General features: G+C 41.5%; 1 protein-coding gene and 3 long non-coding RNA genes across 6 annotated transcripts; 1 reads left to right on the top strand and 3 right to left on the bottom strand.

Annotated features, from left to right (window-relative positions):
* Positions 1-64,449: 64,449 nt before the first annotated feature.
* On the bottom strand, positions 64,450-243,873 carry LOC311516965. The gene is made up of 3 exons (XR_014710542.1): positions 243,224-243,873; positions 77,321-77,479; positions 64,450-64,577 (listed from the first exon to the last, which is right to left on the bottom strand). It is a non-coding gene; the product is annotated as an uncharacterized lncRNA (long non-coding RNA).
* LOC311515690 (uncharacterized protein) lies at positions 153,375-155,842 on the bottom strand. Its single transcript, XM_084618936.1, has 2 exons — positions 154,974-155,842; positions 153,375-153,799 (listed from the first exon to the last, which is right to left on the bottom strand). Exons 1-2 carry the CDS (start codon positions 155,597-155,599, stop codon positions 153,715-153,717), a joined length of 711 nt encoding a protein of 236 aa, XP_084475062.1. The 5' UTR covers positions 155,600-155,842; the 3' UTR covers positions 153,375-153,714.
* Positions 243,874-248,018: 4,145 nt separating the features above from the next.
* LOC311516591 lies at positions 248,019-257,891 on the top strand. Of its 3 annotated transcripts, none has more exons than XR_014710454.1 (3): positions 248,019-248,216; positions 252,479-252,748; positions 255,125-257,891. It is a non-coding gene; the product is annotated as an uncharacterized lncRNA (long non-coding RNA). The 3 variants fall into 3 exon arrangements; XR_014710455.1 differs by lacking the exon at positions 248,019-248,216 and adding an exon at positions 251,839-251,899; XR_014710456.1 differs by lacking the exons at positions 248,019-248,216; positions 252,479-252,748 and adding an exon at positions 252,765-252,847.
* A 195-nt stretch (positions 257,892-258,086) lies between these two features.
* Positions 258,087-270,266, bottom strand: LOC311517126. The gene is made up of 3 exons (XR_014710602.1): positions 269,734-270,266; positions 260,558-260,633; positions 258,087-258,353 (listed from the first exon to the last, which is right to left on the bottom strand). It is a non-coding gene; the product is annotated as an uncharacterized lncRNA (long non-coding RNA).
* Positions 270,267-288,358: the final 18,092 nt, after the last annotated feature.

Genomic DNA, 288,358 nt, shown 5'->3' with positions numbered 1-288,358 from the left:
GTTGAAGAGCCTGATAAAACTCAGGATTTCTGGTTTGTGAGAAATTTCAGTTATTTTTTTTTAAATTTGATTTCCTTCCGAATGGGAACGAAACTAAATTTTTCAAGATTTTGTATGAACTGGAAACCCCAAAACGGTGTTTTGGAAACAGGGACACATGGTGTTTCTGAAATTAAATATGTTCTCTGGGACCAGCAGCTGCTGAGTGAAACTGACATTTTTGTCAGTTTAACCCTGGTGAAATTGACAAGAGTGTCAATTTGTCAGCAGTTGCCCGGGCTCCCAGGTGGATTGACCTGGGCTGGAGTCTGGTGCTTAGCTGACAGTCTGGAAGCCTTGGGGTTTCGAGTCTGTGTTGTTTTTGAGTCACAGACCTTAGAAACTGGGGTACCTGGCCTCAAGGCTATTTGTATAGCAGGGCAAAGTCCAGGACCCAGAAGTCTGAGCTCCCCAGCAGCCCACCAGGCTAGCTGGCAGGGAACCAGGTAGGTTTTGCTGTGCTTGGCAGACAGAGTTCCACTGGAACCCTGCCTATGATGTGACAAAAATTTGTCAAACCCAAACTGTTTTGCCAAGACATTTCGCATTCAACAAACTAGCATTTAAGCTCGCTTGCTGAGACATAGTTACACTTCATACATGTATATGTCTGTGTAGAATTAGAGGAGTAAATCGAATCTTTCTGTTTGATGGACTTGTAGCAATCTGAGTAACTGTTGCTCTTCATTAGAAAGCACAAAATAAGAGTGGTATCAGAATGAGTGAGATAAATAGTGAGCACGTCTATCTCTAACTCATTATATAGAAAGACCTAACAATTAGACCTGGTGGCTACATCAGTAGGAGGTGTTTAATAACTACTCTAAGCTGAACAATGCCCTCTAAAATCAGACACCGATACAGAACAGTTAGAGAGTAGGTAGAGCTTTGTTTCACATATGCATTATTTAAGCTGGGCAGAAAAGCAAACCAAATTTTATTTCTCAGTATTGTCTTTTGAAGCAATGGTGTGGAAAACTGTTTAGAAAAGTACGCATTGAAAAAGAATCTCTCGCCAAGAATAAAATGTAGTGAAAGAAGCTCAGAGCTCTCTGTTGCTAGACTGAGATGAACAAAACCAGCTCGATACCTTGGGCTAGCAGATCTGGAATTCCCTTCATCATAAGCACTGATTCATTTTGCCTAAATGTGTCATGCTGGTGAATCCTGAGGTTAATTATTAGATTATCCTAATATACATCAAAGGCTTTTGGAGGTTCCTGAGTCTTTGCAGTTTAATATGTTCATTTATCAGGAGCAGGTAGGAGAAATGAAAACTAATTAAATGATTTTTTAAAAGTCTTTTAAAATTATCTATTATTTTCAAATCCTATTCATGGAGCTGGCTCAGTGATACAGAAGGAAGTGCAGTGCGCTGCTTGCGGGAGACCTGGGTTCCAACGATGGTACTCACTGATTCTCACTCTTTGACCTGGGCTTTGGGCGTAGGGCTCTGTGAGCTTTTTGCATCAAAACTTGACACCAGGCAAAACTCAGCTGGGGCCTGATCCATTGCCCTTTGAAGTCAATGGGAGTCTTTCCTTTGATTTCAGTAGACTTTGGATCAGGTAGTTGGTGTCTGGTTTCAGGCCAGTGCTGCCCTTTACATTCCCTTCTCTTTACCACTGGCCTAGGCTCCCCATAACTACATGAGATGAAGGGTTCAATGGTCTTCTATTCTCTTGCATTCCTAATGTTTCCAGGGACAGTCATCTAGCTCTCAATCTTGGACTTCAGGAGGCAGCTAGCTGCCCTCTAAATCTTGGTGAACTTTCTTTGGGGGAGTTTTTAGACAGAGAAGAATTACATGCCCACTTTACATTTCGATTCCTATTACAGAAGTATCTCTCAAAAAGAAAAGGAGGACTTGTGGCACCTTAGAGACTAACCAATTTATTAGAGCATAAGCTTTCGTGAGCTACAGCTCACTTCCTCAGATGCATATCGTGGAAACTGCAGCAGGCTTTATATATACACAGAGAATATGAAACAATACCTATTCCCACCCCACTGTCCTGCTGGTAATAGCCCATCTAAAGTGATTTCCAGCACAAATCCAGGTTTTCTCACCCTCCACCCCCCCACACAAATTCACTCTCCTGCTGGCGATAGCCCATCCAAAGTGACAACTCTTTACACAATGTGCATGACAATCAAGCTGGGCTATTTCCTGCATAAATCCAGGTTCTCACATCCCCCCACCCCCATACACACACAAACTCACTCTCCTGCTGGTAATAGCTCATCCAAACTGACCACTCTTCAAGTTAAAATCCAAGTTAAACCAGAACATCTGGGGGGGGGGGGTAGGAAAAAACAAGAGGAAACAGGCTACCTTGCATAATGACTTAGCCACTCCAAGTCTCTATTTAAGCCTAAATTAATAGTATCCAATTTGCAAATGAATTCCAATTCAGCAGTTTCTCGCTGGAGTCTGGATTTGAAGTTTTTTTGTTTTAAGAAAGCGACCTTCATGTCTGTGATCGCGTGACCAGAGAGATTGAAGTGTTCTCCGACTGGTTTATGAATGTTACAATTCTTGACATCTGATTTGTGTCCATTTATTCTTTTACGTAGAGACTGTCCAGTTTGACCAATGTACATGGCAGAGGGGCATTGCTGGCACATGATGGCATATATCACATTGGTGGATGTGCAGGTGAACGAATGTGATATATGCCATCATGTGCCAGCAATGCCCCTCTGCCATGTACATTGGTCAAACTGGACAGTCTCTACGTAAAAGAATAAATGGACACAAATCAGATGTCAAGAATTGTAACATTCATAAACCAGTCGGAGAACACTTCAATCTCTCTGGTCACGCGATCACAGACATGAAGGTCGCTATCTTAAAACAAAAAAACTTCAAATCCAGACTCCAGCGAGAAACTGCTGAATTGGAATTCATTTGCAAATTGGATACTATTAATTTAGGCTTAAATAGAGACTTGGAGTGGCTAAGTCATTATGCAAGGTAGCCTGTTTCCTCTTGTTTTTTCCTACCCCCCCCCCCCCAGATGTTCTGGTTTAACTTGGATTTTAACTTGAAGAGTGGTCAGTTTGGATGAGCTATTACCAGCAGGAGAGTGAGTTTGTGTGTGTATGGGGGTGGGGGGATGTGAGAACCTGGATTTATGCAGGAAATAGCCCAGCTTGATTGTCATGCACATTGTGTAAAGAGTTGTCACTTTGGATGGGCTATCGCCAGCAGGAGAGTGAATTTGTGTGGGGGGGTGGAGGGTGAGAAAACCTGGATTTGTGCTGGAAATCACTTTAGATGGGCTATTACCAGCAGGACAGTGGGGTGGGAATAGGTATTGTTTCATATTCTCTGTGTATATATAAAGCCTGCTGCAGTTTCCACGATATGCATCTGAGGAAGTGAGCTGTAGCTCACGAAAGCTTATGCTCTAATAAATTGGTTAGTCTCTAAGGTGCCACAAGTCCTCCTTTTCTTTTTGCGAATACAGACTAACACGGCTGCTACTCTGAAAGAAGTATCTCTGATCCCCTTGCTTCCCCTTATCAAGGACTAAAAATGATATGCTGCAGAATGCATTAGGATGATAAGAATTCCCAACTGGAGGAATGCAGAAGCTCATAATTACTTTGTGTTCTGGTATGTTTCAGTTCCAAAGTGTGGTAAAGGGACTGGATAAGTAGCAAGAGCTGGATCACAGGAAGTTTTCATGGCCCTGTTGCAACAGAGCAGCATAAAGGTGTGCAAGACAGCAGAGTCCACAAAGACATGAATGAAATGTAGGGGGAGCTGCCTACATTCTGGAACCTAAAATGCCAAAGAGGGAGTGGGCTAGCTAGCTACCCAATGAAGACATCAGGAGGGAAATGTGAGTAGCAGATTACTCCAGCCTTAACTCAAGACATGTATTGCTAAGAAGAGAACATGATCCTGTTGGCAGGAAAGCGAATTGTGGTGGATGGTGAAGCTCTCTGCTCTCACTGCAAAATCACTGAGTTTTACTTAAGTTTATGTAGAAGATTTGTTACTATCTAATTTTTGAGTCTGGTGATATGAGGTTGTGTCAAGGGAAAGGAATGGGATTATATAACTGGAAAAAGTCCTGCAGGGAGGAGGTACAAGGTAATTACATTTCATTTAAACATTGTTCACTACTGTTTGGTTGGAGCAAAACAAACATTGTGGAGTTTTACATTTTGCACTTTCCTAAATAAGTTTTCAAAAGTCTTCTCTAAAAATGAAATATTATGGAAGAGCTTATAATATGAAAAGGAGTACTTGTGGCACCTTAGAGACTAACCAATTTATTTGAGCATAAGTTTTCATGAGCTACAGCTCACTTCATCGGATACATACTGTGGAAAATAGAGAAGATGTTTTTATACACACAAACCATGAAAAAATGGGTGTTTATCACTACAAAAGGTTTTCTCTCCCCCCACCCTACTCTCCTGCTGGTAATCTCTGGTCACTCAATTTCTGATCTCAAAGTGACTATCCTTCAACAAAAAAACTTCAAAAACAGACTCCAACGAGAGACTGCTGAATTGAAATTAATTTGCAAATTGGATACAATTAACTTAGGCTTGAATAGAGACTGGGAATGGCTGAGTCATTATAAAAGGTAACCTATTTCCCCTTGTTTGTTCCTCCCCCCCCCCGTTCCTCAGACGTTCTTGTTAAACCCTGGATTTGTGCTGGAAATGGCCCACCTTGATTATCATATACATTGTAAGGAGAGGAGTACTTGTGGCACCTTAGAGACTAACCAATTTATTAGAGCATAAGCTCTAAGGAGAGTGATCACTTTAGATAAGCTATTACCAGCAGGAGAGTAGGGTGGGGGGAGAGAAAACCTTTTGTAGTGGTAAACACCCATTTTTTCATGGTTTGTGTGTATAAAAACGTCTTCTCTACTTTCCACAGTATGCATCCGATGAAGTGAGCTGTAGCTCACGAAAGCTTATGCTCAAATAAAGTGGTTAGTCTCTAAGGTGCCACAAGTCCTCCTTTTCTTTTTGCAAATACAGACTAACACGGCTGTTACCCTGAAACTTATAATATGAACTGATTATTATTTTTTATTATGCTGTTGTGTAAGGAGGGGAAATTTTCCTTTAAAAAGCATTAAAGTTCGGAAGAACTTTTTGTTTGTTTTTACCGTAAGCACTCTTTTGCACGTCTTCCTTGGATGTCCAAAATAAACTAGGCGAAGAGTTTAAAAAATGACTAGTAATTTGGAGTGCCTCTGGTTTTTTTGGTGTTCGTTTGAAACCTTGTAAAAGGGCATGATTTATTGGAGGGCAAATGCTCAGCACTTTCTGAAAATCAGGTCCCCTCATGTTGCCCCCCATAATCACTACTCACCTTTGACAATCCTGGCCTTCAAATATGAGTGAAAAAATAAAATAAAATACAACAACAGACGAGTCAAATAATCATCTCATTATTATTTAATTTACATGCATCATATCCATTACCTATTTATATATACTGAACATGGCACCAGTCTTTTCAGAAAAATCCTTACGATAGCCTTGCTTTCTCCTGTTATGCAAGTTCCCCCCCGCCCCCCAACCCCCTTTGCAAATCAATCACCATTAAGTTTGTGGAAAAGTCTCTTCCACTTAATGCTTCTATATCTTCCAAGGCATTAATATGTTTTGTTTTTACCACTATCAATCTTGAACAGATCCAGTTCCAAATTAGGATCTCATACATCTTTAACCCATACTTTTACCTCAATTCTTAGTCTACTCTTTATCTCTTTATTTAAATTTTGAATGCATAGAATGTAGAGATCCTGCTCACCAATTCTGTTACAATGATGTATATTTCCAGTGCCTGATGTATTGAGTTACAAAACAGGATATCTCAAGAGGTATTTGTAGTGAATGAATGGAAGTTTGAACTCTTTAGCATATATTCTCAACACCATGACCAGTGGTCATTTCAATGTAATTTATGTTTTAATAGTAAATTAGTGAATTCATAACATTATTTTAGTCAAACCAATTTGTGGATTTAAAAATTCCTCTTGCGATATAATTATCCCAATGCATTCCCTTTACTTTTTACTTTATCAAGGATTCCCTCCCCCATTTTTTAATGCTTTTGTGAAATTCCTTAGACGCAATTTTCTTTTAATCACATGCTCCCTTCCAAATTTTCTGTGACCTTGATTAACCAGATTCAGAATATATCAGCTGACCAAATAAATAAGATATCCCAAATAAACAATCTAAAATCTTGAAATCAAAATAAGGAAAATGTCAATAATTGGGGGGGGGGACATTTGGGATTTTGGATATAACCTTCCCACTAAAATTCCCAGCCTTTATTTTTGTAGCAGAAGATCCTGAGTTCTATCCCCAGTGTCAGATGTGTGCAATTTGGCTGGCACTTGTGGTGATCCTTGTTTGTGGTCATAGATTTATTACATGTACATAGTATTTTTAAGCTTGTGGGTGGTACTCTCAGCTGGAGAGGTGAAGGGTGGCCCGCTCTGGAGCTGCATTGTGTGTGGGTATTATTAGGAAGAATAACAGTATCGGCTTGGCTAGGACAATCTGTCTGGTGTCCATGCTGTATTTAAGTGTCAGTGATGTTGTGTCCTTTATTTTTAACACAGAACATCTGTCCCTAATTCTGGTATGCCTTTGAAAAAGGTACCTGCTTAACCTTTCAGTATCCTTCATTCCAAGAATAAGTAGCCAAGTGTTCATGATACTAATGAATGGCTTTTTGGTCCATAAACTCCAATCTCACCCTCAAGTGACTGTAATTTCCATTGGGTGCAGAAATGTCTGATTTCTAAATTACCTAGCTCTTCCTTCAAGAAACAGAATGGGTTAGGAAAGTCTGTGTGCTTTTCTTATTGTCCAAGTGTACCATAAACAGTACAGCACTATCTCCAGACGGATTAAAATGAAAACAAGAAAGCTCACTTCCCCAGTTGCACACATATGCACACTCCATACACTGATAATGCAAAGACTTAGCATTCTGCTTCTTTAAAGATCTTTCAGTATCTCAATACCAAGGTGATAGGCACATTAGAAAGACCATAGATAAATAGCTGGACATTGGCAGTGCATGGATTATTCTACTGGTCATAGTGTATCTGAATAACAAACAAAATGTGCTCCCAGTCTACTGGTTCTCTGCTACAGTAAAGAAGCACTAAAGTCAATTTATGATTCAATTCCTCTGTGACTATACCTCCATATATTATTCTCTTCTGTCTTTCTTGCTCAGTCATATACACCAATACACACTCCTTTTTTACTTTTACATCTGAAAATTATTTTAGTTATGTGAAAACAATACATTTCTTGGTAGGAAATGTTCTTTATTATGACCTTGGGCAGTTTGAACTGCAGAAGAATAATTCACTGGTATTGCTGTGGCTAATGACAGAAAGGCTAAGATTTCAAAGAACATTTGCAATCATAAGGTTTGTACTTTTTTTAAAAAATAAATAATTGTGAAGAATATTTTATGAAAAGGTCTTCAATGTCCCAGAGTTGTATCTCCCCAGTGTCACAGGCAGGGGGAGGGGGAAGGAAGAGGGCGAAAATATACCAAGGAAATGCTGTCTCTAAATTAAGTTCTGTATCTGCTCAGTTACCAAAAATAATAATTTCATCCACAGCTAGGATACAAATGTGTGGAAAGTAAACTCAGGAAATTAACTGTTTACTTCATAGAATCATAGGACTGGAAGGGACCCCGAGAGGTCATCTAGTCCAGTCCCCTGCTTTCATGGCAGGACTAAGTACTATCTAGACCAGTGGTTCTCAAATCCGGTCCACCGCTTGTTCAGGGAAAGCCCCTGGCGGGCTGGATCAGTTTGTTTACCTGCCACGTCCGCAGGTTCGGCCGATCGCGCTTCCCACAGCCTCCATTGGCCTGGAGCAGCAAACTGTGGCCAGTGGGAGCCGCGATCAACCGAACCTGCGGACGCGGCAGGTAAAAAAAAAAATGGTCCGGCCCACCAGGGGCTTTCCCTGAACAAGCGGCGAATCGGCTTTGAAAACCACTGATCTAGACCATCTCTGTCTGCTCATTGTACCAGGCTCACATTGGGCACTGACTATCTGGATTAAGGCAAGTGTATAATGCATATGTTTTGTAGCATGGAGAAGCAGATTCTCTTCTAGAGTTTCTGCACCATCAGAAATTGATTTGATGACTATGTCAATTACTTTTGGCACCAAGTTTTCTGTGGGTTACTTTCTGATTTTTTTTGGTTAGCTGTAACTGTTTCCCCATCTATGCATATTCTTCTGGATTTATTGACTGCATTGGCTGTCATAAATCATGCATTTTTTTTCCGCAGGTGGAACTTCTGGTGATATTGTTTGAGTCACTTCTGATTATTCTTTCTCCTTCCCAGGTAGTAAGAGCTGTTGCTGAGTAATGCCCTCAGTTACAAAAGAGCTCCACCAACCCCAGTCTTGATTTGTGAGGTGCCTTTTGAGGATTTAACTTATCCACAAAACATCAGTGTTAGTCACAGCTTCGCCCTGGACAAATTAATGGGAAAGGAACACACACCAAGTTGTGTTTTAAGGTATTATTAGGCGGCCATCTTGGTCTGGGATAAGAACAAGGTGACCTCCATGTTGTGATAGGTTCTTGTTCCCCTACACTGAGCAAAAGGCAGGAAAGTAGAAAGAGCGGGAATCTGTTGTTGCTAAGCAACCAGTTCCTATAAAGGCAGATGAGGGGAAGGGCCAGGGGCTCTTGAGTCTTTAGGGGCTCAGGTGTCCAACGCTCTCTCTCTGTGGTGTGATACAGCCTTTCACACTGGCTACTGGCCTTCAGTAGCCACTCACTAAACAGAACTGTCATTTTGGGGTGTGTTATTTTCTTTTGGGAAACAGACCTGCATGTGCAGACTCGGGCCGATTAGTTAGTTCAGACTTACAACCATAGATGATGCAATGAGGGATAGAGGGGGTCTGAGATAGGATTACATACCTGTCTTCTACACCTGTGATCCACTGTTGGTGTCCATCGCTGACCTCGCTGATCCATACTCTGCAGCCTCTCCAGCAGCAGCACCTGAAGAAGGTAGAACACCTTTGCCTTATCAAGTGTGTGTGCATGTGTGTGTTTCTATTCCAAATCTCTAGAGTCCTTAATTCATCCCCCTCCCCTGCCTTCCCTCTCCTTTAGTAAATAAAGTCTTGTTGTCAGTTGACATCAGTGTGGTGGTTTCTTTTGTTCCAGCTCTGATAGATGGGCTTAAGGTGGGACCCAGTGGGAGGTATACTGTAAGGCTCCCCGAAGTCTTCTGGTCAGATAGGCCCCCTAAAAATCCTTACATCGGTTTCTATGTATGTTTGTCTGACATGCAAATTATTGTCTGTGGCACTTTTTGATGACTGGGTTTGTTTCTGTGCTATTGAATTGCTAAGGCTGCATACGACTCTGCAGGAACATTTTGTACACTAATGTGTCAGATACTGATGCTGGTCACAGAAGATCCCATGTAACAGCTTAATCATCAATCTTTCAATGCTAGAGTGCTTAGAGGGGAATTAAAAGATGGGGAAGGAAATGGATATGAGAATATTTAAAGGCAGCCTGAAATTAGATTTTTTTTTAATTCTACTTTTTTTAAAAAAAAGAAGCTTAATATCAGTAATATCTTGTTTATCCTGATTTTTTCTGGACATCTCGTTAGAGAGGGGTTCTCAAAATGTGGGTCAGGCCCCCAAAGTTGGTTGCGACCCCATTTTAATGGGGTTGCCAAGGTTGGTGTTAGACTTGTGGGGGCCGAGGCCGAAGCCAAAGCCTGAGCCCCACCGCCCAGGGCCGAAGCCAGGGAGGGGCTAAGGTTACATGCCTCCTGCCCAGGGCAGAAGCCCTTGGACTTCACCTTTGGCCCCCTTCCTAGGGTTGCCAACTTTTGAACTGCACAAAACTGAACACCCTTGCCCCGCCCCTGCCCCGTGGCCCTGCCTCCCACTCACTCCATCCCCACTCCATCTGTCGCTCGCTCTCCACCAACCCCACTCGCTCATTTTCATTCAGCTGGGGCAGCGGGTTGAGGTGCGGGAGGAGGTGAGGGCTCCGGCTGGGGGTGCAGGCTCTGGGGTGGGGCCGGGGATGAGGGGTTTGGGATGCAGGAGGGAGCTCCAGGCTGAGGGTGGGGCCAAGGGGTTTGGCGTGTAGGAGGGAGCTCTGGGCTGAGGCAGGGGGTTGAGTGTGGGAGGCGGTGAGGGCTCCAGGGATAAGGGGTTTGAGGTACAGGAGGGGGCTTCAGGCTGAGGCCTAGGGGTTCGGAGTGTGGGAGGGGATGTGGGGTTTGAGCTACGGTGGGTTGTGTGGGCTCTGGGAGGAAGTTTGGGTAAGGGAGGGGGCTCAGGGAGAGGGGTTGGGACACAGGAGGGATTTTGGGGTGCTGGATCTGGGCGGTGCTTACCTCGGGTGGCTCCCTGCAACATGTCCCTCGGCTCCTAGGAAGAAGTCAGCCAGGCAGATCTGCATGCTGCCTCTGTCTGCAGACGCTGCCCCACAGCTCCCATTGGCCACAGTTCCCCGCCAATGGGAGCTGTGGAGCCAGTGATCAAGGCGGGGGCAGCGCACGTTTCTTTGCCGAGGAGCAGAAAGGACATGTCCCTGCTTCCGGGGAGCCACGAGGAGCCAGGTAGGGAGCCTGCCAGCCCCGCACCAACTGGACTTTTAATGACCCAATCAGCAGCGCTGACCAGAGCCACCAGGGTCCCTTTTTGACCGGGAATTCCAGTTGAAAACCAAATACCTGGCAACCCTCCCCCCGCCCAGGGCAGTGAGGCTGGGGTGGGCTCAGGCTTTGGTCCTGTCCCCTCCTCCTCCCTGGGGTCATGAAGTAATTTTTGTTGTCAGAAGGGGTGTCATGGTGCAATGAAATTTGAAGACAGCTGCCTTAGAGAATTCAAAGAAGTGGATTTTGGAGGCTTCTCAGCCTTTAATTGAGGGACTGGGAGTGTTAAATCTTTGAACACATGGAAGAAAAGATCCTTGTGAAAATGCCTTTGAATTAACTAGCTTTTAAGTAAAAAGACACAAAACCCAACGTTTTTAGTGGTCTTAATAGCAATCACTTATCTTTGTTAATTGGTTTTCACATCCTTAGTATAATTATACTTGCTCTCTGGTCTTCTATAGACTCTTCCAGGAAAACAATGAAAACAAGATATGATTTTTCTATTTTTTTTTCGAAAGGAGAAAAAATAGCTTTCCAGCCTTTTTTTATTCATCACAAAGAAGTGAAAATGGTACCAACCCATTTTTCCCCTTTTGCAGGTCATCTTTAAAGATTCCTATTCCTGCTGTTGTTCCTTCAGCTCAATTGTGAATGAGCCATTATCTTTACAAACTCAGGCTGTTCATTTCAGACTCGTGGTCCCTACGCAATGATGCACATCAAGCAATCTTTTATTTATTTATTGGCGTAGCCCAAGGTCCAGTGTGCTTCAACAGCTGCCCTGGTAACTACAAGTTGTGGACTACAAACTGTAGCATGTTGGGAGAACTTCCTGCCAAGATGTACCCTGTGCCCTCCCCCACCCACCCCAGGAGGTCGCATCACTGACTGAGCTGGGAGCAAGTAGCAGGCAAGCAGGGAGGAGGCTGCTGGACTGTAATCCTGTTCTATGTTCTTTACAGGTAGGACCAAAAAGGGCTTAGAAAGCACCCTGAGAGGAGTTCAAATGACACAAAAGAAGAACATGGGCTTGTTTGTTTTGGAGTTTAGTTATTGTGGGAGTTAGAACTTTTCTGTAAGGGGGGTTGAATTGTACAATGTACCCTCTGCTCTCCCAGGAGGAGGTCTCAGGACTGACTGGGCTGGGAGCACATAGCAGGCAAGCAGAGTGGAGGCTGCTGGACTGTAATCCTGTTCTATGTTCTTTACAGCAGAGGTTCTCAACCTTTTTTCTTTCTGAGGCCCCCCCAACATGGTATAAAAACTCCACGGCCCACCTGTGCCACAATAACTGGTTTTCTGCATATAAAAGCCAGGGCCAGCATTAGGGGGCAGGAAGTAGGGCAATTGTCTGGGGCCCCACACCACAGGGGGCCCCCATGAAGCTACACTGCTCAGGCTTCAGCCCCAGGTGGAGGGGCTCAGGGATCTGGGTTTCAGGCCCATGGGGTGGGGCTTCGGCTTTCTGCTCTGGGCCCCAGCGAGTCTAATGCTGGCCCTGTTTGGAGGCCTGAAACCTGCTCGAGGCCCCCTAGGGGGCCCCAGACCACTGGTTGAGAACCTGCTTTACAGAATGACGCCTTGTGCCTGGTGGTTTGTCTGAGTGGGTCTGGTCTGAGGTGAACACACGCTGACACACAATGCAGATTACACAAAGGAGCCTCAGGCCCAGTTTTCCAGAGTTGTCCCTAAAGTTGCAAGGCAGGCTTCCCTTATCCTAAACAACCTCAGGGGGTGGGCTACATTTTCTTAGTTATTGGTGCCGTGACTCGGATAGGGGAAGATTAATTTTTTGCACACAGTAGGGAAGCTGCCACAGAAGAGAACCAGGGCAGCATGGATTCACAGTTTGGAGCCATGGGAAGTTGGCCTGACCCTGGTTTGGTGTCAGTGAAAATTGAGACCCCCAATGGGTGTTTAACCAGGACCCTCCTGCTACTAAGGGTGAAGGTACTGGGGGGGGGGAAATTTTGGGGAGGAATACAGTAATGCCATACCTCCCTGCACAGCATCAAATCCGTGGGGTTCCTGTGTTCAGGGGTGGTGCAGACTGCAGGGTAGACATAGAGGACTGGATAAAAGGTATCCAGTACCTGCTAGCAGCCACTGGCATTCCTTAGCCTTTGAGTTTCCCCACCCTCGTCAAATACCTGAGGTGTGTGTGTGTGTGGGGGGGGGACGTAAATTAGTCCTTAACTTGCCACCTCAGGCGAAGTTTCCAGCCCAAGCTATTGAAGAGCTTAGAGCAGAGTACAGTGACTGCCATTTATTGCTGGACCCCATGGCAGACTTTCATGAGAGACGCCAATGCCCTAGAGAGACAGCTTCATCCTATGCCATCAAGTTAGAGGCCCTACTAAGGGTAGTAGAGGAGAAGCTCCGAGAGGGCCATCCTTTCCCCGTTATAAGTTGACACAGCAGTTCGTGCAGGGCATCCGGGAGCGAGAAATGCTGAAATCACTAAAGAGCTAAAATTACTAAGAGCTGAAATCACTGAGCACTGTGTCAAGTAGTGGGGAGCCTGAAGATCTAGAGTGCAGTGGTGCTGTTCGTGGATAGGCTGGCGGAGTCATTCGTGAGACGGCTGGCGGAGCCGTTCGTGAGACGGTGAAGCGGAGCCCTGTGGAGCTGTAGGGCAGTCAGCTTCAGGTCACGTAAGGTGCCCGTTACCTCTTTCCCCCCCCACAGGCTCAATTTTACCCAGACTGGGGAGTAACACTCTGCAGATGAACTTTTGAACTCTGGGGCTGGACATTTTGGACTTTGGGTGATTTTTGGATTGCTGGACTCAAGAGACGTTTGGGTTCTTGGACTCAAGAACCCGAGGGAAAGGATGTGGCCCAATTTGTTCGGGTGGGTCTTTGCTCATGGTTTGGTTCATGAACACTAGTTGTGGTGTTTTCCCAATTTAATGCTGATGTCGTTTACCTCATGTTGTTAAAGATTCTCTGCTACACCGAGACTCTGTGCTTGCAAGAGGGGAAGTATTGCCTCTTTGAGGTGCCCAGGGGGTGTGTAAGATTTTCTCAGGTCACTGGGTGGGGCTCGAGCCAGTTTTGCATTTGCTTTGATGAGAGGGAACCCCTGTGTACTGAACCTGGCCCTTGCTGCTATCAACTTGGCCTGGCAGAAGGGTTACAAATGTAATCGGATGCCTTTCAGTCTACAGAATGCCCCAGCTACCTTCCAGAGGCTGATGATTCATGTCTGGGGGATGATGATGCATGTCCTAGTATTCTCCAAAGGTGAAAGTAATAATAAATTCTTACCGGTATGGGGGCCCGGGAAGGGGCGGGGCTGGGGATCAGTCTCCCCCAGCCAGCCCATCTGTGCTGCCTGGCCCCTGCCACACAGGGCTTTGGCTGCAATTTAAAAGGGCCCGGGGCTCTGGCTGCTGCTGCGGTAGCAGTGGCGGCTGGGAGCCCCGGGCCCTTTTAAATCGCTGGCCCCGGGGCAGCTACCCTTTTTCCCCTGCTGTCGGCAGCCCCGGGGGCGGGGGGGCAAAAGGGGCAAGGACATTAAAGCACTGCCCTGGCACAAGTCCACTGGGTTTTCCCCATTCTTCCTAATGTTTGGCCAGCACCCAAGGCTGAAGGTAGATCTGGCACTGGGTTTTCCCCACCAGAGAGATGAGGGGGTGGAGGTGGAGGAGTATGTCTCCTGGCTAAGGGAATACCAAGAGAGAGCATATCATCAGGCTGCACAGTCATCTGAAGCCACCAAATTTCACCAGAAACAGTACTATGACTGTCAGACATGAGAAGCCCCACTTGCTCCTAGAGACAGGGTACTAGTAGCCAGGGAGAAGAAAGGGAGACAAACTGGTAGACAGCTGAGAACCAATATCATGATCAGAAGACAAGGGGACTTGCCTGTCTATGCTGTGTGGCCAGAATCAGAAGGGGAATAGGTAATACACCATAACCGAATTACACCATGCATGTTCCTACATATCAGTGGAGTCAATCAACCAAGAGGCAGGGAGGTACAAATGGAGGGAGCCAAGCTGGGACTTGAGGGAAACTTCCCATTGGAGGCACAGGCAGGGAAGGAACTTACTGGGAGCTCCGAGGATAGACCAGCCTGCTATAGGGGAAAGAAAACCAGTAGGGAGATGACGTACACAGAGGATCCCTGGGATATGGGGGATGGATAGTGCAATGAAGGGGAGCCAGGGCTATCATGTATTTAGTCACAAGACCCAGACCCAGACCATTTTGACTCAGACCCTCAGTACTCTGACCAGACCATGGGGACCATGGAGGAAACAGACCAAACTGAGGAGAGTCTGAACAAAACTAATTGGATTGGAGAAGGGCAGACAGAGTTGGACCAGATTGGAGAGGTGCCCAGAGATAGTTCACCAGCTCCTCGGTACTCAACGAGACAGTGAACAGCACCTGTCTGGCTCGATTGGGAACAGTGGGCTGCCTGATGAAAGAGGAGCAGAGACCGTGGGTTTGGCCAGTGCTGCTGTGGGGCGACGTGGAAGGAAGCTCTTGGAAATATTTGAAAAAAGGGGTTGGCATGTGATATTCAACTCAAGAGGTTTTTGACTAAGGAAAGGGACGAGATCGCCCTTTCAATAAGTGGGGGAAGGGTGTAGCCCAAGGTCCAGTGTGCTTCAATAGCAGCCATGGCAACTACAAACTGCGGCATGTTGGGAGAACTTCCTGGTTCCTTCCAGGATGTACCCTCTGCTCCCCCAGCCCTCAGCAGGAGGTCTCAGCCCTGACTGAGCTGGGAGCACATAGCAGGCAAGCAGAGAGGAGGCTGCTGAACTGTAATCCTGTTCTACGTTCTTTACAGAATAAAGCCTTCTTCCTGGTGGTTTGTCTGAGTGGATCTGGTCTGAGGTGAACACACACTGACACACAATGCAGAGCACACAAAGGAGCCTCAGGCCCAATTTCCCAAAGTTGTGTAAAAAGTCGCAAGGCAGGCTTCCCCTTGAACAGCCTCATACTGGGCCAGTGAACAGGGGCGTGGGAAGGTGCCACATTTCTATGCTTTGGCACCTGAGAGTTAGGTCTGGCCAGTACTCTGACAATCAGGGGTAATTACTGTAATGCTTGTCTGGCAGGTCCATCCTTAAAACATCTTAGCAATATTGTATCTCCTTTAAAATGATGCTGATTGTTACCTGTATGGGATTTTGACAGCATATTAGTTCCACTTTATGTAGATTAGGCACTTGCAATTTGTACAGACCACTTTTAGCACAGATAAGAAGACTGAAAGATAGAATTCTCTGACAATGATTAAAATCTCTGATAAGTGACTTTCTGAGATACTACTTTCTTATTTGTTTGGATACTTTAAGGCATACATCACTGAATGTCTTGTTACTTGGCAGAGTGAAGGTAGCATAGTACAGTATTTTGTTCACTTTGAATATTCATTTTTAGGCTAATCTCTGCTCTTTGAGCTTGTCCACTATTAAATCCCTTAACAAATTGCTGTCTGCTGACAGAAAGGAGCTTCCTGATCCCAAATGACTCACTTTATTTGCATAATGGTGACTAAGTTCTGGGAGACATTATACCTGAGTGGCAGAATACCCAAACAGAAGGTATCACCAGCAGCCCCGTACAACAGCTAAAGTCCATGTGAACTTGGACACTACTTCCCACCGCCAATGAATTACTGGACATCTGGTCACCCTAAAGGCAGTGGGTATTTTGAAAATGGACATCTTTAGCTGAGACTAGTTAGTGGCCTCAGTGCCACTGAGAAAATTAGAGATGCGGCCATTTTGAAAAAGGATAATTCTTCATGAGTGTCTCTCAGGGAGATGTTATTCTCCAGCCTTTGCTGAGAGATAAACTTCCAGGTAGGAAAAAATGGTAAAAAATTACCATTAATCTGAAATATTTCCTTTTCAAAACTATCCATTGTACAAGACTGAGTCAACAAAGAGGACTGGAGGGAGTGGGAAATAAGGTATGTGAATGCATGCATGCAGGGGAACATGGGAGAGGAAAACACGTACATGGGGTGTACATACCAGCTGCTTTGCACTACTCTGGCGATGCAAAGCAACTATGAACCCAGCTAGTTAGTAGTCTATAACTGCTTTGTGCTGCTCCAAACAGCAAAAAGCAGCCAGAGGTTTAGCTGTGTACCTGACCCTAAAAATTAAAATACAAAAATAATGTAAGGTTAACAGTATATATATATACGAAGCATTAGAAATATTCTATAGTAACAGATTCTTGGAGTTTATTGTTTAGTGTTCCTGTGAGAAAAATTTAGGTTAAAAAAAAAGGAAATGCCAAACATTTTTGTTAACTCTATTTTAACAGCAGCAGGACAGTGGGGTGGGAGGAGGTATTGTTTCATATTCTCTGTGTATATATAAAGTCTGCTGCAGTTTCCACGGTATGCATCCGATGAAGTGAGCTGTAGCTCACGAAAGCTCATGCTCAAATAAATTGGTTAGTCTCTAAGGTGCCACAAGTACTCCTTTTCTTTTTGCGAATACAGACTAACACGGCTGTTACTCTGAAACCTTATATTAGGGAAATCCCCAGCCACATGGTTGTCTTTACAAATGCTTTGCACCACCAGAGCAGCACAAATCAGCTATCCCCATATTCACTGGGCACATGTCACTTCAGGACTGGAGGCAGAGATAAAGTTTCTAGACACCATTAAGGACTGCATCTTAGAGCAATTAGTCCTGGAATCCACAAGAGGAGAGGCAATTCTTGATTTAATCCTAAATGGAGCACAGGATCTGGTCCAGGAGGTCAATATAGCTGAATCACTCGGTAATAGTGACCATAATATAATTAAATTTAACATCCTTGGGGAGCGGGGAATACCAAAGAAACCCTTCCACAGTAGCATTCAACTTCAGAAAGGGGAACTACACAAAAATGACTGGTGTGGAGAAAGTGAACAGGAAGTATTATTTACTCCTCCACATAACACAAGAACCAGAGGTCACCCAATAAAATTAATAGGCAACAGGTTTAAAACAAAGGAAGTACTTCTTCACACAATACACAGTCAACCTGTGGAACTCATTGTCAGGGGATGTTGTGAAGGCCAAAACAATAACTGGGTTAAAAAAAGAATTAGAGAAATTCATGGAGGATAGGTCCATCAATGGCTATTAGCCAAGATAGGGATGCAATCCCATGCTCTGGGTGTCCCTACGTGTCTGATTGCCAGAAGCTGGAACTGGATGACTGCGGATGGATCACTTGATAATTGCCCTGTTCTGTTCATTCCCTTTGAAGCATCTGGCATTGGCCACTGTGAAAAGACAGAATACTCGGCCAGATGGATCATTAGTCCCCCCCAGTATGGCCATTCTTATGTTCTTAGGTAAAGCAGTAACTGAAAATTTTACTATCAAGTACCTGTTTGCATCCACAGCTCTTGTAACTGCATGCACTCACTAGTTAGATACAGTAATTATATTCAATATAACACAAGCAATATTATTAAATACCATGTTGCAGCCAAAATGACCTCCTTCTGCTAAGATCTAATATAAATGACCTGTGAGTAATCATCATAGTTAATTTCCTGCTTATAAAATTAAATTCTGTGCATTGTAATCAGAGTCTAGGAACCTGTAGTAGATACCATTTGAAAAACAGCTTCGTGGTATATAGCATTGCAGTGACTTCACTGTACCAGATCCAGGCATTAAGTTAGCAAATTGTTCTTCTTAAATGACATTTAATAAGTTAGTTAAAGTCATAGGAATGACCAATAAGGAAATTGAATGAAAGCAAAATAAATACACCTACGTATTCAGAATATTACACAATAAATATCCAGGTATAAAGCCAAATGAATCTCAGCTCTATTTGTGACTTTGCTTTGAGAACAGGGAAAAAATTCCATTTCACAATGCTTGTCCATTTCTTAAGAACTGAACATAGTAGTGATTGTTTCTTTAAATGGGGGAGGAGAGTGGGGCAACCGCTCGTCATCTGCTCTGAACACCTATCAACTTCCCTGTGAGAATTAACTTTAATTTTGACTCAATGACTGCAGGATGGAAAAGACACCCTCTGCCTCCCTACCAGATCAAAAACAATGGCTGGATTGTGTCCAGTCCAATCTCTCACAGACATCCTACCCTGTAATGCTCCATATTTAGCACAGGACAGAGCATCATGGAGGCACATAACATGTTTGGTAGATATTATGCTGTCCAACAGACAGCATGAGAATTAGCCAACCTAACCATTTTCAAAGGGGTATAAGGCAGCTAAATGTCCAAATCTCACTGAGAATTAATGGGAGTTTTGTGCCTAGCGCCCTTAGCTTTATTGGAAAAATCTCAATCTTAAACCCTAAATTTTAAGTACTGACCCACACAGTGCATATTAATGGCAATGATGGGCAGAAGCCTCTCTTGTACCTAATGCCAACTGATAGAGTTGAAGTTAATGTAATACGTTCTGGACAACAGAAGACAGAATTTTGGGAAGGACTAAGGAAAGAAGAGAATAGCAGCAAGATGGTGAAGTGGTGACACTTTTGTGAGCTTATTTGAGGAAAGAATCCAGTTAAACCCCACCAAATTCTTGCTTACTGCATTCAAAATAAAACACTGTTTTAGACTTACTCGGTTCACCGTTCCTCTTCTGTCTCCTTGTATCTTTTCTCCCACTCAAGGGAGTGCTTCAAATTACAGTGTGTCTTAACTTGTCCAGTGCTATAATACATCCTGTCCTCAGACTAACTTGTGTATGATGCACCTGAAAGTTCTGTGTATAGCTTGGTGTGCTACTATTATGCATAAAAGTAACATGATTAATCAACACACTTGGGTATATTATGTATGAAAATATCATGATTAAGAGGCCAGTTCTGACAGCATTTCTCAGTGCCAAGTAAGGCCCTGAGGGCATCAAGAGATGTCTCCCTCATAATTGCCCAGTTGGGTGGATGTGGCATTGATCTGTCATGGTGTATTCTACAGTAAGAGCCGCCCCATGAGATGGAGATTCAGTAAAAGAAGCTATATAATAGGATGCCTGGGGCAAAGAAAGAAATGTGGGAACAAACATAGTGTGAATGTGAGGAGGTAGATGTGATGAGGAGTTGGAGGAAAAGACCTTCTTATTTGTAAGATGGGATGAAACTCACGAAAAACTCACTGGCCACGTAAAAGTCTAATGTTATCCAACAGTAAATTCTGATCACAATGGTTAGGCTATGTTTTGATCAAGGGTGTCTGTCATTACTACTACCTTTAGGGAAAATTTTTGGCCTCAGTTACTATTTATTTGGCTTCGTAGTGAAACTAACAAGATGCCTAATCCTTCTACGGTGCATAGACCAGTAATAACTCTCTCTGGGACATAGCCAGAAAAACTACCACTACTACTTTGTTTGTTATACGTCTTTTTTGTATTGTAATTGCTATAGCATTCCATTACCATGGTCTCACAGCACAGTCTAGAGACCACTCAGCCAGCAGAAGACTGAGACTATTGTCATCCCATCTAGAAGTTGGTACAATAAAAGATATTACCTCACCCACCTTGTTTCTATAATATCCTGGGACCAACATGGCTAGAACAACTGCATACATTTTTTCCCTCTTGGAAGTTTGTGGGTTTTAAGAATCCCAGAGAGTCTTTTCACACCATTAAAGTCTTCATTTTCTCATGTTACAAAGGAGTATTAATCCCTGCACCTGAATGTTCACTATTTTAATACAGTCTCATATAGGCAAAATCATGACTTTGTCATGCTGTACTACAGAGGTGCACTAACTCACTACTCTTATTTATGCCAGCTTTGCACTGGTTCAACCAGTTTTTAGGATAATGAGCCTAGTGCAGAAGGGTGAATGGACTAGTAATTACTTAAAGGGAGGGGAAAGAGCTCACAAAGAAGGTCCCCAGAGTACCACCCCATATAGTGGCTCTCTACAGAGTTTTTCCCACCCCCCACACACAAAGGCCAAGAGGATTAATGCAGCAATGGTGCAATAGTACAGTAACTCCTTAAGAATATAAGAATAGCCATACGGGGTTGACCAAAGGTCCATCAAGCCCAGTATCTTGTCTTCCAACAGTGACCAATGCTAGGTACCTCAGTTGAGAAGCACATCGCTGCAGTTGGTGGATGTGGTGTTTCCATGTCAGGATTCCACTCCTCTGCTGCAGATTTCACATGAAGAACATGTCCCCCAAGTAATGGCCTAATCCAAAACCCACAAAGTAAATGGAAAGACTGTTAATGTGAATGGGCTTGGATCAGACCCTAAATGAGCTGCCCATTTAAGCCTGAAGTCTTGCTGCCCCTTACCAGAATACATCGAGTGTGGTGGGGGGCAGGGAGGGAGAAGGCTATAAAGGAGTCTTGCCCCCTGTGACAGGCTATACATTGGGGGAGCACCCTATAACCCCCATATTCATCAGTGATATATAATTGTGATATTTCACATAAAGCATATCATGTGAGGTACCAGGGGAAAGGTTATGAGTCACTGAAAGCCATTGTTCTACCTAAATATGTATACCATTAATGCATATGAAGTTATGAGATTGTGTTGTATGGTTGTCACTAAAATATGCTGTGAGTTGGGGAATTGCCCAGATGTTCGATCACCACAGACAAGGACAAGGGAGCTAACCAATGCCTGGGCGGGTGCTGAACAACCATCAACAGCCATTGTCCACCAAGGAAGTTACAAATCAATGACTCACTTGCACAAGGCCTCACCAGAGAAATTGCTCAACCTTGCCTGGTGACTCAGCAATGCCCACTAGACATGCCTGGACTTGTGTTCTCCAAGCACATGGACTAAGGGTATAAAGCAGAACACAATGCCCCATGCTTCATCTTTTCTCCTCCCCACACCTATGCTGTAAGCAACAAGGATGCTTAGGGTATGTCTACACTATGAAATCAGGTCAATTTTATAGAAGTTGATTTTTAGAAATTGATTTTATACATTTGATTGTGTATGCCCCCACTAAGTGCATTAAGTCGGCGGAGTGTGTCCTCACTACCATGGCTAGCATCGACTCATGGAGCGGTGCACTGTGGGAAGCTATCCCACAGTTCCCGTAGTCTCCACTGCCCATTGGAATTCTAGGTTAAGCTCCCAATCCTGATGGGGCAAAAACATTGTCACAGGTGGTTTTGGGTATATGTCATCAGTCTCTCCTCCCTCCCTCTGTGAAAGCAACTGCAGACAATAATGTCTCTTCTTTTTTCCTGGGTTACCCGTGCAGACGCCATAGCAAGCATGGAGACTGAAGACTAGAGACTCCAAGAGAAGAGACTGGCCCAGGGTTCAAGGATGAAATCTGTGTACTATGAACTGCAATATCCAGTGGGGTGAGAATAACTGCTTAATCTAGATGTTGTCCAGTCTAATAGGATTGAGAGTTTAGACTGTGTGCTTATATGTTATTTTATTTTGGTAACCACTCTGACTTTTTGCCTATCACTTCTAATTACTTAAAATTTATCTTTTGTAATCAGTAAACTTTTTTTAACTTTTTATCTTTACCAGTGAGTTTGCCTGAAGTGCTTGGTAAATCTGCTCAGGTTACAAAGGCTTGTGTATGTCCACTTTTGATAGATGAAGTGGTGAACTGATTAATAAACTTGTATTGCTCAAGAAAGGGTCTTGAGCAGTGCAAGACAGTATATTCCTGAGGTACAAGGAATGAGTGGGGGGATTTGGCTGGTGCTTGTCTCTGTGTGATTCCTGAGTGGCTCTAGGAGCATTCATGCAATCTAGTTGGGTGGGGGCTCCACATGCAGTTGTGCTGAGTGATAACAGCGCCTGGAGGGGTTTGCTGCTTGTCACTAGCAAAGCATTGTGAGAGACAGCCCAGGCTGGAGACTTAAGGGGGCACAGCGGTCCCATGATGCCAGGCTGCACCGCGGGGACCCCGTCACACTCCCCACTTATAGGTTACCTACACTGCAATCTGTCTAGCATTGCTCAAAATAGCAGTGAAGACACACAGTGTCATGGGCTTCAGCACAGGTGAGCAACACGACTACATACCTAGGATTCTGGGTGGGCTCGTACAGCCCATGCTGAAGCGGCTACTACCACACCGTCACTGCTACTTGAACTCGTGATTAAAGCTAATGCACATATGTCTATCCAAGATGCAATCACAGCTCCAATTGCAGTGCAGACCCCAGAAGTACAGGGTTTGTCCTGACTCCTCAAGAGTGCAAAGAACTATGAAGTGGGGTAAGCAGGAGCTGTAAACATAGCCCTCTATATACACTCACTGGCAAGCCACATGGGATCATCCAGGAGCTAAGATGCTGTCTGGTGGTATAGCTTCATGTGACTCCTTGTTAAGGTCTTGCCTAAGTGGTACATTATAGCCCTTAGAACTTTGTGTTTAAAAATATGAACCTGATATTTATTTTAAATATTAAATTTAAAGTTGCATGAATGTGCTGGTACATAAAGCCAGCCTGGTATAAAGACAGTGCAATGCAGCTTAGTACTGCTAGACATAGAGACTAATGCTTAATTTAACTTCCAAGGATTAATTATTAATTCCATGCCTACAATAAAACTGCCAACATTTGCTTTTTTTTCCCAGCACTGGGCAGAAAATTTCCTTTTTCCCTTGGGGTAATATTGCCAGCATCACAAAAGCAAACTAGTTTTCACTGGATTTGTCACAGAAAACTACAGTAAGCATCCGGGAATCATTGCTTTGTGTCACGGCCGAGTTAAAGCTGGAGGTCAAAGTTGGAAACTGAAACCCAGTATGTACTACATCAGCTGAATAAATGGTATTCCATGATCACTAGATCTCATTATGCCAAGAAGAGGATTTTGGCAGCTGATAAAAAGAAGTCTGAATAAAACTCATTTAACTAAATGTGAAGAAAGCTGTGCTGAAGCCAAGGTAAAGGGACATGGTCAACTTAAAAAAAAAATCCTGTGTTATTTTTTTTTAAACTTGGTATTGATTCAAGCAACACTTAAGATTATTATAAATGAAACTTTAGAAAAAAATATTTGGTTCTTCCAGTTTGCAAAATTTGAACATTTTATAATATTTTGACCAGGTTTTCAAAATTTGCCACCTAAATTTAGACTCCTAAATCCTGATTCAGCCTCCCAAATACATGTACTTATTTTCGAAAGTGTTGAGTACACAATTAGGCTAAATCAAAATGTAAACTGGTTTATTAAGAATGTCTTCATTAGAGAGTTACACCCTGAAACTTAGTCTAATTTTAAATTGGTCTTTTTACACCATGCAACTTTTCTAATGCTTTAGGCCTGTCCTAATTATTGCCACATTCAAAAATCTCTCCTGTTGAAGCTGTTCTGCTGTGTATTATAAAAGTAATTAAAAAATCATTAGATCAGGAGCTTGGTCTCCCACCTCCCAGAGAGGTGCCCTAACTACTATGCTATAGAGTCAGTCTCATGCTCACGCTCTTTCGCTCTCTCTCTGGCCCATTGACTATTTAAATATTTCTATACCGTGGAACTTCAACAGGAGAGATTGAGGGAGACCCATATCAGAATATCCTATAGCCCAGTGATTAAGGCACTCTCAGGAGAGGTGGAAGACCCCTATTCAAATTCTTTTTCCCCCCTCAGCCAGAGAGAAGAATTTAACTGAAGTCTCCCACATACTGAGTGAATGCTCTAACCACTGGGTTAAAAGTTATCAAATGGGCACCACCATCTCCTTCCCCAGCCAGATTTTGAATTGGATCCAATCTGGTAGGTGGTAGTTGAGCACACCTACCGTATTGGCCACCCAATGAAATTAGGTTTAAAAAAAACCATAAGGAAGTACTTCTTCACACAATGCACAGTCAACCAGTAGCATTTCATTGCCAGGGGATATTGTGAAGACCAAAAGTGTAACTGGGTTCAAAAAAAGAATGAGATAAGTTCATGGAGGATATGTCCATCAATGGCTATTAGCCAAGATGGTCAGGGATTAACAATTTGATGCATCTCTGCTATTTTTGAACATTTCATATTTCTTGGGTCTCTAAAAATGGCTGAACATGTGAACACAGGTATTTTTGGGGGATTGCAATACTGTGGAGCTGGTGAGACAGATCCTCCCTCAGATCCCTTTCCCCTTCCTGTCTCCCCCATTTCCCCTCCCTCCCACCTCAACTACTCTGAGGGGGAGAGCCACCCCACAACAAGGACACAGAATTAATTCTGACTCTGCGATGGTTGGATCTAGTGAGCAGATGACAGGGGTGGGGTGGAGAACACTGGCCTGGGAAGATTGGAAGAAGAGACGAAAGAAGCAGTAGGGAAAGAGGCTGGAGCCCTAAGCTACAGCAGAGTGAGAAGGTCACTGGACCCAGGGAAGGGGCACTCGAGTATGGCCCTGAGTCAGGGTGAAAAAAAATGGGGCAGAGAGTCTGTGTGTGTCTAGTCAGGTGCGGAGTGAGTGGGAGGCAGGCTGTTTTGTTGTATGCTGTGCCAGGACAAAGGAGTCTGTGTAACCTCTGCTAAAGATTCTGACTTGTGTCTGCTCCTGGCATTTAGAGGTTTGTGACCCAATTGCATTCACATCCTTTTCCTTAAAGTTCTCAAAATCCATATTGGGGTTTTGGACCCAAAGGGAGTTCGGAGCCTGCACAGCAGCCAGGTCCCTTCTGACAATCATTGCACCAAGTCCTGTTCTAGCTCCTGGATCAGGAAGGGTCTCATTTTTTTGGTGATGCAGAGGATCACTTAGAAGTTATTGGAAAAGTTTCTGAGGGTCTTGGTCGTTTTTTGGGCCTTTCCATTTGTTCACGGGGGTGGGGTGGGGTCAGTGGCCTATCAATCCAGTCCGGTCACTTAAAAATATTTTTGTTGTTACTCTTCTGGTCATTGGGCTAGGCCTGCACTTCCACTAGGGCAGCTCCCCAGAGCTGGCCGAACAGGTTCTTTACCTTCTGGCACTCAGGGTGGCTGTACTTGTTAAATGTGGATTCCAGCCCTGCCTGGAAAGCTGAGAAGCTGGTCTTGCCAATCCCCATAAACCAGGATAATCACAGGCCTCCCTTGTGATATATCAGTCATTGGAGCCAGGCTGGCTATCAGGAGGGATGCGAGGTTGGAGCGGGTTGTGGGAGAGTTTGTATGGTTCAAAGGTGTCCCCGGAACCTCAGGCATTGTCCCCAGGGATCCCTAGCTAAACTCCCTGACTCCTGTTCATGACACCACTTGTCAGGTGGGCGGTTCCTAGAGTTGGGAGAGGGGTTGCAGGTCACAGCCAGGGACGTCTGCACAAAGACCAACCCTCCCTTCTGGGGCGGAGGGGGGGGAATCAACATGGCAAGCAATAGCACAATACTGTAACTAACCCCGACAAGCCAGAAGCAGAACCAAATCAGAATTTTTAGCAGGGGTTACAGTACTATTTCCTGGCTTCAGAGGAGATATTCCTGGAACTAAGGTAATGTTCATGTTGTTTTGGCACCTGAGCTTCCAGTGTCCATCAAAGAAGCTCATAAGTATGTGAATTACAAAATACTGTATATTAAAGGATGGCTGATCATTTATAGTGTTTCAAAAATTCATTTCAGTTTGGGTTTGGTTTGAATTTTGGGCAAAGGTTCAGGTCTCTTTCTATTCTGTGTGATCTGATTCATGATATATTTACTAAAAGATGTGAATGTGACCTAATTTCTGTATTTCTAAAGGAGGGAGGTCATTGCAAGATGAAGGCTGGAGTTTTCCCAGTTTCTTAATCCTAAAGAAAATCAAATGTCTCTGATCTTCCCCCTAAACTATACAGCCATTTCTCTCAATATCAATAGTTCCCAATGGAAGTAAAGAAAAGGGTTTTTTTGTTTTGTTCTGGTTTTAATCAGAAGATTCTAGAATAGGATGGTTCTTTTGGAAAGAACGGTCGTTTTTGAACCTGCTTACATTTTAAGAAGCAATGTGAAGTTCTTTCACTCTTTTTGGCATTTTAGCGAACAGATTGAAATTGGAGGTCACAATTTGTTTTGAATTTGAAATGGAAAACTAGATATCAGATAGATCCTGAGGCGAGACTGGATGCCTTGTATATCAGAAGATGATTATAAAATCAAAAACTAGAGCACATCTTTTATATTTTGTTTTTAATCTAAACAAGCAAAGCTTATACACAGACAGAACAGAAAAAGTTAAAGCGTTGCCATCCTGGCCTGTTTTAACACTGTCAGGCTGTTAGAGAATACACTGTCTGCATATTTTATCCCACAATTACCCAACCTCACAACAATGGCATAAAGCCACTGTTTTTAATCACTTGGCTCCTTCTCATATTTTCTCATCAATTTGGGGGTGGGGGCAGGGAAATAGTAGTTTGCATTAGACAAAAAAGTTTATTTTTTCCCTTTCCACTGGAGAAATTCATGTTAATTATTCTTCTGCACCTGCCTAATGGGGCTGAAGTAATTCAATTGTCATATTGTTGTAGACTGTTGCTTTGTGTAATGTATCACCCCTGCTGTTTCACTTAAAAAAATTCTATAGTCCTCCATTATTCAGCAAAGCCTAATGATTATTCCAGCATTTGTACTTGCTGCACTGTTGTTTTGATTTTAATTGACTTCACTTTTTTAATTAAGTACGTTGGTTTTAACACTGTTGTTGACATGCATGGTTTTGTCTTTATCAGTATTTGCTTCCATTTGCATTCCAGATCTATTGACATTTTATTTAGATTCATTCTAAAAGAATAGATAGATACTCTGCAAGGTTCATCACCAACTCTAACAACTCATTTCACATATTATTCTTATCTAATGGTCTGAAAAATGTAAAAATATGCTGAAAATGTTAACTTTCTTTAAAAAAAATATAAATTGCTTTCACAATTTTTTTAAAAAGCAATGTTTGTATCATATCTTAGTATATTCTCTTACTTGCAAGGGTAAACCTAATTTGTCTTATGTACAAGTTGGACGTCTCATCCAAACATTTTATACGTTTAATTTGCATCACACAATGTTTCAGAACTATATGTGGAGAAGTTTACATAATTTATCTGCTGGTGTGTTATTAGAAAGTCATCAGTACAAATGTGCACTACTGACCATGCAAAGTTATAGCCTACTATACACTTACTTTAATTATTTAAAATCAAGCAATAGTAGGTAATCTTTTAAAAGGCTAGTTTATTTCTTCTATTCCTTAAAGACCTAGTGACAGTACTTTAAAAGTGGTCTCCATAGCCTTTAAAAATACAGTAGCCAATTGATCTGTCATAGGCTCTATGCCCTTAAAGTACAACCTTAAAGAAAATCCTGTTGAGGAACTCATTCAAGTACCCCCTTTGAAAAAATGTTTCGTCTATTTATCACAGTACAGGATAATAAAGAAAGGGCTATAGATAAAATGATTCTAGGGGGTTTTTTTAACTGTAATATTAGATGTTGCTGAGCTAAGAGACAGGATTATTGTCTGAACATAGTCACTGTAAATTTAAAATGAAAAGGAACAAAATGATAACGCCACTCAACTTTTATTGGCATAACTCAGCCTATGTAAGTGTAAAGACAGGACACATGTAGCTTATTTATAGGGAAGATATTGTATGAATGCTCACATTTCTATTTTGTTAATGGACATGAATGAATGGGACCTGCCTGCCATTTGATCATTCAAGGAACAGAGGGTGAGGATTTAAAAGTAGGCCCTGGTGCCCTGTTTGGTGCAGCCTCCTTGCCACAGCACTGATTGTTGATGAGTCACCCAGCTTTCCTTCTCTCTGAGATTGTCCTTCTGCTTGGCGTTCTTGACCTGGGTTCTTTTAGCATGCTATTCATTCTAGTGATGTTACGATTGAAAAGTGTTAGGATAATGTTGTTGCACCAAGCCCAGTTTTCACTGGCTTATGCAAAGCCGTACACTATCAAGCTGAAGAAAAGATTAACCAGCCCTATAAATATTCATATGTGTACATATATGTTTTATATAGAACTATGTTAAAAGAACATTGAGCGTGTACTGTTAATTAAGAGGATGCTAATGCTAGGGTTGCTTATACAGCTTTTACTGTATCTCCTTTTTGTATGCATTCATTATAGCATTTTGTTACATGATCCAGCATTGCCAACCCCAACTATTCAAAAATCATGGATTTGACACACACACACACACACCCTCCCCCAACTGAATTTGTTTTAAAAATAATGAGATTATAAAAGCCAACAGTTCTGGGGGGCTTTTTATTTGCTTACTATACTTTGAGGCTTTACAGTGCAATTGGGTCACTTTTCCAGCTCTTCTGCACATCCACGAGAACTAGAAACGTACGTTGTTGTTATTATTTTTAAATGAAAGCTGAGATTCTTATGTAATCACTTGTCTCCAGGATCTGGGGCTTTAAGAAAAATACCAAATATCACAAGACCTGTGATAAAGTGAATTGAGCAACACTGTGTGATTGCAAAGTATTGTTCAAGTAATACAACAGACACTTTTTTGTGACAACCTGGTAGTACTGCATAACTCTCTGAAAATCATTCACAGGCAAGGTGCTCAATGATTGAAGCAAGCACTCCTACAGACACCTGCACATTTTATACACAATGCAGTGAGCCACAGACACTTTCCTGCTTTGAACTGATGGGTACACTTTATAAAGTGCATGTGGACCACTGCACAATTACATGATGGATAGCGAGCGAGGCACTTTACAGGCTTATCAGAAATGACATTTAGATGCTAAGATGGTGAGGATTCTTAGGGGGAAAAAAACCCACAACTGTGCATGATCAGTAACTCTCCAATCAAAACCAATTTCCTCAGGACCAAGAAATGAATGCATAATTGGGAAGCTGAGGCAGAAAATGGCTTGGAACCAGAGAAGGGCATAGCAGGGGAAATAGAAATGGAAATGCACCACTTCAGTGATGGGGAGGAAATGACTAGGAAAGGATTTCGGGCAGTGCTGTGGGAAGGTCAGCAAGAGGGAGAGGGAAAAGGAGTAACTAACAGGAAGGACGAGCTTCTGGTGAGTGTGGAGACAAGAGCAGTTTAGTTGTCTTCAGTTTTTCTGTATAGTTTGTTGAGGTCAGGAAAACCCTGCAGGAGAAGGGAGAATGAATATGAATGTATATGATATTTGATATGAATATATCAAACAAACACAAAAGCAATCCCCAATTACAATTCTGGTGCTTGTGGGGGACAACTTCACTACCACTCCTATGCATATAGCTTCAGTAACATTTTTAGATACAGAAGTAAAAAGAAACTCCACTCTCACAGTGTAAATATTACAGAAATAATTTTGACTTGATTTAATGATCCTCCTGGAGTATGTAGCAAGTCACTGGGGTTAGGATATATTTATTTCCTTTACGCCAAGGGTCCGTAGTTGCCTGGTCTTTAGAAATATACCAATTGATATCACCTGTAAATCTGCAGACCACAAAGACAGATTTTAAAACAGGTAAAAAAACCCCAATGTTTGTATCAACAACAAGCCCTTAGATTTTCTACTTGACACACTGCTCCTGTTACAATGAATTGTGTCAAAAAACAAAATGATAAGATTCAGTGCTCCAGCTTGTTACATTGATCATCTGATGTTTAGGAGATACTTCTTGTCTAACCTAACAACCTGACTTATTTTACCCAAACAATGTGGGGCGATGCGTGTGTACATGTGTGCGTGTGGGATTTAGCACTATGCAAAGCCAACAGTGCCAGAAAGGCCAACTGGAGAGGGCCTGCACCAGCACAAGAGATCCACAATTTCTGACACTTCACGGTGTAGAGATGTCCCATTGAAGCAGACATCACAGTTTAGGCCCAGGTCCTGCCATCAAATTAATTTAAACAGACACCTGGCCGGGGCAAAGACCCACCGGAGTCAATGGAGTTCAGCATCAATACAAGCAGATGAACTTGCAGGTCTTGCAGGATCAGGGCTTTAGCGAGTCCAAATAAATAGAGTACTCTGAGAATACGTATTGTCCGTTTACACAGCAGCTTCCATCCAAAAGCATATTACAGATTATATACATGCAGCACCACTGAACTGCAGCAGTTTCTGGAGAAGGCAGCAGAAGCCAGTTGGTACACAGAATGCTGTACCACAGTGATCGGAGAGGGTTAGTGAAGTAACTTGGAAGCACTCTTACAAAATGCATCAGGAGCCCAGCTTCAGTTTGTAAAGTCTGGGTTGCTGAAGGAGCAGTACAAGAAGTGTCTCTGGGCCCAGAACATGAAAGGCCCCACACAGTGCTGCCAGGGGGCAGAGGCAGGCTCCCAGTTCAATGGGTGAACCATGATAAACTGCTGAGGGGACATCACCCACCCTCAGCAGCAGCCTCCACGGTGTCACCGCAACACGAATCCTAGCCTGGTGCAAAGGGGAAGCCCTGGCGGGGAACAAGGGGCCTGGGAATGAGCCTGCCCCGCACTCACCCTGCAGGAGCAGCTCCTCTCCTGTGAGGCCAGGCCTTGCTCCCTCTCTGAGCATTGTAACCTAGTGCACATGATAGAGGGCAACTGGGCCAAACCTGAGTGGCATTGCAACCCCATGTGGCAGGTCACAAGGCCCAGAGCAGGAGTCGAGCCCAGACCACCGGGACAGGAGTCACTGCTGCAGGGTAAGTGCCGGGCAGGTACACTCTCTAGCCGTGCATCCTGCTGGAGGTCTCCTCTCTGCACTGGCCCAGGGTAAGTGTATATTTGCCTGGTTTTGCACCCTTGGTTTCATTTTTAAGTGGGTGCAGTTGAACCTATGAACTCACAATGAAGTTGCTCCTGTGCTGCTGCCTTGATAAAGTGGCGAAATGAGGCAGCAGTGCCAGAAGAGACCTTCAAGCACAGTGCCTTGGCACAGAGAGACACCAGGTACATTTCTCCCAGTCCCCCTGCACAGCTCTGGTCTCCCTGATCTCAGGCGTACCTATGTCCATGCACTAGTATTTTTCATAGAATCATAGAATATCAGGGTTGGAAGGGACCCCAGAAGGTCATCTAGTCCAACCCCCTGCTTGAAGCAGGACCAATTCCCAGTTAAATCATCCCAGCCAGGGCTTTGTCAAGCCTGACCTTAAAAACCTCTAAGGAAAGAGATTCTACCACCTCCCTAGGTAACTCATTCCAGTGTTTCACCACCCTCTTAGTGAAAAAGTTTTTCCTAATATCCAATCTACTCCTCCCCCACTGCAACTTGAGACCATTACTCCTCGTTCTGTCATCTGCTACCATTGAGAACAGTCTAGAGCCATCCTCTTTGGAACCCCCTTTCAGGTAGTTGAAAGCAGCTATCAAATCCCCCCTCATTCTTCTCTTCTGCAGGCTAAACAATCCCAGCTCCCTCAGCCTCTCCTCATAAGTCATGTGTTCCAGACTCCTAATCATTTTTGCTGCCCTTCGCTGGACTCTCTCCAATTTATCCACATCCTTTTTCCGAAGCCCCTGCCCCTCAAGCCCTCCCCAGTCCTGCTATGCCTTCCCGGGCTCCTGATAAATCCAGCTCAAGCCCTGTTACCCCCAAATGCCTGCTCACTCTACAGACCACTGCTCCCACATCCCTGCTTACCCATATGGTTTCCAGAGCCCCATCTCTCTCCCACAAGCCCACCCCATTCCCCCCAACCTGGCGCTGGGACTCGCTGGGGGGTATATGGGCAGTTGGTGAACTGGGAAGCGTGCTAGCAGCCTCAGAAGACAGAAGCAGCTGACACATCAGAGCAGTTTGCCAATTTGAAACAGTTATTTCTGAATACAGGGAACAACTCCTTATGTGTTTAATTGTAAAATTTAATGTGACCTATATCCAAGGTATTCGACGCATGTCTGAGAATTTGGGAATTTGTGGGGAGTGTACTTCTTTGCCTACAGCCACCCCCTAAACAGTAAGGCAAACTGGGCAAAATTTCAAAGGGGGATCATTGGAAAAAGTTAGTAGTTCATGAAAAATAAATTACATTAAAAAAAATCAGCTCTCCCATCAGCTCTCTGGTTGTGCCAGATTTGAAAACTAAATTCAATAAATATGAAACTGAGGGATTTTAGTCACAACCGTCTTTACTATGGAACTGCTGCTGCTAATTCCAGAGTAATATTCTCATGCTCTCTTTCTCACATTCTCATTTTTATGTGAAACTTGCAATTGTTTTGAGGTGTGACCTGATCATTTTACTTGAGTTTTCTTATTTAAAATTGACCATGTTTTTATATTATCTTCGACACACTTACAAATACTATTCTGTTATTAAGAAAGCTGTGCTGGACTGAATCATACTTTTAAGTTTCAGCCATTTTCACGGCTTACAGTTCATTATGGACAATGTATTAAAGTAGACAAATTCCAAATGGTACTGAGCTATCTTTTAATGTTAACTATGTATTTTATGGACTCAGTTTCCTTGTATGCACTTTAAATATTTCATCATTTTCTTTTACTGTTGCTTTTTTATGTATTTTTTAAAACAATAGATGCTTTGGCCCAGAGTCTTAAAAATTAAATAAGCATACTATTGCCATAAATATTGCAAGCAAATACTATTATCTATGTTCATATAAATTGATCAACATTTCATTTATAGTTTAAAATTCTATTATCATCCATTAAATTCTTAGACAGGGAAAAACTAAATCTGAGATACATTTTTCTCATCCATGTAAATGGAAAAAATACTATAAATATTACACTGTATTCTTTTACATTGTGTTAAAACAAAAGGCTATTACTTTTCAAAAGGACTCATTGCTAATAGTGTTTGCAATTCCAATTTCAAATATTTTCTGTAAGCTCTAATAAATATATGTATTCAGACTTCTGATGGTTAAAAAGAACAGGAGTTATGCTAATTAGTGTATTTGTACTATGTGCAAGAATAGCTAAAAAGATAAATACTTTCAGCTGAGATCAAGTTTGTAAAAATAACTCACTTATTCAGTCAGAAAGCCTACCAACCAAAAAGCCTTGAGAATATTATAGCTTTATCGGAGAAGAAAATGTTTTCTTGGAAATTCCAAGATAAGGTTCCTCTTTCTTTATAAACAAAACAGAAAAATTAAGGGAAACTAATATGCAGTGAAGGTCACCCAGATAATCTTAACTCTGTTCCCAGTCAACACTAAAGACTGACTAGAAACTCTAGGACAAACTTCTCTATCATACAGACGTATCCCAGTGACCACAAAATTGCACTCAGTCTAACTGATCCATGCACATGGGTTAAGATTGTTTCAGTTCATAATAGTCTCAGGGTGGTATTGTGGGACAGCTGAGGTTGTCTGAGTAACCTTAAATGTGCATTTGCATACTTTTAAATGTTTGCTTTCCAAGTTATACCTTGGAATTACCCTAGTTTCAAACTTTCTTTTTTCTTTTTCTCCCCCCTTTTCCCCACAGGATGGGAGAGGGAAGTTATTTTTGGAAAATTACAATGTTATTCTGAGTGTTTTGGCTGAAGTTTTAGATTCCTTTAACCTTAATATTAAAAATACTGGAAATTTTCAGCATAGAAAAGAGATGACTAAGGGGGGATAATTATAGAGGTCTATAAAACCATGACTGGTGTGAAAAAAGTGAACAAGGAAGTGTTATTTACTCCTTCACATAACACAAGAACCAGGGGTCACTCAATGAAATTAATAGGCAGCATGCTGAAAACAAACAAAAGGAAGTACTTCTTCACACAGTAAACCTGTGGAACTCATTGCCAGAGGATGTTGTGAAGGCTGGGTTCAAAAAAGAATTAGATAAGTTCATGGAGGGTAGGTCCATCAATGGCTAATACCCAGAATAGTCAGGGATGCAACTCCATGCTTTGGGTATCTCTGGCCTCTGACTGCCAGAAGCTGGTAGTGGATGACAGGGGATGGATCACTCAATAATTGTCCTGTTCTGTTCATTCCCTCTGAAGCACCTGGCATTTGCCACAATCGGAAGACAGAATACTGGCCTAGATGGACCATTGGTCTGAGCCAGTATGGCCGTTCTTATGTAATTATGGGTTCACAAAGTGTTTTTGCTTGGGGGGGGGTTGTTTGGGGGGGAGAGCGGGGGTTGATCTGGAAATTTCCTTACATTTTAAAAGAGGAGTAAGAATTTCTCTGTTACAGGAATCCCTGTAGGATTTACAAACCATGCAGAGACCTTGCAAACCATACAGAATGTCTTTCCCAGACAACCTCCCTCATATCCCCAGTGCTAGGTACATTTCCACATGAGGTTTTCCCTCTTCTTTGAGTCCCAGATGGGTCCCACTTATCCTTCATGTGGTTCCTCCATATAATCATCTGCATCTATAAGTAGTGTGCAGACCACCTATGGAGTCATGCAGACTTTGCAAAGCATATATGAAAATGCTGTGTTCTGTGTGTATGTAGGTGTGTAGTGGACAATTATTTCAAGGCCAAGTTTTTCAAAAGTGACTGATTTGGGGTGTCTCCTTTTCTGAATGCTCTATTTGACACTCCTTTAAGTTCTTTTGCAAATTCTGGCCCATGTGACTGATAACACGTATATGAGAGACCAAGTAATATCTTTTATTGGACCATCTTCTGTTGGCGAGAGAAACAAGCTTTCCAACTCACACATAGCTGACCTGAAGAAGAGCTCAGTGTAAACTCAAAAGCCTACCTCTCATGAACAGAAGCTGGTCCAATAAAAGACATTACCTCACCCACCTTGTGTCTCTAATATCCTGCCGCAGCATGGCTACAAGAACACTGTAGTGTAATATGTATAGCAGGGCCTGGCTCAGTTCCGCAAATGTATTCAGGAGCCTAACTCCCATTCAATTCAACCAGTGCGTTGGCTCCTGTGTAGGTGAGGTTTGGTAGTGCAGTGTTGCATGTGTGCTCTCTCTATCCATTGAGTAATTTGTTTTTTTTAATAATGCTTTTGACCCCATAGCGGAAGGGATAGGACCTGCCGTAAGTCATTAAGTCTACAGCCGCATGGCTGCTTACTTTTCATCGCAGAAGATAATCAGAATGCTGTTGCTCAAGTGTAAAATGCAGAAATAAATGATCCTATATAATACAGCTTGGAGTTTTCATTTTAAAAACTATCAGTGCAGAAGAACAAAAGTAGGGAGCCCAGCACCCACTCTGGAATTTCAATGCACAGGATCTTTAACATATTTTGAGAGGCAATCTGAATATAAAACAGAACAAAATTCAATAATCTGATATTTAAAATGACTGATTAGAGTAGAGCTCTAAGTATGTAACCTCCCTTATAGCTGCTTTGAAAGAGGCATCATTGTACACATTCTCTGGTTGGTTTTGTAACTTACAAACCCCTAGTGTTTAATAAAGTGGAAAGTTTATCCTCCATACACAGATAAAATTGTGCATTACCCAGGACAAAGTGTTATTACAAAAGATACTATTTTAAAAGTTTGACTTCAGAATCTCAGAAGAATAGTATTACTCTAATTTCCAGTTGACTAGAAGTTATAAGATGATCCACTAAATTGCCTGCTTGGCCTGGAAATTTTATATTATTGTTTGTTGTTACTTGTACTGTGGTTGTGCTTCAGGCCTCAAACAAGATTGGGGTCCCGTTGTGGTAGGTGTGTAAAAATATAGTAAGAGGCACTCCTCAGCCTAAAAAGCTTATGCAGTATAAGGTAACAAAAGAAAAACAAGGGAGGGGGCGTTGGACACAGCATACAAGCACAGTGGTCAAGTTGGTGAGAAAAACACATCTTGTTAGCTCCATTTGTTCTGGCCTGGGGCAGATGACATACAAAGGCTGGAGGCGAGGGATATTATAAAAATGCATATGATATTTACACACATTAAATATTAATAATGTTAGGAAACTAGGCAATGGGAAAATGCCAAGTTCTGCAGATTTTTTTCTCAATGCTGTGAACCAGGCTAAAGTATATACACAAGTGGATGAACATCCCAGCAGTCAGATATAATGCTAGAGGCATCATTACTATTTAGAAAGATGGTTGATGAGAGGGAGTTCATTGTCCATTTACAGAGTTTGTAGAGGTTTTTTTTTTTCCTGGGTCTATATTTTTAGTCACTTTTTTCCTTTCTTTTACTAGGCCTATCTCAACACTGCTTCCTTAGGAATCTGTGGACTCTTTCTTTTTCAAACAATACTGCATCAGTATACTCACTACCTGATTAATTTGGCTGCCTTTCCACCAAAGCCCATTGAACTCAGAGGCCCCAGTCCTACAATGACCTCTCTGTGGGCACAGGGGTTGGCTTCTACAGAACTCATGGCAGGCCTAGGGCCTATGGGTGTCCTTCCATTGACTTCAAAATCCTTTGGCTCCAGTCCATTTGGGATCAAGAACATCATCAATGTCCTATTCTCTTTATTCATGTCTGGAATGACAGATAGAGGAAAGAGAGGACGGAAGGACCTTATCGATAGAACACTCTTTTGTAAGCAACCAGTGCCCTATTGGTGCCTTGGCTTCCCTAGCTGCAAAAATGGGGATAAGAATACTGATTTTCTTCATAAAGCTTGTTTTAGATCTATGGACGCAAAGCTCTAGATAAGAGCTAGGTATGAATTATTATTATTATTATTATCTGTGTCCTTATGCAGTTTCTCAATCATAATACTAGTTATTTTAGTGTGCACTTTGTTTCTGCCAATATTTGAGTAACCTCCCTCTCCTAAGGGGATCTCTCAATCTCTTCCCTAACAATGAACTCTGGAGCAGATGATCACATGAGTAACATTCAGACTGAGACCAAGTGATGCATCAAGTTGTGTTTTTTTTTAAAAAAACTTTAACCTTCATTTTACCTGCCTGCTGACATAATCATTCTGCTTTGCAGGAGATGAAAAACAGTCATTTGCTTCTGCAATGACAAAACTGGCAAAAAGTGATTTCTCTCATGTGTTCTCCCTCTGTCTCAGTGATGTATTTGAAATTGGTGAAAAGGGGTAATTTGTCACTTTTGCTGTAGGTGCCTTGTTTTGGCACAACTCTGAACCCTAACAGAAAGATCTCAACATGTCTAGAATGATGCTTGTTATACAAATGTAGCCACGTCTCCACACTAAGATCTGCTGTATGCAGCTGTAAAAGAATATGTCTTTGCTGCACTACTTCTGCTTCCATTTGACAAACATAAAAAGCCCAGGGCATTGGTTTTGGCTTGTACATCATACCATTGAGAGTTTCATTATAATTATGTGGTCTAATGTAAGCCCATGCATTTGCAACGATGAACTCTGTAGCAGAGGACCTGTACTGTACACTTCAATTTTCACTTCAGCAAGGCTACATTCCATAGCAAGCTTTGCTTTGTGCAGCATGATTGATTCAGTGGATTTGAGTGCAGGGTCTTCCAGGTCAGATTCGACTGCTGAAATTCTCCTGTGTTGGGCTGTCAGAAAGCCTGCAAGCCACATTTTGAGCATTATTAACGTACTCACCCTGAACATCATACAATCCGAAATGTAAGTCCATTGGAAATACATTTTTGAAATGACTATTTCTTTAAGCAAATCTAACTAGAAAGAGAAGAGGATTTTAAAAACAATCTGTAAAAGGAACATTTGACACAAAACAGGTTGACATTAATTCAACCCTGGTGTAAATTCACTGTTGCAAGGAAGGCTGTCTACATGACATTTCCAGCCCAATCAAGAGGGAAAACAATGCAAAGGATAGCATGATCAGGCCCATTATCTCTAAGCTCTCTGGCCCCAGATTGTTCCATTAAGTTACAGCTCTGAGTAGGAAGCTATGTGGGGCTGTATCACCTGCCTCAGACATGGTGCTTAAAATAATTGGTTGAGGAATTCTTGGAACCACTAATGCTGATTTTTAACAAATCTTGGAACACGGGGAAAGTTCCAAGGGACTGGAGAAAAGTTAATGTGATACCAGGATTTAAAAAGGGTGAACAGGATGACCTGGATAACTATAGGCTGGGTAGCCTGAGATTGATCATGGGCAAAATCATGGAAAGGCTGATCTGGGATGGAGTCAGTAAAGAATTTAATGATGGTAGCATAATTAATGCCAGTCAACATGATTTTATGGAAAATGGGTCTTGTCAAGCAAATTTGATATAGTTTTTTGATGAGTTTACAAATTTAGCTGTGTCAACATAATATACTTAGACTTCCGTTAGGCTTTTGACTTAGGGTATGTCTATGCTGCAATCAGGAGGTGTGAGTACAGCATGTGTAGACATTCCCAAGATAGCTTTAGTCAGGTAGTGCAAATACCAATAGCAGTGAAATTGTGGGAGCATGGACTTCAGCGTGGCCTAGCTCCACAAGTAAGTACCCAGGGCCCAGGCAGGCTTGTGTAGAGCTGCCACAGCTGATGCTCTTAGTACTTACGCTAGCTAGATTAAAGCTAGTTCAGGTATGTCTACACATGCTGTGGTCACACCTCCAATTGCAGTGTAGATATACCTTCAGTCCCCATGACATTCTGATAATCATTAGCTCTATACAAAATCAGTGTAGTCATATTACATGGATTTAAATTGGTTACTTAATAGATCTCAAAAAGTAATTGTAAATAGGGAATCATCAACCTATGGAAATTTCTGGTGGGGTTCCAGGGGGATCTGTTTTTGTCCAGTGCTAGTCAATATAGTTATCAATGGTCTGCAAGAAAACATAAAATCATTGCTGGTAAAATTTGCAGATTACACAAAAGTTGAAAGAATGGTAAACAATGATGTGAGCATGTAAGTTATGCAGTCCCATCAGGATCACTGAGTAGGATGTGCTCATTTGAATAACACGTTTTAATATGTCCAAATACAAGATCACACTTACAAGATGGGAGACAATATCCTGGAATACAATGACACTGAAAAGGACTTAGAGGTAACGGTAGATACCTAAAGCTGAGTGGGAACGGAATTTTTTGCAGAACTGCAGCCTACCAGGCAGAACTGCACCAACAACTGCCAACCAGGCAGCCAGGAAGGCGGGCAGCTCACTCACACACTCTCGTGGGGGAGACAGCTGGTCAGCTCCACAACAACCCAGAGGTCATTGGGAGCTGGGGGTGGAGGGTGGAACAGGGCATGAGGTGAGCGGCTGGGAAGCCTAGTTAACCTGCCATGTGTGTAGCCGAGGAGGCTGGGAGACAGGACTGCTGCCCCAAAGCCAGGGCTCTGAAAGCTTTTATATCCCTAGCTGTGCAGTAGCCTGCCAGATGGGTTGGAGCTCAGAGCTGGGAGCCTGGAAGCACTGAATCTGAGATACCATATCTGCCAGGCTGCCCCAGAGCTGCCCCTGAGCTGGGGATTCTGGAAACCCTGGGCTTCAGTGATCAGATACTTTTTTAGCCATCATATTTTTTCTCTTTTCCAACCAGCACTCACTCTTCGTAATGCCCCACTACGAGGTACCTGAATGTAAAGGAATAATAGAGCTAGGTCAATGCCTTCCCTGACCCATCAACAATTATGGGCAAATCCACAAAAATCTTGCAGCTTCTTTTACCTACAGTCGTCAAATAGAACAGCAAACTGTATTCCAGCTATGCACAGTGTATTCACTGTTCTAGCTGCAAATAACACCACCATACATGTCAGTTTCTTTATTTAAAAAGGTGAATTAGCACAGAGAGAGAGAGAGAGAGAGAGAGTGATGATTACAGCATTTTTTTTCTTTTTTCCATGCACATATGTTAGCTTTTTTTACATGTTATATTAGGTAGGAGATTCACAGACATTTAGTCACATCCCTATTTTTTAAAAAAAAAAAACTTATTAACTGTAAGTTGGCTTGTGAACTTGGTGAGTTCAGTTATTTTTTTTTTATAAAAAGATGCTGGCTAATCAAGTAAGTTTCTTCACACTTTCTTGGCTTTATTTAGAAACTGTAAATAGTTTTGGTTTCTAACACATTCATCCTTATTTCCTAAAACTTCTCCAAATATTTTTGGGCAAAAGAAAAAAAATATTTGTTTTAGCCAGATCAGACTTTTCAGCTAATAGAGCGGGGTATTTCATTTGCACAAACAAAAGAAAAGCCTGCCCATAAAACTCAATATCTTGCACAGTCATTCTTGAGCTGAACACTTTCAGATACATTAAATGTTTTACTCAGATTTGATTTCCAGCAGTGAAAGTGTATGCAGAGGAAAGTGACAGGAAGAAACATATTCACTGAATACTGACTAAAATTCAGCACCTTCCTTGAACCTTTCAGGTTGTTTGGAATTGATTTCCGTATTCTGACTTCCATTATCTGTCTAGTCACAGCATTTACAGGCAAGAAGGACTGAAATAAAAGGGCAAGGAAGTTTAAATGTCAGCAGCCCCCCCCCAAATAAGGGTATTTTAAAATATCAGAAAAGGAAAATAATTTTAGAAAACATTCCATATGACTGTTACCATTCATGTTTCATCACTCACTAGAAGTAACAAAAGCCGCTCCTAGCTCTTCAAGGTAACTTTTTATTTTATGAACGTAATCTACAGACTGATACTAATTCCAATAAAGCTTTAATGTCATCCCCTTTAGGAGTTGTGGTCTAGTTTTTCCAGCTCACTTCATCAGAGTCTATAACAGCAAAGACAGAATTTCTAAATTGCCAAAAAGATCCTGGTTTAGGGCATTTATAGGATAAATCATTTCAATTAGGATGAAAACAACCACTACTCAATAGTCTTTACAGGCTCACAAACTACCATACCACCCAAGATGTTAACAAGCTGGCATGTTTTGAGCATCAAAGATAGAGAGGAAACTGTGTTTACATGTTTGGCACAAAAACTAATGAGGAAAGTCAATTGGCCCTTTGTCTTGAGGGTCTGAAGAGCTGAGCTCTAATGTTTGGTTTCTTGGTTGGCACTTGTTCAAGTAATCACTCGTGGCCTGACAAAGCAGCACTTGTGTTTTATTAGTGGCCATGCTGAACTCTCCTGTCTGGGCTGTGTTCTCTCTCAATAGACGCTGCACCAGAGGGCATACTTATTTGAAAACACTAAATCAGAGCATGATGATCTTTGCCCGACAAATGAAACTAAGAGAACAGAAAAAAAATGTTTACAGCAGCTCTCCTTTTGTTAAAGGGAGGTGGGAAGACAACAACTACAATGTGTAGACACGGTGGAAATGCCAATGACAAAAAGAGCAAAACTTTTTTTCATATACATTGGACACTATTTTCAGAACCTGCTGCATTCCATTGTGCGATATCTTTAAAATCCATGTGGTGAAAAGACTAAACTTGTTACTCACAGTATGCAATGTGGTCATGAGCAGTTTTAACTGGTAGGTTCTGTCTGGCATCAATGGAAATCATGTCGGTGCAAGAAGAAGTAATACATTCCAAGGAGGCTGGGAAGCATCGCTTCATTTTCTTGACTCAGATGATGGGCAAACTTCAGCAGGTTTGTAGCTTATGTTTTGTTAAACTCAGACGCAAACTCTGGGTACTTAAGAAATCCTGTAAAATTCAGCTGGAAACAGCATGATACTGGGCTTTCTTATGAAATTGCTAGTATGCCCTGGTTTTCTTTATGCCGAAAGCATCACGAGGTCAGACTCGCAAACCTTTACGCTTGGCCATAGTCCCCTTGATCACAAGAGATAAAATGTTTGATAAGGGCTTGTACGGTCTCTAAAGATGCCTTCATGGCATCACTTTCACATTGAGGACACCGCTGGAACCAGAGAGATGCTAAAATGAAAAATAATGTCTAAGTTAACAATGTTTTAGACCCTTCAGTGTTTGGCTTAGGTGAAAAATTGGGTATCCAAGCCAGCTTTCTCCTCCCTTTTTTGAATCTCCCTTTTCACATCTTTAGGATTTACAGAAGTTGGATTTTCACTGTGAATATAGGTCTGAGTTTGTAGGAATCCCTTATTTTCATAAGTGTCTCTGTGAGGAATGTTAGCCAACTTTGGCCCTGAACCTGTAATACTTAAGCAAACTTTACTCATTTGACTAGTCCCATTGACTTCAATTGGCTAGTCACACATCAGTAAAGCTATGCACATGGTTAAGTATTCCCATGAGCGGGGCTTTAGAGAGGGCGTGTCTTAAAACTGAAAAAATCAGCAGCTTGAATCTGTTTGAAATGTACTTTTAAAAGGACAGAAAAAGTCCTTAGTAAATGTGGTTCTTTTTCAAGGACAGTTTAATTAAATCTAAATGAAATGGGTATATAATTTATTAATTCATTACACATACAGAACAGAAGCACATATTTTAAAGTTTAGAATATATGGCATATAATTATGTAAATTTTCCTGTGCAAAGTCCATGATTATGGAGGGCTATGTTAAGGTTTTTAACACGTTATAGGATCATATCTTCATTGGGAAAAAAAGCGAAAGTGCTTGTATTAATTATTATTATTATTATTTCATTTTAGTCTAGTATTACATGGACTAGGACCCCATTGTACTAGGAGAAACACACAACAAAAAAACAGTCCCTGGCCCAAAGAGTTTAAATGCTATGGTATACCAGAGATGATGTTTAGATGAAGGCAGTGCCCTTAGAGCAAGTAATACAGGACACTGTGATATTGTATTCTCCTATTGATAAAACTACAGTATCAGTGCCACAGTGTTGAGTGTAGATAGAATAGTAACACAGTTCTCCTTTTAGTGAGGTCCTTGAGGTTGCCTTCTTTACATTCAGAGGCTGAACTATATACCAAGAATTCATTTAGTGGTACTATTCCAAAACACTGTGTAGGGCTTGGTCATATGACATAAAGAAGTTGGTGAAAGTTGAGTGGCTTAAACCCCATACATTCCCATGAAAAAATTCCTCCTAACGTCCAAACTGATAGAATCCAAATGTTTGAATCAATTTCTCAGAATAAAATTTCTAGTTTTTATCATGCTCTGAAGCAAAGTTTCTTTTTATCCTTTAGTGTCAGTGGCCAAGCAATCCCCATATGGAGATAGTATGAGAACTGAATGAGTAAATGCAATACATAGCTGACGTGGCACCTTCATTTAAAAAAACGTGGTTTCTATTGATTCAGACCTGCCAATACTTTAGTTGACGTAGGAGACTGGTAGTTTTCACTGACTCAGTTTTCACTGACTTTTTGTTTTATTTCAGCGACTATTTTGAAATGGTTTTTTAATGTCTCAGGAGTCTTTTTGTTGTTTTTAGTGTAGTTCAGTACTTCACATTGAACTGGGACTCATCATTAACTCATGCACTGCAGTGGTATGAATTATACTTTAAAACTTAAACAAGACAAATACCAGATGGAACAGCATAAAGGGATTTTCAGTATTTCCTCCAAATTTAGACCAGTTAATAGCAAAGTAAAATTCTGAAATGTGTGTACATATCATTTCTGTGGAAAGGGTAACATTTTTTTAAAAAGGCTGATGTAAATGATTTCTGATTATTAAACCCTGGAAATATTTCTCAAAGATTTATAAAAGACTAACCAGATAGTGAATACTATTCGCTTGCTTAGCTGCGCTGTATTGCAAATACAAAGTATCCATAGTTATTGTATGATTCCAGTGATAGTAGCTATACTTAACAATTTTCAGATGTAAATACTACACTGTGAAATGCTACAAGTCATCAGCTTGCATCTTCCAGATTTCACCATACTGTATAAATATTCTGATTTCTTATTTTTATACCTAGTTTAAATTTGGGTAAATACTTAAAGAGATATACTGAATTTCTATATTGCATTGAAAACAAACATATTCAATTCTGTTACCTACAAATTTTTTTTTAATTGCTAATTTTCTATGAACACAGACATCTTGAAATTAATAACATAAGAACGGCCATACTGAGTATGACCAATGGTCCATCTATTCCTGTATCCTGTCTTCTGACAGTGGGCAGTGTCAGATGCTTCAGAGGAAATGAACAAAACATGGCAATTTTGCATAAGCCATCCCATGTTGTCAACTCCCAGCTTCTGGCAGTTGGAGATTTACGGCCACACAGAGCATAGGGTTGCATCCCTCACCACCATGGCTAATAGCTACTGACGGACCTGTCTTCCACAAATTTATCTAATTCTTTTTTTAATCCAGTTATACTTTTATACAACAAGTTCCACAGGTTGACTTTTATCTGAGCAATTCATTAAAATGTCAGCTAGGGCCTATTCCTCTAGTGCTTACACAGAGCAAATGCAATAAGAGCCAAGTCCTGCAGTAGCTACCTAAGTAATTACAGTCATTACAATGGTACTTTTACTTGTATACAAAAAGTAGAGTTTGGCCCTCGCAGCTGAATCCTGCAACCTCTAATTACTGAGTACAGTGGTTACTGGAGCAAATAGCTGCACTGAAGCCAATGTGATCATGACATTATGGTACAAAATAAAACGGGCAGCCAAGCTGTAGAGCTGGATAAAAAGATTCACATAAAGTGATGGATTCTGCAGAGGCTATGCTGAGTAGTAAGGGTTTACAGGACTGGCCCATTACACCTCAAGCCTGCAAGGAGCTCATCATCCACATAGATTCCTGTGTCCAACCAGACATTCCTCCCTGTAGGACTGAAGACTTGCTGATAAAATTTGAAATATGAAAAATATCTGCCTGTTATCTCTCTGATGGCTCCTGCCTTGTGCCGCTGGAATGGTAGAACTGCGGAGATGGTGGAATAAAAGAAGTAAAACATCTTTCTTTATACATATCTTTGTAATAAACATGTTAGTGTGGCAGGATAGAAGGGATTGGCACAATTAAGTTTCTTGATAGTGAATTTCCATCTGCAATATGGTTCTAGATATAATTGTAAATATGACTGTATCTATGGATATTTTTGCACTGGAATACACTGTAGTTCCTGAATCAAATGAAGGCAGGAATACAGCAGTGTTAGATCAGCAGAAAAGCAATGGTGGTTGTTTGGGTGGAGCAGTTCAGAGCTTCAGGCCTTCTTAGCAAAAAATGGAGACATTCATGAAAATAGTTGCAGTGTGAAATTGTATCAAATTTAATTAACTAGTGTAATGTCCATTTGGTCCTTAATTTTGCAGTAATTTCTGGCAACACTTGAGAATCTTTCCTAAACATTCTAAAAATGTTTCTGCTTCCAATAAATATAATATTTCTATAAATATGCAGCAAATTTGCCATCATCTTGGGTGCAATCCTGCAATGCTTACTTAAGCAAACCTCCAATTGACTTTAACATGAGCTTTGGCCTGCAGAACAAATTTTGTCCTTTGGCCTACATTTTTAAACCTAGGTCCTCAAAGTAAGGCTCCTAAATCCATATTTAGGTTACTAAATAAAAATGGCTTGACAGTCAGAGCTGCTCAGCACCTTTGAAAATCAGATCATTTTTATTAAGTTGCCTAAATATGGACTTAGGAACCTAACTTTAGGCACCAGCCTTTACAATTTTGGCCTTTGCATGTGAGTCTTTTCAGCCAGCTCTTTACTACTTAGTCACCCTTTTTACTTCAGCTTGTAATGGAGTATGACCATTATAATTAGTAACCTTTAAACGTTCCCTTTACACAGTAAGTCCAGTTTTCAGATCACAGCCACACAGACATCTTCTGTTCTCACAAATGCACTAAAATGAACTTCATTTAGGTTCTCGTTATGTAAAAAGTCAGGAGATGAATTTACAGAGATACATTTAAAGCTGTCCTCTAGCCCAGATGACATGCAGAACATTGTTTTTAATAGACGGTACCATGTTTTATGCTGCCCTCACTCCATGGCAGAACAGCCGCTGAAATGAATGGAAGCTGTGTGTACAGTTCTAGGGTATTATGTTGTCTGTCAGTTTCTGGGGGTGCAATCCAGACAAGAGTGGGGTTGTGTGACCACCTGCTCTGTTAGCCTGGGCACCTAAAATGCCCTGCTGCTGTGGCTCACAGCCAGGACGCCAGCAGCCAAGCATGCAGGTCATACTGTGAGTGCCAGTGTGCTGTACATCCCTGAATCAGCAATCCAGCAGCCAGCCAATAGCACAACACCTGTGTGCCCTGAAGTGTCCAACCCTCGCCTAGATCATGCCAAGAAACAGTTAAGGTTTGTTTGCTCCTTAAAGGAGACAAAAGCATTATTAACTTAACTGCAGTTTACACTTTAAGCCCTGGTGAAATAGTTTTAAGTGATTCTCAAGTGAAATGGCTGGGAACAGTCAAAGAATGGTTGCAGTTATATTATTCTCTGTTTGTTAATTTCAGGCGAGGGAAATAGAACAAGAGAATGTGTAAAGATGAGTAGGTGGCAGAAAAGGCAGGAGGAGCAAAGAAATGGATGCTGAACTCACCAAGAATCAGTGAGAAGAACTGTGTGTACGGTGAGGTCTGTAGGTAGCTGATCAGAAAAAATCGGAGCTAGGGGTCATGCTACACTCAGATGCCATGAGGTAGGATGGGCACCTGCTTCCAACCGGGGGCTAGAAAGAAATTATACGACACTTAGTGTTAGAAGAGCCCTAGAAAATTGAAAGGAGAGGTGTTAGATTTCCTCTTCTCTTAAAGGATAGGGGCCCACATTATTCCCTCCAAAGACAAAACCCACAGGAGGGATCTTAGAAGTAAGAAATCTCAGTGAGTATCCCCTCATTGAGATCCTCACACATGTTCAGGCAGGTGGGTACAGGAGGTTGCCCCACTGTGTTGCTGATGTTTAGGCTTGCCCCCTAACAATCAGCAGGAGACACCATCATAGGCCGCCCAGTAGACACCGCTCCAAGCCTGCCCAGTCTACCATATAGGCCTCCTCCACCTCCCTCAATGTAAACCCTGGACAGCACAGAGAAGTTGCTACAAGGCCCAGAGGGGAAAACCAGTGCCACATAAGCAGGTGAACTCTCTCTTCCTTGTAAAAAGGAAGAAATCTATGTGTGGAGGGTCTCCTCTGTGCACGGTGCTGGGGGGTGGGGGACACAATCTGGCAGAGGGGTACATTCTACCTTTAGTGACACTGACCTAACACCAGTATACCAAAGTACAGAATTGGGTCCACTGTGTTTACTTGGCCTACTTGTCCAAGGGATTTAAACTGAATACAGTTTAGTATTGCCTAATATATGGTACTCCTGTTGGAACATTTTAGGTCTAAATATGAGCAGATCAGATATAAACAAGGTACTGCACATATAATTTTGTCCCTTAAGTCTTAACACGCTTCCAAATGTCCCACAAAGCATTAAGATAATGCAAATGGACACAAGCTCCAAGCCAGGCTTCTGAATAGAAAATCTACGTCCAGCAAGTTCGATTAAGCCAGCTAATTTTCAGTCAAACAAGCTAATTTCCAGATAGATTCTTCTGATGTTTTCCCTCTGTTTGTAATTTGCATCATTAAATAGCTTGGTGTTTCAAATCACCCACAGTAGTGAGGTCACAAGGTTTTATGTTAAATAGCAACAACCTCAGCTTTTTAAAGAAGAAACAGAGCAGCTGATCTGCTGGTGCATAATTTTCTTTTTTCTTTGGGGTGAGAGAAAGAGGGATGGGAGCTTCTTATGGATCACAGACATTTTACTTTGGAAGGGAGAGCAGCTCTATAGGTCTTTGTGCTCTAGAAAGTAATACAGGATCACAGATGTACTTGATTATCAAGAAATCTTTTTTTAATGGTTTCTCCTTCCCTCCCCTCAAACAGCAGGTCATCTTTCTGACATGAATATATCATTTTAAGTGGTACAAAATTCAAATTTAAAAGGAAAAATTAAAATACCAGAAAAAAAACATGCATTGAATTTGAAGATAAAAATTGGTTAACAACATTCAATATTCTAGAAAGTGATACTGTTCCAACTACTTGGTATATACAGTGATGGGAAACAGATGTTTCACAATTATTTCTGCCTGCACTATGTTTCCACATCTGATCAACAACATGCCATATACAGAGCATGAATCAAGGACACCTTGGTTCAGTCTTCCTCCCCAGTAAAATAGCATTTTTTCTGTCTTTTTTTAATGGTCACACACTGTAAATTGATGGAATACAGTTATCCTGAAGCAATTTTCCTGATTCAGGAGGCTGCTTGGTCATTGGGATTGGAAAAGACTGAATCTTACAGCTTCACACTGTTTTCACTGATGTTGAAGACACATATCAGTAAATATTCTAAAATAAAATTATCGCACCCAAACATTCCAGATCCTGTTTAACTAAGGGCTCCAGCATGCACAATCTGGTGCTAGGTTCTATTGTTGTCTTTTGTGCTACTAACATTTCTTCTTTTCCTACTGTAACATAATTTATGTATGTGTGTATATGTGTCACACATGCACACATTCATACATAAACGTGGGATATGTTCAGCAAGAAACTGTCAAATATCATGAAGCGCTTCCCTGAAAATTGAGGTATTTTGTGCATTTATATAATGTGTGTGTATGTTTATGTATGAATACATGCCTGTGCATATTGAGGCATATACTCACATACACAGAGGTAAGACTATGATAACTGTAGAGGATTGTGGTGAATAATCTGAGTGAGATTCGAATAGGCTGATTTACTCAGAATTATCTCACATTTGAAAAGTCGATAGGTAGAGAAATGGCAAGATGTTCCTGGAGAGCGGGAAGCCTTGCTTAACTAAACACACTGAAGGGATACAGATGTTCTGACCTATCTACATGAAGTAAAGATAAATGAAATATAAAGCTTCATTTCGCAGGAAATATCATTCTAATTGCAATCCCATCACTGGTATTTATTTGGGCAACATTATAGTTTATGATGCATTGTACTCTTTCTTTTCTTGCAAGTTATCTGTTATTTTATTCATTACAATTAAGAGACGAGTGTTGAAAATTTGTTCTAGTTTAATTCATTATACATTTTCCCTTAAAAAGCCATCCTGTGATGTAGCAGAAGATAAGAGACTGTGCCTTTTCATTCAATATTTATTAAGCATAATAAAAAAGTCTGTTTTGTAGAAAACAAATTACATGTTGCCTGTCACAGGAGGGCGTCATGCCAGGGAGATCTGGTGCACAGAACACTGACTGAACCCAATGATTTTGAAGTAGGCTGTGTACACAAACATTTTGGTGTAAGGGTCCTTTACTATTAGTACGTGTGGAGACCAAGATGAACTTGCCATACATAGATCTACAAGACTGTCGAGAAAAGAAGAACAGGAATCTATTATCTGCTCTTCCCTATTTAGATACTGCAAAAGAATATGAAAGTAGTTCAACAAGGCAAATGATCCAAGAACAGTTCTTTCAAGTGTATTCTGGTGTGTGCAAACATGACATATTTAATTAGTATTATGTTCTATCTTTTGTAAGAAACCCAAGATTTGAGATAGTATAATTACCTTTTAACAATGTACAGCTGCTAAACTTCTCAGGTAAACAGTACCCAACAATGATTTTTTTTGAGCACATCACAAATAACCACTTTCCTAGTAGGACTTTTATAAATGTCAGGACACAGAAGAGTAAAACTACTGTAGGAAGGGAAACACTTTGAGTTCTTATAGATAAAGCAAGGCCTCAGAACCTCACACCTATGAAGTAATCAAAGGTGATTTAAGGCAGAACAAACAAGCAAAAAAGCCCCATTAAATAGATCATGAATTTGCTTGTGGGTCTGTAACAGATGTGTTATTAAGGATGCTTTGTTTACCCAGTTGCCAGTCTGTTGAAGAGAATCTTCCGTGTGATGCTGCTTATCGCGCTTTTAATTCTGCCTGAGCGAAATTGTTAGCCTTGAAAAAGCAATTTTTTTGGCCCCACTCTATCTGGCTGCACAGAATTTTCAAAGCACCACTATGTTGTAAAAAATGCCCTTTTAATCAGATTACCCTTGGCGAACGTCCCAAACTCAGGCTGAAGTGCAGTGCTTGTGGTTTCTCAACAGCTTACACTAAGCCTGCACCATGGAAATAATCTACTTTTAAAACCCAGGAAACAAATCGACTGCACTAAGGACATAAGTCGCTGTCATTAGGGAGTGATTAGGCTAAACATTTTTATACACTCTGGTAGCCCAGTTTCATATTGTGCATCTCTGTGCTGATAGAAAGAATGGCACCTCAGATAATTGTTTGACTCACCCACACCAAAAAGACCTGATGTTATACAAATTCAAATTAATTTCCCTCTAATAATTGCAGAAAGCAATATATACAGAGCCTGATTTTCTTTTAATAAGTCGGAAAATATAGTAAAATCAGCTTTACATTCAGTCCTTGAACTGGAGATTGTGAGTTTGATTAAAGGCTATACACTACAATATTTTTTGACGTACATTAGCTTCTCCTAAAAATCCTGTCACCTCCTGTTAAGTTACTGCTACTTGTTTTATTCAAACATTCTTCCTTTAATACATAATTTATATAGGAAATTCTGTGTGTGTTTTTGAAGAGGCAGCTACCATTTTTCCAATTTACCATTATAACTCCTTGTCTTCAGCTTCTGTGATACTGTATTTTTCATAGTGGGAAAATACAACATCACGATGTTTGAACAGAAAGTATTCTGCTCCCCGCCCCAATTTTCCTTTTACGAAACAGAAAGAAAAAAGAATTTGGATCTGACTCTGTCTAATCAAATTATCTGGTGTCTGAGTCAACCTTGCTATTTTTGTACACACAGAGCCCAAAGAAGAAAGGCTCTCGATGTCAGGTCCTGGTGATTGAAGAGCAGAAGGATTCTTTTTTTCAAACTGGAGGTTGAGCTAAGATCTGATAAAGAGAGGATATTCAGCTGGTCCAAAGCATAAGCCTGGTCCACTCTTGATCCCTACTTTGGCCATTCTGTTGATAGTTTCATTTCTAATTTATGAAACATTTCATTAATCCTCAATCTGTCAGCCCCTTCTTGACAATAATGCAGCCTGACATTTGAAGGATTAATATTTATTAAACATCCTATCCTTCAGAAGTCAAAGAAATGCTCAATTCATTTCCGCAGCGAAATCTTCCAACTCTTCACTAGCTGCAAACACCTCGCCACACCCTCAAAAAAGCAAACAAACAAAAAATCAGAAGGCTGCAAAACTAAATGAAACATGCATGAGAAATTTTTTTTTTAAAAAAAAAGAGGAGTTACACGGAATACTCCTTCAAAAGACTGTTCTGTGTACATTTAAGGTATTCCTCTTTCCAAGCATATGTTCTTGCACTCGTCCTTCCACTATGCACCCCCCACTTTCCCACTTCATAAATAATTCATAGCCTGATAAATATGCAATTTCAAAAAGTGCAGACATGGAAGCACTGCATTAAAAAAAAAAAGCTTATGCTTTTCACACAGAAGACCTGAACTGCACTGAACGGATGACCAATTTTCCAGTATTCAGAAGCTGTATTATATATTTATATGTGTGTGATAGGAGTGAGACTGTGTTTCTGGTCTGATTCCTTGCTTTGCTAGACATGTTGTAAATTGTCTGTGGAAAACTGTAACACAAAACACATTTTTTAAAAACATGAAGTTAGCAATGTTTAAAGTTTATTATAGAAAGTAGCGATTAAATGCTTTCAGAAAAGCAATGCAGTCATTTGCTCTCTTGTTTATCGTGTGCCGATATTGCAGGTATGGCATGTACTGTACGTAATTCTCTAGTGCTAACCCCATAAAGGTCTCAATCTTCTAAGTTTTCCCTTAAGCAATAATCATTTATTCGACATCATGGGAAGATTCTTTGGAGGTCCATTTAACAAGATCAACAGCAAACTGGTCTGTCTGTTGTTTCCCTACAGGTAAAGATCTCCCAAAGTAACATGCAGTATAAAAAGCAAAGCAGAGTACCTCCATTTTGTGAACTAATTGCTTGATTACCAGACTGAAACAAAATGGAGGAAAGACTTTTTTGCAAAAGCAGCTCCTTGCTGACATGACAGAAGAGAAAAAGCATTAGAAGAAAAATGGTGCTTATAGAACATCAGTTACAAAATCACAAATATAATATGTAATATGAAAAATATAGATAATTCATACATATTCCTAGATGCCCAGGATTCTGTACAGATGGTATTTTAGTTTAACAACAGTTAAAACACAAAAATGATTTCAATTCACGAAGTGTAACCTTTTGGATGAACACTTAAATTGGAAACACCATGGGTAAGAAATAGACCTCAGCATTTAATTTGGACTGGCTAGTTGGAAGCCTATATTTACTGTACAATAATTTCAGATTTAATTAAATCACTCTGCTGCTGCCAGTCACACCAACACCATAAAGATGATTAATTGCGTGATTAAATGAAATATAAACTGCCTTCAAAGTAACATCAATGCACAGCTCTGCAAACAGACACCATGTGATAGATTTAAGTGCAAGAGCCTACCTGTGTCTCTTAGAAGCATACCATAGTTAGAAAGTGGGCCCTGTGTAAGAAAGTAATCATTGTACCAAAAATAGAAGCTTTTACAAGGCATTGTTTTTCAAGACAAATCTGAATCCTTCCCCTCCCACTGACATGATTTGTTATCTTACAGAAGAGTTTTCACACAATTTGCATTGTCATCTTGTGAATTGGCTACCAGTATACAAACAAGAGCTGACACACCATAATAGCAAGACTGTGCTGTCACAACAAGGCAGCTGGACAGTTATATATTCCACTTTGCTTGCATTGTATTTTGATTCACAGCAACAGCAGGACAAAGGGCCTGACAGAGCTAACCATGGATTGTCACCTTGATTTGTCCAGTCTAGCAGATATGCAGAAATGAATTATATTCTCCTGCTTATGAACACAACACAGAAGCAAATAAGCTTGCAAACAGCATTTTCCAAACTATAGTATCTGAGAAACATCCAGCATCTTCAGAGATGCTGCATATCTCCATAGGGGAAAAAAAGCAGAAAGAACTAGCAGATTAGTGAAGACACTTGAAAGCTGCCTCTTCTATAATGCAGGATATTGTAGATATTAGAAACAAATTCTTTTACTGAGTGCTATATAATTTGTTCCGTGCTCTGCTTTTATTTTTGTTTAATGCTTTGACAATGCTTCGCTACTGAAGTTTCTATCACTAATGTAAGTTCTTTGGGGCAGGGACACTTCTTATACTATTTTTTTATAAAGGCTAGCCTATTTATGGTGCTATATGCTGAATAGTAATAATGTTGAAAAGAAATGTGCTTATATGTATGTGGAATCCAATAGCTATATTGAATTAAAATTTTATCTTCTAAAAGATAAAAATCAATTACTTCAAATCAATTTCTACTATTCTATAGTTCCAAACTAAATATAAAGAATGCCCTATTTTATATTTACTGTCTGGAAGGGTTGTAAGTATAAAGCTCCAAACTATGGGGAAATTCACTGCAAGGTAAACACAACAATGGTTGGAATTACTAATTTTTGACAACTTTTTTTTTAATGTAACGTGCAGCATTTTAATAGACACAAATGTGTACCTGAAAAAAAAAACACCAGAAATTTTCAAAAATTATAAAGAGCCAATTGTCTTCTGCCATCTTTCTTAGAGAATAAGAAATTTGGCTCCCTCTGCTTATCAGGAAAGTAAATTCTTGCAGTGAGCGATGTACATTCTTGTACTAAAAATTATTCCGGTAAGCAAAGGAAATTTTAAAAATACTTAATTTTTTTATACAAGACAACAAGCAGAGGAGTCTTCATTGTGGTTTTCTACTATCACATTTTTTATTATTAACTTTATGAAAGACATAATCAAACTCTCATTTTGCTTAAGCTACACGCCTCACCAGAATGTTCAAAATACTTGTCTCTGAAGAAAAGCCTTTCAGAAATTCATCATTTATACATCTTTTTTATTTATGAGATAAGGCTTATCAGAAGATGTACTGTTACATATCACAATAATGTGTTCATTTTTGAGCGTGCAGTATCTTAAGCAACCATGGAAAACTAAATAGATGTAATATTTGTACGGTCTTTATTAGTTCTGAATCGTAAACTGGGTATTTTTGCAGTTGTATATACATTTTGTTCTACCGTTCACTGCGTGTTGATTTTTTAATAGTGAACATACACCAAAATATTACATGACATCATAATGTTTCTAAGCATAGCTGAAGCTCTATTACATATTATAGAAGGAAAAAGTAAATAAAATCTTACCCAGATACAGAAATGCTAATGTGCATCCATCAAAGAGCTATACATTCATAGCGAAGGTTTCAGCACAAATAAAGCCTTTATTTTAATGTACATGTAAAAAAAAAAGTAAAAGTAAAATTAAATTAAATTAAATTAAAATAAAAAAATCTTATGATTTCTTTACCAAAATTGTTTAGGAAAACCTAAAAGCACCAAAAGAACCATTTATTGTCCAAGGAGAAAATTGTATATATTTGTCTTTCCTTGGAATTCTATGCAGCCAACCGTAATAGCTCTTTGACAGTTCACCTGACTGCAGCAGAAATGGGAATGTGATGGTTACAGTGGATGACAGAAAGGGGCCATTTGAAGTGCTATTATGCAGTTTACATGAGAAAATTTCAGCAGATTTCAGCTTTATCTATTTATGCCATGAACATTTTTTTTGTTTTGTTTTTTCTAGTTGTTCATGGCTTACAATAATGAAAGTTGCATTCACTTTTGGTTTTGCCATATAGGATTGCACACCTTAAGATATAAAATTTATTAAAGATTTATGAATTGGCTTTGGTGATTCACTATGGTTTAATAGTAAAACAAAAATGCATACATCAGTTCTCTCTTGCCCATGAACTATATTTTAAATGACTGTTATGTTTGTTTTCCTCCATCTGGTTTGTCTTGTAATTTCAGGTCTAATATAAACCAGATATTATATTTTAATACTTAAACAAATGAAGGAACATACACTTTTTCAGTTAGGCTGACCAGACAGCAAGTGTGAAAAATCAGGACAAGGGGTGGGGGGTAATAGGAGCCTATATAAGAAAAAGTCCCAAATATCGGGACTGTCCCTATAAAATCGGGACATCTGGTCACACTATTTTCAGTGTCTGTAGAACAGACTCTACTGTAGAACGCTAAACATTGAAAATGATTTCCTCAAAGCATCTCTTTAAATAATTGAATTAAATCTTTAAATGCTTTGATGTAAGGACCCAATCCTGCAAGCTCTTATTCACCTAACTGGTCCCATTGAAGCCAATGGGACTACTCCTGTGAGTTAAGACTGCTCATGCAAACATGGGTTTGTAGGATTGGCTCCTCAATTCTTAAAAATGTAAAGGTTCCCATCACAGCTTTTGAGGTGTCTTTCCCCTGCAGCTTTGATATGTTGTACAGATGTTGATCTTAAAGGTAGAAAGAACATGTTAACTCTATTACAGCAACAGCTAAAAATACTAGTTCTTTTTTATAGAATGAAAAAGCAAAACCAGAACCCAAGCGGATGTTAATAGAGTGGTAGTTTTTCACCAAAATATTCTACGTAACAAAATAACCCTGGAATGATCAGGACAAAAAGAATAGTGGTAAGGTAACTTACATTGTATTTACAAGTGATTTATAGATTTTACAAAATAGAGAAACTAAGCAACTGTACCCTTTGACATATTGTTAAGCAGATCGTCTATGATTCTAGTTTCCACGCAGGGTCAAGAGTGTTGACATGGGTTTAATCAGCTACTCCTCCTAAACCATGAATCAGAACAATTGTTGTCAGTTTCAAATAGTACAATTGCCTGAAAATAGCAAAATATATAAAGTAAGAACACACATCAAGAATACTAAAAGTTACAAGTATTAATTGTAACACTGATTTAATTGCAAGCATTTTCTGCTTTTTGAGGCACTGAACTGGTACCAAGAGCACGACATCCGTCAATTTTTTCTCACTTTTTGGTGACATAATTACACTTGCTAAATATATTGCTCTGCCAGAATGTGTATTTTATTTTAATGCAAAACTTTTGCATTTCTTCCTCTCTGTCTTTTCATATGTACGTTTTTTATCAAAATTATACACTATATATATTTTATATGCCATGTATACATACATGTATTGTGCTACCTATGTTGTTGTTAGCTTCTTTGTCGGTGTACTTGGTAGGACTGGAGAATATTGGGTGCAAAGTGTCTTCATGAAGGGGAAGTGAAATCACTCACCATTAGAGATAAGTATGACAAGCTCCTTTTTACACTAGGATACACTTGTATTAAACAGAATGGCAGGGTGCCTGAGTGAGATTGCATCTATTACCAATGATGGCATGAAAATGGACACTTATTAATCACATGTTTTGAAAATAATTATCCATAGCTTTAAAAATGCTATTTGGAGTAAATATAAGTCAAGATTTTTTTCTAAGTACATTTGCATTTGAAAGATTGTTTTCTCATTAAGTAGTTTTAGGAGTTTATATTTTCTGTAAAGCAAGTATTAAGTATGTGTAACAAATCTATCGTTTCCAAATGATTATAAAGTTAACATGACACCAATATTGCATGGCTAGTTTAAAAAGAAACAGGTCATAGTCATTATTCCAAAACAAAAACTTAGGCCATGTAGTATTCTATGGATGTATTTTGATTAACAGTAGGATATAAAATATAAAAATGTCCATTTATAACTAAGGAATAAATAATTAATGTTTTTGTACACAGAGTATTTAAAAGGACATTTAAAGCAAATATGATGATCTGAAGGCTCTTTTGGGATTTTTGTGAGTAAAAATGATTTTTGTGGATAAATAATTTTCTGTGTATTTGCTTTATCTTCTGTACAATTCACAACAGAGATTAAGCAAATGTAATCTTTGCAATCAAACCAAATATAGTAGTATGAAAAAATGTATTGTAAAAAAGCCTTAGAACATTTTAAGGTATCATAGTCGTGTTTCTAATATGCATAAAATGTATCCATTAAAACCATATTTTTCACCTGACCAAATTATATATACACATTAATTTTCTCTATATATGTACAGTACAATCATTTGTAAAAAATATTACTGTAAGAAATAATTATAGTAAAACTCCATTATCTGTACTAAATATGTGCACACAATGCTTTTGTTATGACCATATTTTATTTAAATTGAAACTTTAAATTTCTTAAAATAGTAGTTAAAAATAAAGTGATCAATAATTTAGTATTTACAAGTAAAAAACTATGTTGCACTTTGACAAAAATCTATCTGCACTCTATTTTGATAGAAATTATTCAAAGGATGTTTGCAATATTCCAAAGCCTTCTTGGAAAGAAACTGAGCTATGCTGCATGATTTAAAATATTGAATATTTTGGTTAGTCAGCATCTTGAAGCTTGTCACTTCTGGATATTTGGAAGGTTTGCGTTTTGCTTTATAAGAATATTTTGAACTGTTACTGCTGTAGTAATCGTCATCATCTGCTTCAAAGTATAAAAATACTATTTATGATTGTCGGTGCATGATAGTGTGATGACTTTAATATGTTGTATTTTGTTAAAAGAACAAATTTGTAGAAGGAAAAAAATGACACAGGAAATAAATAAATAAATGAGCAAATAAATAAAAAATGGTCTGGCTTTGGAAAATATTTGTAAACAAGACATATCTAGTTTTTAAATATAATTTTTTTTAAAAAAATTAATGACTTTTATAATCAATGGAAAACTTGAATATTTAAATAATTGTTTCTTCAGTCTTATCATAAATAATGGCTACCAGAACTTATAGTAAATGTTTTGACAATGATTTACAAGTCTAATAAAATTATTGTAATTGTTTCATTCTTGAAAAATATCTACATATTTTATATATTTGATCCAAAACAACATAGAGGTCTTTTTAAAAAAATATTTGGAGGATTTTATTTTCATTTGATAACAAAAAACCGAAAACCAAAAACAAAGCTCCCCTAGAAATCTTTTCTATAAATACAGACAATAACAAAATGTGTTTGTTAAAGAGTTTTTCAGAACTTCTTTTCTAATATTAATTCGATGTCATTATCAAGACATCAAATTAATCTGGGTGTTTACAGTACATGTTATTAAGGATTAAACCCTACATTTATTTGCATAGGTAAAGGATCGACTGTAGCATAGTTTGGTAATTTGAGGACTATAAATAAAGCACTCTATATAAAGAGGGGTCTATGTCCCTTTTTGTAGTCTACTTATAAATTCAAAATGCAAAACACGGTTATATATGTAGTTACCCGGGAATACAGATGATCTAAAATACAGAAAAGACTGAAATACCTGCAACTCATCTTTTAAACCCGTGGAGCTGACCAAAAATAATTGCAGGTTGAATGTTTGGTACTGTACCACCATATTTATTACAGTGTTTTTAAAAAACCCTTTTTTTCTGAAATGAGTGAAGAATATGTTTGAGGCATGGCAATGGTTAATCTTATAGAAAGGCAACTTATACATTTATGTACCTCTTTAAAATTCTCACCTGAAATACTTGTACATGGCAGTCTTTGGCAAAGGGATGCACCATCCCATGGACTACTGTATTAACTTGTCTCCTGTTATTTTATTTGAGGGAGATAAACACTTTCTCCGCTTATATATGATTAAAGCTACATTTAGTAAAATATACCTGCATTAGATAGGCCCTGATTCAGCAAAGTTCACTAAGCACATACTTTATTTTAAGCACATGCTTATGTCATCCCTATTCAGGAAAGCACTTAATTATGTGTTGAACTGCTTTGCTGACCCTCATACTGCATGATACACAAATGCACCATGTGATACACTAAACATTCACTCATTTCTCTCCCTCTTAATGCCCCACTTTTTCTTATGCTTTAAAGAAACATTTACTTGCTGTACATACCGTAGGTACTCATATAACTCTCCTACTGTATATTATGGCACACTGACTATATCTTGAGTTTTATCTGTGTCAAGTACCTTTGTAAAAATACTATGATTATCCTTTTAATGACACATATATGTGCAGGAAAAACAATTCAATAAAAGCAGGATAAAAGCTAGAATTATGCAAAACTGATGAAGATCCCCCCCATGAAAAAATGTTATTTCATTTTGGGTAATTTTGAACCCCTTCAAAGTTCCCTTTATGAAATGTGATTAAAAGACCTTTTAAAATCAAAAACACACAACAATTCAAAGTTCAAACTATGAATTTTGAAGTCACCTTTTGCCCAGAACAGGTCCATTTTTGCTTGGAAATGAGTTCTCTTCCACTGGAACATTTTTTGAGTTAAAAAATCATGACACATTGAATTTTTGGCAAAATGTACACACTTTTTATCTTGAACAAACTGAAATATAGAGAATATTGCTGCAATTATTTCTCATGCTTCTGGTAAGAACTATTTCTATTTTCTTCAGCCTGCCTCTATTCTTCTATGTTTTATTGCTTAGCTGAATGTAGCCAAAGTAAATTCCTACAGGTAACAGTGTGAGGACCCCCTCAACACAGTTAGCTTTCCCAGTTTATCACCTTATAGTAACAATGCTGTGTCACTTTGAAAATCCCTTATATCTTATCTATGTTGTAGTGATCTGGCAGTCAGATATTATGTTGCAATATAAAGCATATATAGGACAGACAACTGCTTAAAGACATCTTAAGGGAACTGTTATTTACACTACCTGGAAAGTACTCGGTGCTTCTTTATTTATCTTGACTTTGATTCAAAATTTACATTTGGTGTCAATATTTAACAGATTTTGAGAGTTATTTTCAGATCCAGAGACTCATCCTGGCTGAGGCTGCCCCCACAAACCACATGGTTGAGAGCTCTGCAGAAAAGACAATGTCACCTCAATGCCTCCCAGTCACTGCCCACTTCTCCAGTACAGAACTCAGACTATGTGGAGTCCAGCACAGAAGGAATAGAGGCTCAGAGGTGGCCAAGACAACTTCTGTGCAGGACAGGAGAGTTACACATGCAGGGGGTCCCTTTTGTTTGCAAATCTTAGGGGGCTGATCCAGGTCCAAAGAGGGAACTGTGATATAATGCTTGCTTTGAGCCCAGGAGTCTCCCATTTTACAGTTGCAAGCTACAGTTGCATGCCACCTGAGCAGCTGAAAATATTAGAGAAAGGAACGTGATTGTGGCTTTGTATCCATGACAATCTTACGTGGAACTTGTTCATTTTTTTTTATGAGAGTGAGGCTGTGTTTGCTTGTGACTTTTGAGGGAGATAAGCATATGTAGTTACCTAAAAGTCTAGAAGGGACATCAGTGAAAGCCAGATCAAGTCTGTGATATTATTCCTTGGCCAAGATCTGCAGGAGGTCACATGGGCAAAAACAGTGTAAAATTGTTATGACAGCTTTTTATAATGTGTTGATTATAAAAATCATAAGAGAGATGATGTGCAAATAAAAATGGTGAATGCTGTTAAAGGTGCATACACTAATTGAGAGCCTTTTAAGTAGTAACAAGGGGCTCTCTCTCGCACTCTGAAAAATTCCATTCATTGACAGGAATGTTTTTTATTCCAATGGGGGTTTTGTGAGTTTTAGGGTTAGAAAGACATCCCAGGGATGACTGCCTACCTATGCAAAACTAAGGGCCCAATTCCCCTGCTGCAGGGTAGGAGTATTCCTCATTGATTTCAGTGATTCACTTACATAATGCAACAAAAGGACAGGGCACAGGGAGGAGATACTGGACGTTTGCCAAATCATTTTTGCCCACATGCTTTAATACTGAAAGATATTACCATGAGAGAGGATAAAAGGAAATTCTAGGAATTCGGGTGACCAAGGTTCTTGAAAGTGACTAACGATTTCCGGGTCCTCAATTGTTACATGTCTAATCTAATACCCTATAAAGAGGCCTGATTTTTCAGATAGTGGGTTTTTCAAAATTGTCTGAAAATCAGGTCACTTTCAGGTGTCTCCAATTGAGAACACACACAAAAAAAGCTCCCCAAATCACCAACTACTTCTGAAAAATCTTGCAAGGTTGAGGTTTCATTGCAAAAGACTCTACTGTTCTGAACTGCAACATAATTCCAATGCTTTATAAAATATGAAAAACATGTATATACATATGATAAATTTGCATCTAGGATCAATCATTAGGCCTCTATTTTTCATTTTAAGTAACAGAGTATATGAGAACTTTTCAACAAAAGCTGTACACAGTACATTTAATGATGCAGTCTATCAATGCTTTAAAAAGAATGTTAAAAATAAAGGATTTTGCCTATTTTGTTAAAATGAATATTCCATAAGTTGTGCCCTCTCAGTTGTCCTGCTGATTTATTTTAATATGAACAAAATCTAATCTCTGCTTGTAAAGCAGATTATGCATGTATTAAATTCTTTAAAATTAGAATATACTTAATGGCACATTTGTTCCAGACATGTAAAGCAGGAGAAAGTATTATACACCTAAACAACAAGAAGGGTTTTAAGCTTAGATTTCTACTTTACTACAATTCTCATTTAGTGAAATAAAGAGTTGTACAATCTACCATTCTATGAAATGCAATAATGATTTTCATTTTTCTCAGCAAATCACAAAGTTTAAATTCTTTTACAGCTTTTTTTTTTTAATAGCTGGGAGGAAAAAAAACCCTAATGTATTGTTTTAGCCAGCTGTATCCTTGGCTCATCTGACCTTTTTTCCCCCAGGAAGTTAAATTTTATTTTGCAGTTAGAAGAAATGTTTTCAGCTGTTCCGTTTTTGGTCACTAAGGCTTCAATTCTGCATTGAGGAAAGTTTACTGTGCCCCAGCAGACCAGTGCTGACTCCTATAAATTTGTGAAGGTGCACAAGCTCATCCTACAATGCACTGTAGGACTGGGACCTAAAATGCCTTCCATTCAGCTCCCTGGGTGGCAAACTTCTTTGGACCTGAGGAGGGGTAGGCAGCCCCAGAAGGGGTGGAGGAAGTGCATGCTGGGGAATGAATGGAGCCCTCTTCCTCCAAGGGCTCTCTACCTCCCATTGGCCAACCAGAGGAAGATGGGAGCTCATTGGCCCTTGCTCCCCTCCTCTTCATTAATTTAAACCTTAGCTCAGGCTTTTGGAGCCTCTTTCTCCCTTTAGCAGCTTGCTTTATGGACAATGAACTATACTCCTAAAAGTGGTCCCTCTTGATTAGTCTTCAGGCACGTAGATGTAATGGTGTGAGTAAACTTGCACTGATGTTGCTTATGCTGAATCTTTGCTATGGATAATCAGAGGACTTCAGTCTTCAGGGCTGTAAGTCTGGCACCTATCATAAGTACTATTATATATAATCTATTTATTTATATGTCACTTGTTCTACAGAATAACTTGCCTTTAGCCTAAGGATATTGGAGTTCTTTTCCCTTTGGTTGGTTAGGGTGGTTGATAGGAGCGTTTATATTAGTGCTGACCAATACAGACATTAGTACCTAATTGTTTTTAAAGCAGGTAAACTCAGAGGTCATGGCAAGTGGTACAAAATAAATTATTAAATCATAAATTCACTACAAAGAAGGAGACTACAATGGAGCTGCTTGTCCCCTTTCCCTTTCCTTGATATGAGTGGGCCACTTGGTAGCTCATTATCTCCCAACAGCAGTGGAAGAGCCAAGGGAGTAAACTGACAACATAAAAGACAAAAGAAGAGAGAATGGAAGCCAGCCAGGAAAGGATGAAAGTCAGGCTTAGAACACTTGTGCTCTACCTGAGCTGCCCACCCCACATATGGGGCTGTGGCTGGATGAAAGGCTGTACATTGAACAAACTTCTGAGTGGTAGCTGCTTGAATGGTGGTCATTGAAGTAAGCAAATTCAAGTCATGTACATGTTTAAAAGAGTTTATTGTTGAATGCATTGAGGGTTGAATTCTGCCTAGTAAAGCAGTAAAATAGGATGTCATCTCCTTTTTATATTCATCCTGAAGAGTCCTAGCTGTATGGAGAAAGATTTGGCTTCAGATAGGGAGGGGAACATTGCCCATTTTGATCAATAGAAGCAGGATTGACACATGGTGTTAGTCCGTAGTCAAGATGTCTATGGCATAATGTTTCTAATGTTTTTGTTGGTGAAGTAATTTTGTGGCCTCTTCTTTCTAATCAATGCAGTGGCCTCATTTTAAGGGATAGATCAGAGGCAAGGGTGTGGTAGACAGTCTCCCAAGGTATGATGAGCTTTGAACAGCACGTTCTAAAAGGAAAACACAACACTTTCTAGAATGTTTATGGTGTTGCTCCTTATTTAAAATTCTGTTTTTGTTGTTAAAATTTTCACATATTCTTTTATAATGAATGCTATACGACAGAAAGATGGTGAGAGACACACTATGTGAAGCTTGTTAATATTAGTTCATTAACTAAAACAGTCCTGATTGGCAGTGAGACCCTATTCTCTTGAACACTGTAGTCAGGCTTTGAGGCAAATTATCTACCTCACAAACTATTGACCACTCTATGTCTTTCTATTTTATCTCAGGTTCTTGTACATCCCCATTATCACAGTATCTGAACACCTCATGATCTTTTAATGTATTCAGCTACATATCTTATTTAGCTATTGTCTAACCTCCATTTTCTAATTACACTAATTGAGAAGCTAGCGGGGCGGGGGGCCGGGGCAGGGAGGTCTCCAGTGTCATCTTTCAGCTGCCAGGCTCCTGGATCCTTCTGTCAGGTTTCAGGCCAGGGCATGATACTGAAACAAGCACTTAGTGCTCTGGCAGTTGGGCTCCTCTTACCTATAGACAGGTGTGTATCCACACTCATCATGTTGTACCTCTCTGCAGCATGTGGTATCACTGATTGCCACATATTCCTGTTGGACCGCCAAAAAGCTGCAGGGTTAATTTTCTCAAAGGCCAAGTACAGAGGATCGTTACGAATATATTTTCCTCCTCCTCCAAAGTCCTCACCTACAGAGTCCCGCAAGGCTCAATCCCCTCAATTATATTATTCAGTGTTTATATGAAGCTGGTGAGACAGATGGAGAAATGATGTGGAGTGAAATGTCAGTAATACTCAGATGACACCCAGCTCCACAGCTCCTTTACTTGAAACATGAACAGCTTCTCTCACCTGTGAACATAACCTCCATGAGCGACCTTCTACTACAGCAATGAAGCTCTCAACCAATAGGAGGAGGCTGATGAGTGCAGGTGACAGAACTTTAACGGGGGCTGGCCCTTGGCTGTGGGATTCACACCTGCAAGAGACAAGAATGGCCAGAGTTCCCACCGCTTTCAGACCTAATCTTTGAATTTAGCTTTCCCCCAGGAAGTTCTTCATACATAACACACTCATTCATATGCTTGTGTTCTCTTTCTCTCTCTTCTAAATTAATCAAGCTCATTTTCCTACAGCCTGGAAATGAAGAAACAGACATTATCATTTCTATATTTGAATTCTTGGAAGGCAGTCAAATAGGACAATTAGACGCTTATGTGAGAACATAGGTAGATAGAAAATAAGTTTGTGCACTAGCAAGGTGATCTTTTTAAATCAAAATTACATAGAAATTTGAAGTTTAATATTAATCAAATAATCTTCACATTTTCAATCATAAGATTTCTAACTGATAATAAAAGTTTCAAGAAACAAAAAAATTCTTCTAGCAACAATTATAATTGTTTCCCAGTCCTCGTTCTTGGCAACTTATGAAAAATGTTCTGGAAAATAACCAGTCTATGGAAAATAAAGATATGCAACAGTAAGTAGCTAACTATTCCATCTGTTCTGAATGATTAAAAATTACTGCACCCTACCCTATTCCTAAATAAACCCATTCTCAAATTAGAAACATCAGAAATAACATGCTGTGCAAATTGTAAATATTCAGTTTCATCTCTATATCTCCTGAAGGCAGTGCCTGCCTTTTGACTGTATTACCCTACATGTCCGTCACTATTCTAATATTATAGACAACAGCCAACTCAAGTACTTTTTAGACTAAAGATGGATAACGGTACTTTATACTAATAATCTATTACTAGTCATCAAGACAAACTGGGAACATCCCTGAACCTTATTAGTACAAATTGTTTTACAAATTGCATTTTGGGTATCAAAACATGAATACCGATAATAGGAATAAACGGGTTTGTTACCTATGCTACTATCCAGTTATAATCATTTCAGCAAGAGGGTTACATCAATGCAAGGTGAGAAATTGACAGAGTAATTCTGGGTGCAAATGTCTAGTACCCATTTCTGGTTTTCTTTAAATAAGCATATTTGATTTGGTTCCATAGAAATAAATATAAAATATAAAGAAGCATTCACTATGAATTATAGAATGGCAACAGGGAATCCTGCTTTTTGATGAGTCAATAGCCATGGTAATATCCTTCCTAGCATACCACCACAAATTGATTCTGCTTATTTATTAAAATCTTATTACTTCACAAATTCACACAATATCAATGATTATAAGCATGGGTGTGGGGGGAAGGGTATAGTAAAAAAACCCATGTATAATTGGAGAAAGAAAGAAAAAGTATTTTTGTTCACTGAGACACATCACAAAAACAATGAACTTCCACAGAAGGCTATTAAGTTCTTAAATGAAAAGTTCCCAGTGCAATTTTGTAATGTATCTACTCTGGTACTACACACATTGAACTCAATAGGACTACACACATGCATGAAATTACTCACCCTGCATAAGGGTTTGCAGATTCAGGCCACATATAGCAATACTGGGTAAAATTTTCGAAAGCTCCTGGGTGACTTAGATGCTTTTGAAAATTAGTCTTAAACTCTTAAGTATACTTAGGAACCTAAGAACTTTGGAATTTAGGCTACGAAGTGGATTAGACACTTGAAAATTGTCCTCTCTGTAACTGGGACTGCTAGCCATCGGAGATGAAAAAGTACGTCTATATTGCAGCTTGCTCGGAGCAGTCCTTTGTTGGCAAGTATTGTCAATACTTTCCCCTTATCGAAAAAAATAATTATCAGATATATTTTATTAAAACAACTTGTAAAATGAAATAAGAGGTATAAAATGAATTAAATGTATTCACTTTGGGCCCAATCCCCTCGCTGTTCTATGCATGGAACTCCCACTCAGGCCACCTTCCTTTCTTATAATAAAAAATTGAATGTGTTTTTATCTGCCTGAAAAACCTGGTTTTTCTGTATTACTTTTCTTTTGTACAACGCAATCCATTCAAGAAAGACTTCTGGGGTTAGCCCTTGCAGTTCGTTAAGGAGTGAATTAGATCTGGCATCTGGGAGCCGAGTGGTTCCTACTCTTATTTAAAAAAGAGAGGCTATCATTTGATTCCCGAGAGTCAAAGACAAACACAGTTACCTGGCACCTATGGGTATGTCTACATTGCATCAAGCCTAGACTCTGACTCAGGTTTGAACCAAAGACCCCTTCCATTTACACACACAAATCAGTTTGACTTGGGTCAGCAAGCACTTAGGACCCTGTCCTAGGACGTAACTAAGGGCCTGGGTCAAAGCCCAGACCTCCTGGGACTTGGTTCCAAGCCCTGTCATTTTCAAGCATGAATCCAGCTCAAGCTGCAGAACCGAGTCAGAAGGTCTGCGTAGTGCACTATGGACATGCTAGCACGGCTCTGAGACCCAGGTCCAGCAGCTGTAAACCCATATTTACAATACTATGTGGACACTCAAGCATGGAAGTGGAAACACTGTATCCACAAACCTGGGTTCCACAAACATAGACAACTCGTGCCTCCTCATTCTGGGGAGAGGGGGCACAATCTAAAGGGGAGGAACTTGACTGCCCCATGTGTCTGCTCTGCCCAGCGACCCCCCCCCCACCAGATTGGATTGCCAGGTGTCTGTTTTTTTACCAGAACACCCGGTCGAAAAGGGACCTTGGCAGCTGCCCAGACTGTTAAAAGTCTGGTTGGCACAGGGCTGGCAGGCTCCTTAACTGGCTCCACGCGGTTCCCGGGAAGTGGCTGGTATGTTCCTCTGGCTCCTAGTGATAGGGGTGACTATGGGAGCTCCGCACGCAGCTCCCGCGCCAAGCGCAGGCTCCACAGCTCCCATTGGCTGGAACTGCGGTCAATGGGAGCTGTGGGGGCGGCACCTGTGGGCGGGGGTAGTGCGCATAGCCCCCTGGCCCCTAAGCCTAGGAGCCAAAGGGACATGTCACCGCTTCCTGGGAGCTGCCTGAGGTAAGTGCCGCCTGGAGCCTGCACCCCTTGCCTCCTCCCGTGCCCCAACCCCCCACGCCAGCCCTGAGCCCCCTCTCACACCCAAACTCCCTCCTGGAACCCTGACACACCGCACACCACATTCTCCTGTCCAAGCCTGGTGAAAATGAGGAAGTGAGTGAGGATTGGGGAGAGCCAGGAACAGAGGAAGGGGGATGGTTTGAGCGGGGATGGGCCTTTGGAGAAGGGGTGGGGCCTCAGAGAAGGGGCGGGGCAGGGGTGGGGCAAGGGTGTTCAGTTTTTTCTATTAGAACATTGGTAACCCTACCACCAGGGCTGCCATGCTCTCCCCGCCCCATCTTACCTGCAAGGGAGGCTCTGTCCTTCTCCCACTGCATCTCTCCCCCACCTCCCCCATCCGGTCTGGCCGCTCTCCCTGGCAGCTGGGCCTGGGCGGGGAGCGGAACAGAGCCATTTCTCATACGGCTGAAGCTGGCTGCTCAGGGTTGCAGCTCTGTGCAGCACGGTGGCTGCCTGAGACAGAGGCTGGCTGGGTCGACAGGGGTGGCCACCCCTTGCTCAGGCCCGGCTGCTGGGGACAGGGGCCAAGCAAGCCAGAAATGTGCCTGGGATGGGGGAGAGGATTCTGGCTTGCTTGGCCCCTGTCCCCCGGCAGCCAGGCCCAGGCAAGGGGTGGCCTGCTGCTGCCTCTCGAGCCAGGCTTTCTCTCAGGCAGCTGCCGCGCTGCACAGAGCAGTGACCCTGAGTGGAGAGTGTGAGAAGTGGCTGGTCCGGCCCCTCTGCCTGAGCCCAGCTGCCAGGGACAGGGGCCGAGTGTGCCGAGGATCAAGTGCAGCAGAAGAAGAACAGAGCCCTTCTCTCTCCTCCCAAGCAGGCCAGGCAGAAATCTGGTGCCGAGGGGGGGCAGTTGACCCTGCACTTCCCCCCCTATGCATCGCCTATGCCCACAAACCTGGGTTTACAATGCAGTGAAGATATACCCTAATAGTTCCATGGGGGGGAGGATCGGGGGAGGCACATTATATGGTGTGAGGAGTGCAGAGTGTGAGAATTTGTCACCTGCATCAGAGTGCATGGTCCTGGAGGCGTGGTGGAGAATTCAGCCTAGTAACACCACATGGGCCTTATATTCTTGTTAAAAGCATTTACAAATGTTTTTGTCTTGTCTGTTAAAACACTGAAAGCTGTAAGGACTGCTTCATGCTTAGATAATTTGGAATTACATTTAATAAAGTTGTGACCTAGTTTTCATCCAAAGATGACTGTCTCTGTCCTCACTGAAGCATTCACGTAGCTAAAATTAAAAAAATCAAGTCTTCTCTAGGGGACAAATTCCATTTTCACTCACATCCCTCAAGACCTCAGTGGAATTGCATGGGATGTCACTGAGGGCAAAATTTGTCATTATATATTTTTACAATATACCATATAGCTAATATTCATATAGCACTATGGTAGTATAAGTACTATAATTATTGTATCCACTATAGAGCATAGACTAATTATTATATTCATTTTACTTAAAATAAAGTGCTTCTCAGTAACTCAGTCACAATCTACCTACCCGGGTACTTATATGGCACTCATCAGTGTATTATCTGTGTACCTTCCTTGAGTTCAAATGATCACAATGCTCTCCATCTCATTAATCCTCCTTCTATTTTCATCTCTTCAGTCCAGCCACCAATTAAGCATGCATATATGCAGCTGCTAGTTTTAATATACTTTATTTAATTTTAGTATTTACTTCACTACTTTTAAAATACATGTGCAGATGAAAAGATAAGCAGCTGAGGAGGTTATTTCTGAGCAAGAATGATGGGCACTACTCATTGCTTGACAAAGTAGATATTATATTTGGCCTTCCGGTAGTCCAAATACTGAAAAGGCATAGATGCTGGCTATATAGCAAACTGACCCACTGTGTTTAGAGGAAAGGTTGACCCAAACTCCGCTGTTAAAATTGGTGTACTAGCAGGCTTAATCTATTTAAACTATGAAACAGAGATGCATTCCTTATATTTTGAAATAAATTACCAATCAAGTTTTAGAGCAAATATAATTCAGTTCAGCACTGTGGCTTAATGAGGAAATGGTGAAAGAAGGAAATTACACATTCTTTGCTTAATTCACAAAGTAAATATATACATTTTGCAAAGGTATTCCTATCAGTGGGCTATAAAAATGCTTCCTGATCAGCTTCATCATTAGAATAATAGCTCGACAATTATAATGGCCATTTTTCTTTCCAATGTGGACCATAGAGTATTTGTCCATGCTTTTGTGGCTCCCACCTGGATTTTATAATCCACTCCATGTGGTGCAACACTCAAAGACTACTCAGAAACTTCAGCTCTTCAGCTAGTCTAGAACATGGCTTATCATGTCACCCATATTTGTTGGTTTTGGTCTATATAGTCCTAAATGGTTCATAAGAACATAAGAATGGCCATACTGGGTCAGACCAAAGGTCCATCAAGTTCAGTATCCTGTCCTCTGATAGTGGCCAATGGCAGGTGCCCCAAAGGGAATGAACAGACAGGTTATCATCAGGTGATTCATGCCCTGTCACCCAATCCCAGCTTCTCGCAAACAGAGGCTAGGGACACCATTCCTGCCCATCCTGGCTAATAGCCATTGATGGACCTTCGAACCTTGGCCACCTAAGAGATGGCCCCTCTCCCTGTTTGCTGCCATGACAGTTGAGATTATTAGCTGAAATACTCCTTGCAAGTCTCTACAAGCCTGTGTACCTGATGCAAGGTGTTTTTTGGTCTTTGATTCCAACACTCACTGCCACTGATGGTCCATCAGACCTCAAGCCTATTGTCCTTCAGGGTGTGTGCTACGCTTACTCAGGTTGTTCCCTGAATGAGGAAGGGGGATAATAGGGAGGAAATAGAGCTATTTGCTGGAGGAAGTCAGTTTGGTTTTATACTGTTAATGGGTTGTTTATTGTTTTCACTTTTGAGGATGAGGACATTTTATAAATGGACTATTACATAAATCAAGGGTGTACAGGCCATTTGGGAATGTAAGGGGTTACCGTTTTGGGACAGAGACACTCCATCTCCTTTTAACATCACCAAAAGCCCATGCAGGGGGAAAAACATCTGGACTTAACCAGGCACAACTGCTTCCCTCTTCTTGATCTGATTGTGGGAAGAAGCTTAATCAGGTGGGTCCTCTTTCAATAGCAAGAACAGGTGGATCCTCTCCCCAATGAAAGAGGCTGTCTTCAGAAGGAAAATTGGAGACTTATGGGAAATACTTACATGGCTGGGTGGTTATGTCTTGGGGCAAGTGTTTTATTTTTATTCTGGATTGTTGTTATTATAAATTGAAGGAAACTGAGGATCATATACCTGGAAAATACTATGATATCCTTTGTGATTACGAAGTCAAATCTACTTTAAGTTATTACTTAAATAAAAACCCCATCCCTGGAAACTGATGTTGTCATTTGGGCTTAATAAGAAGCAGGTTATTCCCAAAGTTAGATTCAACCCAGATTTTTGATATCCTACACAATAAAGAAGTTGACAATTAGATTGGAGAGAGGAGGAGAAGGCTGTCACTCAAAGCTGTTTTATATTGTTCTATTTATCAAATTAAATCCTTTAAAAAGGAAATGGAGTTACAAATGGTGTTTTTGGCTTCTGAGGTATTTCCAGGCTGTGGGGGAAACCACAGCATAGTTCAGCTGAATAAAATCATAAATGGTGCTTATCAGAGCACAAAAGGGCCTCCTGGCCAAAATTCATATGTTTAACATTCGTTTTTATGCGAAATGCAACTGCAGCATAGGGTGACTTATACATTAGGATTAGGACAAAATAGAGCAAAAATAGCAATAAGACAATATTCCTCATAAGAGAGATGCACACCAGTTTTGTTTTCCTCTCTCTCTCCAGCCTTATCTAGATTAGCTGCTTTCAATACACAGTCATTGTGTTAGAAGAGATGAAAACCTGGGAAGTTTATGGGTGTATATTGACCGCTATCTGTTTAAGACTGGATAGGGTGACCAGATCACAAGTGTGAAAAATCAGGACAAGAGGTGGGGGTAATAGGCACCTATATAAAACAAAGCCCCAAAATATCAGGACTATTCCTATAAAATTGGGACATCTCATCTAAGACTGGATCACCCTGTGATCATTATCTCAGAAAAATACTGTGTTATAGCGTAGTTGTTTCAGTATCAAAATCAATTTATTAAAACTATACCTCATGGATGAACAAAGCAGCATAAACAGTGGATATGTTCTGAAGAATGACAATGTTATGCTCTATCTCATTTTGTTTTGCCAAGATATTTGTGGTTTACACCAATCAATCTACATAAGCATTTACAAGCAACCTCTCATTTTCGTAGTCCTTTCTGTTCTTCATGCCTCATTAAGTACATTAACATGTTTGATTTTTAATTTGCTAATTTAGTTCAGAGTCCAGCATGAATGCACTGCACTATCTAGTATAGTGATACCTATTAAGCCATTTTTGTGTACTTCTGACACTTAACTTACAAGCATCTAAAATCAGAAATACTAATTGTGGTTTTGTGGTGAGAAGTCAGACCTAAGAAGCTGCATTAGTTCCTAGGAGAACAGGAAACGGGAATTGACAATTGTTCCAAAGCTGCCCAGTGAAGCAATGTTTCCTTTAATACAAACGCTACGAGAGAGATTCAAAAGCCTTATCAGGTCACCTAGTTTATTCCCCCTGCTAAGGCAGGACTCTTTCCTACTGGGAATTTTCCAGTCCAATGTTCAATTTACCAAGTTCTTGTCTTCTGCCGTTTCTCTTGGGAGACTATTCCAAAGCCTAATCAACCCACAAGTCAGGAATTTTTACCTCCTATTCAGCCTAAATTTTCTCTTTCTAATTTCAGCCCATTACTCTTAATTTTAACCCATTAAATAACTTCTGGTGAGGGCTGACCCTTTGAATATTGTAGATTAATATCATCATGTTGCAAAATTATACATTTTTAGCTCTTTTGCCATAAGTAAACCTATCCCTCCAGCCCACTAATCATTTTTAAATGTATGTTCTATTAAGACAGAAACAATTACAAATCATTCTTGCAAAGAATCAGTTGCAGAAGTCAAATAATAGTTCATGAGCATGATTCTGTGTACAGAAACTGCGTTTAAGTGTGGAGATAGATCTCAATGTATCAAGATATCCCTCCTCAGGAAAATCCATAAAAGAGACACTAAGGAGACAATTCGGTCAGAAAACATCAAATTATTCTTCTTGCTTTTCTTCTAACAATCTCTCAAACAATAGCCTATTAATATCCTTCTGATAATGATAATAATTCAGAACTAACTGCAAAATTCCAGGGGCAGAGCCGTATAGATATTCATGTTTATGCAACCCTAAACTATACTGGGCTTTTTGTAATGCAAATTCCACGGCTAATGAAGTAGCCTATAAAGCCAATATGCTCTCCTCCTTTAAATCCCTCATTTAGGCCCACTTATTATTAATAATTATTTTTATTTCTGTAGCACCTAGAGGCCCCAGTCATGGATCAAGGCCCCATTGTGTTAGGCACTGTACAAACACAGAAAAAAGAGATGGTCTCAGCCCAGTAGAGTTTCAATCTAAGTACAGGACAAAAACCAACAGGTGGATACAGACAGTCAGATCACAAACAAACAATGAACTAATACTGCACATTAAGCCTTACTGAGATTACTGAATCAGGCCCTATGATAGTCAGATTTCCCAGGACATTATTGAGTGTTTTACTAAATTCCATGGGTAGAATTTTTAAGGAAGAGCTGGTTGGAGAAATTCCAAACACTTTTTCATTGGAATTTGCCAATTTGTTGAAAGCTAAATGTTTTATGGAGACAGTTAAATTTCAATAAAGTGCCTCTGGAACCCACGCAGGGTTCCATTGACCATCTGGTTTTCTGCCAGCTCACTCACCCGACTCCTCGGTAGCCAGCCTGGTGGGCTGTGGGGGAGTCCATGGCTCCCAGGCAATGTCAGCTGATTGCAGCAGGACTACTCAAGAGTTTAAAGTTGAGCACATGCATAAGTGCTTTGCTGGACTGGGGCCAGAGTTGCTCCACACTTTGTGGGATTAAGCCCTTACACAACACCTCTCAAAGCACTTCAAAGTCTTTATTTAATTAAGTAGACCTCAGATCACCCCTCAGACGAATGTATTACTTATCCCAATTTTACATACAGAGAAACAGAAGGATGTACAAGTCAGTAGTGAAGTTCAGTATTTCCTGATTCCCAGTATCCTGCTCTAACTATTTGAGTACTTCTGTATTGTATGGTTACTGTAGGCAAAGACTATATTTACTATGGCTCCTAAAACTCTGAGGGAGAGGAAGAGATGGAACTAATCCCTACATTTTTCTCTAAGAATACTCTTACTCCTCCTCTTTTTCCCTTATGAAGATATTTTCTAATTATCTAATCATTCCATACTATTGGAAAAGTGAGCTTTACTAAGAAAAGAATATTATGGGCCAAAGTCTCCACTCAGCTGTGGAGTTGTCCTGGTGGAACTGCATGTCTCTTTGAAAATTGCAGGGTATGGCTGTGCTGTGCGGTCCCTGTTTTTTGGTTAGTAAATGGTTATTTCTACAGCAAAATGCAACCTTAAGCACCAGGATTTGTAATCTTTCATGGTGTTTCTTCCCTATAAATATATCTCAGCTGTATCTTTGGGAGACAAGGGAATTTTGTTTTCTAGTCTGTTTGCCCTATTTTTCCATTGTATATTTTACATGTGTCTCTGAGAGAATTGTCCCATAGGAGGAAAATAAAATGAGCTGATCACAAAAAGAATTGAATGGTCCATTTAATAGAACTTTTTAAAGTAAACTTTACCAAACACCAAAAAAAAAAAAAAAAAAATTTAACTCTTATTGCCAGAATAATTCCATTGACAATGGGAAGATTTTTTTTCCAAGTTAATTTAACATCAATTCACCTCTGTATGGAGGAAGACAGTATTTGAAATGTGAACTATACATACATTGCACAGAAAAATAAAAACATTGTCAAAACTTTTTTTCAAGTCTTCTATTGAGGACATGTATGTGTCTGAGCCCAAATCCTAAATCTTATAATCTGTTTGACGGGGTTACATCAGAGCTTCTAATCTTATTTACAGAATACTCATATGTCTACAGTTCACTTAAACACTTTAACATTCAAAATGGAAAAGTCTGGAAAAAGTGATTTTTGTCACCAAATTCTTTGTGTGATCATTTTCACAACTTTTAAAGGGACTTTGTCAGCCTTCAGCACATTTGTTAATGTCTACTGAGACATAATAGCTTGGTTATATTCTTTCAGAAGAGACAATGGGTGAAATCTTGGCCCCACTGCAGTCAGTGGCAAAACTCCCATTCTCTTCAGTGGGTTTCTATTCAACCCATACATTTGTTTATTTCTGTATAGGGCATTTTGGAACAGACAAGAGTTTCCTTAAATCAAACCTCTTCTTCTAACACCAATATTTGTAAAACTACTATCACACCATATAAAATGCCATTAAAGTTTTCTGACATTTTTAATTTCATATTTAAACTAACATAAAATTGGCATTACATTCTGTATCCGAGGAGGACCAATCTCTCACATGGCTATAACCCAGCTAAAATACTTATAGTACTTTCCTAATCCAGTACTATTTCTTGATCTACTCAAATATGTGTGTGGGGTGTGGGGGGGCTGGAAGAGGGGGGTTGCTATGTGTCATATGCTTTTTATGTATTTATTTATTTTAGAATAATTCTAGGCACAGCACTATCCTGTGCAAAGCCATGCTCATAAAAGTATTGTTTTTGTTTGTTTGTCAGACATAATAATCAAAAAAGGACGTAGAATCAGATTAGTCCATTTGTTCAGCTAACAATTATTTCTTTTTAAGGTCCAGAAAGTTTCATGTCTGGCTAATCTTGAATGATAGTCCTAATCAAACTTTCTGTTGTCTCTTTCTCCCCGCATCTGAAGAGTGTTTAAAAGTAAACACAAACGATGGAAAGGGAATCCCAATGGCAGAAATTAAGAAATAAAATACAGGGATTAACCTCCAGCCTTATGTGTCTTTATCTCTAGTCTGCCTTGCATCCAAAGGGAGACTGTTTAACCATTAAAAAAGATTAAAGGTATTAATTAGACTAAGAGATAGAAACCTATCACCCTTCTGTCAGAGCAGACCGGAATAAACCTTCTACCAGATTAAAAAAAAAAATCTATATTTTTAGAGTTTGGCCTAAACAAAAGTCCTGTTGATCAGCTTTTTTTTTTTTTAATTCTTATTGTTGGCTAACAGATTAAACAAATGGAGCTGAAATTGAATAAACTGTTTGATGCATTTGTGTATGAGAGGCAAAAACACTACTTTCTCCTCATATCAAAGTAGTTTACAGCGCTACATACACACAAATATAATTATGTTGGGATTTCATAAATCTATGTAAACAAAACAATAGAAGAAGATTAGCAGAAAGCTCCGGCAGTGGAACTCTGAGTTGCCTTGTTTTCAAAAAATGAATCTTCTATAGAGCACATTTAAATTATGTAGGATACTATTTTAAATGTCCTTTTCAGCAGAAACAGATATTATACCATTGTCAGTTTTATGGCATATCTCACAACAGATAAGATGTTGTTTAGAGTCAGTTGTCATGGGAAGATTACAAAATATTATTCAAGAAAGGAGACATTTTGAAGAATATGGTTTGTTTTTATCCAAGAATAACCCATTTTGAATTTTGTTCAGTCTTATGTATGATTGTAAAGTATTTCTTACAGATTAAAAAAAAAGAATTTTTCTTTCAGCTTTCTACTCAAATTAGACATCCTTAGAAAAAGAATTTATGTTAATAAAATACATTCATCTCATCATGTGCTAAAGGTGACCCTGTTAGAAAAATAGATTATGATGAGGTTGGAGAATTATAATGGGCTCTATTAAATAGCACTATTTGAAATATGTTGAAGGCAGCTGCTAAACAGCAAATTGAAAAAAATGATATTAAAGGTCACAATCAAATAAATACTTTGGGCATATACTAAGAGCTGATAAACAACAATGGACAATTTTGCATAAAGGTAATACACACACACACACACACATGCACGCAGTGTTATAGTCTGATCTCACCTACATCAGTGTACATCCCAAGTAACTGCTTTGGAGACGGTAGAAGCATATATTGGATTTACACTGGTGTAACTGTTATGAGTCTGTCTCACTATATTCTGTGTTGCCTTAACTTTTATTTATTTAATAGCTATATCAGAGGAGAATTTCTGAGAACTCTGCAAAGAAGTATAAGCAAACAAAACATTCAAAGAGATGCTTCTGGTCCTCCAGAGCTAGTTTACTGTTTCTCCATGCCTTATGGTATGAGTAAAAGAATAGGAGTGATCACTTCTAATTCATTGTTTAAGGTTTTCAGCCAACATAGGCCAACTTCTGCTCAATTACACTGGTGTAAATCCAGAATAACTTCAGGGAGAACAAATTCAGTTCTCAGTAAGACTGGGATAAATCTGGAAAAACACTTATTCGGAGCAAAATTTGGCCCCATAATTTGAAGTTAATCTTCACTTATTTAAAAAATATTTAATAGTGTTATCCTGACCCCCTGACGCCTAAACCTAATACCACAACAACAATTTGCTTCTGGAAAATAGTGTTTCTGGTTAAGTGATATTCTAGCAGTCTCTTCTAGGCACTCAATATCTCATTATAAACACTGAGCAAAATTCCAGGTCATGTTGTGCACATACTTACATTCAGACTGAGGTGTTGGGAACTGCATCAGTGATGAATGTACCCAAATCCTGACATGGCACAAAATATACCAACTTTTGTTCCCTCTTGTTTTGTAAAAGGCATGCTGAAGGGTGCTTCAGAAAGGGGCAAGGCCAAGGGAAGAGAGCCTTAGCACTGCTGTGAAAAAAGCACAAATTTTATGGATTTTAGCCAAATGAACTATTCTGGAGCACGAATATATCATGCACAGGATTTCACTGACCTCGATAAGGCTATTTCACAAGTGTTTGGTCACATATATATGGTAGGTTTCAGAGTAACAGCCGTGTTAGTCTTTATTCGCAAAAAGAAAAGGAGTACTTGTGGCACCTTATAAATTGGTTAGTCTCTAAGGTGCCACAAGTACTCCTTTTCTTTTTATATATATGGTAATATGCTTTACCTCTAGTTAAACTCTCATGGTTCGGGGGGGATGAAAATACCTCCCCTGTGTCATTCTTGCTAGAGATGCACTCAGTGGGAAGTCATTGGACACGTGAGTTATGCCAGGATCAGAGTTCTGGCAATTGGCATTTCATTAGCCAGTTTTGTCATCCCAATCTCCCAAATTTCTAATCCCAATCTCCTCTCGCTCACGGTCCCAGTCTTGTTGCCCAATCGTTTCAATTCTGCCCCCCAAATTCCCAGCTACTTGTCTTCAGTCTCCTTACATAGCCAGTTCCTCCCACCACTGCTCCTCATCTAAATCAGTCCCTCTCCCCTAGCATGGCCTCCGGTCACCTCCACACACACCTACATTCCCCATTCCCACTGGCTTCCAGGCCCAATCTCCCTCCCTAGTCTCCAGTTTCAGTGTCCTCTCCCCCCACTGCTCCTTTTCACGGCCAGTCCCAGTTGTGTCCCAGCACCCCAGCTGCTTTTCAGGTCTGTCTCCTCTCCCCCATTACTTCATTCCACCCTGCTCCACTGGTTCTCAGTCTCCTTGCCTAGCCAATAACAATCTCTCTTGGCTGCCCATCAGATCTCAGTCTCTCTCCATCTACTGGCTCAACGTCCTTCCCTGTTCCCCTCTCTGGATCCCAATCCCAGTCTCCTTGCCTAGACAGTCGCAGAGTCACTCTCTAATCCCAGTTCCAGTTTCCCTCTCCACTTCTGCCAGCCTCCAATCCCACTTCCTGGCTTCTCGTCCCAAACTACTCCCCCGTCAGTTCCAACTCTTGTCCCCTCTCATTTGAATCAAGCAGCTTCCTCCTCCATGAGCCCATCAAGGAGGTCCAGGTTTTACCAGAATCATCTCTTCTTTGAGGTAGCTGTCCTGGGAAATCTTCTCAGGGTGCTCACTACCCACTGCCATATATCCAGCTATATGGGCTCAGAATCATCCTGGATGTCCTGTTTTTTTGGGTTTGTTTTTTTTTGTGCCTCAGAGGTGGCAACCTTAGCAACAACCTAGACATGGAAAGTCCTGTTCAGCCCTGAGCTGGACCCCTGTGTGGACAGAATATTCAAGGAACTTAGCTTCTTAAATCTAAGAAGTCTGTACTAAGCATGTATGAACTGTGATTTTTCAAAGGCTTGTTACTAGGCCAAATTTAGGCTGGTTTTCATGGGTGACAAAATGGCCACTCTGCTGAATTTTAAGTCCATGCACCAAAGTCTAGTGGCACTAGAACTTCTCAAATGAAAGGTCACCAGAATTTTTTAACATGGGCAAAACAATATATTTTTCCTGTGCCTGGTTCTTTGTTGTGGCTGAAACTTTATTGCTGAAATTAAAAAAACAGAACTGACATCTGGCCTAGAAAATTTCAGCCCAAATGGTTAAAGTTTGACATAGTTACAAGCAATTGAAACTGGGGGTTTTATAAAAGGAAGTTCACACAACTTTAATGACAGATGGTGCGACCAGCTGTGCTTGTAATAAATATTTGGTTTATACAGGCCAAGATATGTACAGAAGGACATACTGTCTGACATCCAGTAGGTTATATCCATTTTGGTATATAATGTGGGTTTTGGCCACCAAATTTAGAATCTTGCCATTTGGTTTTAACAAGCTTCAAATCAATTTAGTAAAAGAAATACAAAGAATTATGCTGAGATAGAGTTAATTGTCTGACTTAAATTGACTAAAAGAATTAAAGTTCTTAGATAAAGCAGCCCTTTCAGCCTCAACTGAGCTCAGTGTATCGCTATGTTATACAGGTGTTTCTAAAACAGTGTGACATTTCATACCAGGAGCTCCCATAAGAATAGAATCAGATTACCAAACTTGCTACTATGTGGATCTGAGAAGAGAATGTTGACCTTAAACTAGCAAAAGCAAAGAAGTTACTACATTGTCACCATCACTTCATTTTTCATGTATGCAAAGGTGCAAAGTTTTTAATAGCACATTTGACATCAATGGGAGCTCCATGCAGATAGGAAGAATATCAAAGTAGAAAACTACCATGTGGAGAGAAGAATGTTGACCTGTTCTTATCACTTATTTTAATAGATGATGTGTTTTATTCTTTTTGTTTTTAAATGGGAGCACAAAATAAACAGGGAAGAAAAAGAAAAAAAACATCAACAGGGAGGAAATGCCAGTGTCACAGGTCACCTTGGCTATTGTATCATGTACACAGATCTTAGGACCATTTACAGTGTGACTAGAGCATTCTTTCACTTTTCCTGGAGCAATTGCAAGGTCAGCCTTTTGTCAAGACTTTATGCAGTTAATGCAATAATATGCTGAAACTCTGCATATTAAGGACACTATAATTACTTTCTTAAGAAAGGAACATGCAAGGATAAATTGATGAATTAAAGAATCCAGAGAGGCAACATGGGCCAGTGAACTGATAAGACTAGAAGCCAGGCACTCGAGTTCTAATTCCAGTCTTCCCATTGACTGTGGTCCGAACCCTACTCTCATGGTACTCCGTGGGGCCCAGATCCTCAAAAGTATTTAGGCACCTAACTCCTCTTGAAATCAATTGGAATTAGGCACCTAAATACCTTTGAGAATCTGACGATGGGATTTTTGCCATTCACTTCAATAGAGCAAGGTCAGGCTTATATTGCCAGACCTTGGGAAAGTCACTATCTCTCTCACTCCATCTGTAAAACTGGAATTATTATACTTAATGACATAATCATAGCATGGTAAAGATTAATTAATGTGTATACAGTGCTTTGAAGATGGGAAGTGCTTTATGGAATTATGTTTTTATTGGTTAACTTAAACTTCAATATTGTGGATACAGTTTTGGGGCCCACAGTTACACCCATTTGGATGCCTAACCACCTGACTTGTGGGTACGGCCATGTTGTTAAACTTTGAAATGGGTACAGCTATGTGTGAAAATAAGTGAACCTTCATTTAAGTATGGGTGAAAAACTATGTCTGCAATATTAGAGGTCTTTTTTGAAGTTGCAGGCCAGTAAGTGTTAATTATTCATAATTATTATTATTGTTGCTATAATCTATGTATAATAACACAAAAAGTTCAGTCTACAGATAGATAGATAGCCAGCCTTCTTTTTAGCTAGAAGAATCAAACAATTCTGATGGGTTTAAGATGCTAATTTGTCAACTAAAAAACAGCTAAATTGTTTTAAATGCATTTTTGGGGAAAAACATGTATGGACTGAGAACTTCCATGTCATACATCAGTCCAAAGCAAATTAAAATGTCTGAGTTACTGTGGAAAACGCTCAAACACAAGGTTCATAATGGATCTGTTAATAGACCCTTAGCTATAGTGATGATGCTGAGTGCCTCTATAGTAATATATTTCGAATGATTTAGTTGACTAAGTGCTTCAAAGAACACAAGAAAATATCATTTGAAGCACTAGTTCAGTTGGGCATTTTCAGCGAATGTCATTTTGAAAGCATTTTAGTTGGCTATTCACTTCAAAACCCAGAGATGGGCAAATAATTTTGACGCATAATGGACCTGATTTTCCTCTTGCGTGCACTGGAGACTACATTGACTTCAATGGTGTTATTCCTGATTTGTTATGGGGTATGTGAGAAGAGAATCAGGTCCCATAATGCACTTGGAAAACATAATCCCAACTATACATATAAAACAATGGGGTCTATATTAGCTGTTACTACTGAAGAAAAATCTTGGAGTCATTGTGGATAGTCCTCTGAAAACATCAACTCAGTGTGCAGTGCTAGTCAAAAAATCAAACACAATGTTGGGAATCATTAAGAACAGGATAGATAATAAGACAGAAAATATCATATTGTCTCTATATAAATCCATGGTACACCCACATCTTGAATACTGCGTGCAGATGTAGTTGCCCCATCGCAAAAAAGATATATTGGAATTGGGAAAGGTTCAGAAAAGGGCAACAAAAATGATTAGGGGTATGGAATGGCTGCAGTATGAGGAGAGATTAATAAGACTGGGACTTTTCAGCTTGGAAAAAGAGATGACTAAGGGGGGATATGATTGAGGTATATAAAATCATGACTGGTGTTGAGAAAATAAATAAGGAAGTGTTGTTTATTCCTTCTCATAACACAGGAACTAGGGGTCACCAAATGAAATTAATAGGCAGCAGGTTTAAAACAAACAAAAGGAAGTGTTTCTTCACACAACCCACAGTCAGCCTGTGGAACTCTTTGCCAGAGGATGTTGTGAAATCCAAGACTATAACAGTGTTCAAAAAAGAACTAGATGAATTCATGGATGATAGGGCCATCAATGGCTATTAGCCAGGATGGGTAGGGATGGTGTCCCTAGCCTCTGTTTGCCAGAAGCTGGGAATGAGCAACAGGGAATGGATCACTTGATGATTACCTGTTCTGTTCATGCTCTCTGGGGCACCTGGCATTGGCCACTGTCAGAAGACAGGATACTGGGCTAGACGGACCTTTGGTCTGACCCAATATGGTCGTTCTTATGTTCTTATCTGTAATGTTCCCTTTCCACCCTTTATATTTCTATTCCCCATCCTGTTGATGTATGGGCTACTATATGGTGTGTCATAAATATAAAGGGAAGGGTAACAACCTTTCTGTATACAGAACTATAAAATCCCTCCTGGCCAGAGGCAAAACCCTTTCACCTGTAATGGCTTAAGAAGCAAGGATAACCTCGCTGGCACCTGACCAAAATGACCAATGAGGAGACAAGTAACTTTCAAAGCTGGAGCGGGCAGGGGAACAAAGGGTCTGTGTGTGTGTGTGTGATGCTTTTGCCAGGACCAGAGCAGGAATGCAGGTCAGAACTCCTGTAAAGAGTTAGTAAGCAATCTAGTTAGATATGCGTTAGAGTCTCTTTTGTTTAAATGGCTGATAAAATAAGTTGTGCTGAATGGGATGTATATTCCTGTTTTTGTGTCTTTTTGTAACTTAAGGTTTTCCCTAGAGGGATTCTCTATGTTTTGAATCTGACTACTGTGTAAGGTATTTCCCTTCCTGATTTTATAGAGGTTTTTCATTTACTTTTTCTTTAATTAAAATTCTCTTTTAAGAACCTGATTGCTTTTTCATTATTCTTAAGATCCAAGGGTTTCGGTCTGTGTTCACCTATGCAAATTGGTGAGGATTTTTATCAAGCCTTCCCCAGAAAAGGGTGTGTAGGGCTTGGGGGGATATTTTGGGGAGAAGACATCCCCAAGTGGGCTCTTTCCCTGTTCTTTATTTAACATGCTTGGTGGTGGCAGCATAAGGTCCAAGGACAAAAGGTAAAAGTTTGTACCTTGGGAAAGTTTTAACCTAAGCTGGTAATAATAAGCTTAGGGGGTCTTTCATGCAGGTCCCCACATCTGTACCCTAGAGTTCAGAGTGGGGAAGGAACCCTGACATGGAGGCAGAGCGGTGGGATTAATTTGAAATCATTTTGAGATTTTTTTTTTAACCAGAAGCACAGAAGGATTTTAAAAGATTTTAAAGGGTTTTGTAAAAGGGGACAAAGCAACAAGCATAATAAAAGAGAGCTTGCTTTTGTGAGCTGGAGTTTCTCTACCTAAAGGCAGGGTAGTTAACCTCCTGCAGGGAAATTCACAAGTTCTTCACAGACCTGAAGAGGTGTTTTTTTAGATAAGAGCAGCTATAGGGTTTTTGGCCTGGAGACAGAGGTGTTCATTACAGGCTGAGAATAACTATCAGAGAACATAGGTATCAGGTTACAACACAACCTATTTTTTTGACAAGCCAAGTTTTGTTTGTTTGTTTTATTTCTAACTCTCAGGTGTAAAGTTAGTTAAAAACAGAGAGGCAAACATGACAGAGCCAAGGCAGAAAAAACCAAAGAGGCTGCCCACAGGAGAGAACTGGAGGCAGCGAAAGAGGCAGAAAAAATCCCAAGAGGCTACCCACCTGGAGAGCTATGGAGGCAAGGGAAAAAGAAATGGAGGAGAAGGAAAAAGAGAGGAAGCATGCACTGGAGATGGAGAAGGCAAGGGCTGAATGGAATCTACTGGATAACCCTAACCATCCTTCCCCAACAATCCACAAATGGGAGCGACTATGTCCACAGTATGATGAATCCAGTGATATTGCTGAATATTTTCTCACCTTTGAGAGACTGTGCACTCTCTATAAAATGCCTGAAGGTCACAAGATGACCACATTGGTTGCAAAACTGACTGAAGAGCTCTGGACATATTCAATAAGATGCCTATTGATGAGGCTTCTGACTATAATAAGTTTGAGGATTTGGTATTAAAGCAATTTCAAAATTACATCTGAAACGTACAGAGTAAAATTTTGAACCCTTAAGTAACCTGGATTAAGTAATGTGGCTTATCTAAACCAAATGAAGGATCTGTTAGATAAATGGGTCAAAGGAACGGGTGTCACTAGCTTTGAAGGAATGTGTGATTTGATAGCTCAGAAGCAATTCCTGAATATGTCCAAGGAGGAAATAAAACGGTGTTTATGGGATAAGGAAATGGACTCAGCAGAAAGTCTTGCTTCTTATGCTGATCAATACGAGCAGTCCCAGACCACCAGAGAGGTGGGGCAAGCCAGAACAAAACAGGTGGAGGGAGGAGAGAGGAACAACCCTGGTTGTAATTGGGGCGGATACCAGAAGGGACACCCTCAGACCACACCCTACTACCGGGGGCAGCCCAAGGCCCCAACTACACACCAAGGAATACTCCAGACACCTTATCGTCCTGCCACACCGTTCTCCAGCAACCCGCCTCACCCCAGTGACCCGTCAGCTGGACGATGTTTTAAATGTAATGAGCCGGGGCATGTAAAGGCCAACTGCCTCAAGAACCCCAACAGATTACAGTTCATTACACTGGAATCACATTAGAGGTCCTCAGGCCCAGATACCTCCCAGATACCCTTGGAGCGGAGGGAAACTATGAGTGTTGGCGGGAAGAAGGTCACCGCGTGGAGGGACACCGGAGCACAAGTGTTGAATATCCATGCTTCTTAGTGGACCCCAATTTAATCGACCTAGAGATCCAAGTAATAATTCAACCCTTCAAAAGTCCAACTCTTTCAATTTGCCTACAGCCAAGTTGCCTGTCCAGTACAAGGGCTGGTCAGGAACGTGGACTTTTGCAGTCTATGATGATTATCCCATCCCCTTGCTGTTGGGAGAAGACTTGGCCAATCATGGAAGCTAGCCAAGAGGATGGGAATGGTCACCCGCAGCCAGGCTAAGCAAGCCATCACACCTAGCTCTGTTCCGGAAACTTCTACCAGGACCCGGTCAGAGGTGATGGAACCGGACCCCATGCCAACGTTTGCAACAGCAGTAGTGGATTCAGTCCCAGAGACCCAGACAGAGCCAGTCCCAGAACTGGAACCGGCGGAACAACCAGCACCAGACCCATTGCCAGCACTGAATCCAGTACTTGCAACCCCAACACCAGAGGGCCCCACCGAACCTGAACTGGCAGCAGCTGATAACCCTACACAAGACGCTCAGCCAAAGCCTGAACCCCAACATAGTGCACCAGCGGAGAGCAGTTCACAGTCAATGGAAACAGCCCCATCCCCCACATCGCTTCCAGAGGGACCAAGCCTAGGTCCACAATCCAATGAGGAACTGATGTCTCCAGCATCAAGGGAACAGTTCCAGACCGAACAGGAAGTAGATGAAAGCCTCCAGAGATCTTGGACTGCGGCACGGAGCAACCCACCGCCTCTCATCTCTTCTAATCGATCCAGGTTTGTTGTAGAAAGGGGACTTTTATACAAGGAAACTTTTTCTGGTGGACACCAGGAAGACTGGCATCCTCAGAGACAGTTGGTAGTTCCAACTAAGTACCGGGTAAAGCTCTTGAGCTTAGCCCATGATCATCCTAGTGGCCATGCTGGGGTGAACAGGACCAAAGACCATTTGGGGAGGTCATTCCACTGGGAGGGAATGGGCAAGGATGTTTCTACCTATATCCAGTCTTGTTAGGTATGCCAAAGAGTGAGAAAACCCCAAGATCAGGTCAAAGCCCCTCTCCAGCCACTCCCCATCATTGAGGTTCCATTTCAGTGAGTAACTGTGGATATTCTGGGTCCTTTTCTGAAAAAGACACCCAGAGGAAAGCAGTACATATTGACTTTCATGGATTTTGCCACCCGATGGCCGGAAGCAGTAGCTCTAAGCAACACCAGGGCTAAAAGTGTGTGCCAGGCACTAGCAGACATTTTTGCCAGGGTAGGTTGGTCCTTCGACATCCTCACAGATGCAGGAACTAATTTCCTGGCAGGAACTATGGAAAGCCTTTGGGAAGCTCATGGGATGAATCACTTGGTTGCCACCCCTTATCATCATCAAACAAATGGCTGGGTGGAGAAATTTAATGGAACTTTGGGGGCCATGATACGTAAATTCGTAAATGAGCACTCCAATGATTGGGACCTAGTGTTGCAGCAGTTGCTCTTTGCCTACAGAGCTGTACCCATCCCAGTTTAGGGTTTTCACCATTTGAACTTGTATATGGCCACGAGGTTAAGGGACCATTATAGTTGGTGAAGCAGCAATGGGAGGGGTTTACATCGTCTCCAGGAACTAACATTCTGGACTTTGTAACCAACCTATAAAACACCCTCCGAACCTCTTTAGCCCTTGCTAAAGAAAACCTACAGGATGCTCAAAAAGAGCAAAAAGCCTGGTATGATAAACATGCCAGAGAGCATTCCTTCAAAGTAGGAGACCAGGTCATGGTCTTAAAGGAGCTCCAGGCCCATAAAATGGAAGCATCGTGGGAAGGGCCATTCATGGTCCAAGAGCACCTGGGAGCTGTTAATTATCTCATAGCATTCCCCACCTCCAACCGAAAGCCTAAGGTGTACCATATTAATTCTCTAAAGCCCTTTTATTCCAGAGAATTAAAGGTTTGTCAGTTTACAGCCCAGGGAGGAGATGACGCTGAGTGGCCTGAAGGCATCTACTATGACGGGAAAAGTGATGGTGGCGTGGAAGAGGTGAACCTCTCCATGACCCGTGGGCGTATACAGCGACAGCAGATCAAGGAGCTGTGCACTAACTACGCGCCAATGTTCTCAGCCACCCCAGGACTGACTGAACAGGCATACCACTCCATTGACACAGGTAATGCTCACCCAATTAAAGTCCAACCTTACTGGATGTCTCCTCAAGCTAAAACTGCTATAGAATGGGAGATCGAGGATATGCTACAGATGGGTGTAATCCACCCCTCTGGCAGTGCATGGGCATCTCCAGTGGTTCTAGTTCCCAAACCAGATGGGGAGATACGTTTTTGCATGGACTACTGTAAGCTAAATGCTGTGACTCACCCAGACAACTATCCAATGCCATGCACAGACGAACTATTAGAGAAACTGGGACAGGCCCAGTTCATCTCTACCTTGGACTTAACCAAGTGGTACTGGCAGGTATTGCTAGATGAATCCACCAAGGAAAGGTCAGCCTTCACCACACATGTCGGGCTGTATGAATTTAATGGGGTCCCCTTCTGGCTGCGGAATGCACCTGCCACCTTCCAAAGACTTGTAGATGGTCTCCTAGCAGGATTAGGAGAATATGCAGTCGCCTACCTTGATGATGTGGCCATATTTTCAGATTCCTGGGCAGAACACCTGGAAAATCTACAAAAAGTCTTTGAGCGCATAAGGGAGGCAGGACTAACTGTTAAGGCTAAGAAGTGTCAAATAGGCCTAAACAGAGTAACTTACCTTGGACACCAGGTGGGCCAAGGAACTATTAACCCCCTACAGGCCAAAGTGGATGCTGTCCAAAAGTGGCCTGTCCCAAAGTCAAAGAAACAGGTCCAATCCTTCTTAGGCTTGGCTGGATATTACAGGTGATTTGTACCGCATACAGCCAAATCGCCGCCCCACTGACAGACCTAACCAAAAAGAAACAGTCAAATACTGTTCAGTGGACCGAAGAGTGTCAGAAGGCCTTTAACCAGCTTAAAGCGACACTCATGTCTGACCCTGTGCTAAGGGCCCCAGACTTTGACAAACTGTTCCTAGTAACCACAGATGTGTCCAAGCGTGGTGTGGGAGCAGTTTTAAAGCAGGAAGGACCGGATCAAGAATTCCACCCTGTAGTTTTTCTCAGCAAGAAGCTGTCTGAGAGGGAAAGCAACTGGTCAGTCAGTGAAAAAGAATGTTACGTCATTGTCTACGCTCTGGAAAAGCTACCCCCATACGTTTGGGGACGGCGTTTCCACCTGCAAACTGACCATGCTGCGCTACAGCGGCTTCATACCGCCATAGGAAATAACAAAATCTTATTCGGTGGAGGTTAGCTCTCCAAGATTTTGATTTTGACATCCAACACATCTCAAGAGCTTAGAACAAAGTGGCTGATGCACTCTCCCGTGAAAGTTTCCCAGAATCAACTGGTTAAAATCGTCTTTGAGATGTGGAAAATATTGTTAGTCTTTATACACTTGCTAGTATATTTAGAGGTGCATGTGTCTTATTAACTCTGTTTTCTCCTAGAGTCCAGGAAGAAATCACAGCCAGTGTTTCGACCTCTCTGTGATTGGGGGGCGTGTCATAAATATAAAGGGAAGGGTAGCACCTTTCTGTATACAGAACTATAAAATCCCTCCTGGCCAGAGGCAAAACCCTTTCACCTGTAAAGGGTTAAGAAGCAAGGATAACCTCGCTGGCACCTGACCAAAATGACCAATGAGGAGACAAGATACTTTAAAATCTCTGTGGGGCGGGGGGGAAACAAAGGGTCTCTGTGTGTGTGTGTGTGATGCTTTTGCCGGGACCACAGCAGAAATGCAGGTCAGAACTCCTGTAAAGAGTCAGGTTTCAGAGTAGCAGCCGTGTTAGTCTGTATTCGCAAAAAGAAAAGGAGGACTTGTGGCACCTTAGAGACTAACCAATTTATTAGAGCATAAGCTTTCGTGAGCTACAGCTCACTTCCTCAGAGTCAGTAAGCAATCTAGTTAGATATGTGTTAGAGTCTGTTTTGTTTAAATGGCTGATAAAATAAGTTGTGCTGAATGGGATGTATATTCCTGTTTTTGTGTCTTTTTGTAACTTAAGGTTTTCCCTAGAGGGATTCTCTATGTTTTGAATCTGACTACTGTGTAAGGTATTTCCCTTCCTGATTTTACATAGGTTTTTCTTTTACTTTTTCTTTAATTAAAATTCTCTTTTAAGAACCTGATTGCTTTTTCATTGTTCTTAAGATCCAAGGGTTTCAGTCTGTGTTCACCTATGCAAATTGGTGAGGATTTTTATCAAGCCTTCCCCAGGAAAGGGCGTGTAGGGCTTGGGGGGATATTTTGGGAGAAGACGTCCCCAAGTGGGCTCTTTCCCTGCTCTTTGTTTAACACGCTTGGTGGTGGCAGCATAAGGTCCAAGGACAAAAGGTAAAAGTTTGTACCTTGGGGAAGTTTTAACCTAAGCTGGTAAGAATAAGCTTAGGGGGTCTTTCATGCAGGTCCCCGCATCTGCACCCTAGAGTTCAGAATGGGGAGGGAACGTTAACATGGTGCCTGGATTTTTAATCAGAATGATGATACAATTGCACAATATTGCACTAATATTTGTATGTTCCTCTACCTTTTGTTTAAATGAAAACAGCACCAACCAACAAGATAGGAGAGAAAGCAGCATTTTTAAATATTAACAAAATGTAAAGTAAACCCACCCTGTTACCCTATTATGAATCATAACCTTTATGAGAAATCATTACAGTACTATTGTCCTTGCCAGTAGGCAGACCTATCAACCATGCATTTTACAGTGTATGAGCACTAAAGATAGTACCTAAACCCTCTTTATATTCCCCTTTGGCCACCTTTCTTGCTCTGGCCTCATTCTCTTGTTTCATGGGCAAATGCCCAGTTGGCTAGCCCTTCTGGCTAGTCCTCTGGCCTTTTCAAACAATAGAGGAGGAGGACTAAGAGTCGTCATTTTAATGTTCTTCTCCTTGGTCCCTTAGGGAAGGCCCCAGCTGATCCAAACCTTTCTTGGATTTCTCATGTCCTCACCAGTGACATTTCTAATGGTGTCTCAAACACAACCCTCATCCGACACAGTAAGACCTAAAAGCAAATTGACGCTCCCACTGTGACCATTCCTGACCTATTGGTGGAATCAGAATTTACTCTCTTGAGCATATAAGCACTAGCTGTTCAGCTCTGAAAGTGCTGTGCGTTGCCACTCGTTCTTCCAGGTGCAGGCAATTGATAACAAAGGGATTTAATTGTGTTTTAAAAGAGTGCTGCTATCTACGATCAGCAGGTATAGTGGCTACATTTAAATTCCAATTTCTACTAATGCACCTTTGTGAAAATGTACATCAGCCTGTGTGTGTTCACTACACTCAGTCTTAAGGAAAGGGTTTAGTCTTACATCTAATTCTAGCTCAATGAACCCCAGGGCATGCAAACAATATCCTTTTAACAATAACCTGGATTTATTGCAGAGGAAATATAATATTAATAAGCATCAGAGATGAATATGGTTAGTGCATGCAGAACTGCTAGCTGATCACATTTAGTTACCAGAGCACATTTCACTGTGTTATGGAGGACAGGCTGCACTCTCTTTTCATTCAAAATGTCTTTTTTTTTCTCCCCTGGGTTTTGGAGTATTTGAATTTAAATATTGGCACAGCCTGTCAAATGAAACAATCTTGGCAGCCATGCACTCTGCGGTAGAGACATTTTACTTAACACGAGTACCAACATTACGACATTTAAAATTGCCTGTATATATATTTTTTAATTATGCAGACCTCCTTTGTTTACATATGGTCTTGGATATTCTGGCACTGACAGAAATTTACCAGGTTCTAGCACCGAGTTTATACTGATAATTACTCTACCTCATGAAATGAAAGCAGCATGAAATAGCCTTGTGTTGTACAATAGCCATTCAGAGATTCCACCTTAAGATCTGATTTGGTGCAGCTCCATAAAAACCAAATGCACATCCCAGGCCAATAGGCCATGTCATTTCCAATTATTACAAAGCCAGATTAAATGCCTTGTCAGCTTTTTCAGTGCTGCAGTTCCAACAAAGCCTCCTCTAATCAAGGTAAACTGCTGCCATTGCCACCCTGACCCCAGATCTCTTACTGCAGTGATTTCTAGGGTTTTTTTTAAGAAATTCTTTATGAAAACATTTGCTATACCGTGTCTTTAAAATCATGGACTCCTACAAACAGGCTTCAGAGGATATTAAATTCTTGTTACGGTTAGGTTAATTCCCTTCCAAATTTACCATTCACACAGACCCACATACATTCATAGATGCTATTTTGTTTGTACATTTTTATTTTCAATGATCTGTTATGCTTTCTTTTTAAAAATGTAAAGTTAATTTCAGTACATATGGTTTTAATTCAGAGCCCTGTGGCCTAATGGAGAAAGAAATAGAACTTGGGAGACATGACTTCTGTTCCTGGCTATGTCATGGGCTTGCTGGATGATGCTGGACAACTCACTTCACTCCCTGTGCCTTAGTCTGCCTGTGTGAAAAATGGGGATAATGATGCTGTGCTCCCCCGTAAAGTGCTTTGCAATCTACTGGTGAAAAGCACTGTATGGTGGTGGCGGTGTTGCAAAAGGAACCAGACTGGCAGTCGCAGCCTGAACATTCAAGTACTAGGCTTATACCCAGAACAGGAACAGCACAGGGCATCAGAAGTGCCAGCTTTCCTACACTACCTTTCCAATGAGCACCAGTTTTGATTAAGAAGCATCACTTGGAAGGGTGAGTTGATAGTTCATTCTTCCTGTCCAACTCAGACTGCCAAAATGGGTGCCAATTAGAGCAAATTAGAGTGGTGTTGTTTGTAATGTGTTCACTATGAAATGGACAGAAACCACCAACTTATTGTCCATTCTAGATCAGATCTCCCCTTAGAGCAATGCAATTAACAGTGCTAGAATTAAACATGCGTTAGTGTCTCTTCCCTTAAACCACTATTGTCAGGATTACATAAATTGATTCCAAAAGCTTGGTATGGACTGTAATTTAGTATGCTCTGTTTTAGCCTAAGATCAAGAATCTTTTTTTTTTTAAATGGAAACGGCGAAAAGTGACTTTTAAATTGAAGGAGAAGGAAATACAGGATATTTTTTAGAGATGGTTTTATTATTCCTCTCACTCAAACCTTTTATTTTTAAATGACATTTTGCAGTCTATTCATTAATGATGTGAACTATTGCCTTTGGATAGTAAAAACAAGAAAAGAATAGTTTCCTTTTTTCGAAGAAACTACAGAATCACTCATGTTCAAGTTACTTTTATTTTTAGCAAGATTTTTTAAAAGATTGTTCATTTATGGAGTTTGTGCACAACTATCTCATCTTAGAGATGCCATGACAGTGCACTGCACCATTGATCTAGGAACAAAGAAGTCTTCAAGCAAGATATGTACATGGTTAGAAGTGCTGAGGTAAGCATGGATAGCATAAACTGAAATGTATATGGAAACATTTACACTAGTGATGGGCAAACCTAAAAGAATTTCAAGATCTGGTTCGGTTCTTATAAGCATTAGAAGTGGGACCCAAGTACTTTTTCTTGGCCCCACTGCATTTATCACTCTGGGGTCAAGAAATATCCTGGAGATAGCTATGCAAAAAGAGATTGGGTCCAACATGTAATCCCTCTCTTGAACATCTTCTATAACATGCTGAAACAGTTCTACTAAGCTCATTAATTGGCAGAGCTTAATAACCAATTAATTTGATTTCCACTTGTACTAGACAATGAAGTCTTCAAGAATAAGAACACTTGAAGATTCCAGTATCGTAGTATGTCACACCGTACCTCAAAATGACACACTGTACCCAAATATACACCACTGTTATATGATTATGATTTGTACAAAATATGCCTTGTGAGTATCATTTGAGAAGTCATGATTTGTTGATCATTACTATCCTGTTGAATTATGTGTTACCATTATATGTGAAGTTAGGAAGTTTTGCTATATATATGTTACTGAAATATGAAATTCCTTATGACACGTTCTCTGCTGGCTAACTCATTTTCTTCAGTGTAGTTAACAAGCAGAGAATTTGGCCCCGAAGCTTGGTTTGGCATACATGCAATGGTCAGATGTTCAAACTACCTGGTCTTATCCAAAGAGTCTACTCTATAATCAAACATGAATCAAAAAGATGGGCAGTCATCCTAATTTACATCCCAGTCTTCATCACTGAGCTTATCACCCTCCATTCTCATTCATCATACATATCAGTCCTACCACAAAGGATATAATGACAAACTAAGGGCCATATATCTGCTTTCACCACCTGTACCACTACACTGCTAATCCACCAATATATTCTGTTGTGTGTATGCAGCTATGTGTAGCCAACATTACAGCTGCGGAGTACCTGCACCATCCTGGATGGGGCAGCTCTTCAGCTGGGGTAATGAAGCTGTGACATTGGGGCCACCTAATGAAATTAATAGGCAGCATGTTTAATACAAACAAGAGAAAGTACTTTTTCACACAACACACAACTAACCCATGGAACTCATTGCCATGGGATGTTGTGATGGTCAAAAAACATAACAGTTAAAAAAAAGAACTGGTTACGTTAATGGAGGATAGGTCCATGAATGGCTATTAGCCAAGATGATCAGGGATGCAACCCCCTGTTCTAGGTGTCCCTAAGCCTCTGACTGCCAGATGCTGAGAGTGGACAAAAGAGAATGGATCACTCCATAATTGCCCTGTTCTGTATAATTCCCCTGAAGATCTGGTATGGGCTACTGCTGAAGACAGGACAGTGGGTGCGACATACCACAGTTTAATGCAGACTAATGAGTAGCTGTGTCACTCCTGCCCTCTAACCTGGGGTGCCCTTTAAACTGCTTTGAGGCAGTCCAGCCTGGACTGCTCACGAACAGTCTCCAGCATGCAAGTCACTCCCAGCTATGTCTGCATGTGGGCTGCAACCAGCCCGCCACACCTTGGCTCTTACCAGCCTGCAGGGTGAGCACCACACATTCCAAGTCTTAGATTTTCTTCCAGAAATATATGTCTTGTACTGCCCAGCCCGCTCCCGGACAGTACAAGTTTATATAAAGTCTGTTATTTCTTTAATAGAAATAATACACACACAATTTACCACCCTCAGACACTTCAGTTTAAACACTCTGGATTAGATAAAACAATAAAGGACATTTGTTAACTACAAAGGGATAGATTTTAGTAAGGGCAAGTAAAAAGGCATAAAAGTCAGAAATGGTTACAAGAAAATAAAGTTAAAATGCTACTGGTGCCTAACTTAAACTATATGAGATTCAAGCAAAGTTTCTCACCATGTGCTTTTAGGAGCATTACTGACCAAACCCTCTAGGTCAGGACCCCTTCATCTAAAATCCAAGGCTTCCTGTGTTGCTTCAGGTGCCATAAATGCAATGGTTAGGGAGAGTGAGAGGGGTGCTTTGGGGTTTTTGTCCCTCCTTTTTATAGATTCAATCCCCCTCTTGAAAAACATTTACAGTTGGGTGCCAGGAGAGAAAAAGTCTATGGGGAAAGATGTTCCCTGCTGCTTTTTCTCACCTGTATGATGACTCTGTTTACTGCTTAAATGGAAATTAATTGGAGCACACATTCCTTTGTTTAGGACAGACCTGTTTGCCAACCTCAGTTTGGAACATGTGTTAATAACAACACACTGGAATCTAATAACTTCTTATACAATGTTGACACATATATTTTATCAGGACAATAATGACCAGCAAATTATGAGTTTTCAAATGATGACTCATAATGTAAAATTATTATTACAATAGTGTGTAGGGTATGGACACAGGGTACATTCTGTCACATTGGGCAAGATGGACCGAGTATGGCAACTTTTGTGTTATGTTCTCATAATTTACACCTGCTGAAGATCTCCTCCCCTTCCCCCTGCATTTATAGGAGCGAAGTAGAGGTTAGTCCACACATCAACTGTATATTTGTAAAAGTAGCATGTCCTTGTGCATGTGACAACAGCGTATAAATGTGCATTTATTTTCTCATGACCAAATTCAGGTTCACTTCAGTGGAAGCCTGGACCACAATATTCAGTAGAAATATCCACAGACTTCCAAGCCCCTTGAGAGAAATATCTTCAGGATTCTGGAAGAAATACTTGCTTGAATTTCACAACAAATTAGAGACATAATTAAAAATCTTGTTAAATAATTATTTTTGTGTAAATTGAACACTAAGGGATTTAAAATATAACATTACACCAAACCTATACGGCTTTGCCCTTAGTAATACAGATGGATCTGAGTGAAGATCCCAGACCTTTAGACTCTGCAGATGTCTATCTGAGGATTTCAGTGCAATTTACAATTATTGATTAACATAGCTTCCACACAAATGTGTGATTATTGTCCCTTTTTTACAGATCAAGAAATAGGCTAATAGAGGTGGAGTGACTTGCCTGTGGTCATAATTTTTAACTGTGGTAGAACCCAGGTATTTCAACTCCCAGGCCTCTGTCTTAACCACAAGACCATTATTCCTCCTTTTCAGAATACTGTTACTACATTTTACCACAAAAATATTAGAAATTAACTTTGCAATTGGGCTTAATTCTAGACATTTTTGCATTTTTACTTTTTCTACTTTGCCAGAATGTTGGGCTGCTGTTGTCATATCCTCACAACATTCCAGCTACATGTCAGAAAAAATCATACCGTGGAAAATAATGAGTTTTAAAATAAAGATGAAAGGAACCATACTTCTTAAAAGCCTTCCAATGGACATATTTTTACTTTGGAAATCATATAGATGATTATTACTAAGGCCCTGAAAGATAATCTTGCACAGATGCCTTGTTAAATCTAGACAATTTTCAATGTCAGGTACAAAACCATAGGTGGTTTTGACATTGTTTTTTGGTTGAAGCTCTGCTCTCTTGAATTGCCAGAGGGCCGTTGCTGGATGGAACCCATCTCTGGTTTAATAGTATATATGAGCACTTCAGTTGGTTTCATACTTAGGTCCTGCATAAACTGTACAGTAAAACTGCAGCATATACAGACCTTGTTAACAAAGACAAACACTATTACAATGTGTGTATAGGTTTAATAAAATTCAGCTTAACGGCCATAAATTCACATCTGTCCTGATATACAGTACATTCCTTTGTCACACTAAGCTTTTTAAAGATATTGAGAATAAAATTCATACACACACGCACACAAACACACACACAAATGTAAGGTTGAAAATATATTGCCCTATTAAAGAATGTAAGAACATTAATAGAATGTTTATAATTTAAAAAAGAAAAGAAAAACTAAACCTAGTAAGTCACAAGATTTAAAGTTAAGATTCTAACATAAATCTCAGCTCTGTCCCTATAAACCACACAAATTCTCAGCAGTTGCCACCCTCGCCAGTTGCCACACAAAATTTAAGACCCTTGAGTACATGAATGGCTTCTTAAGTAAATGAATTTCAGCAGTATATTCTAAAGACTACACCTATCATTTCATTGTATCATAGCTATAAGAGGGGCTCTGCTATGTATCAGTAGTTTGTCAATGGAAATAAGGTCATATCACTGTATCCTTGAGAAGTGAAGTCTGTGCTGGAGAGAACCCCAAATGCTTTCTTAGCAACAGTGCATAGCCAATTGCTGATAATTAATACAAGTAGTTGTCTAAGCGTGCAGGACCCAGACCAAGCAGATAATGTAACAGGAACATCTAAACCTCCTCAGGTAGTGTCATGTGGTCTAGTGACTGACCTAAGGAATGAGGGCCAAGAGGAAGCTGGCAGTCATGTGCTGTGGTTCAACAAGGCTAACGGGGCTGTCTGGTACTATTGTTCTAAGACCCCATTCACCACCTGTGTGAGTGGAGGGAACTTTACGGGGCAGATCCAATCTTGGTCATGTGGAAGGTGGGGAATGAATCCTCTGTGGCATCATTTTTTCACTGTGCGAGGCTATGCAGAAACTGCTCTGCACAAACTCTGTGGGGTTAGGGCTCTAGTGTGTTTTGGGGGTGAGAAGAAGTGGATGAAGGGAACAGCCAGCTCCACAGAATTGTCCTCTGCTGACCCTGCAGATCTCCAAAAGGAAATCTGATCAGGAGTTAATACAGCTTGAAGCATTAACCTCTGCTGGGTCCTATCTATAGCTAACACTGCGCAACCACAGGGGGCTCAGACAATGGTAGCATGGTTCCTAAAGGACCGTGATAAGGGTCAGTAGTTGTGGATTAAGACTAAATCTGATGCAGGACCTGTCAAAGAAAAGGGGCTTCTTCAGCGTGTCAAAGTATTCATTGTGCACGCCCAGTACATTTGATTCTGGGACATAAGCTTCAGAAAAGGTCTCACTACAGCAGAAACACCTAAAACAGGCAACCTCACCATAAAGCAGCACCTCACTAATCCACACTTCAACCTCATTCCTTGGCTGTGCTGGTGCCACTTTTTGATTGCACTCTAAGCACAAACTGCCCCTGAAACCGGAATTGCCAGCCAGCCACAGGAGGGTCACAACAGGGTCAGGGAAGACTGCAAAATGGTGGATTCTCTTCCCCTTCCCCCCAAGCCCCAATAATAGAAAAAAAATATTCCTAACTATGCTACTCTATAAAATAGATGATTCTGCAGCCCATTTAGTCACAGCAAATCACTATTGACTCTGAAAAGAATAACTTATTCTCCTGAACGTAGTCAGATGTGTAACCAATAGGGAGGCTACACAGCACAGAGATTGAAATGCAAACTTCTAACACCGGGGGACATCACCTGAATTTGTGAGACCCCCCTGCAGGGCTTAAAATCAATACACCGATGACTGGATTACTGTGATCTAGATGTGTACAGATGTTTTTTCTCTGTGGCAGGTATAATATTGCTAATATTTTGCATTTCAATATTTAATATTAATATATTCATTTTAAAATGTAATTTACTTAGTTAAGACATTTTAATTTTGGATAACAGTTTCAAAATCCCAGGCCACATCCTGTTCAGGTATCAGTGGATGTATAAGAAGTTAGACAGGGCATTCGCCTAAGTATTACAGATTAGGCACACAAAAGTATAACATTTAAGACTGAAGTCCAATATCTGATCTTGGTTACACTTGTGTAAATGTTGAGTGAAATCCACTGCAAAAAAAATAGACCATTCTCCAGGCAACCTTAGTTAGTGGTGAACAAAATATATATGACCCTACAAACTAGTGTACAGGGAAGAACTCCTGTATTAAGAACATAGTGAGGTTATGCCATTACTAAGGTACAATAGCAGCAGGAGGAGGCATGAGCAAACAAACACCACAGCAGTGCAAGTCTTGATACTGGGATGAAACTTCTTCCTAACACAGTTTCCTAGAGCAACACACACACAAATAAAAATGTGCTATCCCAAAGTGCATCTGACACACACCCAACATAAAGGGCCCATTCAAAATGTGAAAGCTTTGTGCACAAATGAGCTCTATGTTCAGAGAGCAGCACATAAAAGAAGATACCTGTACAATAAAACCTGCAGGTTTTGGAGCACATAATACATGCACCCTTATAAGTAGTGCTGTAGTACCACTCAGCAAACACCTGGCAGTCAGTGCCATTTGAGAGTCATCGTGCAAGACACAGAATGTGTTGCTTATTTGCATTTGGCAGCATACTTATGCTATTGCTAATATCCTCTGGCAGGTTGGTATGAGTAACCCACCTTCCCAGTCTATCTTCCTTCCTAGTCACAATCTCCAAAGCTTTTCATCACTGCTCTAATTTTCAGTAAACTCACACTGTCTCCACTACCCCATTTCCTGTTTACAAGCTCCAGAAACCAAATTGTGTTCTGTTACATTGGTGTAAATCCAAAGACACTCCACTGAAGTGATTTACACGTCTGCATCTCTTTAGGGAAACCGCAATACAGTTGTCAGCATACTGAGCACCCCCAACAAGCACCTAATGTTGTGGGAATGTCTGCTGTCCACCCAAGGAGCTATTCAACACTGAAAATGTTTTAAATATAATTAAATGGATATTAAGTAGGTACCTTTCTACAGTAGATAACTATGGTGTCTAAGCAGTATATATTGAAAATCTGTTTCAAATATTCACTGCTGTATGTTTTAAAAACACACACATTATAAATATATATTATATTTGTATTAATCTATGGAGAATATATATTATATGTGCAACAATATTTTACAGCATAAGTATCTCTATAGTTAATAAAATATTTGTCATAAGTATGAGATTCATGATGACTATATTGTCTATTTGGGAGCATGTTACAATTCTGTAATAAAATATATAATTAGTGTTAATAGATTGTGCGTGTATTTTTGATATATATTATTTATAGGTAGGGCTAGTAGCACGGCCTGTTTGTAAGGTTACCTGACACTTCACATTATAAGACCTTGTTTTCAGTTGCTTATTACTTTGCCAAACTTTAACACTTTGGACTGAAATTCTTGGGTGTCTGCCTCAGGTTCATATATATAAGTTTACAAGTTCTGGCAACCTAGAGCTTTTCAAAGATCAGGGACTTGAAATGTGGTAGAGGGTAGTCTTTGTGGCAGGGATGTATCTTTTTCTAGCCCGGTCAAAATCAACCTAAACTTGACCAAGTTATAAGCCTTTGAACAATCACAGTTCACACAGGCTCTTTACAGTCTTGCTAGATTTTTGCAGCTAAATACCCTGAAGATTCTGTCTGCACTGAACATGCTCCAGCCTGGGGCCTAATGGGACTTTCCCTTCAATTGAAGTCGGATCCAGACACCTGACCTGAGAACAGGGACTGGGAGCCATTCTCTCCTGTGCTCTCAGTGCTCTGACAGCTAGGCCCAGGAACTGTGGAGGAGGATGTTGCCTGATTTGAATGCCAAGGAGACAACAGCTGGACCTGCTGACTATGTAGGGGGAGTAGATTGGGGAAATGAGCTGGGACTGAAGGTTATCAGGGGTGCAGAGTGAAATGAGAACTAGCGATAGAGGGGAGATTGGGATAGGCTGGACAAGGAGACTAGGAGCTGAAGAGGGAAACGGTGCAGGGACTGGGAGGCAATAGGTGGGAAGGAGACTCGGACTGAGAACCAACATAGTGAGGGGAAGGAGGTGAGGGGAGAGGAGAGACTGACCTAGCAAGGAGCTGAGGTATGCAGGGAGAGCTGGGACTGGCTGGGAAGAGATTGAGATGAGGAACCAGGGGAAGGGACACAGACTGTACAAGGAGCCTGGGGTGTGATATTGGAACTGGGATACAGTTGGATGTAGAAAGCAGGTGGGGATAGTGACAAGAGGCCACGGGGGAGAGACACTGATTGAACAGGAAACTTAGAGGTGATGGACTATGGCTGGTGGCTGGGCAAGGAGACTGGGAACAGGGCCCAGAGGGTGGCAGGAGTGGGCATGGCTGGCCAAGGAGACTGCGACTGTGAATGGAGGAGGGAGATGGGCATGGTGAGTCCAGAGGGGTGAGATGAGGCTGTGCTGGGCAAGGAGATTGGGAATGGGAAGCCTGAAGAGTGGAGACTGGGACTGGCTAGGTGAGGAGAATTGGACTAGGAGCCACGTGTGATGAAAAGACAGGACAGGGGAGTGGAATGGGCAGAAAAGTCTGTACCCACTAGAGAACATTCTTTTCCACAGCCTGCAATGGAGCCAAGATTACTGAGCTCACCATTCCTCTGGTGTCAGGAAATATTTAGTAAACCCACTGGCAAAGTGTCCCATCCACCACTAATGCTGGTCCCTGTAGAGGATGACAGCCTACTATAGCCATCATTTACTCCATTAGTTCAAATGGCAGAGGTTTGGGAATCTAAAGTTTCTAGTCCTGCTGATGATCTCTGTGTGTGTCAGTATGAATGGAATTTCTGTTTTATCAGTTTGCTTTTTTAAAAAACCAAGGAAATCATAGAATCATAAAAGCGTAGGACTAGAAGGGACCTCAGTAGGTCATCTAGTCCAGCCCCTGAACTCAAGGAAGGACTAAGTAATAATTAGACCATAAATGACACAGACCACTACATTAAAAGGACATTATCAAGGTTGCAAAGTCATAAGAATATAAGAACAGCCATACTGGGTCAGACCAATGGTCCATCTAGCCCATTATCCTGTCTTCCTACAGTGGCCAACACCAGATGCTTCAGAGAATGAACAGAACAGGTAATCATCAAGTGATCCATCCCCTATTGGTCATTCCCAGCATCTGGCAGTTAGAAGCTTAGGGAGCACCAGAGCATAGAGCTGCATCTCTGACCATCTTGACTAATAGCCATTGATGGACCTATCTTCATTTAATTTATCTTGTTCTTTTATGAACCCAGTTATAATTTTGGCCTTCGCAACATGACATGGCAATAAGTTCCACAGGTTAGTTGTGTGTTGTGTGAAAAAATACTTCCTCTTGTTTGTATTAAGCCTGCTGCCTATTAATTTCATCAGGTGACTCCTGTTTGTTTGTTTATTAATTGTGAAAAAGAGTAAAGTAACACACCTCTATTCACTTTTTCAATACAATTCATGACTTTATAGACCTCTACAATATCCCTCCCATAGTTGTCTCTTCTGTACTAAGAACAGCCCTAATCTTTTTAATATCTCCTCATATAGAAACTGTTTCATACCTTTGGCTATCTTTGTTGCCCTTCTCTGAACCTTTTCCAGTCCGTTTTGAGATGTGGCAACTAGAACCAGACGCACTATTCATGGTGTGGGCGCAGTCGGGATTAATATAGTGGTATGATATTTTCTGTCTTATTGTCTATCACTTTCCCAGTAGTTAACATTCTGTTAACCTTTTTGACCACTGCCGAGGACTGAACTGAAGTTTTCAGAGAACTATTCACAGTGAGTCAAGATCTCTTTATGGAATGGTAACAGCTAATTTAGAAGCCATCATTACATATATGTAATTGGGATTGTTTTTTCCAATGTGCATTACTTTGCATTTATCAATGTTGAAGTCAAGCAAAAGTTAGGAAGTGTCTTAATTAGATCCCCAAGTGCATATGCATTATGATATAATCTTTAATTATAAAATTGCAAACTATTTTTTGCCTGGGACTTAGAACTTGTCTATATGAAGAGCTAGTGCTGTTTTGAACAGCAGTACATCAAACTACACTACAGAACTTCTCGTCCACGGCAGAAGGGTCCACATGGCAACTTAGTACTCAGCAGGCTACTGTACCCCAGCTTGCTGTGCACTTACTGTCCTTATAGACAAGCCCTTCTACTCTCTCATCTTGCACTTTTGACATTGCAGAATACTATCATCACCTATATAGTGATTAAAAATATATTAGGAGTAAATTTTACTAATTTTTTTGCCAGCGTGCCCTAATCGGATTTAAGATCATTTTGGGCCACTAAAATCATTAGAAAGGCTTTGTTTTATTGCAGAAATTACTGGATGAAATTCTATGGTCTGTGTTATACAGGAGAAAAGACTAAATGATCATAGTGTAGTATTACCAATCCCATGTGTTCCAAAAGAATGAGTCAGTCCCCTATCAGCGCCCCCCACCCCCAACAATCATAAGATTGTCTTAAAAACATGAGGGACTTTAAAACAAAAAACAAAAACAAAAGCCAAAAATATTGGGTCTCTATTTTTATTCTTTTGTGCCTTTTGGGGTGGGAAGCGTCACATTTTCCAGCTTTTCTCCACAAGTATGAGGGCTAGAAACTGTTCTTAAGTGAAAGCTGAGATTCCGACATAGTCACATGATTCCTGGAGCACAGACTTAAAAAAAATATTGGAAGACTCACAATAAAATTGTGAGAGTTGGCCATACTGTCATTTAAACAAACTGGGTCATTAAACATATTGAATCTATTTCCCTAAGTTCAGTATCCTCACACTTTCTTGTTAACTGTCTAAATAGACCATCTTGATTATCACTACAAAAGTTTTTTTTTTTCCTCCTGCTGCTAATAGCTCTTCTTAACTAATTAGCCTCTCACAGTTTGTATGGCAACTTACAACTTATCTGTATGTATATATATAGATCTTCTTACTATATGTTCCATTCTATGCATCCGATGAAGTGGGCTGTAGCCCACGAAAGCTTATGCTCTAATAAATTTGTTAGTCTCCAAGGTGCCACAAGTACTCCTGTTCTTTTTGCAGTTACTGTTCATTGTTTTCAAACTCACTTTATATCTGCCACTTGAAAGCTTGAAAAGCCAATCTTTCCTTATCAGCCTTAATACCTCAGTGCATCTATGAGTGAAGTTGTTTGTTACTCAGTAGTACAAGATTATTGACATTACTATTTTACTTCAGAATAAAAGCAGCAGCAACTCACTGTTTAAAAAAATACATACTTTAAGGAATTATAAGTACTTAATAACTAGACAGAAAGAAAAATTAGGCAGCTCAAATTTGGGTCTGCAAACCTTTGACAGTGTCATTTTCATGAGCTAATACAATAAACTTTCCTCCACCAGACATGTTTCTGCTATCTTTCTCCTCGTTCATGGAATTGTTGTCACTCAGGTCTGACACGCTCAACACAGTTGGAAAAACTTTGATAGTGACCTCAGTGCCTGACACAAATCATTACTGCTAGCACATTTGTTATTACATATTTGTAACTGCTCCAAATACTTCGTATCTGGCTATACCAATCACCACAGCATGAACATCTTCTATTCTTGTAATGATAGTATACTTGAAGAAATTAAACATTTTAAGTGCAGAAGCTTATAGTTGCTGTAATTAAAGGTTGCAAATCTGTGTTGTACAGTTGCACATGACTGAAAGAACTCCTTGTTAACAGTACCGCATTATTCTCTGTCAATGAATTTCGGACGCTAGCTTCTCCAAATAGCATCAAACATAAATTTCCTGGTGAGAAGCTGAAATGTTTGGATGGTTTTATTGAAAGGAAACTAGAAAAGCCTCATTACCAATATCGACAACACACAGGAATGCTTGGAGAAAAGCACGACAATTGTAATCTCAATGGAAATACTTGATCATGTCATGGACAACAAAGGATGGGTGTAGAGGAAAAATCCAGTGTTCAACACTCAGAAATAAAGGAAAACTAAAATGAACAGCTATGGATAAAGATTGTAAGGAACTCTAGAGTGTGTTTAGAGGGGATATGCTCACTGCATAGAAATCAAGGTCAAAAAACTTAGAAAAAGTTTAAAAAAAAAAACTATTATGAGTGATCCCTCAAGGGAATTTTTATATGTCAGTTTTATACTTTCTTATGTTAAACGAAGTGAAACCACTGAGACCTCAGGCAGCTAACTGCTTCACCAGGCAAGGACTGAGTTAGTAATTTCCTTTTTTATCTGGACAGTAAAAAATATTACTGTGCCACCATAACTTATAGGTTATGACAAGGCAAAACTTTATGACTTCTGGGTTTCAAAGTAGGTTGTAGAATAAAAAAAACAAATCAAAAAAGTGGATGATTCTGGGTTTTGTTTTAAAGAATGACTTTTACAGATTGAGATTCAACTAATAGATTAATGCACAATTTCTGTTGTATCCTACATTCTCTGTATTGACTTGAGATTCCCAGGGAAGACAATCCCGAGCTAGTAACAGCTTAAAATAGGAGAGTTCAGCTAGGGTAACTCTTAGCTTTTCCAAAGCCAACTGTTAAAGTTGATGATAAATTAATAGGACAACATCATTCCATCTTTTTTTAAAATCACGGTTGCTTTTCTACAGCAGAAACAATAGAAATCCTTTTCATCCTGATTTGACTAAGGACTGGAAGCCTGCTGAATTGGAGCAAACATCCAAAAGTGTGTGTCTAACTTCCCAGTTTCTGTTGAAGATCTTTTCTGAAAGCTACTACAATACTGAGACTGGCTTAAAGAATCTGTCTTAGGTGTTTATAGAGCTTCTATCACTGTGGTATCTATGCACTATAAGAAGACACCTCCCAGACAGAAGGCTCTCTCCAGACAAAATTTGACCCTGTAGATCCAGAGCAGGTTCCACTAGCCTCCTGGATTCCACAGTCACAGAAGCTGCACCTCATAGAATCATAGAATATCAAGGTTGGAAGGGACCTCAGGAGGTCATCTAGTCCAACCCCTGCTCAGAGCAGGACCAATCCCCAATTTTTGCCCCAGATCCCTAAATGGCCCCCTCAAGGATTGAACTCACAACCCTGGGTTTAGCAGGCCAATGCTCCAACCACTGAGCTATCCCTCCCCCCCTCGAAGAAGAAGGGTACTTCCCCTTCAGCAGTGCCAACAATAACCATTCCATTCATGTCCAAGCCTGTGCCCTTCCCAGGGATATATCATGGACTGAGGTAAATGGGAAAAGTAGCAATGTAACCGTCGGGGTCCTCACCAGGGGCAGATTCCTTGCTGGTTTACTGATAGCCCACCAAGAAAGGTATTTTAAAGGTGCTAGTAACCAAAGCATGATATGAAAGGGAGGAAGAAAGGACAGAGACCCCAGGGTCAAATATTGTCCCCTCCTGACTCAAGGTGCTCAGGAGGCAATGGAAGATGCCCTTGAATGGCACTCATGGACAGGAGAGCACAACAGTATAACGTATCATTAAAACTGAATTAGTGTAAATTTACAAAAGTTCTTGACAAAGTGGCAATTTATGTCAATGTCATGCATATACAAACACCTCAAAATGATCAGTATATTTTTGTCTTCTCTGTTACTTACTAGGTCCCAATCCCAATCTCAAATACGGGTGCCTCCACAAAGACCTCCGTAGAACTCCTCTCAGATACAGGGGTCTGTATCAGCACATCTGTTTCCAATAGGAGCTTCTACATGTCCCCGTGTAATACAATTGACTTCACTATTAATATGAATAAATAGAAGCCCAAGCAGCACCACTTACAAGAACACATGTTATAAGAACTCTCTTGGTACAGCTGCTGATTCTCACCCGTCATGCTCACAGGGAGTTTTCCCATCTATAAAAAACACATTCAAGACTCCAATGTTATCACTTTTACCGGAACAATTCAAGAAGTACATTTTAATGAACTCTTTTGGCTTCTGTGACTTTAAGGGTAGTTGATCAGCACCCCTGAAAATCAGGCTATCTTCATTTAGGTTCCTAATTTATAGACATACACACCCAATTTTGAAAATTTTGGCTTCAGCAGAGCTTGTTAAAAAAGACAAGAGAGGAAAAGAAACATCTAGCAGCAATAAAGTCTTTAATTCATTGGTGTGAAAATGCAAAAATTCACACTTCACCGGTGTTACAGGAAAAGTGAAAACTTATAATATTGCATCGAGTCTAGAAATTCCACTAAATTGTTTAAAAATCCATTTTTCTGTTTCCATGGTAGGTGCAAACAGTCATCGGTAGTGACATTTCCAGAAAGTAGCTTTTTGAGTGGCAAAACCTATCTGTTCATTTAGGGGAAGTTGTGCCAGATGTTGTATGTGCAAACATTGGATATCAGCTTACATTCCTCATGTACACAAACTCCCATTGAATTTGCACTGGCAGTACAAAATAGGGAAGGAATGCAGGATCAGGGCCTTTTCCATATTGCTTTAGTGTTTAATTCATGCTCATTGCTGCCTCTAGAAATAGTAGTTTTGGGGGAGGTTTTAAATGCCGTCTTTGCCAATTTTCAGTTTATGACAATTTATTAAAATCATTTGTTCAGTTCCAGTTATGGTACTGGAATGATGGAAACTAGTTTGGAAAGCAACATTTTAATAGAAGCCTATTTATGTAATAAAATCAGCAACAATAATAAGATTTAGGCATAAAATGTAATGGTGATACGTCTGCATATCACACACAAGTGGCATTTTTTTAACTTGGCTATTAGTTAGATTCCAAGAAACTTGTCTGCTGTTTACAGTCAGCATACCATGAAAAATATGAGCCCTAACATAACTATCACACCTTCTGCCTTTTCTTCAGTCGCTCTGTATAACTGCATAGCTCACATTAACATTAAGGGGAGTTCCATGCAGGCATCACTTGGAGAAAACACCCTCTGAAATATTTTAACGTTATCTTCTTAGACAGGTAGTATGGCATTAATGATGCAATCACAACATGCATTATTAAAGCATCTGAGCAATGAAAAAAGAACCACAGAGATTTCCAAACACTTTCTTCTTAAAATAGTAAAATAGATCAAATGGAAAAGCTTTGAGAATCCTGCGAGAACGACATGACTTAGCTGCATATTTCTCTGTAATTACAAAAGATCTAAAACCAACGCACGCCCTTTTTCTTTCCAGAGACAACAGTGATGTGATAATAAAGACTGACCTCATTATGTAAGCAAATCACAGATAAGATGCTCTCAATTTATCATAAACATCTAGAAGGTGAAGAGAGAAAGGGGAGTTTATGCAGGAACCAGTTGACCTCTGCCTTCTTCTTCTTTTTTTTTTTTTAAGATATAGATTTTCTTTCCTATGTTAATATTTCACTAGAAATGTATATCTATTATATATATTTGGGGGTGTAGAAAAAGTAGTATTTGCAGATAGAGCAACATGAGTGGTTGGTGCTAATCAGGACCTTGGGCTGAAGGGGACTCTCACTCTCCCGTTTTTCCCAGGTAGAGAAGAAGGTGAGGAAGGAATAGATAGACCCTTCTCTCCAAGATAGCTGCCTTGGGAAAGAAAGGTGCCAGCCTACTTCTGGGGATACTCTTCTCTTTAATAGCTGCCAAGTAGATGACTCTGCTACCCTGTCTGAGTTTACATAAGAACTTAAGAGTGGCCATACGGTCAGACCAAAGGTCCATCCAGCCTGGTATCCTGTCTGCCGACAGTGGCCAATGCCAGGTGCCCCAGAGGGAGTAAACTTAACAGGTAATGATCAAGTGATCTCTCTCCTGCCATCCATCTCCACCCTCTGACAAACAGAGCCTAGGGACACCATTCCTTACCCATCCAGGCTAATAGCCATTAATGGACTTAACCTCCATGAATTGATCCAGTTCTCTTTAAACCCTGTTATAGTTCTAGCCTTCACAACCTCCTCAGGCAAGGAGTTCCACAGGTTGACTGTGCGCTGAGTGAAGAAGAACTTCCTTTTATTTGTTATAAACCTGAGACTGATTAATTTCCTTTGGTGGCCCCTAGTTCTTATATTATGGGAACAAGTAAAGAACTTTTCCTTGTTCACTTTCTCCACACCACTCATGATTTTATATACCTCTACCATATCCCCCCCTTAGTCTCCTCTTTTCCAAGCTGAAAAGTCCTAGCCTCTTTAATACCTCCTCATACGGGACCCGTTCCAAATCCCTAATCATTTTAGTTGCCCTTTTCTGAACCTTTTCTAATGCCAGTATAAAAGGTTTGCATTGGCTTCCTTCCCCGGCTGCTTCCTTGCACTATGTGCAATATGGGAGGTAGGATGTTCAAATGGAGAGAGTCATCATAGTTGCCATCAGATAACCTTATGTCTAACATGAAAATCATAATTACCCAGGTCTCAAATGGGAGCTTCCAACCCTTCCTGATGGGTTTGCCCAATAGAACTGTACACATTGTATCTATGGAATTTTACCATTGACTTCAGTGAGGCCGTGATTTCACTGATGGGACTCATGGCACTGCTTGCCATAATAAGTACCAATCAGCTGGGCTCACGTCATTGAGTAGAAACTTTTCAACAATGGCTATGACGCACATTTCAAACACATTGATTACAGTAGTTGTCCACTAACAAATGATTTGCTAGAAGAAACTTTTTATTCAGTGAGGCGTTTTGAGACTAACAAAGGCAACAATTTATCAACCTTGCTACCGTGAATGTAGACCTAAGGCCATACATAAGAGCAGGAGAACTAACATTACACATTATGGTTTCCAATGTGCATTCGTTTGCATTTATCAACATTGAATTTCATCTGCCATTTTGTTGCCCAGTCACCCAGTTTTGTGAGATCCTTTTGTCGTGTCTGTTTTGGACTTAACTATCTTGAATAGTTTTGTATCATCTGCAATTTTTCCACCTCACTGTTTACCCCTTTTTTTTAACCCCTTGGTGATCTCTTGCCCTCCTCCGGCATATTCAGGACATAGATGACAGATTAGTTTCTCTCTTTTTCTCATCCTATACCGGAGCATGGTCTTGTAAAACTAGCCTCTAGTGCATGTGATGGGGTATTAGCCTTGGGTAACCCAGTGAAAATCAGGGTCCAGACACCCCAATGGGAGAACAGAATGTTTACCCCAGTCCAAAATAAGCAGCTAAACCAACCGCCTAAAAATACTACATTATTTTACTGTATTGAGTAATGTTTTTTGTGAAAGCTTGTATTGCACTGAACTTACTAGTCATTCTGAGATATGTCTAGAGGGTGTGGTGAACAATGTATGTATTATATATATGCAGAAAAATATAATTGTAACTGTGGTGCGACTTCAACATCACCACACAACAGGATGGTGGAGCAATCAGGCAGAGAGGGACTACCTCCCCAACCAGATGAGACCTGGCTTCAAGCACCTGGCCATGGTCCAGACCAGGAAAAACAATGAGGAACCATCAAAGCAAATGGGAACAGCTTGAAATTGAAAAGAACACCCCAGGCTTCAAAAGCTAAGAAAGGAGGCAGTTTTCCCCACTTTGAATATCTATAGTGAGGGAAGGAACAAACCTGCAAACCCTTTTAAAATGGAAAGGGGTTTAACCTGAAGAGCATACAGAACATGGGGGAAAGACTCAAGGCAAGGAAAGATGGATCCGTCCTTTATCTTGGGATTATTCTGGGAAAATGTTTTAAGGCAATATGTAACTCTTTTTAGAAAAGAGGTTTTATCTAACATGAAAGCATAAAGCCCGACGTTGCATCTTTATGTTTATTTTCTCTGTAACTTGTCTATGTTTGCTTTCCCCTTATTAATTCATCTTTGAAACTTGCGTTTTTCTATTAAATCAACTTTTTTTTTATTTTCACCTCAAGCAGATCTCTGGTATGTAAACTGTGTGGTGTGTGTGTGTCCACGAGAGCTGATAACTGCAGGGGCTGGTTTCATGCCTTTGTGGGTGACAAACCAGAGGAGAACAGTTTGAACATGTGGTAATTAAGAACTCAGGGAGGATGTATTTGTGGGGGACTCTGGCCTGGAAGGGCTGTTCATGTTACCGTGCAAGGCTGGTGAGAGCCAGTGTGTATCCTTGTGCTTGTGGGAAGCTACTGTATCAGGGAACTGAACCATAGCTGCACAGCACGAAGTCCCCCTAAGTTACAGGGCAGTGGTAACAGAACCATTTACTGGCTTGGGCGGACCCCAAAACATCACAAATGCCAATGCATGTCATGTGACTGGGGCTTGGAAATGAACATGAGTCTCTTACCAGCATTCCTGGATGTCGCAACTTTATTACAAGTCTTATCCCACTTTCTCTAGCCACTCACGGTGAGATAGGAGCAGCGGGGCTGGTTAGCTTGGAAGGGGTCATAGAGATGATCCCATCTTTCCTTCCTTCTGGGGAGGGCACAGAGTTCTTTACTTTTTCACTTCCTGAAGGTGAAGGCATGAGAATTTTGCCACCCCACTACTGCTCCTGTTTCTCGTGGGGGTTGGGCCTAGGAATTTCTTCCCTGTTTTATTTTGCTTTCTCTGTGTGGGGGAAGGGGCCTAGCGAAGGGAATAATGAGTGCAGCAAAGAAGAAAGAAAGGCTGCTGCCTCAGAACAGACAGAGCAGCAAGTCCTAGTAGCAAGTCCTAGTAGCAATAATATTATTGTCACTGTGGCTATTATTAAAAAATGATCCTCAGCTCTGAGATACAGGAAAACCTCCCCCTCATTGGTAAAACAGGTATTTTGCACACTTTAAGCAAACTAATGGTGTGGGGGGAGAGGGGCCTCAAAGCGGGATTCCAGACAGATCAACCCCTTCTTCCAGGCCCCTTGGTGGAGAAGAGTCATAACTGCCAGGAGTCACTCATCTCATGGAATTATTTGAGTGGCAGGCACGGATTTACTGCCACGGTCACTCTGCCACTCATCTCAGCTGAGGTGTCCCTCAGACGCTGCAACTGTGTGTGAGAGAGGGATGTTAAATAGGAAAGGGACAGAACAGAGAAGCCCAGTGGGCTGCAATGAAGCCAGTTCTTGAGCCTCACCATCATCCAGACTGATCTAGCAGAAGCCTATATTTACCTGATCTAAATAAATACATAAAAGTGGGGGTGGGAATCGTGACACACAGGAAGAAAATCTCAAGCTTTTCTAGCGTAGGGAGGGTGTTCTGTATGCCGCTCCTCCTCCCAGCTACTAGGTGCTATTCTCAGGCATGATGATCAGGCATAAAAGGCTCCCACCCCTTCCCTTGTTACTGCTCCTCCCCCTGCCCCAGTTGTGCCTCACAGTCAGAGGGGGTGAGAAACAACAAGACGAAATGGATCTGTGCAGGCGCAGGTGTAAAAAACTGGTTCAAAACTGTAGCTCACAAAAGCTTATGCTCAAATAAATGTGTTAGTCTCTAAAGTGCCACAAGTCCTCCTGTTCTTTTTGCGGATACTGACTAACACGGCTGTTACTCTGAAAACTGGTTCATATGTGTTACAATCTCCCTCTGTGCCCAATCCACAGAGGATGTGAGTCTGTTACAGCCCTAGCTAGGTAGTTTTAGCTTAAGCTGTAGTAGCTCATGCTTTTAGTTCTGGAGGTCTACGGTTCATTTCTCTGAGAGTCAGCTAAGATAACAGCCATCAGGGTCTTTACAATGGAGGCCACACATGCAGGGAAGTGTGCAGGATCGAGCCCTAAGTCTTCATGACAGACAATTCTAATGCTTTATGGTGCAAACTTTGAGTGCTCATTTAAAAAAAATGATTAGTTGCAGTTGAAATGGAGTCCAGGTGCTGAGGTGCAGTTATCACCCAACAACAAACTGCAAGCTCAACATTTAGGCTATGTCTACACTAGAGAGCTTACAGTGGCACAGGTGTACCAATGCAGGTGTGCCGCTGTAAGATCTCTCCTGTAGCTGCTCTACGTCGACTGGAGAGAGCTCTCCCGTTGACATAATTAAACCACTCCCAACGAAGCTCTCCCGCCGACATAGCGCTGTGCACACTACTGCTTAAGACCAATGAAACTTATGTCACTCAGAGGGACTTTTTTTCATACCCCTGAGTGACAAATTTTGCCGACATGAGTGATCGTGGACACATGGCCTTTGGAAAATTAACATTGCTGGATATGGGATATATCTGGATAAGATGGAGAATACAAAGCAGTGTGGGAAACAGAGATAAAAGAAGGGGCAAGATTATTATTTAGATTGTCAGCTCTTTGGGGAACAGACCTTCTCTTAGTTCTGTGTTTGTACAACTCCTTGCACAACAGGGTCCTGGTCCATGACTGGAATTCATAGAAGCTACCACAATAGAAATAATAATAGCAGTAGAATTTGTGCAATTAGGGAATCTTCTCTGCATAAAACTGCAGGACATAAAACTGCTACTGAAAGACAATATCAACTCTAAGACATGGCAAATTATTTTCGCCAGCAAATCTCCTTAAAAGACTCTGACAATACAGTACAGACAATAATAAATTCCAGGACATCTAATGGAATAAACATCTCTGCTATCGGCCCCCAGTACTTTGATATAATATAGTACATTTACAAAAAGAAGAAACAGCTTATGTTATTTCAGAGCACTCAGATTTTGGAAGACAAAATGTTAGATTCCCTCAAATTTTTGCTTTTATGATTTGATTCTAGAATTAACTATTTGTATCATGAACATCTGAAGAGGCATAATAATGTATTTATAATGTCTTTGTTGGACAAAGTATTCTTGTGAACTAAAATCTAATTTGCATTTCTAACATATAGATAGTCAGAAATATAGAGTCCATCACTCTATTGTCCTGCAGTTTTAACATTCGATCAGTACACTAAAATGTACTCTATTTACTAGAAAATACAATGCGTGCCAAAGCTAAAATGCATTATAAACATTCTGAGTGATCATACATATATATGACGGTTTTGGTTTTGTTTGTTTTTGTTTTTTAATAAAAAAGTTTATCTAATTGTAAGACATTTGGAGTGAAGTCCTGGCTCCATTGAAGTATATGACAAAACTCCCGCTGACCTGAATAGGGCCATGATTTTGACCAGTGCGTACACTAAATACAGCATAAACTCAGCTGACATGTGACTTCTTCAGATATAGAGTCTCCTGCTGTCAACTGACTACCCAGATAGATAAAACTACTTCCCCATTCAATGTCATAGCCATCTACATGCCGTGTTGGCAGGCCACTCATTTCCTTTTTATAGGAGGCATGCATAGGTTTGGTTGTATCACCACTGGTCTTAAGTCCCATAGATTCTGCAGTTTTTTGCAGCTCTTCCAGCATTTCTAGCAGTCAGTCAGTTGTCTCTCCAAGTAAGCCACGATCATCCACATACCTGAACTCTTCAGAAGATGAATCTTTAAATATCGTATCCTCTACTTTGGCCTCAATGGGCTTTGTCATCAGATAGCCTATTAGAACATTAAATAACATTGGGGAGTGAATACATCCCTGGTGTATTCCTGCTTCTACTGAAAACCAGTCTGCAATACAACCATTGACACAGCTAAATGTACCGTGGTATAGTTCCTCCACTAGTCACCAACTCCTCCGGCACCCGCATTGACATAGTAGTATCCATAGGGCTGATCGATGCACTGAGTCAAAAATGGCCCCAAAGTCTATAAATGTGATGTTAACTTCTGTTTGTCATCCTAGTCATTTGTAAGTAACGTTCCACAGAGCATATATAGCATGGATTGTTGATCAACCTGTACAGAAACCACATTGATTGTCTCATTTTTGGGGTTGAGATAATGTATCAGTTGGTTTGGTAGCATGAGCGTAACTTCCCTGGGACTGACAACACCGCTATTTCTCTATCATTTGAGCAAGCTGATTTCTCTCCTTTTTGAATGAAGGGAAGATACAGCCCCTTTTCCAACCTTCTCGAGCTTGTCCAGTTTCCCAAACTTTAAAGGTAATTCTACAAAGCCAGTGAACCAACTCTGGGCTTCCACTTTTTAGTAGTTCTGATTAAATACTGACAAGACCAGGTTGTGATGCTGGCAGACCGGTGTCATCTCATGCCAAGGTCTCCAGGTCTCAAATGAACACTGACAAACTCATAGCTGGAATCAATCTGACTCACCAGTGTGTTCATATTGTTAAAACAGATATTAGGATTATATAAGAATGTGTTTAGTGTTTAGACTTTATTGAATGCTTGCGAGTTACTGCATGCATTAATCTTATTTATAACAGCTGTATCCCACATTGTAAGGTAATATTTTAATATTTGTGATGTAAGCTTCTGCGACTGTATAAATCACTAGTCAGGAGAGAGACATTAACTAGTGTAAAGTGTTGGAACATTAAAGAAAACAAAAGACTTTGTTGTTCTACTCTTCCCCCTCCCCATGAAGATGAGTCACGCAAATGAATTCCTCCCATTAGCTGACTTCGCAGCTCAGAGCACACTGGGACAAGGGGAAAAAACACCTAACAAAAAGGAACTGGACCTCTATGCTTCTTGGATTCTGGAGGCGAGTTTTCTAAGCATAAGCAAGGGATCCCCAGATGCTTAGCCTTGAAAAGCCGTACGGGACATATAGAGCTTGCTTATTATAGAAGCTTCTATTACCTCTTGAAATTTAGATTGTAACTCATTTGTGCATGTATGTTTACCTGCTTTAACCTTGTACATAACTCTCATTTCCTTTTCCTATTTAATAAATCATTAGATAGTTATGATAGGATTGGCCACAAGCATTGCTTTTGATGTGAGCTCTAAGGTGTAACTGACCTGGAATAAGTGACTGGTCCTTTGGGACTGGGAATAACCTGAATATTGCAGTGACTCTTGGTATAAAGGACTATCTATGACAAAGGTAGGCTTATTTGGGTGGTAAAACAGATCAGAATACCCAAAGGGACTGTTTGTGGCTCCATGATTAGACTCTTATAGTGCCTGAGGAGTTTACACTTGATAATTGGTTGGTTAAATCTAAGTATAGAACTCACAACCAACTTGGGGTTTGTGCCCTGGTTTTTAACTTTCTGCCCTGAAGTTGGTACTTGCACTCCTGAGTCAGTGCAGGACACTTTGACACAGGTGCTTTATCATTTTGTAACTGTTTGACCACAAGCATCACTGCCATCACTGAAAACGTGTCACTGGCCTGTTTTCTCCTGGATTCATTTTTGGATTAAGTTGTAGTTTACATCTTGGGACGGATCTGTTCATTAATTCACAAAAATTCTCATGCCAACACTTACATTCTGCATTAATGTCTTGGCTGTATTCCCCATTTGTCTGTATTCCCCAATTTGTCCTTAACTGGCAGAATCTGTGAGAGTGGATGTCCAGTTAGGACCCTCACAAAGTCTCAAATGCACATTTCTGGCCATTCCTTTCAGAAGCTTCTTCAATGCACTGCATCATACTATTCCCACAATTGATTATGATCATTTCAACAGGGCCGCCTGACTGTTCAAAGACTGTTCTTTTTCTGTACCTGCCCATTTCCCCCATTCTTCAGTGACTCTGACCTTCCAATGCATCCATTCTTCACTGCACCTCTTTTTTTTTGTCTCTTCCATAATTTGATGGTATCATCTGTAATCCAACATTGCTTTTTCATTCTCCTGAGTCCAGTTGTTCTCTAGCAATCTCTGAGATAGAATCCCGAAATAAAATCCACTCTTCCTCCATGGTAGGCAGATGGCATACAACAGTGGTACTCAACCAGAGGTCTGGGGGCCCCGGGGAGGCCACAGGCAGGTTTCAGGGGGTCCACCAAGCATGGCTGGTGTTAGACTTGCTAGGGCCCAGCGCAGAAAGCCAAAGCTCCTGCGTGGATGACTGCAGCCTGGGTCTCTGGGGCTGAAGCCAAAGCCTGAGCAACTTAGCTTTGTGATGCCTCCCGTGGTGTGGGGTCCCGGACAGTTGCCCTGCTTGCTACCCCTCATGCTGGCCCTGGCTTTTATATGCAGAAAAACAGTTGTTGTGACACAGCTGGGCGGTGGAATTTTTATAGCATCTTAGAGGGGCCTCAGAAGGAAAAAGGTTGAGAACCCTGGGCACACAATAGAGAATATTTGTTGAAAATTGCTATTGCATAACTACTAGCAATCACTTCAAGATAATGCTTATCGTCAATGAAGCATTTTGCTTCAATAGTTACCCATCCCTGGAACTTTATTAAAATGAGTTTAGTCAAGTGTTTCCAAACTAGAATGTGATCCAAAGTTGCACTCTCACCCAATGGATATTGAAATGTATACTTATGGCAACTCTTGTGCTGAAACCAGGTAGCCATTAAAAATAGGCCATGTGTGGAAGCAAATTCTAATAGATGCTCATCATCTGATTTCTCTTCTGGTACGTTGCATGGTCCCAGTTCCAGTTCCAATCCAGATGTAGCATGGCCAATTCTCGCATTCATCTCTCTTAAGATGACTATATCATTAGGGTGACATATTGGATATAATGTCATCTAGCAATGCATAAGATCTATACCATTGGGTTTCTTGTTCTTTGTGCCAATCTCATGCCCAGCTAAAGTGGGAGAGTTGGGCAATAGCCTGGCAACCCATCCCTACAAGGCATCTCTAGCTTTGACATGCACAAGAAAAGGACATAACACTCTGGCAGGTTCATCTGTTACTCACAATGGAACCAAGCTTCAGTATTCATTTAAATCTTCTACTACATGCAGAGGAGGCAGACCACATGATGACGGTTCCTCCATAACCCACAGATGGGGGGAAGCACCAGACAGAAAGACTCTATATCCACTTCTGTAGCTACATTAGTATCTGAAGGTGGAATCATGGATGGTTTGATCATTAAAATGTGTTGGGAAAAATGACTCTCCTGGCTGAAGAACTGGAAAGGTTGAATGTTGATATATGTGGCATTCAGGCGACATGGTGGAATCTGAACACTGAGAGCACAGTTCTGACTTGTAGTGGGCAGACCTTTCAATTGTTGCATGCCTGTGATACAGCCAAGAGGCACACTGATATTGCCCTGGTTTTGGCCTCTAGGGCTCAATCTGCACACTTGGCAGGCTTTTCCTCCACATCTGACAGCTGCCATTTTCAGTTTGAAGGTAGGACACATGCTAATTATTAGCACATATGCTCCACATGATGCAAGGCCTGATGCCAAAAAAGATGCTTTAGGAACATCACTGCTCAAATACTCAGTGGACTTCTGATTTTTTGCACTCAAAATTACTGCAGGCAAACAAAGTAACTGCATTAGAGAAAAACTCCCCTCTCCCTCCCTTGCAGGCACAGAAGGCTATGACTAGAGAGGAACCAGTGTGGCTCAATTGTGTGAGCTGGGGAGGCATGATTCAGCAATTCAATGCATACGGCAGAACAGCGGTGGCTCCTTCTGAAGCAAAAAGTTATAGGGGCAGGGGCATTGTTTGGGAAGGATTGGGGCCTGTATATGCAGAACCATTCCTCTTGCTGCCAGGTTAAGGGGGAAGGCGTGAGAGCAAAATTCAGCCATGAAGCTGTTATTCCATATAGCCTCTAGGGAGAGGAATCTCTTCCCCAGGCAGACCTCCTCAGAGCAGATTCTCATCTATTCAGGCTGCAGGCTGGGAAGAGGATGAGACCTTACCATGAAAAAGCAGTTTAAAGTCCCACATTAGTTTTCAGGGCTTTGTGCAGGCTCAGTCTACTTGTGCACACACTGCAGGACTGGGACCTTAATTACCAGTAAATCAGAAGCCCACTGAAAAATATGGGTCCCAAACCTCCAACATAAGTAGCCCATTGAAATCAATGGGACTAGCTGCATGCATACGGATTACTTATTTGTGGAAAGGCTGCAGAATCAGGCCCTTATTTATATGTTTGTTTAGTAGACCAATAACGTCCAAATACTGACATTTTCTAAAATATTGAAAAACATTTGAAAAACATGTACGTAGTTTGCCAGTTATTCGCTTGTATTTCTGCATTGCACAACTTTTTTCAAGTAGGAGACTAAACCAGAACGTTGTTTCAAACGCAACTATTGGATAACAGAAATAGCAATACAACACTGCTTGGGGGGACCTAGTTACTACAGTACAGCATGTTGGAATTGTCTGACCAAATAGTTTAGAAAATGACTTTTTATATTTACAACTAATATACTGTTGATATTTTTATATGGAACAGGAGGAACAACTACTCAGACATTAACATCATCATCCGGACTCTTAGATAACCAGTTTAATCTTCTGCTACATGTTTTGCAAAAAGAAAATTAATATTCCTTTTACATGGAGCTTGAAACAAAGTCTAATTTAAGAAGATTAGCAGACAATTTAACGGATTGATCCAAAGATTGTTTTAATTTGCAAATAATCTCCTAAATGTAATGAAATCTCTCAAGTAACATGAAAACTATTCTAAATCCAAAACTAATGAGCTATTGATTCTTTGTTATAAAATCATTCTATTGGTCGGCAATATACCTTTGGGCCACAATGTATTACATGAGCAAATTACAGTAGCTGATGCTGACAGTGAAGAAATGACAGCAGAGTTTTTCCTCATTAAAATCCATGCTGGAAAAATGTAAAAGCTAACTTTTTCCTTTAGAAAACAAAAAAATATCAAAGCTTTTTAGTATGTTTCATTTCTGGCCAAACCCACAATATATATTGAGCAGCTGAATTTCTAGTGAACCTAAACCATCTTTATTTGCAAGTCAGAAATCTATCCTTATAGTTTTTATATCGATGTAAGCAGTGTCAGGATGAGCTCCACCCTGACATCTGGTGGTGAGGTGTGGCAAGTTGTGGAAAAGAACTTCAGGGGCCGATCTCATTTGCATAGGCACACCCACCACGCCTAGAATGAGACCATAGCTGCCCAAATGGTCACTTGGCTGCTGTGGGATCCCCAGTGTCTCTGTTATTGGGGCAGGAAGAATAAATTGTTATTACCCTGATTATGGGAACTGTGCTTGGAACTGTACGTGGCCTTTTGTTATGATGGAGGGATTCACCATCAACTGAGTAGCACTCGCTAGGCAAGGGTCATGGGTTCCAAAACTGTGTGAATGGAGAGAGGCTGGGGACAAGTATTAATACTTGGTGGCATGGGCCCCTTGGTGAGGGCCTTACATGCTAATTGCACTTCCTCCTCTCTCCACTGTGGAATATCAGAGCTAATTTTGATTTCATTAGAAGTCTAGTTATAGGCTGCTAAGCTCACTTTGGGCTGACAGTGCACCAGCACTGGGGCTCCCCTACTACAAGCTGAATTCACCTAAGAGCTGAAATCACTGAGTGTTGTGTTAAGTAGTGGGGGAGCCTGAAGATATATTGTGGAGCAGTTTGCGGGACGGCTGGTGAAGCAGTTCGACGCGGAGCAGTGTGTGGATGGCAGGAGCTGCTTGTGGGCCGTGGAGCTGAGCGAAGGAGTTCGTGGGGCGGCTGGCAGAGCGGAGTGCAGCTGAGCGAAGGAGTTCGTGGGCGGCTGACGGAGTGGAGCGAAGGCCTATGGAGCTGTGGGGCAGTCAGCTTCAGATCATGTGAGGTGCCTCTTACCCCCGTCCCATTTCCACCCAGGTTGGGAGGTAAAGCTCTGCAGATAAACTTTCGAACTCTGGGGCTGCCCTGACCAGGGACAGAGACTTTTGGGGCATTGGACTTTTGGGACTTTGGGTGATTTGGGGTTGCTGGACTCAAGAACCAAAGGGAAAAGGGCATGCCCCAATTTGCCTGGGGTGGGTTTTTTTTTTGCTCATGGGTTGTGTTATGAATCCTGTTGGTGGTGTTTCCCCAACATAATGCCACATTGTTTCTCTCTGTTATTAAAAGGCTTTTGCTACACTCAGACTATGTGCTTGCGAGAGGGGAAGTATTGCCTCTTGGAGGCACCCAGCGGGGGTGGTATATATTTGTCCCAGGTCACTGGGTGGGGGCTCGAGCCGGTTTGCATTGTGTTATTGGAATGGAACCCCTAGATATTGAACCCGGCCCTTGTTGCTACCAACTCTGACGGGCAGAAGGGTTACATCTACGTTGGATGTGGTTACAGGGAATTAGACAAAGCCTGTGTAAATACATTTTGAAAGGCCAAAATTGTCAAATCTGGGTGGAACATAAATTAGCTAGGCATCTAAATTCATGCTTAGGCATCTAAATTGAAGTGGTCTGATTTTCAAAGTTGTTGAATAAAACTTTCATTGACTTTAAAGGGAGTTCTGAGTATTCAGCACCTCTGAAAAGCTGGCAAAATTACTTAGGTACCTAAATATGGATTTCATGTTCAAGTGAGGTCAGTTCTGCCATTCTTAATCAGGCAAAACTCCCACTTCACAGATGCATGCTCTCACTCTGCCATTCACTCTCTCACGGAGGACCACCATCCTATCTACACGCAAAGGAAGAGGGTAAGAAAGAGAGTTAGTTCTTTCGGCACGGTCTTTAAATTTTCTCCAAACAAAAATTTAGTTCGACCCTAGGGCTGGGCCAGATTAAGATTCAGGCACTATAGGCTGTGTCTCAGGCCCCAGCTCTTGAAGCTGCATGATGAGATCAGACTCTCACCTTTCCTTAAAAATAAAAGGTGAGAGTGTCCTTACGTTTGTGAAGAAAAGCTTGAAAATATGAGTCAAGCATAATCAATATCTACTTGAGTCTGCAGAGAGCTTGAAACAACAGCTCAAGGAGGTGTGAACTGTCCCATGCATCTTATCTCTAGACGTTGCTGACTTGGGGGCCCCCACCAATATCACCTCAGCTAAGGACTCTACATGGCAGGCCCCTCGATGCTGCCACCCTATAACAGCTCTGCAACGGTGGTGTCAGCGAGGGCCTCCTATGCAGAGTCCTATATACACCGTAGGATGGGAATGAAAGCCTTTCTCCAGACATTGTCTGACTGAAGCCAGGGAAAGATGATTTGGGTTGGGGGAGACCCAGCCTACCCAGACAAGGGGGATGGTAGGTCCCCCACTATCTCAGCAGACAGCTCCTGTGTGAGTGGCCCCGCCAATGCCATCCCAAGGAGAGGAAGCTGTGCAATGCCCAGTGGTATGGAAGGATTCCGAAATGTGTGGTGTGGGAAGGGCCCTGGATTGCCTTAGTCCAGCCCTTGAAGAAAGAGCTAACTCTCCCTAACCATCCCCTATGATCTCTTACAATCAGAGTCTAATCCTGTTCAGGGAGGAGTACACAGTACTGAAGATATGTGTCGGGGGAAGCCACGCAATCACGTGATTAAATCAGCCACTTACTCCACATGCAGCTCTCTCTTCAATAAATTGGAGGTAAATCCAGGCATGATAGCAAAAGTAAAAGCCCTGGGGCAGGCCAGCTATTGCTGAACAGGACAGGGCAGGAAAGCACATCACGTGAACAAAGCTAGCACAATCACAGCATTATCCAGTCCCCACGCACAAATGCGCACATTAAGATGCAGGAGGCATTGCTTGAGTGGAACACATTGTACCACCAGCTTGCACTGAGGGGAAGCACCATCCCCTCCAGACAAACGCACGGACAAGGTAGTCTACCTCTGTACCTTGGGATTTTCTATCCCACCTATCACCACAGTATCTCAACATTTACCCTGCCAACCAACATGGGGCAGCCTTTTGAACAAGAACCTATTGAAATCAGTGCCCATGCAGGTAAAGTGCACAACAGGGAAACCAGGAGGAAACTCTAGCTTGCGACTCACCCCTGGGACAGCACTCACTACAGCGTAGGCCCTGGTTTGATCCACTTCACCACTCAGACAAGATTTTCTCTTTACAGGGCTGCTGCTCATCGTGATTTAGTGCAAAGTTTTGGACTTAATGCCCATTTCTGGTCCTGTCCTATCTTCACCTTCAGCATGCCCTCCCTTTTCAAAACTGCAAATTTAGTAAGAATGTGGCATGAGGGCATAAGGGGAGGGTGTCTGGTAACGTGCCAAGACTAGATCTGGATGTGTAGTTGATGTCTGCTTTTGAGTAGGCCACTTACACCCCTGGTGGGAGATTTAACTGTTTTACACAGTAATTTATGTCAGCTGTAACCCTGAGCAGTATTAAGCTTTCTAAAAGGATGGATCTTGCTCTTCAAGTATTCCTATTGACGTTGATGGGTATAAGCTAAATCAAGTGGCATTTGGTTCTGAATTCACAGAAAATGTTTTCCTGTTGAAAAGAAATGGAATGCAAAATCAAAGAATTCTGTCTCTTGCACAGAGCTAATGCAATAAGAGTGCTTGATCAAAATTTGGTGAGGTGAATGGTGGGTTCTGAATATATTTCCTGAATATAGATTATGAAATATATTAATTTCCTTTTTTAATTTATTGAATCCTTGCTGATTTTTTTTCTGAGCATATTACTATCCGAGTGGACACATGTACTAAACTGTCCCATCTCTCTAAATAGTTAAAGATTTATTATAATATGTAGTCTGCCATTTGTATTGTTTATGTGCCAGAAATACAGATATGTATATCATACAAATTTTAGATATAAAGAAATCATTAAATGATTCCTAAGTGCTCTAAATTTAAAACTATGGCGGTTTGTGTGAATTATCAAGGGACATTTGGACTATCCCTAGTGGTTATAGGACATTTCCATAAAGCATGGTAAGGTGAAAAATTTGCAAGGACAGTCTGACCATCTGTCATCAGCTGGGTTCTGTGACACGGAGGGGCTCCTCTGAAATGGCCAATAGGCCTCATGCATAACCAAGTCCTTGTGCTTTTCCATATGTTGACCTGGGCAGATAATCCTTTATAATTTTTCTGTAACCATTTCCATGCTGCCTTTTCAAGAAAAAAGTCACTTATTTAAACTAGAAAATAAGTTTAAAAAGCTGATTCTCTGTTGACACTCTGCCTAAACAAATGCACTCTATATCAAAGACATTTTATTAATAGCTCTTTCGAGTATTCCATAAAAGCTAGAGAAAAACTGTTTTACTGAACTTTTGTGAGACTTGGATGCTTCATTTAAGCTGTAAATGTAGATGTTAAGAACATTTAATACACTGCCAAGGTTTATTGCTAACAGTCTCATTACAACTAGATTATTTAAAAGCAGAATGCATTCTGAAAAAAATAAAAACATTTCTGCAGCCTAACAAAACGATGTTAGCCTGGCTATATAATTGCTCAAATAACGAAGTCCACATCTCACAGCAGAAATCAAAAATAAACTGTTCTTACAATGATGTCAAGCACCACTTAAGACTTACAAATATTGTGCTATCACATGATAGGTTTTTCACTGATATGTAAGATTTCAGCTAAAACTCTTACAATATTGGTGAAAGGAATTAAGACATGTTAGAAAAATCAACGACCAGGAAACATTTTTACACTTTAGCTTATGCACCTCACTGATTGCAAATGAAGGACGAATATAACATATGTCCAACATTTGCTTCTATCTGAACATCCACTTGTTAGCAGAGTAATAGCCACTGTCAGAAGGAAGTGAATGGAATGAATATATGATGGGAACCTCCCTTCTGTCAGTATAATGACATAATCCTATGGGCTTTATTTAGGTCTTGGCACATGCAATGTTTACATACGTAGGACCAAACTCCCACCATCTTCAAACAACACATTATACATGTGTAGAAGTAGCTCTCTCACATATGGGGGAGAAATTGTTATACCACAGTCCATCACTGTATTCTTCTAGTAAACAAAGCCTTTTCATTACTTAAGGCTACTGTCATAAATATAAAGGGAAGGGTAAACCCCTTTGAAATCCCTCCTGGCCAGGGGAAAGCTCCTCTCACCTGTAAAGGGTTAAGAAGCTAAAGGTAACCTCGCTGGCACCTGACCAAAATGACCAATGAGGAGACAAGATACTTTCAAAAGCTGGGAGGAGGGAGAGAAACAAAGGGTCTGTGTCTGTCTGTAGTCGTCTTGGCCGGGGACAGAACAGGAATGGAGTCTTAGAACTTTTAGTAAGTAATCTAGCTAGGTATGTGTTAGATTATGATTTCTTTAAATGGCTGAGAAAAGAATTGTGCTGAATAGAATAACTATTTCTGTCTGTGTATCTTTTTTGTAACTTAAGGTTTTGCCTAGAGGGGTTCTCTATGTTTTTGAATCTAATTACCCTGTAAGATATCTACCATCCTGATTTTACAGGGGGGATTTCTTTATTTCTATTTACTTCTATTTTTTATTAAAAGTCTTCTTGTAAAACACTGAATGCTTTTTCATTGTTTTCAGATCCAAGGGTTTGGGTCTGTGGTCACCTATGCAAATTGGTGAGGCTTTTTACCAAACCTTGTCCAGGAAGTGGGGTGCAAGGTTTTGGGAAGTATTTTGGGGGGAAGGACGCGTCCAAACAGCTCTTCCCCAGTAACCAGTATTAGTTTGGTGGTGGTAGCGGCCAGTCCAAGGATAACGGGGGTAATATTTCGTACCTTGGGGAAGTTTTGACCTAAGCTGGTAAAGATAAGCTTAGGAGGTTTTTCATGCAGGTCCCCACATCTGTACCCTAGAGTTCAGAGTGGGGGAGGAACCGTGACAGCTACATTCTCCTCTCTACAGGCATAGAGCCCACTGGTGTTAGTGGGAATTGCACATGAATACTGAAGGGTGAATAGATCCATTAAGGTCTAGGCCTGCTCTCAGATCTGCACCATACACGGTATCACAAAAAATATAGAATAAGCTAAGCATCTCCCCTGTTCTTTTTATTCCACTGGGATACCCCTTTAAGCATTGACATTCAGAACCACAGGACATATACAGATCTTGAGCTGTGTGTGTACTCTCTATCATGGGATTTCCATATAGACTGTAAACTATGGCCTTGCACATCTTTCATGTTAGGGATAGTGGACCTCTTAGGAGACTTGAAAGCTAGCCTTTGTGGCCTGTGAATCCAATGGCTGCTCCTGATTTGGGTACCTAGAGACATAAAGGAGTATCTTAATGTTCATGCGTTTCTAAACTTTGCAGATGTAAAACTATATAAACTGATCACTAGGGTTGAAAGTTTAGCGTTGGTTACTCATGAAGATCACAGATTATTCACATCATTACAGCCACCCAGCGTTAGCCTTTGGGATCTGTGAAAAACATGCCCACAAGTACCTGGATTTTGTGGGAGTACTTCAACACAGTTTGCAGCTATGGGAAGCATGGCTGTCCAAGCTTCCATGCTGGAATTAAGTGATGCTTCCCAGGGGTACCCAGGGTTGTCAGGCATCTCGCTACCACCTGCCCTTAGCATGAGGAAACTTTGCCTGCCTGCTGTGGGTCAGCTCCCCAGTTCCACCAGCCATAGGTGATGCAAGCACTGACTGCCAGGCCTTCTTAGGCCCCACTCTCTCTTTACATGTTCACAAAAGACACACTGTAGCTCCCAGGCACTCCAGGCATCTCCCTGGAGTGTCCAGCCCCGACCCTCTATACACTCAAAGAATCCCCAGAGCTGTTCCCAAAAGAATAGTACACACCAGCTTCCCAGTTACACCTCAGGATCACCACTCTGAGCAACACACACAGCATTTAGATTATTTATAGTAAAAACAAGAAGTTTATTTAACACAGAACAGAGATTCAAGAAGAAGCAAGTAGAAATAATGGAAACAAATGGTTTTATAGAAAATAAAACCTTAACTCACTTTCTAGAGCCTAAACTTAACAAGATATTGTTATGTCATACAGAGCAAAAGCTTCACCCCAAATCCTTCCAACATATTACAGCCAGGCTTGACTGTGATCTTCCACTCATAAGACAAGTCATGCTGTCCTCTTGCCTCCTCAGTGGCAAGATTCTCTGTGTTTCTTTGCAATCCCAGGTAGGTCAAAACAGTCATTTGATCTTGATTCATAAACAGAACACTCCCCTGCTGAATAGTCTTTCCTGTGGCCTCGCTCACTTGTTGATCTGGCAATCTTTTAATTAGCATCAGGCTCTGCATGCAGATTATGTGTATTGTGTATCTCACAATGCAGCCTACACATTTGACCAGACAAAAAAGAGATAAGTGTCTCCTATCCCCTGCCTGAACAGAATCTGTGTAAGGCCAGTCACCTCTTAGTGACCTACTTTTAACTATAAGTGTTCTCAGAACATACCTTTCCAGTGTAGATACATAACTTGAATAATACTCATATATACATTACACAGTGACTAAAATCACCCGCGTGTTACTGGCTATTGGAAGAGACCTCTCATGCTACCCTTTGGCACACTATTATGTAGACACAGAGGATCCCTTTAAACCCCTATGCACCCCTGTGCCCTCTTTTAATTGGTGCCAAGAGGTTCCTGGGTCACACATTATGGATGATGAAAGCTTCCTCCCTATTGGCTGCCTCCAGGGATGCCTCCAGCTAGGCCAGCTTCACTCTGAACTGCCAATGTTACCCTTAGCTAGAAAGAGGGGGAGCTCAGTAGTAAAGAGAGGCTGTGTAGCCCTGGCATGAGAGACTCTGGATTATTAACTACAGCTCTGACATTGGCTCACTCTGTGGCCTTGGTCAAGTCACAAACCTTCTGCCTTTGTATTATCCTTTTACAGATGGGAAACTAGCACTTCTCTGGAGGAGAACAAAGGAGACAAGTCCCTGTTCCTTATGGGCAGTAAGTGAGTTTTTATGTGTGTTGTGTGGTTTTGTTTTGTTGCTCTGCCTTTTTTTTTCCTGTTCAGTTTGCCAAGGCTGGTAGGGGGCAGTGTGCTGTGAGACACAGAACCCTGCACCGGGGCAGGGCTTCCATGATTAGGATTCCTATAAAGGCAGCCAAACAGCCAGCCAGTGGTAAGCAGAGCTGTAAACAGGGGAGTTTGAATGGGAGTTCTGTTGGAGGAGTTTTGGGGGAGAAGGGAATGTGGTGGTCTGATTTAGTTTTGGTTTTTCTTTTTCCTTGGGAAGACTTTAGGCAGGAAGGACGTGACCTACGGAATAGAAGAGACAATGAAGATGCCTGGATGTAGAAGCTGTGGGATGTACATAATCCTGAAGTGAGTACCTGAAACTAGCTTTATTTGTATGAAGTGTCATCTGATAGAGCAGATGGAAGAAAAGATCCAAGTTTGGAGATGCAGGTGGACACTATGGTTGAGTTTTAAAGGGGATTCAACCAGATGATGGAGGGAAAGCAAGAGGAGGCTGAAGGGAAAAGTCAAGACTCACAGATGGAAGCTGGTCTGAAGAAGTCTGAGGAGAGTCTGCTGGGTGAGGAAAGTGGCCATTGGAAGCATGTGACTACAAGAACCAGGCAGAGGAAAAGACGGGCTAGTGAAGGAGAAATAGAGCTCAGGAACAGGTTTTCTGAGTTGGAAAATGAAGAAGGGGCACAGCAGGTAGCAACTGACGGTGGGAGGGCCAGGAAGAAGAGAAGAGCAGCTAGTCCTATAAAAAAAGGGGGGAAAGTCCATGGAGATAGCCAGAGTTCAGAGCCTCAGGAGGATACAGGATGACTTGCAGAAGACTGCAAGAGAAAATAAAACCAAGATGACTTGCAGCCAGAAAGAACAGAAGTGGGAAGGCTGGAGAGTCACACCATCACCAGGAAAAAGCAGGTCTACATGACTGGTGACTCCCTACTAAGGACAGACAGACCTGTCACCAGAGCTGATCCAGAGGACAGAAGGGAATTCTGCTTGCTGGGACCTAAAATATGGGATGTGGACCTGAGGCTAAAGAGGATCTTAATGGGAGCAGGAAAGAATCTACTGACTGTCTTTCACATGGGAACAAATGATACGGCTAGATGGTTGCTGGAACATGTCAAGGGAGACTATGACAGGCTGGGGAAGATGCTTAAGGAAATGGAGGCTCAGGTGATCCTCAGTGGGATTCTACCTGTCCCTAAAGAAGAAGAGTGAAGGCGAGACAAGATTATGATGATGAACAGATGGCTTAGGCAGTGGTGTTATAAGGAGGGCTTTGGTTTGACCACTGAGAAGCATTAATGGACATAGGACTGTTCTCATGGGATGGACTCCACCTGAGTAGAGAGGGAAATAGACTTCTTGGATGGAGGTTGGCACAACTGATTAAAAGAGCTTTAAACTGGGAACTGGGGGAGGCAGTGGGGAGATTCTCCTGTAATCTCCACCCCGATTCTAATATTGAGCCAGAGGAAAATCAAGTAAGAAAGGCTACAGGAATGGAGAAAGGAACAGCTGTTGGTAGAAGAATGGATGTTAAGAGGAAAGACAGAGCTTCATTGGTATCGGCAAACAGTCAGATAGGCGACACTGGCAGAGGAATGACTGTACCCAATTGGGTGAGGAATGTGGGTGAAGCTAAGCAGAAACAACTGAGATGTTTGAACACCAATGCAAGTGTAACCCACATGCCTAATAGGGAGATCTCTCTTTAAAAAATCTATTAGGGAAGGGGGGTAGGAATGAGTTGTGGCTGGCTCATTGTTGGTAGGCAGATGCACAGTTAGCTCTCCACACTCAGAATTTTCTGGAATTGGGTGTGGTAGTTTTGGGTATTGTCAGTAGGTGCCCTATTGCGGACTCATATTCCATGAGGGCAAGCAGTCAGGACAGCTGCTTTGCAAAAGGCCATGTGCCCTGTGTGGGTTGGGAGAATTGAGCCCCCAGAGCAGAAAGCTGACTGTTTTCCCTAGCTCTGAAGCATTTTGCAGCAGATTAGTGATATTGTTAAAATTCCAACAGGGAAGCCCTGGCCATGTTAATTATAGAAAGGGAAAACAGAGGGAAAATAATTTATTTTATTTTAATTGGATACTTTGAATGTTGTTTGATTTTTAGCCAAACTGTTTTAGTTAAAATGTTTCCATTAGTATGAGTCACCAGCTTCTCTTATTTAAATCTGATAATGGGGAAAGAGTCACTTATATTTTGCCATTCTCAGTTTTCCTCCATATTCTCAGTTTTGTATTTTCTTGTAATTTTTTTTTAAATCTATATGCTTAACTGAGTGGTTGGTTAATTGATTACCTGACAAACTAACTGACTGGTTCCAGCAGAGGAGGAGGAAGAATCTGCATGGATTCCAGCTGAAGATTTCTACAAGCAAGTAGAGGGAAGATGTTGCTTTTGACTCAGCAGATTTGGTGATCAACTACTCTAACTGAAACTCAGGTGAACTCAACCTAAGCTTCTGGGAACTCTGAGTTTCTTCTCACTGTGTTTCTGTGGGGACTGACCTATTTAGATTTAATTTGTTTTATTTATGTTTATGCATAACTGTGAAGATAATGAGGACTTGTGGCACCTTAGAGACTAACCAATTTATTAGAGCATAAGCTTTCGTGAGCTACAGCTCACTTCCTCAGATGCATATCGTGGAAACTGCAGCAGGCTTTATATATACACAGAGAATATGAAACAATACCTATTCCCACCCCACTGTCCTGCTGGTAATAGCTTATCTAAAGTGATTTCCAGCACAAATCCAGGTTTTCTTACCCTCCACCCCCCACACAAATTCACTCTCCTGCTGGTGATAGCCCATCCAAAGTGACAACTCTTTACACAATGTGCATGACAATCAAGCTGGGCTATTTCCTGCACAAATCCAGGTTCTCACATCCCCCCACCCCCATACACACACAAACTCACTCTCCTGCTGGTAATAGCTCATCCAAACTGACCACTCTTCAAGTTAAAATCCAAGTTAAACCAGAACATCTGGGGGGGGGGGGTAGGAAAAAACAAGGGGAAATAGGCTACCTTGCATAATGACTTAGCCACTCCCAGTCTCTATTTAAGCCTAAATTAATAGTATCCAATTTGCAAATGAATTTCAATTCAGCAGTTTCTCGCTGGAGTCTGGATTAAAAGTTTTTTGTTTTAAGATAGCGACCTTCATGTCTGTAATTGCGTGACCAGAGAGATTGAAGTGTTCGCCGACTGGTTTATGAATGTTATAATTCTTGACATCTGATTTGTGTCCATTTATTCTTTTACGTAGAGACTGTCCAGTTTGACCAATGTACATGGCAGAGGGGCATTGCTGGCACATGATGGCATATATCACATTGGTGGATGTGCAGGTGAACGAGCCTCTGATAGTGTGGCTGATGTTATTAGGCCCTGTGATGGTGTCCCCTGAATAGATATGTGGGCACAGTTGGCAACGGGCTTTGTTGTAAGGATAAGTTCCTGGGTTAGTGGTTCTGTTGTGTGGTATGTGGTCACCAACCACCACATACCACACAACAGAACCACTAACCCAGGAACTTATCCTTACAACAAAGCCCGTTGCCAACTGTGCCCACATATCTATTCAGGGGACACCATCACAGGGCCTAATAACATCAGCCACACTATCAGAGGCTCGTTCACCTGCACATCCACCAATGTGATATATGCCATCATGTGCCAGCAATGCCCCTCTGCCATGTACATTGGTCAAACTGGACAGTCTCTACGTAAAAGAATAAATGGACACAAATCAGATGTCAAGAATTATAACATTCATAAACCAGTCAGAGAACACTTCAATCTCTCTGGTCACGCGATCACAGACATGAAGGTCGCTATCTTAAAACAAAAAAACTTCAAATCCAGACTCCAGCGAGAAACTGCTGAATTGGAATTCATTTGCAAATTGGATACTATTAATTTAGGCTTAAATAGAGACTTGGAGTGGCTAAGTCATTATGCAAGGTAGCCTGTTTCCCCTTGTTTTTTCCTACCCCCCCCCCCCAGATGTTCTGGTTTAACTTGGATTTTAACTTGAAGAGTGGTCAGTTTGGATGAGCTATTACCAGCAGGAGAGTGAGTTTGTGTGTGTATGGGGGTGGGGGGGATGTGAGAACCTGGATTTGTGCAGGAAATAGCCCAGCTTGATTGTCATGCACATTGTGTAAAGAGTTGTCACTTTGGATGGGCTATCACCAGCAGGAGAGTGAATTTGTGTGGGGGGTGGAGGGTGAGAAAACCTGGATTTGTGCTGGAAATCACTTTAGATAAGCTATTACCAGCAGGACAGTGGGGTGGGAATAGGTATTGTTTCATATTCTCTGTGTATATATAAAGCCTGCTGCAGTTTCCACGATATGCATCTGAGGAAGTGAGCTGTAGCTCACGAAAGCTTATGCTCTAATAAATTGGTTAGTCTCTAAGGTGCCACAAGTACTCCTTTTCTTTTTGCGAATACAGACTAACACGGCTGTTACTCTGAAACCTGTGAAGATAATGTATGCAACTCAAAGTAGCTATGTTATGTTTAAATATTAAATTGTTATTATTACGATTTATTATGTTTCTTTATCATAAGATTTTATATAGTTGCTACCTAAGAATTAAGTTGGTTCCTTTTGTTCTTTTTGGACTTGATTGTGGGGAGATTGAGCCTGTACAATCCTTGCTGAAAATCCTCAGTGACTGAATTCTGGATCTCCAGCTGCTTTTCTATGGGAGATGGACGATTAGGCACTGGAGAAGGGAAATGAAGTAAACTCTAATGCACCCAAAGGTTACACAAGGAGCCTGGGTAACAAAAGGGAGGAACTAGAACTACTGGTGCAGGAATTTTAAATTAAATATTATAGGGATAACCAAAATATGGTGGAATAGTAGTCATGACAGGGGTACAGGAATTGAAGGGTACGTGTGCTGTTCAGGAAAGACAGAAATAAAGGAAAACCTAGCATTGTATATTAATGATGGGGTAGACTGTAAAGAAATTAGAAGTGGTGGAATGGATAATAGCTAATATAGGTCCCATTTTTAAGAAAAGGGAAAAATGTGATCCGGGAAACTACAGGCCTGTAAATCTGACCTCAATTGCATACAAGGTCTTGGAACAAATTTTGAAAGAGAAAGTAGTTAAGGACATAGAGGTAAATGGTAACTGGGATAAAATGCAACATGGTTTTACAAAAGGTAGATCATGCCATATCAATCTGATCTTCTTTGAGAAGACAATTGATTTTTTTAGACAAGGGAAATGCAGTAGATCAGGATGTGATACAGTTCCACATGGGAAATTATTAGTTAAACTGGAGAAGATGGGGATTAATATGAGAACTGAATGGAGGATAAAGGATTAGTTAAAGGGGAGTCTACAATGGGTCATACTTAAAGGTGAACTGTCAGGCTGGAGGGAGGTTATGAATGGAGTTCCTCAGGGACTGGTTTTGAGGCCAATTTGATTTAACATTTTTATTAGTGACCTGAGCACAAAAAGAGGGAGTGTGCTAATAAACTTTGCAGGGGACACAAAGTTGGGAGGTATTGCCATTAAAGAGGAGGACCGGAATATCAAACAAGAAGATCTGGACAGCTTTGACAACTGGAGTAATAGAAATGGGATGAAATTTAATTGTGCAAAATCATGCACTTAGTGACTAACAACAAAAATTTTTGCTATAAGCTGGGGACTTATCAGTTGGAAGAGACATAAGGGGGGGAAAGACTTGGGTGTATTGATTGATCATAGGATGACTATGAGCCACCAACGTGATGCGACCATGAAAAGGATAATGCAGTCCTAGGATGCATCAGGAGAGGAATTTCCAGCAGAGAGAGGGAAGTGTTAGTGCCATTATACAAGGCACTAGTGAGACCTCATCTGGAATACTGTGTGCAATTCTGGTCTCCCATGTTTAAGAAAGATGAATTCAGACTGGAACAGGTGCAGAAAAGGGCTACTAAGATGATTCAAGGAATGGAAAACTTTCCTCATAAGAGGAGACTCAAAGAGCTTGGCTTGTTTAACCTAACCAAAAGAAGGCCGAGGGGAGATAGGATTGCTCTCTATAAATACATCAGAGGGATAAATACCAGGGAGGGAGAGGAGTTTAGGGTAAGCACCAATGTGGACACAAGAACAAATGGATATAAACTGGCCATCAACAAGTTTAGGCTTGAAATTAGATGAAGGATTCTAACCAGAGTAGTAAAGTTCTGGAGCAGCCTCCCAAGGGGAGCAGTGGGGGCAAAAAACCTAACTGGCTGCAAAATTGATAAGTTTATGGAGGGGATGGTATGAGGAGACTGCCTACAATGGCATGTAGCCAATCTGTGACAGCTAATGTAAATGGTGGATTCTCTGTAACATGAAGTCTTTAAATCAAGGTTTGAGGACTTCAGTAATTCATCCAGAGGATATGGACCTTCTACAGAAGTGGGTGGGTGACGTTCTGTGGCCTGCCATGTGGAGGAGGGCAGACTGGATGATCATGATGGTCTGTGATGATAAAATAGCTAATGTTTGTGAAGCGCTGTATGAGTGCTAAAATCCACCAGACTACACACTCAAACCTCTGCTGATTAGTGGCCCAATAGCCCAAATGCACCTTGTAGAACTTAGGCATATTTTGGCATCTACGCACAACCTCCAGTGTAAATAAGTGGAATCCACTTGTGCAGCTGAAAGGGGAACTTAAAGATTCCCTGGCCCCACCTACACTTTTAATGAGTCCGAAAAGTCTGGGTTGTAAAATCACCTTTGCTCACCTGTCCCAAAACCCTCCGAGCTCCCCCCAAGCATAATGGTGCAATTGCAGTGGACCGGAGGAGTCTGTTTATATTTTGGGTGAGGGCAGTGTCAAGTTATTCTGGAGACTTGCCCCAAAATGCTACGGCCAGCTCTGAGTAAAGGGGTACAGTTTAACCAAAAAATTATTGGATTTAATCACATACTTAAATTCTTAATGCTTTTTCCTGAACAAGTGACCATTCAGCTAATTTGGGAGCATAAACTGCAAACATAATAGTATACTCCTAGTATACAACCTTTTTTGGACTATGTTACTTTCTAGACCATCATTAGTTATGTTACTAACAGCAAACTGCCGGTGTATATGTATTTTAAGCATCTCACAGTTAATTAAGGGATAGAAATGCAAAGTACAGCATTCAAAACATCATGTGGCTTTCTGACACTCCCTGCAGGATTTAGGCTCTGTAAACCAGTGAACAGATTACTACAGTTCTACATAAAGTTAGTATTGGCATCTGTAACAAGTATAGCTGTGTCCCTATGCTTTTTATAGTTCATGTTTCAGAACAGCACGTTCTATATGAGAGCACAAATAAAGATTGCACATATCTCAATGGAAATGACATCTAGACCGTGCCATGTGGTGATTGACCTTTGGCAAATACAGGTGTGGATCACTCCTCTGCCTTCAGTGACTTCTAGGCCACAAAATAGGACAGTTACTAGTGCATAGCATGCAATATATAAAATTCATTAATACTTCATTTCTGGACTATAATCAGGGCCCAGTGGACTGTGTGGCAAGTCAGGCCTAAATTCTGCATCAAAGTCCCTGAATTCTGCAGCACACTGATGAAAATTTTGCAGCAACTTCAGATACATAATTAAAGTGGAGATTTTTAAGGAACATGGGTTTTGCTGAAAATGAATATTGCAATGAATATTGCTCATTGCAATGAGCACAGAAGTCTCTTGGTTATTTTATACTGCCTGTTGGGTTCCATTTTCAATCTGCTACAGGTTGACATCTTCAAGAGTTAACATTGCATCATTATCAGTGAAACTGGAGTCGGAGGGCCCATGTTCCCTGGAGGGACACTGTTATTGATGGCACATCAGTGGAACAGGGAAGATTGGCTGGAAGGAACTCAGCCACATGGAGAGAGCAGTGCACAGATGTAATGAAGTTCCACTTATCATGCATTCATCTTCCCGCTTTGCAAATGAAACATGGTGGCAGTGCGGGAGCTGTGAGTTTGCTGAAGTGTAGTAGCTGGCAGTGTGAGCCATGGAATTCAGCCAGAAGGTCCCCAGAACCCTGGATTTTTCAGACTAAACCTAGTCCAGCGATGGACCCAGTGGAAGGAGGAGTTTGAGCTGTATACAGACATTGCCTTGCAAAAGGACAACAACAACAGGAAAGTATTACAGTTATTTTACCTTATAGGGCAATAAGGCAGTGGCAAAAGTCCAGTGGCATTATGTAATCCAGCACAAAAGGAGCTCAAAAGTCCACAGACCAAGGGTATCATAATACCTGTAGAGGCCATTACAACCTGGATAACCAGCATGGTGGTGGTAAATAAGCTATCAGCAAATTACACATCTGCATAGACCTAAAGCCGCTGGACCAGGCATTGAAAAGATGCCACTATGGACTACGCACAATTGATGACCTCTTGCTACAACCTTCCAAAGCCAAAATCATTCGGGTCTGTGATGAGAGGAATAGGCTTTAGCACATAAGTCTGGATATAGAGTCCAGCATGCCGACAACCTTTGCAACACCATTTGGTCACTACAAATTGCTGCACATGCCAATGGGCATAAGCCCAGCCCCAGAATTGTTCCAGAGAATGCTCTCCCAAGCACTGGAAGGACTGCCTATGGTGAAAATAATTGCACTGTAGGTGAGGGGATCAATGACACCAAAGTTGAACAAGACACTAATAGAAAACTACAAGTTTTCTACAATGTTTTAGGGACAAGAACATAAAATTCCACCCAGAAAAAATATGACCCAAACAGCAGGAGGTGGCATACATTGGACATCTGTTTGCAATGGAGGGACTGAAAACAGATCCCAACAAGAGCAAGGCAGTCAGAGACATGCAAGCTCCAGTGGGTTTGAAAGTAGTACAGAACTTCTAAGGCATGATACATTTTGTGTCCAAGTTCTGTTCACACCTGGCTGCAGTAGCAGAACCCCTATATCAGCTCACAAGACAGGATGTTGGGTGGGACTGGGCAGGTTCCCTAAAACAAGTATTTGACACACTGAAACAAATGATAATTGAAGCCCCGTTCTGAAATACTACCAGCCAGGAGAGCCACTGTTACTCCAGCACAATGCATTAGAGAAAGGATTGGGTATAGCTCTTTTGCAGGATTAGCCATTTACTTATGCAAGCACAGGCCTGTCAGAGACTGAACAGGGGTACATCCAAAAAGAGCTTCTGGCTGTGGTATTTGGAGTGGAGTGATTCCATTAGTACACCCATGGCCACCCAGCAATAGTGCAATCAGACCACTAACCCCTAGAGACTATCATGGCAAAGCCCTTCTTAGTGCTCCAAAGAAACAGTAATGCATGTTGCCTCTCCAGGGCTACCAGGTAGCGATCAGATATTGTCCAGGTTGACTACTGGTGTGAGCTGACACCCTGAGCAAGGCATATATCCCCAGCATCGGAGAGCTGGGGGAAGAGGATCAGGACACTGAATCCATTAACACACTGCACTATCTCCCAGTTTCAACAGCAAAGCTGAGGAAAATCAAAGAGACTACAGCTGGAGGCATGTAGGTAGGAATAGCGGTCAGTAGGTTTCCGGTATAGGGTGGTGTTTATGTGACCATTGTTTATTAGCACTGTAGTGTCCAGGAACTGGATCTCTTGTGTGGACTGGACCAGGCTGAGGTTGATGGTGGGATGGAAATTGTTGAAATCATGATGGAATTCCTCAAGGGCTTCTTTTCCATGGGTCCAGATGATGAACATGTCATCAGTATAGCGCAAGTAGAGTAGGGGTGTTAGGGGACGAGAGCTGAGGAAGCGTTGTTCTAAATCAGTCATAAAAATGTTGGCATACTGTGGGGCCATGCGGGTACCCATAGCAGTGCCGCTGATCTGAAGGTATACATTGTCCCCAAATGTAAAATAGTTATGGGTAAGGACAAAGTCCCCACAGTATGCCAACATTTTTATGTCTGATTTAGAACAACGCTTCCTCAGCTCTCGACCCCTAATGCCACTACTCTACTTGCGCTATATTGATGACATCTTCACCATCTGGACCCATGGAAAAGAAGCCCTTGAGGAATTCCACCATGATTTCAACAATTTCCATCCCACCATCAACCTCAGCCTGGTCCAGTCCAATAAACAATGGTCACATAAACACCACCCTATACCGGAAACCTACTGACCGCTATTCCTACCTACATGCCTCCAGCTTTCACCCTGACCACACCACACGATCCATTGTCTACAGCCAAACTCTGCGATACAATCGCATTTGCTCCAACCCCTCAGACAGAGACAAACACCTACAAGATCTCTATCAAGCATTCTTACAACTACAATATCCACCTGCGGAAGTGAAGAAACAGATTGATAGAGCCAGAAGAGTTCCCAGAAGTCACCTACTACAGGACAGGCCTAACAAAGAAAATAACAGAACGCCACTAGCCGTCACCTTCAGCCCCCAACTAAAACCCCTCCAACGCATTATTAAGGATCTACAACCTATCCTGAAGGATGACCCAACACTCTCACAAATCTTGGGAAACAGGCTAGTCCTTGCCTACAGACAGCCCCCCAACTGAAGCAAATACTCACCAACAACCACATACCACACAACAGAACCACTAACCCAGGAACCTATCCTTGCAACAAAGCCCGTTGCCAACTGTGCCCACATATCTATTCAGGGAACACCATCACAGGGCCTAATAACATCAGCCACACTATCAGAGGCTCGTTCACCTGCACATCCACCAATGTGATATATGCCATCATGTGCCAGCAATGCCCCTCTGCCATGTACATTGGTCAAACTGGACAGTCTCTACGTAAAAGAATAAATGGACACAAATCAGATGTCAAGAATTATAACATTCATAAACCAGTCGGCGAACACTTCAATCTCTCTGGTCACGCAATTACAGACATGAAGGTCGCTATCTTAAAACAAAAAACTTTTAATCCAGACTCCAGCGAGAAACTGCTGAATTGGAATTCATTTGCAAATTGGATACTATTAATTTAGGCTTAAATAGAGACTGGGAGTGGCTAAGTCATTATGCAAGGTAGCCTATTTCCCCTTGTTTTTTCCTACCCCCCCCTCCCCAGACGTTCTGGTTAAACTTGGATTTATGCTGGAAATGGCCCACCTTGATTATCATACACACTGTAAGGAGAGTGGTCAGTTTGGATGAGCTATTGCCAGCAGGAGAGTGAGTTTGTGGGGGTGGGGGGTGAAAAAACCTGGATTTGTGCTGGAAATGGCCCACCTTGATTATCATGCACATTGTAGGGAGAGTGGTCACTTTGGATGAACTATTACCAGCAAGAGAGTGAGCTTGTGTGTGTATGGGGGTGGGGGGTGAGAAAACCTGGATTTGTGCTGGAAATGGCCCACCTTGATTGTCATGCACATTGTAGGGAGATTTCAGAGTAACAGCCGTGTTAGTCTGTATTCGCAAAAAGAAAAGGAGTACTTGTGGCACCTTAGAGACTAACCAATTTATTAGAGCATAAGCTTTCGTGAGCTACAGCTCACTTCCTCAGTGAGCTGTAGCTCACGAAAGCTTATGCTCTAATAAATTGGTTAGTCTCTAAGGTGCCACAAGTACTCCTTTTCTTATTGTAGGGAGAGTGGTCACTTTGGATAAGCTATTACCAGCAGGAGAGTGAGTTTGTGTGTGTGTGTGTTTTTTTGGGGGGGGGGGGTGAGAAAACCTGGATTTGTGCTGGAAATGGCCCACCTTGATTATCATACACATTGTAAAGAAAGTGGTCACTTTGGATGGGCTATTACCAGCAGAAGAGTGGGGTGGGAAGAGGTATTGTTTCATGGTCTCTGTGTATATAATGTCTTCTGCAGTTTCCACAGTATGCATCCGATGAAGTGAGCTGTAGCTCATGAAAGCTTATGTTCAAATAAATTGGTTAGTCTCTAAGATGCCACAAGTACTCCTTTTCTTTTCACCACCAGAAAGAGACTGTGACTATATGAGCTGCCCATCTGACTATGGGAAAAGGTGGGTGCAGACTGATTTACCTTCTTGGAAAAGCAGTACTTCATTACAGTGTATTACTACCCAATTTTTTCCAGAGCTTGATGCCTGGCCTGAGGCAAGAAGCAAGTGAGTGATTGGCTAACTGAAGGCTCTGAGACAAGGCATGCCAGACACTGTATTCATGATGAGGGACCCCACTTTGCCTCAGAAGAATTTAAAGGAATTGGCATGCAAATGTGAGTTTGATCATCTCACCTCCTCCCCAGCATATCCACAGAGTAATGGTAAGGTAAGGTAGAAGCAGCTTAAAAACAGCTAAGACCTGTAACGCAAGGCTGTTTCTTCTGTTTCAGACCCCTTGTTAGCATTTTTGGCATAAAGGAAAACCCATCCCAGGGGTGCTAAAACAGTTCAGCACAGGCATTTATGGAATGAAGGACCAAAACCTTGCTACCAGTGAAGGGAGACCTGTTGCAGCCAAAAGGATGGAGACCCTACTGAGAGGAGATAGCCAACAATCAGAGAAAGCAGGCAGTAGAGAATGACAGGTCAGCCAAGAAGCCACCAGTCCTGGAAACAGGCACTTCTGTGAGAACCCAACCATTAGAGAGACACCAGAAGGAGTGACACCAGAAGGAGTGAAAGGAGAGGTGGAACCCAGGTCATATGAGGTGACTACACAAGAAGGGCAAGTGATCTGAATAACAGGAAACATGAGTTAGCAAACATGACACCCAGAGAGAGCCTACAGAGATCATCACGGAACAGAGAGAGAGAGAGAACAAACAATCCACCTTAGTGAGATGAATGAGGCAGTTTTCATGTACAGGGTATTCTTTCAGATTGTCTGCAAACTCATGAAAACAATATTGCATCAGTCACACTGAAGCCATGCTTTCCAGCTTTTATTTGCAACCAAGAGGGCTAGAAATATTTTTTAAAATGAAGCTGAGATTCTGGTGCATAATCTTGTTTATGGTCAGGACTGAACTAAGGTCAGGACTGAACTAAGACCAGTAGGCACTTTAGGCCAGTGACTAGGGCTCCAGCTGCTAGAGTCACATGATGAGATCAAAATCTTAGCTTTCAGTTTATATAGAGAGAGATATGTCACAACCCTTGATGACTCCTCCCTCTGGGATGCTCTCCAGGCCATTGTACTGGACCCAAACTTGGGTCCCACTTGCTCTTGACTTACTGGGGCTGGGCAGAGTTTAGGCCACCTCTCTATGGTTTTGGGCCTATGGCATACCCTCCAGGTACAGACCCAGTGTCTTTCACTCCTCTTGGCAGTGTTGACCCCACAGTCCAGTCATCTAGGCGCTGAAACAAGTGCTGACTCTCCCAAGCCTTGCCAGCTGTTGCATCCACTCAGGATTGCTCCAAAGTTGTGGCATACTCTGGTTTACTGTTTACTGTTCCCCTCCACACTGGGGAAGGGGAGGGCTACATGACAGTGTAAGCAAGTAACCCACAGACTCTGCAAAGGAATTTCCAAACATACACAGACTTTACTCAAAAAGAAAGCACCAATTTACAGAAAAATAACACAACCTCCACACAAACCCCTCCCCTCAGGGTCCTCACCACTCTGAGAGGCCTTTGGGGTTTGGTCAGTTCTTTTAGGCAACCCAGCTCCTTCCTGCCTCCTCCTTCTACTGAGTCTTCTGATTCTGATCAGGGTCTCTCTCTCCCCTTCAGCAAGCTCCTCTTAGCTTGTTCTGTTGCAGCGGTCTAAGGTTCTGGGGCTCAGAGAGTATGTGCGCCAGTCCTAACATCTCTTTCTTTACTCCTGCTCTGGATTTTTCTTTTCTCCAGCTTCACCTCCTGCAGACCATCTGGGAGAACCAGTTTCCTTTAGTTTGGCCACTCTCTTTAGCACACTCATTGTTCTACCAAGGCAGAGCCATTCAATGTTAATGACATTTCGATTGTCCTGTAGCAGTTTTCAGTGAAGGTTGTGAAATACGTGACCAGACTTTGCTAGTAAATGGCTGAATCAACATATACAGAGAGTTAGAGTTATACAAAGAGTCATTAAGATCAATCAGAATTCATATTTCACATAAAAAATATTCCCCAAATTGTCACTATATATGGTGTTTCTAGCCCTCCTATATGCAAAAAAAAAAGCTTGAAAACATAACCTGAGTGTAATTGATGCCTGTCTGAGTCTGCACACAGTGTGAAACAATAGTTCTAATCCAAGAGGTATGAACTTCCCCATTTGTCTTAACGCTGAGACCTGCTGCTACCACAAGGAAAAACAGGATCACAGGTTAGGGACAGGCCGATAATGGGAGTGTGCACAGGGCCACAGATTGCATTAATTCAGCCCTTACAAGTGGTGAGTTCTACGGCATATTCTGTGGCTGCAGAATCGTGGCATACATGAGGCATGGTTATACATAATGTAGCGTTTAGATGCAAGCTAACATTGATGAAACTTAAACAATGATCATACTGAAAGGGGCACTAGACTGCTACCTGAGCAAAGTACATGCAAACTTCTTACACTACAGATATTGTGCAACACATTGTACACCTCTTCATATTTCATTGCCATGGGCACTTTTCTGGTACATTGCCTGGTACGTCCTTTTTGCCTTTATTATGCCTTTATGTGTGACATTTTGGTAAATATAGGCCAGGGTAATCCAATGTGGAATCACTGCTTAAATTATCCATTGGATCTTTAGAACATAGGCACAAACATCAATGTGGTTCAGATAATGGTGTCCCCAGTTAGGATAAAAATTAGTATATCTCCAAGAAAGAGATTAGCAGAGAGCCCATTCTGTCTTTCAAAGCCAGATTGGTGCACCTTAAATGCAGAAGAACAATGCTGCAACCCAGACATGGGATTCACCATGAGCTCATAACAGAGCATGTGTTTCGAAGGTAAGGATTTGCAAATGACTTGCAGTCACGAATAGCTGGATCTGCAAACAACCCAAATCTGTGAAAATCCAACAAGCCATAATTCAGGAGGAGTTCTGTTGCCCTTGCAGTCTGTAAAGATCTGCTGAAATTATTGGCTTAATCACTTCTTTCTTCCACGGGGCAGCATTTGGTCTTTTTCATTTACATTTTATTAATGAATATTAATGAGTTTTCTGAAAACGAAGCTAGTAAAAGGCAAGGGCTCCTTAAGCCCAAAGTAGAGACAGTACTTCAAAAGTCAAGTTTTACTTGGAAAAAAGAATAATTTGTAAATTATTAAAAATATATATTTTTATTTTTAGAGCCATCTTTAAGTGCACATCCATAGACTTGGTCTCAGTAAGACCGTGGCTTGAAAAAGCATTTTCATTGCTGTTACTTAGCTATGGTATTAAAAGTCGCCCTAATTTGATCTTTTAAATAAAAATGTAAACTACTAAAATAGTACAGAAGCTGAGAGCTGCTTCCTTAAAATTATGAAAACACCAGACTTAACAAGCTAAGTTTCCAATAAAAATATGTAAAATTTAATTTTAGTGGAGAGCTCTGATAAATCACATAGGAAATGATGTTCCGACATATCAAAATTCAGATTACAAAGTGTAAAACGTACATCTTTCTAGTGCTACAAATGCCGAAATGGCATTTCATGTCTGCACTTGTGACATCAGAAGGCTGTGATTTTCATGCTTTAGAAAAATAACAGGATTGATTTGGCTTGTTATTTTCACTGAAGTATAGCCCCCTTTCCCTCTTCTTCTCTTGCACTCATGCGCTCTCTCTCATAGACACACACACACACAAATATGTCTTACAGAAGTCCATGAAAAGGTTAATGTTGGCTTGGTAACTCTCTACCAATAGCCCATATCTTTTTGTAACTTACAGTTCACTATATTTTACATTTCTGATTAATAGTTTGCTGTTGCATTTTTTTGTCTTTGAAAGATATTTGAGAAACATAAATCTTTTTAACGGAAAAAATTAAAGTAGCCTGCATAAAACATAAGCAAACATCTGTCCTTGACAAGGAAGAATGTAATTTTACTTCACTGGCCAAGATTATGCACAATCTTATGGAGCATCATATATATATGTTTGTAAATCATGACTAAATGTGACTAAATACTGTAATTTCCCAAAACAGCAATGTTTCTATGACCAAAAAACAAAAAAATAAAAAAACAGCAACAGTAGCTGAGAAATGTTTCATAAACATAAAAGAAGATTTATAGCCAATACCATGTTTAGGAATGCTGAGGGGGGAAATATGGTATAAGAGAGTTAGAAGAAATATGAAAGGTGTTTAATGATTCAAATACATATGCTCTGTTGAAGCTCCGAGACAGTGTTATGAAAATGGTCAATTTATTTACAAACCACTTGTCACCACTATTTCAGTGCACCCTTGCCATTCAAGGCAGTCTTGGGAATTTTGTGGCTACAGGCATTTCAGCAGTTGAGTATTTATAGCAAACCATTCTATCTCGAGTATACAATGAGGACTAACAATTCTCTTTTGTAATATCAGTTATAGGCGAGAACAGACCTTTTATTTAACCTTTGACTCTAAATAAACATTACAGTGACATTATTCATGATTTCAGAAACAGCAGCCAGATGTGAAATGTACTGCCAGAGTCTGCCTTCCATAGAAGGGAGCAGGTTTGAGCAGTTACTGCTGAAACAGCATTGCTGATCTGTGGCAGAATCCTTGTTCATTTCATGAGGGCCTCACATGTGAGAAAGACAAGCAGGATTTGGGTCCTGCTCATTTTCTCTTGGTACCATCCAAGGCTCTACCACAGGCAAGCTACTTAAGTATGCAAGTAGTCTTGCAGAAGTCAAAGCGACTACTCACATACTTAGAGTTATGTGCTTACGTTCTTTGCTGAGTTGGGGCCACAAAGCCCAACCTGTGAGCGTGTGAGAACTTCCTGCCAGGCACTGACTCTCAGATCCCACTTACAACGTGTTTGGCTAGTATGTGGAAATACTTAAACACTGTTATCCACTGTTGATCCTGAGCAATTTTCAGTCAACTCAAGTTATAAACTACAGACTACTGTCATTTTAATTTCTGCTGGTTCATTCCTAGATCTTACATATTCTGTTCTCTAAGTTATGGTCCACATATGGATTCATCAGTGTTTTAATTGTCAAAACTTATTTTGTACCCTCTAAGCAAAACAGTAACTTATTCAGATTTATTAGATCAAGGATTAATACTGAAAATTCCTTAAATAGTGATCCTAAGTATTGTAACATGCCATCAAATGTCAATTATTAAAGCTCTCTCTTTCTAATTGACTATTATTATTTATTACCATCACTTTCTGACATTTATTTCTCTGTTGTTTCAGACCATAAATTGGACTGTACCTTCCTGATATTCCCTATGAAGTAAACCACTATTTTGATTTCTACATCACATCGTATTGCTGGAAAAGGGATGGAGAGTTCTACTGCTTATAATTCTGTTTTAAAAATATTTCTCAAAATAAAAGAGCAATACTTTTAGACTATTGCATGGAGCAATGACAAATCTCTTCAAAGGGATGTCTGCAACCTGAAGAAATCAGCAGTGTGTTAATATAAATTCAGGCACTCACGTTGAAGTCAGATTATTTCTAAATCTTACTGGATAAGCACAAACATTATCCCCTCTGCAGAATAACACTGCCCAATCACTCTTAGGCAGTCTCACTGCCTATAACCTATAGGAGGATGCTTTGCGCACTGCAGGTTAATATTGTATGAAAACACTCACTGTTTAGATAATGAATTGAAAGCATTTTCCTCATAGGGTCGAATGCTGATCTACTCGTCTATAAGAGCCTAGTGTTGTGCTTCATCATATTGAAACTTTACTGATGAATACCTGGTACTTAGGGGTGATATCACTGGAGTATAATGCAATTAAAAGATGCAATTGTTTATGCCATGATAATGTTGCATAGGCCATATTTTTTCAAAGTCAGGAAATGCAGCAGTTGGGGTTCCTATAAAAGCATAAATGTGGCCAAAATACACTAATGTAATTCCATAAATACTATATAACTATAACAATAAAAATAGAAATGAATGCCCAGATGAAAATTGAAAGCTGCCAGTCTCCATACGACTGTATTATTTGTAATACAGATTCCACAGTATGCAACCCAGAAACGTTGTAACCTATAGTATGCAACTCAGAAGGGACATTGTCCAAATAGTCCTGAGGTATAAGGACTTGTCTACACACCAAGTTAGTGTGCAGCAAACTGGGGAGTCCTATGCAGCGCACCAGCTTGCCATACAGTGATGTCCTCTGTGGACACTGCTACAGTGCAGTGAAAGTCCCAAAGTGCACTATGCAGAAGATATCTGGCCAGATCTTCCCTATAACCTGCAGAAGGTGGCTAAGAGGGAGGCAAACTCAGTTATGATTCCCTTGCAAAGTTTCCCCCATATTTGGGATTTATTCCCTTGAAGAATGAGCAACAGATCTAGCCCCCAAATCCTCCAAAAATCTGCACAGATCTCCTCACATGCTCTGCAGCCCCAGCAACTCAAGTCCCAACCCCTGCTCCCTAGCAGCAACTCCAACAGAGCCTTGATACCAGGGCTTCCCATCCTTTCAGCTGGTGTTTGGACAGGAGTACATGAATTAGGGCAGTATGGGGGTCAGTGCTCTTTCTGGCCAGGCCACACCTCAAAGTAATTTATTTGCTGTGTTGCCAACCCTCACAATGTTTGGTGGCTTTATTAAAGACCCCGCTTCTGGAGTCATGTGAATATGTGAGACTCTCAGCTTTCCTTTTTAAAAAATAAGCTTCTAGTTGTTCATGGTTGCAGATAAAAGTTTGAGAACATGATCCAAGTGCACCTTCCCTATAGGTTCAAAAAACCAAGATGTACATAATACAGTATATGTTTTAATTTATTTATGCATTTATTTGAAATATCTCATGATCTGGGGGGACATAACTCATGCTTTTTGAATGCTTAGGATTAGCAATGATGTATTTGCCCCTGTGCAGGTGTGAAATGCATGCAATGCAAATCTCTGAGCCATAAAATGGGGTGCAAAAATAATGGCTTTGTTGCAGACAAGAGAAGCCCTTATTTCTGCCATCTCCTGTACCTCAGATTCACTTGCACACTTGAGAGGAGAACTTCACTGTAAATGTAGATTTCTTTCTCACAAAATAATAAAGATTTTTAAAAGAGTGTAAAATATTGTCTGACAAGTGTGCGAATAACACAAGCCATCCAAAGCTAGCCAATGTTCCAGTCTAGTCTGCCCTCCGACTGGCTATAGGACTTCAAACACAAAAATAAAAAGCATCAGAGCATTGAAGGCACCTGAGTGAAGACAAGCCTGTGCCTAAGGATCTTTGCCTCTGCAGCATGACTTTCCCCTGAGTCTGTGCAATCTCCCTGTCATGGGAGCTGGGCTGGGGACGAAGCCTCAGGTCTCAACTTAACACTGTTACTGCCATCCCATCATAAATGACTGTAGACAGAGTCTACTTTAATTTACATTGTTTCTCCCTCCCAACCTAACCCTACTTTGAGCAGGTTCCAGCATCAAGAGATCACCTGGTTGCATGGGTCCTGCAGAAGTTGCTCTGTCCAGGAGCCAATGTGCAGGGTGGCAGAGCAGAGACATGGGACCTCCCTGAAGAAGTCTCTTGCCTTTGGTAGGCCTTCTGGGATCAGTGGGTTTAGAGGCCTGTGATTCACCACCTCAACCAGTCACCTTTTGTGAGGGAATAAATCCCACCTCTTCCTGAAGGAATTTCTGGGAAATGCCATAGATTACCTTTCCATTTGTGGTGTTTCCACGCCTGAGAATAGCCCATGTAGGAGAGAATTTGTCCCATAAAAATGCAGGTAAAATAGGACAAGAAACGCCCAACAGCCCACCCCTGCGCACACATACCCTTTTCACCATTCTTTTCCAAAGCAACTGTAGATCATTTTTGTTGCTGCTTCAATAACAGACCTTGCTGAGAATTTAATAAAGCATTAGTGTCTTAATCAAAACATGAATATGTGGCCTGGACTCTCACAGAAAGCATAACAGTGTGAAAAAGAGACTCAAACTGTATCTGAAGAATTACTCTAAAAGGCAGAACAACATCTAGTTACATACTAAACAATTCAAAACAGGCCCTCTGAAGTCTTGTGGGCAAATAGCTGGCCAAAAGAGATATCTTTAAGGATACTCTTTGATCTTCCTAATGCCCCACATATCTGTACCCTAATATTTTATCATTTAAGCAACAACAAAAAGCCCCACAGGCAGCATAATGCAATTCTCTTGTTATATTATTTTCCCTTATGAAAGTTTGAGGGCACAACAAGAAGATGAACAATTATGCAAAGTGGGGGTGCGCATCTGTAGGCTTCTTAAAACTAGATAGGAACCAATTTTTGGAAAGGTCCTAAGTATAAAATGCCTTGAGCAGGTTTAACATCAGGGAATGACAATAAATCATGATAATACAAGAAGCAATATTTGCTTATTCTGCATTACCTAGCAGTCCCTTTGCAATTATCATTCTTTACACTCTTATCAATGAATACATCTTTTATCACTCCTACCTCTAACCCCTCAATCACCCAGTCCCACATGCCCACTCATGCTATTTGGTAGCTGACCTCCCACAATAATTTAATATTACATTATACAGTGCATATGCAGTGCTGATAGCCATGTGATAAATTACATTTATCATGCATCTCTTAATACAGTTACATTAATCATGCGCCTGGTGCACTCTGCCCATTAATCCATCTCTGTCCTTGACTAGTGCTGCCATTCCAAAGTTTTAAGCCTCTTCAGTAAGGTGCCATCAAAAAAAAAAAAAAGAACTGTCTTGTTCCTTTCCTAAATGTGGAATTTCTTCCCCAGAATTGTCCCAAAGGATATCGCAAAGCGCAACCCTTGTGCATCCAGACCCCCCACCATACCCTATACCCTGAGCCTCTCTCACACACACCTGCATCCAGAACTGCCTGCCAAGCCCCAACCCACCCCCCACACCTGGCCCTCCCCAGCCCCACCTGGGACTGGGGACGCCCTGGCCAGTGGCTTCTGCTAGTCTCAGCTAGGCTGGGGGTGGAGGAGGAGCAAACTTCCCCTGCACAGAGCAGCCAGGGCCAGGTCAGACCCACCCACAGAAACCTCCCCTGGCTCCACCCCACATCCCTGCTTCCTGCCCCCATCACTCCTCAGCTGCGAGGGGAGGGGTCGCTATATGGGGAGCTACTTCCCCAACAGCCCAACCCTCATGCATCCAGACTCCCTCATACATGACCCCCGTCCCACTGAGCCTCACCCACACACACATCCAGAACTCTGCACCAACCCCGCCACACCCGAACACTCACCCTGCCAAGCCCCGCCCCCCCGGAATCTGGACCCCTGTCAACCCCACCCCTGGCCCCAGACCCACCCCCCACTGAGACCCCTACATTCAAACTCCACCCCAATGTGCCCCACCCCTTATGAACCTGGACCACCCTGATGAGCCCTCCACACCCAGACCGCCACCCCATCAAGCACCATTTCCCCAGCACCAAACCCACCCACTGAGCTCCCACATTCAGACCCCTCCCCCCCGGCTAAGCCCCAACCACCTTCACCTGGAACCCCGCATTATACTTCCCAGAGTTTGCATTGGTCATGTCTCCCACCTACAGAAGCTTCATACAATCCCATATGAATATGTAAACTTTGCATTTTTAAAACAAAGCACCCCAAAGGTACTTCAACTTAATTCAATAAGGTTTGATTTAATTCCATAAGCTATGTCCAGGATATTGCAGGAAATCGCCGTATCCAACACAATGTTTTTAATTTTGTTTAACAAATTTATTTTTATACGTCATTATGCTGTTGTTGAAAATATTATTTCTGTCTTGCTGGTAATTCATCTGTGATGGATGTCATCATTGCTGCTCTGGCCCCTCCTATATTCTTCACTTCATTTTTTCTTCCTCCTTTGGGTTTCTTCCTACTGTTCTCAGCCTTTTCCTTCCCTTCCTGCGTATCCCCTGCAGCTGCCCTTTGAATAGCCCATCAGTAGATGGTGGGATTGCAAAAACAGAGGAGAGCTATCCACTCATGATTCTCCTCCTTGTGCTTACTTACTTGTAATGTTACAACCCAAAGACAGGTTTCAGAATAGCAGCTGTGTTAGTCTGTATTCACAAAAAGAAAAGGAGGACTTGTGGCACCTTAGAGACTAACAAATTTATTTGAGCTAAAGCTTTTGTGAGCTACAGCTCACTTCATCGGATGCATCCAAAGACAGAAAGCCAGTCATTATCCATCTTCCTCCTCCTACCATCTCTCTCTTGCTCTCATTGAAAAAACTATCATCACATTGGCTAAAATGCCTTACGAACATAAGAATGGCCATACTGAGTCAAACCAATGGTCTGTCTATCCAATATCCTATCTTTTGACAGTGGCCAGTGCCAGATGCTTCAGAGGGAATGAACGGAACAGGGCAGTTTCAAGTGATCCATCCCTGTCATCCTGTCCCTGCTTCTGGCACTCAGAGGTTTAGGGACACTCAGAGCATGGGGTTACTTACTTAATTCTTTTTTTGGGACCCAGTTATAGTTTTGAACCCAGTTATACATTCTTACATTTTATTTTCTTTAATTACCAACCAGATCATTGTTCCTGTCCATGTGCAAAACTGAAGATCCAGTGATTCACAGACTTTATTCATGTAAATGGGATCAGGAGTTTAGAAGTAGATCACTGCACATACAAACAATCAGAACCTGAAAGGCCAAATGTTTCCTTCCCTACTGACTTGCTTTCTGTGGTTTGGTTGCCACCAGAGTGTGCAGGGTTTTCCTTTCATAGAGTCAATCACAACTCAGAATTCTCCCTCTCTCCAGCAGGGTCTTCACTCTTCCCTTCCTATTCTACTTCACTGCATCAGCTTGTTCCTTCCATAGCTATATTTTGCCTAGCTTTCTACTTTGTCAGTGAGTCTGAATTCTTCCTTGATGAGTGTCTATATTGTTGGCACCAAGCCACAGAAAGCAAGTTAGCAGGTAAGGAAAAATTTGTCTTAAGTAACTTGAATGTCACAGACTGAGGCTGTCGCCTCTTCATTCTCCAATGGCTTCAGCCTTTTTCCCCCACATTACAGTCCTCCTACACAGTGCTTCTCCCATCCATATTTTGTAAAAGGGTGCATGCAAGTTTCAGTTTGCTGGCTTTTTTTTCATCTGCCCCTGAAACGACAAATTAAAATCTATGGCAGTATTTTTCTATATGGCCACTAGTCCTGCTTCTGGTTTTGGAAATCCAGAAAATCCAACCATTACTTGTGAATCTGCAATGGGCCAGATTCTGCCACTCTTCCTCATGTTGCTTCTGATCTATCCTGCAAGGAGCTCCATGTGCATGTAGAGGGCTGTATGTGCAAAATTTCTTGCAGGATCAAGGGCATTCTGCAAATAGCCCAGTAGGATTCTATTCATTGTGAGTAAGGGTGACAGAATTGGGCCCAAGGAGACTACAACGTGGGTTGAGGAAAGAGTTCATTTGACCCCAAACCTTTCCATACATCAGGGTCTGCCACAAACCCATTTGGAATGATTTACACAGTTCTAATGACTAATCAGTCCCTAATAACTCAAAGAATTAATTTCAGGCTCCTCAAGGACTTCAAACCGCAGGAGGTAGAAAACTCTCAAAAACCAAAATATTGACAAATCAAAGACACTCACCCTCTCTTCCTGGGCACAGTTGAATTAGCTGCTGTCCTGACATGTTATGGCCACTCAGAGCCTTAATCATGAAAAATTGCTTCAAAAAGAATTAACCAATTTAACTAACTCTAACAAAGCTTCAAAGCTTTACCAACAGCGGGAAACCTTCTCGCTAATTGGGAGCATATATCTGAACAAAATTAAAATTATTCAGTATAACTAACATATTTCATGACTGCCTAAATATAATTTTTAAATAGTTTTTATCAAAATTGCTACTATTCATACTAGCCTAAGAATCTTGTTCAAAGGTCTCTCCGCTCAGTTTTATTTATTAATTATATTATTATTATTTATTATTGTATTGTAGTAGCACCTAGAAGTTTCAGCCATGGACCAGGAAGGCAATGTACAAACACAGAACAAAAGATGATCCCTGAACCCTGTGTCTCTATGTTTTTGAACAACTAACAATTATTTCTGAAAAAAAAACTTGGAAAACTTCAGAGGCGCTGAAAGAATGGAGGAAAGCAAATATAGAATGAATTTTCAGATGGGAAAGAAGAGTGATGCTAGCAGTGACTTTGAGGCAGTGCAAGCGTAACTGAGAACCACCAAAGTTTAAAAAAACAAAAAAAAACAAAAACAAACAAATGAAAAAACCTACACCCTTAGCTATAGAGATTTAAGCATTTGCCATTACATGGTGCATAGCTGGAAAAATCTGATATAATTTTTGTGTTTGCACCTAATTTAAGGGCTGATCCCACACCCACTGAAATCAGCTGGAATTTTCACTTACTTCAATGGGTTTTGAATCAGGTCCCAACAGTTTTAATGGACAAATCCTAGCCACTTGCACTAAAAGTGATTGAATACACGTGAAGAAAATGGATTCACCATGATTTGAGAACTGAGGTTTTCCAGCAAAACAAGCTCACCCTCTGCCAGTGTGAAAATGTTCTTTCTACATAAAATGTATCAAATAATGGTAAATTATTGTTATGCTTTTGTGGGATTTATTATGAGTGTAAAGATCACAATGAAAGACATTTAATGAGGTTTCACAAAACTGATCGGAGTTAACATATTCTGCTTAAGTCAAAAATGCCAGTCAACCATCAAGAACTGGTAAAATAGATGAAGATTGGCTCTTTTTATCCTGCTATATTTTTAAGGCCAGCATTTTTATCCCCCTATTTTAGAGTGGGTGGAAATAAATATATCTAAAATGTTGTCAAGGTTCCTCCCCCACTCTGAACTCTAGGGTACAGATGTGGGGACCTGCATGAAAAACCTCCTAAGCTTATCTTTACCAGCTTAGGTCAAAACTTCCCCAAGGTAACAAATATTACCCCCGTTATCCTTGGAATGGCCGCTACCACCACCAAACTAATACTGGTTACTGGGGAAGAGCTGTTTGGACGCGTCCTTCCCCCCAAAATACTTCCCAAAACCTTGCACCCCACTTCCTGGACAAGGTTTGGTAAAAAGCCTCACCAATTTGCCTAGGTGACTACAGACCCAGACCCTTGGATCTTAAGAACAATGAACAATCCTCCCAACACTTGCACTCCCCCTTTCCTGGGAAATGTTGGATAAAAAGCCTCACCAATTTGCATAGGTGACCACAGACCCAAACCCTTGGATCTGAGAACAATGAAAAAGCATTCAGTGTTTTACAAGAAGACTTTGAATAAAAAATAGAAGTAAATAGAAATAAAGAAATCCCCCCTGTAAAATCAGGATGGTATATATCTTACAGGGTAATTAGATTCAAAAACATAGAGAACCCCTCTAGGCAAAACCTTAAGTTACAAAAAAGATACACAGACAGAAATAGTTATTCTATTCAGCACAATTCTTTTCTCAGCCATTTAAAGAAATCATAATCTAACACATACCTAGCTAGATTACTTACTAAAAGTTCTAAGACTCCATTCCTGTTCTGTCCCCGGCCAAGACGACTACAGACAGACACACAAACCCTTTGTTTCTCTCCCTCCTCCCAGCTTTTGAAAGTATCTTGTCTCCTCATTGGTCATTTTGGTCAGGTGCCAGCGAGGTTACCTTTAGCTTCTTAACCCTTTACAGGTGAGAGGAGCTTTCCCCTGGCCAGGAGGGATTTCAAAGGGGTTTACCCTTCCCTTTATATTTATGACACGCCCCCCAAATCTCAGCTAGGGTGAAACACTGGCTGGGATTTCTTCCTGGAGCTCTAGGAAAACAGAGTTAATAAGACACATGCATCTCTAAATATACTACCAAGTACATAAAGACTAACAATATTTTCCACATCTCAAGGACGATTTTAACCAGTTGATTCTGGGAAACTTTCATGGGAGAGTGCATCAGCCACTTTGTTAGAAGCTCCTGAGATGTGTTGGATGTCGAAATCAAAATCTTGGAGAGCTAAACTCCACCGAAGAAGTTTTCTGTTAGTTTCTTTGACGGTGTGAAGCCACTTTAGTGCAGCATGGTCGGTTTGCAGGTGGAAACGCCGTCCCCAAACATATGGGCGTAGCTTTTCCAGAGCGTAGACAATGGCATAACATTCTTTTTCAGTGACTGACCAGTTGCTTTCCCTCTCAGACAGTTTTTTGCTGAGAAACACTACAGGGTGGAATTCTTGATCAGGTCCTTTCTGCATTAAAACTGCTCCCACACCACGCTCGGATGCATCTGTGGTTACTAGGAACGGTTTGTCAAAGTCTGGGGCCCTTAGTACAGGGTCAGACATGAGTGTCGCTTTAAGCTTGTTAAAGGCCTTCTGACACTTTCCGGTCCACTGAACAGCATTTGGCTGTTTCTTTTTGGTTAGGTCTGTCAGTGGGGCAGCGATTTGGCTGTAGTGCGGTACAAATCGTCTGTAATAACCGGCCAAGCCTAAGAAGGATTGAACCTGTTTCTCTGACTTTGGGACAGGCCACTTTTGGATAGCATCCACTTTGGCCTGTAGGGGGCTGATAGTTCCTTGACCCACCTGGTGTCCAAGGTAAGTCACTCTGTTTAGGCCTATTTGACACTTCTTAGCCTTAACAGTTAGTCCTGCCTCCCTTATGCGCTCAAGGACTTTTTGTAGATGTTCCAGGTGGTCTGCCCAGGAATCCGAAAATATGGCCACATCGTCAAGGTAGGCGACTGCATATTCTCCTAATCCCGCTAGGAGACCATCTACAAGTCTTTGGAAAGTGGCGGGTGCATTTCGCAGCCCGAAAGGGAGTACATTAAATTCATACAGCCCGAGATGTGTGATGAAGGCTGACCTTTCCTTGGCAGATTCATCTAGCGGTACCTGCCAGTACCCCTTGGTTAAGTCCAAGGTAGAGATGAACTGGGCCCGTCCCAGTTTCTCTAATAGTTCATCTGTGCGTGGCATGGGATAGTTGTCTGGGCGAGTTACAGCATTTAGCTTACGGTAGTCCACGCAAAAACGTATTTCCCCATCTGGTTTGGGAACTAGAACCACTGGAGATGCCCATGCACTTTCAGAGGGGCGGATTACACCCATCTGTAACATATCCTGGATCTCCCGTTCTATAGCAGTTTTAGCTTGAGGAGACACCCGGTAAGGTTGGACCCTAATTGGGTGAGCATTACCTGTGTCAATGGAGTGGTATGCCCGTTCAGTCAGTCCTGGGGTGGCTGAGAACGTTGGCGCGTAGCTAGTGCACAGCTCCTGGATCTGCTGTCGCTGCATACGCCCAAGGGTCCTGGAGAGGTTCACCTCTTCCACACCACCAGCACATTTCCCTTCGTAGTAGACACCTTCAGGCCACTCAGCGTCGTCTCCTCCCTGGGCTGTAAACTGACAAACCTTTAATTCTCTGGAATAAAAGGGCTTTAGAGAATTAATATGATACACCTTAGGCTTTCGGTTGGAGGTGGGGAATGCTATGAGATAATTAACAGCTCCCAGGCGCTCCTGGACCACGAATGGCCCTTCCCACGATGCTTCCATTTTATGGGCCTGGAGCGCCTTTAAGACCATGACCTGGTCTCCTACTTTGAAGGAACGCTCTCTGGCATGTTTATCATACCAGGCTTTTTGCTCTTTTTGAGCATCCTGTAAGTTTTCTCTAGCAAGGGCTAAAGAGGTTCGGAGGGTGTTTTGTAGGTTGGTTACAAAGTCCAGAATGTTAGTTCCTGGAGAAGGTGTAAATCCCTCCCATTGCTGCTTCACCAACTGCAATGGCCCCTTAACCTCACGGCCATATACAAGTTCAAATGGGGAAAACCCTAAACTGGGATGTGGTACAGCTCTGTAGGCAAAGAGCAACTGCTGCAATACTAGGTCCCAATCATTGGAGTGCTCATTTACGAATTTACGTATCATGGCCCCCAAAGTTCCATTAAACTTCTCCACCATGCCATTTGTTTGATGATGGTAAGGAGTGGCAACCAAGTGATTTACCCCATGAGCTTCACAAAGGTTTTTCATAGTTCCTGCCAGGAAATTAGTCCCTGCATCTGTGAGGATGTCGGAGGGCCAACCTACCCTGGCAAAAATGTCTGCTAGTGCCTGGCACACACTTTTAGCCCTGGTGTTGCTTAGAGCTACTGCTTCCGGCCATCGGGTGGCAAAATCCATGAAAGTCAGTATGTACTGCTTTCCTCTGGGTGTCTTTTTCGGAAAAGGACCCAGAATATCCACAGCTACTCGCTGAAATGGAACTTCAATGATGGGGAGTGGCTGGAGAGGAGCTTTGACCTGGTCTTGGGGTTTTCCCACTCTTTGGCACACCTCACAAGACTGGACATAGGTAGAAACATCCTTGCCCATTCCCTCCCAGTGGAATGACCCCCCCAAACGGTCTTTGGTCCTGTTCACCCCAGCATGGCCACTAGGGTGATCATGGGCTAAGCTCAAGAGCTTGGCCCGGTATTTAGTTGGAACTACCAACTGTCTCTGAGGATGCCAGTCTTCCTGGTGTCCCCCAGAAAGAGTTTCCTTGTATAAAAGTCCTCTTTCTACAACAAACCTGGATCGATTAGAAGAGCTGAGAGGCGGTGGGTTGCTCCGTGCCGCCGTCCAAGCTCTCTGGAGGCTTTCATCTGCTTCCTGTTCGGTCTGGAACTGTTCCCTTGATGCTGGAGACATCAGTTCCTCATGGGATTGTGGACCTAGGCTTGGTCCCTCTGGAAGCGATATAGGGGATGGAGCTGTTTCTGTTGACTGTGAACCGCTCTCCGCTGGTGCACTATGTTGGGATTCAGGCTCCGGCTGAGCCTCTTGTGTAGGGTTATCGGCTGCTGCCAGTTCAGGTTCGGTGGGGCCCTCTGGTGTTGAGGTTGCAAGTACTGGATTCAGTGCTGACACGGGGTCTGGTGTTGGTTGTTTGGCTGGTTCCGGTTCTGGGACTGGTTCCGTCTGGGTCTCTGGGACTGGATCCACTACTGCTGTTGCAGACATTGGCCTGGGGTCCAGGTCCATCACCTCTGACTGGGTCCTGATAGAAGTTTCCGGAACAGAGCTAGGCCTCACGGCTTGTTTAGCCTGGTTGCGGGTGACCATTCCCACCCTCTTGGCCTGCTTCACATGATTGGCCAAGTCTTCCCCCAACAGCATGGGGATGGGATAATCATCATAGACTGCAAAAGTCCACATTCCTGACCAGCCCTTGTACTGGACAGGCAACTTGGCTGTAGGCAAATTGAAAGAGTTGGACTTGAAGGGTTGAATCGTCACTTGGATCTCTGGGTTGATTAAATTGGGGTCCACTAAGGAAGCATGGATAGCTGACACTTGTGCTCCGGTGTCCCTCCACGCGGTGACCTTCTTCCCACCCACACTCACAGTTTCCCTCCGCTCCAAGGGTATCTGGGAGGTATCTGGGCCTGTGGACCTCTGGTGTGATTCCGGTGCAATGAACTGTAATCTGTTGGGGTTCTTGGGGCAGTTGGCCTTTACATGCCCCAGCTCGTTACACTTAAAACATCGTCCAGCTGACGGGTCACTGGGGCGAGGAGGGTTGCTGGAGAACGGGGTGGTGGGACGATAAGGGGTCTGGAGGGTTCTTTGGGAGGTAGGTGGGGCTTTGGGTGGCCCCCGGTAATAGGGTGTGGTCTGGGGTGGTCCCTTCTGGTCTCCGCTCCAACTGCGACCAGTTTTCTTCTTCTCTGCCACCTCCACCCATCTGGCTCCAATCTCTCCTGCCTCAATTACAGTTTTGGGTTTCCCATCTAGGATGTATCTTTCTATTTCCTCAGGAACACCCTCTAAGAATTGTTCCATTTGCATTAGGAAGGGCAAATTTACTGGAGATTCAACACTTGCTCCTGATATCCAGGCATCCCAATGTTTTACAATGTGGTAGGCATGTCGGGTAAATGACATGTCTGGTTTCCACCTTAGGGCTCTGAACCTCCGACGAGACTGCTCGGGTGTTATCCCCATTCTGACTCTCGCCTTGGATTTAAACAGTTCATACTTGTTCATGTGTTCTTTAGGCATTTCAGCTGCCACCTCAGCTAAGGGTCCACTGAGCTGCGGCCTCAGCTCTACCATGTATTGGTCAGTAGAGATGTTGTACCCAAGGCAGGCCCTTTCGAAGTTTTCTAAGAAGGCCTCAGTATCATCACCTGCCTTGTAGGTGGGGAACTTTCTGGGATGGGAAGTGGTACCTGGAGAAGGATTGCTAGGGTTTGTTGGTATATTCTGCTGGGCCTTTATCCTCTCCATCTCCTCCACATGCTTCCTCTCTTTTTCCCTCTCCTCCTCCACATGCTTCCTTGCCTCCATTTCCCTCTTGTGGGCAGCCTCTTGGTGTTGTTCTGCCTCCCTTTCTTGTTCCTTCTTCAGCTGCATGAGTTCTATCTGTCTTTCATGTTCCCTTTGTTTTTCCTCAGCCTGAAATTTGGCTAATTCCAGCTGTAGTCAAGCTGAGGATTTGGCCATTCTAACCTCTCTGTTTTTAACTAACTTTACACCCGAGGTTTAGAAATAAACAAGCAAAACTTGGCTGTAAAATTTTGCTGTGCTGGAATAGAATACCTATTCTCTGATAGTGATTGTCAGCCTACAGAAAAAGACAATTCCCTTGTCTCTGCTCTGGGCCCAAATTAAAGCAAAAAACCTCCAACTACTTGGAAACCTGCTTACCCAGCCCAAAGAAGAAAAAAAATTTCTTTTCAAACCTGTGCTCCTTGTAAAACAAAAAAAAAAAAATCAAAATCCTAAAAAAAACCCCTGCCACTTTTGTCTCCAGGCAAATGGGTAAAGCACACACCCCCTATTTACTTTTAGGAAGAAAAGAAAAAAAAAAAAACCTCTGGGTTGGAAGACTGTGAATTTCCCTGCAGGAGTTAAGTACCCTGCCTCCAGGCAAAGAAAATCTGCAATTCACAAGATAATCCCCTTTTGTCTCTGCTTGGCCACAAAGCAGAGAGAAACCAAGCTGCTTTCAGTTTCAAAGCTGCCTTCTGGACTTCCTAAAAATTCCTTTTTAAAATCTGTATTTCTAGTTCAAAAAATCTCAACTGGATCTCAAAATGATTTCAGGTTAATCCCACCACTGTGCCACCATGTCAAGGTTCCTCCCCCACTCTGAACTCTAGGGTACAGATGTGGGGACCTGCATGAAAAACCTCCTAAGCTTATCTTTACCAGCTTAGGTCAAAACTTCCCCAAGGTAACAAATATTACCCCCGTTATCCTTGGAATGGCCGCTACCACCACCAAACTAATACTGGTTACTGGGGAAGAGCTGTTTGGACGCGTCCTTCCCCCCAAAATACTTCCCAAAACCTTGCACCCCACTTCCTGGACAAGGTTTGGTAAAAAGCCTCACCAATTTGCCTAGGTGACTACAGACCCAGACCCTTGGATCTTAAGAACAATGAACAATCCTCCCAACACTTGCACTCCCCCTTTCCTGGGAAATGTTGGATAAAAAGCCTCACCAATTTGCATAGGTGACCACAGACCTAAACCCTTGGATCTGAGAACAATGAAAAAGCATTCAGTGTTTTACAAGAAGACTTTTAATAAAAAATAGAAGTAAATAGAAATAAAGAAATCCCCCCTGTAAAATCAGGATGGTATATATCTTACAGGGTAATTAGATTCAAAAACATAGAGAACCCCTCTAGGCAAAACCTTAAGTTACAAAAAAGATACACAGACAGAAATAGTTATTCTATTCAGCACAATTCTTTTCTCAGCCATTTAAAGAAATCATAATCTAACACATACCTAGCTAGATTACTTACTAAAAGTTCTAAGACTCCATTCCTGTTCTGTCCCCGGCCAAGACGACTACAGACAGACACACAAACCCTTTGTTTCTCTCCCTCCTCCCAGCTTTTGAAAGTATCTTGTCTCCTCATTGGTCATTTTGGTCAGGTGCCAGCGAGGTTACCTTTAGCTTCTTAACCCTTTACAGGTGAGAGGAGCTTTCCCCTGGCCAGGAGGGATTTCAAAGGGGTTTACCCTTCCCTTTATATTTATGACAAATGTATTGACAGTTAAAGTTACAATAACAATATTTGATTAACAAGTTGGATAATCTTAGCACATAGTGGAGAAATGCATAATGGAAATACAAAAATATTAACTGCTACTAACTATAAATAATGGCATAAATAATAATAGATATTTCCCTTAATAAATTACTAATAAGGCTGTGACAATTTGCAAAGCCGGGAAATTCAGACTCTGATGCTGTCCATAACTCAAGCCATGGGGGGAAATTATTAAATTTAAATAAATTAATAATGTAAAGGATTTTATTTTAAACTTAATTAAAATCAAGTGTGAGGCCACTGAAATTGGGGGAGGGGGGGCGGGAACAGTCCCAGTAAAGAAAGGCCCCAATCAATACATCAAGGTAGTTGAGCACAATGCTTAACTATAAGCACAGCTAGTCCCATTGACTTCAGTTAGGACTGAAGTAAACCGCATTTGTGGGGGAGCTGTCTATGTACAACATATGAATTCCAGTTTGATTTTATGAACTTTTTGTATGTTTATGCCTTATAGGTGTCTTTCTGTAGTCTTGCATCATACTTCTGGATAGGATGTAAGCAGTAGATGTGGTATATCTTGACTTTACTAAGGCTTTTGATACTGTCTTGCATGACTTCATAAACCAACTAGGGAAATACAATGTAGATGGAGCTACTATAAGGTGGGTGCATAACTGGTTGGAAAACCATTCCCAGAGAGTAGTTATCAGTGGTTCACAGTCAAGCTGGAAGGGCATATCAAATAGGATCCTGCAGAGATCAGTTCTGGGTCCAGTTCTGTTCAATATTTTCATCAATGATTTAGATAATGGCATAGAGAGTACACTTATAAAATTTGAGGATGACACCAAGCTTGGAGGGGTTGCAAGTGCTTTGTGGGATAGGAATAAAATTCAAAATGATCTGAACAAGCTGGAGAAATGGTCTGAAGTAAATAGGATGAAATTCAATAAGGACAAATGCAAAGTACTCCACTAGAAAGGAACAATCAATTGCACACATACAAAATGGGAAATGACTGCCTAGGAACGAATACTGTGGAAAGGGATCTGGGGGTCATAGTGGATCACAAGCTAAGTATGAGTCAACAGTGTAATACTGTTGCAAAAAAAGCAGACATCATTCTGGGAGGTATTAGCAGGAGTGCTGTTAGCAAGACACGAGAAGTAATTCTTCCACTCTGCTCCACGCTGATTTGGCCTCAACTGGAGTATTCTGTCCAGTTCTGGGTGCTACATTTCAGGAAAGATGTTGATAAATTGGAGAAAGTCCAGAGAAGAGCAACAAACATTATTAAAGGGAAGATTGAAAAAACTGGGTTTTTTAGTCTGGAAAAGAGAAGACTGAGAGGAGACATGATAACAGTTTTTAAGTACATAAAAAGTTGTTACAAGGAGGAGGGAAAAAAATTGTTCTCCTAACCTCTGAGGATAGGACAAGAAGGAATGGGCTTAAATTGCAGCAAGGGCAGGTTAGGTTGGACATTCGAAAAAACTTCCTAACTGTCAGGGTGGTTAAGCACTGTAACAAATTGCCAAGGAGGTTGTGGAATTTCCATCATTGGAGATTTTTAAGAGCAGGTTAGACAAACACCTGTCAGGGATGCAGGGGAACTGACTAGGTGACCTCTTGAGGTCCCTTCCAGTCCTATGATTTTATGAATCTTGTGGTAAGAAGAGGGAGAGTGGTGCCTAGGTGTCTCTTTGAATGAAATGGTTAAGGACCATGAACAACGAACAGGCACTGTCCTAACAAAACAGAAATGCTCCTGCTAAAGATTGTGGCCAAAGCTGCAGTTTTTAAAGTCTGGATTCCAAGTGGGTGGTAACCAAGCAACAGACCACATGGTGCGGGACCTTGATCACCTAATGCCGAAGGGGGCTTGAGGCTGACCAGGAGTGTCACATGGCAGGGTGGACTGAAAGTTATGAAACAAAGTTATGAAACAAAGTTCACTCAGAGCTGCTTTCTCTCACTGACCAGAACAAAAACAGAATCCTGTGTTGGAGAAGTGAATTCCAGGAGAGGGAACCTGGAATCTTGAAAGGACAATGGCTAAATCCCAAAGAATGCTCAAGAATGGTCAGAAAACTGAGGCAAGGAGACATAAAAATGTTTCTTATTTTGTATGGATCAGTACAGCTCTTGTGCTGCCTAAAGTAAAGAGTGATCCATATCAAAATCCCTCTGTGTGTCTTATTGGCTTCAGCTAAGAGTTAAACTGTAAACTGGAGTACCCAAGTGGATGGAGCTCTGGGCAGGGTGTGCTTAAGCTATTGGAGACAGTTGGGTGGTCACTGTTCTTGCAGCTGGACCATAGCATCACACTTCTGAGAAGGGGTGCCAGAGAGAGAGAAACTAGAGGCCAAAGAAAGATACAGTGCTTAGAGTCTACTCAGGCTGAGGAGAGCTTAAAGCACACAGACTCAGCATGTGGATCCAAACAAAGCAGCCTGGTGTATGTCTGACAAGAGGATCCCATCCAGGTCTGTGACAGTACTACTTGTGTTTAAAGTAAAACACATGCATAAGTTATTTGTTGAATGAGGGTTGTTGGGTGACACACATTTACACAAATCCTGTGATTTCTAACAGTTATCTAATGTCTTCCTTCTTAAAATAATTTTAGAGGAACCTAGATATTTCTCCTTTCAACTACACACTCTTGTTTGGCTTCCCTTGATCTGGAAAAATGTGTGACCTTTTGGGATGAGAAATCAAAGAAGCCAACACCTCATTCCCCAGTTTAGTCCTTGAGTCTTGGGCAAGGAAACTCAAACTGAGAGAAATGACTGCTGGACTGAGCTTAATAACTGACGCAGGTGGTGCCTGTCTGCTGACAGGACCTTCCAAATCTCACTTCTCTCTAATCTCTAGTTCTTCTTCTGACTTGCCCTTAGAAAAACAGGAGGAGTGTGAGCTAAGATAGAGAAGGGCAGGAAGAAGGTAGGACCAGGACGCTGCTTGCCTCCACACCAGCCTGAAAAGCTGATCCATCATGCGGGAGGAGGCAGGCTGCAACATCCCGAGGCACAGTCCCTCTGAGGAATCTCTTTAGGACTAGCAGCTATGCCAACACAGGTTTGTGCCTATCTGACACAATCTAGCCCACAATATTTTAAAGAAGGATACAGTCCTGGATGTGAACCAAGGGAGGTTTTATGGTTATGGAAAGGATTTGGGAGCCTAAAGTATCTCAGCTTGCAAAATGTTCTGCGTAGCCTCCTGTTTCAATCACAAAAGTGCTTATGATCATGCTTGCACGGTGCCTGTGTCAGAGCTGTTTATTGCCCAACATGAGTCACTGACATCTGAAGATTGGTTCTAGGTGAGGAGCATATCCATTACAGTCAGTTCAATTCTGCCTTGTGCATAGCACATCCCACCTTAACCTTTCCTCAGCTTTACCACCACGGAAAAAAAATACAACAATGTATCAGCTGCACAGCTGTAACCAGCCATTGTAAGTGACAGCCCAGCAGGAAGAACAGCCTTTATTTGTCACCTCAAGTTAATGGCGTAAATTCAGAGACCCCCCTCCTTCCTGCCCTTCTACAAAGAGAACTTAAAGCCCCGATTAATATGCAGCCCTATTAACTCTAGTGGCTCTAAGAAAGTGGTGACTGAAAGGGAAAATGAATGACCTCCTACCCAGGATTTGCCCCCTATCTGAGAGGTGAACTAAAAGCTGCAATCTGAAAGGCAACAGCATTATTAACTATTGTATAGTGAATTCATACAGAAAACACTCATCAGAACTAACAGCTCTGATAAAATTCAATTTTCATTCATCTTGTTTGATTTGTCTTTATTGCTGGCTGGCACGGGCCCAACTAAGCTGTTGCTTCTCTTCTCCTTGCCATTCAGATGAGCTCTGAAATAGAAAAAAAAATAATAAAACTTCTCTCTGTGCTCTGCTTGAGAGGACTGGACCTTACTAATCCAACACGTGCCATGAAGGGGAAGAGGCACTAGTTTAAAAAGTGTCCACCTAGGAGAAAGCTCCAAAAAATCTTCAAAACCCAATTCTGCTGGTCATGTTACAATCAGCACTGTAAAATCTGACTCACCAATTAGACAAGGATCTATAATAATGAACATAACTTCATCTTTTACTGTCAGATTCTCTTTTATCCTCCCCATTATTCTGAGACCAAATACTAAGCACAGTGAATGTGTGCCATCTCACAGGACACAGCAGGATGAAAATATGTTGACTCAGACTGTCTCAGATAATGGGGAAAGATGAACATATACTAAAATGGCTCCCTTGCCCCCTGTCCAGTACTCGCAAACAGTGCACTCTCAGCCTCTTTGGTCTGATATTGTATGCCGTCATCTTTCTCCTGCATGACAGTAGGCCAAATTCATGCTTGGTGTAGACCCACTGACTTACACTAGGCATGGATTTGGCCCATTGTTTCTGTGCAATAAAAGCATTATATTGAGGATAAAGTTGGCCCAATATATTTTTTGTAGGTGCCCTGCTGAAACGGTGCATGAAGTCCAAGGACTGGAGTATGGTGCTCTTGTCCTCAGTGTTTCCTTATTATACGATGCTCTTCCTTTTAATGGGAATCACAAACCCTCCTTTTCCTCCATATTCTAAAGTCTTAGGCCTGACTATCCATTTACTTACATTGGTGTAAGTCATGAGAAATTCCACTGATGTCAGTGGAGTTACACTGGTGTAAAATTGGGATGAGTTAGGAGAGAAGCAGGCCCCATAGTCTTCTTTCTTCAGACATTATGAATTAATTTGAAGTGACAGTGCCTAGCCCAATGGGGTCCTGGTCCATGTCAGGGGCTCCGCGGCATTATGGTAATACAAATAATAATAAATAAATAACAAGAACAGTTCTCTCTATTCAGGTTAACTCCATCTTATTCTCTCCTTAGCCCAAGTCTAGTTTGTGCTCTATTTGTTACCCTGAAGGGCATTTCTATTTGCAGTAGATGTTTTCAGTTTTGCTCTACACTCAATATACTACATTATTTTACTATCCTTGACATGAGTGTCTCTCATTCCTGCTGTCTGTTTGTAGGTAGTGGATACAATCTCTCCTTACTTGTGACAGCTACATTGTTCCCATTTCCCTTCTGCTCTTGAGGAGTGCATCAAGTGCCTCTTTTTCAATGTAACAAGTACCTAGAGACCTAAGCATCTGTTTACACTAGTTTTTACCTCAGGTTAATGGATTGCCAGTTAACTTGAGGTAGTTAACACATTTGTGAAGGCTAGTATGGAAATTCCACAAATGGTTTGTTCCAAGGCACAGGAGTATCTAGGGTAAGTCACAAACACTTTGGTTTGGAACAAATACTTGTGGTGTGTCTACACTAACCTCCACAAATGTGTTAGCTACCTCAAATTAGTTGGCATTTGATTAAATTGAGGTACAAAATTAGTCCAGACAGTGAAAGTGATAAAAGTGACAGTGAGAGCTCCCCACATTTCCTCAGTTTCCTTCAATGATTCAGTGACATGTCACATTGCCAAACAATTTCCACTTCCAAACTTCAGATATAGTGGAATAGGGGGAAAGAGAAATTTGCAGCAAGAAAAGGCTACGAGTTTGTGGTAAAGCTCACCTTTTCCATTTCATTTGGCAAGTATACAAACCAGTACCATTGGGATGAAGAATAATAAATTATCCTTGTTTTAGTCTAGCCTCATCTTGTTTTAATTGAAATCTCAATTTATTTAAATCCCTCTTAAAATAATGGAATTAAGGGACAAGTAAACACAATTCAGAATGAACCATGGTTTTCAGCTTTAAAAGCATCAGACAAAAGTCAACCCTTTGACAACAATTGTTTTAGGTCAAACAAGTATTTTTGGACTTTACACCTTAACACACTTAAAACTGCCTTCACCAAACAAGAACAGAGAAGTAGATTGCATCATGGAATAGGCCACCCAAATACCTCAAGAACCTGCTTCAATATGGGGAAAGGGGGGGGAAGCCTCTGACTGCACACCCCTGGTTGTCACCTACCACCCCACACTAGAACCCTATGGGGTATCCATCATTAAACAATTACATTCCACACTCAGTGGGGACCACAACCTGAGATAAACCAAACCACCTCTTCTGGCCTTCAGACAACCCCCCCACTCTCAACCTCACCGCCTCATCATCAGAAGCAAGTTCCCCTCAGAGCAGGACACACCAACTCAAAGCATCACCAGACCCTACCAGAACAACAGATGCAAAACCTGCAGGCATATCTCCACTGCTGTGATGATCAATACCCCCCACCACACACCTCTCAAGATCCCTGGGTCCTGCACTTGCCTCTGACAACATGTAGTGTGCCTCATCCAGTGCATCAAATCCCCCAACAGTAACTCTGAGGTTAAACCAGACAATCACTATGCTCTTAAATGAACTCACACAGAAAAATGATAAAAGACAAAAACACCATGTCATCCATGGGCAAACACTTTTCCACAAAGCGATCCCTCTACATCTAACCTCTCAGTCCTCATCCTCAAAGGAAAACTTCACAACACCTTAAAAAGAGAAATCTGGGAGCTTAAATTCATAAATTTGAAGACACTAAAAATCATGAACTTAATTAAGACACTGGATTTATGTGATATTACAACAATCTGTAACCCTCTAAAACCCTTCTTTTGTCCTATGACTCAAGAGGTGTTAACTGGCCACTTCACCTTGTCTCTTACAATATGAGAGACAAGATGGGTGAGGTAATATCTTTTATTGGACAAACTGTGTAAGCTTGAAAGTTTGTCTCAGAGCAACAGAAGTTGGTCCAATAAAAAATATTACGTCACTCACCTTGCCTCTCTAATATTCTGGGACCCACATGGCTACTATACAACATCTTACATTCTGTGTCAACTGTTTATGCTAAACAATCTGTTCTATCTTGTATTTAGCTGTGACACTTTCCCAGATCTGAAGAAGAGCTCTGTGTTGCTCAAAAGCATGTCTCACTTGCAAACAGAAGTTGGTCCAACAAACCCTGCTCATTACTTTACATAAGACATTCATGATCACTCTTCACTTACCTGTTTACTTAGGCCCCTAAGCAATAATAAAACAATTTAAATACAGTTGTGTCCATGGCACTATTGTTTGCCTTTGGTGCATTTTGATCTTCTTAAGTGATCGCTACATCAAGTACTAAGTCCTTGTATCTTCCCTCCGTCCCTTTTCTTCATGAAATGAAATCCAAAAGTCCAACAAATGTGCTTTGATGTACTCCCTGGATTCTTCTTAAATATTCATGTAATATCAGGTTTTCATGATTTAAACATTTATATCAAGGGTGGCCAGGTGCCCTGTTTTTGACAGGGAAGTCCAGTCAAAGAGGGGACTTGACAGTGTCCACTTAGATCCACTGACTGGACACGCAAAGTCCGGTTACTGTGGGAGGGGGAGGCAGGGAGGTGTCAGGTCATCATCTGTACCAGTCTCTACCCAGCCAGGGCTGCCTCCTACCTGCATCGGGCAGCTGCAGCTCCCAACCACAGCTTCGCAGGCGAGTCCCTCCCAACCCAGAGGAGAAAGGGGAATAGCAGTGAGTGACGGAAGAGGAGTGAATGGGGAGTGGGGTTTTGGGAGGAAGAGGCATGGCAGATGTGGGGCCTTAGGAGGAAGAGATGGGATGGGGGAGGTTCTGGCACTCCTGCTGGAGTGTCTGGTTTTTAAAAATTACAAAGTTGGCAACCCTATTTGTATGTCTCTCCCATTCATTTTAACAAAGCACACAGAGATAAATTCAACCACAGTTACTCCAGAATACACCCATGTAACTCCATTAACAGGGTTTACATCAGTGTGACTGAGTGAAGAAATTACCCCAGTGCATCTATAGTGCACATACATTTAATAGACAGGAGAAGGTTGCCTTCATTCCTGTCCATTCTTTGTTAGTTTATAAGTTTAAATTCCACCAGCATGTTTAAATGCTTTTAAAGCTAGTCTGCACTTATGGTTTCCAGAACCTTGCAAGAGAAATCTTGCAAAGCGAACAATGGAATACCCAGGGCAGGGAGTGTCTTGGCATCTGTGTCTGTAAAGCACCCAGCACAATGGGGACCCAGTCTTGATGGAGTCTTTGGGTGCTACAGTAATCTAAGTGAATAATAAAAAGAAGTGTTTCTGATTATGACTCCTTGTTCTTAACTGGATATTTAAAAAGGAAAGCACAAATGATTCAAATGCACTGACAACCAGGAGAGAGTTAAACCTGTCTCTGCACTTACATTTATTTTTTCTCTAAGTTGGAACTTCCCTGGGTCTTTCTCTTATTAAAGAAAATTTGATTCACATTCAGAGAGAGCCTTCAGTCAAGACCAGTTCACAAGTACTCCTTTTCTTTTTGCGAATACAGACTAACACGGCTGTTACTCTGAAACCTAGTCTTTTACTGTGATGCAGTTAAACAACCATCTGCCCTTCCTCTATTACTCATTTAATTTATATATTTTGTCTGAGCAGTTTTCATTTTAATATCATTATATCCTTATTTTTGCCAGTCATGAGTTCAGTCTCAGCTGGAGAGAATGCACTTTCCCCTCATGTTATTTTCCTCCTTTCACTTTTCTGTCAATATTATTTTATTAACACAGTGCAGGGTATGGGATTAGTATTAAACAGCAACATTTTAAAGTTCATTTCACTGTTACATAAATGTTACATATCATAGAATTTAGCTCATAATATACATCACCTGTAGTGTCACACTATTTCGAAACATTTAAAGGAGAAGGTACGACTTGCTTTTTAAAGTTTTAGTTTAACCCTTGTGATTTACACTCTACGTAATTATTGTTTTTCATTTTTTTAAAATCTGGTATATTTTCTTTCCTTTTAAAACAAATATCTCTCTGTCACTCTACTTAGCAGCTGTATGCAGTCATAAAAGGGCCACTTGGTATCAGAAAAATCATACATATTTGCCTAATAACGCCTTTTAAGTAATCTGCCCCCTTTGTTAATGGCTTTTTTTTTTTTAAAACCAGCAATACACTAGGAATCAAAATTAGCATCTAAATGAGGATGTTTTAAACGCATGCCTAGGGGTTGTAGTTTTCACCTTATTTTTTTAATAGTTTGCCATGTTAAATTATGTAAAATAGAAATGGTATTTTAGTTTTTAATGAGCTAATGTAGCCCTATCAACCCTCCCTCCCTTTCACTCGCTCTCTCTTTCTCTCTCTCTCTCTTTCAGAGTCCACAAACTGTTTTGCAGGTATGAAAAATGGCCGTGAATGAGAAACAAAGTGTCAGCAGACAGAACAGACATCCTCCTCCCCAGCAGAGACTGCTTCTCTGCACTCCTGTGTGCTGGGAGTGTTTGTCTGACGTTTCTGTTGAAATGGAACATTTCTTCTTTATAAATAATTTATAATATATAAAAAGAAGCAATCATTTTTATATTTAACTGCAGAAGAAGAGAGTTTATTATGGCTCCAGTCAAATTGCCTTTTCATTTAATTATGGAGCTAGATTAAAAGAACTGAATATGTATACTGTAGCATGGCTAAAGGGTGACTGAAAGGTGGAGGGGAATGTGCTAACCATCTACAAGTAAAGTGTTGGAAGGGTGTAAACAGCTAGAAGGGAAATGAATTCTTTAGATTGGTCCAAGGAGGTCAACTAAATGGGGTTGGCTCAGGGAGAAAGAGCAACAATAGCAGCTAGATCAGCAGGGGACATGCCCTCTCTCCGGACAGATTGTTTCTATAAGAAAAGGGGATAGGACCAACTGCTAGGCAGGAGGAGGTTGGGAGTGCGAGGAGTGGGGAGGATCTCATTGGATAATCTACTGGGTAACTCAGAAACATGGACTGAATCGAGCAGGAGTCCAAAACAAAATCAAAACCAGAGAAATGAAAAGAGCGACCAAGATGTCCATATGCCATGACAGAATCACCCCACAACCTACCACAGTCTCCTACTCCCTGTTCTTCTTTGGCCCTTTTACCCTGTTGTGAAACCCTCACATTATATCATGTCTAAAACAAAATGAGAAGCTCCTCAGGGCACAGAATGTGTCTTTCTTTTTGGCATGACACTCTTTGCACACTTTTGATGGTATAATAATTCCTATACAAAGAAACCTGTCTTAAGAAACCCTCCAGAAACTGACAAAAGTCCAGACATGCTTTCCTAATAAAGGTGTGGAGATTTTACACTTCCTACATTTAGGCTGCTATAAGGTATTGCCTCAAGACGGGAGCTGCTTATTAAGGATTGTCTCTTGTACAAGTTTTGCAAAACTGCCTCTCAAAGTAGCCTTATCCCTTGAGCCATTTAAAAGTGAAGAAATCACAGAGTGGTTCTTAGGATTTCACTCCTTTTACAAAAGTGTCTCCATGTAAATAATAATGTACACACTGGTGAGGGAAGATACAAGTTAAAAAAACCAACAAGGCATTTGCTAGGGACGTGGTCTAATATAGGCTACAAGTAGCATAAATATTATGCTATATGGAACATTAGACCAAATTGTGTGGATCTATCCATTCTTTTCTCCCTAGACTCCCATGACATTTACTCAGGTCTATTGTAACCTCATCCCTATTCTTCCCAGCCTCCTCTCAAGCTTCTGGTCCCTTCATTCCTGCCAGCTTCATTGAGGCTGTTGATGACTTTTTTCTTTCTATTTTCCCCATTTCTGATCCTCTCCCTGAAGTTTTTGGTTCCTTCCAGGCAACCCCAAATTCTTTCCCCAGTCTGCCCTTGATGATCCCATGGGAAATTGTTTTCTAGTACTCTGTGTGACTCTCCCTTGGGCCTTCACACTGTTCTAATCCCTAGTGTTCTCAGACTTCCCTCAGAGGAGTATACTGACTTCATTTTGCAGCAGAGCTTGCAGACACTGAATGGAGTGATGCTTGGGACCAGCACAAAAATACGGTCAATTTTTCAAAGAAGACACCCATTTCCTTAAAGGGATCATCAAAGATGGTGGAGATCTCAGGGAGATGTGAGAAGGGAGAGGGTGAGAGACTTCAATATTAGTGGGGAGAATGAAAAGGGAGCAAGACAACAAGGTATTTGGAGGGGAGGAGACAATGTAGAACCCTCAGCCCACCAATTCAAACCTTGAATATCTCATTTGCAGGCACATGCACCAACATATACCAAGATCAAAAGATCCTTCTCTGTGACCATCATGTCTGCCATATCCCAACCAAAGGAGCTGTTCTGACCCATGAAGAATTTACAAAACCTATGCTGCCTCTTGTAAACCACTGACCTGGCTACCTCTTGCTGAGAGGAACTATCCTTCTTCTATGCTGACAAAACAACCCACAACAGTCTCTCAGGCCCAGAGATAAAAATGCTTGTGCAGGAAGAAGCAATCATCTTACCAGAACTTAGCCTGGATTGCAAACAGAAGTACTAGGAAGACTAAAAGAAGATGACCATGCCAGGTACAATCAGTGGTGATATTGTGAAACAATATGGGGTGCCGTATTGGCAATCTGCCAATGACAGGTAGCTCCATGAATCCTTTTCATGCCATGCAGATAGATGGCAGGTCAGAGTCAATGGTGAATACCTTACAACATAGTCAACTCCTCTTTTTGAGATGGTACCATACTAAATGCTCTGAAATCATGGTAGTCTAGACACACTAAACTCCATGTTAACGACCTCACTAACTACTTACTGGTATCTTGCCTCTGATGCCAGGGCAACATCAGCAAGAGGCTAATTTTGAGCTGGTTGTAGCCACTCCTGAACTGATTATTATTTGTATTACCGAGCACTAATCATGGACCAGAACCTCGTTGTGCTAGGTGCTGTACAAACACAGAACAAAGAGACAGTCCCAGCCCCAAAGAGCTTACAATTTACTATCCCAGATCTCTGCCAGTCTGACTTCAGGTCACAGCATGCTACAGAAACAGCACTGATCATACTGATGAAGGATGTCCTCATGGTAACAGACAAAGGTGAAGTATATTTAATACAGCTGATCACAAAGTGCTAATGATGTGCTAATGATGATTCACCTACTGCTCATGTCCAAGCCAGAGGAATGGCTCTATGCTTGCTACTCCTATTCCTTTCCAACAGATGGTCCTTTAGAGTGTGATGGGCAGCTGCTTGCCCTCACCCATAAATCCAATATGCAGAATCCTATGGGACTCTGTGCTGTCACTGCTCCTATTTAACAGCCAGGTACAATCAGTGGAGATATTTTGAAACAATATGGGGTGCCGTACTGGCAATCTGCCAATGAGGGTAGCTCATGAATCCTTTTTATGCTGTGCAGATAGCACTGGTTCCTAGGTATACAAGTGCATAATAGAGATTGGTGCTTGAATGAAGTACAGAAGGCTGAAGTGATGTTTGCTGGAAGATGAAAAGGCTTCATAGGTTGGTGAACACCATCCCTTTACCCTGCATTTACCCCCTACCATCAAAGAGCAAGCAGACGTAGGGACAGGCTAGACTCATCACAGACCCTAGACAATCAAATGGCAGAAATCACTACACATGCCCCTTTCTGTAATGATGCTCTGACCTTTCCTCTCTGAGGATGACCTGTCCATGCACAGTGGCTCAGAATGGACTACCATGACACTCTCTTGGGGCCTAATGGCTTAACACCTCCCTCCATTAAAGATCACCTCATTCCTCATGACATATTGCCACAACTGCAATCAGTGGAGGCACTCAAGGGGGACCATCCTCAATTTGAGAGAGAGCGGGCTGGTAGGAGGTGTGTTTCTAAGAGCTCTGAGGGTTCACTGTCATGTAACAGCAACTCTTACCAGGCCGGACAAACGCACTACACCTAACACATTGATGTCATAATATGTATCTCTAAAGAGCATCTTGTAAGGTATCCAGTGAAAGCAGGTACCACTCGTGATTAATATCATTGAGAACTGTATGTATTAACTGTATATGAGGAATTCTGGATATTTACTGATATGCTTTGAAATCTGTGACCAAACAAAGGGAGAAACAAGTTTTCTTCCAGACATTAGGGAAGGTAGTTATCTCCTGGTCTGTAAATTGAGCATTGTGGATCCAAATATAATGGAAGCTGTATTTGCATGGAAGTCAATAGTTAAAAGTCAGGTTGACAGAAGGATGTGACATCAGCATGGGAAGACATTGGAGACTGAACCCCAGGGTTTCATCCTGACTCTGGAAACAAAGACAAACTCTGGGAAATATAAGGAGAAGCAAAAATGCATTTTGTTATCCATTTAGTGAGGAGACCCCTAGTAGCGCTTGGGGGAATCATGAACATCTGGATCCTGATTTGATTGAAAAAATCAGTAAGCTCTATAGGGGTGAAAAATCTGTTTTAGCCACAGAACTGCAGCTTGCTAAAGTTATGCCTAGTTTCTTAGAAAGGTGTTATACTTTTGCTTTCTTTGTAGCCAGTTCTGTATCCATTATCCTTGCTTTAGATCACTTAAATCTCTATCTTTGTTAACAAACTTCTCTTTGTTTTATCATGAGTAGATTTCAGTGCTATACTGTTAAGCAAAGGGTGAATTTCTAGTTCAAACAAACAAGCTGGTATGTACACTTCTGTGAGCATCCTCTGAAAAGGACTAGATACTCCTGGGGAGGACTCTTTCAGGGGGCTTAGGACCTGGGATGCACCATGTGTTACCTGCAAAGCAAAGTAAGGGCTGGCAGAGTCCTGATAAGTTTGTCTGGGGTGGCTATCAGACTGGATGGCAAGGAGTTGCCACCCAGTTTAGCACTAGCAAATCTCTCTCTCACTGATGCTGGGAAATTACACAGCAACCTATGGTTTTGGGCACCGTGAGAAATCATCACTGGAGGGTACTCTCTGTAGGAGGCCCCCAGCTATGAAGCAATCCCCGCATCCACCCTGATCTGAAAGAGCCCTGGTCTGTTGGCCTTCAGGACATGCTAAAAGGTATGTCATTTGTGAGGGATGATGCAGAGGGTGGAGTCTGTCTATTGCCATGAGCATATCCCTAGGGAAGAGGAGTTTTCTGTTTTTAGAAGATTTGGTGCAGTTGGGGGGGAGAGGTAAGCTGCTGTTTAATTTTACTTCTGGTAGAGGTTTGAGGTCTGGATAGGACTCTCTTTTTAGTATTGCATAAATTCATATAAATAGACAAATAAGAAGACCACGAGGAAGCTTAAATGGGACATAAAGTGAGACTACTTACACAATTAAGGGCTACTTACATGAGTAAGAGTTGCAGGATCAAGCTCTCAGTTGCTAGTTCTAGTGATTCTTGAGTAAGTAGTTGATAAAATATTGGAAATTTACACAGAGGATGAGGAGGACAGGGAACAAGATCGTAATCAGTATTTAGAGATCAACTCTCCCAAGCACTGCCAGGAGGCACTGAACTCAAAGGAGTCATCCAGTGTCCTGCAGATTTGAGCCATCAGAGAGTTAGATGTTAGGGACGGTGATCACAATGTCTGAAATAGATTAATAGACCCACAAAATATAATGCCAGAAGGGACCACTCTGATCATCTGGTCCGAACTCCTGAACAACAACGGCCATAGAATCTCACCTAAGCCTTATTTACACATTACAAATTGATGGTCATAGCTGTTGTGGAATATGCTGTTCCTCAATAGCAATTCCAAATAACTCCCTATATGGAAATTATATTCTGGAATAAAAGTGATTTTAGTAAGACATCTAATTTTGACTTAAATATTTCAAGTGATGGAGAATCCACTATATTCCTTGGTAAAATGTTCCCGTGGTTAATTACTCTGCTAAAAACATGTGCCTTATTTCCATCTTTGATGGTTGCTCATGCTTTAATTTTATTTTTTACTGTTCATCACTTTTTATCATTTTAAGTGAAAAAAGCAGGTACTATAACGGGGATAATCAATAGGGTTGAAGTTTAATGCAGGAATAATCCAAATTAGTTATGGACATAATCACCTTGAGCAGATGCCCTTGTTTATTATGATATCATCCAAGTTGGATTATTCCCTCATAATCCATAGCTCCTGTTGATAATCCCTTAAACTGATAACAATTGTTAAATAATTACTAAGAGTTAAATATTTTTTAAATTGCTATTTTTAAACTTTTCATTTGTATTCTTCCCATATTGCTATTTTTAATTTCCTTTCTATTTTTCTTTATTTTTTTCTTATAATTATATGTCACATTTTAGATATTGTGTCTACTTATTCCTTATACTAAGCTTTGGCTTCATCTCATATATTTTTAATAACATTTTATGCCTAGTTTTTATAATTTAGTTTTCTGTCCTTGAGACACAGTTCTCTAAATCTTTCCAGTTATAAATCCACTTTTCTTCTCTGTTCATTCTCTGAGTTATTTTTCTTTGATTATTTTTCTCCCCCATTTTCTTTCATTTCTTCTCTGTTGTTTTATTCAGCATACTAAATGCCGATTACAAAATAAATATACATTCACAGAAACTATTTCCCTCCCTCTTTCACCCATCCAACATTATCTAAATGATGTGAAAAGTGAAAACAAGAATTGGATTATAATAATCTATGTATTTTCAATGTTATTCCCTTCACTCATAATTTAACATTAGGAATGTGTAAACTCCTACTAGCTGTGCTGTGTGGCAGGGTAACAAAGCCTTTGCTATTTGTTCAGCTGAGCTAATTATAGATTCCAAGGACTGCTTTCTGAGTTAGTGTTCCTCCAAAGGGAGGTACCTCAATCTGCTCAGGATTCACAGCCCTGAACACTCTCCTGGAGGCCCCAGATCATCAAGCGACTTAGGCATATGCATGATTTTAAGCATGTGAGTGATCACAATGATGTCAATGGGTCTATTCACATGCTTAAAGTTAAGCACATGCCTAAGTGCTTTGCTAGATTGAGATCACAGTGCTTACCAACAGGAGTAGTCCCAGGAATAATCAAGGTATTAAGCACTGTGCCCAGTGCTAAGTGTTTACAGGAGTGGGCCCACAGTTAGTAACAGGTGAAATATATATATATATTGGACAATTTTCCAAAGAAGCTGGAAGTCTGGGAGCTGCTATGACCCCTTCTGTGAGAGGATTCCAGACACATTCAAGTGAATTTTTTTCACTTAGTACTTCTATCTATCTCATCCAAGGATATTAGAGCACTTTAGGAGGATTTAAGTCTCTCAACACACCTGTGATGTCAGTATCAGATCCACTGTACAAACAGATGCATGAAAACAATAGACCGATAACGGACATACCCAAAAGCATAAGGAGCAAGCCTGTGGCAGAGCAGAAACAGAACTCAGTTCTCCTGACTATAATTCCCCTCCTCCATCCACCCACCTGAAGACCATACTCTGCCCTCTTGATTTCCAGTGTAACAAAAGAGTAAGTGCAGATACAAATAAGCAGATACCAGCTCTACATATGACCAGAGGATAACATTCAGTTCCCAACCCAGCTAATACTGTCATCAGATTACTTAGCATTGAGATTTATGAAACGATGTGCAATTCCAAGAGTACATGCATGGGGCTATAACTTGGAAGGGAAAGGATGCAGTGGGAAACCAGGGACAATCTCAGCTTCAATAAGACTGGTCGCTTGCCTATTTGAACTACAGTAAATGGTGGATTTTCTATAACTTGAAGTCTTTAAATCAAGATTTGAGTACTTCAGTATCTCAGCCATAGGTTATTGGCCTATTATAGGAGTGGCTGGGTAAGGATCTGTGGGCTGTGATGTGCAGAAAGTCAGATTACATGATGGTCCCTTCTGGCCTTGAAGTCTATCAAACCTTGGGTTTAAGCTGTGTAAGTTATGATTATTTCAATACATTAAAATAAATTCCTATGGCAGAAAATGAGTTGGCCAACGTTACCTTAAATTTTCACACCTACCCATTTAGTATATTAATAACACTTTGCATATGTATAGCATCTTCCATCTGAGCATTCACAATGCTTTACAATTTTCCACAAATTCAGACCAAGCTGGTTATGTATCATGCTCATTTTACAGGGGGGACAATTGAGGCACAAAGAGGTGAGCTGATATACCCAAGGTCACATCATAAATCAGCAGCAAAATTGAGAACATAGAGCAGAACCTCCAGGCTTCCAATGCTATGCTTTAACCACTAGACCTTGTTCCCACTCTTTCAAAGCCTTTCCTTCAAAAATTAACGTTCATTTTATTGACACAACATGTGAACATTCTTTATTTTTCATCCTCTTTGCATTAACATCTCATTTCCAGCCTCCCCTCCTCACCCCTACTGTGTTTTATTGTGTGAGAAATAATTTGTATTCATCAATACAACTTTTCGGCATGCACTATACAGAACATGAAAATCAACCTTACACTGAGTTTCACAAAATAGTGTTAATAATCTTACTGTCTGGAAGTTAGCCAACTATCTAATCATTACTGTATGAGTTCAGCAACTGCACAGCATGCCATATCACTGAGGTAACAAACAATAGATTTGTTAATTTAGTCCAAAAGCATTCTCTGTTTTCTTTAGTTTGCAACCACCTCCAAGTCTGTTTTACATATCTCTGACACTGCAGTTACACTTAGCTGTGTTCCACAATAGAGAGTCTGAAAGATTTTCATGAGTGTGTGCTATTTTACAATAAAACTCACATCAGACCATTTCATTCTCTTTGCTGGTCTCCTCTTGTGAGCACTTGTGAGTTAAATCAAAAGCACGTAGCTGAAAACTAGAGTTGCTTTTAGTGATTCATTCATTATCTTTACAAAATGTTCTGCCTGTTTATCCCTATGAATTCAATGAAACCAGCAAAAAAAAAAAAAGTAACATCTCCTTTATGAACAGAAATTTGGCCAGGAGTGTGTCTCCCCAGTTATGAAAGAATTAGCACTTGATAAAGTTTCTAGGGATTAAGTTTCCAAATCTTTATCAGACACCCTGGATTTCATTTTTAAAGGTTACTGTACTTAACTACATAATCATCTGTTGGCAATAATAATTTATCTTATCACCATGCTAAATGCTATCTTAAAGCTACCTTACTCTACACAGTGCTGATATAGAAGCACTGGATTGGTAATTAAAAGAGCAAGGCAAACTGATCTGTAAACCATATGAATATTTTATATGACTAACCAATGATAAACAATTATCACGCACATTTTGTGGGATTGGGTGGGGGGTTAATTTCACTGCTGGTGACAGCAACACTTGGTGTTTCTAAACGTGAACTTATTGTGTTTTCTTGGTAATGAGAAATGGAAAAGACTTAACAGGTCATCCGGGTTTATTCATTCTGCTATGGTAGGATTGTATATTTTCTAGTGCTTTATCCAATCTAGTTTTAAATGCTTCTAACACTGAGGCTTGAAACACTTCCAGGAGTCCATTCATTTTAGTGACGTGCAGAGAGGCATGCACAAGCTCATGCGCTATATTAAATCTAGCAGATCCTATGCCCTGTTGACACTGCCTCTCTCAGCTCCCTGGACTCAGAGATAGGGGAGGAAGGCAGAGGAACTAACCATTGTGAGACACTGATCCCAGCAGGAGGCAGCCGTAGTAACTCCTAGTGGAAAGAACCTGGCGAGCAGCAGGGGCAGCAGTAGCTGAGGCCACTAAGTGGTCCAAATGGGTCTCCTGCAGTGTTGTGCCCCCAAGCAGCATGGGGGCTGTGGTAGTGAGATTTGCTCCCCTGGTTTGCAGGCTGTTTTAATTTAACCAAAGCGCACATTTAGCTCTTTTACTTTTTCCTCAAAAATCAATTGCTTCGGACCCTAGCTAGTTTTGTTGCATTTCTGTCTGATTTTTCTCTCTGTATCTTCCAGGTTACTCCTTCTCATTAAATGGACAGTTTTACCTCAGATGGTCAGCTTTCCCAGCTGAATCGTATTTTGTTACTTCCTGCCCATATTTCTAACCTCAGCAGCACTCTTTGTGTTATTATATTTGTCTTCACCACACCTTCCGATTTAGAATCATCTAGAGAGGTCATTCATGTGCTGTTTACAACCTCTTCCATACCATTAAGATATCAAAACAAAATGAGAACTAACAGTAACATCTCACCATAATAGATACACTGATGTTTATTATTACCTTGCTTTAGCATATATAGCACCTTCCATCTGAAAGTGCTTCAGAAATGACTGATTCTGGCCAGGTCTAAAATTTAGGTCAACTTAGCTACATTGCTCAGGACTGTGAAAAATGTCATGCCCTGTGTGACACAGATGGACCCAACCGCTGCTGTCGACATAGCTAGGTCAATGGAAAAATTTTTCCATCAACCCAGTTACCACCTCTTGGACAGGTGGATTTCCTACAGTGACGGAAAACCCCTAAGTAGCTACGCTACAGTGGCACAGCTGCAGCACCATAGCTGTACTGTAGAACTGTAGTGTACTGTGCTGTAGTGTAGGCATACCCAAAGACTCACAATACCCCTGAAAGGTAAGTGTATATAGGTCTATTATATCCATTCTACAGATGAGGAAAGGGCCCAATCCAGTTGACTTCAGTGGTCACTGAATCAGGCCCAAAATGAGGAACAAAGAAATGAAGTGATTTGTTCAAGGTGACAGAAGGCATCAGTGTCAGGACTAAGACTTGAATAGAGGTGTCCTGGTTTCCAGTACAATGCTCTAACCATTACATAACTGCCTCCTCTTTAAAAGTTTCCTTTAGTAATCTACATCACAGCAATTTTCCTTGCATGGGAATTGCTATATAAACGTATAAGCATATATGGTCTTTCAGCTAGTTTCCATCTAAGCAAATTTAAATTAGTTTTGAGAATAAAATTTCTTTAGCTCCAGGCAGCAAAGTCCTCTTATAAGATCAGATTGTCCCTTTTTGCATAGAAAGTCATGGAAGAGGATGTTTTCTGAGCTTCCCTTCATGGAACTGCCATGCAAGAGGGGATATAGTTTGCATCCACCATGGAAAAGCTGCCCCCAAACTTGGCAAACCCTGGGAAATCCACAAGAGGTCAGAGCCTTCTGTATAGATGCCCTATATTAATTCCCTCTCCACTGGATCTTCCTTCAGGCAATGCAGTTGCACAGGTGAAACTGAGGGTAGGGAGGCTAGTACTAGTGATGATGCAAGAGTCAGAAAGAACAGTTTGACTTTCAAATCCCAGGGTGAGTTTTCAGGGCTGGCAAATAGAAAAGTTATCCTTATAAGATGAGCAAATCTAGTATGGAGACAAAATGAGATGAGAAATATGGAGCCACCAACCACATTTCTTAATCCATTTTTAGAGTCCCTTTTCAAAATAACTTTAAATGTAGTTTAAAATAAAATGGCAGCATGACAGACTTTATTCCAACTGCATGAATTTTATTGGGATCTATTCGACAAGCCATTTTTAAAGGAAAGATTAAACACCAAGAATCACAGAGAAGCCCAGTTCAAACAGATTCCAAACACAATGGGGTGCTGATTTGCTTCTGTAATTTAATTCATGGGCATAATTAGTTCTGCAAAGACAGTGAGGGACATAGTGTCAATCCTGGGTCAGGCAGAGTTCCTACTGGCAAAATATCAACCGTTATGTTATTTGGCAAGAATCCCCATGTTTCTTCATAGGGTACTCAGGGCATCTACAATTAATACCTTGAAATCGAAAAGAGCAGACAGAAAGGTACACTACCATCACCAGCTAAGCAATTTTAGAGCAATAGATTAGAGTTCCTTTATTTTGCCCCCAGCATCTTTCGGTGAGATAATTAAAAACTCTTAAAGGAGTTTGCTGGCTTAGCAGTATTTCTTAACATGAGTAAGGCAGTGGGCTACCTAACTGAAAGTACAGTAAAACAGGTCCATCAGTCTCTCCCTCTTGAGGTATGGCTGTGGCCAGCTACTGGAAACGTATTTGTTAGTTAATTTGTCAGCAATGTACTCAAACAAAGAACCTCTTTTTATAGGCAGGTGCAGACAAAGCTTGCAAGAGCTACAAACACACACAAAAAAGACACCATAAAAAAGAGAGATGGCCTTGCTGAGATGGTTGTTCTCCCTGATTTTCTGTAATAGACTTCAGTTTGCCATAAAATTAAATTTATAGCATACCTGCTAGACATGAAGGGCCACATTTATCCCTGGTATAACTCCACTGAAGTCACTGGATTTACACTGGAATTTGGAAGGGAGAATCCAGCAGAGCTTTGATATTCCCTGCCTAGACATTAAAGCCAGCATTTTCATGGGGAGGCCATTTCAAGCCAAATAACTGGTTGTGTGAATGGTTTGCAGAAAGGTTTTTTTTATAAAAAATGGAAAATGTACAGGCTCCACAGTTTCCAGAAACTATTAATAAAAAGACACAGAGTTAAATGTTGTTTTCTTTTGAGAGTACTCTTAAAAGGACAGATGCAATATCAAACAATGGAAAGCTTCTTGGGCCACTGTAGCACCTCCAGGCTTTAATATTCTGAGACAAACCAGTGCTTTTTCAGGCATAGGGTTGTAAATGAAGCTGAGGAACCATTTTTCACAAAAAAATCATCCTTTCTAGTGGGAGTGTCTTTTCAGTTGCTTAGTGTCAGTGAAAATTACCTTAAAGATAGTCTATATTAGGTTGTCTATAAAATCATGACTGGTGTGGAGAAAGTAAATAACAAAGTGTTATTTACTCCTCCTCATAACACAAGGACTAGCAGGTCACCAAATGAAATTAATAGGCAGCAGGTTTAAAACAAACAAAAGGAAGTATTTCTTCATACAACGCACAGTCAATCTGTGGAACTCCTTCCCAGAGGATTTTTGTGAAGGCCAAGACTGTAACAGGGTTCAAAAAAGAACTAGATAGATTAATGGAGGATAGGTCCATCAATGGCTATTAGCCAAGGTGTGCAGGGGTGATGTTCCTAGCCTCTGTTTGCCAGAAGCTGGGAAATGGGCAACAGGGGATGGATTATTTGATGATTACCTGTTCTGTTCATTGACTTTGAAGCACTTGGCATTGGCAATTGTCGGAAGACAGGGTACTGGGCTAGATGGACCTTTGGTCTGACCCAGTATGGTCATTCTTATGTTGTCACAGTGGCTTGTGCCAGTCAGGATTTTTGAGCACAACAATTGGGCTGAATATTATCAGCACACAGAGCTTGAATCAATGTTAATTTTTATCATGCACTCTTCCTGTCCATTTGTTGTATCCGTGTGTTGTCTCTTGTTTTATTCTTAGATAAGCTTTTAAGGGCCAGGGAGGGTGTTTTTGTTGAGTGTTTGTTCTGCACCCAGCATACTGAGGCCGGCGCTTCTTGGCTCATTTATTTATAAACCATAATAACAACGATTAAAGTCAATGGGAATCGGTTTTGTTCAATATCTTCATAAATGATCTGGAGGATGGTGTGGATTGCACTCTCAGCAAATTTGCGGATGATACTAAACTGGGAGGAGTGGTAGATACGCTGGAGGGCAGGGATAGGATACAGAGAGACCTAGACAAATTGGAGGATTGGGCCAAAAGAAATCTGATGAGGTTCAATAAGGGTAAGTGCAGGGTCCTGCACTTAGGACGGAAGAATGCACAGCTACAGACTAGGGACCGAATGGCTAGGCAGCAGTTCTGCGGAAAAGGACCTAGGGGTGACAGTGGACGAGAAGCTGGATATGAGTCAGCAGTGTGCCCTTGTTGCCAAGAAGGCCAATGGCATTTTGGGATGTATAAGTAGGGGCATAGCGAGCAGATCGAGGGACGTGATCATCCCCCTCTATTCGACATTGGTGAGGCCTCATCTGGAGTACTGTGTCCAGTTTTGGGCCCCACACTACAAGACGGATGTGGATAAATTGGAGAGAGTCCAGCGAAGGGCAACAAAAATGATTAGGGGTCTGGAACACATGACTTATGAGGAGAGGCTGAGGGAATTGGGATTGTTTAGTCTGCAGAAGAGAAGAATGAGGGGGGATTTGATAGCTGCTTTCAACTACCTGAGAGGTGGTTCCAGAGAGGATGGTTCTAGACTATTCTCAGTGGTAGAAGAGGACAGGACAAGGAGTAATGGTCTCAAGTTGCAGTGGGGGAGGTTTAGATTGGATATTAGGAAAAACTTTTTCACTAGGAGGGTGGTGAAACACTGGAATGCGTTACCTAGGGAGGTGGTAGAATCTCCTTCCTTAGAAGTTTTTAAGGTCAGGCTTGACAAAGCCCTGGCTGGGATGATTTAATTGGGGATTGGTCCTGTTTTGAGCAGATGACCTCCTGAGGTCCCTTCCAACCCTGATATTCTATGATTCTATGATTCAGATCAGTGAAGGCCCACAGTGAAGATGGAGATCAGTGGTTGCTCTCTGCTGACATGCTTGTGTGGCTGATGACCATCCCTGGAACATGTTTGGTGTGACTTTTGCAGCTTACTGCAGTCAAATGTGGAGCAGCGTGTCTTTCATTAGAGAAAGTATTCCACCTAATAGTGCCTACAGAGCATACAATAGAGCCAGAATGATCAAACTTGGGTGCCCGAAGTTAGGCTCCTAAATAAAACTGGCCTCATTTTCTAAGGTTCTGTGAGCACCTGCAGATCCCACTGAAGTCAATGGCAGCTGCAGTTGCTGGACACTTATTCAGGTGCCTAATTATGGACCTAGTGCCCAACTTTGGGTTCCCATTTTTGATTAATTGGCCAAATTGCACAAGGCAATATAAAATTTTGGGGGGTGGAGTTTGTCTGCTGAATGACTAAAAAGCATTTTCTTGAGTTCCTTTGCTGATGCTGATTTTCTGTCTAGCTTAACCAAACACAGTGTTTCACTTTATTGGTCACTTATTTTGGCTCTGAAGGTGACATTAAAGATGTTATACTTATTTCTGGAACAAAGATGCTAAAATAAATCTAACAAACAAGATTTGCTTTCAGGAGCCGGACTTGGGAAGATACCATGTTGTAATCTGGCAGTAAGAGCCTCAATCCCAATACCCACAGAAGAACGTGCTGCCCATGAGATGATGGAGGTATTCCGAGCAGAGTTGGACAGAGCAAATGTTTTCATGACTAGAAAGTAAAATAAAAGACATTTTCAGTATTACAGAATCATACAAACTTAGGGGTAGAAGGGACCTTGAGAGGTCAGCTAGTCCAGCCCCGCACACTGAGGCAGGATCAAGTAGACCTAGACCATCTCTGACAGATGTTTGTCCAGCCTGTTCTTAAAAAGTCCAGTGATGGGGATTCCAAAGCCTCCTTTGGAGGCCTATACCAGAGCTTAGCTACCACTCTAGTTAGGAGAATTTTCCTAATATTTAACCTAAATTAATAAAGGGTTGGGTGGGCAAGGAATTTTTTTGTAAATTTGGAAGCTAAAATAAATGCCAATGGGAGAAAGGACACTGAAAATAATATGGTCCCTAAATATTGATCAACGATAATTTAGTAACAAATTGCCACTTGGTAACATTTTTACTAATGTGTGAGGGATCCTCCCAAAGCTCTCCATACAATTTTAACTCCAGCAAGGAAAAAGGAGGAAGTTTATGGACAGAGTATATATACAAAGGAATCTTCTTCACCTCTGGGCAATATGGTGAGGGCTCCATACAGCCTCTGAATAAAGAGCAGAGGGAAGTAGTGTAAAGGAGGGTAATCTCCTCTCATCACTTGAATTCAGTAGTTCAAGTAAGTGGATCCAGTGGCATAATGGCAATGGAGAAGCTGCATTACACCACATCCTATCAGCAGGTTGAGGATGAGTTTCAATCCACCAGCCCTGCTTGGCTCCCTCTACTAAGCTTGATTACTCAGTTTTGCGTAAGGAATCATGGATTTCTTCCATAATGAATACACAGAAACAAGCTGACATCTAGAATGTTCCGACATTTCTATATAAGACAGGAAATACTAATTTTACTCTATTTCAGCGATAATTTGGTTGCCTTCTTTTGAAATGTAGAACAGTAAATTGCCAGTGTATGGCCGAACTCTCAGAAGCCTTCAAATAAAGCATGAATCTGCTATTTTTGAGTGCATATGAATACAGAAGAGGGAAGGAAAGAGACAAAAAGAGAGATGCTGTGGATCCAAACGGGCTTTAGATCAGGCCCTAAAAGTAGGGTGTGGCATCTGAGAACAGTAGAAATAGGAATCACAAAACAGAAAAAGGGAACATTAGAGTAACTAGAAGGAGAAGAGAAGGATCTGGGAACACTGAAGCACAAAGAAAGAAAGCCTTGAAGCAGAAAAAGGAGGTTAGCAGTCTTGGTGCAGAAAGAGAGGTCTAGGGACCCAGAAGGGTTTGGGAGATGAGTGGAGATTTGAAACACCTGAATAATTTCCCATAACATTTCGTTTTCATTTTAGAAAATGTTGTTCTGCAAAAACATTAGAAATTAGAAAAACAATCCTCAGAGAAATAGATGTGATTTACTAAGGTTTATTTATGGCATTTTTGGTAAATCTCCTATTTGCATAATCACCTGATCTCCTCTTCCCATCCTTTGAATTTAGTAGTTCAAATATACTGCACTTAGAAAGAACTGCCTTTTAACAAACCAACAGGCATATATGAGTGGGTCTCAAAATTTCACCATCTAATTGTTTTATCTCAACCTTCTCAACCTTCTCATTGCTCATGTTCTTCATTGGCATGGTCAGAAGTATTTTACAATTTGCCAAGAACTGAAGGTAAAGAGGGAGATCAGGAACAGTTGAGGGGAGGAGGAAATTAACTAAGAGAGAAACAGAAAACTCAGAAGCATATGGACATGGGAGGGGGGAAGCCAGCCTTTGGATGGTTAGAGTTGCAAGTCCAAGGTAAGCACTAGCAAAGCCTTTTGACTTTTTGTAAATAAATTCATGCCAAAAATTCCACTCTGGCAAACCTAAAACACAGGGTAAGACATTACCCTTCGGGTTGTCAGAACAGATGCTTAGTCATCATCAGAGTCACTAAAGTGGTAAACCCCCTAGGAAAATTTAATTCTGCTTCCTGTCACTTTCATTTGTGGACCAAGTCTCCCAAAAGTTTTTCTAAGCTCATTTAAAATGGAGAACGGTGCCCATGCAGTTGGTTTAAAGGAATAACGAGTAAATTGAAAGGTCTCTGTGTAATATTTGAGTTTCAGATTTAATTTCAGGAGGATTACTCACCCTCTGTGATTGGCTGCATGCTTTCCAAGTTTTCCTGATTGTCATTTGAAATGAAAAGCACTGCCAGTTTCTAAAGAATCTAAAAAAGGAGATTCGGCTCCTGATACACTGTACTTGCATGGTACTTTTTACGGCAGTGTGTAGATCCACTGAACACATGCTTGTGAATTTGGAAATGTAAAGCCATTTGTTCCATTAGCTCACTGGATTTCCTTTCATTAAGTGATACTGTTTTCATCCACAGGCTTCATTCACTGGACCCTTGTGGAGTCCTCCCCTTCCCCCCCAACCAACGTATATTTGTTAAATCTTCTCTATTGCTGCTGTGTGTGTATATGTGTGTGTGTTCTCTTATATCCAACAATAGTGTCTCTCCAGAAGTATAGGACCTGTGGTTGTGGCTTACATAACCAATTTATTCCTATAGACAAAAAAGATGTGGACTAAATCAAACAAGTTCTGCAGATGCCTTTGCTCTTAAGGTAGAAGTGCCTAACAATCAGAGTCACTGTATCATTTCCTGGCATATCAGGCTTTCTGCTAACCACCAGTTTCAAGACACACCATCAGGAAGGGTCTAACAAATGGGGAGAAGCTTTGAAAATATTACTTGCTCAGTTTTCATTAAAATATTTTAAGACCAGCATTAGTCTTCACTCTGAGGTTAAATTAAGATACTTAAGACACAGCCACCTTGTTAGAGTTGTATGCCACCAAAATAGGAAGCAAAGGCTCAATTATAAATGCAGTATGGATTTTTTTAAAGAGATTTTAGATAATGGGCAACATTTTCTTTATTATTTCTCCAAAGGAAGATAACAAGCAGCATAAAGTCTGATTCTGAAAATGATTGGGGGGAGGATTTTTTTAATCTTGCCCCCGTAATAGATTTTTTCTTCTGCTCAATTCTCTGTGTGAATAACAAGAGTGGCAGCCATTTTCTCCCAGCTCAACATCAAAACGCCTTTCATCTGCTGTCTAAATGCAAACAAAGCAAACCTTCCACCAGGCCTTTCTTTCCAGATAAATTAAAACTCTCATGTCCTGGGGACTAAATCAAGCCTACAGGCCTTCCCTAGATAAATCCTTTCTGAACCTGAAATCTTCTTGCCACACGTGCTCCTTGTAAGATAATTTTGCAGTAGCTAATCAATAATGCAACAGTAAATTGCATTTAAATAAACATTAGCAGCCCTCTTAATGAATAAAACCTCATCTGCAATTTGTCAAAGTCAGAAGTGCTGGACTCTTTTGATATTCATTAGAATATTGGAAATTGGAGCTTTGACAGGCTTTATGTACATTGCAATTATGATTTTTTTTGTGAATAGCAGGATTACTTTATTTTCACAAGAATTTTTAAATAAAAATGGTGATCTATACCACATGTTTCATGGATTTCAATCACATCCTTGCTACAAGATTGGCAAAAGGTAAAATAACCCATGTTAGAGTCCTAGACTAAAAAAAGCCTGAAATATACTGTACATTCATATAGTATAGGATCATGGTATGAAATTCCCTTATTTTGTATAAAGAATTTTAATTAATTTGCTATGATCACAAGCTTTGGAAAAATGCAATTCTGTTCTTATTTATATACAAAAACATATTACAGAGGCATTTTATGTATCACAATTTTTGTCATAACAAAATAAACACAATTATATATCATATGTAGTAAATTAATTATAATTGTTATAGTTTTAAAAATCACAATTTTTTCAAGAATGGCACTTTAAATAGATGCGCCCACATGAATTATCTGTACCACATACATTATTCTTGGGATTCTGTGCTTTATAAACAAAGGCTCAATACTGAGGAAAATTTCCTAATTGTGAGAACTATTAGACTGTGGAATAGAGTCCCAAGGGAAGAGATGGAAGCCCCATCCCTGAGCTATTTAAAACTGGATTGGACAAAGCATTGAATGATATAATGCAGGGAACAAACCATCAGTGGAAGAGGGACAGACTGGAAATGACCTAAAAGGTGATTTCCATTTCTAATGTCTATGATTCTATGGAATGAGCAGGCTAAGCAGAATGCAGACCACTGTGATGAGCAGACATAATATTTTATCCGTTCAGTTTTCTGTGGGAGGGTCTTTGGATGAGATCTCTCTTTAAAACACAGAGAGAGACAAAGAGAGACTTGTCTGCTCTATAAGGACATTAAATATTTCCTGGCACCTCTATAAGAATATAGGTTTATTTCCCAATCTCTTCCCCACCCTCCCACACACAATAATGTTGTGATGGGTGCTGGTGCCCCCAGCTGTCTAATGAGATCCTGCTACCCACTCAGAGGTGGCTGCCATTCAGCCATGCTAAATGTATAAAGTGTATTGTGTTCCTTTAGAGAGATGCTAAATTTATGCAAAACACTATTACTGCTCTCCTGGCTTAAGATTCTAAAACATGTCTGATTTTGTGTGTAAAAATAAAAACAAATATAATTTCAGACTTTTTGGTTGTGATGGATCAGAGCCTCCTATCTGAGGAGGTTTGAGTTCTGTATATTAGCAAATTGAATGCTGACCCTACAATAGGACTCAATGCATTGCTTGCCTTACTCTCACTATACTACTCAGTAAATTAGAATATGAGAGATTTTCAGTTTGTTACCCATCCAACTATTAACCAGATCCAAATATGCTTTGTTTTGAAAATAAGAAAATAAACAGTAGGAAGACAGCTCCAGCTGTTACTCTTTGAATTGGAACTTACTACGAGTCCTAGAATATATTTATCCCAGGATTTACTAGGGTTACGGTTTGGAACCCCCAATGCAGCATTTCTGTCACGTCACTAGAAGGAAGCAGGATAGGAAGGCAATCGATACAATAATTTTGCAAGTGTGAGTGATGACTTCTTCATAACAGGTTCCAGGACCTGGGTAGGGATTTAGTAACTGAGAAAGGAGTTAGGGTTGGAGCTCATGTAACAGAATGAGAGGTCAGGAGGTTAGTGTCCCAGTACGTGGGTGGGGGTACTGTCTCAGATCCACAGGATCTGTGCTCTGCCCCCAGCTTTGGAACAATCTCTTCAAAGAACCCCTTTGGTGTGCCAGACTCCAAGAGGTCTCACTCTCTCTTTGGGGCAGGCCACATGGTCTCACCACCTCCTGAAACTGAACCTCTGGAGTTTCAGCACTCTTGCTTCACACCGTGCACTCAGTTCAGTGAGTCCAGCTGAGAGAGACTCCTGTTAGAGATTTGTACACTCTTGGAGGATCAAGGCACCTCTCCCTCTATTTACAGAGACACTCAAACAGCGTTTTCAAAACAGTAGGGTTTATTAGTTAACTGGAACACAGCTTCACAAGTCCTAAGGTTAGCACAGAGAAATGAAAGTTAATGTATAGTCCATTCTGGTCAGCACATAGAGCCAGCCAAGCTGTAGTGAACTCCATTTTCAGGCTCTCTGTCTGACTTCCTTCCTTAGTCAGTTCCCAGGTGAGAGAGCTCCAAGCTTCTTTCAGAAGCCAGTTTTTATCCCCCCACCTCATACCTCCCAGTCCTTTATTCTTGGGCTGGGGTCTCTGCTCAGCTTCCCAGCTTACAGGTGGGGAAATCTGTCTCTCTCTAGGTGTCAGTGTCCTGATGAGTGAGCTTTCCATTGTCTTCTTGGATTTTCCATCAATAAAAAGTTACAAAAAATCCCTACTTCTTCACAAATAGTGACTCAGATGAGGAGGTGGTTTTTTGAGTGGCAGGATTTTGAGTGGTGGGAAAGAAGGTTTTGTAGACATATCACTATAGGAATGCCCATCGCCTCCCTGTCCCATTCCTCCCTGGCTTTCCAGCTTTCACTGCATTGTGTGACTTCCCTGGAGCTCTCCACCCCTCCCCATATTGCTGTAAAATTCTGGTCCAGCTGCTTCTGTGCTGGACAGACTGCATTGCTTGCTTGAGTCTCACTTTCAGCTTTAGCTCCCTCCCACCACCTCAGTCTTGGCACACTATCACAAGGGCTTCAGGGATCATGCCCAGACTCCTTACCCAAATCACAGAGGTTGTATAAGCAGGTGGCTTGCAGGGTCCAGGCAGAGGCAGCACTGGAAGATACAAGATCATTCTGTCAATGGTACAGGAGACTTGAGAGAGCAAGAGTGGGAATGGATGAAGATCCACAAGCCCTATCATTCTTGCATCTCTGTGTGGGTCTCAAACTGGGGTCATGACACCAAAGTGAATCACAAGTTCATTTTAATGGTGTCGCCAGGGCCAGCATTAGACTCACTGAGGTCCAGGGCAGAAAGCCCAAACCCAAGCCCCGCTGTGAGGGGCTGAAGCCGAAGCCTGAGCGCTCAGGCTCAAGCTCTGGGCAGCGGGGCTCAGGCTTCAGCTTCAGACCTGCAAGGCAAGGCTTTGGCTTTCTGTAGTGGGCCCCAGCGAGTCTATTGCTGGCCTTGCTGAAGCCTGAGCCCCGCCATGCAGAGCTGAAGCCCAAGCTTGAGCAACTTAGCTTTGCAGGGCACACTGTGGTGTGGGGCCTTGGGCAGCTGCCCTGGTTGCCACCCCCAAATGCCAGCCCTGATTCTAGAATAACACAGGCACTGGGGTCATTTTTGTTACGAGGAGGGGGTCGCAGTGCAACTGCTGCTCTAGAACTACCAGCAGGCCAGCTCAGTAAGGGAAAATGTGGCAGAGCAATGGCGTCAGAAAAGTCACAGCACTCTGGGAGTCAGAACTCCTCTTCTGCATATGAAGAAGATCATATGGCCCTTGGCTCTTATTCACTCCATTGTGCTACTAATGGCAGCAAAATATCTGACAGGTCAAAGGAAATGATTGCAAATGCTTCCATTCTCATATGAAGCAGAAAGTCCTCACCTCTAAAACATCTTTAAACATCTCTCCAATCTCTTCAGTTACAAAGCACGGAATAGACCTCCTGAATGCAACGTCAAACATTCTTGTTTTAAAGTATTCTTAATAAAAATGGTATTCCTAGTTTTCCATGTCATTTCTTGCTTTTCCTCATGTGCCCCACATTATACAGCACTCCCTTACAACAGTGAATCATTTGTTAAGTATTCTGTTATGAAATTGGCAGAAGCTAAATGTATTCTTATACTGTACATACTCTGATACTGTGGGGAGATTTGATTTATGTATGCAGTGAAACTCAGCCCAGATGCAGCATCTAGTATTCAATGAAGACTCCTTCAGTAATTACTGGGCAGGGGGAGGAGTGGCCAATGTTTAGGCTCTTCATTTTGGGGGAAGGGCAGGAGAGGATTGTTTACAATTTTCTGGGAATTTATAAGTGTTTATTACAAAAAATTTAAAACAGTTGAAAATCAGTGCGAAAAATTCACTTTGCCATTTTCTGGGTAAATATCACTCTTTATCTGTTTTTCTTGTTTTTAAACTTTCAAAATTTCTCTTATATTCTGAAAGGTGCATGGGTATAGTTTTTGGTTTTGAACCATTTTAGCATGAGAAGCAGTCACTAACTTTTCTTTGCTTTGAATTCTCACAACCAACTGCACTATCCATAAGGCTGGTAATGGGTATCTGGTGGGTGTGGGATTGACAACAGTACCCCAGGGCTCAAGTCATTCTGATACTTCTGGTCCAGTTCCCCAGTCAGGAAAGAGAAGTGGTGGCTCAGTATTCTGGCTGACCATGGGTACCGAGCCACCATCTCTCCTTCTGGAGTAAGGAGCTGCGTCCAGAGAGTTCTGGAACTTACGAAATTCAGGTGAAAATTGGTAAAAACTGAATAATTGTTATCAGTGAAAACTGAAAATGAAGGACCTCATTAATCTCATACTTGTGCAAAAGTTTGCCATATCCTATATTTGTGTCAATTTATTTGCACAGTGATACCTCTGACTTAGATTGGCAGTATGCACTAAGAAGAGAGAACTATACACTGGAAATTATTCTTCCTATAATTTGTGGAGGGAGATATTTTAATTTAATTTTATGTATTTATTTAGTGGTACCACCAACATCTGGGTCTTTCAGCATGTGTTATGCAGTCTGTCCATTTAGACTGTGAGACCCTTGGGGTAAGAGACTATTATTCTCTATGGTTTTATGCAAAACATCAAGGACATTTTTGATACTTAATGAATAATAAATCAAAGTTTGACCCTGTTTAAACATATTGACAGAAGCTATTAATTATGATGGTATTCAAACCTTCATATTATCTCCACATTACGTATTACAGTATGGTGTATATTACTCAAAAAGCAAGGGGAAAATGTCTAAATTGTAGCAGGTGTCTTGATACAAACATTGGACTAGGGATGCACTAGATTCAGTGATACCATATAGACAACTTGCAAGCAAGTTTTCCTAACTGTTTCTTTGTATATAGATACTTATAAATATTAGTTCCTGAATGGAGGGGAAGAGGAGGAATTATTTGCTTGTTAGTGACACAAGGCTCAAATTATAACTACTACAAGGGACAAGTAATATCTTTAAGAATACAGCTCTATACCTAGGAGAGGATATAGATTTGTGAATTTCCATTACAATGCTTTAAGCTATGACCTTTGTCCTTTTATTATGATACTATTGAAATGAGGCTGTGGGAACAAAGATGTGTCTCCTAATTTATTCATTGACTTTTTTTTTTACCTGTGTGTGGTAGAAAGATCTGAAAATGATTTAAAATCAGATACTCGTTTTTATCTATGATAATGCTTTCCCCTTGAATGCAGGGCTTTGGTGTATCTAGCAAAAACTAGCTTTGTCCTGAGGTCAGGACACATTACAAAATCCAAATGAGAGCTCTGAAATCCAGTTAGATGGAAATCAGAAGCATCCCACATCTCTTTGTAATCACTTCACTTCTTTTCCCATTTACACAGAGCTGGAGGTGTCCATGATTCTTTGCCACACCTTCTGGTCCAAAGCATAGGTTCATAGGTCAAGTGGAGTGCCAATCCTTTTCTCTTCAAACTTCTCTTGATAGAGTCTTGACAGAGTCTTTCGATTGTATCCTCAGTCTTCCGTGTCCTTTCTTTCTGTCCTCTCCTCCCATGACTCCATCCCTCATCTGTTTGTAATCACAACTTTAAAACCAACACACTGGGGAAAAAAATATGTACAGTGCTATATTGGTTCTACTAACCTACCCATCTTCACATGTCCTCTAGCAGCTTCCCAATCTAAAGGGAAATATAAATGATGAAGTTTCCTTTTTTGCAGAGCATTTTTGCTACACATCAGCATGTATTTATGTTAAATTGTCTTGGCAGGGATCAGGTTTCATAAAGGAGCAAATCAGGAACAGCTCCACAGAACTCAATGATGTTACACCTGATATGAGTTGAGTATTACAAGTGTATGAACAAACAATTCCTGTTATTGCTCTCTGCAGTTTATGTGTACAGGGAGAGTAATATTGGTGTGGCCCTTTTAGAAGAAGCACCGTACACCTCCCTAACCCCTGGCATAACCAACACAAGAATCAGCCATAACCTGACCCTAAGGTTTCATAAATAATATGGTTTTTGCTCAATAACAATGCAGTTTTAGTCCTCTCAGTTCTACTTTGCTTGTTAAATATGTAGTTTGGTATATTTCTCTTTGATAAATACAAAGCATAATCTACACAATGGCTGAGTTAGCAATGCTTTAGATAATTTAACTTTGTACTTCTTATCTTTCTTTTTTAATGTGTAACTCTGACATCCCTGTGTGGGGAAGATGGTGATCAAACCAAGGACCTCTAAATCTTCATATATGAGCTGCTACTGCCTGAGCTGAAAGACTCCCTTCTGTTAGCCACCCCTGAGCAGGTTCATCAACCAGTAGTTGATCTAGCCACCACCTGAGGGGCACAGAGTGCCACACCATGTGGGCATAGTTTGTAAAGCATAATCACACATCTTGCACATTGCAAAAAATACTATGTGATTTAATTTCCTTATATTTAAAATGTTTAAAACTGTCCATGCTTAATGCTGATGTATAAATGTTCCCACTTATGCTTTGACATTAACATCTCATTAAAGTGAATGGAGGAGGTGAGGCAGCAGGCTCACATCTTGGGGAGGTGGAAGAGGGAACTACACCAATGATACTTCTGTTGGCCTGGAGACAGGCAGGATTCTCAGCTGGGGTAGCTCCCCTGATCTCAGTAGAGCTACACTTGTTTACACCAGCAAAACATATATTTGATGAGGCTAGGATAACAAAGGGTTCACTAGGTTCCATTAGGCCTATTTTTAAAATATCTTCTGAGCATGCTCAGAAGTGATTTTTCAGTTTACAACCTGGATGTGGATGTATTACAAACCAAGGATTATTTACATGTCATGTTTCAAATTTCAAAATTCAGCCTTTATTCAGTTCTGTGTGAGAGTGTGTGACAACTCAGTATAGTGTGGAATGTGTACTTTTTCCAATACCAAAAAAAAAAGACAAATAGATTTTCCTCAAACTTCCCAATCGTTCTCCTTTTGGATGAGCCCAAGCAGAGAAAATGTTAGCCCCAAGGGAAATTTGAGGGGATATTATGGGCATGTAAAAATAGTTAGAAATTATTGAACCTTTTGCTATTTTAACTATAGAAATCCCTATAAAGAATGTAGTTGTGCACACACATCAGAAGTACCACAGATTTAAAAAAATGTGTCAGAAAAATTTCTCAGAAAAAATGTTCTGCGGTTGAGTAATGCAGATAGGTCACTAGATGCCACTAAAACAGCTGCTTTTACTTCAGTATCTGCAGTAGAATCAATGGACGACAAAGGAGATTTCAATCCCTTCTATTACAGCAAAGCACAGCAATGATAGATTAGAGAGACTATTTTATGTTAAATATGATTTAGCCATGGAACTGTCTTCAACTGTAACATTAGTTACATAGCTTCCTAAAATCTAAATCCTAAAATTATGCCTCTCGCCATCCTATAAATTGCCTGACTTCTCCTCTCCTCCTACACTACCATGTGACCACATCACCAAGAGAGAATGACGTAGGATACCATTGCTATTTGAAACACCCTTTGAGAACTTCAGATGAAAGCTGCTATGGAAAGGCATAGCATTAATTATTATTATTATTATTATTATTATTATTTCACTGATGTCAATGTGAGCTGCTATACTTTTCTCATTTGTGTTACTTAAAAGAGAAATTAGTCACTGTGCTATACCCCATAGTTTATGATGGCAGCAGAGGCTATGGAGGAATTTACAGCTTTCTATATCTGTTATATATCTGTTGTATATATGTTGACCCCTTTCACCCCACACTAAGCCACAGAACTCTGGTAGAATAAGGTAGACACATTCCCAACACAATTAGCACACTGGGAGCAAAGAGCTAATACATGCAGTAGCAGCTTTTGCTGTACTAAAGGTGTGTGTTCATTATGTGATGTCATAACCTATATGAGTACACACTAATAGCAAAGGAATGACTATACTAAATTCAAAAACCTATATTAATGCAATGCAAGATTGTACATTTTTTAAGCTTCAAGGTTCAGCTTCTGTGTACAAACAAGTATTAGAAAAAGTATATCCCCTTCCCCCCTCCCACCCTTCAGCTCAACTAAATCAATCATCTGAATGGAATGTTCTCAAACTTTTTCCAGAAACAAGAAGAATCACCTTTCAGCTAAGATCATGCATGGAAAGCTTCAAAAAGAGGCCATTTGAGAAAGCTTTAAACAGGTGAAAGTTGGGAGTTATGATGTTGTTTTGCTACCTAAGTTATATAGTTCCTGGTAATGTGCTCTCATATCTACTACTATGGTGTGTAGTAATGCGGACAGTTCCTTATCTCAGGGATTGACTGCCCATAGAGAACTTGGTGGTCAGTTGAATTCCAGTTACCAGCAACACCATGTTCTGTTTCCCAGACAACCAAGATCCTCAAAGTCTGGTAATTGGCAAGTGGAAGAGTTTTGGAAAACTAAAAACCTGTTTTTCAGTTCCTTGAAGTAGGAACATCACTTGAGACAGACAGGAGCAATCAGTTTCTGGCTATCAGAAAAAAATAATTTGTGAGCGCTGAAAATTGTGTGATTGAATAGAGTGGACTGGTTACCCTAACTCAGGTATAGTAAAATCCAATTCCTTAATTCTGTTCAATTCATTTCTGTAATTTCCTGTTCAGTGTAGTGCAAAATAATTCATATTTTGTAAGTTTTTTATTTATAGGTTTTTTTTCTTTTATGGTTAACTTTATACAGCACATTATTCATAAACTTCTATTACTGAATGTTGATTATTAATGATTCCTTTATATATTTATTAAGTATTTAACGTCTGTTTTTAGACAAAAGTATATATATTTTAAGATCTGCATGAACAACAGAGCGCCAGATCTTGCAAGCTGTATTCAGTCTTTACTCAGGCAAAATTCCACTGCAGTCAATGGCAAGTTTATCTGAGTGAGGATTGAAAGATTTATCCCCAAATTAATTTAGGTTGTGAGCTTGCTGTTGTTCTGGGCAGATCTCCAATTCAAGAGGATGGGAATGGTGGGTGCATATCAATGACTTGTTTAATCCTTTGTCCAGAGGCGGGTGGGAGGGCAAAATTTGGTTTCAGATGTTTAATAGAATATGCTATCGATTCTGGCATTGACCTGTTAATTCATTTATCAACACTGGCCTTTCTTGTGTCTGATAGGAGAAAAAAGTGACTGGCCAAATTTTGCTGGCAGAAATCAGCCTCTGTGCTTGCCTTGGGCAGTTCTTCACCATCCATCTCATTTACTACTACAGTCACAATGTTCATTTTCTCTGCAACCATATGGACTAAATATATATCAAGAGTTTCAGTCACTGGAGTGGAAAAGGTTCAACAGCACCCAAGACCAATGAGAAAGCTTGAAGCCTGGAACACAAATGTAATGTTGCCATTGTTACCCTATAGTCTTGCACCACCCCAATAAAGTTAAGCTGCAAGTTCTGCTTACTCAAGCTGGGTCTCGGTGGATAATCGAGGTGGCATAACTTCAAACAGATTGTTGGAGGGCTAACAACATCTATTTGGCTGGGAAAGTGGATGAGAGTTCCCAGCATCTTTTAATAATGCTGCCTCATAAAGTGTAGAAATGGAAATTCTGGAGAAAACATGCAGCCACATAGCTAGGATGGACCCGTCGTTATAATATACAGCTGAGTATCCAAAGTACTGCAGTAGGATGATTGGTTGTGGGCCTGGGCACAACATAGCAGCAGCAGAAAAGCAAAGTACCAGAAGACACATACAGGCATGAAGGCATGGCAGCTTTGTATACTGATGTTGGATAAGAATGAACTATGTCATGTATCCATTCCCAACAGAACAGACAGACATGCTGTTAGTGTACATACTCCATTCCCATCCCCTTTCCTGGGGTCTGGCTTTATTAGAAATACAAAAACCAATAAACACAGCCTAAACTTCCTCCCAAGCTTGTCTGTTCTTTAGGATTTGCCTCCAGACTCTCTGTTAAGACCAACTGGACCCATCTGTCAGCATGACTCAGCATAAATTTTAGTGTAGGATTTCATAACCCAAATCTAGTGTGACTCAACAGACTCACTTTCTATATGGATTCTTAGTCTTTGCCACCCTCTCACACAAGCAGACTTCTTGTCCGTCCTGCACTGAGGCCTGGATAGAGCTGCAGGGCCACAGAAGTCTTCTCAGAGATGTCCCTCTTCTCTCTCTCTCTCTCTCTCTTTCTGCTGAGATGAGGGAAGGATGGCTCAGAACACTGAACATAGGTTCCCTTTCTCTGTCTCCTAAAGGTCAGGTCATGGAAGTACCCAGTGGTGGCTCTTCTCTCCTGTCCCCACAGGAGATGGGTGCCTCAAGTTGCCAAGTTTAGAGTTACAAGGGACAAGAATTTCTCTTCTCCCACATCACCAAGTAGGCTACAAGAAAGGAGTCATCATTACACACACACACACATACACGGAATGAGGAGGAATGCCCAACCCCAGGCCTCTTTGCCCCCTGGGCTATGAGATGCCCCTTAGATAATCTCAGCCTATGTGAAAAACATTCCAAGGTGTGCATTTCACAATTGTGACACATAAAAGGAAATGTCATTTCTTTTAGAGGAATGATTTCCATCTCACATTATGAAAAATATCATTTACTTTAAGTAAATGTGAGTAAGACCAAGAAACATTTCAGTTAAAAACTTAAGAATTAAAACTCTGGAAATTTACTGTTCAGAGAATTTAATATTCATCAATATTAAAATATCTCCTCACTGTATTATCTATTAAATAAATGTAGATTACTACCACTTCCTACTTTTTAAAAACACTGTCTGTAAATGACATTGTAACATACTCTCCAGACATGGTGAATTCCTTCTTTTGTTCATGGTAAATAAGTACTGTATTATTCTGGGTAATGAAGGAGATACCGTGAGGCCTACACAGTATGTGTAGAATTGAATGGATAGATATAAACTATCTGGAAAGCAGGGTCTCCAACTGGCATCAGACAGGTGAAGGTATAGCGGGGTTCTAGTCCATATAGGGAACATGAATAAGGTAGGGTCAGTTCTGCCTCACACTAGAATGAAATGAGTAGTTACAATTACTAGGGCGAGGAGGACAAATCTTAGACTATCCCCAAATCTGAAACAATGACATTAGCCTCAAACAGCAAAACTACACACTGAGATAAAGAAAACCAAGGCTGCAGCCCCTCACAGCACATCTGTGCTAAGTAAAGCATCTGTTGAAAGGACAAGGATTTCATTTAATGGTTGGTTGCTTTTCTGTCCTTGCAGTGATACACCGCATCCCAACAGCAGCAAAGTTTCTGTCGGAACAACATCAGTATGTACCCACACACAGAGCAAACCATGTTTGTACCAGTGCATTTTGGGATTCCTGAAAACCCTCTCCCAACTTGCCCAGTTTGTATGAACACGTCTGGGTAAATTCCTAGATGTTTATCCCCACCTAATACAGTATTCTGGGTTTTGAAGGCCTTTGGGGCAGTTTTCTGTAAGTATTCCTGCATTCCTCACAACCAATTATTATGTATTGCTATTATTAGCATAACCCTGAAGCTGCACTACACCATAAATGAGCACTGCTTTCTCTGTACATTGGCAATTCATTTCCTAAGAAAATGGATGGCATGAGAAGTTCATGGGCACTGGAAGTAGGAAATCACAGATGATAGAATTCATGAGTGTGCCTAAGGGTCTTCAGATTGCAATGATAGGGCGCAGTAAACGGGACACGGCCTAGTACACTGCATAGAAGGACATTAATGGACACTTTATCCACTTTTTGAACCTGGCCCACTGTTTTTAGACCACACCAGCAATCTACTTAATGTTGACATTATATAGTTCTGTAAACTGTGGTAACTGAAAACCTTCCCACGTCTTGTACAGTCACTGTCCAGACCATGGCCCAGCATTACAATAGGAGTCCACGTGGAAAAAAAACTCCATTCACCACAAACAAGAGAATAATGTTTTGTGGAGGCTGACTACAAATATAGAGTACTCCTCACTGGCACACCTTTGGTGGGCCAACTCTGCGGGTTAGGCCAATTTCTAGAAGATGTTTGCAGCAATCATCATCCTGTGGACGTGTAAAACTACCACAAGAAATATCCCTGGCGTTCCAGAGGAGTTTGAGCACAAGTGGGCTTCTCCAGCCATGGCGGAGCTATAAGTAAAACCTATTTGCCCATTCTTGCCCCACCCCAGGCAGCACGGGGTTATACCAAATGGCAGTGCTACGACTCCACTGTGATGCTGGAGGACCAGAGAAGTCAGTTTCTATCTCATTATCACATTAAATGGTTGGTCAAAGTACATGATGCACAGGTCTGGGGGCACTCAAGTTTGTATGAGAAGAGATAAGAATGGGAACTCTCCCCACAAGGCATCATACAATAGGGCCCTTATTCCTTAAACAATTTTTGAACAATCCTGCCTATCCTTTCCTTCCTTTACTAATGCAACCTTACAGAGACTACACCAGACAGACACTTCTCATCTTCACCTACCATCTCAGCAAGAGTCAAAATGATTGAATATCCCTTTGGAAGGTTGAAGGCAAGGTCAGCCAAGGGAACAGACAAGGTAATGGAAGACTCTAAGTAGGCACTGCAGTGGTGAATATTTCCTCTTTACTTAAGAGTTCCTTTCAGGCTGAGGCTGCCCTGATGCATTCTCAGCTGTTTTACCATGATGATCAGAGCTGCCACCCCTAGCATAGTCAAACAGTCATGTCAGTTTTAATGGCACCTGGGTAGGATGCTTTCCCGCATAATCTGTTTGCAAAGTTGAAGGAGAAAGATTGATGTAATGACAGCAGGAGAATGGAGAAAGATTAAATCTAAGATTAAATTTTATCTGTGTTCAATATCTGCTCTTATCCTGCTCGCCAACAGTGATGTGCTTGTTACACTTTTAGCTTTTTATTGCTTGGTTTAGTGGTGGTGCTTGTAGAATGTAGTACAATTACTTGGCTTTGGATTTCTCTTATTTTATTTCTCTTATTTTAAACTTTGTTGAAGTTCAGGTGCCATATGGGGTGGCCCAGTGGGAGTAGAATCTTCTGTGTATTTCTCTTCTGACTGGGCTACTTCTGCTATCTCAGTCAAAACGGTGGGACCCTGTTCTCTAAACTCCAAGGCTTCAAGTAAACACACGAGTCTCTACAAGCACATACAGTAAAACTAAGACTAGATACATTACAAACAAATAAAACACAACATGTTCATGAAGGGCTTCTACTCTCCTGATATATCTTGGCTTCTTCCCCCTTGCCTCAATGTCCTCTGCCTGCAGTTCATCCTGCTTCACAATATTATCTTCCTCACTGTCATCATGTCAGCCCCAACCACCTCCTAACATATGTTAATACAATGGGCCAACTTCTGTTGGCGGCTTGTGCTCCAGGACAGAGCTCAGCTACTTAATAGAAGGGGTGGGTGATTCAAAAGGCTCCAAGACATGATTACTTTGCTGGGACTTATTGTATTGGATCTCCATCTCTGATTTTTTTTCCCCCAGCAATTTGCTCACTGTTGAATCCTGCATGCTTTTACAAAATCCTGAGGCAGACCAGGCGATTTCTACCTTGACACCCCAAATCATAGACGGGGCCTTCAGTCTCCTCAGGAGAGCCCACAGTGTAGCTCACAAACAAGTGCTCAGCACTCTCATGGCAATGAGTGCTGATGAGCAAGTGCAAACTATTGTTGCCTCTAGTAAATCCTGGTGAGGAACTTGCTACCAGAGGCAGAATTCCCTTATGAGAGTGGATACAGAGCACTGACTGAGAAATGTGCAGCACTGCATCACAAGATGGTGTTACAAGAAAGTTCTGCAAAACTTCTGCAGCTACAATTCTTCCTTCCATACTGGTATAAACATATAGATGTTTATACCAGTTCAGCTGGATCTCAGTGAAATACTATGTTCCAATAAATCAATGAAATCAGTGCTTGTAAAATGACTGAGATAGCTTCTGTGCATGGACATTAAGGACTATAGAGGTGTTACAAACACAAAACACAATAATTTGACTAATTATTTTTCAAACAATCTTTTGCCTAACTAATGTAGATGGAACCTTACACTCTCTACAACAATTACCTCTGTCTTTCCTATTTTGGATTACTGATGCTTGTGCTACATCCATTGCTTTGGGACTTTAACCTGACCTTGTAATCAGGTCTGAGTGATTGCAGCACTTTAAAGATTAGTTAAGCAATTCTGTAATTTGTTAAAGAATGAAAACAATCTTATTACTGAGAACAGAAGACCAGAACATATTTCAACTGTGTAATTCTACAGTAGCTCTACTGAAAGGGGTACTAATTAGTACCTAATGGGATTTCTTATTTTATTTTATGCTATGTAGATGCTTGTGTAATAGGACCTGGATTGAGTCATGGAGCTGTCATCAAATAGTAACCAAAAGTCTTTACTATCAACTTGTGCTGGATTCAGACTCATTCCCTAGAAGTAGGAGAATCTCTAGCTCCATACAGTTTCCAGAGCTAGCCAGTCTGCCTTGCGCTGTGTGCTGGGGCACTTTGATGGAGGTGATTGTTCTTGACAATTCAAGAAAATTATATAAAGAAACGTTTTTGTTTGTTTGTTTTAATTGATCTTTTGGAGGTAATGAGTCAAATTCTCTGCTTGTGTAACTCTGCTGATGTAAATGGAGTTACAACGGCAGAGAATTTTGGCGCGTTTTAAAATGTCAATTTCCTTAGCAATTTGTTTCATTTTTTTCTTTATCGGATCAGCAAACCAACAGGTTTCAAAAAGAGACATAGCTGGCACTAGTTCTGGAAGCACTCATACCTAATGCATTTTCCTCATGGCAAAAACAGAATCCTATGTACATAGGTATAAAGGCAACACAGGGAAGATATGTACCATTTTCATAAGTTGTGGCTGAACGTGTATAAACATAAGCATAATCTATTTCCATTCCCCTTGGGATCACTCCATGTTGTGGTTTCTTTGCTTTTAGATGCGCCCTACATCATTACCTTCTTTCAAAGAGCTGAATCGTTAGTTGTTTTCTTAAAAGAACCTGGAAATCCTTCATTGCATAAAAGGTCATTATGTAATAGATAACAATGTTAAAGGAAAAAAACCTACATCAACTGGTGGTATAATCCCCAAGGGAAAACAGACTTTTAGTTGAACAATCAGAAAACTGGCTTGCTTTATGGTATTTACACTACTGCTTGCTAATGGAACACCATAAAAGAAGCAAAAGGGCTCTTACACCATTGAGTACATTATCATGGGAGTCTTCTGAGTGTGCCTTTTTCATTTGCGGCAGTCAGGTTAATGAGCTCACCAGCCCACTCGATGTTGAGGACTTTGTAACAAAGCAATCTCTCATTAAATGCTGCCTGGCACCACTCTCTTGAAGCAAAGGGACATTCAGATTATTGAATGCCTTTGTATTCTTCATTCCTACCAGGCTATGGAGTCCAGCAGTGGCATCAGTCCCACACACTTACTGGCAGGCATCCAGTCATACGCCTGCCCTCTTCAAACTGCATGGGCATTTGCCAATCTAAGCAGCACTGGTAGGCAAACAAGCATGGCACACGACTGCTTTGGCTGATAGCCAAATGTGCAGCTGAACAATCTAACTTGTTTCTCCTGTAGAGGGACACACATTCTTCCCTATTCTCTCCTATTCAGCTGATTTACATGTAAAAGTTTTGTTCTAATACAAAGAAATGTGCATTTATCTACATTCTCTTTCTGCTTTAACACCTTTTAGTCTCAGTAGTGCAGGTCACAAATTCATCTGTGACTTTTTTTAAATACCTGCTGGCTGACAGTTTCTTCAATGAAATGACCCCAGAGTGTTATCAGCTAGCTAGCAGGTGCGTCTCTTTATTCAGAATCTTGCAAGCAACAGTGCATCCTGGGTAAAGAGCAATCTATGTATGATCCAGCTTTTCTCTACATTACTCATGAGATTTAACGGATCACTGTCATGAAAGAGCTTACAAAGGCGTGTGGTTTTGTTTTGTTTTGTTTTAAGTTAGCTTTCCAGTGGGCATTGTATTCTGAGACGTGATGACCAAAAAAAATTTTAAAAGGTCAAGTGTAAATATTTTTTTAATGCTTCCTCCCATTAAGGAAAAAAAAAGTCTTAAACTTTAGACAATTGATTGTTTTTAATTTTGAGCTACTGAATAAGCACTTTTTCAAGCAGTGGAAATATACGCAAGACAGCTACTCCGTTTTAAATAGTATTTTTGTCACTTTGCTGAAACTAATAGAGAGAGCTGTGTCATTAGAAATACAGAAAGAAGCATCATGTTTGCTGATTACATACATGATGTCTTCCTAGTCAGTCAGTTTATAATGTTGAAGGATTTTAATGACCAGTTGTTACTCATATGGGAACAATCTGGGCTGAGTTTTTTAAGCAAAGATTAAATAAAGTCAATGAGTAGATATAGCTGATTCAGGCAGCAGTACTCCTCCCATGCCTCTGAATATTGGCATGCAATATTAGGATGCAATTCATCAGATCACGTGGACTCTCAGGCCCACATCCTTTCTTCCTCCATTGAGAATGAAGGCAGCAAACCTACAGTGATTCCTGAAGTGATTCCAGGGGGTAGAGGGAAGCAGCTCTTTGTGGCGTTCCCCCCTCCCCCCAACACTAGGAAATGGTAAGTACATGCTAATCTTGTCAGCATTCATTTACTAATGTGTTCACCAACACCATTTGGGGCAGCTCCCCATCACTGAGAGAAGGCTCCAGGATGAGGAGAGCTGGGAACAAGTGTTTAGGCACAGGCTTTCCACAAATCTTGGTGGGTGGGGAAGTTTGGATGCTGAACTCCCAATTGCCTCCATGGGTATATTTCTGGGTGGTGGTGGTGGTGGTAGGGGAATCATATGCCCTCAGGCATCCCTGGAGGAATTAAAAAAAACTGAAGATTTTTGCCCCCTACATGAAAGTAGCCCATTTAGAGGATGACAGGGAATTGAATCCTAACATGAAGTCAAATGGAATTTTGCCCAATTAGGGGCAGAGCACATGTTGTAGGACACGACTCTCCGGGCTTGATCCTGCTTCCACTGAAATGAATGGGCCAAGCTCCCATTTACTACAACGGGAGCTGGCTCAGGCAGTTGATTCACAGATTCAAATACTCCACTCAATATTTTCAGCATGAGATTTTTAAAAGATCACAGAATGCAGAGTCAAGATTGTTGCCCCCAGAGCGCTTTGGTTTAAGATCAGGCAAAGATAATAAAAGCAAAATGCCTACCTCTAAAATATTCAGTATGCACCAGCTATATTGTCAATGCGAAGAGACTATGCTAACCTGGAGAATGAAGGGAGCTCCTGCCCATGGCCTCTATTTCATGTTGTCTTATCTGCCGTGGCAACATGATTTTTTAAAAATATGATTATAAAGTTAATTTGACTTATCAGAGAAAACCTGGTAGACTTTTTTAATGTTTGTTTTTAGAATGCTGGTGTAGGCTAAAAGGATAAAGTATAACAATTGCATAATTTAACAGCACCGCAGAATGGGAGCATCTTTTATGTAACTGTATAGCAAAATGCTTTAAAGTGATGTCAAAATTATAAGAAAGAGACCTTTCACCTCTGTTATACAGGATGATTATTAAGAAACAGAGTTTGCAATAAAATTCACTCATAAAAAGATAAGCTAGTTTAATAATTCTCTAAGTTAGTTCTACAGTAATAATTTTCTAATAGTTCTTCTGATGCATTGGGAGAAATTTTGCCCCTGGGTGCATGCATTTTGCTCCCAGTGAAGAGAATGGGAATTTTGCCCAGTGTCTGGTTTACTTGTTTCCCTGCAATAAATCAGATATGGCAGTTTATAAAGTTCAATTACTTGCTTATTTGAGGTTCATGTTTGTGGTGCCTAGTAATGACTGTTATTTTAGATTATTCCACCCCTCCACAGGGTCCATGGAAGTGAGCAGGGTTTGTCCCTCGCAGTCTGATAATGAGTATTGCCTATCTGAAAAGGTTAAAGCAAAACAATCACAGCTCGTGTTTCAGTCACTTAGGCTTGATTTTACGCCCATGTTCACTAAGGTTTTCATAGAGGATCAATTTCTTACAGAGAATATCTTCTAGGGCAACACACACCAATATAGTTCAGCCATATTTTGCAATTCACTCAAAGTTTCTATGGTTTAATGAGGATACACATTTTGAGGCCAAGAGGAACTATTATGATCATCTCATCCGACCTCCTACATAGCATTTCACCCAGTAAATTGCAATATGGTCTGAGTAACTGGAAAAAGAGAAAACCTGCAGTTTTCGTCTCCCCCGCCCACTCCCACTTTTGGAATTTTTAAAATTTATTTTTAGTGACATACACTTTTATAAAACCATGTGCCCTGATCCCAACTGGTGCTAAGCAGCCATAACCTCAACTGAAATCGGCGCAAGTTGGGGCTGTTGGGCTGCTGAGTCAGCATCATTCAGGATCAGGCCAAAAAGCAGGGCTGCATTGGTAAGAAAGCTGAAAAGATGGCTAGGGTCTTTGTAATGTATGAAAGCTTCTCTCTTTTACACCACTGGCTTGGTTTTGCATTGAGAATGTAGCACACTGTAGGCTACATATACCAGTTTTACATGAACGGCAATCAACGTAGAAACACATAGCCAGCTTTGATTTTTGGATCTGTTGGGTACACTTGCCTGAATCCAGACCCCTTGCTCTTATTTATATTCATGACTTTTTTGCCTTCTATGAGATCTCCCATAATCGCAAAAGGTATGAACATTTTCCAAGTGTGCATTTACTCTGCAGGTTCTTAAATTGTCACTTTTCTAGTAAATATCCATTTTAAAATTTGAGTATAGAAAATTATTCAGAAGCAAGAGGTCATCTACTAATCATACGGATCATATATTTTTTTGATTTTGGGCAATTAAGCAATAGAGAGGAGTAAAATTGGAATAAAAGAAAAACAAAAATCATGCTTATTAACAGCCCCTATGTTTGGTTTTCTAATTACTTCCCTCAAACACTTGTCTCTGTTATTACAACCAAACAGACCATTCCTGCAGCCCTTACTCATGTAAACAGTGCTTGCGCAGTTCATGCAAGTACTCCAAAGCAGGGCTGCTCACTTGCGCAATTATTACTTATGCATGCAATGGCTGCAGAACTGGGTCCACACTGAATGAGCAAGCATACTGTGTAAGCATGAAGGCAAGGCCTGCATGTCTACTATGGCAATGCCAGTCTTTTCTTCTACTTTTACTGATTTTTTTTTAATCACATTTTAACTTTTGGATAGATGATGAATGGTGATTTAACTGCAGATCACAATCTATACATACCACATGTACTATCCACTTCTTTAGTCAAAGTTATACCCTAAATAGCTAACAGGCAAAATTTGCAGCATGATATCAGTAGGATAAAAATCCCAACCAGGCTTGTATGCTTGGGATTAGAAGATTGGTTGGCTAAATTCTCTGCAAGCAGCCCTCAATTTTTTAACCAGCTATTTATAGAAAACTGCAGAAACAGCTGAGCTGACGAAGTGATGTCACATTTGCTGATAAAATGGTTTGTTCTGTAGCACACTCAGAGGCTGCATGAGTCCGCTTAAGCCTTGGTGTGGAGCCCTAAGCAGTGAGAAGGTGTAAACATGTGCATTTTTCAGCTCCATTGATCAATATTGCATTGATGACTCTCAGGTGACCTTTAACCCAGAGGAATACCAATAGTATGGCACTGCATCTTACAGTCTGCAAGGACTGCATTGCATAAGCTACAACATTTACGATCGATCAAAAGTCATCTTTGTGACTAAAGCTTGAGATTTCAAGCAATGGCAAGCAATTCTTAAAAGGTCAGAGCTGCGTTTTTATTTGCTTAACCTCTGCTTTCAACTGGTAGCACAAGTTCCTTAGAAACATTAAAAATAGTAAGAAAATTTAAGATTTTTTCCCCATGTATTTTTAGTAAGCCTTTGGGCATTTTCACTGTCCCTAAAAGAATATGGTTGCATGGCAACCTCCACAGTTGCTATGGAGACTCAATGTGTAAGCAGCTGCTGCAATCAGCATTAACTCCAGGCTTGCAGGTTTGTCATTCCAATACATAGGGAGGGGAGACAAATAGGACAGCACATTGCCGTAAAGGGGAAGTCACCTAGATAATGTCACTCACAAACATATGTTCCACAATTATTCTTTCCACTGTTTTATTGCGGCAATTATAGCTAAACTAAGATTACAAAATTATATGGTTTTAATTTGCCTCTATCGACTATGTTTCACTTCCATTAAAATCAAGTCTGAACCCATTTATGTAGCAAACTGTTGGCTTTTGAGGGGGTTGGGGATTTTGGCTCACCCATTTATCCCAAGAACTGGGTACAAATAATTATACCAGTAGGATTCTTCACATGACAAAAGATTTGGGCAAAACAGAAATTAACCTGCCATATAAAATGCAGTCTCCTCACTGTATTCCCAGTTCTTTCTTCTATATTGAATTACACACCCAAACTGAATCAGATAATGCTGACCGGAACCCCAAAAGAACAAGCCATCTTATAAGTCCATCGTTAACTCATCCCATCATGCCTTAGTACTGCGGCATATATGGTGCGTATTTGTGTGATCATTTTGTGTTTGAAGAACCCTGCAATAAACAGGCACAATGGGGATGACTTCAAAATGAGTTAATGCAGCATTAACTCTGAATTTCCTTGCATCTGCAAGCTTAAGTCAATCCCTTTACATTATTTGAATGTATTTCTTTGAGATTTCATTATCTTTGTTTCAAGGTGTTGGTTTTCTTTGTTTGTTTGTTTAGGTTTGGTTTGTTTCCTCCCCCCCCCCCCCACATTTGTTTGTCACAGTATTAAAAATAAAAGGGAAAAATCTCATGGAAGTGTATGCCAGTTGATGCAACACTACATAGCAGTTATCTTGGAAATACTGTGGCTAGTCATTTAAGAGCACAGTCATATATTTAACCTATCTGAAATGCATGCATTCACCCAGCTGTGTTGGTTCTGTCATATAAACATGAATGTGTGCAATATTTAAAATTTAACCATAGAACAGTGCTGGTTACTTCAGAAAGGTTATTCTCTATTCTATAAAATAACAGTTTTAGACAATGTTTATAAACACACATTTACAGCACAGACAAATGCAGATCTATCTTATGCTTTACATATTTTAAGAAACAGTCCATTTTTGACCCTGACAGATCTTACTTAATCATATCTGTCCATAGTGTAAAGGTAATGTATTAATATTGATTTGCATAATTAAAATTTACATAAACAATAACCAATTTTCATAAATTATTTCTATCCAGGTTCTTGTTAATACCTATATTAAAAATTCAGCCATTTTAGGTTTCTTTTTAATTAAAAGATACCTAAACAGGATAGCCTAATACCCTTTACCTAACGATTCTTTGATGATAATATATAATTGTAGCTGAAATTTCATTTTCATATTTCACTCTCAGGGCTGAATATATTTCTGTCGAAAGACTTGCAAAATAAAAATGTACTCCTTGGGAGAGACCTAGCATGCCACCATTTAGACAGGAGCTTATTTCTATGGTCAAGTTACAGTCTATAAATCCCCCCCAAATAGGATTTTATACAGAAAACACAGATAGACTCTTAACTACAGTAATGTTAGCAGGTGCTGCTATATTATACAAATCCAGATAGCATATAGTGACCTATTTTCAAAACCAGGCCAAGAAAAATGACATCAAGAAATTGAATTCTTTGCCCTTGCTTTAATAGTGTCTTGTCATGCAATCTTCAAATCAGGAAGGGTGATCATCACAGAACAAATCCCTAACCTGGTGTTCAACATGAACATTCTGTGCTGTTACGAATGCTAATGCCCAAGGCCCATCACCCTGTTTATGATTACTAGCTGACGGCAGAAGATAGAGAGAACTCAGACCTAAATAAGTCTATATCCTTGGCAAACATTTAAAATGTCTTCATTTCACCAAATACACCTTTTAAAACTGTATATTTTGGCATATTTTGTCAGATTATTGAAAACATACAGTAACTGGAACAAGCAAATGTTTTCCAAACATATACGGTTAATATACAGAGCTATTTAAAATGAGTTAGAATAAGGATTGAATCTTTCACTTACTAAACTCTGTTTAACCCTTTGAGGCCAAGTCTTCTCATAACACAACCCTTTTGCAGCAGCAAGATGCACTCAGATAAGAAGCGTTAACCTCCAGAAAGTTCTGTCTGATATAATTAGCATGGCTGCTGCTTCCATTTACCCTTGGTTGTTACTGGTAACTAAACAAATTGAGATAACTCACAAGTTCCTGGTTTTCTCTTATTTTTATTTTGTTACTTGTTTAGGACCCAATCCTGCTGCTGTTACTCAGGTGAGTAGTTTCATTTCAGTGAGATTATTCAGATGAGTTATGGGTCACAGGATCAGGCCCTTGCGCAGACAGTGAGGGCAATGGAGCAATATTTGGGGATATGCAGAGCCCCGTAATTGGGGCAGAAAAAGTATTTGTGATGAAATGAAAAGCTATTCAAAATTCAAAGGATTTAATTATGAAATTGAAAATAGACTTGTCTGGTGGCAAATTGTATTTTTGGATCATATCGGTTTCTCTGAAGGGAAAGTTCAGATTCTCCCAAATTTGCAAATAAGAACATTTGAAATTATAAGAAAAAAAAAGAAAAGAAAAAAAGATTCACCTATGAACGTGTCAGAGCCACATACAAGTACAGTGTGTGGAATATTTTACATCTGAAGGCAAAGAATTCTGGGGTGGTGGTCCCTGGAAGCAACTTCTAATATGAATGGGATTTATCCTTATTTTGCTCCAGGCACACTGTTTGTATCTAGGGATTTGCCAAGAGACAAATCATTTGAATGTCACAAATAGAACTTGCATTCCATTCAATCATCAAATTTGCATGTTGGCAGGAAGGTTTTCACAGGAGTAACACAAGAGAGATGAGAGAAGGGATAGAGCTAGGAGACAATCTGCGGATGTTTAAAAAGAAAACCAGAAAAGTAGGCAGGGCCCAACCATGCACTCCTTTTACCTAGAAAAAAACTCCCCTGGCTTAATATGTAAGGAGGGCAGGATTAGGCTCATATTTACTATCCTAGAAATCCCATAGACATAGGCTTTGCACACGGGAGAACTAGTAGATTAATAGAACATATTCAAGAGCTTTAAAAGTTCAAGGACTGGACCTCATTCATATTCCCCTTATATATGGAAAAAAACAAATAAGAATTGAATATTTACCCCACAGTACCTTTGTCGGGTCAAAGTCAGAACCCCAATCCTTTGTTTCTTTAAAAACCTCCATAATTGAAATTTTAAATAAACAATACATAATAAATCATCATCATCATCATCATCTTGGGCATTTTAGTCCTCTAGAAAATTTTAGTTGAAGTTTGCAGTTCAGTTTATTACAAGTCATTAACTATATGTACAATGTTAAAAGATAGAGGTATTTCAATTGTGGTGGTTGTAAAAAGGGGTTAAAGGCCCTGTTTAAGCAACAGATATGGCAAATTGGTCTCCTTTTTTTCAAATCAGTTACAAAAGATGGACAGCTCATTAATCCAACCCCACTGTTGTTTAATTGTCAACCCTGTTTGAAAACCATCCTGTAGTATATATTGCACACTACTAACAAAGCATTCATATAAGGTACCTGATACGGTCATATAGATAGCCAAACAGAGGGAAAAGTTGCTCTCCATGGTAATATGTAATTGACTTGGTAAACACAGGGTCACACACATCACCCCCTCTTATTGTAATAGGCTATCTTAAGATATGCATTTTTCTCCCCAGTATAGAAACATGTCAGGGAAAAATAGGTATCTGGATGAAGTCCTTTTTCAGGCAAAATTCCCATTAAAATTAACAGTGTGCCAAAGAATGAGTATGGACAGCAGGATCTGGACCCTATGACCAGCAGAAAGACACAGGAAAATAGGATGTACGGTACAAGTGCATATCTCCAGAAGTACTGAACCTGGCCCTTAGAATATTGTGTGAACTGCTGTTACCTATGAAACTACTTAGAAAATAGCCGTGCTATAACTGAAGGGAAAGTCTGCAGTAGTTTCACCAGTATGTTAACCACTGGCTGAGGGGAAAAAAAAACAAAAAACCCCACCCTTTTTCACACAGAGATACAATAGCATTGAAAAAATAAATATTCAATTATTATTATTCGTTCCTTTCCACATATAAGTTTAGTGTGTGTGTAAATCTCTCTTTTCTAATGACACTATCAGTCTATTTGGGAGGGGAGCGCTCACAAATGTTATGGGACTCATACTAAATAAATTCATAAAATCTGGTTTCTCCAATATAATTTTGGTCTAATCTGACAACATTATATTGGTATTATCATGGGAACCTACTCCCATACAATATTTTTATCACTTGCCCATAATAATTCAGGAAAATATTTTGAGACACATGACAATTCCCTGAACAAGTCCTAGGTAGAAAATATTTGAATGTTGCTTTGTGTTGTTAAAATCATAGGTAGAAAAAAGGTAATAAAAATGCACCCTCTGTTTGCCTAGAAGAAATAGAGGTGATATTCTCACTTTCTGAAGGCAGAATTCATATTTTCTGCATTTAGAGAATCACAAATGAAAACCACAAGATTTCCTCACCAATTATAAACTTATGAATCTCAGTGTGTGTGTGTGCGTGCGCGCGCAAATAGATATATAAAGCAGGAGAAATGTTCTTGTCTTGAGAGTTCTATTTGTATTCTTTCTGAGGCTCACAGTTGGTAAATAAGAGAAACAGAAATATATAAAATAGTTACAACATCTGATGGTAAACAAATTATTTTTTTAAATATAATTTCTATTGGAAATATTATCTTCATTATAGAAAGAGAAATAGGTCACTCACTGAGGCTTATCATTCAATTAATAGTTTGATTTTTACTACAGTTGGTTGGGGGGGGTTATGGTCATTTTCCTTAGATGTATTATACAAATTGTGCAGCTTGCTTTAGAATGTCCACTAGATCCTATCCTGTGCCTACTATCACGGTTAACAGGTGAAAAAACAAAACAAAAAAACGCTGTGCTCTGTCTTATGTGATTAAGAAATGTAATATGTAGAATCATTCTCTTTCTTTCTTTCTTAGGTTGTCTCCTTCTTAGTATTCTTTCCAGTTTTTAGAGACAGGTTTTATTTTTGTTTAATTTTTTTTTACTTTTGGGCGTTTTATTTTGTATTTTTTTAAATGTACTTTTCATTATCAAAGTGACCTTGGAAGGGGGACAAAGAAAAATATTAGATTTTGTGGGTACTCCAGCATTGTTCAAAACTAAAAACAAACAAACAAAAACAGACAACTGTAACAGCAACGATGGTTAGGCTTCACATAAAGAAACAATTTTTAGATTGTGTTCCATGTGACACCACCTATTCATTCATTTGGGAATACCGAATATACTTCCACACTGCCATGTACTAAAAGAGTTAAAGCTAGCAGAAGTTCTGAAACTTTTTTGAGGGTAGTACACATGGAAAGAAATTTGAAAGTTCCAGTTTGGGGCTGGAGGTTACTACTATGTTGCCTCTGCCATGACACACTGTTAAACAGCATAACTAAACATATGATACAAGGACTACCTCACACAAGGAAATTGAAAAATACTTATGATTAACCAATTAGTGAAAAATAATATTATATCCAAATGAGGCACAGAAAGACTAAGACAGATTTTTAAAGTTATTTAGGCACCTAAGGACACAAGATAGGTACCTACTGGGATTTTCAAAAAGCACCTAGGTACCCATCTCTATCTTTACATCCCTAAAAACCTTAGTAGATTTCAACTGTACCCATTTTACAGATGTGTGAACTATGGCTTAGAGTGATTTTTTCCTTAATTCACACAGTAAACTATTGGAATAGAGCTAGAAATATACCCTAGGAGCCTTGACTCCTAGTTGTGTGCTCTAGACATCAGACAACACTGCCACTTCTTGAAAGACACAATATCCAAAGGCAGACAAATGACTGCTGCATATTTCATTAGACAGCATTTTCCCCACTAATATCCAGATTTAGTTCTTTCCAGGCTGGGTTGAAGAATAGGTACCTGCCAATTATAACCCTAAAGATATGCCAAGCTCTTTTTGCCCTTTTAATAACACAGATTCACGTTATTGTCATTGTTGCCCTTTTGAATTTCACAAATGAAATCTTCTGTAGCCCTAATGACCATAATGACCTCTGTCATTCATGTACACAGCCTAGTCAAATAAAGCCAGTTGAACAGAGTTGTGATACTGACCCAAGCACATCAAAAATTTTATGGAAGAAGCCTAATCAGATTCTAGGCTGCTTTTATAGGCTTTCATAGGAAATTCCTTTTAACAAAAAATGATATAAAAATGATATTCACACAGCGATGGTAAGAACAGAAACTAAAGTGTTGAAAGGCCCACCAGGAGAGGGAATTCAACCCACTTATATTAAATCAGTCGTTACTTTCTCTCTCCCTCCTTCTCCCATGTACTGGGTACCCAAAAAGAAGATGATGTGAATCCATTTTCAGTACTGATTCTTTTTAATAGTCTAGATCAAAACTGTCCTACCGTTTCCAAATGTTCTTTCATTCTAAAGGTAAAACATCTCACATGAAACTGTAAAGTGAAAGTCTTCCCAATCTTAGATTTTAAACTCAGCCTCTTGCAAAATATAATGATTTTTTTAAAAGGACCTAATCCTGGAGATAATGGGAGTTTTGCCATTAACACCTAGTGGGGCTCAAAGTAATCAGTTGCCCAACAAGACCTTATCAATATGTAGTCAAGAAAAGAGATTAAAGGAAAAATTATATAATGCCATTTCACAGTAAATAAATGTTCTGTTGAGATAACAACTCAATCATAGAATAGAATAAGTGATTAAGACCCAACTGTTAAAATAGGTGTTATATATATATGTCCATCTATCTATATATGTCTGCCTATCTATAGATCTAGATAATGATATTTTTAAAGCAATGGAATTTTCATAGGGCCTATCAATAGAAAGCATTTTGGGGGCAATTTCCTGGCTTGCTTGAATCTAAATTCTTACTCCTTAAAAGCTGAGTACAGATTGTTAATAACCTTGGGGGGAAAGCTACAAATAGCAAGGGAGTGTTTGTGACAGAATAATTGAATTGACTCCTACTGAAGCCTCCCTTCTGAAGGCTAAGAAATTATGATAAAAGATTTTAAAATAATGCTACAGTGTCAAATGTCATATTCTCAGTGTATTAATTGTTGTAAACAGGAGAGTTAAGTAAAAATAAAATTGTAGCATCCATCTTCTCAAACTAATCAAAGTATTACTGAATTTTTAACCTTTTTAAAACAACATATTTAGTTCCTTGTTATACAAGTCAGTGCAGAAGACAAAAATAAAATCTTAAACACATTCTTGCTTTTTCTCCATTGAGTGATTTCCCCAAAACTAACAAATTATGAAAGCAGAAATTATAAAAAAAAAGATCGCTATTATGGTCCAAGTACCAACACTGTGTTCAGAGAAAGCACATGTAAATATATGACTTGATTAGAGATTAAATTGTTTGTTTTTCCAGTTTCTTAATTAGCTCCCCTTGTTAAAACCTCTCCTTGCTTCCCAAACACGCTTTCCATTTTCAAGCCAAAATGTCTTTGGATCTGATTCTGGGATCCTTACTCAGACAAGACTCTCTTGATGCTTTTCATGATGTCTCAATGCAAAATTTGTGTAGGTTGTTTCTCCGTTCTATGCCATTCTTAGCACAGCACACACTAGACTCCTAACCCTAACATCTATTCCCTCTTCATTTTTAACCCAGTGGCCCACTCATATACTTCAGCTCATTTCACAGAGCCAAATGATTGTGTCACTTTTCTTGATCGCACCAAATTATAATTATTAATGCTCAGCCTTGATTTTATTCTCAAAATGTACCTTATCAGTGGGCTGCAGCCGTTGTTCTGAATTCAGAGAAAATACCGATTATTAATTATAGTATCATATATCATTGTTACACGATCATTTTTGTATGTATCGTTTGCCTAAGTTAGAGTACCATGCTGGGTTTCTGAACCCATGTGAAAAAAGAGAATCTGTAGGAGAGAATAGAGTACATTTCTTGCCCCATAAAAGTCATAACTAATAAGGAACCTATGTTATCTTGTTCCATGACATTTTGAAAATAAGACAATATTTGCCCAGTCCTTATATTTTTGCCTTTTTCCTCCCAATAACAGAAAACATGAATGGGATTTGATTTTAAAGTAACTTTTCTAAAGCAAATAAGTGTTTAGGTTGTACCTTGTATTTTCTAATATACTTGACATACACATTAGGTAGCTTTCTCCCCTGGAGTGCCAGAAAAACCACACACATTTCTTCTTGCTACAAATCTGTAAATCTGAAAGAAGAGGCCACATGAATAGGAAAGCTTTTTACAGAATAAAAAGCATGGGGTGTTATTAAGGAGGACTGTAAGCCTTATTCTATTCAAAGTAATTACAGAATCAGATCAGGTTAATGTGAGGACCCAGGCCAATAAGGTACCATAGGTTCAATCTTTTTAATCCCTTTCAATCCTATAGCCTGAGTTTTTGACTGCTCTGTTTGATTTACAGAGCCACTCTAGGTAATAAACATACACTGGTAATTGTTACGAAAAGACCATACATTTCTGAATATAACATTTGGGGGATATGAAAGGGGGTGAACTTTAGGAATACTTCAGTGCCCCATCCTTTTTCTTTGGGCCATTTGGTAAAATAACTTTCTGAGAAGCTGGAGGAAAAGCTCATGTTCACAGTGTCTAGTTAGAACCATTTTAATTATTTCTTTAAATATTTTTCTACTGAGTTTGTAATAGCATCTTCTTCAAAGTTTGAAAATACTGTTAAACCTATTTCCTTACTCACAATTTTCTACCCATTGGGTATCCACAGTGGTTTACTTGTGAATATTGGGCTGCTGAGATTTTGTGTTTTTGAAGAATATGTTTTGCAGATTAACATGCAGGAGGAAATACAAGTGTTCTTCTGTGCTGGCTCCCACAGCAAAGAAACTGGTATGATTCTGCTGTTCAAAGGGAGTGGGCAGGACTTCTAGTCTCCCAGTGGGTGCATAGGAGAAGAGCATGGGCAGGCTAGAGTAGAGACTGGAGGCTCGTCCTGTCCTCTCCCCCATAAGCGCAAGGGCATGCCTGTTAAAGGAGTCACATGGCTTACTACAGCCAGTGAGCTGCAATAGTTTTGTGAAATAACTCTACAGTCATTTTGCCAGAGGGAGCTACCCACATTTGATGACCTGCCAATCACTCAACCTAGCTACTCAGGCCAGACAGAGGAACTGCCCCATAAAGCATTATGTAGACTTTACAAACATATTACACATTAGACAATCGACCCTATCCATAGGCCCAATCCTACATTACTAGCACTCCCAAAACTCCCACTGACCCCAAGATTTGGCGCTATAGATGAAATCTTAGTACCACTGAAATCAATGGCAAAACTCTCATTGACTTCAGTGGTGCCAGGATTTCACTCTGTATGCTTTTATCTGGCTAACATTTTGATTTGGATTTCTCTTGGTAATCGATTGACAGTGCTTTCCTTAAAATGAAAGCATTTGACATAAATCTCATTACTTTTTTTCTCTCACTTGACCCTATTGTGCCATCAATTTCTAAGGCATGAAATCATTGAGGAGTTCTACTTAAAAATGATATGGACTAATGTAGGTAGCTTCTAATATTTTACTTAAGATTATTATTTGGTACAAAGTTAAAAGGATAATTCCTCTGAAATGACTGCAAATGTTCTTTTGGAGTACAGTTGTGTATATATTTCCCTTATGGAAGAGACAGAACTTATTAGAGAATATTTTTCTATACAATTATCCAAAACTATTGCGGAGAAGTAGATATATGTTGGTTTAAAAATTCAGTAGCAATTCTCTATTAAATTCTAATACACTGTTACATTGGTTGTGGGGATTTTGGGGAGAAGGTGTTTTGTTTTTGTTTGTCTGCCTGTGTTAAATAGGAATTAAACCAATGGGGTCCTACCAAAATGACTCCAAAAACCTATGGCAATAATAATAATAATAATAAAACCTTTATAGGATGGTTTAAAAAAATAGAGAGAGTTCTATAGAAGAAATATACTTTTAGACAAATATTTTCATACACTGTAATGTATACACATTCGCATACTATATTCTATAGCAGATATTATTCTTTTATTATAGAGTTATATAGCATAGTTTAAAAAGCATATAGAAAGGTTAACTTTTTTCTATTAATTTCCATAGGTTTCTGGAGTCATTTCTACAGAAGCCTAGTTATTTCATCTTTATTACATCCTATAGGATTTTTCCATGAAGATTATGATACAGAAATCTTGGGTGACTGGTTCTCTAGCCCAATGGGTAAAAGGTGTATGTTTCATTTTACCTTTGCATTTTAAGAATTCCATTTTAACACAGTACAGTATGTATTTCAGTGCTCACGTGCATAATTTGCACTCAGCTGCAGTCATCAGGAAACATTTAAACTTCCTGGGAAATATATTAGAATGCACACTGTGTCTTCTGTATTTTCTTTTCTCTTTATCATAAATGATCAGTACCTATGTTATTAATGTTTTTTTAATGACTAAAAACAAGAATAAACCATTTGGTTAGGAAATGAGTTGTTTTCTTTAGGATTAAGGAAGTAAGAACAAAAACTATTATGAAAGCAGAGGTCATCCTGAGAAACTGAAAAAATGAAAAAGCACCAAAAATGTTAGTATTTGAATGATGTGAACTCTGGTAAATGCCAGCATGCAATATGGCAAAAACGAATCAATCAGTTCAGCTTAGTTCAGCCTCTGCAACTGGCCATCTGGCGCAAAATCAACCAAATGTATCCCTGCATATTCATCTTCATTTTCACAAATACTCAGGAGAATGTCATTCTAGGGCAAAATAAAATTAAATCACCATAATTTTTAAGACATCTTTTCCTCTGATGCTCCCTTGAGATTTGTGTGTTTATGTGAGAACACTTATTGCTATAGGGTTAGTGAATAATTTCTATTTGTGTATTCTCTTTTTTATTCAAAAACAAATACCTGATTTTACATTACATTACCTTACTTCAGAATCAATTTTAATATAAACACAAAACAGATATTTTGCAGAAAACTGCTTTAGATACATTTGGCACAAAACTGAGTCAGTGTCAATAAGCAATTATAGACTTAAGTACCCAACCCTGCCCTGAGATACAGCTGTGTGACTCCCAGTGAGGTAATAGGAACATGTCATGTATATATTTAACAGCAGATCTGGGCTCCTAACGGTTAAAGCTGATGCCGAGATGGGGAGAGAAAATGCCTGGAAAAGTGAGGAAGAACCAAGTGTGATTAACACTATTTGCCAATTTGATGTAACTTTTCCTCAAGTGTTCAGATACCACAGTAATGAGCATAGGAAAGGTGGATCAATAGATTAGGGCAGAGAGAAAGAGGCAGGGAACAAGAGAGCAGCCAATGTATACTGTGCGTGTGTCACAATTACAAGTAATCTTGAAATGTACACTTTGTGTAGTTGATTATTCAAGGTAATCAAAACAACCACAGGTCAGGATAGATAGTTTTAAAGTTTATATCTTTTAAGCACTTGAATTAAAATTAGATGTGCCTGTCATCACATTCCCACATGGAAGTACCTTCAGATCGTTTATTTACCTGATTGCATTAGATGCTCCTGGGGTTTTCTTGTTTCTTACTGTATATAAGTATAATCAAATATTAAACAATCAAGTGATCATTACCCAAACAATTTGACTAGAGATTGATTATGTCAGAATAGATTTTGGTTGCCCATTTTCTCTTTCTAACTGACATCTTAGCAAGAGAATGTCTTACGGTGCTTCTGTTGATATTGTCTGTTTGTTCTTGTCCTAGAACTGTCCCACTTCATTCGATAAGGGATAAACAAATGCCCTGCCTCATTTGAATAAACGTGTTAAGCAAATGTTAAACAAGGCACATCAAAAGGCAGTAAATACATTACAACTTCAGGCTGCTAGGGCACTCGCACTGCACACAGAAACATGTTTCCATTCAGACAGTGAACTGAGAGAACTAAAGCCAGTGTATCCACTTCTATCTACCTGCTTTTGGGATTTATGTTAAAAGCCATCACCATCGATCTTTCCTCACCTATGGCATATATACATTTTTGGTTAGCTATAAAAACTCCAGCTGGAAGACTTAAAAACATTACACAGATTTAAGTGTTTTTACTGACAGGGGAAAAAATAACTTTTTTTTAAACCATTCAGAGAGAAATAACTGATTTTGTTTCCAAGTGTTTCATGTGCTAGGATTATCCATTCCTTTTTTAAAAGTGTTAATTACCAAGAATATTGTTCATTGTTTCAGCATCTGAAAAAGTCAATTATAATTGATTTTTATAAACACTGTACTATAGAAGCTTTTTTGTTGTTTTGGTTTTTGGATTTTTTTGTTTCCTAATTATGCCACATTTTTTCATGACAACTTGCACTTTGTTCAATCAATGATTTTGTGGGTATAAAAGTGTACACTAGATAGAGCAAAAACAAAGCTAACAGACAAATTCCTGGTAGAAACTAGAATTAAAATCTTATAGCACTCTTCATTTTTACTTAGATGTAATTTAGTATCCTACCCACAATCTGTGTTCTACTTCCACCTAACATTGTTGATCTTGGCATACTACTAAACAGAGAGTAATAGCAAACACAGTAAGCTGTTAAAATATTTTCCGTGTATCTTTCCATTTTGTGCATCATCTTACTGTTTTTATATACAGGTGTATTGTTACCAGTGTGACAACTTTGTTTTTTAGATTACTAAAAATGTCACTTTAGAAAGTACAGAAATACCATGTAGAATTCTGAAATGCTTAACTACAACTTTTGTAGTTGCCAACTATATGACATTGAATCTATGCTTTTTGATGAATAAGTTTGAAATATTTATTTAAGTCTATTCATTAGAAAAGCTAAGTCACCAAATCAAAAAATTAAGAGCTCAATCCCACAAATTCTTACACAAGTAGTCTCAGTTCACACAACCTGCTGTAAAGAATACTTGCTTCAGTAAGGATAACGCACATGTGTAAGTGTTGCAATCACAAATCCAATATCACCTCACAGATCGTAAAACTTGATCCTGTAAGATGCAGACAATCTCCTGCAAGACACAGAGCACCTACAATTTATACTGTCCTAGCTGCAGGTGCTCAGTATCTTGCAAGATACAGTAAGGAGCAGCTGAATTTAAAGTGAAATTGTTACATTAAAACTTAATATTAGACTTTAAAAATGCATATTTTCCATCACAGAGCAAGTTCTTTTGCTTCTTTGTTACAAAAATACAAAATTTTAGGAATTGTGTATTTTATTTTTTCAGCTGAGATCATGACAAGTAGTAGCAAAGTAACTACAGCTGACTGTAGATTAATTTTGTTTCCTGCTATTGACCATAAGCAGGTGCAGTGATACATAATACATATTATGTAACATTTTGTAAAACTGGTTGCTATAAAATGTTAACACATTAAGTTATGTCATGTCATGTAGCTTTAAAGGGACTTTCTAAAGAGTTGTCACTTCACATTGTAAAATAGTTTTTACTCTAATTGAATCAGTATTTCAGTATTTAATAATCTCTTCTTTTCCTTGACTGGACAATTTATGTTAAGAACTGCTGCAACTTATGAGAAATAATAAAAAATGTAAAATTTTTATTCACTCAGTTATGACATGATACTAGCTTATATTTTGGTTTTCTTGAAGATGTAACAAATTCAGCTTTATTATTTATCATTCAATTAATATCCTTTAGTATTTTCAATTAATTACTATACATACTGTGCAAGAAACACTTTGAACATCTTAACAGAGCTAAATGAACTCATTAAGAAAAGTAACTTGCACAACCAACAGATACAGCTGTAATCCTTATCTTATTAATATTCTAGACTATAAATACAAGTCTTACCTATAACATTCCCCTTTTTATATCTGTTGTATAATTGGCTGTATCATGCAGTCCTTAAGTCAGGCTAAAAGCTTATTGACTTCAATGGTAGTTTGACTTGAGTAAGGACACCACCAGATGCAATAGTGGGAGTTGAGGTGCCCAGGAACAACTCAGCATCTGGCAGGATCAAGCCCATTATGCTAAAATACCATTTTAGGGCCCAATTCAACAGCACTTAGACAATGGGGCTTCTTACCATTGCCTTTAAAGACAGCAACTTTGGGACTCCAGTGGAAAGCACTTAAGCACATGTTTTACCATTTTCCAGTATTGGGAGGATTTCCTAAATCAGGGTCTGGGCCTTTCAAGCATTGATCTATTTCTAATTGAATATATTGTACAACACAACCCAAGTTTGAGGAGAAAGTATTGGCAAACTTTTGAATGGTTTAAAACTTGAAATCAATAAGTGCTTTATTAGGGTTTTTGCCGGAGAAGCCTTTTAATATGATGATAGATTAGAGACATATCAAAAATGAGACAGTGGGGGAAAGTGCATGTATTAGTTCAAATTCCAACATTTATGACGTCTAACTTGCTTGTTATTTTTAAGAGTCATGCTAAGAAATTTTTAAAAATAGTTAAGAATAAATATAAGAGACTTGACATTTATAGTGAAATATATCAGACTCTCTGATGTGAAATAAATACTTTTAAGTTTCACATTTCTGAAACTCACTGAAACCACCCATGGCTGGAAGATTAAAACAATTTTAAAGGAAGCAAATAGTCTTAATTCAGACCAATGCATTTAAATAGCCCCACACAATTGTGCTTAAGACATTTTCACTAACAGCAACTAAATCTGAAGTACTGTTGCTCACTCAGTTTATGCTCTCTAATGCTCTCTATGCTCTCTAATGTAGAAGTCTGAAGATTCAGTTCTGACATCAGTAAGACCCGTGTCAATCTGGAGTAAATCTATTTAAGTCAATACAGTTACTTAGATTAATTCCAGTGTAAATGAAATTAGATGCTGGCCCTCAGTTTGAGCACTTTCATTAGTAATTTATACTATCATTAGGGATTTATATAAATTGGAACGTATAGCTCAAAAGCTAATTGAGAGTTGTTAGTTGCAAATAAGTGCTTACAAGAGGTCTGCTTGGGGTCACCTTAGAAACCTGCTTTTCCCCCACAGCTAGTTAATTTCATATTGTTAAACTCAGGTGATAGAGCCACTGCCTGGAGCTGCAAGTAACCCTGCTGCTCTGTCCTGTGGCTCCACAGTAGCAACTGCAGCAACTCCTCCCCTGTTCCTTCACCAGCCCACTCCGGCACCAGCTCTCAAATTCTGCAAAGCCATCGCCTGCCTCCCAGAGATGGATGGGATCCAAGGTGAAGGTGCGGTGTGGCCCCTCTGAATGGGCTCCTCACACCCTGGAGCTGGGCAGGAGGGGATAGTTCTGGCTGACCACAGGTGTATATTGCAGATGACAGAGCAGAAGTGTTGTGAACCTGAGCCAGACTGGGACAAGGAGGGAACAAACATCCCTCATTGAAAGGGAAGCTGTTGGTCTTCATTTCCCCTTTCCCCACAGGGTAGGAGGAGCCAAGGGGATTCCATGAGGCTGTTGTATCTGTTCCTGCATTCTCTCTGCCGCTGAACTAAGACACAGTGCTGCTCTACTGGACAATTAGTGTAACAGCAGCAGCTGTTCCCATAGTGGCTTGGCAACTACAACATCAGTTACCTCTCTGACCTCACACCACTCTTCTCCTTTGCAAGGTTCTCTTCACAGTCATGAGGACTTTTAAAATAAGAGCGAAGATTCTACAGCAGTCAATAGCATTGGTCATACACACTAGAGAAAGTTTCCTGTTCACCCTGAGTCTGCTGGATTTTGCATGGTTGGCTTTAACGTCATTCTGCCAAAAGCCCCTTCCACAAGTGTCCCCACAGACACATCTATGGTGTAGTTAAACAACAAGAGACCTCGCTTTGTATTAGTACTGTAACCTTAACAGATAACTGGGCCTTTTACCATTAGGATTAAGGCAATGACGTAAATGGACCATAACAGTGGACCAAATCCTGCCATCATGTGACTCCAATAACGCCGACAATTTTTAGACTGAATGGGGCTCAAACAAGCTTTGATTACATATACACATACAGACTAAGGAGTGATTAAGGAACAGCTAGGCACTTGGCAACACAAACAGTAATGGAAATGATAATACAAAAGAGAGGTCTAGCGAGGTGTCCTAATGTGTGCACCGCACCTAATGTAACTTGTGCTCACAAATGTCACTAGGGACAAAATTTGTCCCATAACACCTGAAAATGTGGAAAAGTCTCTGCTTTCCTTGTGCCCTCCAACAAGACGTGACCTGGAAAGGTGACTATTTGTCAATAATGTTCGGAGAGAAGTGTTAAGTGGTTTGAATGGCTTTGTAGTATGTGTTGTATATGCCATCAAACAGAGCAAGAGACACTCTCATATGACAAGTGTGGCAGAGCAGGGGAAGTGTGGCATTGCAGGGGAAGCCCTAATTAGCTCCTGACACTCCAGCCCCAATCAGGGGAAATGGGTTTGGGCTGGCTAGGAAACTGGCCACACCTGCCAGCCTCGTTAACAGGGTCTAAAAGCTTGGGAGGCAGTGAGCCCAAAGGGGAGGGGGGGTGCAGACCAGGAGGGAGGAGCAGGCTCAGAAGAGCCAGGAGCCTGCTACCCTGTTGCTACTGAGGCTATGCTAGGCCAAACCTGTAAATAAGCTGTAAATAGTTAGAGCTTGGTGGTGGGGACTGGACAAAGGAATAAAGAGCATGGGTGCTGCACCAGCTTGGAGTTGTCCTGACTCATTGGGGAGTGGAGCTAGGAGACTGAACCTAGCAGGGCACAGTGAGCACCCCATTACACAAGTTACACAACCTACAGGATCACCCAAGTCTCTGAAGACTTCATTGATGTAATTTCAACCGAGAAGTTACCCTGGTGTGCAAAACCCAGTCTGCCTCTCCAAGTCACCTGTTCAGCTAGTGGGAGTAGCAGAGCTAACGAGTTGAGAGCTCATGTAATGGATCTCCCTACTGTCTGAGCAACACAACTCCCTGTTTTTGGCCTGTCTCTCCCACTTTGTGCTGGGGCTGCCCAGGAACCCCCGCTGAATAGTCTCCAGCGATGGGAGACACAGATCCCACCCCCGCCCAGCCTTGGTTTTAAATTAAAACAGAGGCAAAATACTTTAAATCCTAGCCCCAGCTGCTTGATGAGGAAGTTGACTTCAGTGATTTCGTAACAGCATAACAGAAAATATGGCCCAGATTCAGTAAACAGAACCTGATTTTTATGAGGAAATCCTTCCTCACTCTGGATATCTTCTGAATTAATGAACAAAGACATCACCCCTGGTGTAGTTACAATGAAGTCAACGGAGTTATGCTACAGATGAATTTGACCCAGATGTCTGGTCATCACTGAAGATTTCAGTCAAAAAACTAACATTAATGCTTTACATCTACTATGGTAGTATGCAATTTTCTCTGTAAAGGAATTAAGGGAAGTTAATCTGGTGTTTGCAGTATGCAGCCATCTAGAAGAAAAAAATGTATCATGTATTTAAGAAGGGAACTATATTTAAATTCAGCCTGGTGCATGTTAACCAGGAAAGGCAGAGGATCTCCTTTTTAAGAAAAAACACACACATAAGCCCTTAGGAGATCCAAGAAACTTACTAAACACAAAAGATGACAGAACCTTCTGCCAGTGAAGAAGACAAACTGCAAACACGTCTCCAGAAACTTCCCCAAATGTGGGGATGGATGCTGTCTCACATGCCTGTCAATGTCTCAGAAACAAAATGAAGAATATGGGAGAGATTGTCAAAGGCACACAGAGCAGTTTGACATCTAACTCCCACCAAAAGCCAACAGGAGTTTAAGCACTTAACTGCCATCTGTGCTTTAGGAAAATCTCTCCCTTTGTGCGAGGATGGGGATTACAGAATGTCAGGTCCTGGGATTGGGTATGAATCCTCCCACATTCCACCGAGGGCCAGAACATTTTTAGATTCTGTTTTACTGGAAACATTCAAACCATAACTAAATGATAAATTGAAAATACTGAGTGAAACATTTTCATAAACTGAAGAATTTTCTTAAAATTCTATGTCACTATTCCCCTCATCTTTTCTGCCTTTTCCATAGCTTAACACATATTTTCTTCAGTGCCCTAGTTTCCCTCACAATAATTTCTATTATACCAGTGTCCTCCAGTGACATAGCCTTGTGTGTAAGGAAAAATGGGGAAAAAGGAAGACACAATACAGGACCATGTCCTTTCAATGAACATGCTTCTCCATGTAGAGTCTTTTTCTTCCCTGGCTAAGGTACAAAAATCACCATAGCTTATCTCAGCCAGCTCCAACAAGAGGGAAAAATACTATCCCAGTGATGACTTGCTTCAGCCAAGGATCAAAGAGAGGCAAAAAGAGAAACAACCAGTCCTTAGCTTAAAATCTGATGAGTAGCTATGCAACCCTTCTACGTCATCAAGATACTCAGTTTCCCAGCTTTTCAGTGCTTCTTGGTCTTAGCTTAGTCCAGGATCCTCCACAGTGTTTTCTCCCTAAGGTAAAAAAGTGCTTTTGGAGAGGAAGAATTGTCCAATGGTTGGGACACTACCCTGTGAGACCAGAGTTCAATTCCCATCTCCACCACTAACTTCTTGTATGACCTTGGGTAAGTCACTGATAGCCAGATTTGTAAAGATATTGAGTCACTGAAGACACGACTAAGTAGCTATGTTCCCTCTGTATTCCTCACTCCCTCTGTTCTGTGCCTCTGGTACCTTCCCCCCAGTATTCTGTACCCAAACAAACCCCCTCTTTCCGTGCAACACATAGGCCCCCTAGGCCATGGCACAGGACTCCAAAATGAAGAGAGAGAGAGAGAGAGAGAGAGAGAGAGAAGACTATGGGCTCAACTTTCAGAGGTGCTTCGTGCCTGTAGCTCCCTGATTTCAGTTGATATTGTGGGTACTCAGTACCTCTGAAAGTCAGGGCCAAGGTATTTCACGTTGTACACCCAAAACTCCACTTCAATCTCCTCCCCAAAGGGCCACCATAAACATTAAAATAAATTCTATAAGCAGTAATAATTTTCCAAAGTTAAAATAAAATATTGTAACCATCTGTATTACAGTAGAACCCATCTGTCCCCATCAGGACCAGGGCACTGTTGTGCTAAGCATTATGCAAACTCAGATCCTGCAGATCCACAGAAACAGACCTTGTGCCCATGTAGATGTACCAGAACTCCACCACGGTGCAGGGTGGAAGATCTTATTGTTCTGTGAAGTTCTGTGAAGATCTTATTGTAAGATTGCAAGATCAAGGCCTTGGAGGTAGACATGATCCCTACCATAAAGAATTTGTACTACTAAAGACCCGAATCCTGCAAAGAGCTCTACACAGATAGATTCCCGCCTCCATGTGGAGCCCAGCTGAAATCTGTGCAATATCAGTTGCAGGAATAGGGTTTAAGAACAAATCTATTTAATTTAAGGACAAAACAACCTTCTCATCAAGATAAGTATGAAAACAATTACCTAATTGCTAAATCGGTAGTCCCTAATCAAGCTCAACTCCAACTGACTTCAGTTGCAGTTTTGCTCAATTAAGTATAGCAAGAATTTGAGCCATGTTGCCTCATCTTCAATTCATGATTTTCTTCCATATATTATTTCTTCTTATGTTATGACTGAGACTTAAGGTCAAATTCAGTGGTCCTTAAGAAAGGAAAACTCCCCTTACTCCCAAGGACCATGAAATCCGACATTGAATTGTAAATGCTTTGGAGAAGGGATTGTCTCTCATTTGTCTGTGCAGTTCTGTGCAACACTTGTGGCTCTTAAATAAGAGTGATATTACTTGCTTTAAAAGGAAATCACTACAAAAATACTTAATTGTATGTCAAATTGTGCTTATGCATCATGAGAAATTACCATATCTCAAGAATAAGAAAAAACAAATCCAGTGAGGGGAAATATAACTAGAGGTAAGAACACTTACCAGCTGGAAGAGAGGAAAATGCAGCAGCTAGTAACAAAGTGGCCACTTTATGGAAACAGCTGCTGGTCTCTGCCAAATTTAAAGGAACAGCCCCTAGAAAGGCATGCTGGGAAAAAAGTTACTATAAGATGGCAAACCTGCCCTAAGACAGCTCATTAGAAACTAGGCAATCAGAGAGGCAGTTATGGCTGAATGTATTAATATCACCACAATATCTCATGCATGATATATTTAATGCAGATTTAGGCATGTCTGATATGATTATTATTCTGATTTCAATTAGACTAGAGGGAGAAGTAGGGTTTTCACAGAACCTGCTCAGACCCTAGGTGTGATGATTAAAAATCAAAGCCCTGTTTTCTTGCGTTTGGTGGAAGCATGTGGAGAATTGTGGATTACTTTTGTGTAAGATAAAGTGTGCAGGAACAGAGGAAATGAAAGGAGAAAACACATAATTTGGCAAAAATGTTCTGTCTCAAAACCTCTGTTTTCCTGAGGCTCATGTTCTAATGCTGCATGGAAGAAATGACCTACAGGACACCACAAAGTCCCTTTGCAGAGTTTCCACCAGCTTCCATGGGGTGTGGAAGAGAAGGGGTAGGGTTTGCCCACCCCATTTTTACCCAGACTACACAGACTGTTCATACCCCAGAATCCACTGACCTCAGGGGCTCTACTGGTCACAACTGTCCACACTGAGGTCCTGTGACTCTGCAATGCATCCTGTGACTATTTGAGAGATCTCAAAATCTTACATGTTCCACTGGGGAGCAGGCAGAAGGCGTAATAGCTCAGCAGCTGGGGCTGTGCAGGACCTTATGGATCTTGAATGATCTGCACATTGCCACCCTCCACTCCCCCGCAACGCCTTCAGATGCTGGCAGCCTATGTCCTAATGCTGCTATGCTGCCATTGTCTAGCTCCCAATGGATCAGGGAGAGCCAGTTACTTATGAGTAACTTATGATTAAGTCCCTGTGAATTTGCATCAAGTTTGACCTAAATTCTGAAGCTTGGCCCCTGGATTCAGATGTTGTGCTGAAAATTCGACAGCACCTTCAGCTAAATATTGAAATGGAATATTAGGGTACCTGATGGGAGCTTGAGCAATAGTTTGGGATTCTGGAATAAACACAGTAGCTAGTTGTTTGCTAAAATTCAATAGGTCAGCAATGAAATAATATTTACAATATTGTCATCTTTAGGTTTTAGAGTTAAATCACCATTAAATTAATGGCCCAGTTCATGTCTTTCAGAGCTCTTGTTTTAGGCTATCAGTAGATGTAGGAAGACAATGCTCCATCCATTACATTCAGGTTATATTTTCAGGGTTCTTCCTACAATCCTAAGAGATATAAAGGGACTTCATGGGGGATAACTATAAACATGAGTTCCCGGTGTGACGCATTGGCTAAGAGGACTAACATGATATTTGGGTTTATGAGCATTGGCATATCAAGCAGAAGTAGGGAGGTATTATTACCATTGAATATGGCATTTAGTGAGATCATTCCTGGATGATTGTGTCCAGTTGTGGTGTACACATCTTAAAGAATATATTGACAAATTTGAATAGATTCAGAAAAGAACTACTAAGAATGATTGGAGAGCTGGAAAACATGCCTTACAGACTACTACAACAGTGCAATCTATTTAGTTTATCCAGGTGAAAGTTGAGAGGTGACTTAATCACAGTCTCAAATGGCCTATACGGTGAAAAGATTTCTAATAGTATGTATCAGACAAAAGCATCAAACAATCCAATGGTGAAGCTCGACAAATTCAGACTCAAAATAAACACACTTTTTTAACAGTGAGGGTAACTAAGCATTGAAACAACTTAACGAGGGATGTTGTGAATTCTGCATCACTTGAAATCTTTAAATTGAGGTGGGGTGTCTTTATAAAAGATACACTTGAGCTCAATCAGACGTTACTGACTTGATGCAGGAATTACTTGGTGAAATTCTATGGTCTTATGCAGGAGGTCAGACGAGATGATCATAATGGTCCTTTCTGACCTTAAAATCTATAAACTTTTGCCTTTAAAGAAATTTTGCATTCTGGAGCAGTTATCCAGCAAAGGGAAGACTCTGCAATCATGAAATGTATGGGGCCCTGCTCATGATCCATTTTGCATCATATGGCACATTGTCCAACAAGGGGAACACGCCACATAAAGTGGCTGTTCCTTGACCCCTCCCTCCTGCTGACCACCCTCACAATCACACAGAGGTCAGCTCATGTGTTGCCGGCCACCATGAAATGCATGAAGTATCCATGTGACACAGAAGATTCTCATCTCTGCATAGCCTGCCAATACTATATCCACGACACTTCTGCATTGTTGTTCCCTGCCATGTAGCATTAGGGAATCTGGGGGGCTTTGATTTGGTGAGTAAGCCTAGACATAAAAATCATCATGCACCTGAAAGAGTTAATATCACAGTGAGGGATGCTACTGTGTGAGTGACATGAGGATCTTACCCTGCTATTGTTCCACACACATAATTCGTTGATTTTAAGACTAGGGGGGACCCCTCTGATAATCTAGCCTAACATCCTGTGTAAACCAGGCCATAGAATTTCCCCAAAATAATTCCTGTTTAGAAAAACATCCAATATTGATTTAAAAGTTGTCAGTGATGGAGAATCCTCCATGACCCTTAATAAATTGTTCCAGTGGTTAATTACCCTCATCATACATAATTCTCATTGAAAGTATATACAATGGCCCTATATACTAGCATGAATATGGTCCTGCTGTACAGCAGCAATTTACTATTGCAGTATATTTGCCAAAAATAGATCTTTATATATATGCACTTATGGTGATTTCCATTTACAAGTCATCATTTATCAGTGGTTACCACAGTATGGTACCTGAGATATGAAATTTTTTAAAACAGTGGTTGCAATTTGGTTTCATTCCAATAATAAAACTGGACAAAATGAAAGCATTGTATTCTGGGTCTTGTTTCATATTATTAGATATTAGATCATATCACTCTAGCATGGCTTGGTTAGTAACAGCATCTTATTCATTTCTATTACATTGATACATTTGAACCATACAGCATGAACGTGGCTAATGTTAAACCATTGTATTACTGTAGAATGCTGTATTTTACACTTGTGTATTGAACAATCTGCTGATCAGAGCCCACAATGTATAATGAAATCTACCATATCTTGGTATACAATTCTTAATAATATTTAACACTTTCAGCATTTTACATGTTCAAAGCCCTAAAGAAACAAGAACATTTATTACTACTAGTTATAATTTAAGTATCAGCCTGGACTGGGACTTGGGACTTGGGAGACCTAGATTCCATTCTAGTTTTAACACTGAGCTGGTGTTTGATCTAAGGGAAGACTCTGTTTCCCCACACATCTTGTCTACTTAGATTGTAAGCTGTTTGGGGGCAGAGACTGTCTCTTATTCTGTGTTTATACAATGCTTTGCACAACAAGGCCCTGATGACACTTTTGTAATACAAATTATAATTAAGCTTGAGCTTAAAATAAACTAATGCAATGGCATTTTAAAACATTATATGGACACTAATCATTTGTGCTTTACACACACACTTAGTTCCCATTTAAAACCAGCGTACCTACTTGCAGGAAATAAAACAAGTGGATTTGCCCCAGGATGGCAATAGATAGAAATAGATAAATGCAGGATATCCAAAATCAAGCTTGCTAATATCAAGTGGTGTTCCTAACTTCCTTTTCTGACCTTTCACCTTCTTCCTTTTATTAACCATTTCCCACTGAAGTCAACAAGGTTATTAATATTATTTACACCACACTTTAAGGTATGACAGGCACCTCAGGGAAGAGATAATAAGACAAAGATCCTGCACTTACAGAGAGTTTACAATCAACATTGGTTGTTACATGTACAAATATTAATATCTTGTATGCATATGGGGCCTGATCCTGTGAGCTGCAGAGTGCACAAGGAATGAGGGATTGGGCCTTGTGATGGAACCAGCCCATTTATTCAGGACAAACTCCTTTAGTTTAAAGCATATCAGGTTTCCTTTAATAAAGAGTGCAAGCCATTGTATGAGGCCATTGCCCTTTTTTAAGCTATTCTTCACAACGTGCTCTGGTTGCCACGGAGCCTTAGTCAGGATTAATCATTCACTATGATTACTCCTTACAGTGTACCTTTGTAAACTAAAACAATGGGAAATTTGGTATTTTACTAGCCCATAATTTGTCAGCTTCTTTCATGAGACAGAGTGTTCTAATTTTGCCAGTTGAATTCTTAAAACTGTGGGGCAAACTTATTTAATACAGGCAATAACAAAAAAGCAAATGAAAGGACCAAATGTTCAACAATTGACCATGGGGGGAGGGGGAGAATGTGCCTGGGGAGAGAAAATGTAATATTGCATCACACTGAAAAAAAGTCAGCTTAACATTGCTCAGGTGGTAATGCTTCCTTATCCAGTCACTAACTGGCACCAGCAAGTTTGACGTCAGTATTTTCATTTATAGAGCTTAGTAAGTACACAGCCCTGTCAGATGATGTAGAAGACAAATTTACAGTCTAAAGCAAATACATAACATACACGTTGGAAAACAGTCTAAATCTGAAGGCATGCTGACAAGAATAGTGAGATCAGAGCTGTTTTGGGGGCCCAGGACTACATACCCCTCCGATTTTTGAGACTCAGTCAATGCACATCCTGGCTTGCCTTTCAAATAAAAATAATTAGTCTCTCTCTCGCCCTTTTTGTTGCAGAAAGAACTGTCAAAACATGAACAGATGCTACAGCTGAAAGTTTGTCATTGTGATTTTTCCTGAAACTTCACAGGCCTTTGTGATCTGTGAAACAACTGCTGTCCTTTTGACTTTGGTGAGTACCCGGCTGCCACAGACGGTGTAAACTCCTTTCTGGCTTACTGCCTATCATCCTTGCAGTCATCATGGACCTCGACACAAAGGGGAAACTTACTAATAGGAGAAACAGCATGGTCTAGCAGTCTAACCACACATCTGGGAGTAGGGGTTACCTGAGCTCTTACCTTAACCCTGACACCAACTCCCTCTATAGAAGCCAAGTCAGTTTACAGTTTACCACAACTGTAAAAGAGGGAGAATACTCACCTATCTCAGAGTGGTGTTTGAACTATTCATTAGTTCATATATGTAAAATTCTATAAGTGCTAAAGTATATGGGAGAAAGAGAGGATGGGAAGCCCGAAAAGACAATATAATATAGATAGGACCAAGGGTGACAGAGAGGTGTGAGTTTGGGGAGCAAAGCAGACTGAGAGAACAGAAGAAATGGAGCAAGATGGAGGGGAAGTATAATAAATGTTTGTACAATACTTGTAGAAGGGGGTCCAGGTCCATGACTGTGGCTCCTAGAAGTATGATAATACAAATAATAATATTTAATAATAATTAATAATATGGGAGACAGCAATGGGCAACAGAATGAGCCTGGCTATTTAAAGACAGACAATAGAAGAGAAAGGAGCTTTTGCTTTTCCAAGGAAGAAGAAACATCAGAAGCGGGTAGCACGGGTGGATGCAGAAGTTATTTTTTTTTCTTTAAATAACCTTTCGAAGGGTTGTAGCTTTTAAATTTGGCACATTCCATTTCTAGTATTAGGTAAAGAACTAGTGCCAATTCTACAGCTCATGAATCTAAACTGAAAACTCTCCCTGACCCCTCAGAAAGATTGTTTAAAAAACTACTCGCACACCTGTAAATGCCAGGCTGATGTCAAAAGGAAAACTGGCAAACCAAGGGAAGGCAATTCGTCCATCTCAGAAGTAGGAAAATGGCACTGAGCAGAGGAACTAACATTTTTAAAGGTATAGGGAGAACCTCAGGGCTGGTAAAATAAATCTGAGTGACCCTGCAAAGCCATGAAATTGATGACCTTCTAGGTTTTTTATTATTATCACTACGATAACTATTTTAAAATTAGACCTATTGCTTGGGGCATTCTTCTCCTGATCTTGGCTCTCTGGCTGCTATTTGCGTGGCTGAATTGGCCCTGGGGGCCTCAGTCTAACATCTCGGCAGGAGGGTCCCAAAATTGCTGGTGGCAGCCTGCTGTGCTGTGAAGAAGGATATGTTTAGAACAACCCTGTTTATGCCAAGTCTAGAAACTCTCAGAGAAATGGTGTTTGGCATGAAGGGAAGAGCTGGCTGACTTTAAAAGGGGGTAACTGTGTAAGATCACAGAGTCTCCATACAACTTCCAGGAATATTCCTAAACAGCAGTTAACTTTGAGTTGTGGCTAAATGAGATGTACTGTAATATCATTGCCTATCTTCATTTATACGTGCAATGATCAACTATATAAAAATGGTAGCTACACAGCCCACTGGCAGTCAGGAAATTCCCTCAGTCCCAGACCTAGCCCTACACAGTTGCTTCTACCATTTTTAGCCAGATAATGAAATTACCTGTATGCATGAAATAGACAAGTGTCTATTTCCTAGTGGTAACCAGTAAACTACACATAGTACATATCACAAAATCTGCAGTACTGTTTTCCAAAGTAGGGCTCATAAGAATTCTGTTTCATGAAAAATGATTGAGGTTTTGAACTTTGTTTTCATTCTGATAGGGAACACAAATTAATTCTTTTGATTTTTTTTTATTGGTAGAAAAGCACATAAAAGACCCATTCCAGGGTAGCCCTGAGGTTAGGGCACTCATCTAAGATGTGGGAGACCAGGTTCAAGTCCTTGCCTGAGTGAGGCAGAACCTGGGTCCTCCATATTCCAAGTAAGTCCCCTAACCCCTGGGCTACTGGCTACTCTGGTCTCTCTTTCTTTCTCTCTCTCTCCCCCCTAAAAAAACCATACTGGATCTGAGAAACCTTCCCAACAAAATTTTCATCGAATCAGTACATTCCTGCCAATCATTTCAGTTTTGATGAACCAGCATTTTTTGTTATGAGAAAAAGTTTCACAAAATTTTTTCTTTACTACTCCTACATACTAAGTTCATGCCAAGTTGAAGGTCTGCACAGAAACCTCAGATCTGTACAATCTAAACAGGAACCACTGTTTAGAAGGACAAAGCATAGGAGGCAAGTCAAATTTCTGTCAGTCCCATCATACCTCACATCTAGCATGGAGATTTACACTGACTTATTTTTACATAAAAGAAAACGGTACGCATTACGGCAACATTCAACAGAGTTTACATTTACACTTCACTGTAACCTATTGATATCTTAATTTGTCAGATCATTTTGGGATCCATTTGAACTGAATTTGATAAGATGGCAAAAAAGGCATCTACAGTTACCAGGAAAATAAAATAGATGCAAATATTTAAATGTATTGAAGTCTCTTACAAATATAGTCAGTGAATTATATGTCCATTTCATTTTCTCTTATCTCAGATGTCTCATATTCACCGACACGTATATAAAAGTGAGAATACAAGACTGAATGCAGTAGCATGGTAAAGTTTCAGTGGTATTAGTTTGAATGGCTACATTGTCATGAATAAGGAATTTGAATAACTGAATATTCAGTTCAGGTGTAGGTCTAAAAAATCAGGTTGACCCACCCAAAAATAGTTCGAAATTTGCTGTGAGCCAAAATGTCAAAAAAAATTGTTTAATGTCAGCTGTAATGTTTCAATCAACCTGAAACTAACCATTTTGTTTCACTATTTTAGTTTTAGAAACATTTTAAAATGTTTTTTTAAATAAAAACATCATTCAGAAATGAAAAATCAAAAGATTTCATTCTGAAAAATGACAAAACAAACCATTTGACAGTTCCACATTTTTTTTCTTTTTCCGTTTGCAAATTCACTAAGAGTTTTTATCAATCCAAATCTGCATTTTTGGGTCAAAAGATTTGAATAAATAATTTTGCCCTGGTCTAGTAGTGAAACCAAGAGCAATTATGCAAATCATTGCAAATGAGCATTAATAAAGCCTTTATAATACATCACACATTACATGTCCTGAATATCCCACTTACCTAATGGAAAAAACTAATAGAGAAATATTTTAGTTTTATTTTCTCTTATTGGGACTATATTCTGTAAACTTCTACCAGAACAAGACAGGCACAACAAGCTTGACATCAAGCAAACAACTACATAGAACTCAGAGAGAGGGAAATCATAAGTTTAAACTTCTTCAAAAATATCTAAAATAGGTTTTCTATTAATAAAATTGTCAGGATTTATAAGTTCAGAGTCTCAGGACATTCTAAGGCTAGAACCAACAACTGTATATCCCATCTGAAAGTGGGAAACATCCTCTCTCCAATGGTACAAAGCTCCACTTCTAACTCTGCAACGTTGCAAGATATTAGACCAAATCTTACCACTGGGTCATGACTCAATATTGGCCAGCCTGGACTTCATTCTACTGTAACTGGGGGGCGGGAGTTGGAATTATATATCTGGGGAGAAAGAAGGAAACATTTCTCTGACAGATTGATTCTTTAAAAGAAATGGTGGCTGTTTGACGTTGCCCAGGAGTTTGGAATGTTGGAATAAGTCCTGCTAGAGATGGACCACTAGTGGGCAGAACGTGGAGAAGATGGTCAAAGCTGTGTATAAATATGATCTGTAACACATACCTATGCACACATACAGCTGCATCTATGATCATTGATAATTTAAAAGTGTTTGTCTTAGCACCCTTTTTTATTTTTAGTGTAAGAGAGAGTGGCTGTACATACACATTCCATTATTTTCACCTCTGCAGGCAAGTGGTGCCAATTGACAGTTACTAAAAATAATTGCTGGAGATTAAATTAATTTTAGCTGGTTTTACAAATTACAAAACAAATTAATTTAGACTGAATATTTCCAGTTCTACAATAGATTAGATAAAATTAAACAGACTGAAAGGCAGACACCAATCACACCCACTGTAATTAAAGATGCAAAACAGTTTCCATTGTAAACCCATTTTCATAAACTCTTAACTTTCCAAAACATTCATCTTTTGGGCTGAGATGCCCCATGCTTGGTCTCAGCATGAAGGTGATTTACATTCTAAAGTCTGAATAAAACCCTTCAAGTAGGTTTTGGATAAAAAACACAAGTGGAAAGAAAAGCAGTGAAAATAAAATCCTACTGTAAAAAAACCCTCAAAACAAAACCTAATCCCTTGTACTGACCAGAGTTACAGCCAAGAAGGCTGGCGTTTGAACTTCAGTAAGGAAATAGATGTGCTTTTGTCTCGCTTGGGAGGGGAATAAAAAAGGCAGTTGTAATTAAAAGTTACTTGGGGAGTATTCTCAGTAGATGTAGGAGAGTCTAATTTAATAACCCTACACCTTTTTGACATCACATACACATTCTTCCTGCTGGACTTGACTGGGACCTGGCAGTTATTAAGCTCTCATTGTGAAGAGTCCCATATCAGAAGCTATTTGCAATGCACAACAACTTTTATTAGTCCTAAAAAGCCTATGAACAATGCTGCATTTTCTTGAGCACAATCTACTGGTGCCATGTTGATTAGCTAACTGTTTACATACATACAGCTATAGCACACTCTCATAACAGTAATCTCAGCTGGGCAAATTCAACTCTGATTCAACTTTGTGCTACTCCAGTGACTTTGGTGGAGTTAGTCTTACTTACTTCACAGCTAAATTAGGCCCATGGGCTTATTCTTCTCAGTTTAGTGGTGCTTATCTGCTCACTCATCAGATACACATCCATGCTTCAGGCCCCACCATCCTTATTCTGTGCCTCTGTAGCAATTACACACCACTCAGTAAGAGTTGCAAAATAAAATCTCCCCTTCTTGGGGCTGCTTAACTGATAGACCAATTAACCTCCAAGACTTCCACAAGAAACCAGCTCCAATCTACACCTTTTCCATAGGCTTCCACCGTCCTGTAAGAAACGGTCTGTAAATAGTCATCCTTTAATCCTTCTTAGCCACAAGAATACACAATCGCTCCAATCAATTCCTGGCCTTTGATCAGCTCCATAGTGTTGCCACCACTTAGTTTCACCATTTGCAATTGTAACTCCTCAGGAGATTACATAGATTCCTGGGACTCTGTCTGCAGGCATCTTGGGGAGAGGCACACTGTCCGTGGTAGGGAGGGCTTGCCAAGGCAGACTCAGAGTCCGCCCAGCAACCAATAGGGAGTGAGAGGCCCTCCCAGGGAGAAGCCATTTGGGAGTCAGTCTGGAGCCAGCCGGGAAAAGGACAGGGCTGGCTGTGTGGGGAGCTGGTGAGTCCCAGGCCTGCATGCAGGGTTCCCCCTGAGAACAGGCCTCTAGGGATCTGACAGCCGATCCCTCAGCTGGGTTTTTTCCTTCCCCACTGATGATTCCCAATTTGTAACATTTGCTGGGAAACTTCCCAGCCAGGCTGAGTTTGCCCTCCAGCTCCCTAGGTGAGACCAGTCACCACATGGTCAGCTCTGCTCTGGCTGCTAGTCCAGGGAGGCTGCCTGCTGAGTGTCTGACTGGAGGCTGGGCTAGGAAGCTACCGTTTGGATGTTAGTATAGTTGTGTAATCTACACCTTGAGCCCTGCACCCCTTTGTGGTGAAGGGAAATCCTGGGACCAGAAGCAGCCTGACTCCTGCCTGAGGAGGATCCCTGCCAGCAGAGAGCAGCCCCTCTGCAGTGACTGAGGAGTCCAGAGTCATCTTCGAACCTAAGGTTCATTCATGGAGTTTGTGAGTGCACCATCGTTTAGTTAGTTAGTCAGGGAATTGGTTCTGGAGACCCCCTACTCCCTGAACTGTGTACTCAAGCCAGGGAATAAGGGTTTGAGGATTTTATAACCTGTATATTACACGTGTGGATGGATTTACCACCTTCTCCCACTTGTGAGTCCTTTGGGCTGTACTGAACCCGTCAGCCCTGCTGCTAAACCACTGCAGAGAAGAATTTTGTGGTTATAGGTCATCAAGGGCCCCAGCAAAGTACGTGTACCAACGGGACCCTAATTTTACATTTGCTACATCAAGTCAAGGGTATTTGCAGTGTGGGAGCCTAAAAATAGTGTTTTACCCTGTTATGTTGTATTTGTCTCCTATTTAATATAATTATTGTGTTTAATATATTTTTATGTGCTTGTGTTATTCCTTGGAAGTCTCCAACTATCTGGCAAGTAAGTGGGGATTACTCTGTAGTTAGAATTTTCTGCCCAAGCTGCCCTGGTGACCGTGCCAGGAAGGAGAAAGGGGGATGGAGGCACCGCCAAATAATTTCATAGGAAAAAAAGAAAGAAGGTACACCCCGCTGAGTGGGTGGTGAGATCCAAAAGAACCCAGGCCTGTCCATCAAAACCTGTAAGCGGATTGGCATTAAAGAAGGTAACCAGGTGGAGAGGGGGCGCTACACAATATTTGGAGTTTTCCTTGAAGTCCCAGCTGCTGCATTCAAGAGATTTGCATGAGAATCTCAGCTTTTTTTTTTTTTTAAGTAGTTTCTAGCCTTCATGGTTGCAGGCAAAGTCCTGAAAATATGAAACAAATGCACCCTAAAGGCTCAGAAAACAAAAAAGCAAATAAACAAAAGACGTATTATTCGGGGGGAAAATCTCATGAAGTTTAAATTTTGGGGGCCCAGACTCATGATTTTTGAATACATGGACTTTATAATACTGGCTTCTGGCAATTGCCCCAGTCAGACTCCCTTTTTAGGGCACAGCTATAGCTGTTAGGTTTCAGCTAGCATGTGTGTTTGCTCACTAACTCTCAGCTGAACCAACAGGGGCTGCTTTTATTTCCTGTCTCCTCTCCCAGCATGCCTAGCACTCAAGCTAGCCATGTGATCCATCATGTGACACCACCATCCCCCATCAAAATTATACTTCCCACAATCTTGACCTTAAAGAATCTGAGGCCTGTAAAAGGCATGTTGAGCAATGCTTGCCCTTAAAGGACCAGGAAGAGAGGGCTTCGATCCACAAAAGGTGTTTAGGCTCCTAACTTTCATTGAAATCAATGCAAGTAAAGTCCTCCACAAAATCCAAACCTGCCTTACCATCAGGTTCAGTAAAAAAATCACTGCATTCTACTATGACAGGTTTCAGAGTAACAGCTGTGTTAGTCTGTATTCGCAAAAAGAAAAGGAGTACTTGTGGCATCTTAGAGACTAACCAATTTATTTGAGCATCCGATGAAGTGAGCTGTAGCTCATGGAAGCTTATGCTCAAATAAATTGGTTAGTCTCTAAGGTGCCACAAGTACTCCTTTTCTTACTGCATTCTACTATATTCTAAAAATTAGAGGCTTTCATTGAACAAAATGTGAATCTTTTTCAACTGTGAATTTACAACCATCATAGTTTTAACAAATGTACGGATTCACTTTGAATCCATTTTTGCAGAAAACTGTCTTCAGACAACAACATCACTATAAAATATGTGTGAGATTGCAATTTCCAATGTGACTAAATTCATATTTCCAGTGGAACTTAATTTTGCATTTCCTGTGTCTGTAATGTTAACTGTGTGCTCTTAACTTTGAATAAATTTAGCTTTCTGATTAGATTTCATGGGCCAGATTTGCCTAGCAAATACACCAGGCAGTGTGGTCTATAGGATAGAGCAGTGCACATGGGGGCTCAGGAGAGCTGGATTCTATTCCTGGTTCTACCATTGGCCTCCTGAGTAACCTCCACAAGTCATTCCCCATGCCTCAGTTTCCCCATCTGTAAAATGAGCACATTGATACTTACCTCCATTTGAAAAGTGTTTTGAGATCTACTGATTAAAAATGCTATATAATACCTAAGTATTATTACTACTCTTGCCCACATCCAACCTGCAGGTACTCAAGGTAAAATGTGCGCCTGCTATCTCTTGTTTTTCACAGCTAGATGCTGATATGTGCATACAAGCCAGCTGTTGCATGCCCACTTAAAAATATGGTTCTGTGATTGTGTGTGATACCTACATGCACACACATATTGTGCAAAGAATATCTATCTTTCTTTCATCGCCAAATTTCCAGACACTTCATTTTATTAAAAATTGTTCTACATATATAGAATTGAAAACCTAGAGCCTAGTTCTGCCTTCAGACATACATGCACAACTACTTGCATGAATGTATCAGAGGGCAGAATCAGGCCCTTAGTAAGACACATCACAGGGCACGTACCACTCCCAAATGAGTAAAACAATCTTTGAGTCTGAGGCCTGGTCTACACTAGGGGGGCAGGATCAATCTAAGTTACACAACTTCAGCTACATGAATGACATACTTAGATCTACTTACTGCGGTGTCTTCACTGTGGTAGGTTGACTGCTGACGTTCCCCATTGACTCTGTCTGTACTTCTCACTCCGGTGGAGTACTGGAGTCAACGGGAGAGCACTCAGCGGTCGATTTATCGCGTCTTCACTAGACGCGATAAATCAACCCTTGATGGATCGATTGCTCCGGAGGTAAGTGTAGACATGCCCTGAGCTGGCTCTTATTCAGACCGGGCACATCCAAATGCCTATTGACATCAGGAGGGGTTATTTTTGAATAAGAAGTCCAGGATCCGAGCCCAAGATGCATTATGTACCGAATCAAATTTTAGATTGCTATTCTGGCTGTAAATGGCTTTTTACCTTAAAATATCAATTTAAATATAAACTAAAGCAATTTGGAATAACTGCTGCTTCATAAGAACTCAAGAACACCTCCTACTCCCTATGCCCTTTACAGTCATTTGAACTTGATGTTCCTTTTATGTTCTTCCCCTATCCTCAATTTTACACTTTCTGTCATGCTGTCCCCTATGCATGATACACTTATTCTGGTTCCATCAACCAAGCACACTTGCCCTCTTCTTTCAGGCCTCCCCCCGTTAAGCCCTACTTCTTCCTGCAATCAATATTTCCTTCTTCTCAACACCAACAATCTCCACCAGCCTTGCTCATCTCAGCTGTTCCAGTGTCTTGTCTTTACCCACAAATGTTTAGGTACACAATATGTTAAAATATGTTTTTAAAGCACTGGATACTGTGCTATATAAGGGATGGGTTCTACCACCCTTCCTCACATCGAATAGTACCTTGCTCTTCAAATAGTCCCATTCATTCCTATGGGCCAAATTTTGCTGTCTTTTCTTATGGAACATAGTATCTAGTACATCTACTTGGCAATGATATACCCACAGCACCGAGTATCTGAACCAGGTTCAATTGACTCGAGCTCACGGGGCTCAGGCTGCAGGGCTAAAAATTTCAGTGTAGACATTTGGGCTCAGGCTGGAGCCCGGGCCCTGAGACCCTCCCCACTCGCAGGGTTTCAGAGTCTGGGCTCGAGACACAAGTGCGAATGTCTACACTGCAATTCTTAGCCCTGCAGCCAAGCCCAACTACCCTGGCTGGCCCAGGCCAGCTGGCCAGGGCCAGCTGTGGCCATTCCACAGGTCTATTATTGTAGTGAAGATGTCCCCTTATTCCATGGGCGTTTCCACAGATTTTGATGGGACTATTCATATAGTCAGGTGCTACTCAGCATTTGTAAGAGTAACAGAATCTGACCTAATAAAATAATCTATTTAATACATGTAAAAAAGTAAACAATACTGTTAACATAAAAGAATGTGCTAATGTTATTCAAATGTGAACCTTTACTAAATATAACATTGAACTAAATATAACATTGACATGTGCCTTTTCTCTTTCAACAAACTTGGAAAATCCTTCCTAATTTGCATGAGCAGCATTAGCATTAACTGGTATATTTAAGGGGATATCATTATGATGCCGTGCAATGAATGCTCACAGAAAATACTTTTTGAAATACTTTGTGTCTGTTTTTCTATACAATATGGCAGAGTAGAATGCAATAAACCATTTAATTTAAAGATTTCTTCCCTTGTTTAACATAGTAACACATATAACCCATCAATACAGAAACCATTCACAAGGAAACCTATTAAAAGAATGGTACTGTTAAATAATCCTATATCCGGTTCACCAAACCCAGATGTGGAAATGGAATTAGTTTAGCTGTTTTAAACTAAAGTTCTGTAAATTAAATGACAAGTGTCATTCTTAATTATCATCACTAATTTGCAGTACACAGGAACCTGAAGTCAATGGTAATTTAGGGAGAGCAAGCATTGCAGGATCAGGCCTCAACATGTAAAGAAGATTAACATTTGAAACAGCCAGATTTGTTGAATTAATGCATGCTCTGTGTGCCAAACCAAACCAGAGTAAAATAATGGATCTGCTTTCAAAAAGCACCTGTGAAAGAAACAGAGCAGTTAAAAGAGTGGCACTGGAGAGCCCACAATATTGTGTGTTTAATAGGTTTCCACTGTATTTTGAATAGTCTTATTAATTCCTTTGGAGAACAACTTGTAAAAGAATTATTCATTCTCTCTGTGCATACAGTTTGAGAATAATTCACTGGATTTTACCAAATTATTTTCAAAGTGTATACATAGAGGAAAGAATACAAAACTTTCTCCAGTCTATATCTGAAAGCTTGTCAGCACTCAGCACTAAGGCCTTTAATCCCAGGCTTTAAATAATTTAGGTAACACTTGATTACTCCATTGCTGGAACGTCAAGCTCTACAACATCTGAGTCACACAATAGTTGAGGTTGGGCTTGGGACAGGAAGAGAAAAGAGAGAATACTTAGGGTGACTATATGTCCTGTTTTGGTGGGGACAGTCCCTTTTTTAAGCCCTGTCCCGGCCATCCTGACTTTTTTTCCGAAAGGAGGCATTTGCCCCGTTTGCTCTTGCTGACTTGATCAATTGGCAAGAGCAAATAGGACAAATGCTCACTTTTGTCAAGCGGTACAGAGGGGGCGAGCGGTAATGCCACCCCCCCCCCCCCCACACACACACACACAGGGGGGAAGTAGGGCTGGGGAGGGAAGCAGCATTCCAGCATGCGAAGGCCCCTCCACAGGGTTTCAGCAACCAGGCAACAGCCTGGTGTGGGGGATGGGGGGGGGCGGGCAGAGTTCCAGTGACCAGCAACAGCATGGTGGGGGTTGGCCTTGGGTGAGCAGCTGTGGGTGTCCCATTTTCTCTTTGGAAATATGTTCACCCTTAGAATACTGTAAGCACTTAAGTAAAATACATGTCATGAGAACACAATATGCAAGGCAGTCTTGTATTTGCAATGTAAACTGTGGTAAATACCAGTTGGGGCTACATACCAAAGAATTCTTTATTCTTGTTTTCATTAACAAAGCCCTTACTTAGGCGTTCCACAGCTCAGAATGTTACAACCTACATGCCATAAAGAATCATATTCATAAATTTAAGGGGAAGTTTTTCATCAGATTCAGTTAGCTATTACTATTTAGTGCTTTTCCACAGATATAGTGGGTACTGAAAGAAAGAAAGAAAGAAAGAAAGAAAGAAAGAAAGAAAGAAAGAAAGAAAGAAAGAAAGAAAGAAAGAAAGAAAGAAAGAAAGAAAGAAAGACATTCACACACACAATATAGTCGGTAAACATTTAAAGCAGAAGCTATCTTCTGTGTTGACTTTTTTTTCCTCTTAAGAGAACAATTTCTTTTTCTCTGCTGATAGACAGGGGATTCAATATCTGCTTTCCCTTTTCATTTGGTAAATATAAACTAGTACAAAATGCTTTGTTTACTTAGATAAGTCTGTGCACTTAAACAAAAACCCAACTATCTAGATAGAGAGGATTTTCCAGAAAAGTTCTCCTTCCAAAAATGGTTAGTTTTATTCCAGTCAAACTAAACTTATTTGTACCAAGTTCCTTGATTCCATTTTCAGGTGTTATATATTTGTGTGAACATAGCTATGTTAAGGCTGTGTATTATATAGTAATATAGGCATAGTTAATTACACAAAAACACTGGCTTATTTGACAATAATTAAATTATGTTTGCAAAATTATCAGAAATGAATAAAGAAAAAAATCCCTCTCTCCTCCCCCAGAATTAAATAACCACCTATTCGGTTTTAATACATCCTTTAAGATCACTCAGCACTCCATTGCCGCTGAATTCTTGTTTACACCTAGGAATAAATGTTGCCCTCTTAAGCCTATGAGCTCCTCTTCAGCAAAGCTCACCATTTTAGCAATACACAGCACTAGAAATCGGGAACAGCCACCACCACCCTGAGGATTGCTCTCAGCACAGTCAATCAGGGGCACATTTGACTCCCTCTCATACCATTTTGAAACAAGTCCTCAAACAGCTCCTGGCCTGACACCTCATCCATCAGCTTTAAAGCACAAGAGCAGCAGCGCACCCCAAGCAAACCTCTTCTCTCCTGCGTCATCTCCGGACTTGAGGCCCAGATGGGAAACAGGCTTCTCTTCCATGAGCAGTCCTATACCTGTAAACTCAGGCCTTGGCAATCTGACCTCAAGCCAGCTTTACTTGCAACAAAGTCTCCATCCTCTTCGGAGCAAGAGGGAAAGGGAGAGTGAAAGGGAGGGGTGAAGACAAGTCCTCTGGGGCCTGATTTGAAACTTTGTTATGGCATTGGGGAGGGTGGGGGGGAACACCACTTTGTCCAGCCGAAAAGTGCCTATGGCTGCTCTAGCTTTGAGAGGGTCTGTTCAGGGTCCCTCTGTCTTCTTTTCTCTCCCACCCCCCTGTCCTTGTTTCAAAAGGGGCCTCTGGTCAGCGCTGATTAATAAGTGTTTTTTGTTGCGGCTGTGATGAATAATAGAAGATGGCCGGTGACCCAACAAAGCCTAAACCTTGTGCTCCTTTATTGTGGCAAGCTGAGAAAGGGGCTTTAGGACAGAGACCCCAAGCACTGACCCGCACACATCCTGCGGCTTCCCTATTCATTCTCACAGCCTTACAGTCGCCCGGGGCTCCCATTGTTTGCCAGACAACAATGGAGAAAGTAAAGCTCCTTTCAGATGCCTCGCTGATGGTTTGCATTTAGGGAAACCCCATCCTGTACGTTTTCCTTGATGGCTGTTAAGATGGATTTGACGTCAACTCCGACGATTTCGGGGTTTATTCACAGTTCTCAGGAGTCCTTACATGGAACCAGAGAATCAAACACTAAATACCTTTATATATATATATATATATATATATATATATATTAATGTCCGCACTTATTTGTTTTGCTGCTGTTGGTTCTTGCGAAGGACACTTTTATGTTCCTCGTCCCCAGCGACACTGCCAGGAAAATAGGGGCTTCCTTTATTTTTGGCAACTCGCTGTACTTTAATGTATATTGCATAGCACTGCAATCCCTAAAAATAGCTGCGTTCGAGCAGCATCTCCTCGGAGGGGCACCCGCTGGCGTGCAGCTCCTTTCCAAAGGTAAACGCTTGCAATTGCTCGGTTTGTTGCTGCTCTGATTCTGCAAACCTCGCTTTTGTCTCCTTCTGCTCCCGCCTTACAACCAAAGAGTTCGCAGCCAGCCACCAGGGAAGGCGGCCATAGACTTTCTGTGCTTTCCCTGTGGGGCCCAAGTCACAATTCTAATTCGCAACAGTTTAACTGCACTCTACACATGTGGGTAAATAACCCATACAGGTTGTCAAGCCAGGACAACTAGCTGGATCAGGGGCTTCAGAGTTGGGGAGATTTGTTTAATTGGTTCCACTGACCTGTGGCTATTTTTATTATTAATTTCTACTGCTACATAACCTCTACTTATATCTATAACCAAAGGGCTGGAATATTCTGGTAGTCTTGACCTTGTTTTTGTTGCTCCTTGGGTTTCCTATCTGGGGGGATGGAGGGATTTCTGCTAAATAGCTAAGAATGAGGAAAAAATGCCATGTCTTCCCTACTGGCTGAACAATTTTTAAATGCCCCATTGCTTTGCCAGGATGTTAACACATCCCTACAAAGATCAAGAAATGCATGGATTTGAAAGCAAGGAGAATGAGGGTCTGCCAGGATGACTTTTTAAACACCATAAAGAGAGAAGGGGGGACAACAAGGTAGGCTTTGTTAAGGATATTGAATATCAGAATTAGGTCGATGGCCTTTGTCCTGTAAAATATCCAACTGCAAACGCTTCAACAGTAAAACTCCAGCCTGGGAGAAAAATCCAAAAGGCCAAAGTTTTACAATTTGTTAGCTCCATTCAGGGAGAGGGCTCATAAAACCATTGGGGTTGTGTGTGTGTTGCCAGGTGGTCCAATGTTTCAAATGCTGTAGACTTTCACCCCTGGAGGCTTGTATTCAAAGTAGGCTTTGGTTCCAAGTGAAATGAATCTAGTGGTCTCAGGTCAGTCTTTAGTAACCATTTGCCCATCTCCTGTAAAATTTAACATGGGCGGTGCAGAATTGGCAGCTCTGCTCCGGACAGACCCAGAACTGGATTAGCAACGGGTGTGACAGACCCAGAGGGAGGTGAAGGGTTTGCTAAACCCGACTGGACCTCAGCCTTTCACTTTCATGACTACTAGATTCACCTAAAATGTTAAAAGGGGTGAGGGAGGCAAACCCTAGTCTATTGTTCCCCTTCTGCATTGATATGCTAATCCCACTTGCGATGCCGTAACAAAGAACACCTTGCACTTTTAAAAGACTTTTGTGTCCTCTCCAGAGAAGTTTATTACCAACTAATTAGCAATAACTTTCTTGCAAATGAGTTGGGTTACATTTTCATAAGCTTTGACCAAACGTACTGGCCTGCTTTGTGGCAGGTGATCTGCTTCCTAAGGAAACCAGAGCCCTAAATCAGGAAATGAACCTCAATAATTAATGCGGGCTATATCTGGTGCCGCTAGCTCTGTAGCTCCTTCCAAGGCACTTGATTCAACATGCTTCCAGGCTTGCAAGGACCAGGATATGCACTCTACACAACAAAATCTTTGAAAAGGATGACTAGCCCTTTTCTTCTTTTTTTAATGCAGGCCCTTATAGTATATTACCATACCCTTTTAGGTGGTCCTGATTTACTCCAGGGGTAATCAGAACAAAAATTAAAATTAAGAATTCATACAAAATGATACAGGGTTCAGACAGTCTAGGTTACAGCTATCCATTTAAACCCGTCGGGGTGTGAGGGTATATTTGAACTGACAGATAAGAAGAGAGATTTAGAATCTCTAAGCACATTTTTTCAACTGCATAATATTTATTCTACAGACCTTCCACAGAACAGATTGGTCTCAACGTAACAGACTTGTTTAGATAAATGTTACACTTCTGTATAGATTTTTCGTATCATTTTAAGCACAAGGTGATGCTATTTCCTTGTTTTAAAGATAAACGTGGAAAGCACCCCACGATTTTATTTTCGTATCGATGTAGTAAATGCTAGTTGTTTCCATGGCGGGGTTAAGCGATTACAGCAACACATTCACCTTCCTCTGTTTAAAGGTAAGTGGATTCTAAAACTTGTTACTATTGTGTGCAAATAATATTCTGTTTCTTATCTCATCGCTGGTGTGGGGAAACTGAGATTCCTTTCTTCCTGCTGCAACTTAGATCACTCTCGGATTTATTCTGTGGATTGCACATGCCAGCTCCGTACATGGAATTCTTGCTGTGAACCGTAGGCTGAAGAGAAGAGGTTCTATGTAAGCTTGCAGGCCCTGGAGCCATTCGCATGCAATGGGTGTTTGAGATGCAGAAGGCAAGCAGGGGGACAGCGCTGGCTGCTTTTGCAAACTCACCTTATTCTGTGCCAATGAATTCATCAAAGGGAAAAAACACTCCTTAGCTCTCAGTCTATTTCTGCCCCCTTCTTCAAACGATTCCAGGTATTTAAAATACTAAAAGGTAATATAAAGTCTGATTGAAACTGAAAAATACGTGAGGGGTGGAGGGCTTGAGGGGGGATGGATTAGATCCCTTCATTTCCTTTTGGTAATCCTAAACGCAGCTATCTCTGGCTCTTTAATCTCCTCTAGAGTCGGATTACAACCCATTTGAGCAAGTACAGTTGGAATTAGGAGATGACAGGGGTGTAGAGAAAGTACAAAGGAAAACTTTTTATATAACCAAGATGGTGTGAGCGCCCCCGAAGGGTCATCTCTCACCCTAGTGGTCAGTGGGCATGAAGAACAGGTTTGCGGCACGACAGGCAGACTGGCACAGGCTCTGCTGATTAACGTTTTCGATTGACAACATGCGCTCTGCATTGCATTACGTTAGCCGCTTGCTTTCCAAGTGCGATAGTACCCGAGATGTAAATGACTTTCTGTGGATTTTAGCTTCTCAAAGCCGAGGACTACAGCTGAATCTCTTTAGCATCTGCTTTTATTTATCAGTTCTCCGCCTCAGCAGCAGTTAGACGGTTACATACATGTAGCTGTCGAAGAAGTAATCGGCGTCATAACCTGGCCAAAACCAGTATTTATCGAATGACACAGCGTGTGTCTCTGAAAAAATGAAATCCACATCAAATTACACTGGGTTGTGCGGGGCTGTTTAAACCATCCCTGATATTTGATTGCAATTGAATGTGCCACCAGGTAGATTACAGATTAAAGCTTTATTTTGGACGGCTTGTAATCCTTTCAGAGCGATTCTGTTGATGTAAGACTTCATTGGCAAGGGATTGTGGATTGTACAGCGCCGACCTTTCCAAAGGATGCAGGTCTCCGTAGCTGAGAAATGCTGCTCGTCAATTTATGGGGGGGTCTTTGCAGGCTCGCTGAGTATGAGTGCACATTCAGGAGTTTATTAAAAAGGTTACAATTAGTGGTTCAATCGCCAAAGTTGGGGACGTGGTATTTTTATTTCGGGCGAAATACATGATTTAATTATACTCCAAAAACAAATTAAGGACGGGCCTTCTGCACAAATTGGAGGCAGCTAAATGCTCTTTTGTGCCCGCAGCCCTGGGGTTGTTAAAGTGGCTGGTGATGCATGAGAAGGAAAGTGACTGATTTAACTCATTGGGATTCAGGGAGCGACCTGCCCTCTTTTGGGAGAAAAAAAAAGTGGTGGAGGAGGGGGGGAGGAGGAGAAGGAGAAGGAGGAGGAGGGGGAGACACACACGGAGCCTTGCTTTACTGGGCTGAGAGCTGCTGAATCCCAAGCAGAAACTATTAGAAGAGACACCGCACCGTGTCTCGTTCCTGCATTTAAACAATGAAAGAAATCCATTCCTGCCCGCCGGCAGATCTGTATTTTCATCCATTCTGAACCATGGAGACTAGGAGCAAACCAGAACTAAAGGCAAAGCGAACCCTACCTGGGATGAGGATTACTCACTTTAGCGCTGGCTGTAAGTACAAACCTCCTGCTGCAATTTTAGGGCGCTGCTGCGAGGGGTGGTTTTGTTTTGTTTTTCCTTTTCTTTAGGAGTCTGCTGCCTTGTACCGTCCTGAACCCAAGGTGGAAAGCGAAGGAAAGGAAAGCCCTGCGCTTCCTTGGCCGGTTGGGGACGGACCACCCTGCACATGTTGGCCATGGCTACTGCCGCTGTAGCTTCACACCGTGGAATGTCAGGTCCCATCGCAGTTTCAGGGGGGATTTGCTAGCTCTATTTCCAACTGGGTTAGAAGGTCTTTTCTGGCCCGCGTGCAATTTTTTTTTAAAGGCAACGTGGTCGTGCTCTGAGTCTAGCCTCTTCAGCCCAACGTGGGGGTCTGAGTCCACCCAGCTTGAAGGAATTCCGGGATCAAAATCGCTTTCCCGTTTTGCAAATGCCCTTGTGTTGGCCGGACTTGTTCTGGCAGGATTTGATTTCACTATCCTGAGATCAATACACCCCTTCTCCCTCCATCCCCCCCCCCCTCATTGCCTTTTCTGTGTGAGCGCGCCTGGGAAACCGGATCGGTTAGGGGAAAGCCTTTGAATCCCGGGGGGTGGGGGGGTGCTAAGAGAATTCAGCCGGTCCATGCTTTCTTTGTGTGGTGCTGAAGCCGCGGAGCTGCTTTGTGCTTTGGCAGGAGAAAATGGCGAGTCCTATTGTGTTTAGGCCATTTTCTTCCGGTACAAGGGTCCCCCCCCCCCAATCCTAAATACTTCAAGGCTCCTTTGAAAGAAGCCACCGACCCCATGAAGTGTGAATGGCTGCAGCCCTGCTTTTTGCCCCGCCGCCGGTACCGCGCGTTTGAGATTGCACCTCTTAGCTTCTGAGAGGGCGAGGGGGCAATTGGTAGCCCAGGGCTCCGAAGCCACTTGCACTGAAATGGGACTTGCAGGCGCGTTTGCAGATGAGTTTCTTCGCATGAAAGAAATTAGAAAGCGCGGGCGGTGTTTTATACTTATTCCCTTTCGGGGGGGGGGAGCTGTTTTGTGTGGTTTAATTGTCTTTATACTTTAAGCAAGAACACGGAATAACCCAGACAGGAAAAATTCAACTGGGAAAAAGCTGATCCAGCCATGAAATGGTCCTGAATGTCTCTTGCAACTTATTAAAGCTTTAAAAGTCTGTAGTGGTAATCAACTACTTTTTAAACAGGAAAGGGATTTTTATACACCGATTGCATTGCGAGTCTCTGAGTAGTATTTTAGATTCTAGATTCTGAGTAGTATTTTAGGTTCGTGCATATTTTATGTCCGCTATAAAATATAAAGACATGGTGGTTTTCCAATAGCTTAAATTAAGGTTATGTATGTTCGCTCCCTGAATCATAATTGAAAATCACTTCTTAATTTCCACGTTAATCCGTTTAAATAAATGGTGAAAGAGCCCTAGGTTTTAAGAGTATCGGGCTTAGTAGTCACCATTTCATTATGATTTCGAAGTATCAGACATCTGTCAGCTATTAAAAGCAATAAACTATAAATAAATGCAAATTCCCACCTGTGTTCAGTGCTCTGCACTGGAAAACAAAGAGACTTCTTTTTAAAAGTGCCCTGGAGAAACTTGCAGTTTACTTCGCCATTTGACAACAACTTCAAATGTATTATTGAGTTTGTGCAAATACACAGCGATTTACATTCTTTAAGATGTAGCATTCATCTCCCATCATGCAGATCAAAACCATGGACAGCGAACGGATATTAAACTAAAATGGGAAAAGCGACCACAGGATAATATTCAAAATACACACATGTGAAAATAATAAGAAAACTAGCTGCTCTGTCTTTCTCAATACATGTGGTTTCAATTTCTTGTAATAGCAGAAGTTTCAAAAACAAAAGATGAGGGAAGTGGCATTTCTAATTTTGCTGCATAGCAGTCCGCCTTCTATTCTATTGAATTAGTATTTATAAGACTTTCATCCGTTGTTACCTGTTACGGAAGTCAGAAAGATCAACCCACTCTGCATTTGTGTGCTTTTTCTTACACGCAGAGACAAAAATAAATCTACAATTCAATTCTAACATCAGCTGAGTGACATTGGTGTAAATTAAATTGATTTGATCAGTGATCAAGTTCCACAATTGGGAAAATTAAATGCCACTTTGATAGACAAGGATAATATGGAACAGATCTATAAAACAGCTCCTTAAAAATAATCTAGATATTGAAGGGCTGCTTTCCTCACCCCACTACATTATATCATACCATTTATTTTGCCTGACTGCGATACGGACGTTATTGAAACAATTGTTTGATGCAGAGACTAGGATGATGAGTCATCGACTTTATTCCATAGCAAATCTACAGCCATGGCTCTAAGGCAAATTTCCTTTTCGTTTTGATCATTCCAGTTGAGCTGCCTTTTCAAATCCTTTTAAATCCTCCCAAACCAGTCAATGCAGAAACATGCACAGAAAGCTCTCGCCCGAACTCGGGAGTTTAAATATATCTGAGCTTAGAAATGGGGAGTTATGGATGGAAAGGCCTTACCTCGACCTACAAGATTTATAAATACACTTTTCCTCATTTAAGTCATTTAAATATAAGATTCGATTTTGTTTTAAACAAGCATCAATTTGGGTGAGGCCTTGAGTGCAGCTGGATTATTTGGGTTTTTGGCTTTGTTTTTAATATCTAAACAGATTTACTTGATACACAGAAAGATAAGCATCTATAAACACCCTACCTCCAGTTTCTCTGAATAGAATCTCTCTGATTGACATGGATAGATCTAACCATAAACAAAAGTTTCTCCTAATAATATGAAGAGAGAGTATTTTATATAACCCGCTTAGGTTTGCTCAAACCCTGTGTTTCAAAGGATATAGATAGGGTAAGGCCAAACTGGTTTCATTTGTGGGTCTGAATTTCAGATCAGTTATTTAGGACAGCGTCTGTTTCTGTCTGATGAATCAGTCCGCTGGAGGACACGGATAAGGGGTGCCTGTTCGGAATACAGAGAGTTTTAGGAGACTGACTCTGGGTCATAACTAGATTGCAGTCTGCGGTGAAACGGTGGTTAATGCATGGGCTGTAGTGAGCTAGCGGATCCTGTTGTCAAACCACAGCGAATGACGCTATAAACACCAAAGCGGTGCCGCAGTGAAGGGGATCTCATTGAATTCAGCTGTTTCCTGGGGAAGGGTTGAATGGGGTGAGGCTGGGATTAGGAGCCACTTCGCTGCTGTCAGTGTGCAGATTAAGGCGATACTGAGGCTGGGGGAGCTGCACTGGGATCGACCTTTCACCTCTCCCTCCCAAGTGGGAGAGTTTGCCGGAGAGAGAGCTGGTTTGCGGGGCTCGGGTGAGGTTCTCTAGCCCGTGACGGCCCCGGGCTGAGCAGCTCAGGGCTGAGATCCTGCCGGGTTCGCTCTGGTTTCAAGGACACGGGGAGATGATCAGGACTTTGGGAGCCAACATCTGCCTGGCTGGTGACGTCAGCAGCCCCGTGTAATCCGCTTGTACTGAAGGCAGATGCCTTATTTGTTTGGCTGGAGAGCCATTAATCCCTAATTCGGGATCAGCAAGCGAGGGGGAAAGACCAGACCGCGCCACCCCCCACCCCAAAAAGCACCTAGCACCGAAGAGGACCCTCACCTCGCGTTCTCTGCGGGCTCCGGCGCTGCCAGGGGAAAAGCTTGAGCTCTCCGCAGGTTTGAACCTTTCTTTTTGTTTAGCTGGTTCTTCCTTTTTTAGTGTGTGTGTGGGGGGGGGGGCGGTTTATGGGGAGTGCTCGGATTTTCCGGACGGATTTCGCGCTCGGCTAGTGTATTCTGAATGCATCTAAACTGGGGGGATGGGGCGGGGGACCTTTTGTTGCCTTTTTTGTTTTGGTTGGGGGGGGGGTTGGATGCCCGTTTGTGGCTGAGGTTTGCGAGCTCTGGAAAGATCCTATCTGGCTCGAACGGTGTCGTCGACTGGCAAATCCGCTTTGCTTACATAGAAACTCAAACGGGGGGTTGCTCCCCCATCTTTCTCCCGGCCCCGGAAACTCCTGTCCTTCATTAGCTCTTCTCCCTGGCTGAAGGGGCAGCTCAGGCAAGTCGATTTCCCCGTTTATTTCTCCCTATTCAGTATATCTCCCTCCCCCCAGACACACACACTTCTCCTGATCAGCCTCCCCTCTCCTCCTTTGTCATTTGCATACATTAGCCAGTGCTTTGCGGGCGGGCTGTAACGCTATTCCCCCACCCCCAGTCCTTTCTAATTCTCGCGCTTTGTCTGTTTTCTAGGAGCTCACTCTCCGGATCTATGGTGGTCAGGGTAGGAACCGCGTCCCCACGTCCTGTACGCACAGAAGCTGGTGTGCAACTGAAGTCCTTGGGAAACCAAACTCCTGGAGCCACCCATTTCCGTTTGCCAGAATGGAACCGCGCTCGTCTAAAGAAATAGCCCAATGTGCCTTCTCTCTCCCTCTCTCTCTCCCACTGAAGCTAAACTTCAGAGGCCACCGGTAGAGGTCAACTGGCTCAGTTTTAGGGCGCTGATCGCATTCAGACTGGGTAATAGGCTTTGCACAGCAACCCTCCTTGGCTCAGGGATGCCGTCCGAATCAGTCTGGATTTGATGCCGGTTTAAACGGTTAAAAGGGCAGTAAAGGAGTAGGTTGTTTTCCTTCCACTGCACAGTAACTCTAGGCAGGCCAGATGGGCTGTCCGTAGCCTCCCGGGAAGGGGCAGGTGCGATCGGGTTAATTTTCTCTGCTTTACAAAGAAAGATGAGGCGTCCTGTCCTTTCATTTTTCAGCGCTCCCCCTCCGAAACCCTTCCTAGCGGAGAGGAGCTGGAGATGCTGGGCCTGTGTCCGACGCACAGAGTGCGAAAGCTAGCGTGTGTGGTGGGGGGAGGGGGCAAACCCTACACTTGCTAGCCTTAAAAAAAGAATCAATCTGAGAAATCAAAATTAGAGCAAAACCAGATTCTCTATTTCAAGCGACCAGAAAAGCCTGGCCAATTTAGAGCAGCAACTTGGCAGGCACACTTCACAGACCCCTGGCCCTTGGAAATAACAGATGGGCTAGGAAGACACCTCGGACATGACTAACCTTCAGCCAGGCCTGGAGGAGGAGCGGGTGGGGGGGGGGGAATCTACCTTCCTTGCAAAGATCAGTTGCTATTTTGTTTCCAGAGTGAGAGATCCGAGGCTCTGACTCTCCGTGTTCACAGCGGACCTTGATTTAATGTCATACAATTAAGGCACGCGGTGAATGCCAAGAGCGGAGCCTGACGCCAGCACTGAAGATCATAGACCATAGAACAAACACAACAGTAAAATAAAAACAGACCAGACGCAAGAAATAAAAATCCACAGTCCTTCACCTAAGAAAATCTAGACTAGATAGGAATGCACAGCTGGAATGGCTAAATCCTCTGGTGAGGAAAGGAAGGCTGCCACTGGGTAAGCTTCTTCAAGTGGCAGTTGTCCCGAGAAGGCTCTGTGGAGGGGCTGGTTTATTATAGGCAATACAGCAGCAGTGCTTTAGCAGGAGAAGTAGGTTACTCTTTTGCTTCTCTGGGCTAACCAGTGTAAAGTCAATTAAAGAGACACATTATATATGGTCATCCTCTTCCCAGCATTGTTTATTATGCATCTTCCTACCAACCGTCCAGGAGCATTAGGCTCGGAATGCCCGCTTGTTATTTCGTCCCCTTGTGAGGCTTCTTGACATGCTATTCTACCTGATTTGACTTGCACTCCAAGTAAGGTGATGCTGAAGAAATTAAAGCAGCCAAACAATTCTAAACGTAGGAGGGCCGGGGGGAGAAGGTTTCACAGCTAGGGAAGCTTGAAAGAACAGAGAATCTGACTTCTGTTGAGAGGCTCTGGGTGGAGTCTTAAAACGTCCTACGCGTGAGAGTAGGGTAGTTAGACATGGGAGTCCTGGAGCTTGGGGAAGAAGCCAGGGCTCGGAATGTAACTCTTGCTCAATGTCTTTGTTTAGCCGGGCCTGCGCCTGCAGAGGAACAAAGCGGGGGAAGAGATACTCTGCTCAGGTCCCATCGGCAGCGGCCGGAGCCCGTCCGCTGTCCATGGTCCTGAAGGCAGCTCTTGCGCTTTATTCTCCAGCTCGGAACAGCAAGACGCCGGTTCTCTCTGACGCTAACTCATTCGCATCAGGAAAACACATTCGCTTTGCGATCCAGACTAGTCCTGGATACTCTGACCAGAAAAAACAGACGACTGGATCAAGGCTACTTTATTTTCCACCTCCCCCACCTTGAATAGTTTTCAGATTGCGGACATAAGTATATTTCATTCACTCAGGATCCGGGCTGTAACTGAAAGGCCCCAGTGAAAAAGAGACCCGCTGTGACAATTACATACCTACGGTTTAACAACAGAATTTTGTAAAGCGGGATTATTGTGTTACCTATTCTGACAGATTACTCTAAAACCCTCTAACCGCTTCCCCCAAAATAACAGGTATGAGGCACCATATTGATCGGCAAGCAGATAATAGTACTCAGAATAGTACTTTGTCTGTCTACAAAATGCAACCGTTACAGCGCCAGAATCTATTGATTCTTGGCGTTTCACAGAGTATGCCAGCCGCTGAGAAAGTGCATGCCTTTAAAATATGCCACTGGGGGAGAAAGGAACATTAAAATAAGCAATATAGGGTCTGCAAAATAACTGCAGATAATGAAGGCTCAGGTATTTATAGGACACACTGCTGCTTAATCTAGATTAATATATAGGGGCAGGAAAGTGCATTACTTCCTACACACTGCCTGTCTGAACATTAGCATGGCAGGGGACCGAGGGGGCAAGCACAGCTGCTGCTAACAGCAATAGAGAAGGGTGATAACTTTCCACAGCACATTTAGTCATTTGCTAGGGAGATCAGGAAACTCCCTTAACATTGATCTCTTTTGCAGACGAGGTGAAAACTACCTTTTCCCGCTATCTTGGTCACTGGGGCCTCGGTCCTGCAGTAGTTGAAGTCAACGACTAAACTCCCATTAACTTCAGTAAGAACAGAAACCGGCTGCTGGCGGTGGTAGGGTCTGTTTAATTTTGGCATATTACTCTCCCTAGGGTTTAGCCTAATTCTAATATATTCAAATAATTCATTTAGCAAACATTCAATAGGCCAACACAGCCACCTCTGGGCATTTAGGTATAAATATAACAAACATAGGCACCAGGAAACTGCTATGCTTTTGGAGCAAAACAAGCATGTTAGAAGTGAACCCCTGATTCTGCAAGTCCTCACTCATGCGAAAGAAACCATTGGTTGCAGTAGGAGTTTTGCCCGAGTGAAGACTGCAGCTAGGGCCTATTACATTCACCACAACAGAGAAGGATTACCTCTCTCCCTTTGCCCTCCCGGAACTTTTCACAACTGAACTCTCCTTGGGCTTTCTGACACAGAGGAGTCAAAACGGACAGTTGCAGACCCTTTCCTGGGAGCTGGTCGAATAAATGGAAGCTTTAATTTCGTACCTAGTGTTTCCTTTTAAAAGCCCGAACTGTTAATGCTTTGAGTCTGCATGACTTATGTTTACAATTCTTGTGAACAGCTTCCCAGGATTTAATTAAGAAAAAATGTAATTATTGGAACAATAAAATAACCATCCAGACCTATGTATCATGGTATATGTATATATGAGAACATATACTATTTTGTTTAATCCATTAAAAGTCAAAGCAAATTCTAACTCAGGAATAGATTATAAATTTACAGGTTAGCTGAGCAATATAAAAGCATAGCTCTGAAACATTAAATTAATTGGTTTAAGGATTTCAAATACTAGATTACCCCACTGGTGAAACCCGCCTCTGTCTTTCGCATATGCATCAAGTCAGTCATATATACTATTCAATGTATACTGTATAATACCAAATAGGGCATATAAATGAAATGCCCAATTACTGAGACAGTTAAAAATACTTCCCCATTTTTATTAGACAAAAGGAATCCTGGTATTTTCTAAATTGAAATAATATAGTGATTGGAACTGGACAGTATGCTATGATCTGGAGGAACAATGAGCTCATAAAGAAAGGTTTTATTAAAGGCTGAATAATTCCAGGTCTGATGAGATTTTTGATTCTCTAGGAATACTGAGAAATTCTCTCATTTGAAAATAATCTCGGAGTTTACTATTTACCACCTTCCTTCCTCTTTCAAAAATGGAGTCAAAAGTTCTGCTCTCAGCAGTTTTTACACAGTGCAGCATAATGTCCTATCCTAACTCAAGGAAGGCTGGCCAGTGGGAGGCGAGCAGAGAGATTTGTCTTGGGGCCCCCTCTGCATCAGAAGCATTTAGATTTGTGTTTGGTTGGTTAAAGTTAAAGCTTCTTGGAGAACTGTTTTGCCCAGTGAACCGCTCCTATTTTGTTTGAGATGAAGCAAGGCTGCACCATTGGGAAAACGTATGCAGATGTTTGTTTTCTTATTTCACTCTGGCTACCCAGAGCAGAAAACTTAAAGTAGGTTACTTAACTAGGTCATGGTACCCTCTACTGGCCAAAAGAGGAAGAACATCGATTTGCAAAAGTGTTCGATGACATCTAGGAAAAGAACCCGAAACTAAACATGACATAGTAACGTAATACTTAAGATTATTCTAAGTACTTTGCCATTTAAAGGACTGCGAGATAAACCGGCCGCTTGGAACCCGAGGATTTCCCTCTATTGTCTTGAGGTCACAAAGCGGGATGACGACTTCAGGGAGAAAAGGAGTTCGACATTCGAGAACGTTTGGTCTGCAGCCCAGTACCAAGCCCTCCAGAGTCACTCAGGAGCAAGGGACTGAGATTAAAGCCTGGGAGCTGAACAAAAGGCAAGATATTGCCCAGTTAGACAGATCAGGAGAGAGTTCCAGTGTTGACATTTTAAATGTGGCGTGGGACACCTGAAATAACACAGGTAAGTGGAAGGAAGATCAAAGAAAACTCTACCACAGAACTTGCCCTCTTGAATTTATTTAATCCTATCCTGAAATCCTCAAGAGTAGGATCCTCAGATTTCAAAGGGTGGAAGAAAAGGGCAATAAAGCATAACTTTCAACCTACCAAAGACTAGTGTGTGACAATGGCTTTTACGGTCAGACAAGAACCCAAGATAAAAGAGGGGTCCAACAAGAACTAGCAAAGGAATGACATGAGATTCATGTCCCAATCCCTGCTATACATACACAAACTTCATTGCTTCAGTTGCATTATTCAGCTCTTCTGATGTCAGTTTACTGCCATAAATAGTGATAGAATACCAGGTTGTAAATTTGGATCTAAAAGAAATTAAGTATCTCTTAAACTATGGAGAGGTGTAGCTAGAAGATAGTACAGTTGTGCTACAGTAATGTATTTTTAAAAATTAAATATCTGACACTGTTCCTTTTTAAAAAGTGGACTAGAAGCAGCACAGTTGGAAAATGAGGGGGAAGGAGAAGCTTGTTTTATAGTTACACTTCTTCAAATGTTCTATACAAATTGGTATATATGTACAGCTGTATTACTTGAATGTCCTGACTTACTAAATTATAATAGGACCATAGATACACTTGAATAATTTTCAAATAAAAGAATAAATGTAGTAATTCTATCAGTACTGATGTAATGAAGTTAATTTATTGTTCACACTGATTTGAAGGACTAGTTTATAATAAATCCTCCAGAAATAAAATTTGATTTATTAAATTGTGTCAGTATGCAATGCTTAAATGATACTCACTTTCATGCAAACTAAAGTTTTATATGAAACTACTGAATATCTAATTTAACCTTAATGTTAAATCAGTCCCTAGCAGTTATACTTTTACAATTTTTCTGCACTAGAAAATATCATATTAACTAACTATATTATTCATAAATTGGTAAACAGATAAATTTGGAAACGGAAAAGAAAAAATTGTATGGAAGGTTTGTGCTAGGGCATTTCTCCCTCAGCAATTACAACTGAAACACTTCTCTGAAAATTACTTTGCAGTTATTTTAACAGAGAAAATAATTAGAATATGTAGGTCTTTTTCTGTCTTTGACAAAGATACATTTTACTATTGTTAGTGTACATCACAGTACAGAACGCTTCAGTAAAAGAGCTTTTGCATGGTTCTCCAAATGTATAATCCTCCTCAGCATAATATCCAGAGTTCACCAAACCTATAATAAAACACATTAATATTAAAGAGATGTTTTGAACCCTTCTAAGTTCTATAATTACACTATTAAAAGCACTCAGAGTGCAAGAGGTTCAATCAAGTCATATTCAAAGAATGTACAGGTCACTAGAAAATAGTTCTCACCCGCAATATGTGTTTTTCCTGTCAAAACTTAGTAAAGAATTTTACACTGTAAGTTGGTTTTTTTGGGTTATATACTCCCCCTGCATTCAGTCCATACAACTGCCTTTAACTTCAGTGTGAGCTGAGAGTGTAAACTGAGGGGAGCATATAAAGTGGACACAGTTAAAAGTGTATCCTTAACATTTTTACCATGTTTACTTAAGTGAGACTTAAGATACTTAGATATACTGGGTGAAATCCTGGCCCTATTGCAATAGATAACAACACTCTCATTGACTTCACAGGGTCAGGAGTTCATCCACAGTCCTTTCTCAGGCAGATGCCTCTTGAATTCTATGAGAACTTGTATGAATTAGGTGAAAAGTAAGTACAAGTATTAGGATTTGGCTCTCAGTATTTAAAAAGAGAATTTAAAAAATGTAACCATTTAAAAAAAAGTCAAAGTTTTCACACCCTTTGTTGTGTACAATATCCCACATATCATCAGAGCAAATAGTTTGTGTTTAAAAGACAAAACAAATAGCTTTACATAGGTCTCCCGGCCCCCCCTACTGACTGCATTTTGAACTAAGGTTAAATATTAGATACTCTACTATACTTAAACTAAGAAATGTAAAGGCTGCAGATCAGAAATCTCCATATCCTGAAAAAGTTGCCCAGGAGCTTGATTTACTGGGTTACAATAAGGAAATGTTTGTCTTAGTGTTCTCAGCATAAAATTGAAACAGTTTTTAACTGGTCCCCAAACATGCCGCTGCATCTGTTTGTGCACACAGCCCCCCGCATTAAAGGCATGTAAAAGACCAGATTTAGAAATGCAATTTGGGTAATTGTACATCTAACTACCTGGATTTGAATATGCAAAACAGACACCTGCACATGACATAGAGGCAAAAAAGTAATATTAAAAACAAAGTAATAGATATTATATCCCCCGTCTTAGATTCCAATTCAGGAAAGCACTTAAATACGTGCTGCAAATTAAGCTCATACTTAAATCCAACTGATTTCAATTTAAGCATGTGATTAAGTGTTGTCCAGAGTATGGATGCTTTCCTCACTCATGACTGACATATCCCCATAACACTTATGCATGTGCCTACTCCCATTGAGTTGAATGGGGCAGTTCACAGGGATAAAGTTACTCACATGTAAAAGAGTTGCTCGGATTGAGCCCTACATTCTCATGAAGTATACCCAATTCCAAGTAACCCCACACAATAATGAATACAAATAAAAGACAACATTAATGCAATGTTAAGATTGTGACCAAAATCATGTAAAACAGAGCTGGACAAGAAATTGTTTTCCCATCCTGTGAAAACTGGCAAGATAGCAAAAGATTTTTCCAGCCCAGATAAAGATGAAAAGTCAAAACCTCAATTTTTTTTAACTGTAAACCCAAACAAATTTTCATTTCAAGTCACTAACAATGTTTTCTTTTGATCCCCTGCCCGCCCTCCTTCATTTCCCCACCTTTTTTGGAATAAATTTACTGCAATTTCAAAACAAAAAGTCATCTTGACTTGAAAACAAAGAACTTTCCAGTTCAAAAATGTCAAAATGGGACATTAACCATTTCAAACCTTCCCCCCCGCCCCCAAATAATTTCTCTACTCAGGAGATTTGCTGAAACTCACCCTGTTTCAGTTTCAACGAATCGGCATTTTTTGGTGAAACATGAATAGAAAATACAAATGTAGTCTGCTCGTAAATTCTTTGAACTAACAAGAGAACAGTTCATAGCTTACATTTAGCTAACTACAACAGCTTCACATCCATATTCAGTACATTCATCTTTAAACGTAAGTCTGTAGACTTAGTTTTTGTAGGTCCACAAAAATTCCAGGTGCATCAATGGTGATCCCTTTCTCTCTCTTGCATTCTCTCCCTCTCACACACACACATTCATATATACACAAACACATGTACCACAATATATATGAATCCTAAACAACACTGCCTGATTATTTGAAAATTGCATGTCACTCAGGTTTGTTACACATCACCAATTTTTTTTTTCAACCAAGGTATTAATCATCAATGAAAATTATGTCTAACCCAAGTTTCTTGTCAAAAATATCTCAAGTTATTTTTCCTCAAACTTCGGGCGGAGGCCAGTCATGGACAACTGCACCTGAAGATGAGAACATTTTGGAATATTATAACTGTAAACACAGGAGACTAGAAACTTTTAAACATTGTTTACCCCTTTGTTATACAGGCAATGCCACAGGCCCAGTAGAATACATGCTCCTGTAATGTACATTATAGCATACAGCTCATATTATGGATGTGAAAGAGCAGAGATGAAAGGTAGTACTTCCCAAGGTGCAAGGAAAATGCTAGCATGTTGGGATTTTGGGAGAGCAGAATTTGATTTCTTTCCTTCTGTCAAGGTTCCTCCCCCACTCTGAACTCTAGGGTACAGATGTGGAGACCTGCATGAAATACCTCCTAAGCTTATCTTTACCAGCTTAGGTCAAAACTTCCCCAAGGTACAAAATATTCCACCCGTTGTCCTTGGATTGGCCGCTACCACCACCAAACTAATACTGGTTACTGGGGAAGAGCTGTTTGGACGCGTCCTTCCCCCCAAAATACTTCCCAAAACCTTGCACCCCACTTCCTGGACAAGGTTTGGTAAAAAGCCTCACCAATTTGCCTAGGTGACTACAGACCCAGACCCTTGGATCTTAAGAACAATGAACAATCCTCCCAACACTTGCACCCCCCTTTCCTGGGAAATGTTGGATAAAAAGCCTCACCAATTTGCATAGGTGACCACAGACCCAAACCCTTGGATCTGAGAACAATGAAAAAGCATTCCGTTTTCTTACAAGAAGACTTTTAATAAAAATAGAAGTAAATAGAAATAAAGAAATCCCCCCTGTAAAATCAGGATGGTAGATATCTTACAGGGTAACTAGATTCAAAAACATAGAGAACCCCTCTAGGCAAAACCTTAAGTTACAAAAAAGATACACAGACAGAAATAGTTATTCTATTCAGCACAATTCTTTTCTCAGCCATTTAAAGAAATCATAATCTAACACATACCTAGCTAGATTACTTACTAAAAGTTCTAAGACTCCATTCCTGGTCTATCCCCGGCAGAAACCAGCATCTAGACAGACTCACAGACCCTTTGTTTCTCTCCCTCCTCCCAGCTTTTGAAAAGTATCTTGTCTCCTCATTGGTCATTTTGGTCAGGTGCCAGCGAGGTTACCTTTAGCTTCTTAACCCTTTACAAAAGCATGCAGATTTGATAGGTAGAGGGCTGACTTGTAGAGTCTACAATATTTGTTCCTTCGAGTGGCTGCTCCACATAAAAGAGAATCATAGCTGATGACCTGTGGCTGTGGCCTGTGCTTGCGTTTGAATACCTACTGACCTCAGATGCTTGGGATCAACTTGCCCTAGCAGGAGTGTGTGTGTATTACACACCAAATGTGTTATGTCACCCACTAGAGGCTGGGGACTACTCCTGCAGCCTACTCTGCTGCCAGCTAAAGTTCCTTCTTTAACTGTGCTTTTGGTACTGAAGGTCAGGATTTGAAAAATTGCTACGGTGAGTGATTACAAAAGCTGCATCATTGTCCACTTAGGTTTTGGTTAATTCCAAAGTACCCATGTGGAGTACTTTGGCACGGCAGATGAACTAGCAAACATAATAGGCCTTTTCAGTTTCCAATGCCTATGATTTTGTGTAAAAAACTCTCCATTACCCATGGGATGCTACCATATTATATATATAGCGCGCGCAACAGCTTCATACAGTAGCACCTGCTACATTGACATAGCCTGATTACGGTCAATTATCTAAAGCTGCATATTTTCTAAATTCTGCAAGAGCAAGGATGCTCTTCAGAGTGCTGTAGGGATCAGGGCTGCTAAAGAGCTTCTAAGAAGTACTGTAGGAACCAGGAGGGTTGTAACTGGTGTGACAGGGTCAGTCCAGATGGCTACAGGAGAATAATAGAAGGCAGATATATTCGCCCCAGGTTAAGTAGGTCCCTTTTCCCTGGGTAAGGTAACAGGGAAGGTTTTTTTTTTTTTTTTTTTTTTTTTTTTGAAACAGAAAGGAAATTTATTTGTAACAGTTACAAAGAATACAAAAGGATAAAAAAAAAAACTTAGCAACAAAACAACGCAATCAAAAGGTATAACACAACAGCTTTCAGGAGGGAGAGGTGTTCAGGTTAGCCCAGGCCCAGAGCGGGGGGGCTTCCTCGACACTCGTGGTCTTCCACCCTCCTGAGTTACCTGGTGGCCTAGAGCGGGGGGGCTTCCTCGACACTCGTGGTCTTCCACCCTCTCGAGTTACCTAGTGCCGCGCCCAGGGTCACCGACCCTCCCTCTCCTGAGAGTGCCCGACAAGATGGGCACGGCTGCGGGGTGGGTGGTTGGGAGGGAGGGGGGTACACCCATGTATTATAGGACCCCTCCTAGAAGACAGTAATGATGGTATTCACAGCAACTAACGGCTGTGACTGGCGGCTCTCGCTCTTTCCCTCAATCAGAGGGTCAGACGGAGGGAACCGGACGGGGTCACCGAGCAGAGAACCCCGGACAGCGCCCACCGCTCCTCGAAGGTGTCAAGGGAGTCGGTGGACGCTGCCCAGAGGAACTCCGCCCGGATACGTGAATGTACTGAGAGTCGGAAAACGGCCTCACAATCGCAGGACGCCTCATGAGCCAACCTCCGCTCTCTGGTCTTATAAATGGCTGTTTTAGCCAAGGCTAGGAGGAGGCTAACCAGGAGATCCCGCGACTTGGTGGGGCCACGGATGGGGAGTGTATAGATAAAGAGGTGGGGAGAAAAATGAAGCCAAAAGCGCAAAAGAATATTTGTGAGGAGCCGAAAAAGAGGCTGCAATCTGGCACACTCTAAATAGACGTGCGCCAGGGTTTCCCTCACGTTGCAAAAAGGGCAAGTCTCCGGAAGGGAGGTAAAACGTGTCAAAAACACGCCCGTGCTCACAGCCCCGTGAAGGAGCCGCCAACTGATGTCCCCGACGGGCCTCGGGACCAAGGTGGAGTACAGGCTGGCCCACCGAGGTTGCTCACCCTCCAAAGGTGGTAAGAGATCTCGCCACTTTGTATCGGGGCGGGACACCAGGGTGCGGGCATGAAGGGTATGGAGCGTGAGTGTATATAGATATTTCCGTGATGCAACTTGAAAACCGACCGGTTGCAGTTCATGCAGCCGGCTCGCAGTGAAAGGATGAGGGGTGTGTTGGGATCGACAGAGTAGGGGCCCGATGGAAAGGTCCGGCGGGCCTGGGGTAAGGGATGGGCGGGGCGCGCCCTCGCACAAGGCTCGGCTAACATAAGCCCGAGCGGCGGGGGTCAAAGCGGCCTCCACCTCCTGAAGCACGCGCCGGGGGGTGCGAAGGCTGGAGAGCCCCATGCGTCGAGCGAGCGTCAGGGGATCCAGCCAGTCCCCCCGGTCGTAGTCCAGGAGGTCCCCGACCCTCGTAACTCCCGCCAGGACCAACCTCTGGCGCACCGTGCGGGACTCCGCCGCCTGCACACAAAGTTGGGGGTTGTGTAGCAGGGGCTCCGTGAGGAGATCTGCCCCCACGATGGCCGCCACGGACCTGGTCGTTGAAAACAGTTTCCAGGCCCGGAGGAGGTCCTGGTAGAAATCCGGCAGCCCGGAGAGGTCTCGCGGAAAACCTCTCGGACAAAGATAAAAGAGCTGTCGGTCATAGCGGAGCCCATGGAAGCGGCGTAAAAAGGCATGCGCCAATATGCTCCACGGCGAACTACCTACACTATAAAGGAGCCTCTGCAGGGCCTGGAGGCGGAAAACGCGGACCTGAGTGTACAGACACTTCAGGCCCTGCCCTCCTTCCTTCAGGGGCAAGTGGAGAACTCCAACAGGGGCCCAGTGCAATCCTGACCAAAAGAACTCCAGAATCAATCTCCGGAGGTGGGACAGGAAACCCGGGGCCGGGGCTAGGGTGTTGAGCCGGTACCAGAGCGTGGACAGGACTAGTTGGTTAAGCACCAGTGCTCTCCCCCGAAGGGAGAGACATCGGAGTAGCCTCGTCCATTTCCTGATCCGCTCAATCACGCCGCCTTCCAAATTTTGCCAGTTCTCCGGCGGAGAAGGGTGCGTGGCAGAAAGGTAAACGCCGAGATAGAGCAAAGGGCCGGCACTCCACCGGATGGTCTGAAGCGCGGGTGGGAGGGGGCTTACCTGCCGCCAGCCCCCCACCGCCAAGCCAGAGCTCTTGACCCAGTTGACTCGGGCGGAGGAGGCTGCCGAAAAGATGGCTTGGCATGCCTCCACTCGCGCCAAGTCGCCCGGGTCCTGGACCACGAGGAGGACGTCATCGGCGTACGCCGACAGGACCAGCCGCAGTTCCGGCTCCCGCAGCACCAACCCCGTCAACCTCCTGCGGAGGAGACAGAGGAAAGGCTCGATCGCCAGAGCGTACAGCTGGCCTGAGAGGGGACACCCCTGCCGCACCCCTCGCCCGAAGCTGACCGGTTCGGTCAGGGTCCAGTTGAGCCTAACCAGACACTCCGCGGAGGCGTACAGCACCCGGAGAAAACTCACAAACTGAGGTCCGAATCCAAACGCTCGCAGGGTGCTCAGGAGGTACCCATGATCTACCCTATCGAACGCCTTCTCTTGATCGAGAGACAGGAGGACGAACGACAGACCGTCTCTCCGCCCGAGTTCCAAAAGGTCTCGGACTAAAAAGAGGTTGTCAAAAATGCTGCGACCCGGGACAGTATAGGTCTGGTCTGGGTGAATCACGTCCGCCATCACGGACCCTAGCCGCAGCGAGATTGCTTTCGCTACGATTTTATAATCTGTGCTAAGGAGTGAGAGGGGACGCCAGTTTCGTAAGTCGCGGAGGTCCCCCTTCTTCGGCAGCAAGGCGAGCACCGCTCGTCTGCACGAGAGAGGGAGGACCCCGCCCTGCAAGGACTCAGCCCAGACAGTGACTAGGTCTGGGCCAAGGATGTCCCAGAACGCGCGGTAAAACTCCACGGTCAGCCCGTCCATGCCCGGAGATTTATTGGTGGGCATGCGACGGAGGGCTTCCGAGAACTCGGCCAGGGTGAGAGGCAGCTCTAGCCGGTCTCGGTCGCCCACGCTGACCGTGGGGAGTTCCTCCCAGAGCACCCCGCAAGCGCCAGGATCGGTTGGATCCGGGGAGAAAAGGTTTGCGTAGAAGTCACGGGCCCTCCCACACATCTCCTCCGGATCCGTGAGGGGGGTGCCGTCTTCCGCTAGAAGGCAGGTGACGTGTTTTTTGGCCCCCCTCGTTTTCTCCAGGGCGTAGAAGAAGCGGGAGCCGCGATCCATCTCCTGAAGGAGGCGGATGCGGGACCGGACAAAGGCACCTCGGGCCCGGTGGTCCTCGAGGGCTCGAAGTTCCTCCCGCTTCTCCCGGCACGCTCCGCAGAGGGACGGGTCCCCGGGGCTGGCGGCCAGGCGCCTCTCCAGCTCTAAGACCTCCCGTTCCAACTGCTCTATCGCCGCATTTCTCCGTCGGCTGGTGCCCCGAGTGTAGTTGCGGCAGAAGAGCTTGGCGCGCACCTTCCCTAAATCCCACCATCGCCGCACCGAGGGAAAGGCACGCCACTGCTCTCGCCAGGCCAGCCAAAACTCCCGGAAGGACATCACAAAGCTCTCGTCCTCCAACAGGCTGTTATTAAAGTGCCAGTAAGCCGGCCCCGGTCCCTCTGCACGGAGGGAGACCGTGACGGCAACCAAATGATGGTCGGAAAAAGGGGCCGGCCGAATGGTGGAGGAGTGGGCCTGTGAAAGATGGAGACGGGATAGATAAATACGGTCTAACCGAGAGCGGTGCGACCGACGGGCCTCCACCCGAACGAAGGTAAACGTGGAAGTATCATCTGGGTGATGGTCACGCCAGACGTCCACTAGGGAGTGATAGTCGACTATGTCTCGAAGAATGGTCGCGGCGGCCGGGCTCGGCTCGGCCCCCGAGCGGTCCCGTTCCTCGAGGGTGGTGTTAAAGTCCCCTCCCAGGATCAGGCACTCGTGTGAATCCAGGGTGTCGAGAAATTCGGACACCTGCTGGTAAAATTGCGGCCGCTGTGAGCTCACTTGCGGGGCATAGATATTAACAAAATTGACCACGAGCCCCTCCAAACGAACTCGGAGGTGCAACAAGTGGCCCGGCACGGCCTCAGTGACTCCGAGCACCTCGGGCCGCAGGGTGGGGGAGAACAGGGTCGCCACCCCAGCTTGCCAAGCCGTGCAGTGGCTAAAGTATACCCCGTCCCCCCATTCCAGCCGCCACCTATCCTCGGCGGTTGGGTCCGTGTGGGTCTCCTGCAGGAAAACCACAGAGTACCTCCCCTCCCGAAGGTAGGAGAGCACCTGGGACCTGCGGAGAGCCATCCTACAGCCCCTGGTGTTCAGGGTTACAATGATGAGAGGTGTCATGCGGAGGGCTGGGGGGGTGGGGAGTTCTCAGGGGTGGGGGTACTCATGGCCCCCGGCGGGTCGCGTAGCAACCCGTGTCCCATCCCGTGAGTAAGTAACTCTTTCCGGAAGCTGCGGGCCCGCTCGTAGGCCGCGGCACCGCCCTTCCCTTGCCCTCTACCCTCCCTCATAAGGGCTCTCGCGGCCCGAAGGAGTCGATCAAAGTCCCCCCATTGCTGGAGAGCCAGCTGTGCCCTATCGCGGGCACCACGGCATTGTTTCAAGAACTCCCGTAATGCATGCTGCAGCTCATGGGGGGGTAGGGTTACAACTCCCAGAGCAGTCCCTGGTGGGGCTTTTGATGCAGCTTCGTGGTCCGCTAAGGCGGGTAGGCAGGGTGCGGACCGCCGACGGGGTGTCTGACAGGCTGGGGTTATTAACTCCATCTCGTGCCTTGGGGCGGACGGGGATGGCAGGGGGAAAGGTGCAACTCCTGGGGAGTCGCAACTAGAAAACATAAAGACTGCTCCCTGGGGGGAATCTGCAAAAGGCGGAAAAGAAATAACCCCAGGGGCGGCGGTAGCCTTGCAGGAGGAGGGAAACTGAACCGGAATAGGGGTGGGGGCAGGGGCAGAGGTAAGGCCCTGGGCTTCAGGAGGCGCACAGCGAAAAGAAGGCGCCTCCCGAGCAGGGTCGGGGGTGAAGGGGCAAGGGAGGGGGCTCCGAGGAATGCTAGGTACTGGCTCCGGGGTGGTCGTGGCAGCCATGGCCCCAGGCGGTAAACCACTTTCCGTGGGGTGCTCACCCGGAAAGGCAGTCAGGGGGAAAGGGCATGGGGAGAGGGGGCCTGGGGTGAGATTGCCCAAATCAAGGCCGGCCGGCAGTAAATCATCCCCTCCCTGGGTGACCGGGGTCAAATCCAGGGCTTCAATCTCCGCGTACACAGAGGAGAGGCCAACTCCCACCACCCCAGGGGCCTCTCCGCTAGGGCCCGCCTCGGCGGTCACATCGGGGTTCGTTGGGAGTTCAGGTGGTATCTGGTTAGAAGGGGCTTCCCCCGGGGCTTCGGAGGGGAGGGTCCCCCGCGGAGGGGGGATTCCACCCTCCAATGCTGGTCTATCTTCACCTCCCGACACCAGCGAATGGATCTCACTCGTGGCCGAGACGGGAGGCTCAGGGTCGGTACCTCCCTTCCTGGTCTTCCGGGGGGCTTCCGCGTCAGATGAATGCAGCGGAGCTCGAGCCCTCCGCTTACCTCGCTTCCCCTGGACTACAGTCCAGCCCTCCATGGCGTCGTCCGGGGGTTGAGTAGCAGGGGACGGAGCGGGGCGCGGAGGCAGAGGTTCAGGGGTTTGGGGGGGTAGCGGTAAGGCAGCATTAGGGGCGGGGGGTTCTCCTTGGGGCGAGCCCTCTCCTGCACCCGGTAAAAGCTTTGCCACACCCCCCTCCATAGGCTCTGCCGAGGTGGTTACGGCAAGAGTGGGACTCCCGTGGTCGCCCGGGCATTGTTGGAGGGGTGCCTCTTGGGCCCGGACGGGGGCAGCGGTGGATCGGGTGGGAGGGGGGGTGGTGTCGGGTGCCGGGTGGCCAGGGGTGTCGGCAACAACAGGGCCGATATCCCGCCGGGTCTCGGGGGTCTCAGGTGCCCCTCTCCCCCGGGCCAAAGGGCAGTCCCTGCGGACATGCCCTGCCGAGCGGCAGAGGTAGCACCGGGCCTCTCCGGTGGAATAAAAGACCCTATAGCGGGCTCCCTGGTAGGGAACTAGGAAGGACCCCTCGAGCGCCTCTCCGTCACGCACCCCCGCCGGCAGTAAAATCTGCACTTGCCGGCGGAACGATAGGACGTGACGGAGGGCGGGGTCCTTGCAGCCTAACGGGAGAGGGCTAATAACAGAAACAAGCTTCCCCAGGGCAGAAAGAGCAGGTAACAGGGCAACATTAGGTAAAAAGGGAGGAACGGAGGTGAGGACGAAGCGAACGCCCAGATCTTCTAGCGGTTCTAGGGGGAGAAACACCCCCCCCACCACTAGGCCCTTCTCCACCGCCTCCTGGGCGGCAGTCTCCGAGGCCAGAAAAAGAACGACCTTCCCATACATCTTGGAGGCCGCCACAATGGCCATGGGTCCTACCACTGTCGCCAACGCCTGCACGTATGCCTCCACGTGGGGCGAGGCGGGTACTAGGAGGCAACGGACACCGTGCTTCCTGGTCAGGGCGGGAAGAGGGCCCCGACTACTAGTAATGGCAGCGGAGGCAGCGGGAGGGCGAGATGAGGAGGCGGCAGGTGAGGGGGGGCCTGTCGCCACCCGGGCATACGTCCTGGGGGCCGGGGGAGGGATGGTCGCAGAGCTGGTGGAGGGAACAGCCGGGAGGGGTGCCGCGATCGATGACGAGGCCACTGTGGTGGGGGCGGCCTCTGCCACGGAGGGTCCCGCGGCATTAGCGGGGCCCTTCCCTTTTGGCCCGCTTCGATTTTTCCGTCTAACTGGGGGGGGGTTCCTAGAATCTAGTGGGGCAGGAACCAGAGCAGCAGTAGTAATCGCCCCGGTGCCTCCCACTGCCGATGCCCCAGCGGGGGCGGTGGCAGGGGTTCTAACAATGGAGGCGGTGGGGAAATCTCGAGGGGTGGGCAGGAGGGTAGATGGGGAAGGGGCAACCAATTTCGGTGGAGGGGCCTTGCGTCCCTCCTTCTCTGCCATTGTGAGCAGGGAGAGACAGGGAGACACTGGGAGGGGGGGGGGCAAAAATCGGGGTCCGGTAGTAGGGGTAGGCTATGGGGTAAACAATCCGGGGCGGGGGTGGGGGGAGGACAACCCACCACAAGTGTCCAAAGAGTCTCGCTTGGTTGGTTATTATGCCTGGGCCAAAAGGCAAAGTCCAAAGCAAACAGCTGGATCCGAAGGCAGATGGCAGATTGCCAGCAGGGACGAAGCAGCGGGGGCCGTGATAGTTGTAATAGTGGTGGGGGGGGTTGGGGGCACCGATGGATCTGGGGGTAGCTCCCTGCTACACCCCTGTGCCGCCGCAGGCGCAGCTGAAATGCAGTCAACTCCCCCCCCCGAGGGTAGAAGTTCAAAAGAAATCCCTCAGTCTTACGGCCTCTCTCCACGATGATTCATAGCTGCCCGGGAGTTCTCCGGCCTCTGGCGTCTGCTACAGCTGTTGGCTCTGTCCCAAGGCTCTCGGAAAAGGTCCAGGCAAAAAACAAAACAGCTGGGTCTGGGGGGGTCCACTCCCCTCTCCGGACAGCAGGTTGGCAGTCCTCCCCCCCTCCTCCGGGGGTTTCAAGTAAGCAAGGAGCAAAGTCCAAAAGCAGGCATCGGGGGGGGGGGGGTGCTGGCGACCGGCCAGCACACTAACGCAGCTCAAAAAAACGGGAAAAAACGAAACCAAAAGAACAAAGCGTCCGGCCCAAACGCGGGGGGGAAACTAAGCAAAAGGAAAAGTGTGAAAAATCCGGGCCGGGGGGCTTTAGGAAAGAAAGGAAAGCAAATAGCTCAGGAGCGAGTGAAGAACGATTCCGGCTCCTTAACAGGGAAGGGTCCAGAACAATCAGGAACCTTCTGGAGACAATTAAGACAGACAGGCTGATTAGAACACCTGCAGCCATTCAAGAAGCTGCTAGAATCAATTAAGGCAGGCTAATCAGGGCACCTCGGTTTTAAAAAGGAGCTCACTTCAGTTTATGGTGCGCGTGAAAGGAGCTGGGAGCAAGAGGCACTAGGAGCTGAGAGCGAGAACGCGGACTGTTGGAGGACTGAGGTGTACATTATCAGCATTATCAGACACCAGGAGGAAGGTCCTCTGGTGAGGATAAAGAAGGTGTTGGGAGGAGGCCATGGGGAAGTAGCCCAAGGAGTTGTAGCTGTCGCACAGCTGTTCCAGGAGGCACTCTAGACAGCTGCATTCCACAGGGTCCACAGGGCCCTGGGCTGGAACCCAGAGTAGAGGGCGGGTCCGGGTTCCCCCCAAAGCTCCCAACTCCTGGTCAGACACAGGAGGAGTCGACCTGGACTGTGGGTTCATGAAAACAGCCAAACTGAGGGCTGTCGTGAAGCTCCAAGGTGAGCAAATCCGCCAATAAGTGCAAGACCCACCAAGGTAGAGGAGGAATGTCGCACTGGGAAATACTCAAAGGGAAGGACACTCAACTTTGCAGCAGTCTATTTAAAATTGTATTTTTATTTAGTGCTTATTACCATGCAATCTACTATACTTCTCAGATTGTTGGAGGAAAAAATTTGTTAGCCTGCCGCTTTTCACTTTTATGGCATTATTAGTGTAGCTTAAAATAGTTCAGAATGGGAAGAAAGCTGGGTCAGCCTCAGTGCTGGCAAAATGTACTACATAAGCAACTTTTCATGCCAGTGCATACTTTTTAATTTTATCTGTCCTTTGTATTATGTTTTGACTTAATATACTTATTTCTGTTTCATATAATATGTGACATAACAGTGTAATATGGTTACTAAAACCAGAGGTTCCTGAAACAAAACATATTGGATTTTTCAAAAAAACATGCTGCCAAAATATAGTCCCGTCCCATCGTGTCCCCCACATTTTTCACAAAACTTTCAGTCCTGATCTGACCCCTCCATTATTTGATCTATGGAAGTCTGGTGTATTGATTCCCACAGTTCCTTTTGTTTTCCTTTAATTGTAAGCCCATTACTATGGTAAAGCCCCTGTTCTGGAAAACATCCCTGCCCAGGAAAGCATTTAAACATGTGCTTACAAATACTTTCTTGAATTAGGACCTAAGACTTTAAGGCAATATTTATCAATAATAATTATTATATTTGATGGAGTGCTCAACATGAACTTCTGCTTTCCTATTGTTTTGTGTGTTGGTCTTACTGATAAGAAAATACTAGGGGCAGAACTTCCAAATATGACTAGAGATTTTGGGTACTCAGTTTGAAATGCCTTTAAGGGGCAAGATTTTCAGAAAAACAGACCCATTTTTAAAGTATCTCACACTGAACACCCAAAATGACTAGTTACTTTTGAAAATCTTGGCCTCCTTTCATAAGCAGAATATCATATCCAGGGCAACACACACTTCAGTTTCTAATTTACCACTACAGCTGATCAAATACCACAGAAACCTGTTTTACAAACATTTGACTTCTGAATAGCTACTGGATCCAGACATATTTGTAGCCCTTTGTATATGCTGTGATGAATGAGTTTTTGATCACACAAATGTTTGGGGAATGCTGTTCTCCATTCCAGGAGTTGCAGTCGAGCAAGTGTATTCTTGTGCAAAGGAATAGTATTCATTAAACACTGTTCACCACTTCCCAGTCTCCTGTGTAAACAGTTTTAAAGTCACATTAGGGTTAGAGTTAGAGAACAGTACAAACATTATGGGCCAAAATCCTCAGTCCAATTCATCCACGCTGAGCTGGCAGCAAATCTTGACCCTGGTGCCAACTCAACTAGTCAAGGGAGGATCACTCTAGAGTAGGGGATCTTTCACTGGTATAGAGCCAGTGTAGCATCTCCTGTACAACTGCTCCCAGATGCCACTGAAGGGGTAAATGAAAGAGAGAAGGGGCCACAGCCGGTGCTGCCATATGTCCTGCTCATTTCCAATGGCTGCATCAATTCTCTTAGGGCTGTTGGCAGCTGACAATTTACAGCAGCCTTCAGATTGCTGTAAGTTACACAGCGCTATCGGCCCAGCACACAGCCTGTCTAGGATTGGAGGAAGAGTACAAAGAATAGCTTTGCACCCTGCCCTCAACTTGAATTGCTTTATACACTCTCCTCAGCCCAGCTGAGGCACTGTGGCCCACATGACCAGTCACGCACCACAAAAAGTCAAAATGAACCCATCAGCTGCAAACGGTTAGTAGTTTGCACATATTTGCCATGTACATTCACAGAAATAAGGAGGAGTTCACAAATGATTCATGATCAGAAAAAGAAGGGCTAAAGTCATTGGTTACTTTATTCACAAACCACATATTTGACCAGCTCTGCTTACTGCACAAAAAGGTAATTACTGTACTTTTGTGGTTTATAAAAGCAATAATGATCTGCAGGTTAGGGATTTCCTGGCAGCAAATGACTCGCTGGGTAAAGGCTCTTACTTGGCTTCAAGGGCAAGTATAATAAAGACTTGATTGGGAGTTCTATGGGCATGTGACAGTGGGCCAGTGTTGTACAGCAGTTAAACATAAAATACTAAGTATTGTCATTGTTACCCAGTCCCCTGTGATCTCCTGCTAGTCTCAGACAGAGCTCTCCAAAGAGAAAAGTGAAATGCATTCACAAGAAAATGAATGGGAATTGGGACCTCTGCAATATCAGAAGTGAACCAGGGAAACATGCCTTTACTAGCTCTGGTTATTGTATTGTTGCAGTTACCTTTGCCATCGCTTCTATTATTATTTCCAGGGTCACTAGGGTAATGTTTAGCAAATTCACATGCCCTGAGGAACTGCATTTAGTTAGCAATGATGCCTGCAAAAGTAGATCAGTCAATGTCACCGACGCCACAAGCACTTTCTCTATTAACCATACTAGTAAATGAGACAGAGTTACGCTTGTTAAAGAAAATATGAAAAATAATTTCCCTTGAACGAAGGCAGCCATTGCTATAGTAGCAGCAGAGCCTCAGTAACCAGCAATGGAGAAAGGCAGAAGTACATACACTGATTCACCATTGACACTGTGCATTTAAGGTTCAATTTGTAAATGTGTTACCTTAATTAATAAGTGAATTACTGCTATTGGTACATTCATTAATAACACAGTTTATAGGGAACTATATTAAACATGTATTAAAGCCTGTTCTATAAAGCATCAATCCTATGTTTCTAACAGAGGATTCTGCAACACCATCATTTAAAGCGAATTATAATATGTAGCTAACGTTACATAGACCACCAAATTCTGTTCTTTTTTACATCCATTGAACCCCACTGAGTTCAATGGAATTGCATAGGTGTAATTGGTGACAGAATTCAGCCCTGTATGCAGGGCCAGATTAAGGCAATCCAGGGCCCAACGCTCACCACACAACACAGGGCCACCCATGGCCCACCCCCACGCTGTGGACCTGTGCCCCAATCAGAGAGGTGGTGGCAGGGAGCTCCCTTCCTGTCCCAGAGAGATGTAGAAACCAGCATTTCCCCACCTTTTGCTCCACTGTAATGAACTGGGAAACGCTTAAAAGGGAGCAGAGTGTCTTGGTGTTAACATTACCATTTTGACGCATGGGCAATTTACACCTCTTTGAGTTTTTGTTCCATGCTGGCCATAGGCTCAGCCAGACACCACTGTGTTGATATATATATATATATATATATGTATGCATCCGATGAAGTGAGCTGTAGCTCACGAAAGCTTATGCTCAAATAAATTGGTTAGTCTCTAAGGTGCCACTAGTACTCCTTTTCTTTTTGTGTTGATTACACTCATGTCATGCTTGTGAGCTTTTCTTCACAAGCGTGAGGGCTAGAAACTTTCATTAAAAGAAAGTGGAGAGTGTTATATTATGCGACTTCAGAAAGAAAGGCCTTTGGCATGGGCCAGCAGTACCTCTTCTTTAATTGGGTCTTTTCTATATACTTGTGAATAATGGGATTTAATGTTGACATATTGAACAATACAGTTCATTATATGACTCTCTATAACATACTATTAGTGCCATGAAACTGAATCACTATACAATATATTTTCTCCTCAAAAAGAAAAATGACTCTTGTGAAAGACTCTATGGGCCCCATTCCTCACCCTTACACATTATTATTGTGATAGCACCAAGGGCCAAAGCCGCATTCTTCTAGGTACTGTACAAATATATACAAGGAAATGGTCCCTGCCCAAAAGAGCTTAGATATAAGATGAGGCATAACTAGTGGATGCAATGGGCATAAGAAGCATAAGGAAGCAAAGGAACAACTACTGGTTAACACGATAAGCAGTGGTTCCAGCCCACGAGCTGTCTAACCCCTGTCCAGTTTTCTATAGGCATCACAGTAGAGAACATACTCTTGCATAAATGACTAATTACTGAAGTCAATGGAATTACAATGGTGTAAAGTGCGTGAGAATGTAGAATAAGGTTCTCTCACAATACGCACTGGTTCTCTCCTCTACCCCCCCAAAATTAAAAGCCCAAACAGCTTTTAGCTGTTAATTACAGACTCAAACATGCACTGGATGAAGCTCCTAACACATAGGAGATGCTTTACTTGAGATTAAATGGACATATGATCATCTTTAAAAATAGAAGTCTGAGGGGTTTGTTTGTTATTTTAACCTCCCACTCTTGTTACCGGGACTGAAAAAGATTGCAAATAAACAAACAAACAAACAACATTGCCTCTTTTTTACTCTTTATTTTTGTTGTACATTAGTCAGTTTCACCATTTCCCCAGTTGTGTTTTTTGGGGGGTAGGAGGTGGGGGTGGAGAGTTCACATAGTAATAGAGAAAAAAAAAAGAGAGAGAGAGAAAACTATTTGCAGAGTTGATCATAAAAATCCCCCAAATTGGCAGGACTGTTGGAGCAGGCACAACTCTTTTAATTCATATTTTGAAAATCATTAAACATTTCAAATCACTGATGTCCCCTTAAACAACCAACTACCTCCATACATAGTAAGGCAGCATTTCATTCTCTTGTGAATGTTCTTTTATATCCTCTCTTTCATCTAGTGGCATTGGAGGAAATGCCAGAGACAATATTTGATCCATTTTTGTTATGATCAATTTTAAATTAAAGGTCTGAACACCTGGTCCACATTGTGTGGTATAATTGGCCAGTAAAATTACAAGCTCACATGGGGTATGTCTACGCTGTAGCTATAGATTTACTCCAGCCTGGGTAGACAGACACCCATCTAGCAGGGCTTGAGCTAGTGCATTAGAATAGCATTGTGGCCTTTGCAGCTTGGGCCTATTTTTAGCACACTTGCTCAAGCCTTGTGAGTCTGTCTGCCTGGGCTGGGCAGCTCACATCCAGCTGCACTGTTGACATACCAGTAGCAAACTTTTTGACTCAGTCAGTAGCTAAGTTTTGAATGGTTATTACAGACCATTGCTATTTCTCAACATTTTATAACTAGAAACCTGCTATAGCAAATATGCTCATATCCACAACTGATATGGATTAACTGTTGCTATTATGCTAATTAGTCTATCAGTTCTTTACTTATTTCCTAGTTTTCAGGGATCATTTCCAGATGATCTGCATTCAGTTGATTGTACTTCCATGAATAGCTTACCTGTGCTGAAAAACATTGTGATATTGATGGTGTAACATCATTCCTTAGAAGCAGTGTTTTTGCAGATAACTTCTATCATAGCAGGATTGTGAGTATAAAAAATGACAGGTAAGAAGTTTTGATTAGTTTTTCAAAAAGCACCACAATAATTCACATAAAAGATACAAGCAGTCACGTGGATAATCAGCTGAACATGAGCTCCCAGTGTGATGCCGTGGCCAAAAGGGCAAATGCGATCCTTGGATGTATAAAAAAAGAGAATCTTGAGTAGGAGCAGAGAGGTGATTTTACCTCTATATTTGGCACTGGTGCGACCGCTGCTGGAATACTGTGTCCAGTACTGGTGTCCACAATTCAAGAAAGATGTTGATAAATTGGACAGGGTTTAGAGAAGAGCCATGACAATGATTAGGAGTCCGGTGGCACCTTAAAGACTAACAGACTGATTTGAGCATAAGCTTTCGTGGGTAAAAACCCCACTTCACTTTACCCACGAAAATTGTCTAGATTGTCGGGCACAACGGGTAGTGATCAATGGCTCCATGTCTAGTTGGCAGCCGGTATCAAGTGGAGTGCCCCAAGGGTCGGTCCTGGGGCTGGTTTTGTTCAATATCTTCATAAATGATCTGGAGGATGGTGTGGATTGCACTCTCAGCAAATTTGCGGATGATACTAAACTGGGAGGAGTGGTAGATATGCTGGAGGGGAGGGATAGGATACAGAAGGACCTAGACAAATTGGATGATTGGGCCAAAAGAAATCTGATGAGGTTCAATAAGGATAAGTGCAGGGTCCTGCACTTAGGACGGAAGAACCCAATGCACAGCTACAGACTAGGGACCGAATGGCTAGGCAGCAGTTCTGCGGAAAAGGACCTAGGGGTGACAGTGGACGAGAAGCTGGATATGAGTCAGCAGTGTGCCCTTGTTGCCAAGAAGGCCAATGGCATTTTGGGATGTATAAGTAGGGGCATAGCGAGCAGATCGAGGGACGTGATCGTTCCCCTCTATTCGACATTGGTGAGGCCTCATCTGGAGTACTGTGTCCAGTTTTGGGCCCCACACTTCAAGAAGGATGTGGATAAATTGGAGAGAGTCCAGCGAAGGGCAACAAAAATGATTAGGGGTCTGGAACACATGAGTTATGAGGAGAGGCTGAGGGAGCTGGGATTGTTTAGCCTACAGAAGAGAAGAATGAGGGGGGATTTGATAGCTGCTTTCAACTACCTGAGAGGTGGTTCCAGAGAGGATGGCTCTAGACTGTTCTCAATGGTAGCAGATGACAGAACGAGGAGTAATGGTCTCAAGTTGCAGTGGGGGAGGTTTAGATTGGATATTAGGAAAAACTTTTTCACTAAGAGGGTGGTGAAACACTGGAATGCGTTACCTAGGGAGGTGGTAGAATCTCCTTCCTTAGAGGTTTTTACGGTCAGGCTTGACAAAGCCCTGGCTGGGATGATTTAACAGGGAATTGGTCCTGCTTCGAGCAGGGGGTTGGACTAGATGACCTTCTGGGGTCCCTTCCAACCCTGATATTCTATGATTCTATGATTCTATGAAATAAATCTGTTAGTCTTTAAGGTGCCACCGGACTCCTTGTTGTTTTTGTGGATACAGACTAACATGGCTACCCCCGATACATGACAATCGTTAACAGATTAGGAAACATCCCCTATAGTGATGGACACAAGGAGCTCAATCTGTCTAATTTAACAAAAAGAAGGTTAAGGGGTGACTTGATTACAGTCTATACGTACCTACATGGGGAACAAATATTTAATAATGGCCTCCTTAGTCTAGCAGAGAATGGTATAACCCAATCCAAAGGCTGGAAGCTGAAGCTACACAAGGTGTACATTTTATTTATTTATTTAAACAGTGAAAGTAATTAGCCATTGGAACAACTTAAACAAGGGTTGTGGCAGATTCTCCATCACTGACCATTTTTAAATCAAGATTGGATGTTTTTCTAAAATATCTGCTCTAGGAATTAGTATGGGGGAAGTTCTATGGCCTGTGCTATACAGGAGGTCAGACTAGATAGATTCTTGGCTTGGAACCTCTGAATACTCCAGTTCTGGGCAGTCATTTTGTGCTGTGCTGTTGGGGATTCTGTTTACAGAATTAGCATAGCTGACACAGGAGGATTCTCTCAGTGCAAGGGGACCCGTCATTGGTGTAGAACCAGCATATAAGCTCCTATGTCAATCTCCCAGCCTGCTATTGTAAGGGAAGAAGCAGCAGCTCTACTGGTATAAGGCACCTTTACACTAATATAAGTTCACTCACAATAGGGGGATTGAACCAATATAACTATTTTGGTTTAAAAAAAAAATCAAATCACACCTCTAACGAAAGTGCAAAAAGTACGTATAGGCCAGGCCTAAGGAAAGAATTGCTGGTTGTAAGGCTATAAATCCAGCATCTTTCCCAAACACTGAGTTCAAAGACCAGAGGGTGTCAGCGTGAAGGAATGAACTGACAATGTCATCCTTACCTCCATGGCTCTGCCACACTCCTTGTACCAGTCACAAGGAGGGGGGTTGGCAGAGAAATCTCTACAGCAGCTATATGCCAGTCCAGGAACCTGAGGACTACCTATTGGCCAGCTAAGCTACTAGCAGGGCTGATTCACATCAGCAGGTGGCACAAAATTGCGCTAACACAGGGAAAATCTGGTCCAATGTATTTTGAAATGTTGACCCTAATGAAAAAGTTATTGAATTTAATAGAAAATGATCATCCTTGAAAAGTCCTATGGAACTGTGAAAATTATATCCCTGCTACAGAATCTTATAGAATTAAAATCCCCCTGCGCAGAAAGGAGATCCCTTGCTATTAAAATTCTATAGGTTTCCAAAGTAATTTTCAACGATCTCTCCTCCATTATATTACTATAGAAGCCTAAGGATTTTATCCCCAATCCATTCTATAGGACTCTTCCATAAGGGAAATGTTAAGTGCTAATATGTTGTCTTGGGCAAAGATGACACACATGAGTCTTCAGTGAAATATCAGTATCCCCCACTTTGGAAAGAATGGCCTCTCTTTTCTTATTTGTCATAAAGAATACTTCAGCTCCAGCCCATTACTTTTCTTTTAACTGTTTGCATAGATTTAGGAATTTAGGAAGGAACTGTCAGTTGCACACATACAAAATGGGAAATGAGTTTCTAGGAAGGCGATCTGGGAGCCATAGTGGACCATCAGCTAAATATGAGTCAACAGTGTAACACTATTGCAAAAAAAGGGATGTATTAGCAGGAGTGTTGTAAGCAAGACACAAGTAGTAATTCTTCTGCTCTGCATTGGCCTCAGCTGAAGTATTGTGTCCAGTTCTGGGCGCCACATTTCAGGAAAGATGTAGACAAATTGGAGAAAGTCCAGAAAAGAGCAACAAAAATTATTAAAGGTCTAAAAAACATGACTTGTGAGGGAAGATTTTAAAAACTGGGTTTTTTTAGTCTGGAAAAGAGAAGACTGAGAGGGGACATGATAACAGTTTTCAAGTACATAAAAGGCTGTTACAAGGAGAAGGGAGAAAAATTGTTCTCTTAACCTCGGAGGATAGGACAACAAGCAATGGGCTTAAATTGCAGCAAGAGAGGTTTAGGTTGGACATTAGGAAAAACTTTCTGTTAGGGTGATTAAGCACTGGCATAAATTGCCAAGGGAGGTTGTGGAATCTCCATCAATGGAGATTTTTAAAAGCAGGTTTGACAAACACCTGTCAGGAATGGTCTAGATAATACTTAGTCCTGCCATGAGTGCAGGGGACTGGACTAGATGACCTCTCAAGGTCACTGCCAGTCCTAGGATTCTATGATTTTAGGAATGATGCCCATTTGCTGAGCAGAAAACTGAAATCTTTCTAGAACTGAGAACATATGATCTTTGTAATTTGTTCTCTGTAAAGCAACAGACTAGAGTAAAATCCACGATAATACAGAAAGCTGCATGTGGGATGAGGACAGAACTCCTGCTTCACTGATCATTCAAATTGTTCAGTGCAGAGCATTCTACTTCTATCTAGCATATAGCCATGCCTGGGCACATTTCTGTTTCTTCATTTTTCTTTTTTGAAATTAGAGGAAGTTACATACAAAAGGACACAAAACAAAAATCAGGAAATGAGTTAAAGCACCTGTGCAACCTTAACCCTGCTCCTTGTGTATATGATTACAATATAAGCTTTAAAAGATCCCCTGCTATTTGTGGCATCTGTTCTAAAAAGAAGAATCAGTTTTCCAGTTTGGATGTGATTGGATGAGAGATGCACAAGAAGTCAACAACATTTCCAGTCTCAACTGGTCACCCCAAAAGAAACCAAAATGATGCTGAGTTTTAAATTCTGCCAGAACTCTGATGCCAAGTTCAATGTCCTGCTGACTAATTTAGACTTAGATTTTCAGTTTGGCCTCTATGCAGGAAAATCCCATATAAGGGACAAGAAACTCCAACTTCCCACATTCACAGATGCAACCTTTTTGTTCCAACATGATGGTGGTATTTGCACCCACAACTACTTTCAGAACAGGCAAGAAAGTTGGAAATCCATGGACCTCAGGTGATTCCCAGTTCCTCCAAATTGCTCTGGGCACCCATCTCAAAGCTAATGTTTGCATGGTCTCTGCATCTTCTAGTGCAGGTTTCAAAACTTTTGGTCTTGCTCAGGTAGCTTCAAGGACTGTTATGATGATCTGGTCTCCAGATGTCAAATCACTTGACAGGAGGACATAAAACAATTTTCTTGATCTTATTTTTTGAAACTTGTATTTGCAATACATACAGTATCTCCAGAGGAATCAAATCTTCTTTTTGGTTTAAATAAAATAAAGCAGGATGTTGATGTATGTGTTTCAAATAATTAAAACACATTCATTTGTGGAACTGCTTATTTTCTGCGGCTGGGAGTGGGTATTTCAGATTATGCACATAAGAAAATTAAAATTTTGTTATTCATAACCATAAGCAGTATGGTGAGTTAGCAGAAAGCTTATTACATTTCAATTATACAAGTGTGTTAAATTAGCCAGCCAATTGATACATCTGGCATGCACTATAAGACGTTCCTGAAATTCTTTTTAAAAGATTATTAAGATTAAGCTTAATAATAATTTATTGTTTAAATCACATTGGAATATATACATTTAAAAAGAGGTGTTCCTGAAATTAACCGGTATCATTCTCCTACTTTGACTCATGTTGGAATGTCTCTTCGCTTTCTGAATAGTTCCACTGAACTCAATGGAACTACTCACAGAGTATAACATACTGTTACGGAGTGTGGGGGAGTCCAGGCCCTGCACCCCTCTTCCTGGGATTCACTGAGACTCTCAGCCAGCCAGTAAAACAGAAGGTTTATTGGACAACAGGAACACAGTCCAAAACAGAGCTTATGGGTACAAGTAGGACCCCTCAGTCAAGTCCTTCTGGGGGAACAGGGAGCTTAGACCCCAGCCCTGGGGTTCCCTGCATTCCTCCACCCAGCACCAAACTGAAACTAAACCCCCCCAGCAGGCTCCCTTCTCAGCCTGTTTTCACATTCCTGGGCAGAGGTGTTAGCTCCCCCTCCCACTTCTGACTCAGGTGACAGGCTCTCAGGTCTCCCATCCCCAGGGCACATTCCCAGGTCAACACTCCCCCCTCCCTGCTGCCTCACACGTACTACTCAGTTTTAGTATGGATGGCAGAATCTGGCCCTAAATGTGTGGCTAGATGTCAGCTTTTGAGATCAAAAGTCCTTTTAAAAAGTGTTCCTTGTGGAAGATGCTTGTATTTCCCAGATGGGGTGGCAGGTTTGTAGAACTTGGGGTGGTGCCCAGAACAGGTCCAAGTCCTGCCCCTCCCAACACACACCCACACCCCTGCCTAAGGCTCTGGGAGGGAGTTTGGATGCAGGGAGGGGTCGAGCTCTGGGAGGGAAGTAGGGTGAGGGCTCTGGCAGGGCCAGCTCCAGGCACCAGCGTTCCAAGCAGGTGCTTGGGCCGGTAGTCGGAAAGGGGCGGCAGCGGCAGCTTCTCCGTTCCTCCGGCTGCAGCAGCAATTCGGCGGTAGCTTCTCTCTCTCCTGCCGTCGGAGGCGACAAGTTTTTTCAGTGCTTGGGGCGGCAAAAATGGTAGAGCCGGCCCTGGGCTCTGGGCTGCGGGCCAGGGTGCAGGGGGCAGGCTCTGGGAGGGCATTTGGGTGTGGGGTGTGGCCTCTGGGCTGGGGCAGGGGTGCAGGAGGGGGTGTGGGGGATGGGCTCTGGGAGGGAGTTTGGGTGCGGGGTCTGGACGGGGGCAGGAGGTTGGGGTGCAGGAGTGGGTGCGGGCTCTGGGAGGGAGTTAGGGTTTGGGTAGGGGGTTGGGGTGCAGGAGGCAGGCTCTGGAAGGGCGTTTGGGTGTGGGCTCTGAGCTGGGGCAGGGGTGCGGGAGAGGGTGAGGCATGTAGCGCTTACCTTGGGCGGCTCCCGATAGCAACCCGCACCCACCTCTGGCAGCGGCTCCAAATGGGGAGCCAGAGGGGTCTCCGCGCACCACTGCCCGCAGGCACCAGCCCCACAGCTCCCATTGGCCGCAGTTGGCAGAGTCGGCGCTGGGGGTGGGGGCAGCACATGGAGACACCCCCCTTCCCCGGGGCCGCAGGGATGTTCCGGATGCTTCCAGAAGCAGAGTGGGTGGGCAGGAAGCCGCCTTAGCCCCATCGCACTGTCAGTGGGGGCCCTGGGCCCTTTTAAATTGCCCAGGGGCAGCAGGTGGGTGCGGGGATGATGCTCCAGGGAAGGCACACAGGGGCAGCAGGCGGGGCCAGGGGAGAAACCCGGCCCCAAACTTTGGTGGGGCCGGGCCCCCGTGCTCTCATATTGGTGGAGCATAGGCACCATGGGTCCATACAGCTCGCTGCCCCTGTCGCAGAGATTAAGAGTGTTCACTTGTAAGTCATGACCTCTTAAAGAAAAAACACAGCATTGCAAAAACATTGTGTATTTTCCCATGTTTCCTAGAAATTGGTTACCATCATTTTTAGATTACCCAGTTCAACAAGAGATCAGCCAGTACAGGTGTAAGACATTATAATATATTTAGAATCTGTTTATTTAGAACCAAGCGCTCCTTTCTGGGCTTGCTAGGCTATCTTGAAATTTTTAGGCAGCAGAACATTTTATTTAATGTTGATGATAAAAATATTTTGTCATTGGCCAAAATAAACATTTACAAAAATAATCAGATTTTTAGGCCTTAATCCTGCAAACGTGCTCCTGTTTAAGCACACATGTAGTCCCCCTGAAGGCAAAGGGAGTTGTTACAGTTGCACACAGTAGACTTTGTTTTCACATTTTCCTTTAAAAATTTACCAGGACATTCCACACAAAACCCACTAAATTAAAATAACATTGTCTAGGTTGAAAAAGTCATGCATTTGAATGCCAGCCTGACAATTGCCAATGCACCTTAATTTGGCCCCCGTGTACCTGTGCATATTAATATAATTTACTACCTGATCACATATCACTTTTTCCATGAGGCTAGACACCCTGGGGGACAGGGGAATTAAAGTTCCACTGGCAGCCATTAATCGAGCATTTCCCAAGTTTTAAGTACTTGACTTTGCAACCTAAATAAAGTTCTTTTAACACAGTCTTTGTGTGTATATTTTTATATAAAAGGGGGAGATCTTAGAGCCAAGTGTAGATGACCACTTAGCTCATAGTTGGACACTTACAATATTTGCCATCAAGGTTCAATATGCACTTGTCCCAAGTAACATTGCTATTGATTTACATGCATGGCTGCTCACACTGGATCAGACCTATGCAAAACAAATGTGTTTAAATAAATGATCATGATCTCTCTTTTACCCAGTGTCTCAGAACTTCATTCCCAGAAATATCATGTTGGAAGTAATACTTTCATAGAAATAATGACTAGTAAGAGAGATATCAGCTCCCAGAACAACAGCAGAATATCTACCTGCATTCTCAGGCAGTGTTTCCCAAAGTGTGGGTTATGCAAACAGACCACTCAGTGTTCTCCAGAGTCTCTGCTTTTGTTTTAAAACAAAGGTAGCATAGAACTTTAACAGAAAGTATATATAGTTTAGATGGCAAAGAAACAAACTTCAAAACATGAAGCAATTGTAACTAATGCAGAAACATCTGTCAGAGTTTGGAGAGAGCCTGAAACTATAGCTCTGGGGCGAGAACTGCCCTAGTTCAATTCAATGGGTGCTAAATTAGATGCCAATGGTGACACTTTGACTGTCAGCCTTCTTAACTATTTTACTGCTCAAAGAAGGTAAAAATGGAAAGAAAATATATTATGAATTTCTACACCAGAGTTTCTCAAAGTGCCAGGAATGCAAAGGACAAGCTGGGGAGTGAGGAATGGTGAGCAAAATACATACTTTACATAGAAATATGGTAAGGTGGCTGGTCTTTAAACATCACATGATTGATTTGCAGAGGGTACAAAATTGATTTCATTTTCCTGAAGGAAAAGGGTTTTGGAAATACTGCCCTTGGAATAGCAGCACATATATTTAGAGGTGCCGGATCATCCTGTTCAGTGACCATGCTATCACTCTGCAATAAGAGGCCTCAAGTCTGCAACTCCACACAAGTGGAGGGGTCCACCTGCATGCAGTCAGCTACAGGATCAGAGCCTAAACTGTATAACACAGAGCAGAACAGAATAAGATTTCTTATGAAAAGTTCCCTGAATCACTACACGGTGGAGAAATCCTGTATTAGAGAAACATTAAGTATTAAATAAAAGGTAGAACATAAAATACTGATAATTTAGGCAGTGATGATCCTCTAGTATCAGATTTCAAACTGATCTGTAACATAATACCGTATTGCTTATAATTATACAATCCCAATATAACAATGATTATAGCAAAAGAAATGTTTTCTGCCCCACTTAAGCGAAAAGCATTTTGCAGGTGCAGTTTTGAACAGTTATCAGAATATGCAGCCATAACATATATACATTACATATGCCACGTGGAAGTCTATTTTGTTTTTTCCATAGGCAGTTTCAGTTCCATGGAAGTTATACTCACATCACTGTTCGAGCAACATTTTTCTTAGTTTTTAAATGTCTTTAAAAGATAGGGCTGCTTCTCACAGATAATGACAAAGGAAAGTGTCAGAGGTTTGCTGTTAGTGGTTTGTTTGTGTTTTTAAGAAGGGGGGAAAAAAACTATACACACTCCTCATCACTAAAAAGAAAAGGAGGACTTGTGGCACCTTAAGAGACTAACAAATTTATTTGAGCATAAGCTTTCCTTACCTACAGCTCACTTTCACTGTTTCTTGAGACTTCACTTGGACAACTTAGCTGTATGGTGCCATCTAGTGACCATTTCAAACACTAAAACCCTAAAATCTGTTCTGAAAATGATCTCAGCACAGCAGTCTTTCAGAATGGCTTGCTATCTACTTGTTCCAATCATTGTCTCCAATATTCATTTGGAAGATTTCAAATACCTTGTGGGTCCTATGTGCATCTGAATGCCCTCTGTTAATGTATTCCAGCATTCAGATTTAACACACTAGAGGACAACAACTCTGCCCAGTGCCTGTCCAGAGATGTTGGGCTGGGCAAAAGTCTGAGGTAAGGAAAGCGTTGAAATTCTTGCCCATCCCTCACCATGCTGGGGTGTATGAGTATGTACTTGTTGATTCTTCAGCCCTTGACAGTGCCCTATCTCACTGCTATGCAAGGAGGTTGTGCAGAGCAGGGTTCCATTTATAGGTTGAGCAGTCCAGCCGAGTAGCATAGAAGGAGAGAGGGTGACAACTACACTCCCTCTGGCACAGTTGAACCACAACAGTTCTGCTGCTAAAGGCCACCCGGCACCTATGGAATCAGGAGCCAGATTTGTCCCTACTTTTTAAGAATAATCCTCTCATCTGTTTTGGAGAATTTAAATGGTAACCCCTCAAACCATAAAGAATGGTCATTTATATTATCAGATGTAAAGCTTCCCTCTGTGCAGAACTCATGGAATCACAGACTGTCAAGATCAGATTATCTTCTCACACCATAGCAGTAGGATTGTGCCCGGCAGTCAAGTTAAAGTCTTAGGGCCAAATTGACTTTCTGTATGAAAGTCTGCATCACATCAGTATTTCTGGGGATGAGATGGGGAAGGCAGATGAATAATGATCTCACCCAAGGGTGGGAAAGGTATCTGGTGGGATACAGGGAGGCACTTGCAGTATTGGCGAGCGATATCTCCAATTCACATTCAAACCAGGGACCTGGGGCTTTGCAGAGAGGGTGGGGCAAGTCTCCCCTCTCACACACACACAATACGAAGGGGTCAGTATAAATGTTGCCTTCTCCTTCATAGGAGAGCAGATGCCTGCTGATGCTGCCGGGAGTAAGGAGGACCCTGAGTTAACGGGGAAAAGACAGAAGCAGTCTCTGACATTACACCTGGCTGAACCATGCCCCAGTCTGAGGCTGAAAGGACTGACTGGGAAAAGAGCCAGCTGGGGGGAGAAGTTGCATGAGGCTCTACAGCTGTCCTAAAGTCTCTAAGGGCTTGTCTACACAACCACTTAAGTAGATGTAATTTATGTCGCTCAGGAGTGTGAAAAAACCCACCCCCCCAAGTGACATAACGGACATCAACTTAAAGCGGGGTCTGCACCACGCTCTGTCAGCAGGAAATGCTTTCCCGTCTACATAGCACATCTTCAACAGACGTGGTAAATCAGCGCCGCTGCATCAATGCAGTGGCACCAATTTAGTGAAGACAAGCCTTAACTCATGCTCCAAGGAGGAGAGCTAGGAGGCTCCTGTATTAAGGAGAGGGACAGGGAGACAGTCTGAAGTAGACCCTGGCTATGGGAGGGGTCTGGGGCCTCCTGAACTGGGAAGGAAACTGACCGGGACTTACGTCTGTAGAAGGAGTGAATAAACCCCATTCTGTAAAGGGGTATATACTGGAACTGTGAATAAGTCAGACCCTGCAAAGAGGCATTGAACTAACCTGGTCTGGGTAATAGTTTGAAAAGACCCAAAGGGTATGGGGTGCAATGAATCTACAAGACCAGAAGAGGGCATGCTGGACAGATATGCACCAATGACAAGACACACACACACCACAAAGACAACTGGGGAATAATACACCCAGGAAACTCCACAGAAATGGGCAAAACCTGAAAAAAATAACTCCCCTCTCTCCCAAAATATAGCCAGACATCATCCTTTTTAATAGACGCTAAAGAAGGGTGTGAAAGGATAAGGGAGGGGGGAGTGTGTCCAGCACAGTGTTCACATTACTTAGTAGTTATGTTAAAATCATAGGAGAACTATAAGGAACCAAGCTTGGAACATTTGTATAATTAATATCAGTACCCAAGTACCAGCTAGTCCTGAGAGGTGTTCTGTGCATAAGGACTTGTATCCAAAAGGAAATGTACCAGCAGATCTATAGTGTTATAATTCTAGCTATATATATATATATATATATATATATATACACACACACACACACACAGGTTTCAGAGTAACAGCCATGTTAGTCTGCATTTGCAAAAAGAAAAGGAGGACTTGTGGCACCTTAGAGACTAACCAATTTATTTGAGCATAAGCTTTCGTGAGCTCCTTTTCTTTTTATATATATACTGGTCAATTTCCCCAGTTAGAAAAACCCTAAGTATCAAACAGAGCTGTTATCAATCTACCGCAGCCTGGGGAAGATCAGCAGTTCTGTAACATGTTAGAGGTGAAAGATGCAGCCGTGCCAGTATTCCCAGCTGCAAGTATTCAAAAATCATGAGTTAGGCCCCGAAAAGATGATGAGATTGCCTCAAAAATGAGATTTTAAAAATAAATTGTGGGCTCTGTTTGTTTAGCTTCTGTGTTTTGAGCTTGTAGGATTCACATTTTCCAGCTTTTCTCCACAGCCATTAAGGTTAGATACCCTTTTTAAAAAAAACAACAACGCTAAGTCAGAGTCTCACCCACCTAATCGAATGACTCCAGGGACTGGGGCTAAGACAAATATCACATACCATGAGAGTTGAAAACATTGAGTCCTACTGCTAGGTAGAGGGGGCAGGGCACTAAAGTAAGGGGAAGACTTTATCACAAGGGCTTATGGTAGACATCAAGGCAGACTAGTCCATGACCTCACATATTCAAAAAACCTTCCAACTTGCTCTCCCAGAGAACAAAACGAGCCATGTTTTCCAATAGTTTTCA

Source organism: Lepidochelys olivacea, assembly GCF_965140295.1.
Source record: "Lepidochelys olivacea isolate rLepOli2 genome assembly, chromosome: 2".
Taxonomy (NCBI): domain Eukaryota; kingdom Metazoa; phylum Chordata; order Testudines; family Cheloniidae; genus Lepidochelys; species Lepidochelys olivacea.
The sequence above is the reverse complement of the archived record's forward strand: the minus strand, read 5'-3'. Positions and strand labels throughout refer to the sequence as shown.

Coding starts and splice junctions, on each gene's coding strand:
- LOC311515690 (XM_084618936.1), bottom strand. CDS start 155,599: ATGTGGACTTTTGCAGTCTATGATGATTATCCCATCCCCATGCTGTTG. Junction 153,800..154,973: donor AGCTCTTCTAATCGATCCAG/GTTTGTTGTAGA, acceptor AAGGTTTGTCAG/TTTACAGCCCAGGGAGGAGA.